The 264,829-nt window shown below is 35.9% G+C and overlaps 1 protein-coding gene and 1 long non-coding RNA gene across 4 annotated transcripts; one reads left to right on the top strand and one right to left on the bottom strand.

Annotated features, from left to right (window-relative positions):
- Positions 1 to 28,581: 28,581 nt before the first annotated feature.
- LOC111767873 (uncharacterized) lies at positions 28,582 to 85,884 on the bottom strand. 2 transcript variants are annotated; one of them, XR_011425158.1, is made up of 4 exons: positions 85,681 to 85,884; positions 58,007 to 58,128; positions 44,613 to 44,733; positions 28,582 to 30,237 (listed from the first exon to the last, which is right to left on the bottom strand). It is a non-coding gene; the product is annotated as an uncharacterized lncRNA (long non-coding RNA). The 2 variants fall into 2 exon arrangements; XR_011425159.1 differs by lacking the exon at positions 85,681 to 85,884 and adding an exon at positions 65,681 to 65,909.
- An 18-nt stretch (positions 85,885 to 85,902) lies between these two features.
- Positions 85,903 to 129,858, top strand: FAM174A (family with sequence similarity 174 member A). Of its 2 annotated transcripts, XM_023617926.2 has the most exons (3): positions 85,903 to 86,601; positions 114,314 to 114,448; positions 129,314 to 129,858. In XM_023617926.2, exons 1-3 carry the CDS (start codon positions 86,162 to 86,164, stop codon positions 129,315 to 129,317), a joined length of 579 nt encoding a protein of 192 aa, XP_023473694.1. In that variant the 5' UTR covers positions 85,903 to 86,161; the 3' UTR covers positions 129,318 to 129,858. The 2 variants fall into 2 exon arrangements, with proteins under 2 accessions (XP_023473694.1, XP_001918351.3); XM_001918316.6 differs by lacking the exon at positions 129,314 to 129,858 and having other exon boundaries at positions 85,957 to 86,601; positions 114,314 to 114,452.
- The last annotated feature ends 134,971 nt before the right edge of the window (positions 129,859 to 264,829 follow it).

Genomic DNA, 264,829 nt, shown 5'->3' with positions numbered 1-264,829 from the left:
CTTCTGCCTCAGCAGGTCCCACTTGTGTAGGTTTCCGACTTGGTCTTCATCCCTCAAGTTACTTTGATTATGATTGCTACTTTTCTTTTGCTTATTCACAATTTGGGATCCCACAGCACTCATACAGGTTGGACTGTCGGGGTCTCTCAAGCAGCGGCAAACCGACAAGTGGAGGGGGCCACATGCTTTTGTTCTAGTTGGTCAGGCGAACTCTTAGCTCTCTGCTGAGACACAGAGGCACCTCTCCCACCTCTCAGGCCTTCCCTTTGCAGTCAGCACACAGGCAGTCACACAGACCACTTCACCCCAGTGTGTCCCCGCTGCAAATCTACTAGGTCTGGAGGGCCAAGTAGGCCTTTCTTACACCCATGTACAGCAGGTTGCATGCAAACATCTGCAGCCCCTTAGGAAGAGCTTCAAACATGCTCATTTCACATCAGCTTTCATCTCTGATGCCAGAGATCAGTTTAACTTTTTCAGTGAAACCTCTTCTCTGGGGCTTTGCCGTATTATACTATTTCATTTCAAGAAGTCTTGTCCCAAGTAACCAATAGTTTCTTCCTCACATAAGGATGATGGATAGATTCTCTTCATAAGTTCAAAATCTAGAAAGGGAGTTTAAAAGTAAATAAATGATTGAATTATAGTGGGAAATGTATAATAGAAACCTGCACAAGAAACAGAGGAGTGAGTAATTCCTTCTGAGGATGGGTCAGAGAAATGTCTCTTCATAAAATGGTCTCTAAACTGGGTTTTGAAGAATAACTAGGATTTTTTAGGAATATGATTAAGTGATATTAATATTAAGTAACAATGACATTAATATTAAATATTATATTTAAGATGATAGGAAACCATCAAACATAGATATCATTTATGTAGCAAATAATATGGCAAATAATATCTATCTCAGTTAAGGTGTATTCTGTTTAATAGTATACTTTAAAAAGTTATTGCATTTCTATTCATTGACTAATATAGCAAATAATTTTACAGTAAGTAACCAGCCACTATAAAGCTGACAATTTATAATTATCTAACTATATGGAAATTTTGTACAGTAGGCAGAAATACTGCAAATTTCCTTCTGCAGATTTCTATATAATCTATAAAATGATAATTATATGAATTATAATAATAAGTGCATCACTAGATATTCTTCCATACTAACACTCTGACTAATAATAAGGATTATGGGTTGTTTCTATTATCTTTAGGCTACTTTGATAGTTCTGTAAATATTTTAATAAATTTCAATTGTTTGGCCTTGAGTAACTACATTAACTGGCAAAATTATTCTTACACTGAACAGATCAATAGATAAATTATAGATTAAATTCACAGAACATATTTAATTGGTAGTTTCTCCTCTTATCATTTGGTGCTTGTTATCTTGTTCATTCTAAAAATGAGAAATTATTCTTGCAAATTACACAGCTGATCCTATTCCCTCTTTGATACAACTGTGGTTCTGAATAAAGAGGAGTAACTATAGTAAATATGAATGGGAAGTGACAATGTGGCATAGGGTGACCTGATTCCGTATATGTTTATAGACCTATAAAGTCTAAGATGTAGTTTCTTGGTTATTTTCATTATCCCAGACTAGACAGAGGAGAAATTATCTTTAGTGTGCTGTTTCAGAGCATGAATCACACTTTACAAGCCATTCTTGTCAGCTTATAATGTAAACTAATCTTCTAATAAGACACTGTGTCCTTCCATATAGTTCAGTGAAGTGCATAGTGGTTTGAGCATTAATAGAAAACGATTATCTTTTCTTGAGGTGACCTTTTAACCCAAACAGCAGTCCAAGTTCATCTGTATATTTTACTGGTACGTCTATTAACATTGTTTTCAAGAAGTAGAGAGAATTACACAAAGCATTATTGAGCCAGATTTCCATTATAAAATAACAACAAACAATCCTCACAGTATAAATAGTCTTTGACTGCCTAGAGAGCGAATGTGAATGATGGGAGGTGAGGTAGCATCTATCTCACCCAGAACACCTGTCTATGCTGTGTAAATACAATAAATAGGACTTTATATTTCTCTTTGTTTTCTATTTTTTAAAGGCAAGCCCTTTGTAGTTCCTTGAAAACAATGACACTACCCCTCAGTGTATTTGACAAGGAAAATAACTTGTACTCATATACTTTAATTTTATCCTCCATGTTTTCATATAATCCAATTTGCTACAGGTCAGAGAGCTTCTCTTGTTTGTGGGAAATGTAGTTTGAGTCAATACACACACACACACACACACACACACATACTTACATGACGTTTGAACTCAGCTAGATATAGTAAGAGGAAATAGGATATCTAAACAGCATTTGGGGAATGTAAAACTTAACCTAAATAACACTAGAATTAAATGTAAATGAGTTTTTTAAAGTGCTTGTTATAGTTTATTCTCTTAAATATTTCAACATATTCTTTAAGATTTTATGTGACCTATTACTTTTATTTAAACCCCATTTTCTTAAATATAGGAACCTGTTCCCAGACCTTTACTGTTTTACTACAAATTCGTAAAGTGCCTAAATGATCTTCAGTGAATTCTTTTGGGCTGTTATGTCACCATATGAATTAGATGACTTCTTGATCTGTTGAAGTCCTGATTTCCACTATCAGGAACACAGAAAGCAGCATGAGGGGAAGAAAAGGAAAATAACATGTTGTTAAATAACTGCATAAAGCATTCATAAAAACAATTTATACTGACATATTGATTGTTTTCAGCTCTTTAACTTTAGAGGGACTTTCCTCCTCTAGGCTTTTATATTTGATTAAAAAGTAGAATTCACATTCTTGCTTATTGACCTCCATCTGCATGTCCCACAGTAATATGGTTGGATTCCTGAATAAAGACCAGAGCTTTGCTGGATGCCTAGTAATGACAAACCTATTTCAACACCATTTAATCGGCAGAGGCTTTAGTTTAGTGCATCTGATTATAAATAAGAAATAATTAGATTATTTCACTTAAATACACAGTTTTTTTCCTTCTAAAAATGCTAATTCTCACATACAGTTGTGAAATAGCTTTGGCTGGTTTAGGTTATTCACTTTGTATACATTTGTTCATTTTAGGCAAGATTGAAGCCCTATTATGGCTGCTCAATGTACCTCCCATGTCATGCTGTAGTTGTTGGAGAAACTCATTCTAAAAGAAAAAAGACTGTCTGCACAATCCATGCCAAAGAAGCTTTGATAATCAGGCCAATCACCTAATTACAAGTTTGTATTTCTATTCCCACTGAGATGTGCCAATTAAAAGGATTCGACTTTAATTCCAAACAACATATTAGTCCTAATTACTTAATGTGTGCACTGCCTGCTTTGAACTGTTTTAACCCTTGGTGTATTTGTGTGTCTGTGTGTGAATGTGTGTGTGTGTGTATACATTTAATCCATGGTCTGTAAAGTATTGTGAATTACAAAGTATATCTATAGCTTCAGCTATAGACCATGGTTTCAAAAATGAAGCTTGTTGTACCTTTTCAAAACAAGCTTGTGCCATTATCCAGGTAACTTGAATTATATAAATAACAACTATGGATCATCAGTCTTGAAGGAACTACTTACATTGGTTGTCTTATTCTCTTGTGTTAAAAAAATGCATAATACTCTGCTTCAGTTCATGACTGACATCATTGCCTGAAGCAAATTAAGTCATCTGAAATACTAACAAGATGATTCATGTACATATTGACTAAATTCAGTTTTCAGTATATTTCAAATTAATTCCATCACTGCAGAAAATATTTGTATGCTTTACTTTCATAGCAAGAACTGATTGTCAAGTCAAATTCTAATGGAGAGCTTAAGAAATATAACTATTATATTTCTAAGGTAGTACTTAAAGAAGAACTCCTAGCTTTTCAATTCTCCATCAAATTCAAGTTTTGGTGACTTTTCCCTTGGGCTTAGCGATCAGATGATGACGATGCTGAAGAAGTGAAAGTAGTCAGTGAAAGCAGAGGTCAAGTTTCAAGCAAAGACATCAATGTCTCTCAGAGACCTAGAGTCAAAGTGTAGAAAGAATTTGACTATGGGGCAGAGAAGAATAAAGCCCCTAATCAAATGAAATAATGGCTTTAAGATGTGTGAGCTGATGAAAATTGTAGGAATCAGAGCTGGTATTCAGAAGCTAGTTTAAAAGAAATAAAAGGAAAAGAAAGAATATCGGCACCACCCCCCCAACTGTAGACTCCAAAAAAGGAATTTTAAAATTGGAGACACTACTCTCAAATGTGCTTACTGTCCAGAGCGTAAGATTTGTTCTTTTAAGACATCTGCTTTCTTATTCTGAACCTTCCCATATTCCACAGTTTATCAGATATAGTTGGGTATCATCTTCTGAAATGTCTGTTTCCAAGTTATAATTTAAAATAGTGTTAAATAACAGGAAAAGGGAAACTAGAAATTGAATACATTTAAACACTGATCATCGAATTAGAACCAGAAAGCATGAATAATACCTTGACAAGAAATACAACACAGGGAACCAGATTCACAAAAGGAAAAGAAGAAAAAATCTGCCTCTTACCACTGCAGATTCTCCCTCTAAACAAGAGATTTCAAAGAAAATTAAGTCCTTCTGTCCTCTATAGAATAGTATAGCCCAGAAAAACAGTAACCCTCTTTATTTCCTGATATAGAAAGCCTCAAGACTAGGTTTGTTACACTTACTTACTTTTGCTTATTATTAAAGATTTACTTTTAGACATCTTAGTACCAGAGCACTATAGATAAAAGACTTGTAGAGGAAGTTCAGAGAAGCATAACAGAAATGATTAAGGGAATATAGGTTTTGACTTATGAAAGAAGATTAAAGAATTGAAGTCTCTATAACTGTGCAAAAGGATGACTAAAAGGTAAGATGATAAAAGCCTACAAATATCTGAAAGGTATAAGAACAGGGAGGACAAAGAATTATCGAGCACTTCACTGAAGAGATTATTAAGGTATGGAATGAGCAAATGGATTGAGTTAAAATGAGAAAATTTGGGCCAAATATCATGAGGAAATAACTCCTCAAATGCTTCCTAGACTCCAGAGAGAATGGGAAGTTTACAACTTAGAAGGTGTTATTCTGCTCAGCTCTTCCCTGCTGTACACAAGCACGCTAATATCAACACATATGCGTGTCAAAAAGAAACACATGAGAGAGGCGTGTTCATAATTGGAATAAGGCAGCCCAGGATTTTTCATTTAATATTTTCATGGTTTTATCTCCAATTTTACAGATGGCTGTATTTACCTCTTACTACATAAGAATTACAATTCTTCGTCTAATAAATTCTGTGTCAGCCTATGATGCAGGATGATGAGTAGTACTAAGAAACACAAAATTTCTGGGCTTAAAGGGAAGGCACATCTATTGCTAAAGAGTCAGCATCCTGAAAAAGACTATCAAGCCTCTGCATAAACCCTTTCCAAATCAGAAATTTTCAAACCCTGAGACTGCCTGTGTTATCTACAGACTTCCCTGTTACACAGGTCCTTCATTTTATGAAGCTCTGTTTCTGCCTCACTCTACTTTGTAATCATAGATCCTAATTCCATTAATTCCACTCTTAAAGTTGCACAAAAATGCATTTAAAGGCAGCTACCATAACATACTCAGACACTCGATAAAACATTCCTATGTCCTTCAATCATTTTTCATATCACATTATTTCAACAGATCCTTCTATTTCATCGTCACCTGAATATGTTCTTCTATTTGTTGAGATTTCTCCTTAAATTTAATATCCAGAGTTAACCAAAATACTGTAAATTTATAAGCAAAAACAAGGATGAACATCACTATCAGTTCATATAAATTATTTCTATTTATGTTACTAGGAGGGTATGGCAACGTAAGACGTAGGCTGTCCTCTTCCGATGAGATAATTAGGATAAATTACAAACGGATGGAACAAAAGTGTAAGATTCTCTTTGACTTTAAATATTGTTGTATGATATGAGGGTTTTGTATTTTGCTACTTTATAAAACCTCTATAAATGATAGAGGATACCCACCTCTCAAACGGCAAAGGAGAAGTTGTAGTAGGAGTTCATCTCTGTTTATTATCCCAGTAAGGTAGGCAACTGGTGAGAGATTTGGGGAAGGCTGAAGAAACTTTTTGTGAGCTAACCAGTTTTTTCTACATCTCCTAAGACAGTAGGCAGGAGGAGCCAGTCTCTACCACTTGTGAATGTACACATGAAAGAGTTTAAAGAAATCGACTGAGCTTAAAGATGATGAAAATTATGAATAATACCTTATTATGTAATTTATCTTGCACTTCAACAACCATGTTGAAAAACTTTAATATTGGTACATATCTCTTAGTGTTCTGCAACCTTTATTTACTGATCTTAATTGAGAACTTAACAAAAAACATGGAAACTCCCTTGATGGTGGACTAATAACTCACTTAAATGCCCTTATTGAAGGAATTAATGGCTGAATAAAATATCTACATGTCTGCATAAATTCTGATTCAATTTTTTTAAATGCAAATAGAGATTCTTATTCTTATTTCTGTTAAATTTTATTTCATCAAATTCAGTTTATTCTTTCTCTCTCTACATCATTTCTTGATTCTGTCTCTAATAGTAACAAAACATTATCATCTTGAGATTTATTCTAACAAAATTTGGTACATGAGTTTTATAAGTCCTCATTCAAATTATTCAGAAAAAAATGAGTAAGAGAGTTATGATTAAGCTTTATACAATTAGAAACTTTCTTTTTTCCAGGTAGAACATCAGTCAAGAAATTCTGAATATTATTACCGTAACTAATTATCATTAATCAGCTACTAATCCACCTGGTTGCCCTAACATCTATCACATATAGGAATTATCTACCTATTGTATAGGATCTCATGAGATAACTTGTGAAATGAATAAAAGAAATAGTCACACAGTTTCATTCATCCATTGGATAATATTTTTGTTTAAATATTAAAATGAGCAACCCTATGTAATAAATCAAAGAGATTTTATAAACATATTTGTTATAAACATAGAGATCCATAGTTTATACAATGTATTTGTATATATATAGGTCTGTATTTATAGTAAACATATACAGATCCATAACCTATAAATAGGTTATATTACCTATATATAGATAGATAGATAGATACCTATATATCTGTATATATATAACCTATAAATAGGTTATATTCTACATATTCACAAAAAGTTACAAACTTATGCTAATATATAAACAGTAAATTTAGAGCTATAAAATATTCAATTTTCTCATGAGAAGATGAAATAAATAATTACTGCTGCATAATACAGATTAAGAGCATAGAGTTCAAGTGAGGTGTTTAGAATCCTTGTTCTCTCTGCCATAATTAGTAGCTTAGGATAAGTCATTGATTATTCGTGGCCTCAGTTTATTCATTGATACAATGAGAAAATTTCATTAGATCATTTCTAAATTATTTTCCTTTCCATATATTCTATGAGATCGAAACTTATTTAAACTACTCAGATGTTGAGTTTCATTCATCTGAAACAGACTGTTTTGAATGAAAAACATTGCTAAGCATCATTGATATTCAATATTTTTAATGTAAATACCGCCATTTTAAAATATGCTATTGTTAGTTCTGCTCAAATGCATTACCATTTCAGAGTCTTGCAGTGTCTTTTTAATTGAATACGGTGAAATTTTAAGTGGCTTAATTTATTATCATTCCTTGAAACTTGACTACTTTATTTTTATATCCACCATGGTTTTCCTTTTTCTCTTCTTTTCTGCAATGGACTCTGAAATACTCAAACTTTAAATCCCTTTGGCTTGAGAAAATGATATTTATCAAGTACTGAATTGTATTATTCCACCAATACTATCTCAATTGCAAAAATGTCACACCATCTTGACTTCCTAAATGAAATGAGATATATTTGCTTTTGCTGAAATCTCTCTTCAAGTAAATAACCTAGAAAAATGCATGAAAATGTGGAATGGTATATGTAACATAATCATGAATTTCCCTCTGTCTAATCAGCTCTATAGACTTTGGAGAAATGCAAACTGACACTGGCTGATCCTTACTCAGCCCCTTGAAGACTCCTTCCTACCACAATGACGTTTTGATGTTATTCATCATTGTGCTTATTTTGTAGGCAGCTTAGTTTCTAAATAACACGACAATGTCCTTTGAAAGACTACAAAGTTTCAAGCTTATTTGCTTGCTTACATTCTCCCTGTTCTTCTCTACCTTAACAACACAAACTTTAAACCATATCCTTAAGCAATACTAAGAAAGTGGACATCTCTGCAGCTGATTGTGACATTCTGAGTTACTATAATCTCCAATCAAAAACTTGTACATTGAATGACATCAGAAAGATGGCAGAATAGAAAGTCTCCCACTGGTATCCTCTCTTAGCAACAATAATTTGAAAGCCACTCATGGACAAAAGTGATTTTGTGGGAGCTTTGAGAGCCAGAAACCCCAGTGGAGACTAAGAATGAGGAGGATTGTTTTGAGAAGGCAGGCCATGCCCAGGTGACAGAACCACCAACCATGGTCCCAGCCACAGGCCCAGAAACAGCCCCATACCCCTGTATACTCAGCTATAGTCCTGTTTAGCCTGAGTCCTGCCACCAGCACCATCTGTCAAGGGATCTACAGGAGTCACACCTGACCATGCCACAGGTAACAGGCTGTAGTGCCACTAGCCTGCATGTCCTTTAACAGCCATGTGTCCTTTTGGCCCCAATCTGGGAAAGACACCAAGTGTCTGGGAAGGGCCCCCAGCTGCTGAGATTTATAATGATCCAGGCCAGCTCAGATCTTACCTTATCTCACTCAAAGAACATCATCTGTTAAAGAAACACAGAGCCCTTCCACATGAGCTACCGTTCCTGGGAATGCTGTCTATACCAGGGACAGCCTCTCTTGGCAAGCATATACCCTTTGTGCCCCTGCCTATATAAGCAAACCCCTCCCCACCTGTGGTTGTGGGTGCACACTTCCATCCAGCCAGCTGCCACTGAACATTCCCTGTAAGTAACTCCCAATAAACCCCTATGTCTCATTTGCAGTCTCCAGGTCTTTTCTTTGGTCTCTCCACAACCTATCCTGCACTGCTTACTCAACTGGGCATGTGGCAGACAAGGGCCTTCCAATCTTGGTCCCAATTGTAGACCCTGAAGTGGCCTGAGGCCTGGCCCCAGCCATTCTTGATCACCAGTCATACCCTCATACTCACCCAGGGACTAGCCAGGAGGCATGCTTATTCATGCCCTAAGGCAGGCTCTCTGACCTCGGTCCTTTCCAAAGCCTATCAGCCATGGGCTGAGAACACTGCTACCCACCCAGGCACCCACCAGGAGACACACCCAGGGGCAGGCCCACCAAGCTCAGTCAAACTATGGAACTTAAAACAGCCCTGTAACCCAGCTCATGGTTGCATCTAGATGGCAGTCCTGCCTCCCCAGGGACCCACTGGGCAACATGCTGATCTGTGTCCCCAGAGGCAGGCCTACCTCAGTTCCAAGAGTGAGTGCTGAAGCAGCCCTGTGACAGTTCTAGCCCTTTTCAGTTATGGTCCAGGGCCAATCTTACCCACCCAAGGACATGCCCTGTTTGGAGCCCTCCCAGAGAACTGTTGGGAGCCACACCCAATCATGCACCTGGTAATGGGCCCATTATTTGCAAACCTCAAAGTGGATACTTGTCTCAGTGTCATCTCTACTGGAAGTCTTGTCCACTCAAGGACCAGGCAGGATCCATACCTGCCCAAGGCCCTGGAAACAGGCCCTCCAAACACAGACTCTACTGTAGACACAGCAGGAGCCATGAGATCTGGTTCAATTAGAGTCCTAGAGATGATTATATCAGCCCGGGGGCCTAACAGAAGATCTTTACCTGCCAAAACCAGTCTGTAATGACTGGAAGAGGTGTTTGCTCCTTCAAATGTAAAGACACCAACACAAGGCTGATTGGGTCACAAAGAATCAGGCAAACGTGATGGTAACAAAGGAAACTAATAAAGCTCCAGTACATGATCTCAGAGAAATGGAGATCTACTAAGTGCCTGACAAAGAATTGAAAATAATCATGTTAAAGAAGTTCAAGGAGATGTAATACAACACAGATACACAAGTAAACAAAATCAGGAAAATGGAATAAGAATATGAGATGTTTAATAAATAGAAACATGAAAAAGAATCAAACAGAATTCACGAGCTGAAGAATAAAATGACAAAACTGAAAAATTCAATAGGGAGCTTCCACAGCACACTCAATCATGCACAAGAAATAATAAGTGAACTCAAAGACAAGCCATTGGAAATTAGTTATTTATAGGAACAAAAACATGAAATAAAATGAAGAAAGAATATTATCAAAAGATACTATCAAAAGGACAAATTTATACACATTATGGGAGTCTAGGAACTAGAATACAGAGAGAGGATAGAAAGAATATATTAAGAAATAATGGCTGAAAACTTCCCAAATCTTGGGAGGGATATGGACATGGAGACACATGAAGTTAAAAGGACCAAAGCAAGAGTAATCCAAAGATAATCTCAAGAAACATTATAATCAAATTGTCAAAAGTCAAAGAAAAAGGGAGAATTTTGAAAGCAGCAAGAGAAAAGAGACTTATCACATGCAATGGAACTACTCCCCATACACCTAGGATTTACCAGCAGATTTCTCAGGAGAAACATTGCAGGACAGAAAGTAGTGAGAAGATATATTCAAAGTGCTCAAAAAGAAAAACCTGCCAACCAAGAATACTATACCTGACAAAGATATCCTTCAGAAATGAAGAAAGATGAAGACTCTCAGACAAACAGAAGCTGAGAAGTTCATCATCACTAGACCTGTCTTACAAGCAATGCCAAAGGAAGTTCTTCAAGTTGAAACAAAAAGGCCGCTAAGTATCAGCATGAAAACATATGAAATTATAAAACCCACATATTAAGGTAAATATATAATCAAATTAAAAAACTCTAGTGCTGTGACGGTGGTACATAAAACATTTTTAACTCTAGAATAAAAGTTAAAAGACAAAATATTAAAAGCAACTATAGCTATACTAATTTGTTAATGGATACAAAATATAAAAAAATATAAAATGTGACATCAAAAAAAAAAAAAACAAGCATGAGGGAGAGAGTAAATATGTAGAAACTTTTTGTTTGTTCATTTGTTTTTTGTAATTGAAGTTAAGTTGTTACCAGCTTAAAATAAACTGTTAGAACTGTAAGATGTTTTATGTAAACCTCATGGTAATCACAAAGAAAGACCTCTAGTAGACAGATGAAAGAGAAAGAGAAAAATCAAAGTATGCCACTACCAAAAAAAATCAACATATCACAAAGAAAGATTACAAAAGAGGAAGAAAGAAACAAAGGAATGACAAAACAGCTAGAAAACAGTTCACAAAATGGCAATAGTAAGTCTTTACCTAGCAATAATTACTTTAAATGTAAATGGATTAAATTCTCCAAAAAAAAGATATAGAGTGCTGTAATGGATAAAACAAACAGGATCTAATAATATGTTACCTACAAGAGACTCACTTTAATTTTAAGAATACACATAGGCTGAAATTGAAGGAATGGTAAATATTTTTTCCTAATTGTAACCAAAATAGAGCAGAGGTGGCAATCCTTATATTAGACAAAATAGACTTTCAGTCAAATGAGTTCCAAGAAACAAAGAAGATCACTATACAATGATAAATGGGTCAATTCATCAATAAGACACCACAATTGTAAATATAAATGCACCCAATATTTGAGCACCTAAATATATAAAGACAACATTAATAGAACTGAAGAGAGAAATAGACAGCAATACAATAATAGAAGAATACTTCAGTACCCCTCTTTCACCATTGTTTAAATCATCCAGACAGAAAATCAGTAAACAACAGACACGAATAACACGATAGAACTAATAGACCTAATAGGCATATGGCACAATCCATCCAACAGCATCAGAATACACATTCTTCTCAAATGGACATGGAACTTTCTCCAGGATAGATCACATACTGGGCCACCAAACAGACCTTAACAAATCTTAAAAGACTGAAATCATATCAAGTATTGTTTCCTTCCACAATAACATGAAACTAGAAGTCAATAACAGGAAGGAAATTGGCAAATTCATATATATGATATATATGTGGAAATTAACATACTCTCAAAAAACCAAAGAAGAAATCAAAAGGGAAATCAAAAAGTATCTTGAGATAAATGAAAATGGAAATAAAACATACCAAAACATGGGATGCAGCAAAAGCAGTTCTAAGAGGGAAGTTTATATCAATAATGACCAACATTAAGAAAATATAAAGGGGCATGGCCAAGTGATTAAGTTTGTGCACTCAACTTCAGTGGCCCAGGGTTTCACCAGTTTGGATCCTGGGTATGGACCTAACACTGCTTATCAGGCCATGCTGAGGCAGCATCCCACATAGCAGAACTAGAAGGACCTACAACTAGAATATACAACTATGTACTGGGGGGAGCTTTGGGGAGAGGAAGAAGAAGAAGAAGAAAACAAAGATTGGCAACAGGTGTTAGCTCAGGGCCAATCTTAAAAAAAGAAAAAAGAAAGACTCAAACAACCTAACATCACACCTCAAGGAAATAGAAAAAAAGAACAAACTCAGCCCAAAAGTAGCATACCAAAAGAAATAATAAAGATTATGGCAAAAATAAATGACTTAGAGATTAGAAAGACAGTAAAAAAGATCAACAAAACGAAGAACTGATTTTTTGAAAAGGTAAATTTTCAAACCTTTCGCTACATTAACTAACAGAAAGAGAGAGGACTCAAATAAATAAAATAGTACTTGAAAGAGGAGACATTATAACTGACACCACAAAAATAGAAAGGATCATAGAGATTTCTATGAACAATTATACACCAACAAATTGAATAACCTTGAAGAAATAGATAAATTCCTGGAAACATACAAACTACTAAGTCGGAATCATGAAGAGAGAGAAAATCTGAGCAGACTAATAAACAAGTAGGAATATTGAAGAAGTAAATGAAAACCTCTAACAAAGAAAAGTCCAGAACTTGCTGGCTTCACAAATGAATTCTCAACAACATTTAAAGCAGAATTAATGCTAATTCTTCCCAAACTCTTCCAAAATATTGAAGATGAGGGAATACTTCTACACCTATTTTATGAGACCAGCATTATCTTGATAACAAAGTAAGTAAAAGACACCACAAGCAAAGAAAATTACAGACCAATATCCTCAAGAAAATACAAGCAAACCAAAGTCAACAGAATATTAAAAGAATCATATACCATGATAAAGTAGGATTCATCCCTTGAATGCAAAGATGGTTCAGCATATGCAAATTAATAAAGGTGATACATCACATTAACAGAATGAAGGATGAAAACCATATGATCATTTCAATGGACACAGAAAAAGCATTTGAAAAAATCTGCATCATTTTGCAACAAATCTCTCAACAAATTAGGTATAGAACAGATGAATGTCAACATAATAAAAGCCATATATGACAAGTCCACAGCTAACATATTCAACGGGGAAAAGCTGAAAGCTTTTCCTCTAAGATCAGGAAAAAAACAAGGGTGCTGTTTCTCATCCCTTCTATACTTTTCAACTACATTTCTATTCTTTTCAAGATAGTATCAGAAGTCCTAGCATGAGCAATTAGGAAAGAAAAATAAATAATTGGCATCCAAAACAGAAAAGAAGTTGTCTGTCTTTGTAGATAACACGATCTTATATAGAGAAAACCCTAAAGACTTCACCAAAAAACTCTTAGGACTAATAAATTCAGTAAAGTTACAGAATATAAAATTAATACACAAAAATCAGTTGCATTTCTATACAGTAACAATGAACTATCCTGAAAATGAAATTAAGAAAACAATCCCATTTATGATAGCATGAAAAAGAATGAAATAGTTAGGAAGAGACTAAACAAAGGAGATAAAAGATCTGCACACTGAAATCTATTAGACATTGATGAAATAAACTGAGGAAAAGATAAATAAAGGCAAAGATATTCCATGTTCATGGATTGGAAAAATTAATATTGTTAAACTTCCCATACTATGCAAAGTGATCTACAGATTCAGTGCAATCTCTATTAAATTTCCAATGACATTTTTCACAGAAATATGAATAATCATAAAATTCACATGAAACCACAAATAGCCAAATAGGCCCTAAAAAGCCACAGCAATCTTAGAAGAAAGAACAGAACTGCAGGAATCACACTTTTTTATTTCAAACTATATTATAAAGCTATAGTAATCAAAATAGTATAGTACTTGAATAAAAACAAATACATAGACCAATGGAAGAATAGAGAGCCCAGAAATAAACCCACACATATAAGGCCAACTCACCTTTGACAAGGGCACCAAGAAAGATAGAGAAACGATAATCCTTTCAATAAATGGTGTTGGCAAACTGGTTAACTACATGTAAAAGGATGAATTTGGACCCTTATCTTACACCATACATAAAAATTAATTTGGAATATATTAGAGACTTAAATGTAAGACTCAAAACCATAAAACTCTGAGAAAAAACATAGGGAAAAATCTCCACCATACTGCTCTTGGAAATGATTTTTGGATGTGACACCAAAAGCACAGGTGACAAAAGTGAAAATTAACAGTGGGACTATATGAAACTAAAAGGCTTCTGTACAGCAAAAGAAATAATCAACAAAGTGAAGAGACAACCTATGAAATGAAAGAAAATATTTGCAAATCATATATCTGATGAGATTAATATGCAAAATATGCAACAAACTCAATAGCAAAAAAACAAATAAACCGATTGAAAATGGGCAAAGGACCTGAACAGCTATTTTTCCATAGAAGACATACAAATGGCCAACAGATACATAAAAGGTGTTCAACATCACTAATAAGCTGGGAAATGCAAATCAAAACCGCAATGAGATATCACCTCACCTCTGTTAGGATAGCTAGTATCAAAAAGATGAGCGATAACAAGTCTTGGTGAGGGTACGGAAAAAGGGAACCTTGTACACTGTGGGAATATAATTTGTTATAGTCACTATGAAAAACAGTATGGAAGTTCTTTAAAAAATTAAAAATAGAACTACCATATGATCAAGCAATTCTACTTCTGGATATATATCCAGAGAAATTAAATCAATATCTCTAAGAGATATCTGTACTCCCATGTTCATTGCAGAATTATTCACAATAGCCAAGACATGGAAACAAAGTGTCTATTGACAGATGAATGAAGAAAATATTATATAGATAATAGATATTATCTAATATAACATGTAATATGTATTATCTATATATCTTTGTATATGATATAATGAAATATTCAGCCATAAATAAGAAGGAAATCCTTCCATTTGGGACAACATGATTAAACGTGGAGTACATAATGCTAGGTAAAATAAGCCAGACACAGAAAGACAGGTATTGTATGATCTCACTTATTTGTAGAATCTAAAAAAGTTCAACTCTTTGAACCATAGGGTAGAATGATGGGTCCGGGTCCTGGTGGGTGGGAGAAATTGGGAAATGCTGGTCAAAGTGTACAAATTCTCTGTATTAAAATGAACTAAGTTTCGGGCATCTAATGTACAGCATGGTGATTATAGTTAATAATACTATATTGTATACTTGAAATTTGCAAAGACAGTATATCTTGTGCTCTCACCACTCACAAAAAATTGTTAACTATGTGAAGTGATGGATGTATTAATTAATTTGATTGCAGGAATCACCTCACAGTGTATATATATATTGTCATCAAGTTGCACACTTTTAAAAGAAAAACACACTGCATAACTTAAGAAAATAAAATAAATAGGTATTAAGAAAAAATAAAAATAGAAACTTGTATGTTGCTCACTTAGTTCTAAGGTTGTCATCACCTGCACTTGTCTCTTATTCTATATTCACTCATGCTTTCTTTCTCCTCAGAGTAACTAGGGAAGACAATAGAAATGTTCTTCTTTTCTTTTAAAACAGATGCACCTTTGTCAAGCTCTGCTTACCCCTGTTACTCTACAGCATTGTAGGACTTGATTCTAAAACTTCCGTTTCAAATAGACATGTTAACTTCAGAGAGGAAGTAAAAAAAAATAGAAAGGAAGAAACCTTAAAAGGAAAATAACTGGAAGGTAATTGTAATCTTAATCCTAATAATGCTGTTGCCTTTCCTTCCACATATTTCTCTTGAAGTTCCATTAGGCTTCTAACTCATTCACATTACCATTGTGGAATTAATTTTAATAGTACAGAATGTTTGAATGTCAAAATCATATCAAAATGATCTTTTACCAGATGATATTCATTTCACACAACATAAAAATGAGCTTAGTGCCCATATTTATAGAAGATAAAAATAAATAAAACATATTAAGAACAGCTTTCTGTTAAAATAATTGTGTACCAGAAAAAAATAAAACTTGTTACTTATCATCAATATATTTTGATAAGCTAAAATGGTCAAATATTCTTTTGTAAAGAACCTCAAAATATGAGCTCGTAGTATTAAAGTTTTCCTTTTCTATGGCCTACAAATAGCAAAAACTGGCTCTTGTTCTTTGTTTCACTGAATTCATCCTTAGATAGTTGAATAAAACACATATCCTTGACAAAACACATGAAGAACTTTACATATATTTAAATTGATTTCAGGTTAAATACATAATTAACTTGGAGAGATTAGCCATTGTAAATTCACAGTACCTTATACAATGAAAAGAAAAGTGATTATTTCCTACTATTTGGGAAGAAATAAAGTTGTAGCCACATATTTCATGTCAGGGCTAAGTGCTGAACACAGTGAGGAAATAATTTTCAAATTGTTTCAATTAAGTCTTCTATTCCCAAAGCTAATTAAATAGGACTTCTGCCTTGATCTCAAGTATAATATATGAAAATATGTTGACAGAATGTGGAAAATGTGTAATGCGAGAAATTTATACATTTCCATTTACTCACAAAACATAAAGCTACTGTTTGGTTTGGTTTGGTTTGGTATGCTTTGTGTAAAAGTTAGCTTTAAACAAAAACAACCAAGGCCAAATTTAAACATTTTTCAATGTGAATGTTAATTGAAGTGGATTTTTGCCTGTCTATTAGTTTTCTATTGCTGTGTAACAAATTTATCAAAAACTTAGTGGTTTTAAACAACATACTTTTATTCTCTCACAGTGTCTTTGTTTAGGCTCCCTGGACTGGATCCCCTGAAGTGTCTCTCACCAGGGTGTATTCAAGATGTCTACCTGGACTCCATTTTCATCTGGAGACTTGAATGTGGATGAATCAGCTTCCAAGCTGTGACTGAAGGACTTGGGTTCTTGCTGGCTGTCAGCTAGAGACCATCCTCAGCTCCTAGATAGAGGTGACCCATAGTCCCCTGCCACATGGCCCTTTTCATGGGCAGTTTACAACATGCCCATTTACTTATTCAAGGCCAGCAGTAGAGCAGGAGCAAGACTGCTTGCAAGACAGTCTTATAAAACGTAATGCAAGCATGGGAATGATATCCTTTTCCCATACTCCATCAGTTAGAAGCAAGTCACAGATATGGGGCTTATACAAGGCATGAATACTAAAAAGCAGGAATCATTAAGGTTCACCTCAGGGCCTGTTTGCGACAGTTAGAAAAGTCATATTTATTTCCAGGTTAAAAACAAGTATATAAATTAGTGATTAGGAAGGAAAAGTTCACAAAATACAAAATGCTAGCTAGAGCATTATAATATAATGATGTATGATATATATAGATAGATATTTATATATCTATCTATATATATGGTTATATGATATAATGCTGTTCTGGCCACATCTTTTCTTTCAAACTATGCCATTGGCTTCAGTGAAATGCCCAATCATAGATCACTGGTTGAAGTGTTAAATGTAGGAGCTGAGTTTAGTCATTTACTCTATTGATTTATAGATAGATAGACCCCCAGCATACACACACACACACACACACACATAGAGACATACCCTCAGAGTATCATATTGTGGTAAATTGGTGCAATAATTGCTTCTAATTTGTTTATGTCTCCATATCTCTCTGTATCCCTACCCACTTGGAAAGTTCCATCCTACACTGACCTTGTATTTGGTCATGTGACTTGCCTTGACCAATGGGATAGTAGCAAATATCTCACAAGCAGACACTTGAATAGTAATTAAGCATTGAGACTTACTTTCTCTCCATTCTTCAAATCTGTCACCATCATGGAAACAAATCTGGACTAGCACACTGGATGATGAGCGATCCATAACCTACTTGCCCCTGTTACCCCAGCCAATAATCAGTCAACACTTAAAAGCAGAGCTGCCCAGCTGACCAGTAGCTGCCTGCAGATGCATGAGTAGACCCAAGTTAAACCATCATGAGAACTTCCCTGCTGAGTCCAACCCAAACTGATGATGCACAGAATTAGGAGCTAAAAAAATGTTTAAATCCACTAGGTTTTGTGATTGTTAGTTAAGCAGCAAAATACAGCCAATAAATACATCTATCAATTATACCCAATAATTGTAGATACACATGTATGTACACACACACAGAAATATGTATAAAATCTCACGTCCATAGACACTTCTTGATATTGATTATGTTTTAGAAGGAGACTACAGTAAGTGGATATCTTCTTATACATATTCCTTATGCTACTAAACTATAATTTGCTTTCTTCCTTTCGTTTAGGAACAAAATGACCCTTAGGACTGTACCCAGCAAAGATCATTACTAGACAATGAAATATTTTGAAATAGTTTTTATAAATTATTCCTCTTTTTCTCACAAAGGAATTACTGTTGCCTGATTGCAGTTAGCAAGTCTGTAATCAAACGAGTTCTAACAAGAATTACATTACTTCAGCCATTTTTAGTAACCAGGACGTTACAGCTGCATTTAGAGTATGTAAGAAAACAGAAATTTAATTAGCTATATTGTGGAAGGGGACACAGATGGAGATATTAAAAAAGATGCATACATCAAAGAAAGAAAAGTTGCTGTGGTTTTGTTTTTATGAGAAAAAGGGCTAAAGTGTCTGTCTACTCTGCCAGAAAGGAATTGCTAGTTTATCCTTTTATATTGATTAACTAAAAGTAAAGATATTTGTGGGCATTTCTGAAGTATGTCCTCAAAATAGTGAGGAGGATTTAGAAAGTTTTGCATATCATAAAAACGTTCTATGCCATTTAACTGACTTTAGGATTTAAATAAATCCATAATGATTAAATTTATTTCCTATTTTATTGTTATTATTTCTAACACATATCACACTATAATCTTAACTGTTTCCCTCTGTCTGCTCATCAATAAAATATCTGGAAGAAAAGTGAAAGATTTAATTAACTAGGTGTTTAAATGGCAAACATATAAATGTAATAACCAGCATGTAAACACTTAAGGGCATTTGTGTCCTAATAATCCTGCCATCATATTTATTTAAGGATCAATAAGGCACTTAAAACATAAAGTGCTTAAAATGTCCCTTACTTTCCAGTAGTCACCAAATCTCAAAGATCCTCTTTCCTAAGTACCCCTTGAATCTATTTTTTCCTCTGCAATTCTCTGCCTCTAGTTTACATCTGGTCCTCCAGTTTTTGCCTGGATTGCTGCATTGACATCTTATTTGTCTTCTTTCCTCCTCTTTTGCTGTTTCCTGGTCTTTGGACATCACAGTCCAGCAATATAAAATCATTAATAGTTAGATGAATACGCTATTTTGTCTCATAACTCTATATGTATTTATGTGCTAAAATATCATTTATTATTATTTACTATATGACTACCTATCCATCTTCAAAAACTTGGCCTACATATTTCCTACGATTATATTAAACGTACCCAATGATTTAAGAAATTCTGTTCTCTTTTTCATTTATATCTTCTCCACATTTTTTTTAAAGGTTAGCCTTGAGCTAACATCTGTTGCCAATCTTCTTTTTTATTTTCTTCTCCCCAAAGTCCCTCAATACATAGTTGTATATTCTAGTTGTAAACCCTTCTAGTTCTGCTACGTGGGATGCCGCCTCAGCATGGCTTGATGAACAGTGCTAGGTCCACACCCAGGATTCAAACTGGCAAAACCCTGGGCCACCAGACTGGAGCGTGTGAACTTAACACTTGGCCACAGGGCCAGCCCCCTCTTCTCCACATTTTTGCATTTGTATCTTATAGAAATTTTTATTGTGATATAGGAGACTACTTTATTGATGATGACAGAAATCTTTCCAAATATCACAGGTAAACCCAAGCCTCAAGAGATTTTAGGAAATGGACAAAAATAAGTTAATGTTTATCTTTTCAATGATCTTAAGTTCACATTTCTTGCATTCTGTCAGTAAAATAAGTTGTTAACAGTCATATATTTCGTATTCCCAACGAACACATGACAGCCACAATTTTTCTCAGCATCTTCTCCATCTTACTTTATGTAGTCTCATTTTTCTTCCTTTCCAACCCTACTTGTTCTAACATATTCTCCTTTAGAAATCTTCTTATTAAAAGCAAAAACAAACTATGCATTTCTCTTTCCATAGCTCTTCTTTGATCACAACCATGAATACTAGACCTCTCTCATTTAACCGAGTGATAGTGTAGCTTTTTACATTTATTAATTCAATAAGTATCTGCAAAGCACCAACAGTGTGTACTGAGATAAGCCCCTCCACTTTTCTGTACTTTAAGAAGTTGCTTTTTAATCTCCTAAGAGAGCAAATACATAAAGGATGGCGTACCTTTTATCACTTTGAGATCTATCCTATACGAGGAGTTTGTTATCAAGGTCAAGGACTCATAAATAAGAATTCTAAATCTCAATAATTTTCCAATTGGTATATAGTTACTTTCTGCTCTACACTCTAATTCATTGCTACCATTTGCAATAGCTCCTATCTTCCTTTCATTGCTGATATCTTCACAACACAAAGGATAAACCAATTGCTTTGGTCATTTGTATTTCTTCTTTTTAAAATAAAATTTGTATTTTGATGCCCAAATAATATGTGGTATAAATACAAAAGGAGCACATAACTATTTTTTAGGATCATGATATGGATGCTCAAGAAATAATAAATAATAGTTCTATTACTATTATATCTTTATCTTAGTTTAACTCCATAGAATAATAAGGAATTATAATTTAATTGCTCTCTTAAATATGACTAACCAATCAGAACTTAAGAGATATAGGTCAACACAGAAGCACAGAATCTTAAAGTTGAAAGAGATCACTAAATCCAAATCTTTCATTTTACAGGTAAGGAAACTTAGGTCTCAAAAGAATAACTGATTTTCCAGTGGCCAAATAGTCCCTGGAGAGCCAGACATTGAGGTCTTCTGACTTCAGATTCACTTTGATATATGACTCCCCTTATTCAAATATATATATTTGCATTTTAATTAATATCATATATATGATATGACATTTCTTTTTTTTATAAACCATTTTTTTTAAGATTTTATTTTATTATTTTTTTTCCTTTTTCTCCCCAAAGTCCCCCGGTACATAGTTGTATATTCTTTGTTGTGGGTCCTTCTAGTGGTGGCATGTGGGACGCTGCCTCAGTGTGGTTTGATGAGCAGTGCCATGTCCACGCCCAGGATTCAAACCAACAAAACTCCACCTGCAGCAGAGTGCGTGAACATAACCACTCAGCCACGGGGCCAGCCCCTGATATGACATTTCTTAGTTACCTTGAATAGTGTTATTCATAGAATTAACTTGCTTCTAATGAATTAAATACTAAAACTCAGCCATGAGTGTTCGAACCTTGGGAGATTCATCTTTGCTTTACACCCGTGAGAGAGATACTTGGATCACTGGGGATATCTCTTTGCTCTACTTTCCGGACCTCAGAAGATCTTTCTCCTCTCCATTGCCCTGTCTCCGCCTTCAGAGAGCTGTTAAATTACATTCGTAAGGTGCACAGTGCTTTAGAGGAATTTTTCTCACCTCGTACTTATTTTACCCACGAGGTTTTAATGATTGATAAAACAATATATTGAATATATGTGTGATCTAGAGTGTAGTCCATGTCATTGATTGGCTAGAACCTCATAAATATTAAGAATGTAAACTATTGATTAAACTGATTAAGCTATTTTGTTATGTCAATGTGAGAAAAGCATCTGAAATCTCCAGCATAGTGGATTATTGTCTAACAAAATTTTCTAAAATGAGAGAAAAATATAGCTCTTGATCTCCAGAAGTAGTTTTCCAATGATGAAATTTTTTTGACTGTATGAATTAAATTAGTGCAAAAATAAACACAGCCCCATTCTCATAGCAGTCAAGAAAATTAGATGTGCCTTAGGAAATCAACAGTATATAATAAACCTCTATTTTCTCTTCAGTTCTTTTTTCTTTTTTTTTGTGGAAGTTAGCTTAAGAGAGAAACTCTAAATGGCTGCATGAAAATTCATGATGTTATTTTAATCTAATTATACTTAGAGGAAGGTAAATATGGCTATAAGACATTTATGAAGATGAGAAAATTAAAAAATATAGAGCCAAGAAACTTTATAAACAAAACCAAGTTTTTATGAGATTAAATACTTTTGTTTTAACTATTTTCACTATCAATGTAAATTTTAAGAAAAATTATTTGCATATATTTTTCAAAAAGTTATTTTATTCTTCATTCTTTGCCATTAATAAATTACAATTTTGAAATATCTAAAGTGTCTTTAAATATCTCAAGTAATATCACAAAACAAATCAGACCTTATTTAATTAATTTTTACATAGTTTATAAGCCATTCCTAGGTAGTTTAAGGAGACCAATAATTGCATATCTCAACTCCATCTAATTTCACTAGTCACTTCTTAATTCCTTTATCCCCTATACTTTCCAGTGAAAGTTCAAAGTAAAAGTGAAAATTTTAAATGTACTATATGTATTATACAAATATCTGTAAATGAGAGAGTGATTTTTGCCATACAAATGGAATTATACATTAAATGTTGTAATAACCACAGGGAGCAAAACCAAAGTTTATGATTGACATATAATAACTTTTCAAACTGACAACATTAAGGGTTTCTGGTGTCATCCCTTTGTGAGCAAATCTCCTTACATTTGAATAATTTAAGTATTTTGATAAGTACTTTTTTCTTTCTTGTTTGATTTGTCATATATGTCAAAAGATGATTGACTATCATGCCAACAATGAATGAATAAAATGCCACACCCAGAAGACTGTGACAGAGCCTTCCACCACATAAATATATTATTTGATGAGTGCAAATGGATGATGTATGTTATTTATTTATTTAGCCTTTTTATTTATATATTTATCTATTCACTCAGTATTCATAGTTTTAGTTTGTGGCTTTCAGAGCCACAGGGATACATTAATTTCGCTTATTATTTAATTTCCAGACTTTATTCTTGTTAATATTAATGTGAATAAACTGACATTATTACTTAGTACTGAAATGGATGGTCTGCCTTAAAAGTTGTTTCAATCCTCTTAAAATATTTTCCAGTAAAATATTTGGGATAATACTTTCAGTAATCTGCTCATAGTTTACATTCAGCTACACATTGTGATAAATAAAGGAAATGAAATCTTGGCAATGAATTCCAAAGAACTTATTGAACTATAAGATAGAAATAGACAAATAAACAACAACAACAACAACAAATATATATGTGTACAAACTTGGGAATTATCTGTCTTAAAATTCTTTTTAATCAAAGAAGGAAATAGAGATCTAGAGAGATGAAATAACTTGGTCAAAATCACCCAGCTTGTAAATTCTTTTCAAATTGTTGCTTTAAATTGATTTTTTTGTCTCCAAATATTGCTTTCCTTCTACTAGAATATTTAGTTGACTCTTAAGCTGAATAATATTGTAATATACCTTTACACGCAAAAGGAGTAAATAATTGTTGATATTTCTACTAATTTCAACTACTCTAGAAAACCTTATAAAACATTGCATTATTCATCAAACTCAAACCATGTAGTTGTGAATATGACACATGCAAATCTGAAAATAGGTGAAATGAACAATAAAAAGAGCCTGTTTTGCCCAGTGTGCCAGTTACGCATTGCTGTGTAAGAAACTACCCCAAGACTCAGTAGCTTAAAACAGCAATGATTTGTAATTTCTCACAAATCTTTGGGTGATTCCTGTGCTGTTTTCACCTGTGTTGCTTCATGCCACTGCATCCAGCTGAGGCATTGGTGGGGTTGGGTTCGGGTGTAACACCTAGAATGTCTTGGCCTCTCTCCAGCTGTCTTTTATCCTCAAGGAGACTAGATCAGGCTACGTTTCGACACGTGATTTCTGCATTATAAGAGAATGCAAGCTCTCTCAACTGGCTCAGAAGTTGCACAGCATCATTTCTGCCACATTCCATTGGTCAAGCAAGACCCAAGGCGAGATTCAGAGGTAGAGGAATAGAATCCACCTCTCAATGGGAAGAGCAGCAATGGCACATTATGCTAGGGCTTTCAAACCTGGCCACAGTTCAATAACCATATGCAATTTACAGCATGCGTTCAAAGGGATTAATAAAACTCTATGTATTTCAAACTGGGTTTTTATGAGATAAATTTTTTAATACATGCTATGCAATTTCCCCTCTCTCTCTCAATTGTGAGATAGATGACTTCAAGACTTAAATTTAGCTCTTTGTATTCTCTTTCCTTTTTTACTTTCTTGAAGCCCCCTTCCATATTTACTTTCCTCAGAAATTTATAATGATAACTTATAAATGCATATAATGTAGGTTAATGTGACTGCATCAAACTCTAAATGTCTAAAATTAGATCTATCTTCACAGAATTCCTAACTCCCTGTCAGTGCCACCTCTTTCTCAGGTTCCCTTTCAATCAATAACTCAGAATAGTGTTTTAAATGTTGTTGGCAAATGAGCACTTTTTTCCAAATGAAACTTTACATAGAATCTCAATAAGTAAAAATATAAACATGGTAATTAGCACAAATTTATTTTTAATATAATATTTATTTATTACCATTTCAATCAATGAGAAAATTGAAAGTGTTTCAATTTGAGGAGTTGAAACTAAGGATTATTAAATTATAGTTGCTATTGTATATTAGCCTAACATCTAATGTCTTTCTGTTTGTTTGTTTTGATTGCATAATATGGGTACAATTCTAATTCAAACAGATAAGTAGCTACAACTGCTGACTTAAAATCTCAAGGTATTTTTTCATTAACCTGAAATAAATGCTTACAAAAAGTATAATAAAAATATGTGGGCTTCAAAGTTGAATCACTATCAATGTTAAAACTGCTAGCACTCCCTACAATGAATCTGAAAGACAAGCAGTACCCCCAAATTATAATAACAGAAAAATATCAATGTGACACTATTTCTATGGCAAGACTTGTATTCATTTATTGTTGATAGTCATTATTCTCTTACATAAATGATCCTAAGCTTTGACTGGAAGTCATTCCACTAATTTGCCTAGATGCAGTAATCATAAGAAATATCTGAGAAAATAGTCCTTTCTTCTCTGTGTTGTGCTCAGAGGGCATCGTATGAGAGATTTCTTTGATTGTGTAGCTCTTTCAGTTTAAATACATGGGCGCACATGGGTCTACATGCACACACAGTAAGAACGCTTTCCTAATGGGCTGCAATAGTAACAGGTTCTTATCTATACAGTACAACATTTTCCAGACTTATCACATATAAAAATTGGATAAATCAAGATATTTCCAAATTCCTACTAAGGTTGGAGCAAATTCAAACCCATCAATCTGGTTTCAAAATCTTTATCAACTGGCTCCTTAATAACTTCTAACCTCATCTTTTATGTTTCAAATACACTCCACTCCTATACAATCTGTCTTATACAACAGACCAATTTCCTCTCTCTCTGCTACTCTGATGTTTCTCCTAGCCAGAATGTTCTCATGGTCCTCTCTCAGCCAAAAGTATATATTTTTATATGTTTGTGTGCATGTGTCATTTGTTTTTATTTACTATGTACTTGATGCATGGTTTGGAAAAGTTGCATCTTATATAGGAGGTTAAATTTTAAAGTCAAAATTTCCCTTTAAAGCTGCTTTTAAAACTTGAACTAATTTTTAATAGCTGTTATAATCTGCTAATTCTGACACCTTTGTCATTTTCATTATTGATTAATATTTCTCCAGGTTGTGGGTCTCATTAACTGTTTTTTTATGTCTATTTTTGACTGTATACTGGACATTATGAATATTACATTATTGATTATTTAGATGTTACCACTTTCCTTAAAGAAGTATTTATTTTATTCCATCTGACAGTTAATTTACATGTATCCTTTACCTTTTTTTTTTTTTTTTGAGGAAGATTAGCCCTGAGCTAACATCTGCCACCAACACTCCCCTTTTGCTGAGGAAGACTGGCCTTGAGCTAACATCCGTGCCCTTCTTCATCTACTTTACATGTGGGATGCCTACCACAGCATAGATTGACACGCGGTGTGTAGCTCCACACCAAGGATCCAAACCAGTGAACCCCGGGCCACAAAAGCTGAATGTGCAAACTTAACGGCTGCACCACCAGGCCAACCCCCATATCCCTTACTTTTCAAAGCCTTTTAAAAAATAAAATCTTTTTTAGTTAGACAGCACCCTTTATTTGAGGGCTAGAATAGTCCACCACTAAAGTGTGGCCTCTTTGCTACCTATCATATTAAATGAAGTCTCCCCACACTGGCTAATTGGAATTAGAACATTTGTTCTGTGTAAGCTGTAGCAGCTGTTCAGCTCTTGGTGCCCTAGTAGTTGTGTGTCTTTATGTAGTCATTCGTTATGTGGCCTCTCAGAGTCAATTTGCACATGTTCAGCTTGGTATTCAGCCGAAGACCCAAGGTGAGTCATACACAGATTTCTGAACCTCCTTCTCTATGTAGATCTATTTTCTCTGGTTCCCTGCTCAGAAAATTCTAGCCACCTCAACAGCCCCAATTCTGATCTTTGTCCCATAGGCTAATTTTCCTGAGGATTCCTTGTAGTAATGTCTCATATTTTCATTGTCCGTCCAATCAATTATCCCCAAAATGCCATTTCCTGTTTCAATTTCAGTGGTCACATAGCCATGAGAATCATGGTTTTGTGCATGAATTTTCACACATAAGTATCAGAGACATAACATTAGATTCTTTATGCCATTAAAATTGCCATCAGAGGAAAAAAACTGGGATAAAATGAGAATTTGAACAGACTAGTATATGAGAAGCTATTGTTAGATCTCTATTTATTTACTTATTTATTTATTTACTTACATAATACCATGTTTCCAAAATAATTTACAATGGTTTATAGGGATCAATAAAGTGCAATGAGATCAATAAATAATAATAGATGAGAGGAAATGAAATAGATTTAAATATAAAAAATGAAATAAAGACTGAAACCAGTATAAAAATTAATACTTCATTAGTATTAGGTATCTACAGAGGTTGGAACATATCAGTAAAGAGCATCAAGCTTTGGAATAAAGAGGCATTCTCTAGTCTCTAGAAATTAAATCTTAACTTTACTTGCCATACCAAGCAGAGTTCTTACAGGTTTATGTGTGATTTTCTCAACTTGGGATAAGAAAAACAAATGTCAGTGATTCATGAACTGAAAGCACTTCAATAAGTACATAAAAGTCGTAACTTTGTACCAGTCAGTAACTGCTGACCACAAAAGCTTTGGGTGTCACTGAACTTTATCTCACTAAGCAAGATAAAATAGTTGAGTCAACAAGAATTATTCCCTGTCTCTATAAAGCAGATGTTATAAGTAAATAACGCAAAAATAAGCCTGACTGCTTCTAAGGTAGCAGTCTTCAGGGAAAAAGGAAAAATATGTAGCAAACTCCTGCATCTGATGACAGAAAAGGAATGATAACACAAGGAAAAGATGAAGCTCTAATAGCAACCTGAGTTTGCTGCAGTAGACACTCTGGATTACTTGATAAAACCCAAAAACTACTTGGATTCTCCCCCTCCAACTACAGCAGAAGACCTAGATATTGTGAATCAGTGGTTAAAGATTTAGGACTATCACATTCATTGCAACAACATCCATCCAAACGGAAGAAGCCTAGATCACAACAATGTCTACCACTGGGAACAAGTACTGGGGATTATTGGGATAGATGGTTGATGAACCCAAATAAATGGCCCTCTTTTTTGATGGGTTTGAGGTCTTCATTCTATCAGCATATGTCAGGATATTAGGGAGATTTGAAATACACTGGTACAGTTCCCTCCTACCCCCTTGTTCCCTAACTCAGTTGTTCTCAAAGTATCGTCTGTGGAACCAAAAACAGCCCATAAGGCCCTTTTAGGGTCAATGAGGTCAAAACTAGTTGATAATAATACTGACATAATTTGTCTTTTTCACTGAGTTGACATGTACATTGATGGTGCAAAAACAATGATGGTAAAACTGCTGTCATCTTAACATGAATTAAGGTGGCAGCACCAAATTATTATATCAGTAATCTAGTAGTCATTGTATTCTTCATTGCCATGCACTCATAATTTTTTAGAAAGGAAAAACATTGTATTTCACATAACAGTGTTGTTGATGAAGCAGTAAAATTTAATTAAACTCGACCTTTCCATACATTCCTCTTTAACAGTCTATGTGACAAAATGGGAGATATAGAGAAACACTTGCTACATTCTGAAATATGATGGCCGTCTCGAGTAAAAGCACATGCACAATTGTTTTAGATGTAGCTAAACTAGCTGCCTTTTTAGCAGAACATTTTACTTGAAAACACAATTGACAGACATACTACAATTATTCAAACAAGTTTTGACAGAAATTTTTTTAAAAATTAATGATGTGAACCTGTCATTTCAAGGAAAACAACTGATAATATTTGTTGCAATGATAAATTTCAAGCTTTCAATGAAAAATTAGAATTTTGGAGAATGTGGGTCTGCTATCATGTACTTGACAGTTTCCCAGTACTTAAATAATATTCTGATGAGGACACCAATGATGTTAACAGATGTGAAAATAAATTTGTCAGCTTTTGGAAGATACACATAACTCTGTTAACCAATATTTTTCCAAATAGGCAATGGATAATGTTACAAAGTTATGCATGGGTAAAGGGTAATTAAGGTGCAAGACACATCAATGTATTTCATATTTGTTGCTATGAAATATTTGTAGCTATGGATCAAGATTCTACATTATAATCAACTTTTAAGTAATCATAAATTGACAAGTTTTGGTGTAGTTCCAAAAAAAATAACCACAATTAACTTAAAGATTATTACAATACTCCTCCCTTTTCTAAGTGCATATCTGTGTAAAACCAAAACTTCTTCCTTATACTTCAAACACAACAGAACAGTTTGAATGCAGAAACCCTTATGAGAAGGTAGACATTAAAGTGATTCAAAAAATATTTAAATAATGACATTTTTCTCATAATTTTTTTATCTGTACAAAAGCCCAATGTTATATAAAATGTTTTTAAATAAAGTGTAGTAAAATTAAAATGAAGTAATCAATAAATCTTTCTCAGTTTAAATTTCTAATACAGTAAATATTGATATAGGCAACTTACATAAAGCTTTTCAGAGTTCTAAATAATTGTTAAGAGTATAAATAGTTCCTGTTTGAGAACAATTGCTCTACTTAAATTTTTACACATTTTGCATTTTACCCTAATGTTCCTGTCATTGACCAATAGTCCCACAATTTCTGTCCTTTTGCTTCAACAGCTCCTCATTCCCAAACCCTCCCAAGCTGGAGTCTCTGACCTATGATATAGACACATACAATAGACCAGCAGGTGCTTGGATCTAGTATAGGCCCCATTAGCAGCAACAAAAGCATTTTTTTTTTTTTAGTTGAGTATCAACTAAGTTCTATTCTAGTTATTTTATCTCTCATTTCATTTAATCTTAACAATTCCTTAAAGTAGATTCTTGAATTACTTAGAATGCTTTTAGTTCCAAATAAACAAAAATTTAATAAGAGCTTGTTTTAGTTGTACAGAGTAGTTATTTTTATTTAACAAAAAATCCAGAGGAATGAGTTCGGGGTTGATTCGGCAGCTTAAAGACGTCATCCAGAACATTCTTACGCTCTTTTGCTCATTCGAGATTCTTTTGCTCTTCCATCCTCAGTATGTTGGTTTCCTTCTTCGGACTTGCCTCTAATGGTCACAATATGTCTGCTGCATCTCCATGCATCACATCCTCATATGACAAGCTGCAAAATGCAAGTAATTAGGAGGGAAAAGGGATTCTCCTCATATGGTACTCTTTCTCACTTAGGAGGCAAATCTTTCACAGAACTACCACCAAGCTGGCTGATTTCTCCTTTTAATCTCTTTTGCCACATTTACCCTATCTCTAAATTAACCAGAGGAAAAGGGAACTGGTCTATCTCAGCCCATGTTGGCAATAGAAACATGTATCATCCTCTGGGGCGGCGCAGATTGCTACTGAACAAATTCCAGATTCTCTTAGCTAGGAAATGGTGAAGTGTTGTTTTATATTTATAAAATATTTATATTCATGTTCTAATAGAAAACATACAGTCTCTGGATCAGAGATCACACCATTATTACACACAGAGCATCTTAGTGCTAGTTCCCCAAACTCCAATATCCACTGGGTAACATAGTGAGAGCCTGATGTTACCCTTTGCCTTCAGTGGGGCTGCACCACAGAGGAAGACCCCTGAATTTACACGATTCAGAAATTTTATAGGGCAGTTGACACATCTGTTCCTCCTTTCCTTGAAGAGAGAGAAAGAGGTGTTCAAGCTGGGATGCAAACAAATCTTTTCCTGGGAAGGAAGAGCAAAGTCTCTAGCCTCCCCAAATTGGAACCAAAACAAGTAGCCCCTGGGGGGATAAGTCTCTAAATATCTTTGAAACAATGCAGTCATGTGTCACTTAACGACAGGGATACATTCTGAGAAATGTGTCATTGGGCAATTTCATCCTTGTGCAAACACAATAGTGTACTTACACAAACCTAGATGGTATAGCCTACTGCACATCTAGGCTATATGGCATAGCCTATTGCTCCTAGGCTACAAACCTGTACAACATGTTACTCTACTGAATACTGTAGGCAATTATAACACAACAGTAAATATTTGTGTATCTAAACATATCTAAACACAGAAAAGGTACACTAAAAATATGGTATAAAAGATAAAAATGGTACACCTGTATAGAGTACTTACCATGTATGGGGCTTGAAGGACTGGAAGTTGCTCTGGGTGAGTCAGTGACTGAGTGGAGAGTGAATGTGAAGGCCTAGGACATTACTATATACTACTGTAAACTTTATAAACATCATACACTTAGGCTACACTAAATTTATTAAAAAGTTTTTTCTTCAATAATAAATTAATCTTGGCTTACTATGACCTTTTTACTTTACAAACTTTTAATTTTCTTAACTTTTTGACTCTTGTAATAACACTTAGCTTAAAACACGAACACATTGTATAGCTATACAAAAATATTTTCTTTCTTTATATTCTTATTCTATAAGGATTTTTAATTTTTTTTTACTAAATTACTAAATTTTTTATTTTACTTTTACTTTTTAAACTTTTGTTAAAAACTGAGACATAAATACACACATTAGCTTAGGCCTACCCAGGGTCAGAATTATCAATATCGTTGTCTTCTACCTCCACATGTTGTCCTACTGGAAAATCATCAAGGACAGTAACACTCATGGAGCTGTCATCTTCTATGATAATAATGCCTTCTTCTGGAATAACTCCAGAAGGACCTGCCTGAGGAGGTGGCACTTTTTTCAGAAATATATCCATGGTGGTTTGCTTGGTTTGTTTCTATTTTTTATAATAGATTTACTTGTAAGCAAATAATGCACCACAAACATCTCTCTTTATTAACGAAAATCTTTTAGTGTTGGGGTCCATGTTTTCAAACTTTTTAAGGAGCTTGTTTAGGTCTGCAAAAGCTTCTCCTTAACCCTTCACTGTAAATTTTCTCAGGGGTCCTTGTTTTTCTTCTCATGCAGTTTCCTTTTCTCTTGCCTATTCTTCAGCTATGTATTCCTGCTCCAGTTCCAACAATACCTCATTAGTCAATTCCTCATGAACTACCTCTAGGAGCTCCTCAACGACATCCTCATTCATACTGAGGTTAAAGTTGTTTGCCATCTCAACCACAGTCTTCTTGATTTTTGCAAATCCTCATCCTTGGCAAATCCTTTGAAGTCACAGATGAATCTTTTGAGTGTCTTCTTTCATATGCCATTCAAACTCTCCTTGGTGACATCACCCCAAGCCCAACCAAGGTTCTTGATGCAGTCTCATAGCTATTGTAATCTTTCCAGAATTACATCAGTGCCTTCCCCTCAGTTGCAGCAATAGCCTAAGCAAAGATCTTCCTTGGGTAATAGGCCTTAAAAGCTACTATAACTCCTTGATCTATTGGTTGTATCAAAGAGGTGGTGTTTGGAGGGAGAAACACTGCTTTTATATTGGGATGAAGATCATCAATAAAAGAAGGATGTCTGGGACCATTATCAACAATAAGCAAAATCTTGAAAGGTATGTACTTTTTTCCATTTTACCAGCATAGCAATTCAGGAGGGCATCTTGGAAGAGGAGGTGGGCCATTCATGACTTCTTGTTTCTGTAGTGCACTGGCAGTGTAGGCTTATTGATATGCTGAAGAGAGTTCTCACTGTGCCAGATCACAAAGGGTTTCAATTTGAAGTCTGCAATATTGCCCCCAAACAAGACTGTTATCTTGTTTTTAAAAGCCTTGAAATCTAGCATTGACTTGGTCTTCTTATGAATGAAAGTCCTTTCAGGGATCTGTTTCCAGAAAAGGATGTTTCATCCATATTGAATATTTGCTCTGGTAAGTAATTTTCCTCCACAGTCAGCTTATCTAGAGTTTCCAAAAATTCTTCAGGTGCCTTCACATCAGCACTTGCAGACTCATCACTCACTTTCACATTATGTAATGAAAAACAATTCTTGAATCATTTAAACCACTCAGAGCTAGCAGTAAATTCAACATCAGTCAGTTCCAACCTTCCCTTTCAACATCACAAATTTTTTGCTTTGATTGTGATCATCATGGTGCTGAAAGCAATACTCTTCTGTGTCTGGTCTTCAATACAAATTATTAGAAATTTCCCTATGTCTGATATAGGCCCTTCTTGAATTTTTGTTAACCTCATTGCCTTCAATGAAGCAGATTCTTTATTAACTTCCATCACTTTGTTCTTGTTTTTCAAGATTGTAGCTATGGTGGATATGGGAGGTGCCTGACCAGCAAGCAATAACCATCACTGATTTTCCACCTACGTAGTCCTTCATCACTTTTAATTTCATTTCTAAGTCAATTACTCAACATGGCCTCTTAATGTCAACAATAGCAATGGATTTTGTATGCTTGGGGGTCACAATGAACAAAAGAACATGAGATTAAATCAAGCACAAGAGAAAATGATACGATCAAGAGACACGGCAAACAGAAGATATATGAGGCTGCTGCCAGTGTAACACAGCACACTGTTTTACAGTAAACTTTTCTTTTTATAAGTAGAAAGGGTACACACTAAAATAATGATAAAAAGTATAGTATAGTATATACAGAGACCAGTAACATAGTAGTTTATTTTCATATCAAGTATTATGTACTGTACATCATTGTATGTGCTATATTTTTATATGACTGGCAGCACAATAGGTTTGTTTACACCAGTATCACCACAAACTCGTGAGTAATGTGTGACGTTCCAAGAGCTATGACGTCACCAGGTGACAGGAATTTTTCAGCTCCATTATAGTCTTATGGGACCACTGTCGTATACGTAGTTCATTGTGGACTGAAACATTGTTATGTGTGCATGACTGTACACCACCCCAAACTTTCAAAGCATGTTTGCTATTAATCATCCTTTAACAAGTTTTCCAGTGAGTTTTGTTTAGAAAGTCTACACCATGCACAAATGTGGGAAGAAAGTATGGAGAACTGCCTTTTAACAACGGCACACCATCATTATCTCTGCTTTACAGACAAGGTGGGTAGAGCTCAGGGATGGCAAGGAACTTACCCAAAGTAAACCCCAGCTCAAATCTAGATGTTTTTGATTCAAAAACCCTTATTTTTTCATGGATGCTATACTACTTTTTGTAACATATGGCAAGGGAGGGGGAAAGGGAAGAGATAAATGGATTCTGGAATCCTAAGTTATAATTCCAAAATATTTTACTATTAAAAATACGGTTCAAGTTATAATTTGACATCTTTAGTTGTGTTTCAGACTCTACTTGGAACCAAATCATGATTTCTAACATTGAATACATGTGAAAATATATTCCTGATAGCAACTAAGCAAACTATAAGTGAACTTTGAAAAACATCTGTTTTAAAGCTGTGAGTGTTTATAGCTGGACACCTTTGTTTCCTTAAGTATGAATTGAGAGAATACTTTTGATTGTGAAGCAAATACCCCATTTATAAGATATAAGTACAAAGGGACTTTTTGTTGAAACAAATTGTCACAACATATAATATAAACACACATACAACATTATTTTTCTACCTTTAAATGTGGCTGCTATTGACCACTTAATACAGCAACTCCTACAGTTATTGGTTGTCATGAAATGAAGGGCTGCAAATAGTTTTGTGTTTTTTTTCCAAAAGAAACCTTAGGCAATTCAAAGTAATAAGATACCAAATAGAATGCCACAAACCAAGGTATTTTTTAATCCTCCATAGCTTCTGGGAGATTTTGTCCTTTGTAATTCAGCCTGTGCTCCACTGACACTGTTTTCATAAGTCAGAGAGAGCTGTTGTTGTTCAACTTAATGTCGAATATTATATGAAAGTATTTCCCCAAGATTATTATGCTGAAGAGTTTATATGTAATAAAAGTTACTTATGTTTTCTTTTAAATTTATGACAGTATAAAATACTAAAATCACACATTTGGAAGAAGGAGAAAGAAAAATGCAAATGAAATACCACAAAATTGTATACAAGTTTGTCACTTGTCTTTAAAAAAATAGCCAGAATGATTGAGACGAGCTTCACGTCCAGTTGGTTAACAGAAATTGTCTTGCTAATTTATATATATATATATTTGGTGGTCTTCTTTTAGAAGATTGTTCTAATTTTAATCCTCACTTTTGGAGATAAATTGTGGCTGCTAATACATGAATCTTTTGATCATTTTAGGAGAAAATCTCCTGTTTATTATTTTTTAATAAAATTTTCCATCCATTGTGCCACATTGGCATGCATAGTGCATTTATTATTACATACAAGCTTATGATATAAACCACAGAGTGCATTTATTCAGACTTACCTGAAAGCTTAGTTTATTTGAAGAATTTTATTGCCAGAAAATATTTGCATAAATGAATCTGGAAATTCTGAGGAATATTGATAATTTTATTTCTGGTTTTATAGGGACTGTTTGCCTCAGTCAGTAAACTAAGTGATTAAGACCTAATCAGTTCACAATATGTACAGTCCCTAACATATTTCAATGGAAATATAGGTTGCAGAATAAAAATTTAAAAGTCTAAAAGCTGTAAGTGTAGGGAAAAAAAGAAAACTTTAAAAAATAAGTAAGAAAACACAAAGAGATAAAAATACAAATGATTAGAATTTTGGAGTAAAATCCTTGGGGCACTTAAGGTGTTGAGCGATTGGAAAACAATTCAAACTGAAGATGAGACAGAGTGTACAGTCATGACTGAAAAGTCTTCCCACATTAGGCTCTCTTTGGAACCATTACTGCTTCTAACACACTAAACACGGGAACACACGATCCTGCTCTGTTGCTTATCTAGTTTGCAAATGCCGGCTGCCTGACACAGACACAAGTTAAAAACATTTGTTTTACCATCATATAACAAAACATTACTGGGTGAAATTTTTTGCTTAATGTTTTCTGCAATCCTGGATTAAATTTTAATATGCCAAAAATAGTTCATAAAAAAAAATATATATACGCTATCTGTTAGACAATTAAATACAAATATCAATCAATTAACCAATTAGATATAAATGTTAAATATATGCAATACTGAAAAAAGAGGTGATTGGGGCTCGCCCAGTAGTGTAGCAGTTAAATTCACATGCCCTGCTTCGGTTGCCAAGGGTGTGCAGGTTTGGATCCCAGGCACAAACCTGTGTATGGCTCATCCAGCCATGCTGTGAGGAAGATTGCCACAGATACTAGCTCAGCAGCAATCTTCCTCAAGCAAACAGAAGAAGATTGGCAATAAATGTTAGTTGAGGGCCAGTCTTCCTCAACAACAACAAAAAAAAGAGGTGACATTTTCAAGAAAAGCTTCTAGCTATTTCCATGATTTTAAGATGCTGTATATTGTAAGATACACCATAAATTTAATAAGAGAGTTTTTAATAAAGTGAAACACGTCAAATACCTAAATTGAAATATTCCTTCTGATTTTAGATGCATTAAGAATAAAAGTGTCTTAGATTCAAGAACTTTTAGAACAAGTAAGGTTGTTAGATTAAGCAAATAAAAATGCAGGATATCTAGGTAAATTTGAATTTCAGATGAATGATGGATAGCTTTTTAGAATAAGTATGTTCCAAATACCATATGGGACATACCTACATTAAAACAAAAATTAACTGTCACTTATCTGAAATTCAGATTTAACTGGGCAATTTGCAGTTTATCTGATACTCTAGAGATAAGACCTTACTTCACCTTCTCCAGCTGCTTTTTAACTGAGAGCTTTCTCCAAATATCAGTTTTGATGATAGCTGGTCTTGCTACATCGTGTGTTTCTATAATGCAAATGACTCTACTTGCTATTAGTATAAAATTAATATTACATGAAATTCATATTGAATGATATATGATTTTTTTCCTAGAGTATTTATATATTGTGGTACCACTAATAACATCTGAAAACAAGATGCAAAATATAGAAACGTTATATTAGTTTTCTATTTCTGCTTAAGAAATTACTATAAACAGTGGTTCACAACAACACAAATTTATTGTCTTACAGGTTTGCAGTAGTAGTTGTTGCTGTTGTCGTCATCTGACACAGATCTTGTATCTCACTGGGCTAAGATCAAGGTGTGTACAGAGCTGCATTCCTTTCTGGAGGCTGTAGAAGGGAATCTGTCTCCTCACCTTTCCCAGCTTCTAGAGTCTGCCCACACTTCTTGCCTTGAGGTCCCCTCACTCCATCTTCAAAGCCAACAATGTTGTATCTCTCTGATCTTTCTTCATCTTCACATCTCCCTCTGACTACAGCCAGGAAAGAGTCCCTGCTTTTATAGATTCATGTCATTAGATTAGGGTCACCCAGATAATCCAGGATGATCTCCCAATTTCAAAGTCTTTACATGTAAGGACTCCCAGTTTGCCATGGACGTTAATATATTTACAAGTTCTGGGGATTAAGACATGGACATCCTTGAGGGCCCATTATTCTGCCTACCACACATGGCTAAATTCCAGCCAGCACTGAGGAACGTTGACCGTGCCACCAAATGTTGTTTGTCTTGGCTTAGTTTGGCCACTTGCTCTGTCTTTTTTACCTACTTCTCCTTGATCTTTGTTATTTCTTCTTGTCTGTGTAACTTCACATCTTTCTTCATACACCTTTCATCAAGCTTCTTACTTTTTTTGTTTTTTAAAATCCTATGTTTATTGCACAATCTATTACTTTGTTAGGAATTTGCCTTTTTTAAATAATCTGTCAGTGTTTAAAATTTGGATGTTTTTGGTTCATGTTAGTGCTCCAGTTACAATGTTGCAAAGAGTTTGATGGGTTTGCCCCAATCCTATCTTTCATATCAGCCTTATTTGCAGCGCACAAATTTGCAGAAGGTAAGGGTTTTCAGGAATGTATATATCACATTATGAAATGCATGTATTTTGTTTCTCTCTTTATTCTTTCCATGAAAGAGAAGTAGAACATCCTTTCTTGGCTTCTTGCATCTCCTTGGAAGGCAATGAATCCTAGATCTACATCTCCATTCTTACTTTTTGCACTAATATCAGTTTGTAGTCTTCAATGATATGCTTAGTGTTTTCACTTTTTTCATTGTCATGACAAGTTACCTGAAAACTGAACTTTTAATTTTCTCCTCTATTGATGAATCAGCTTCCCTTCCATTCACTCTTCTACTTTCCAACACTCAACTCTTACAGTTAATTACTACTTGTGCTAACTGTGCCCATCTAACCTAGATTTAGTCACCAAATACCTTGATATTTCTGCCTTTGAAACTCTTTCATGACAAATTCCAGCCTCTAATGCCATGCTCCCCACAGGTTGGTCCACACATCTCTAATGGTTCACAAAATTATTTCACTTATTAAAGAGATATTTTTAATATATACATTTTTATGGTTACTCTCTTTTATGCTAAGTAATATTGATGTATTTTTTTATGTAGGGGAGGAAAAAGTTTCACTACACTCTCTCAGGGTCCCTGACTGGGTCTGAAAATCAAATTGACAAAGACAGATTAACAGGAGAAAAGCATACAACTTATTTAATATGTTTTATGTGACATGGGAACCTTCATAAGGAAATAAATACCCAAAGAAACAGTTAGACCCAAGTATTTTTATGCTAGGTTTGATGAAGAGTGGGCAGTCATCTAGGAATATGTTAGGTCAGAGGGTAGCAAACTGGGGGAAACTTAGCAAGATCTGTTCATTTAGATTCTTCTTGGCATCCTTTTTTCTGCGGAGATAAGGACGCTCCTTTCTTCTGGGTGTAGGGAGGGCACCTCTCTCATGAGGGTTTTATGGCCTGTTTCAGGGGAGAAGGGCAGGGAAAAGATAGAGAGACTGTCCCTCTCCTACTGTTTTCTCAAACTCCTTCAACTTAAAATATTCAATATGCCAAGGTGCCATATCTTGTGGTAGCATGTCCTGAACCCCACCATTAGTGATATGAAATCAACTTTTGAAATAAAATTGTCAAAGCTTTAAAAGTTACTTAATTTAAAAAACTGTATCAAGTATTATAAGTAGGGGCCCAGCCCCATGGCCAAGTGGTTAAGTTCAAGTATTATAAGTAGTATGCAAATATTGCAAAATTTGTGATGGTTGTATATGACAGAATAAAAGTTAAGAAACTGCTTAACAAATGGGGTTCAGATCCCTTTCCCATTCCTACATTCTATGTTCTATCATGGGCAACATGGAAGCACCAGAGAAACACAGTTAAGATATAATAATAGGAGGCAAAATTTGAATATGAAGAGTAGAAAGATTGCAAATAGCCTTGCAATATGGCAAAAACTCTTAGTCCTTTGCTCTCTCTTTAAATCTTTCATCTGTTTGCCTCTTTTTCAGATTCTTTCTCCTCTTCAGTGACTGATGTGATCACACAGATCTTGGTAATGCCTCTAAACTAGGAGTTGATGTTCCACTTGAAATGCAAAAAGGGTTAGAAAGAATTTGGGGGCAAAGGAGGGAGCAAGAGGGAGCAAGCAGAATCTTAGACGACCTACCGCAATTGGCCATAGGGAAATAGCGCCATTCTTTTTCCCCCTTCTATTCTCTTCTTGTTTCGCTCATAGCCAGAGTGGTAAAACCAAGTATGCTAAGATCCTAAGGTTGCAGGTCTAGCATGTGTTCTAGAGCAGTTTGTTCAGTCCATCTCACTCTTTAGCTTAGATATTAAGCTGAAGAGACAAAAAATTATGTATTTGCAGACCACGTATGTTCTGACTCATTGCACTGCATTTGGAGGTAGGATAGTCATTAGTGGTTAGGAGGCAGGCATCTATACATATTCTATATTCTTTGCAATATAGCAAATATAACAATAGCCCTGATATGTTATGGATTTGGCAATCCTGATCCTATGAACACTCTGATTTCAAGTCAGGAGTCACAATTAACACTATGCACTGCTTTATTTTCACTGTCATGAACGTCATTGAGGTTCAAGTTCTTATTAATTCATTTCTGATTTACTAACAAACCTGAATTACTAGTTTTCTTCTTCTGCAGACAACTACTCTGTACATTTTTAAACCGGATTTCCTGTCATAGATTATCTTTTCCCCATTGCACTTGATTTCATTATACATGCAAATATGGATTCTTCCTTGAAATTTTGACTTCATCACTTAAATCTTCCATAACTCTTTTCTGCCCTTTGATTAAAAAAAAATCATATCTATTTATTAGATTGGTGTCCAAGCAATTCCCCAATCAAGTTTTAGTCTACCTCTCCAACATAATCACCACCACCATCATCATAATCAACTGTGCCAACAGCAATGATTATCGCATGCTTATAATATGCATGGTGCCATGCACAATTGAGAATTACAAAGAAGTATGAAATATCGTTCAAGGCCTATAAGTTTATTTAATCAGGTAGAGATTTCATGTAAAATGATATATAAATTGGAGGATAATATAAAATAAGTACTAAGTGAAGGACACAAATAGCAAATGCTACAAAGGTTTGAAAGAAAGAGATCAATATGGAAGCCTTCACACATCTGGAGGGTTTAATCACTACCCTCTCCAATGAGACAGCCCATTCCTCTGGCCAGGTCAGCCTCCTCACCTTTGTTGAATCGTGAAATGCTCAAACACTTAGTGCTGTGTTCATTCCACTTGGCAAAGCACTCTTAAGCCTCACTATCTTATCAAACTTTAATACTTAATTTCAATTTAACTTGTATTTTCTAACCTATCAGTCAAAACTTAACTAATTCTACACAGTTTTGTTGCACAAAGTATATACTGCCAGTAGGTATAACCGGAAATATTCTTCTGGATTAAGCAGCTTGTCTTTTCATGGTCTTGGTTACGTGAGAGAAAAAATAATATGTGTTTCTTTTTGGTTTATGCATTTTGCACAAAATTAAAATATTTTACTACAGCAACTAAATTAAAACAGTAGCTACTACTGCTAAGTATTTTTAAATAGAATGGGCAATGCATACATATATGTGATATATGTATTATCATATGACATTTCACATATATCAGATTAAATTGCTCTTGATTTTAAATTAGAGAATTTCTGAGAGAAGATTTTAAGACAATTAACTAATAAAGAAATTCTCAATTTTTGAGGAGGTACTCTTTACCTAGATAATTTTAGAAATGATGCTTTATGTAAAACCAGATTTTCACGTTTCTTAGACTGCAGAATACCAAAAAAAAAAAGGAAACTTTCAACTGTGAGAACAAAAGAAATGAAAAATTCAGAGGCTTTTATTTTGCTATTCCTATGTTTTAAAAGCTGTTGTATTTTGGCAGTCTTAAATTCTATATATTACTAAGACAGAAGTTCAAATATTGCCAAGAACGACCTTTAAATTTCAGTTTCTCCTAAAACTAAAGAATATGTTTTAAATCTCCCATTTCTTTTTCCATCAGTCTCAGTTTAAGCATCTAATGGTGCTGTTATGACCACCATCTTCTTAGAATCTGGACTTTTCCCTATACAGAAATAAAATGAGGTTCCCACAAAGCGAAATAGTTGTTCGGTATGCTTGCCAATATTCTCGTGGAAGAAGTAAGTGGAGGGATATCTACGACACTCAAATTTAAATCCAGAAATAAAAAATTCTTGACATTTCATAAAATTGAAAGGGTTGATCATGGTTTCATAAAACTCATTGATTTTATTATAGTATTCTCAGCTTTTCCAAAGTCTTGCTACTAAACTTAACTGTAATGGTTCCTTGTGGACTACTCAGTATAATATCCTGAGTGAAGATACTGTGATTTTAGTGTTTGCATCCTGCTCAAACTTTCTTAAATTTCTACTTTCTTTAACAACACTAGTTTACAAAGTTGCTTTAAGTTAAAACCTTCAAAGCAATCTCATCTATAAATTTTTTCTCTCAAACTGTCTTACAAATCATCTTTACTAAATTATTATATGCAACAGACCTACCTACCTTCATAGATAGAGAAGTGTAACTTATTATGAATATGAATGTTTAGTGATGCCTTGAAAGTGGTACTTCCTTTCCCCCTATTTTGGCTTTCAAATGACTTGGTAGGAATCAGCAAAAGCATAGAAATATTACTGAGTTTCTGCTTGGCGACCTTATAAATGACTCCTATGATAATTTGCTATGCCCTGGGGGCTACTGTTAATGGAGTTGTGATAATGGCAGCCAGGGGAAAATCAGCCTAGCTCTTTAAGGCATGACTAACTTCAACTTACTGGCGTAAGTTTCTATGGCGGTCTCCCCTGAATTAGCATTGTCTTACTCAGAGAACACATATTCAGCATCTCCTACTGTAGGTCAAGTGAGGACTTTTCTCTGGGAAAGAACACATGTAATTTGACTGAGAATATGCTGGGTTGTGTGGAATTGTGTTGGCCACTCTGCCCTACTATCCCCTTCTATGTTCTCCTTTTATCCTAGGAGCTAGAAGACTGGGACCTGCATTTTCAAAAATTCCTGCCAGTATGTCCTAAGTTAGATTCCGCCAATGAGAGGAACTAGTATAATTTTGGAAAGCATAGGAAAAGGAAAAGCAATTATTATTCTTGTGGCTGTGGCTGGCAATTACCGAGGCTTCCACATCAAGATTTTTCCAACAGCTTACTGATGTCTTCCAAAGAATCGCCTGCCTTTGGGCAGTGGGCAGTGAAATCAATGGCAGTCGTTTCCTGTAATCTGAGCATTTCCTGATTTCCTAAATGGTAGAGTGGCCTCCCTAATCTTTTCTTTCCCAGGCCTTCTAATGGTTTTCTAATCCCTCTATTAAGCCATTTGTTCTTTGAAACACCTGGAGTTATTTCTGGTTTCCTAACTCAACCCCAACTGATACAGAGCTTTTGGAAGAAAAGGGATCCAGAATGCATCTCCTTCTTTTTAAAGCTCTTCAGTGGTCCTGACTGAAAAAAGGAACCGAGGACCCCAAATAGGAACTCACCAAGAGGAAAAGGAGAGAACAGGCTGGGTGTGATCAACTCCAGGTTTGCCGTATGGGGAGAATCTATTTGACAATGTATAACTAAGGATGAAATTCCATCTGTCCTAGGCAACCTGGCATAATGACCACCCTTCAGAATTAGTAGCTGGGCATGCAAATGACAACAAAAAGTTGTAACTCTGAAAGCATGTAAGGTATCACCTCTCCTTATGCAGATATTAGGCTCAGCAAAAGCCATTGCAGCATTAAAGACACATGCATTGTATCTCATCTCCATGCCTCACAGAGACAAAGTCATCATCAGCCAAGATGCTCCCAGTCTTACAACAGATTGACAAATAGACCTGCATCTGCAGCCTTTCCTTCTTTTTTAATAGAGGAATTCTGTATGAACCAATTCAAGACCAGCACCTCCTCCTGCTTTCTCAGTGATCTCCATCTTGTAGTTATCCTGTCTCTTCCTCTATCTCCAGCCTCTTTGCCAACAACAATATTAGTAAACATGTAAATGTGCTCCAGGAATGCACAACTACAAAAGGATCCCTTTTAACCAATGTTAACATCCACCTTACCTAGCTTATTGTTGACGAAACTGTTTAAAAAAGATATTTATACTGCCTCTATTTTTTTTTTTTTTAATCCCCAAATACCTATCAACTCATTCCAGTTGAGCTTCTTTAAATTTTCACTATTCTTCAAAAACCTTCTCTGGTTATGGTCATTCATTCATTCATGCACTTTTTTTCATCTTTTCCTTTAACATATTTTTACGTAGCACTATGTTAGGAGCTGGATCTATCTGTTGATCTATCGATTGATCGATTGATCTATAAATAGGTAAAAAGGAAACTGTCCTGCCTTGATTAATGATGCTCATGTTGCAAATACAATTAGTATCTTTTTTCTAATCAATTTATTCTCTGTAAAATAAGAAAAACAGTAATACAAACTTATTGCAACAAGTTAAAAAATATGAGGATAGATATATAAAAGAAAATGTAGGGGCTGGCCCCATGGCCCAGTGGTTAAATTCACCTTCTCCACTTCAGCAGCCTGGGGTTCCCTGGTTCAGATCCTAGGCTCAGACCTAGCACTGCTCATCAAGCCATGCTGTGGCTCTCTCCCAACAATTAGTTGATGTTAACAGTTTAATGTAGATTCTTCCACACATTTGTCTATACTCACATAATTTAGGTTATGATACATGTAATTGCTGATATTCTGTTTTTCACTTACAAAACAACAGTATCAAATGATTCAACCTAATACATATGCACATGTATTAAGATTTTTGTTTATTTTTAAATAGTTTTTGAGTAATGTTCAAATAATATTTTCAAGATATGAATGACTTAATGAATGAATGAGTGATATCTGTGTTCACCTTTATTGGGGAGATATATTAAAAACAAAATCTTCTGCCAACCCAGAAAAACCTCTCCAGAACGTGATAAGCATTATAGGCAATCCACTAAGAGACTGCAGAGGCAGAAAGAAATCTCATCCTTTTATATGGCCAGGCAGATAAAATCCATTCTATATATGTTGTTGAGGTAAACAATAACTATTGTTCAAGAAAGAGGACTTGACAGCATCATTTGTCACACATAGTTCATTCTAAATTCACCTGATAATTGAGATGACCCATTGTGTTAGCTGGATTCACCCATAAGCAAATCAAATTCTTACCTTTATAATGAGGTAGTTTTGCAACATGTCCAAGGTTGGGCTCTTACCTGCCCACAGAAACTGGGAGATGGGGGCACTATCTTCCTTGATGATTACATTTCAAAGAGATGGTTCTCAGATCCTAGAGAAAGATATTCCTGGATTGTAAGACTGACAAGAGGCTTATCTAGCCTTTAAAAAGATTTGCATACATTTCAAAGAGACAGAGAAAGAATTTAAAATTACAAGTTTTCTAAAGTAAATATGTAAGAAAAAGGAGGGTAGGACATCTCCTCCCTTATTTTTCACAGAGAGAATTAAGCCTCTTATTTTAAATTTGTATTTGCCTTACATATTAAATATCAAGAATCAAAACATTTATATAAAATTAAGTATCTTTCTCTTTGTCACAAAATGTTATGTCCTGATATTTGAATTGTTGGACTCATCAAGAGAGTAACTGTATAGAAGGCAGAAAGGAGACTATGGAAAGGTTGGAGAAATATATAAATTTTTAGGATGAGAGGATTAGCCAGGAAAGGAAGTCCCATAATCAGCAGTCTATGAAGATATTTTTAGACAACTGAGAAGGTAAAATTATCTATACACAAGTAAATTTCTTCCAATTTTTATTTTAGGTAGATAAACAATGATCAAACTGAACAAATTCTACACATTATTTTTCTTAATAGTTTAACAGCAAGAGTATGATTGTTGCAGTGAAAAATACATATATTAGATCTTGATGGTAATTAAAATGTTTCTCCTTTCCTATTGTAGAAATTCAATTATACATTGGAAAATTGCAGCTAATAAAACATGAAAGTAGAAATGAAATAAATCACACAGCTACACAGGCAAGGAAATAACACACATTTGTCTCTTTTTTTCTTGTCTGAATAACTATACAATATGTTTTACTTTAGCATTCAGGCTATCATATGTACAGACTCAATTAGTATGCTTATCTCACTAAACTATATTTAATTTTGTATTCCTGATACTTGCATATTTCCTGGCACAATGACGATACCCAATAACTGTTTATTGGATTAGATTTTAGAATGACTTTAGTTTAAAATTATCCAAGGATGAATCTTGTCTATATTTTTTCTCTAGAGGAGCACTACACTCAGACTAAGCCCCCAAAATGGTTACTTTAATTTGCTGAATAGTGTTTTACAGTATTGTCAGTGCAAATAATCTGTAGTCAATCTATAAATAAAAATTCAGGTGCGCTTATTATATGAGCCATTTTTGAGGACTATAATCAGTGAGCAAACTTCCCAAGGAAGGAAGTGTTCTGAAGAAGCAGGGTGTACAGAGTGGTTATACACCATCTTGGAACAAGGAACATACATCACAATTGACAGGAGTATCTCTTTTACTACAGTCATGAGATGCTTTGCTAGCACAGCAGGTCAGTGGTCAGCAGGTCAGTGGTCATGAGATGAGAATAGTGGGTCAGTAACTAATCCTTAGTTTCTGGGAAGGAATGTTTTTCCTTAAAGAAATGTTGATATGGGCGGGGGCAACATCCCCATCTTTAAGGTCATCATTCTTGGCTTTGGGACATTGTAAATGTTTAAAGCAGAGGTACAATGCATGCTCAACAGGTCATGTCAGGTCTTTCTGGAAAAACAAGGTCAGGCAGAGTTAATTTTAAGCCAAATGGCTTCCTCATATACTCCAATATATCTTTTGCTTTTCAATTATTCATCAGTATGAAAAGTAGCATGGAATCTTACTTGTACATCCACTTGTTGTTTATTCATGTTTGATGTCATCTCAATCATAGCTAATGGTTACCATTTATTGAGTGCTCACTACGCAACCTGGTAAACATTTTATGAATGTTACCACTTTTAGTTTCACAACTCTACAAGGTGTGTTTTCTAGTCTTAGCCTTACAATTGGTGAAACTGAGGAGATTTAGAGAAAGTTTAAGTAACTTGACCAGGGTAATACAGCCAGCAAATGGTAGATCTAAGTTTAAACCCATGTCAGTCTGAATACACAGTCCTGCTCCAGGGTCTCTGCTTTTTTAGCCAACGTATAACTCTGTGTCTCTAACCAGGCCACGTGGGCCCAGACTGTATGACAAGTAGTTTACACAGTACCTACCAAATGAAGTGGCAAATTCTGGCTTGTTCAAACCATTGTTAATAGTCAAGATGGCTTAATCCCCAGGGTTAGGAAATGAATCAGGTGTTCCTGGTAATTAACATTCTCAATCAAACAAGTGATAATGCCATGGTTTTGGATGACCACTTCACTTATGACAGACTAAAAGAAATGGCTGTTACAGATGTGACCCATGAGGGAAACTCTGTGAGCAGTTGACATATGGGAAACAGAGTTCAGAACTTGTCGAAAGGCTTTCAGCAGGTATACAAAGAGTTATTTCTCCCAAACAACCATACTGTCTAGTGTCTAGAACTGCACAGCCACATCTTGGAGTAGTGATAATGGAGAGCTATGGAAGGTAGGATATTCAGGGTGGGGAGGTGGCTGGGTGGGATGAGAAGGAGAGAATAGCCTTTGCAGGATTCATATCTTTGCAGATTTTATGATTTAGCTAGGAAGGCCTGGTTCTGTTTACCATATTCAAGCTGCAGAGAAAGGGAAAGCATATCTGCAGATACTATCTCATAGGGATTTAAATAACTCCTCTAATGGTTTATGATATGCTTGCTTTTCTTATTGCCCAAACCTCAAGTTCCACAGGAAATTATTTGAGATACCACTGCACTGTCTTGGCATATCTTTTTTTTATTATTGCTTTTCTCAGTTACTTAAACCTTGTATTGTTATTTAACTATTTATTTGTTCATATCATTTCTTCCTCAACACAAAGGTAAACCTTTTGAGAGCAGGAATGTGTCCTAGAGAGGAGCTATCTTAGTATAGGGAAAAGCACGTGCCATTTGATCTGGCAGGGAATTCAGACCTATTGATTTTCTTTGTTCCAACAAGAGCACATGGGAGACATATGGCTTTGTAGCCAAGAGACTCCTTATTCAAGTATTATTTTCACAGCAAGTGAAAGAAATCCACCTTAGTTCACCTTAATTGAGGAGAATTATTTTGTTTCATGGACGTGAATCACAAGAAAAGCTAGGATGAAATTTGTTGTGCACATTTAGAAGAAGAAATAAATATTATCAAAACTCTTCCTGTGTGACAGCAGAGCTGCAGAAACCTTCAATTTTCACATTTCCAAAACATTGCAACCAGAGGGAAAAGGTTGCCTCTCTCTCATGAATATTTTAGAAATCCCAGGGAAATATTCATAAGCCCAAAAAGGACTGTGAATAAAGAGGCAATCCCCACAGTTCCCTTCAGACCACATGGCTAGAATGTGGTGGGAAGGTGCAGCTCCTCAGAAGAATGGGAAGGCCAATGGGTGAATATTTGTGAGCTGGAAAGCCACTATATTTTATATCTAATGTAGAATGTGATAAAAGGAGAGAAATAGGGTATATCAATCTGTGTTGAATACCTACCATATGTCCTATAAACTTTAAATACATGATAAACTCATCCAAATATCCATAAAGGATAATAAATATGAAGATAAATGAGATGATACTGGGCAGTGAACATCTATTTAAAGATAAAGAAATAATGATATATTTTTAAACTATTAATACTAAGGTTTAACTTCTCTCTTGATTTTAGGATTACTTCTTTGCCCCAAAAAACTAGATAATTTAAAATTTTAGCCTGCAAGAGACCTAGTATTTGCAGAGTACCACATGCAAGCATTTTACATGCACTATATGATTTAACTCTCACAAAAACACCAGAATGTAGGTATTTATATTTGTTAGGATATAGACTAGGCTACTTTAGTAAAGAGACCCAAACATACATTTACTTAAAAAAGAATACAGGTTTATTTCCTTTTTAAGGAACACTTATATATATAGCATGATCCAGAATGAGTTATCCCAAGAGGGCTCTGCCAGACTCAGTATAGAGCTTCCATCTCTGAGTCCAAGATGTTACCATTTCCCAAGTCCAGCTATTGCCATTTCCCAGCCAGTGGAAAAAGGAAAAAAGGAAATGGAGGACAAACTAGGGGTTTTAAGGATATAGTCTAAAAGTTGCATATATCATTTGTGTTCTCCTGTTATCCAGAACTGGGTCAGATGATGATATTTTATAACAAGGCAGGCTAAGAAATGTAGTTTCTAGGTGGGAGTGCAGGACCCCTACTAAAATATGTGTATATGTGGTGAAGTTGGTCGAAGTAGTTCTACTGAGATTTACTGTGAAGTTAAGGTGGTAAAACGCCTCACTTACACAGCCTCCTTCCAAGACCCTGGGTGAGGGAGAGCTAGAAAATTATTCATTTATTTATTTCATATCCTTTTTACTTAACCTTTTCAAAAGATAGATCTGCTCCTGACAAGTAGGGCCTACCTATAAAAGAAATACAGGAAGAATAAATTCTGGAGGAAAATTTACTCTCTCTGCCTCAAAGTAATTTTCCTTATTTTACCAATGAAGCCCAAAAAAGTAAAGTATCTTCCAAAAAGTCACATAGAGTTGAAGGAGAAATGAGAACCTTGGTCTCTACGGCTCAAAGAATTTGACTATTATATTTCTAGTACATCAAGTACTCATATCTTTTAGAATTTTATTTCCTCCCGGCACTATCTCAGGAGAAAAGTTGGACAACATAGAAATTACAAGGTAATTGGTCACATCGCTTTGTCCCTATCTGTTCAGATGATCTCGGGAGACAAAGTGAAAGTGAAAGAGAACACGTGAAGCCCAGCTGCCAAGCTGACATGACAGCCAGTTAGTTGGGGCGATGCCACTCTCAGATCAACCCAAAGGTTAATAACACAGATGCAGTCAAAGATCTGACGGATAGAGGGTGTGAACTCTGTATCAACAACTTACAGCAAATGCCTGAAGGTGGCAGATGAAGAGGGCTGTCATCAATTAAGCATGGCAGCCCATTTTTATAAAATTGTCAGATGGGATTATTAAATTTCACATCTTAGTTTGCTTGGGGAAAAAATCAAATAACACTAAAGGTTGCATTTTAAAAACAACATTTAGTGTAAACTCTTGCTTCTGGCCTCATGTCAAACTGTCAAAGAAGTGCTGTACAATTTGATCCATGTTTTTCATTTTTCCATTTCTGAACCAAGTTATTTCTTCATACTTATTATTAATCTCATGGTTAAAAAAACCCATCTGATTAATAATTTTTATTTTAAGAATTTCATAAACTGGAGCAATATTTACTTATCAAGGAAACACCCTCAAAGTCTGAATACGAGTGCAAGCGGAATATTTACTCAGCATATCAACTTGGAGTGCACATTCCTCAAAGTAAACTACCATAACAGAACATGAGGTGCAGGCTTTGCTTTTTCCAAATTTTCTTGTTTATAGTACACTCAGCAAAACATGCTGCACTAAGTCACAGTGCACTTAAAGCGGTCTGTCTCCAGATACGCTGCTTTTATTTTAAGATTTCATTCAGAGGGCTCCATGTAATTCAAGTTGAATTCACTGTGGATCGGCTTGATTATCTAACATACAGCAAATCTTAAACTTCTTGTATTTGTAAAACCCCTATGAAGGCCAGAATTATTTGGTAGCAAACTGGAAAAATTTAAAAGACCCAACACAACACTTTTTTAAAAGGCAATTATAATTATAATGCAATCACTACTGAAGTATAACAAGTTCTCATGGTATCTAGAAAACCATTCACGGTTATTCCACCATGCATATTTTTACACTTAACCTTGTGATGCTGGCTCAGTAATTGGTTCCTATCTTAATGTGACTGGCCTAATACCTTCTTAAGGAAGTTACTTTTCTTTAGCACTGGATTAATATTATCCTATGCTTTTTACTTTTTATTTGTGGTAAGTTGTGTCCCATACTGTACCATGGTCCACTCAACTTAATGATCTATTTGAGGGACATCACTAAAACAGCTTGTAAACGTGATTGTAACCATATGAAATGTTGCACAATGATCAGCTTGAGGTAGTACACTGAAAAGACTCACAATACACCAGAAAGCTGTGAGAAATTGTTGAGAATCACTATATCATATATTGACACAGATGAAGAAAATGATTATGGAATTCTAGAATTATAAGGCATAGGAGTTATTTAGGCCAACTCTCTAATTAAACAGGCCATGAACCAAAAGCTAGATTTGATAAACATCTTAAAATGAATTGGCAGCTGAACCAAGATTTGGACCTAGTGTTGTGTACACCATAGCCTACTGTGTTGCTTATCATATGGTCCCCAAAATGGCATGGATACAATGATAAGAGCAGTTCTTAAATATACTTATTTGAATCAAGCAAATTAAAGATCAGTATTTTACCCTGAGATTAAAACTTCTCAGCTATCAAGTGATTCTTTATGCCTCCTCTCCCCCAATATATCAGCCTAGATGCAGGATATAATCATGTGGCTGTGGTGCTGAGAAAGTTTGCACTATCTTTTAGGTTCCAAAATGTTCCACCTTGTAACAGGTAAATGTAAATTAATTGGGTGACTGACTGCCTGCCTGATTAACTGACTTACAGACAAACTAGGTGACTGATTGTCTGATAGACTAGGGCTTCCCAAGGCAGGTCAAGTTTATCATTCTCTATAGGCTCCTCAAGTAAAATTCCAATGTCAAACATTATTGGCAAACTTTATATTTAGAGTACCAAGTTACCAAATAGGTTTTAGTGAGACAAATTCTAAACGTAATTGGCATCTCTTTAAATCTTTCTTAATTCCCCCACAATTTTGTTTTAAATTAGTACATTTGTTTTACACAAATATACTAGTCTAAAAAAATTAAATGATATTCAGTATCTAAGAATTAAGTTATGTAGTGAGTAATTCAACGCTGACACCTGATATTACGTGACAGACCTAACAGACATAATATTGTGATACTGTGATACTCACAAAAATAACATAGCATTTATATTTCCAGATCTGGACATAATGTGATGTCTTTCAAAAGGCAACTTTGTAATACAAACTTTAAAATTAATATTATCAACTTTTTCCATCTAAAACTTACCGTAGCAAGTTAATGCACTTGTTCTGGCATCCATGTTTGAGAAAAGCATTTTTTGCAAACTTCACAGGAAAACATTTGGACAAATTCAAAAATCACTGCAGCAATACACATAGATCTCATATTTCTTTGATTTTCCCTTTCTTTTCTAATTTCTACATCTTTTACTTTATGATAAGACACAGCCAAAGAAAAGACAATACATTACTACAAAAGACAACATTGGTTCTTAGGCAAAAAGCATATGGAGAATCATCTCTTTTATGTGACCAAATAATCTCTTTTTTAATGTCCTTATTAATGTGAACCAAATCTAAAAATGTGAACATGTAGCTTTATAGATTGCTTGATTCCAATTTCACCTGCATTAGGTAAACTGTGTCTTATAAATTCCTTTCTTAAGGAGTAATTCTTGTATGTTCATTTCTTTTCCTCAATTTCCCACTAAACCCCCAATTATTTTAGAGTAAACATTACAGTAAGGCATTATGTAAATATGAAAATTTTAATAAAAATGCTTGGTCCTCCATATTATCTTTAGAATTGCAAGATTTATGCACAAGCATGAATGCTAAGACTGAAATGCCTAGGTTTTCTTCTGCTGTTATATGACAGAGTACTTATAGTATCAGATTCTAACTTTACCAAAACTGAACTAAAATGAAAAGCATCATTATAATCAGCCATATGGCTGCTTCATTCTAAACTGGCTATTTTTAAAAAGCCAGCCTCCAACATTCCTCCCTACAGGAAGAATAAAAATAGCATTACTACTGTGCACATCGAAGCTTCATTGCTCAGCCAGTGCACTTAGCTGGCACTAAATTCCTGAATGGCACAGTACTACAACACAGGTCATCTGGATGACTACCAATGGACAGTCTTCATGTGATCAGGGATTAATCTGATAGACATGGCCTTTGTCGAGACAGCTACAAAATACAACACTAATTCTGAAGGAACAGGGATGGAAAGAGTCATCTTTTTCAGGTGACCAATGAATCTTCTTTTAAAGTTACCACTACTGCACACAGATCCTGAAAAAGGTAGGAAAAGATTCCATTTCATTGTATTCAGAATCATCCTCTTGGAAAACCTCTTCTAGTCTAAAAGCACCCTCAGAAAGTGTTCTTTGTCTTGAAGATAACTGTGGTTCAATTCCGGATGATATTTGGTAGCCCTTATTTTTGTCTTTTGGAGAATTTTTTGGTGCTCTGTAGAGAGTGGACATGTATGTGTTTGGGGAGGGTCACAGAAATCTGATAAAATGATATTATTGAAGAACTTGAGGCTAACCATGAACTTGAAGTTTTGTATTCAGCTCTACAACAAAAGGCACCAGCTTCTCCTACCCATAGATTTGGTAGCAGGAAAAGACAGATGTGGGTCTCCATTTTGCCGCATGGATTGCAGTCTCTCCTCATTGGTTTCAATTTTTTTCTGTTCTCAGAGAAACAATTTCTCTGTTTCTATGTATTATATACATCCAGCTTTCTTTCCAGACTGCTGGCTTAGATGACCTTTTGAGACTTGAGGCCTAGCACAAGATGGACAGGCAACAGCTTTGCATAAATTTTTGCTCCAGTTCCCACAATTGTGTGAGGTGAAAGGTCTCTATAATAAATCTTTAATCTATATCACTCATAGTGATTCTACTTCTCAGGCCAAATCCTGATGGATAAAGTAGTAATGGAGAGACATGAAGAAATTAATTAAAGTGATTAATGCCCAAGCACTCTTCAAAGGAAGATAGCTGAAGAACCTAGAAGCATGCCTTTACTTTCTCTGAGTTGATTCCATATCGCTAAATGCATATGTCTATAGTTCTTATTTTATTTTAGACACTTTTTTACACAGTGACACTGAGTTTCTCCAAAAGTGGAAAGAAAATAGCTCCAAGTAGCTACCCCTTCAATATTCACTCTCAAGTCCATTAATCTTCACTCCGAAGTGTCTTAGTTCCACTTTTCCCTGCCTACTTCTGACTACTTGGAAAGTTTGCCCATCAGGCTATGTTAACAGCCCTTAAAAACCTATCATGGGTTTTTCTCTTTGTGTATTAAGAGTAAAGTCTTTATAGTTTAGTGATTCACTGCAAACTCGTGAAGGAAGTGATGCTCACATTATCTTTTCCTTGTCTAAGGCTCAGCCTGGCTCTGATTCTTCTAGCAGAAGCTGAGTAGAGCTATGACCACATCTTCCGGCCTAGCACTAAATCACCCATAATGTGAACAGGAGCAGTGCATATCAGCTCTCTGAGTAGGAGCTACCAGACTGCCACTTCCTTTTATTTCAGCAAACTTGGTTTTTGGCAACCAGCACACTTCATTTTTCTTCCCTGACAGCTGTATCTGAGTCACAGGTCCACCGTGCAGGGCTTTTCTTTCTCCTTAGAGTGTTATCAATTATTCTACAAGTATTTACTGAGTACTTACCATGCACCATGCACCATGCACAGAACTAAGCCTAGGCCTAGGCTGGGATGAGATGTGTGATGAACGAAGCTATCCAGTTTGAGGACATAACATATTCTTGGGCATACAGGCTACACAAAGAGGAGAGTTGTAGTAGCTTCTGTTGAGGTTAGAAAAATATATATAATGGTGCTTTTTAAATTTTACCTAATCTGTCACTGCTAGAGTTTTGTGTAATGTGAATAGAATTCTCATTCTTTTCCCTAGGCTAACCCTCAATGCTTCATTACAGCACAATTAATACTGTCTGGGGAGAAACAGTTTATAGCAGATCTCTAGGGCTTGCTTATTAGACACGCTATGCCCAAGGCTTGGGCTTTTGACTTTCCCACTAAACATACATTCAAATGATTATTCTATAGATGGGATTGTAGACTGGGAGTCCTACTTAGGCTATGAAAAGAAAAATCAATTTTCTTTTTTACCCTTTTTCCATTCTTCGGTACATCCTATCACAATACAATAAGATAGTAGTCAGCAAGCTGTTTGTACCAAACAGCAAGAAAGAAGCAGTATCTATTGTTAACTTTTTACAAATGCAAGTTTAAGACTAAAAGAAATCAAAATAGAGAGTATATAAATGACTGCAATTTTACTAAAAGACAAAGCTTAGTTATACACTCAAACATGTACGCAAAATACACTGGTGTGCACTAAAATACATCCCAAGGCAGAATTTCATAATTGTGTTTATAAGTAGAAGACAAGATAGACACATTCTGAGTAGTATATTCAATTTTGTTAGATTTTCTGAACAAGCAACTGCAAAATAGCACATCTACCAAAAGCAGTGATGCCTAAAACATGTTTTTAAACCTAAGGGGGAGGAAAAATCTTCCCTATTCAGGTTAAAATACTTTGAATTCATTTTTCAATGTTGGCTCCTTTTCTCTTACCACTTTATTAGGGATACATTAGTAGCTTTTAAACTTTGGTAATAAATATTTACAACAAAAACTACAAAAGTATGTTATTAAAGAAACAATTTCTGAAAGCACTTTAAAACTGTGGACCTTGTGAAAAAAATGTATAAAACAAACAAGCAAAAAGCTTTATGGGCTTCCTCGGCCACTATTATTATTTATTTACTCATTTATATTTGTACAGTCAGTACTTTTGGAAATGATTTAGGGCAACTTATAAAAATACATAGTACAACAAAATGGGTATCCAAAAGAAACAAAGAATTTGTAGTAAAGGCCAATGAGGGTAGAAACAATAGATTCAAAAGCTACACAAAATGCATGTCCTGGGGTACAACAGCTAACATGGAGCCTCTAATTTGGCAGTGCACTGTCTATAACAGTAAAGCCAGAGGAAACACAACCAGTTACTCGAGCCATCGCTTCCAATATACAATGATAGGACAGTTTCTCAAAGAAGCACATTTATTGCTCATACAGATACCAAAGATAAATATCTTCATTAATCAAAGTGATATGTTTTGCTTCTGTTATTGTTGTTTTTAACATATACGTGTGTGTGTATGTATATATACATGTTTCAGTTTTGGAGTACTGAAGTCCAGGTACATGGCACACAGCCTTCCGCCCTTATGCATTAATCCAACTATAGATTTGAAAATTTCAGGTGAAATGATTCTTAATCATTTCTTAGTTACAGACCACTTTGAATACGTGACAAAAATAATAGACTGCCCATTAAAATTTATATGCATAAAAGTTATATGTCCTTTTAATGTGCTCTTAGATCTTCCTTTACCCAAGGTAATGTAAGAATCTCTGAGCAAGAAAAATGGACTGCTTAATTTGCAAGAAATCCTTTGTAAATACTACTTATTTCCACAAAGATTTTGAGACACTGAACAGCACTGAGTTTGAGGTAGTTGTCTCTGATGAGCCCCTTGTGCATGTACTCTGTGCTGTTGCTTAAACCAAAACCAGACAGGAGTTAATAGGTTAAGCAGGGAAGAGAAAAATCAGCCCTTTATGAGACATCAAGAATAAAAATGACATACACGAAAAAACCCTAATTTAATAGAAGGTCTTTGTTCCGCTGCACTGAAGTAGGACATAGAAGAATTCCTGAAAGGAGGCCCCAGAATCTCCACATGGCTATTGGGAAATCATACCATCAGCGAATGCATAGATAGTGAAAGCTGTAAACATCTGTATTAAAAATGATGGCAGTAAGAATATTAGTCTAGAAAATACGTGCAGCGCATTTTAGTTGTGGGGAGGGGAAAATCCCTCTCCCCCTGTCCCTCTTGGTTCGTATGACTGCTCAAATAATTAAAATGGTATGACCCTTTAGTTCCTTTACAACCTTATTTCCCTAATACTTTCTGATTAAATTATAATGGTAAAGTGTTTTCTACAATAAGAAAAATCTATTTTTTAAAGAAAGGATATATATTAAATCAACATCTGTATTGGAGGTATACTCTGGACTCCTTGCTTACATGGCAGAATCTGCATTCAAACCTAGTTTGCTAATGTTTCTTCTCTATTACTTTCTTGGGTTAATTGACACTGTAGTCCTTAAATCAACCAATGTTTCCTTTCCTTATCACAGGCAGAATGATGAGAAGGAGACAATACAGGAAGGGGCATGTATATAATAATTTCAAAATTCCAGGCACTGTTTGAAGTACTTTACATATATTTACTCATTTTATCACTCCAATAACCCAGTACTATTATTATCTTCAACTTATACATATAGACTAGTGCAAGAAGCCAGGGTAACTTGGAGAAAGGAGGACAATAAATATGCATAATTGCAGAACATAAACCTTTACAGGTGTTATAAAGATTGTCTGTAACCTTAGTGCCTATCATGTGTCCTAGACACCATGAGCTAAATAAAATCACTAAAATCCTGAAAACCAGAAGAGAATCTTTTTTCTTTTAAATTTCCCAGACGCAAAGGCTCATGGTTTCTAAAAAGGCATGATTCCACTCTATCAGTGACAATCATAAAGTAAAAGAATCTTTGACATGACTCGTCTTAAAAAAATCATTTCAAAAATGAAAAAGTTGTGTCCCAGTGTAGATGGAAACGGCCCATATTAATCATCTTTTACTACATGAAAAATTACTGCAAAATTTGGTTACTTAAGACAAGAAACTTTTATTACATCACACAGTTTCTGAGAGTCAGGAATCTAGAAGTAGCTCAGTCCTTTGTTTTTGGCTCAGGGTGTCTTATGAGGTTGCAGTCAAGCTGTTGGCTGGTCTGCATCTCTATGGCTTGACTGAGGCTAGAAAATCTGTTTCCAAGCTCCTTCACAGGCCTATTAGAGGTTTCCGTTCCTCACCATGTGGGCCTCTCCATAGGGCTTCCCCCAGATGGAGTGATCAGAGAGAGAGAGAGAGAACACAACCAAGTCGGAAGCTATAATCTCTTAACTTAAACTCAGAAGAGATATACCATCCCTTCCGCCATATTTGATTTGTCAAATAGGCCAACCCTAGTACAATTCACAAGGGTGCGGATACCAGGAAGCATTAGGGGACATATTGAAGGCTGGTTACCACAGAGCCCTTGACTTGGAATCCAAATATTTGAATTAATAAAGACATTTGGGTAGTAGGGTGAGATAAAATGCCACTGTTTCCTTACCCTCCCCAAAACCTCCATGATCAGAAATGATGACCCTTGCCCTTCAAGTTTAGAAGTGCTAGATATCCTCCTGATTTTGTCTCATCCTGGAGAGACATAAAGCAATAGTGTATTTGAGCAGTGAAGTGATGTACTGAATGTCCCCGCTAAAATCCTGAATTTCCCTGCTTTAGTGCATTCTCCAGTTAAAGCAATGGATTTCCTAGAAAAGCCTATTGTTAATGAAAAGCTGAGGCAGTTTTCTTAATGGGAGGAGCTTAACAGAGTAGCAGAGCAATTGTACCTACACCTTTGAGGTCCCACATTCTCCATTCTTGTCAAAGTTCCCATTTATCCTGCTGGGATCCATGATATAGTTTAGTCTTCAAGGACTTATGAATTCTTCTTTGATGTTTTCCTGAGAAGTTTTCTACATGATTCAAGACAGAACATTGAATTAAGTTAGCCCCAAGGCCAACCTACATAGCAGACTGAGAATTCACATGCTGTTCTTTATTCAATCTTAATTAGGCTAGTAGAAGTGATGTAGTCTAGAATGCCAATCAGGTGTGTGAGTTACTATTGCATAGAGAGGATTCTGTATAGCGTAGACCTTGCTTTAAGTTTGCCTCTTTAAACATGATTTTTAAAGAAGACACATATTGTTCAATGTATTATTAGATACAATCACTGTATACAGTTTTAGAATAGACTTGCAATTGGAGAATTAAAGCAAGAAAGAAGGTTTTTGCACTAAGCTTTACCACTCACAGTGACTACTTACATGGAACAAATGTAGTTCAAATATCAGCCAGTCTCTTTTTCATTCATTTTAAGAGATAGGCTCTTTTTTTTCCTTATTGATTTTTCTCTGCTCATTACAGATCACTTCACTTCCCTTTGATCTGTTTCTCTCACAGAGTTGGTACTTCTTATAGGTGCTTCACTTATCACTAATGGCAATTGCTGGCTATTGACCAAATATGACATGACTACTGAATTGAAACTTTTTACATCATTATAGCTCAATATTGGTAAATGCAGTTTTATAAATTCTAAATTAGCTCTGCTGATAGCTTTAAGAAATGTAGGAACTAGCAGGGACAAAATCATAATAAAAATGCCCAGTTTAGATCTCTCCTAATACAACACGGTAAAATAATTTTGCTTATCTAGAATTAAGTGAAGGAGAAGATTCCACAAACATCCTTTTGCCTAATAAATATTTATGTTCTTTCACTGGGATTTTTACTCTATTTGGTAACAGAACTACACAAATAAAATTAATCCTATATGGTAACTATTTGGCCATTGAGTAAACAAACCAAAAAAAAACCCCCACTGATTTTATTTATATTTTTTTCTTTCTTAGATGCTGCATTTGACAAGCCCAACTTTCTCAAGGATAGTAATTGCTATTTAGCCCACCTTGTCATTAAGGAGTGCTAGAAAACAGATGATAATTGTGTATTACATCTACTGTTTTCTAACCTCTTTCTACGACCTACAGGAGTTACTGACTTCTCATTTTTTCCCAAAGGTTGCATTTGTAACGTAATAGATTCTGCAGAATATGTGCCTGTAGCAGAAAATGGAAATATATTCCTTTGTGAAATATGCATGTTTTGGAAACACAGATAGTCAGATATAGGATGGATGAGGCATAAGAAATGCCAACAGAGAATAAGTTAAAACAAAATCTGAAAATCGAAGAGTATCCTATGATTTTTGTAATACTTGTGAGGGCCCCAGAAATGATGTATACATCTTATAACAGGACACACCAGTAGGAACTGGAGGAAATACACGATGCAGAGCTGTGTGTTGAGATTTTACTCAAATTTTTATTTGGATACAGAACTTTTTATTTTTCAGCTTGAGCATATAACTGCATGATCATTTATATGAATGAAGTCAGTCAACACCTTCTTTTGACTTCCTTTCCCATTCTCCTCAGTGGTTTTACTGTACTTTCACTACTTTCCTTGAATCCCTAACCTACCTCTTGTCTGATACTCTCACCTTGGTCTTCAAACATGTTCAATCCTTTCCACGCAGAAAACAGAGACAATGATCAATGTATTTCAGCTTCCACGTCTTTCTCCTCTTTGGACACACGCTCTTAAGAATAATCTACACTCATTTGTTTACTCTTATACCTCCCAGTGAGTCTTGAATCCACTGCACTGAATTTTTTTCCCTCAACCACTTCACTGAAACTACCTGAAATTGACCTCTGGACTGTCAAATAGACTTTTAATTTTTCACTTGCCTTGATTTCTTTGTGATATCTGCCTTCCTGGACATTATCTCCTCTTTTAGCTTAATTGACACTACTATTTTGATCTTCCTTTTTATCATTCACTATTATTTATCTGGCTCGTTTAGCATTAGTTTTTCATCTGCTCTCTTGTGACTGATGAAAGACATCTTTGTTCCTGTTATGGTCTTTGTACAGTCCCTTCCATGATATCAACTATAGAAAATTTTTTTTCCAGTATTAAACTTTCTCCAGAGTGCAAGGCTTATTTTTATTCACCTTCCAAACTCTGAACATCTATATACTTCTATAATATAAATCTCAAGAATATTATGTACAAAAATAGTAATAAATAATAACACGATAGAAATATTAATATATTTCACATACATTATCTGTTTCAATTTCCATAATAACCATTTGAGAGGAATTACTCTATGTGTTTTACCATGAAAGAAACTAAGAATCAGAGTGATTAAGTAACGTGCACAATGTCAAAAAACCATTGAGAGCAAGTACAGTGATTTGAATGCAAGTCTATCTGATTGCTAAATTCTACTGCTTCCCAAAACAAATTTTATATACAATAAAATCTGCTTTTCCACCTTGTCTAAAGCTCAGTTAATGACTTCAGCATCCATCAATCATTCATACTTGATATCTAAGAGACAACTCTGACCACCCCATCTCCAATAATACCCACATCCAATTTGCTTACTAGTTTTGATATATGGGTGTTAAAAATGTCTTTAAATAAATTCCTTGCTTCCTTCTTTCCTTCCACTACCCTTGTTCACAGACTCCCAGCTCTCTCTAAATCATCTTCCATTCACTACCTGAGTTATCATTCTTAAGCTTTTTCATATCATTCCCTTGAACAAAATCTTTCAGTTATTCTAACTGCATGCAGAATAAAGTCCATACTCCCAGTCCTCCCATGCACACATCCCTTATCATTTCTAGGTGTATCCCTTGCCCCTCAGTCCCAGCCTTTTGGCTTTAGATTTCTTCCATCATTGTTCGGTGTGTGAACATGCCAGTCACTTTCACATTTTCCCTTATTCTTTTGCTCATGCTCTCCCTTCTGCCCTTATTTTCTTCCCTGACTGGAAATTCAGTTCATTTCTATTCATCACTGATATATTTGGATCCAGATAGGTCAGTTATGTGTCTATTTCCCAAAATAAACTGACAGGTTTTCAGGGCAAGAGTCAGGTATTCATCTTCACAACTCTCCTCTTTTTCCCCTAGAGACCCTTAGTCTAGAACTTCTTGCACATAAAAGCTCAGACTGAAATTGTTCTTTCACAGCTACAGTGGGATAATAAGAGAAAGTTTCAACATTCATATATGAATTTTTGAGATCCTGGGAAAATTAAAAAAGTGAGAATAAGCAAAATAACTAACTTTATCAGAAATTACAAGGTGACAATGACATATGCAAAAATCCCACCATAGTATTATATAGTAACATGTCAGGACACTTACGACATAGAATTGATCTTAAAAAAATTTAGGAGTAGAAAAACAAATTATACACAAAGGATGAGAGAACAGAAAAGCATCACATTTTCCAAAATCTATAGCTATAAATATATTTTCTAAAAATTAAGGACACCACTAGGAAAATGCAAATTTTACACAAAAATATTCAAATCGTGAAAGAGAAAAATAGAATGAATAAAACTCTTATTTTAGCAAAATTTAAAAAGTCAAGAAAAGAACACATAAGAAAACTAGTAAACATGGAATGCAAATTCAACTAGGATAAATAAGACAAATAAAAGATTATTACAATACACGTAAATTAAGGTTAAAAAGCTTTATATGTTTTTAAAGGAAAAAAGGAAAGCAAATCCAGGTATATGTAGCTTATACTAAAAAAAACTAAGAATGGGCAAATAAATAAATATATAGGCAAAAATATAACTGATACAAGCAACCAAAAATATTGTAAGATGGCAAGTTTACATTAGATGACACAGTAATCAAGAAAAAAGTCTTATTTTGCATTAATGAGAGAAATGTTAATCTTTTATAATGGGAAAAATTATAACATTATGAACAGTTATAAACACCTGTTCCTTTAATGTAGCAGCAAAATATATAAAGCAAGAGTATTAGAAAGAAAGATTGTCAGCCTCCCTCCCTCCCCAAAGAATTCACATTAGGAGACAGGAACTTACTTGCCTCCGAATTCAACAGGCTGAGGAGACAAAGAACTGAGGCAAGAGATTTGCACATCACCCTCAGCCTCCCTAGAATCTTATGCCGTACCATGAATATATATTCGTTTTGAAATTACAAATATTATTTATAAAATCAGTTATGTCTTTTGTCACTAAAAAAACTCATTAAAATTTCCAAATAGTAACAATCAAGTCAACATTCCCTAAATTCAATGCAATAAAACATATTTAAAAAATTAATATAAAACAGGAATTAAAAGAAAAATCCTCTAAATATTTTTCCTAAAAAGGAAACCAAATTTTAAAAAATACACTCTGTTTTAAACTAATACTAATGAAAACTTTACAAGGAATACCTATAGGATTCAGACAAAGCTCTATGCACTAAAAAATGTCCCTCTTAATTAGAGAGGGAAGGTATAGAAAATAAATGAATTATGCATTTAACTTAAGAAGGTAGATAAAAAGCAATAAAATATATCAAATGAATTTAGGTGGATGACATTAAACTGGATTTTAAATGTAAAATTTCTTAAATATTAGTGTGTAGTCCCACTTTATTTTCATTTTTGTTGCCTGTCATTTTTTTTTCTCAAGAAGATTAGCCCTAAACTAACATCTGCTGCCAATCCTCTTCTTTTTTGCTGAGGAAGACTGGCCCTGAGCTAACATCCATGCCCATCTTCCTCTAGTTTATATGTGGGATGCCTGCCACATCATTGCTTGACAAGACATGCACATGTAGGTCCACACCCAGGATCCTAAATGGCGAACCTCAGGCCATTGAAGTGGAACTTGTGAACTTAACTGCTGTTCCAGCAGGCCAGTCCCCTTTTGCCTGTCATTTTGATGCCATCTGCATGAAGTCATTACCAAGATGAATGTCATGAAGCTTTCCCCTATGTATTCTTCTAGGAGTTTTACAGTTTCAGGTTTTATGAGTAAGCATTTAATCTATTCTGACCTGATTTTTGTGTATTGTGTAAAACAAGTGTCTGATTTCATCCTTCTACATGTGGATATGCAGTTTTCCCAACACCATTTGTTGAAGAGCCTATCCTTCCCTCCTTGTGTATTTTTGGCACCCTTGTCAAAGATCAAGTGACCATATATGTGTGGATTTATTTCTAGGTTCTCCATTCTGTTCCATTGGTTTATGTTTGTCTTTATGCCAGTACCATACTGTTTTGATTACTGTAGCTTGATAATATGTATATATTTTTTTCCATTTTTCTCCGCAAAGCCCCCCGGTACATAGTTGTATATTCTTCATTGTGGGTCCTTCTAGTTGTGGCATGTGGGACACTGACTCAGCGTGGTTTGATGAGCAGTGCCATGTCTGCGCCCAGGATTCGAACCAACGAAACACTGGGCCGCCTGCAGCAGAACGTGTGAACTTAACCACTCGGCCACGGGGCCAGCCCCGATAATATACTTTTAAATCAGGCAGTATGATGCCTCCAACTTTGTTATTTCTGAGGATCAATTGGGCCTTTTGTGGTCTTTTGTGGTTCCATATGAATTATAGAATTGTTTTCTCTAATTCTGCACAAAATGTCTTTGGGGCTTTGATTACATCAAACAAAAACTTCTGCACAGCAAAGGAAACAATCAACAGAATGAAAAGTTACCTACTGATTGAGAGAAAATATTTCAAATCATGTATCCGATAAGGGGTTAATTTCCTAAATATATAAGAAACTCCTACAACTCAATAACCAAAAACCTAATAACTCAATTAGAAATGGGCTAAAGACTTCAACAGACATTTCTCCCAAGAAGATATACAAATGGCCAACAGGCATACGAAAAAATGCTCATTGTCACTAATCATTGGGGAAATGCAAATCAAAACCACAATGAGAAATCACCTTACACCTGTCAGGACGGCTATTATTAAAAAAAAACAAAGGACAAGTGTTGACGAGGATGTGGATAAACTGGAATCATTGTACACTGTTGACAGAAATGTAAAATGGTGCAGCCACTATGGAAAACAGTAGGTTTCTTAAAAATTTAAAAATAATGGAGGCTGGTCCTGTGGCCGCTGTGGTGGCCCAGGGTTCCGCTGGTTCGGATCCTGGGCGAGGACATGGCAATGCTCATCAGGCCACGTTGAGGCGGTGTCCCACATGCCACAACTAGAAGGACCTGCAACTAAGATATACAACTATGTACCGGGGGAATTTGGGGAGATAAAGCAGAAAAAAAAAAAAAAAGGTTGGCAACAGTTGTTAGCTCAGATGCCAATCTTTAAAAATAAATAAATAAATAAAAAATAATGATCCAGAAACTGCACTTCTGGGTATATGTACAAAAAACTGAAATCAGGATCTCAGCAAGATATTAGCACTCTGTGTTCATTGCAGCACTACTCATAATAGCTAAGATATGAAAACAACCTAAATGTCTGTGGATAAATGAATGGATTAAGAAAATGGGTATATATATATTCAATGGAATACTATTCAGCTTTTAAAAAAAGAAGAAAATTCTTCAATATGTGATGGTGTGGATGAATCTTGCAGACATTATGCTAAGTGAAATAAGCCAGACACAGAAAGATAAAGACTGCATGATTCTACTTATATGAAACATCTAAAATAGTCCAGCGGATGAAATCAAAGACTGAAATGGTGGTTACCAGGAGCTGGGGGGAGTAGGAAACAAAGAGCAATTAATTGATAGGTATAAAGTTTCAGTTAAGTAAGATGAATAAGCTCTAGAGTCTTGCTGTCCAACACGGTACCTAGAGTCAACAATAACGTATTGAACACTTAAAATTTGTTAAGATGATAAATCTTATGTTAAGTATTCTTACCACATTAAAAAAACAGTATGGTTAACAAGACTAAGAACTGGAATTTTGAAATGACCAACAAAATAGACTCCTAGTGAGCCTGATAAGAAAAAAACAGAGAGAAATAAAAAATAAACATTATCAATTATAATAGGAATATAATGACAGAGAAGAATAAGATTAAAAATTGTAAGGGAATAAAATTATATTAAGTTAAATTTAGAAATATTTCTGTAGGAAATATATGGTAACATAAACTACTAGAGCTGATTGAAAAATGTAAGAAACTTAAATAAACCAAATTATATAAAATAAATAGAAAACATAGTCAATGATAAACCTTGCTACTTAGTCCATGTTATTTAAAATATTTAAGAGCATAGATTTAAAAAAAAATGCTTTCCCATTTATTTTAGAAATCTAATTGAACTCTGATGCCTAATGCTGACAAATTTCATAAAAATAGAAAATCATAGACTCGTTTCATTTATAAAGGTGCAGTAAATTTGCATTTTACAAGAGGATTAAGTTCAGAACTCAGTCTCTAAGGTGAAAATCTGTTTAATATTTGAAATTATCCCTGAAAATCCCTTAAAATGCTCGTAACAACATAATATGTTGTTTTGTGTTTATAAACCAGGTCAATACTATATTACTCTGCATGTACGCCAGATTACAACAGATTAAATATTAGCTTTGCATTCTGGGGCCCTGTTGGTTAAAAAATACATACATTGAGAGGCCAGCCCAGTGGCACAGTTGTTAAGTTCACATGTTCCGCTTTGGCAGTCCAGGGTTAGCTGCTTCGGATCCTAGGTGCAGACCTATGCACAGCTTATCAAGCCATGCTGTGGCGCGCATCCCACATATAAAGTAGAGGAAGATGGGCATGGATGTTAGCTCAGGGCATCTTCCTCAGCAAAAAGAGGAGGACTGGTGGCAGATGTTAGCTCAGGGCTAATCTTCCTCAAAAAAAAAAAAAAAGAAAAAAAGAAAAAAAGACATACATTAAACACTAGAATAAAGAGTCATCTTAGAAAAGTCTTGCAGGGGCCGGCCTGGTGGCACAGTGATTAAGTGTGCACGTTCCACTTCGGCGTCCCAGGATTCGCCAGTTCAGATCCTGGGTGCAGACATGGCACTGCTTGGAAAGCCATGTTGTGGTAGGCATCCCACATATAAAGTAGAGGAAGATGGGCACAGATGTTAGCTCACGGCCAGTCTTCCTCAGCAAAAAGAGGAGGATTGGCATCAAAGATTAGCTCAGGGCTAATCTTCCTCAAAAAAAAAAAAAAGTCTCCCACAATGAGAAGCAAACAGGAACTGACTTGATCTGAATACAGAGATTCCTCTCTTCCTACATCATGCTCTTTTCAGAGGATGTATGCATCGAGTAGAATGGCAGAAAGAATTGTCCACACTAGTTAAGAGTAATTTTGCACTTGAAGGAAACTTACTTATCATAATAAAACCATGCCCAGAAAACAAATGCAAACTCTGTGTACTTATAAGTAGAACAGTAGAATGAATACCATTTAAGCAAAAGAAAAAAAAAGAAACAAGGTTGTCCACTAACACCACTAGAATTCCAAGATACTGACATTATATTGGAGGCCATGATTGAAATAATACATCGACTGAAATAAATAAGAACTAAAATTTTTAAAATAAAAGGCCGGGGCTTGCCCAGTGGTGTAGTGGTTGAGTTCACACACCCTGCTTCGGTGGCTTGGGGTTCACAGGTTCAGATCTTGGGTGTGGACCTACACACCACCGTCAAATCATGCTGTGGCAGTGTCCTACATACAAAATAGAGGAAGATTGGCACAAGATGTTAGCTCAGGGCTAATCTTCCTCACCAGAAAAGAAAAACTGAGGCAAGTTTTCATTAGAATGTAATACTTAATTGGAAAAATAAAATTGTACTAAGAAGAAAACACTATTAGTTGTTCTAGGAGAGTTAGGAAAGTGACAGACACTTTATCAATACCGTGAAATTAACAACTGAAATTACTATCTTTTTCATGTATTAAGTCTTTTTGAAAATGATAAAATAATCCAAATTCACAATAGCAAGAATAACTATAAAACACATAGGCATAAACCAAACAAGAAATGCGTAAGGTCTATAAAATAAACTGCAAATCTTTGCTATGGTATATAAAAGTTAAGACAAATAGATGCTACATTTTTAGATGAGAAGATTCCATATCACAAAAACATAAAATGAGTCAACAGTAAATGCCAAGCTCAATCAAATTCTCAAGAGGGTTTTTTTTTGGTGGGGGGAAGAGACAACAAATTTATTCCACAGCTTATCTGGATGAGGAAATGTTCAAGAAGAGCCAGAAAACTTTTGAAAAGGAAGAAAATTAAAATAAAGCTGAAGTATTTTTAAAATGCGGTATTGATGCAATAATTTACAAATAGATCAAAAGAAGCAAGTGAGGAGTCAAGAAAAAGATAGACACACATATGGGAATTGATATACGGAAAAGGGAAAATTTCACTTCAATAGCGAATGAATAATATAGGAATAATTCCAGCCTTATAATGAAAAATAAACCACGAATGATTTAACAATTTAAATTTTTGAGTAAAACACATACTATTAGAAAAGTATTTTTTAATATTCCTTAGATGAGGCAACTTTTCTAACCATAATATGAACAAGATGACATAAAACAGAGGACTGATAGACTTGACAAAATTAAAATTTTAAAGTTTTATATATTACCAGACCTTATAAACAAAATTAAAAGAAGTGATACAAGAAGAAAAACATTTTAAACATAGATAGCATAAAACAGTTAATATCCATGATATGTAAAGAGCCCCTACAAGTCATAGTGAGACAGGCTGTTTTAGAAATTTAGAACCAATTCTCACATGGAGTGCAAAGATGAAAGTACCAGAATGTTTACTGCTGCATTGTTTCTAATGGCAAAATATTAGAAACAACTCAAAGGCTCATCAGTCAGAGCATTTATGTATGTTTCATAGTAAGAGTGTTTCATCGGGTAAGCAATGTGAAAGATCCACTTGCTTCATAGCCTTATCCAAGACTTTATAATCTCTGTCAGTCTTTCCAATTTTAGTCATTTTGGTGGCTGTGTAGGGTTATCTAATTACTGTTTTAACTTACAAATCTTTTAGACTATTGGGTTGTGCATATTTTCATATGCTTACTGGTCATTTTGGATACCATCTTTTGTCAAGAGTCTCTTCAAGTTTTTTGGTCATTTTCCAGTTTGATAGTCTTTTTCTCATAGATTTATAGGAGCTCTCTCTATATATCTGCATATGAGTTCTGTGATGAAAATACGTATTGAAATATTTTCTCTCAGAGTGTAACATGCCTTTTTACTCTCTCCATAGTGTCTTTTCATAACAGAAGGTCTTAGATTTAATGAACACCAACATCAACAGAACATCAATATCAACACCAACATCAACAGAAATGAGTGCATATCCACAGAATGACATGCACAAAAATGGTCATATTAGCTTTATTTGTAATAGTCAAATTTAGAAACCACCCAAATGTCCATCAGCAAGAAAATGGAATGCTGCATCAATGGAAAAGAAATTACAGCTACATGCAACAACACACATCAATCTCACGATCATGGTTAAAACCACATCTGCTGTAACAGCACAGACAGGTGCACACTCAAGGATAGCGATGAGTGGAGTAGAAAGACAAAACAAAATGCATACAATCTGATTCCATTTGTGTGAAATTCAACAACAGGCAAAATTAATCTATGGTGAGAGAAGCCAGAATAGTGTCTACCAGTGGTTTCTTAAGTGGGGGTGACTTTGCCCCCCAGGTACATTTGGCAATGTCTAGAGACATTTTTGGTTGTCACAACATGGGGAGGGGGTGCTACTGCCATCTAGGATTAAAGGGCAGGGATGCTTGCTATTTAGATACTGCCTTTTATTTTTCTCTGCACTACATTGGACAAAGATATAAGCAGCAAGGGTGAATAATCAATTAAATCCATTAATTTCTACCAAGCAAGCATCAAAAATTGGAAATGGAAAAAAGGAAAGAAGGAAGGAATGCAGAACTAAAAAGGCAGAACTAAACTTCTGATTCATAACATTCCAGGAGAATATAGGCGGAGATAGGGAAGGAGAATAGAATGAGGCAAGAGTACTTTTTTTTTAACTTAATATTTCTGCTTTATTCTTCTTTATAATTTCTTGCTCCTCCTTCATGCTACCAATATTCTGTTTTCTGAGGATATTTATTATGCTTATTTTAAAACATCGAACTAACTTCTATATTAATTCTGGTTTGTCTAGGCTGCAGCATGTTATCTTTCTTTTAGAGATTTTTTTTCAGATTTCTTATTTTTTTTTTTTCCTGTAAATTTTGAGGGTTGGAGAAAATTCTAGGGATGCATTGACTTTGACCATTCCAGATGGTTTGAAGGCTGTGGAATGCATAAGGCAGAGGGTACCTGTCATATCTCTGCATTCAAGCATCTTCATTTGCTGCCTCCTCATAAGGTGGCCCTAATATTTAGGAAATGTCTTTATAGCTCTCACAGGGAACATTTCTCTTCCAAGAGCTCACTCCATAAATGCAGTGGTTCCCACATTTGTCTGCATATGAAAATAGCCTGGGATGCTTTACAAAATTTGCCTGTGTCCCACACCCCAGAGAATCTCACTTACTTCATATGAGCTGTTGTCCTGGCACAAGAATTTTTTGAAGTTCTCCAGATGATTCTAATGTGTAGCTAAGATTGAAGCTAGTTTTACAATTGGAAGATTCAATTTATAGAGAACAACTAATCTTATCAATCTGTTTTAATCTGTTCCTAGTAGCAGTACACTACGGTAGTTGTTCTTAAGCTACAGTGTGCTTCTAGATCATGTAACAGGCTTGTAAAATCACAGATTGGGGGGCCCAGCCCAAAGTTTCTGATTCAATAGCTTAGACTGCCACCTGAGAATTTTCACTTCTAACAAGTCCCCTGGTGATGCTGATGCTATGGGCCCCAATCTCTAAGAGAAGGATTGCCCTACAGTTGATATTTACACATATGCCTAATTTATAAAAAGTATGTTAAGATGCTGATAATTGTTTTATCACTTTTTAAACAAAAGTATTTAAGACAGTAAGTACAGCATGAACATTCAGTAAATATAATTTTAATTGAAATGAATTAAAATAGATTTTTTTAAGAAAATAGCTTGGAAATTTGGAGCACTCATTGAACTAAACAGAAAAATACTAGAATGCTGAAAAGCTCACATTGGAAGTTACTGTTCTGATCCGAAAATTTGGAAGTTATAAATAAAATTATTAACCTTTGTAGTGATCTTAAAGTTTTTCTATAAATATTATCTTAATTTTCTTAGTACTTGAAAAATACGAACATGAACACATTACTTCCTAATAAATCCCAATGAAAGATAACTTTAAACATGCTGCAATAATCATAGTAGAGCTTAAGCTACTGTATTTGGATTTCATTGTCTGCATTAAATAAACCATATAAAATAACTGCTTTGGAGAATTGTTTATGAGGATTTCACCTGGAATAACATATACTGAGAGTTTATTAAACCATCTTGGAGATGTAGGATAATCATTTTTTCTCCTATTAGATCATAACTCTAATAACACTAAGCCATAAATTGATATGTAATTGATAAGTTCAGATCATATAATATAGATTTGTGTGATTTACTTTAACACTGCATATTATTTTTCATAGGTAAAAGCTAAAAAAATGCTAATGATAATTAAATATTTTAGGTGTGATTACTCTCCCATCGCCTAACGATTTATTTTTTATGTTTTTTGAAGCTATGTGAGGCAGAAGCTTCAAAGCTACAACCTATAGAACTTCTATTTTCCAAAGAGGAATGCTGCACGTAAGTCATTTTTACACGGAAGCCTAGCTTGTAAGTACATGGCTTTTCGCTGCTGAAAATCCTGTCTTTCATAGGAGGCTGTCCAAAAACGACAATGAAAACTGCTGAGCTCCTGCAACCATTTTATTGAATCTAAACTTAGTGGGCTAGAAACGTGAAATACTTTTATTTTTACCATCCTTTATCAAGTCTCTCTTTCTCCACCCTTCTCCTTAGGGACATCTTTGAGTCCGTAGTAAGACAGAAGCATAGGGCTCTCCAAATCAACCCCAAGGAGTGTCTGGGCTTTTTTCCAAGCTCTCCATAGAATACAGGGTACTTAGGCCTCTTTGTCTACAGTTTTGGTTCCTAGTGACAGATTCCCAGGTACAGGAGAGATCTATTCACTGCCTTGTTACAGCTACACTGGTTTTGGAAAAGCAATCATGCTAACTTCAAAGCACAAAATTCTAATACAATTATTCCTGATTTTTTACTGGAAATCCGTCCTTTAGATTCAATTAAATGAAATATTTTTCTGAAATATAGCTGTTTAAAGTTCAAAGGCAATTGCTCTTAAATATATGAATTGACTTTTTGCACAGTTTAAAATATTATTTAGAAATATATTGGATTGGAGGTGTCATAGAACTATATGATTTGGGTGTTTGAGTTTTTCTCCACTTCCCTTCTCCCCTACAAGGAGTTATCAAGATTCTTTATCCTGAAAAACAAAAAGAAAAAGAAAAAAAGAAAGAAAAAGTTTTATTTATCCTAATTGGATGCTTTTGCCAAATCTATGCTTTCCGTAGAACCATCTCAATGATAGAAATTAAATAGTATATTTGACTTTAAACATCACCTAATAACTTCCAGAAGAAGTGTAGGTGACCTCAGTACATTATGCAGGATACAGATAGCGTATGCTCCTATTTACAAATTTGCAGAGTTAAATTGATAAAAGTTGAACAACAGACATAAATTGACTAAGGACTAATTAGGGAAGATATGCTAGAAGAATGTTTTAAATTGGATTCTAAGGGAAGAAGCCCAGGAAAAAAAAAGTTAAAGATGGTATGCTCTCTTTGGAGAGTAGGGGAAGGGAAGACTACATCAGGACTGACGCAATGCATACTGAGGTGAAAGGAGGATCTAGAAAGAAAACCTCTGATTCTCTCAGACGGAGCATTAACAATTCAACTTCCTAGTGTCCCCTCCCAACTTTCAGCGATGTTACTTCTAAAATTGAATTCATTCTTTACCTAAACATGTAGACAGATGGAGACGGGGGGAATGGGAGTTCTCCAAGTATGACGGACTCGCAGATGCAGTGGGGAAATGGAGGTGGCTTGGGGCTCACTGGTTGTTCCCAAGCTTTTGAGCACCCAAGAAGACTAATGTCCCAAGGTCTGCTCTAGATTTTCTCTCCATGTTAGTATAGAAAAGGATTTTTTAGCTCATCAGAGACTTAGGAAACCTGCACACACAGTGTATAGTTTTTAAATTACTATATCCGCTTGTCCTTTAATAACTCAGTTTTTAAAATGAATATTTAAAATTGAAATCAGTTAATATATTTTTTCACCATTTCCTGTATCCTCTTCTGATGAACAAGTCTCTTTATAGACATTTTTATTTCATCACAGAGTGATCTAAAATCTAACTCTAAAATTCTCTTAATGTATCCACTAAACAAACACCATTGCTTTCAACAAAAAACCACTCTCTAGTGACCTCAGATGAATGTCTGATACCTGCTTTAATTTGAATAGGCCAAGAATCTGCAGTTTGCAGACACTTAAGATCTGTTACTTCAAAATATAAATCTGCAAGATTCTTTTCCAGAATGAGATTAAATTTCCCAGACCAAAATATTCCTCCTCCACTACTACTCTTCAATGATATAGTATTGCTGGGAATGACTTTTCATCACTATGTTATACAAAGATCTTTTAACCCATTCTGCTTTACAAAAAAGAAACTTAGTATTTTTCTCAGATTCAAATATTTTGAAACCCTAACTTAACTTGAAGCTGCAGTTAATCTTATAGGCATCTTGAAAGAATCTCATTTAAACAACTTATTTTTCAATTTAAAACACTTAAAAGCAGAGAAGTTTAGAAACACTAAAATCTCACTCACATAACACTCCCATTTTGGTAGAAGTAGTCTGTGACAGCAATAATTTTGTGTAAAATGAAAAAGAATACTCTGATTTGTCAATACATAATACAGAACTGGTCTACACAATTAGGCATTTTTGTTTTACCTATTTTGGAGAATTGCTCAAGGAGAAATCTATACGAGACATGGAATTCAGATTTAATCAAATAAAATTAAGATCATGTATGCCTGCAGCAACTTATTTTATTATTATTATTTCTATTTTTATTACAGCATTGGTGATGTTCTACCCTTATTATAAATAAGCCCGTTCATTGTTATTATTTACTGTTTTTCTTTACAAAGCCTGGCGGAGAAGTTAGATAACGCCAATTTGAGTCCAATAAAATCCAGCAAAACAGTGGAAATTAGCTAGTGCAGATTACATTATGTGCAATAGTTTAATGTGTTATTTAGTCATATGGATGAAGAGATTAAAAAAATGCATTTTGTTTACTGAAGGGTAATTATTTATTTTAACTCAGTATTTGTAAAATTTTAACCCAATGCTGCACAACAGCATAGCTCCCATCTGTATTCTTACAGCATCTCCTAACTCTTCTCTAGAAATTCATTACAATTTTAATTTTGCTGAATCTATCTTATTATATTAGATCCTTCTTCTGACTGTGAATGTCTAAAAGTTGGGACTACATCTCACTTAAAATATGAATATGTAACACAATAGCTTATCCTCAGAGCTGAAATTGGAATTGTTTTAGAAGGAAGTAAAGGACAGCAAATCAGTGCAAGAAAACAACTAAACGGAAAATATGCTATAAAAGCACAATATCAGAAAACATAATGGTATAAAAGTAACAGGCCTTGGAAAATTCCAGAATTGGAAACTAAAATGCTGTTTGTTGTTAAAAACAACAAAACAAAATGAATAAAAGCAAACAAACCTACACTCCCTATCCACTCCTCATCTTTTTTGCTTCTTTCTATCATGTCACTCATTTTTTTTCAATATTCATATCAGCTTTGGCTACACCCTAGCCCACATGGCAGAAAACTTGGTTGAGTTTTTAATCATTCAATAAACATTCCCAGGCATTTGTCAAATCTTAGTGCCAATTCTAAATTCATTATAATGGATTCTGAATGGCCCACCTTGGGTCAGGTGCGCACCTAGAGTTTGCCAGATGTGGCCGAAAACTGAAGCCAGACTGTTTAATGACCATGGGTGTGTAAGTGGGAAGCAGGTCCCAAAGAGGAGGTACTGAAGATGTCCATGTAGAGCTCACATAGGTTTGCTAAACTGAAAGAATGAATGAGTGAACGAATCACACCAAAGCATAAAATCCATTTAAAAATTCTCATCAATAAAGTTTGATTCATACATTCTTGGAATGGAAAGTATTTTTTCATTGGTGACAAGAAAAATAATAATTAAAAGCAATATCTTGTGAGTCACATCATTCTTGGATACTTGTTATCCTTCCTTTTCCTTCTCCTGTATTTGTCTTGACTTTAGATTAGTCAAGAAGCTTTTAAAGTACAGAACTGGCTTTTCATCTATTCTTCTGTTGTGAGAAAATATGTAGTTTTTACATAACAGGATGTTCAGTGTATGTTTTTAAAACTGCTATTTTTATTAGTATCCTCAGTGATTCATGTTGAACAAAGATGTTTGTTAATGAAACATAGGAACTGTTAAAATACTAAATACTGGAATTCCCATTTTCTACTTCCTTTAACTCTCTTTACCTAATTTAGTCACGTTTTCTCACACAAACTCAATAAGATATATGAAAAATTTAATTAAGTTCTATACACATTCTATAATTTTTCAAAGCCCTTTCTTGAGGTTGCAGTGCACTAGGCCAGGATGCAGGCCAAGCGTAGGTTAAGTGTCTTCAATAGCAAGATAAGTAAAACAAAACCAAGCAGCATGCCAAGAAGTGAGGCAATAAACAGGAGAGAGAGTGCATAAGCAGGAGAGTGAGGCTGGGTAAACATCTGAACTGCGTCATGAGCTTGCGGCTTGTGATTATTTATTTGATGTGCCAAGGTGTGTGGATGCACTACTGGGTCCATTTAGAGTTTTAGGCATAGGCTAATTTCCACCCTGCTTCACCTTTAGGGCCTACCCAGCAAATTTATACACATTCCGGGGCATTCCTGAGGTTACAGATAGAGTGCCATCATAGTTTCATTTTTCTATACCCATTCTAAAAAATCAAAATTAAGAGTTTGCAACAGTGTTCATGGGAGGGAAATACTTCTTTGATGACCTACCCACATTCCCCTTCTTGGTAATTCAGCGCTGACTGCTGGGGGTGATCACGAGCATGGAAGCCTAAATCTTATTAGGATTGCAGGAAAACATTTATATAGCAAATACATTTGATGTTGAAGTTCTAAAGGAAAGTTCTTAATTTTTTAAAAGAGCAAATTTACATATTTACCCTACGATCCTTTTCTTTCCTTGACATCCTCTGTCATCCTTTGAGATGAACGTTATAGATATGCTATATCATTTTCAACTTTAAAAATAGGTGTACTTGATACAAGAAGAATCATTTACTGCTCTAAATTTACCATGCCAAAACTGGTCTTCAAACCACAGTTATAAATTTCTTTATGGCTTAAATGATTTTTAATGGTATCATACTCATAAAATCAAACCTTGTATATATTGAATAGTTGCATTAATTCCATTTAGAATAAGAAAAAACAGCGAACTTTTAAACTTTTTTCTTACTAACAGGAGTTTCAATTTTTAGAAAAATCTAAACCCTTCATGATGTCCGGGAGGAAATACTATTCAATTGTTTGCTGAGGTATAGTACTAGTGACAGATTAGAAAACACTGTGCAGTACAAAAGGGATCAATTTTAAAAATTAGGAGATCTGAGTTTAGTCTTGCCTGTCAGTAGCTTTTTGTCCACTAGAAAAATTATACAATCTCTGTAGACATTCCTTTTCTACAAAATTTAGGTGATTACATTTACTTCTATGGTCCATTACATGTAGTTTTAAGATTCTACAAATATATGAAAATCTATTTTGTGTCAATATTTTTCCTTCAAATAATAGAATTTGATTAACCTGAAGAATTTGCATTATATCTTTCTATCTTTTTTATTCCTCAGAGAGTTATGATACATGAATAAAAGAAACACTATGAAGATCATTCAAAATTAAAAATCTTACTTTCTTATTCATTCTGTAAATTAACCAATATTTATTGAACACCAACCATATGCAAGCACTCCTGTTAAACACCAAGGCAGTTACAAATTCCTGCCCTCAAAGCGCTTACACAGAAGTTTTATACTGCCTACCAATGAGTCCTACAGCTTACAGATACATTTGATTTGGTCTGCAGTGCTGACTTCATGGTGTTTGTTATTTTTATATTTTTATTTATTTTATTTGCTAATTGTAAAGTGATTTTACATAAATATATGCATTTCTGGCTTATTTCAAAAAATCAAATTATGCCTTTTATTTTTGTATGATGAAAACTGATGAAAGTAAGTAACAACTTCTACTTTTAGATAGGATCATCACTCTCTAATTGATTATATATGCATTTACTTACTCCTCCTGGCCTTATTTAATTTCAACCCCTATTCTACAAACATAAAAGTACTTGGGAAGGTATCCCACTGACAGAAACCATACTGAGCTCAGTCTGCCAGAGAGTTTCACGTTAATGCAAAGATAGGCAATATATACACCTAAGAGATGATTTTGACAAGAGATAAGCATCAAGAATAGGATAAAGAGAAAGACATAATACAGTGATAAGCTTGTGAGAATCCAGAATGCAAGACAATTTGATAATTTGGTTTATAAGGAATTTCACATCATGTGGATTAATTTTTGTCTTAGTCTATTTATCTATGTATTGCGCTAAAAGAAAATTTTTTGCAGGAACTTTTGAAATATTAACACTATTGGGGTAAATACAGGCCATTTCCTCATCCTTGAATTCTACCAAAGTGTTTAAATAAATCTTTAGGACAGCTTAAAGAACAGATAGGAAAGAAGGAAGAAGTGTAAAGAAAATAATAATATTTATCTGAGAGAAAGGAGGAGCAGGGAAAGAGAAGGGGGTAGTGTATGGAGCAGGAGAAGGAAAAGAAAAATCATGAGAGAGAGAGAACAAGGACTGCTTTCATGCTCAGCTAGCACTCGGTAGCTATCTGGTTTATTACCTGTTAAAAAAATGCAGGAAAATAAAAGAAAATACTAATTTTAGTTTAGAAGGTGGTACCACTCTAAATGAGTATGTAAATATTAATTATGTTTGGTTGCATCTTTTTGTTTAACTTATGGTTTGGAAATTCCATTTTCTATTAAACAAAAATCAAGAAGTTTGGAAACAACCTAAATGTCTATCAATGAGGAGTTGATTAAAATAAACTAATGTCCTTATTATGGAAAACTTTGTAGTAAGAAAATCAAAGCTGATTTATCTTTCAATTAGTCACAATAGGCATAGTGCCTAAGGCTCACAATACTTTTAGGAACCCATGAAAATGTGCTAATTTTAATTTCTTTTAAATTCAGAAGAAACAAATATAATAATAAAAGATAATAAATCCAGCCTGGAATATATTCATCTTTATACCAACATAGTTATAAAATATAACGTTAATTTTTTTTATTGAGAAATGGGTCAAAGAAGGCAAAAGTGCTGAGGGCCCACAAAAATCATCATTTGGCCCTGAATAAAACAAGATGACAAATCTCATGATGTACTGATATGGAATGATGTCCAAGGTATTTTTTAAAATAACAGCAATCGACAAGCAAAGTACCATTTCATCTGTGTTAAAAAGGAAACGTTTATATAACTTGTAAGTGTATGAATATCTCTGGAAGATGTACAAAAAACTGAACACATTATTAGGCCTTGAGAGAGTAACTGTGTATCTGGTGAATAGGGATGAAAGAGAGTTTTCCAGTAAATATACTGTTGCATATTTTGAATTTTGAACAATATAAATTTAATATCTGTTCAAATAAAAATATTTAAAAAATAAAGTAGGTTTTCATAATATTGAGGCAACTGATCATTAGGAAGCATATCTCTCTCTTGTAGGGCATCAAGTATAGCCTTTCAAATTAAGGATCTATTTTGAAATATAATGATTACTATACAGACATCACATGATCTTTCTGGAATTCAAAATGTTTAAGTATGGTGTTTCCAACAAATTCCAAATTTGGCCTCAGCTCAATTAAATTTAGAATGGCAAGATTTGTCCACAAAGACTTACATATTCAATCGCCTTGGTGAATTTCGTTTTCTTTTCTGAGGTGCCTGTCCTCTTCCTCTGCTTTAAAATACAAATTTCAGTCTTGCCCTGCCTCCCACTAATATCAACCACCAAACCCCACATTGCATTAAAGATGCCCATAGAAATCAGCTGCAGACATATCCATTACAGATTAGAAACCCCATGGCCCTTTGATCCCAATGACTCTTCAGCGCCTCAGTAAACTCCCATTGCCCGATAAGTGCAGTTTTATGCCTACTTGGAAACACTCATGCTAAGGAGGACTGTGCAGTACATATATAGAGCCAGTCATAGCTGCCTTGTCTCACAAAATATTAATCTCTTTCCATTTTCCCTTCAAACCTGATACTGACTTCTCCTCTCAGGTTCACTGCAAATACACTACCCCTCATTTTAAGAACACTAAATTACTGCATAGGATGAAATGTCCATTAATATAATCTTCCTCGATGAGGCCTAACCTTCACCCAAGTGATGATGGCAGTGAGTGGGAGGCAAAGGTGCTATCACTCCACTCCATATCTGGCTCTGCTCTCAAACACCACCCTCCTGTGCTCTTGCTTGTCCTTCGACCATAATCTGGTGTTTACTTCCTACAGTGATTATTCACTGGCTTGGGTACTCAGCTGCAGCCAATGAGAGCCATTTAACATTTAAACTTTCCTTAGCTCTATCCACTTCTGCCTTTCAACCAACTGACAGAATACATTTTTTTTTAAATCTTCAAGATAGAGAGACTTTGTAAGTATAATACCCTAAAATGAGGTCACTGGTACACATACCCTTAAGAAATAATTCACTGGCAAAGATGCAGAAAATATTTAAATGAAATAATACGATAGAAGTATTTTTATTAATAGTGTTCCAGATGAAGGGGAATTGTCCAACATAGTAAAGACATATGACAAATCATTAAAATTCATATTTGCAGAGATTTTAGACAAAGTAAATTTATGATATAAATATAAAAACAATGTAAATTATATATAGTCTATTGTTCTAAATATGTAAGCAAAAGTTATATATGTATATGTATACACACAGGCCCGTATATAGCATTGGAATATTGAGAGGAAATTCTTAGGGTGGTAGAATTATTCCTTCTTTACATTGAAAATTTCCAAACTTTGATAATACCAACATATCACTTTTCTTATTAGGAAAATGCCATTTTCATGATCCACTGTATGAAACACCTGACACGGATATATTTTTATTCGTAGCTATTTATATTATCTTTTCTTAGATATACTTCTTTTATTTTTGACTGGTTGCTGTAAATCTAACAATATTCCTCCTTATTATTATTTTAACAATGTCTATTTAGCATCAATATTGTGCCACTTCAATTTTCACTCCTAATCTGTGAAGCTGCCTACTACCTAAACCCCTTTCACACCTGACATTTCCCACCTCACACTTCACAAATGTAATAGCCTTACAATAGTGGATTCTATTTATAAAACATTCCACTTCTCACTTCACACCTAACATTTCAAACTTCAAATTTCATGTCAGATTTTGCAGTCAGGAAAGAGTATTTCCATTTACTGCATCTCTCTTGTCCTTTACCTTTATGCTCCGTTTCCATATTTTTATTTGTACATGCTTCAAAAACATGGCCTTATATTATTTTTCAAAGCATTACATTCTTTTAAAGAAAATTAGAAGAGAATAAAAAATAGCTTTTTGTATCTACACATTGATTTTCCATTTCTGCTTACTAGTCTTCTTCCTATAAATCACAATTTCCATCGTGTATCATTTCAATTCAGGCTGAAAAATATCCTTTAGTATTTTTTGTAGGGCACTCTGCTTGAAATGAGTTTCCTCAGCTTTCATTTGCCTGAAAATATCTTTATTTTTTCATATTCTTTGGAAGATAATTTTACTGGATATAGAATTCAAGATTATGAGTTAAAAATTTTTTTTTATCACCTTAAAGGTGCTACTGCAATGTTTTCTGATCTCCATCGTTTCTGATGAGCAGTAATGCCTTCATTTGTATTATTGTTCTTCTGTATGTAATGCATCATTTTTCTGTGGCTCCTTTAAAGGTTTTCTACTTTGTTGTTGACTTGTATGAGTTCTCTATATTTTTTGGATATTAATCCATTATCAGATGTATCATTTGCAAATACATTCTCCCAATTGTTAGGTTGTCTTTTCGTTTTGTTGATGGCTTCCTTTGCTGTGCAGCAGCTTTTTAGTTTGATGCAGTCCCATTTGTTTATTTTTTCTCTTGTTTCTCTTGCCTGAGGAAACATAATATTCAAAAAGATACTGCTAAGACCAGTGTCAAAGAGCGTACTCCCTATGTTCTCTTCTAGGAGTTTTATGGTTTCAGGTCTTACATTCAAGTCTTTAATCCATTTTGAGTTAATTTTTGTGTATGGCGTAAGATAACGGCCTACTTTCATTCTTTTGCATGTAGCTGTCCAGTTTTCCCAATACCATTTATTGAAGAGACTCCCCTTTCTCCATGAGACTCTGATACTTGTGACTCTCAGTGTGACTCTGATATGCCTAAGTGCGGTTTTCTTTGTGTTTATCCTGCTTACTGCTCTCTGATCTTCTTAAAACTGCAAATCAAAGTTTTTCAGTTATGATTTTTCAAAAATATTTTATTGCCTCGCTATACTCTGGTTTTTCTTTTGGAGCTCCAATGCATATATTTTAACTATGTAGTATTGTTCTATAAGTTCATGGGGTTCTGTTTACTTTCGCTTAAATCTTTCATGTATTTTCATATACAGTTCTTGAGACTGTATAACTTTTGTTTGTTTCCCAAGCCCCTCTAATTTGGCAAGATTCAATCTCCAAACTCCGTCTCCGCTAAGAATCTTGTTAGGACTTGGTTTTAAGCTTTGTTAAAGTGGATCTAGAGTGGGCCTTTCTCTGGGTGTGGCCTTTATCATAAAGCAGTGATTCAGCTTGATTCATACATTGTTAGGAGGTGTCAAGGAGCTCTATTCAGTATGTCTGGGCGATAATTCTGAAGTTCCCAGCACTGCTTACTGTCTAATATCTCTGTTCTGCTCTCACCTCTGTAGCAGCCAATCTCTCGTAATCATTAAGTGGCCATGACTGTGGTGGCACTGCCCAGGTCTCAGTCAAGGACTTGTGGGGAACTCTCCACAGGAAATTCACAACCTCCACAGACTTCTTCTCACAATTCTCTGCCCCACAGATTCCAACAACTCCAAAAGCCCAGAACTCTGACCTCTGCCTCTTTAGATATGAGAGACTTCCATATTCTGATTGAACTCTAGGGCACTGCACTGCAGCTGGGAAATTTTCCCCTCGTAGAGATCAACATCTGTGGAGCTCACCTTGTTTGTCTCTCAAGAACCATAGCCCACGTGTATGGTCATTTTCTTTTAGATATTTAATCCTAACATTTATTCATGTTCCTTCTTGGTTATGCAGTGCCTACCCCAGCAGCACTGTTCCCTTTTTATTCTTGAACTGTTCCTCTTTAGTTGTCTCTCTGACATTCCAATTCTGTCTTCACATTCTAGCTTTTAGTACATTCTCTTGGCCTCCTGGTTTTGTGATCAGTTCATATTATCTTTTCTGGACTGCTGAACTCTGTTTTCTTTTGGACTTCAGGGTACAGACAGTCCTCTGATGTGGAAGTTTCCTGCCACTTAAAGTATAAGAGATTCTTTCTGTCAGATGTGACTATGAATGACCATTACAATTGAGCCAGCCTCCTAACTTCCCTCATCCTTAATGGAGAAGCAAGGGGATTTTTTTCTTTTCTGAGGAAGATTAGCCCTGAGCTAACATCCGTGCCCATCTTCCTCTACTTTATATTTGGGATGCCCACCACAGCATGGCATGCCACACGGTCCCATGTCTGCACCTGGGATCCGAACTGGCAAACCCCGGGAGGCCAAAGCGGAACGTGTGCACTTAACCGCTGAGCCACTGGGCTGGCCCCAAGCAAGGAGATTTTGACACCAGGGATTACTTACTGAGCCTTGTTCTCTATTAGACTGAACTGAAAATGAAACACTTATCAACATAAACCTTCCTCTTTTCCTTGCTAACATAAATTTAGTTAGAGACTAGAATATGTCCACCTAAATATTAAAATTTCCAGATTTCCAGAAGCTAGAAGTGGCCACGTGACATACTTCTCTCTAATGAGACGCATGACAAAGGCATCGGGTGGGGTTTGCGGGTAACCAATTGCTTTCATTGTTAAAAAAAAAAAAAAGAGACACACACGGCTCTTCACTTCTCATTATGCCTATTCCCCATCCTCCTGCCTCTCACCCACTCTGCCTCAGGAAGTTCTGACCTTAGACTTGAGAAGAACATGACACAGCCAGCCATCTGATCCTAGAAGAATGAGGTGTCTGGAGCAAAACTGAATTAAACCTCTGGACTGGAACCAAGTCTGTACAAGGTCAGCTTAAATCAGTCAATCCCAGTTTGTCCAAAGTGAGAAAGAAATGTTTTTTTTTCTGGGAGAGAGTTGCCCTGAACATCTGTTGCAAATCTTCCTCTCTTTTTTTTCACTCCTCCCCAAAGCCCCAGTTCATGGTTGCATATTCTAGATGTAGGTCTTTCTAGTTCTTCTATGTAAGCTGGCACCACAGCATGGCTACTGACAGACAGGTGGTGTGGTTCAGTACCTGGGAACGGAACCCAGGCCACTGAAGTGGAATGTGCCAAACTTTAACCACCAGGCCATCAGGGCTGGCTCAGTGCTTATTTTTCTGTATGCCACTGAGATCTTTTGGTTACGAAGCATTATTCTAGCAATAGCTGATCGAGATAATAAGCTAGATTCAAATCATGGAAACCTTTAATTAGAAGATAAACCATAGCAGGGAACAGCTCACCTCTGCTGCTAGACTGCCTGGGTTCAAAGTCCAGCTCTATTGCTTTTACTCATGCGGATTTTTGCCAAATTGATTACCCTCAGTGTAATCACGGTGTCTCAGTTTCCTTCATTGTAAAACAGGACTGATAATGGATTGGGTGTTTTTGGTGAGGATTAACAAAGCTAATCATTTAATATTTGATAACATGATATCTGGTACACAATATATGCTTAATTAACATCCAAAATTATTGTCAATACCAGACTGAGAGGTTTAGATTTAACTCAGTAGGTCAGTGGTTTTTTAACAGTATTTTCATGGAAGAATGGTGTTCTGTCAGCTGAGGTGTTCCCTGATAAATTAGAATAATGGTGGTCTTTTCTTAATATGCAGATTAATTTAAGTAAATTGATATAAATTCCTTGTTCTAAGAATTTTTCTCTCCTATATGTTTTCAAATCTCCAGTGCTTGGCAGAACTTGTTTGCAAGCCAACTGAAAACAAGTAAATGAACAAGTAGTATTATTAATTTAAAAAATTCAGAAACATCAATTACACTTAGTTTGACAACTTGTCTTTTAAATCAAGATATGTGCCCCAAATTGTCATTTTGTATTACATGAGCAAAAAACAATATTTTCTCCCAGGAGACTTTCTCCTAGTTCCAGTGATGGAATTGGAAATATTGTTTCATTATGCTTTACAAATAATACGGTATTCTGCAAAGAACACAATAATTTGCAGGTGCTTTGCTTGCTTAAGATCACTGTTGACGAGAACTGAGACTCTCTGGGGAAAAAATCTACTTGTTTGTTGTTCTTTTGCTATTTTAAGAGAGATCTGAGCCTGAAAGTTTACCCTGGCAATAATATATAGAGTTTAATTGAAGGTAGAAAGGGCTTGGAGTCAAGTAGGCTAGTGTATAGCCCAAACAATATAAAAATGATTCCTTCTCAGAAGCAGGGAATGGAAAAAGAGCTGACTTATGAAAAAGATAAGATGTTAGGGAACTAGAGAAGATTTGACAAAATCTGAATACAAGTGGCAAAGAAAAGGAGAGATTCTTAAACTTTAGTGTAAATGAAAATCACACTGAGAGCTTAATAAAAATGCATACATAGTCCATGTCCCCACTCCTAAAAATTCTGGCTGAGAAGTTCTGGAATAGTGACCTAGAACATGCATTTTTAACAAATGCTATCTCTGATTCTGATTCAGGTGACTTGGAGTCACCTTTGGAGAAACATTAGAACATGACATGCTGTAATCATTTGGAACGATTAGTTTGGCTCTGTTATTTCAGGATTATTTAGCACTTTGCATGTCCCAGTTACTGGAAAGGACTGCTGCAGATGAGAAGACAAGGGTAAAGGGTGACTCTAAGATTTTATGCCTGAGAACCTGGGAGAAGAATAATACTATTAATCAAGATGAGGAACACAAAGGTAAAATGAGATACTGTAAAGAAAGTCAGACGATGCACTTTTTGTTTTTGGAACTGTTGACTATCTGTTTTTGAGGGGTGATAGGGAGTAGCATAAAATACCCAGCCTCTTCTACGTATGGCTCTGAGTAAGGTTGTGAATAAGGGAGATAGGAAATCCAAAGAGCCACTTTATTACTGATAAATGCCAGGTTGGAAGCTAAAATTAGGGTGTGTCACCAATGGTCTTCCTCACACTGGAACTCAGCATTAAGATGCCTAGTCCCTGCAATTCTACCAGGCAGGAACGACTGCAATACTCTGTTACCTCCAAGCAGCTAAAGGACCCTATCCTGTCCACTCTACCTGGAGTAGTCCTTTACAAAAGTTTTACTGTAGGTCAAGTACTGTAGACAAGTGCCACTTGTTATTTATAAGACACACTTCAGAATTCAGAATAAGTGCAGTTGTTTATTGTGTCATCTCCATTTGGACCTAAGTACTATCAGAGCAAGGATCTCATCTTATTTGTCTATCAGCCAATACGCATAATTTAGCACAGTGCTAAGCAAGGAGTAGAAACTCTAGACAATTTGTTGAATAATTTTTTAAAAAGAACAAATATTAACTTTGGCTTCTGGTCATGTGTTTTTTCGTTTGCTAGTATCTGCTCAAATCCATGTTATTGGTGTCAAAATTAAACAGGCAAAGAAGACTTTAGTCAAGATTATAGCAATAGAGGAGAGAGGCCAGAACTCAACTCCCCAGAAAGAAACAGAGCTGGAGAGATTTTAAAAGATTTAGGGAGCATCATAAGCCGCCTGTGTTTACTAACTGGGCTTACCCAAAGGAAAAGTGAACTTTTTCTCGTAGCTTCGTGACAGGAGGTAGTTTTCCAACTTGGAACAAGGTGCCTGTCTGTTAGGCTCCTACTCATCCACAGAGACTGAGAGATAGGAACGCTATCTTTTTTATTACATCTCAAAAGGACGACTCCTAGGTCCCTAACAAAGACAGTCCTGGGTTGTAAAACAGGCAAGAGCTTTAAAAGAAGATTTATATCTCAAAAGGGCAGAGAACGAAATTACAATTGCAAGCTTTCTAAAGTAAATGCTCTAAGGAAAGGGAGGTCGGGGATCCAGTGGCAAGAAGAAACCTGTCTAAAAATTTGTACCTGAGCTGAGGGAAGTGTCAAGCCTCTCTTCAGCAATCATTAGCTGTGGTTCTGCAGTTTTCACCAAGGAACTCAAATTATAAGATTCCGGTCTCTCACGGTTCCCTCACGCAAGGAGTTGCTTCACACTTTACAAACTCCTTCGTTTACGTTCTTACTTGTAACCCATCCGCTGAGCAGTCCCCGCTGCTTCCGGCAAGGCGCGTGCGCAGACCGTCGTGCGGGCCTGACGTCACTGAAAGCGCCTGCCTCTACATGTTAGCAACCCAGGGCGTCAGTAGTAGCAGTGGCTGCTGAGATGTACGAACTTCCGGTTCTTCTGGCAGCTGCCGCCGCTGCCGCCTCTGCCACCTGCCACGGCCCAGCCTCAGCCGGGGATTTGGTCACCTCTTCCTCGTTCTCCACTGCGCCCATGATCCCTCCTGCAGCCTGGGCGGCGGGCCCTGCGGCTCCCGCGTGGTGAGAGGGCGGTCTGGGGACAATGGAGGCCCCACGCTGCAGCTGCTGCCCCAGCCGCCTCCTGGCCTCCGCCCTCCTGCTGCTGCTGCTGCTGCCAGGGTTCAGAGGGCCTTTGGCGGTGCTGCTGCAGGCGGCCGAGGCTGCGCCGGACCCCGGGCCTCCGGACCATGGGTCGCGGACCCTGCCGCCTCTGCCGCCCGGCCCCACCGCCGCCCAGTCCCCAGGCCGCGCTCCGGCCGAAGCCGCGGGGCCGCGGGGCGCTGAGAGCAGCAATGGCAGCAGCCCCGGGGCGGGGCTTGCGGCCAGCGACCTAGGAGGGAAGGCGGGGGAAGAAGGCTCAGTGGGTGGCGGTCTCGCTGTGAGCCCCAACCCCAGCGATAAGCCCATGACCCAGCGGGCGCTGACCGTGTTGATGGTGGTGAGCGGCGCGGTGCTGGTGTACTTCGTCGTCAGGACGGTCAGGTGAGGCGAAGCCTCGATCAGCGGCCCCCTGCAGGCCTGAGATGGGCTGCCTGGTGACCTAGGAAGGCAGATTTTTGTGACCCGGCGTTGCCCCCTCCACGCCTCCAGTATCAGAGGTGTCTGCCTGAAAGAGACTGCGCAGATGAGTGTCTTAAAAGTCTGTAGTACATTTGGGAGAGAATTTAAAACAAATATTTTCTCCCTTTCATTGTAAATTGTAAATTAGTAACCCACCTACAGATCTCTTTACCTCGTCTCATAGAGCACACTTTGCCTGAAGAAGCTCTTGTATTCGATCACACTATCTTCTAATACTTCTCTCTTTCTACACTATATATGGTTGTGTGCTTTGTCATTTTGCCTATGAGAATGCAAACTTCTTAAGAACAGGATTCCTATTTAGTAGATTGTAAGTCTTAAAGAGTTCTTTGTACAATACTGCGACTTAGTAGGAAATCCGTTCTTACTTGAATGGAGTAATAGTAGTGCAGAAGAACCTTATTATGGGTATTTTATTTTATAAAATTTAAAAGAAGAAAAGTTTTTTCTTACTAGCAGTTTCTTAATATTGGCTTTTAATCTGCTGCCTAAGTAATTAGATTGTGCCATATGAAGTTTCCTACATTCCACTATTTTTTGACCTGGAAAAGTGACAGTTTTGTATAGTTCAATCTATGACATGGTCCCTATTAATCAGAAATATTTAGCATTCATTTTGCATGACACAAAGTATTTCAGTGCAATGTGGTATCGGTTGCATGATAAGATGGTAAATTGATACCTATGCAGCAAAGGAAAAAAAGTCATAAATATCCAGTTTTAATATTAGAGCAAATTTTTGGTAGCCCAACGAAACTATAAGTGTATCTAACTTTAAATTTGCAAAAATTTGAATTAATAAATGGATAAATTTGTATTTCACACAGAAAAAACCTTTCTAAAATGAATTCATCTGTAAATAATAATTCTAACATTCAAAAGTTTAAATTTACAAAATAGTTTTTTGAGCCTATTCTTGCTACAGAATACTAGATCATGGACTTATTTAAATTTCAGGTTTGGAACAGATGTGATCACTTAAATGACACCTTTCAGTTTACATATAAGGAAACTGATCCAGAAGGGTAAAGTGATTTATCTGATGCCCTATGGGGTCTAATGATAATCTATGATTGTAAAATCCACTGCTTACTTTGAGTTTTTTTCCCATTAACAAGATATCTATGTCCTGACCTATCATCAGCCTTTTGATTAAGTAAACTGGGCATTATGTTCTAAGTACCTATTGTACATAAAAGTAGGCGATTGCCACTTATTTTTCTGCCACCCTTAATGCTTTATCAAGTAGAAAAAGAATTACATAATCCAACTAGTGATATTTGTTATTGTTATCAATAGCCTCCATTTAATACATTCCTTTGTTACTGAAGTAAAATTGTTTTATGATACTAATCATGATATTAAAATATTCCAACCATCTAATAAGATTGATTTAGAATAATCTATAATAAAGCCTCTTTAAGTGAGTTAATTGGGGACCACCTCTGTGAAGAGCTGACATAGAGAGCCAAGACGTCACTATTAGAAGGAGCTAGCCAAGAGAAGAGCTGAGGGAGCACTGTCTAGGTAGTTTCCTCCTCTATAAAATAGAGGATAGATTTTCAGGAAGGCACTGGTTTATTATTTTCCAAACTATTTCCGATTTTTCCCCTCTATTATTTCATATATTTCTTTAAATATGTTTATTTAAACTAAATGTTTCCTTTTAAACAAATCTGTTTATTATTTTCTGAATGGAAAACCAACATCCCTTACTTAAATAGCTGGTTGAAAAAGTACGGTGTAAACCAGTAGTTCTAGACATGTGGTCTAGGGAACCCTGGGGTGGGTGGGAAAGTTCTCTGAGACCTCTTCAGGGGATCTGCAAGATCAAAACTACTTTCAAAATAATATTCTCTTACAAGCTTATTACAAGAAGTTGATTGATATAGTTTCGGATTCTATGTGGCAACTAACCTTTAAGAGACTACCTCTTGTTGAGTTTTGGTGTAGTATCAAAAAGGAATAAACACCAGTATCTGAAAAGGGTATTAAAATGCTCTTCCCTTTTCCAAGTTCATATCTGTGTGAATCTGGATTTTCTTCATATCTTTCAACCAAACAACACAATGCAAATGCCTGAATGCAGAAGCAAATATGAAAATCTGTTTTCTGTTTTCTCTTTCTTCCTATCTTCTATCTAGTTCTATCTGCTTAAGCCAGACATTAAAACGATTTGAAAAAATCTGAATCAATGCCATTTTTTCACCTTTTTTTGTTTTCTTTTTGACAATATATTTTCCCTAAAAAGTTATGTTAACATATAGTAGATTTATTATTATTTTAAATCAAGTGTTAAGTATTTTAAAATTTCCTTAGGTTTAATTCACGTTAAGTATTGATATATAATCCACATAAATATAAGCTTTTTGGGCTCCTGAATAATTTTTAAGAATGTAAAGGAATCCCAAGACCAAAATTTTTGAAAACCACAGGTGTGAACAATATTATTTGAGCTAGAAACTATTGGTTCACAAAAGCTAGCAAATCCAGGCCCACTGTCTGTTAAGGGGGAAGTTAGAAAATGTTTGTGAGCTGTTAGAAACATATTACCACCAAACTGAGACTTCTTGATATAAAGAAAGATTAGGAGAAAATTGAAGCAGAAAATACTTTTCTCACTATATAATTGGTATTTAATGCTGTCTGTGTATTCCTGTAAAGATCCAGAATACCCTGAGTATTATGTTTCTTATACATATTAATTATGGGTCTGATGATAACTTTTTTGGGATGATCCTTCTTCATTTTGCTTCCACCTTATAATCTTATATGTAAATGTTGATTGCCATTGATTTTCTATCTTCATTTCTATGAAGCTTGGAAGGGTATGGTCTTTTTGGTGTGCTTCTCTTGGATGACTCACTAATGTGTTGTGTGTTAGCAGCCAAATTTTGAACTGTGGCTAAGAAAAACTCCACTCTTTAACCAGTATCTAGTACATTCATTCAGTCAAAGTCCTAAATTTAGTTGGCTACCTGATGTCCAAAGCTTGATTGATGCTGACAATGCTGGGCAATGTTCAGAGTTCATGCTTTTTGCTTCCAGATTATGAGATGAAAACGATTAATTTTGGTAAATGCCCATTTTGGTCCCGCACTTCCAAAGTATGTGGGGCAGCATACCAACATTAGTTATTTGTACCAAGGGGGAAGAATGGGTTAAAATCATCATTTTCTTGACTGACATGAGGCAACACTGAGAATATTTTGCCTGTAAAATACTTGAACTCCGTGAACTTCCAAATTGTTTTGTTTTAATATAATTCAGTTATAATGAGTATGAAACTAGAAATATTTCCACTTTGAGCCTGGAAATATTCCAAAAAACAATGAGATTCTCTGTAGAAATTGAAAAATATATACAAGGAACACAGTAGGAACAGCAGACTTCCTAAAAATACATAATATCTGTGAGAAGAGGCTCATTGTCTGCCTTATTCTCTACTGTATCCCTAGTGCTAAACATTATGTACAACATATGGTAGGCACTGAATAAGTAGTTGCCTAATGAATGAGTGTTCCTAGTTAATCCTTTATATTGTAGGTGGCGAAGATTTGGAAATTTAAGGGTAATTGCTACCCACTGATAGAATAAAGAAGTCTGAAGTTTTCAATTAATACTTAGATTTCCTTCCTCTCTGTAGGGCATCCTTCTCACAGGAAAATCTATAAAGCAAGAAAAAAATTACTCTATAAAGTCATTATTATTTTTAGCATATATGTTGATTATGTAAAGGCAATTTCCGGTATAACTTTGTGAATAATGGTTCTTGCCTTAAAAGTGGGGAATTATTTCTTTTTTCATACCATAACATTGATGCTTTTTCATTTTGTGTTCAATATGTTGTGTTAGAAGGAGACCAAGGCTTAGATTCCAACCCTGACACTTTTTTCCTCTGTAATCTTTAGCAAGTCATGTAACCTTTCCAGTTTAAGATCTCTGTAAGCTGAGATAGATAGCTATTTTATATGGTGGACATGGGCATGAAATTTAGTATGCTAGCCCCTATTCAGGTAGTCAGTATTTATTCAGCTGCTCAGAACCTGGGCATTCGGGATCAGTTGTGAAAGATATAGATATTTCTGCCTCCATGGCACTTATAGGCTAGAGGAACAGAGAGACATTAATCAATCAATCACATAGATAATAAAGAATGTACAGAATGCTGTGAAAACAAATTAAAAAGCAGATCCTAGTAATACTTAGTGTATGGTAAATACCTAATATTAATTTAATTTTAATGATTACCACACCTATAAGCTAAAACACAAAATTAGGTTTCTTTAAAAGAAGAAACTTCCCTATGTAACTTAAACATTACTTTTGAGATCTTACCATTATGTTATCTAACATTCATTAATTGCTTGTCAGATACAATGCCCACATACTTTACATGCATTTTCCAATTTAGTTCTTGCAAAAACCTTCAAAGTAGGTAATACCGTTCTTGTACAGGTGAAGAAATTGAGGCTGAGTACGATTAAATAAGTTGTCCAAGGGGATATATATAGGACTTGGCAGAACTGCATTGAAATCCAGCTCTGTCTCAACTTTCTCAACATGCCTAGCCACTATGTTGCTTCCTGTAAGTACTTAAAGTAACCAGTTTAAAGTGATATTGTATTTAAGGATGGCTATGGAGAAAAACCAAATGGATATTGTGTGCACAGTGCCTTTCTGTTTAAAACTTAATGGATTTTGTGAATATTAAATGCCCCAAATTTTACTTTTAAAAAGTGAGTCTACCCTAGCATTTATTGATCATTATGTCTGTGCGAAGCTGAAATAATTTAGTATTCTACTTCATCCCCTACCTCCCTTTTCATCCAAAAATTTTCTTGATTTGCTGGATGTAGTCAGGGAGTGGTGGCATTTTAAAGCAACTTCTGTTAATATGATCATACATATTTCTAACTCAACTCCTCCTAGAGCAAGTCATTATTGCCTTATGATTGTGAGATTGGTAATGATCTTTTTCCCATCTAGTTAACTTAAGAAGAATCTCAGTTAAGAAATTTATTTTCTTTTTCTCCCAGAAGGCATATGGTTTCAGCACTCCTTGTGAAATCATAAGACATCTGTAGAAATCACTCAGTTTAGGCAAAAACAGGGAACACTTTGACTTTGTAACATATATGTGTTTACTCACTCCCATTTATTCAGTAAATACTACTGAGCACCTCCTGTGTGTCCGGGCTTGGCCCTGTGATGAGGATTAGTAGTGCTCAAGTTGGGAAAAGTCCTGCCTGTGTGGAACTTCCAGTCTAGTTGTTGATAGATCCTTGGAAAGTGGAGTTTTCCCAGCAAGTATAAATTGTCCTTGTTTGCCATCATTTATTCAGCTAGGTGGTGTATATTGAATGTTTCATGTAGAGAGACCCGGAGCTTGGGAATGTGTTTAACAAGTACACGTTCTTAAGGAATTGATATTCTTTGCAGAGATGAAAATTACCTTCCCAAAATGTTTAGTCATACTCTTAAAATGATGTAAAATGTTAATTTGGCTTTGTGGTAAATGCCAAAATGTCAAGGTTATCATGTCTTAATGGTATAGCAGTCTGATATGTCCAGGGTCAGTGTGAAATGAAGTTGCTGAGGAAGACTCAGAAAAACTCCTTGAGAACAGAGGCTATTCAGTTACCATTTTTTTAATCCCAGACTAAGCACAGTGTTTACATCCAACATTTAGTGAATGAAGCAGGCTTGGTTAGACTGAAAAAAGAAATGTTCAGGTAAGGAAAATAGTTATTTTATTATTTTCTCAAAAGAAATAACATCCCTTATCTTTCTCCTCCTATATACTACTTTCATGCTTCTTTCTAATATTAAAGGAAGATTAAATTACTGCTTGTATCAATTACTATTTTAGTTAAGTATGTGAAACAACCCTGGCCAAGTTAAAGGGGATTTACTGGAAGAATTTTGAGATCTCAAAAAGTTAAAGAGAAACTGGAGAGTAAGGTGTTGGGAACAGGTAGGAACTAAGGCAGGTAAGGAGACAAACCAAAATGCCAACGAGGTTTCTTTGCAGGAACATTCCATTGTATGATTATGCAGTAGTTTTCAGTCTCTTTGTCCCTCAGGTCAGGAATCAAATTCCAAGGAAGGATAATTAAATTTGGCCCACCTCTTGGCAGGGATGGTGACAATCCTAATTATCATCTCACCAGATTATTTTTGTATGTTGTGGTAGAGATATTACCAATAAAGGAATATAGAGCGCAATAAGGAAAAGGATGCAAGCACCAAAACCACAGATGTTCACCTCCCTGATCCATCTTTGCTCTAGGCTTTGAGGAGGAATATAAATTATTCATATCCACCTTGCTAGACATTTTTTAACCCACCAATTTAAAGTACCAGTGTCTAGGACTGCCTCAAAATGTCGCGGACAATTTGACCAGTAGTCTGTAAGGTCACTAATCACCTCCAAATTACCAAATGTTCTTTATTCTACCAGAACAGTTTTCATTGTGAAAAGTTCTCTGCATTTGTTACTGATCATTTCATTCTTATTTTCCTCTATTGACTTCTGTTCCATTATACTATCCTGATCTCATTTCAGTGTAGCCTGATGGGAAGTCAGGTTCCTTGAGTTCTAATCCCAGCTTTGTACCAAAGTACACTAGCTGTGGGCCTTTAGGTGAGTTACATGGCATTGCTAAAGTTCAGCTCAGGTTTTGTGAAATAGAGAAAATGATAATATTTACCAGAAAGGAATGTTTTGCGGATCTATACAAAGCACAGTTCCTGGCGCATAATAACTTCAATGAATTTTAGTTGTGATAATGATTATTATTTTTCTTCTCTTAATACTCTTTTCTGATCTCTTCCACTGGTCTCTTCCCTTTTCTCCTGTACTATAGACATAATCTAGATTTCTGCGAGTGGTTCTAAAGCTATCTTTTTACTCTGTTCTTCCACATGTGATAATAGGATTTTCTGTATTTAAGCAATATTTATCATGTGTGCAATTCTGGGAGATAAAAGTAATGAGGTTAATTTGTTCGGGGTAGGGTAATGGGGTCAGGCCAATTCTTCCCAACCTTTTTCATGTCATGCCACACTTAGAAATTGATGTCCGTGTGGGGTTAATGCTTGAGACCTTGCCCTGATCTCTGTTCACGTTGGGCCTTCCTAGCTATTCCAAGTGCTGAGGGAATCTTTGTTGCATGTATGACAGTGGTTGTGGAGTGGTTCTAGGATGATGCTGAATGTGGATTATGTAAAGAAGTACCTGGACAAGTTATCATATGAACCAGCTTTAAATCCAGTCAAATCAGTCTGTGATAAATTTTAGTGATTCTTACATCACTCAGACTGCTCTGGGTACTGGGACTTCAAAGATAACTAAAAAGTCATATTTTCCCTCAAGATGCTTAACTTCTAATGAAGGAATGCCATTGCTGTTTGTGGTAATAGATTGAACTTTGAGGAATGTGGTGACAAGAGATCAAGCTAGTCTGAGGAGGATGCTTGGGAATCTCGTTCCCATAGACAAGTCTATTTGGAAAGTCACTTAATATGGCAAAAACTATTACATTTGTATAGAAGACTGAGATCTTTGTCTCTAATTAACGGGAATGATCTAAGAACTTGCCCTATAACTGAATCCACTTTTCATTCGGCCATTTCTCCTTGGTTATTTTTTGGTCTTAATCTTGGCTGTGCAATCAGGGAGAAATATTGGATGAGAGAGAGAAAGAGGAATGTCCATTTAAGAACAGAATATCCAAGTATATTCGAATGTCAGTAGTAGAGAAAGAATCAGTAGAAAAGGAAATACTGAGTTAAAGGAAAGGAAGATCCTTGAGAAGACATGGAGAGAGAGAATCTAAATAAAGTCCCTGTGGTAGGAATAGCATGGACAGGAGAGGAGCGACATCCTCCGCTGAAATGATCCTGTTGCACATCGTTCATTCCCTCCTCTGCTTGTTACAGTCTGGTTTCTACTTCCACCACTCTAAAATTGCCCTTGCAGCGGGTAGTTAATAACCACATCATCTCAATTTTATGAACATTTACCTCTCTTTCTTGTAGCAATCAATACATTATTTCTTACTTTGGCTTCTGACTTTTTCCTTACCTCTTCTGAGTTTCTTCTTACCTCTTTGAGTGTTTTTTCCCCATCTTCTCCACAAGCTGCTGCTGCTGCTTTTTTTTTTTTTTTTTTTTTGGTGGGGAAGATTGGCCCTGAGCTAACATTTATTGCCAATCTTCCTTTCTTTTTTTCCCTCCCCAGAGCCCCATTACATAGCTGTATATGCTAGTCGTAGGTCATTCTAATTCTTCTATGTGGGATGCCACCATAGCATGGCTGGATGAGCCACACCCAGGATCTGAACCCGCAAACCCCAGGCCATTGAAGAGGAGCATGCGAATCCAACCACTCAGCCACTTCGCCAGCCCTCCCATGAACTTCTTTCTCCATGGACTCTTTCTATTTTTAGGATTCTTCTACAACTCTAAATTCCTAGAGAGCAGAGCCTGTATCTTATTCGTCTTTGCCCTAAAGACCCTTCCCAGTTCCTGCAAGACAGAAGGCATTTATTAAATATTTGTGAAAGAAAATGATTTTTACCTCCTAAATTTCTATGTTCTGTGGGCCCTTTCCTTAACTTTTTGCACTTTGACTGTCCATGTTCTCTGAGTGACCCATCCAAAGTTCACTTCTTTAATTACCACCTCTAAGCTATTAATTGCCTTCCGAGTTTCCATCTTATGTAGTCAGCCAACTTCTTACTGGATAGGGTGATTCAAACTCATAAAGTTTAAACTTGAAACCATCATTTTTATCCCCAAACTCCCCTCACATTGTTCTTTAAAGGTAAATGGCATCACCATGTGCACAGTTTCTCAAACTAGAAACCTGAGCCACCTCAGGTCTCTCCCTTTTGCTTACCATCTACATCCCATCACCCATTTGCAATTTCCAAATGTTTTTTATTACATTACCACTTTGTGAGCTCCATTGACATCACATTAGTTTAGGCTTACATCATTTGGCTACTGTGGTCTCATTCTAACTTGTTTCTCTATCCAGGTATGTCGCTCTTTCAATCTACCTTCCACACTGAACAGCTAGTTTCCTTTAGAAATGTAAATCTCGTCATGCTCTATTTGTGCTTATAATCCTTTATGGCTGTACAGTATGGTAGCTACTACCTACATGTGGCTTTTTTAAAATTTAAGTAAGTTTAAATTAAATAAAATTAAAATCTGGTTCGTTAGATGCACTAGCCACATTTCAAGAGCTCGATAATCATGAGTCTGGTAGCTACTGTATTGGACAGTGCAATATAGAGTATTTCCATCATTTCAGAAAGTTTTGTTGGGCTGTGTTATTCTATGGCATCTGATGGGATGAGGTTTATACGCCTTAGCTTAGCATTTAAGGTCTTCCTCAATCTGACTCTCTTTTCTCATTTTCTGTGTATATCTTATGTTTCAGCCTCAAGCATGCCATATTTTTATGGAAGTGCATTTTTCAAGCAGAAGGATTGCATGCATTCTTTCTTTTATCTAACTCCTAGTTGTCTTTGAAGATAAAAATAAAACATCAGCTGTACCAGAAAACCTCTGTGATCACAGACCTCCTCTGAATACCTGTTGTCTTAGTCTGTTTGGGCTGCTATAAGAAAAGTACTGTAGGCTGGATGGTTTATGAACAACAGAAATTTATTTCTCACAGTTCTGGAGGCTGGGAGTCTAAGATCATGGTACTGGCTGATGGCAGATTTGGTGTCTGCTGAGAGCTCACTTTCTGGTTCATGGACAGTGCCTTCTAGGTGTAATGTCACATGGTGGAAGGACAAGGGAGCTTTCTCGAGCCTCTTATAAGGATACTAATCCTACATATGAGAGCTCTGCCTTCTTGACCTACTCACCTCCCAAAGGCCCTACCTCCTAATACCATCACCTTGGGGGTTGGGTTTCAATGTGAATTTTGGAGGGACACAAACATTCAGACCACAGCACTTACGTTATAATATTACTTTCAGTGAACTGTAATAGTTAGTAACCTTGTCTGTCTTCTTTTCTGCACTATTTGTTCCTTAGGGCTTTTGGGAAAATAGTAGATACTCAAATGTTTCCTGCATAAATAACAGAAGGAAAAAGGAAGAATGTATGGAAACTAAAGCAAAGCATGGAAATGAAGATTAGAAATATGAGTTAGCTGTGAGAGAGGTATTAACATTAATTCTGTAATAATCTAATCATTGTAACTCATTTCAAATACTCTCCATACTTAAAGAGTTGTGGAGCTCGTGATCTGTGGCTGTGCAGAAAAGTCAACTGGATTTATTTAAAATGCATAAATTACTTGCATGTATTTACCCAAAATAATATGCAAATTATTCATTAATGTATATCTAAGATAACTGCAATAATCAAGATAAATTGTAATAGAGTGCAACCAGGAGATGCTTTCGCTGGTAATTGAGAGAGGTTGGATTTGGAACAAAAAGGAGAAACTGAGTTGAGATGCATCTGGTTAGTTATTACAGAGTTTTTCTGAAGATAAAATAGTCAACAAATGTGAATTAGGAAGGTTCGGTACTAATAGTCAGATTAGGTATTCCAGTACCTTCCACTAGTTTACCTGGACCAGTTGTTACAGCTGGTGTCTATCTTGATTAGTTAATCTTTATATCTTGCAGTTGTTTAATAGCTAAATATATTGAATATCACCTCTGCTTCTCCTACTTTTCAAAGTTCTTGAGTTCTTTTGCCATGACCTCCATTTCCTGTTTTGGTATTTCTCTTCTATATTACAACATTTGCCTTTAGTTTTATTTTTGGTAAAGACACTGTCAAATCTGTATTTTTAAAATTACTTATACTCTTCTGAAATTTGGGAAATACAGTAAAAAGTTGAAATTGACTTGAAAGATATATTGGTAAGTTGCATTGTTCAGTATAATATAAAACATAGCATGAAAAGTGCTTCAGTCATAAATTGCAAATCTTATAGTAATTAAAAGCTTTTCTTAAGAAGTCATTTAGGTTTTCCTCAGTAACTTTTAAAAGGTATTTATTGCTATTTTGTTTAATACTCTTTTTTTGTATGATAAGAAATAAGCATAGATTTGATGATTCGTAAAACAACATGAAGATATTGAGTCTTATGAGATTTTGATTGGCACATAATGTTATTTTTTCTGTGTAGCCAAACTGTGTTTTCTAAAGTGTGTTAAAGTTTACCGTGGTTTGACTTTAGTTTATATTGTAATTCTGTTTGTTCCCCAGTCTTGTCAATAGTATAACAAAAGATCAAAAAAAGCTTACCTTTCTGTGCTAGCTAATTTACATACATATGTGTACGTGTGTAATATTCTATGCAAGCCCCTACTCCTCCAGTTAATGTGATGGTTTTAGTTTTAACTTTCTTTTATTACTGAAGTCTATAGAACATGAATTCACATTAGGAACATGTTATATTATGAATAATTGTAACCTTATGTTATCATTTATATATTATTTTCCATTTTATTAGGCATATTAGACACACCTTGAATTTATATAGATTTATACAGAGTTTTTATAAAGTTTTTTAATAGATGTTATCTTACTTTATCCTCACCTCTGAGGTAAATAGATGATTTTACAGATTTGAGAACTGATATGAGAGGCAAATTATTTTAATCATGGCAATATAGATTATGCTGAGGTAACCAACAATCTCAATCTCAATGGTTTAAAACAATAAAAATTTATTTCTCGCGAAAATTCAGCTGCAGGCTTGGACTATCCTCCAGGACAGTTGTCCTCCACGTGATAACTCAGCAGTTTGGCTGGCCATAATCTTACGGTTTTGCCATTTCAACATAAGCCCTCCACAGTTGTCAGAGCTTGGTAAGAGAGATTAAAGAAGGCACAGGGGCTTTTAACTGCCTCAGCCTAGAAAGGAGCCTCTGTTAAGTGCTGGGGAGTGTGTGTGTGTGTATGCGTATGTATGTGTTCCCAGATTTGGCGATCACTAGTAATGTGTGCCATATGAAGTGATACACCAAAGGTCAGACAGCTGGAAAGTGTCCAAGCTCCTGCAGAACTCAGAGTTTGAATTCTGCTTTTGGCATTCCTTCTATATCTCTCAGTGAGTTCTTGAAGTGATTGATTATATTTTTACTCTTTCATTGGGATGAATTTGCATTTTACAGAATAGTAGTAAGACAAATTCTTATTGATACTGAAAATAATAAGCACTTAATGTTTTTGCTGTTAGCTTGGTCTGCACTGTTTCCACATGCTTTCTTATATATTACACACATTGTAATGGATGCACATCTATACCCATTGCAAAACTATCCTGGCTCTTGAAAAAGTAATGCTACTATATAAAATTAACAAAATTTATTTACTGTTTAATTGCCTGTTCTTTTTTCTTCTTGCTTTTGACTGGCTTACTTATTCACTATGTATATCTTTTTCTACTTCATAGCTTCTGACGTCTCCTACTTTTTGCTTTCTTGTAATTTAGGTCTGCTGTGCCCCATCATTCCCTTTACCATGCCTTGTAGTACCTTCATGAATCCTTTTCTCTCCATCACCCCTTCAAATTGCCTCATGTTTGCATTTGTATATGTGTGCCTTTGTTTTCTCCAACATAACTTCCTAAAGCAGATATTCTAATTGGTTTATCTTATCATTGTAGTCTAGGCCACATCATAGGCCACAATCCAATCTAGAAGTGACAGCCCTGGCTTAGTGGCAGGGCCCTAATATGTAAACTAGCTAAAAGCAGCACTGCACTGAACTGAAACCTAGGACTCTGAGGAGTCCAGTTTAAAAACAGTCGTGTTCATGAATTTGAGCTGCTGAATCTTGAGGAGAGAAAAAGATGGAAAGGATGTGATGATCTAGATGGAGATGGGACCGCTGAGCTGAGCTGAAAAAATAAGTGTAGACTGAAACTAGGAAAAGTTAGTGGGCTTTTTTTGTGGCACTGATTTTTTTATTGAAAACTACTGAGAAAAAACGTGATTAAAAACTTATTCAGAGTGAAGGGTTGCTAATAGAACCTGCCTGAGAGAGTCTTAAAAAGAAGAGAATCAGAAGGAAATACACATCTGAGTGATGGAAGATTGGCAACCTAAGTCAGAAGCTAAAATGCTAAGTACTCTTATGAATTAGGAGTTTTTACCTGTAAGTAATAGAATATCCAATTAAAAGTGACTTTAACATAAGGACATAGTTTGTTGTTGTTGTTGTTGTTGCTGTTTACTTGTCATGAATATGAGCAGGTTTAGGCTTGGTTCAGCATCTTTGTGAGATTTTCAAGAATTTTGGCTTTTCCATCTTCCATAGGATGGCTGCCTCAGCTTTAAGCATTATGTTCTCACACATTAGTGTCTCAAACGGGAAAGAGAGAAGGGGGCTTGAAAAGAGGCCTTCTCTTCCTTTATTCTTTTGTTAACAGGGAGAAAAATCTTTCCCAGAAACTCCACTACCAGAGGCATCCCCTTCTCTCTCGTTTGCCTGAACTGCTTCATCTGCTCAGCTCTAGACAGTGACTGGCAAAAGGAAAATTATATTTTTGTGAATGGTTTACACCAATTTTTATGATCATTGTGTATCTCTTAGGGTTGGGCCCAGTTGCTCTCTAAACAAAATTGTGTTTCTGTTAAAGCAGAAGAAGAGGGTTTCCTTTTGGGTAAACAAAAAGCAGATTCTGCTACTGTGATCAAAACTAAGAGATGGCCTGACTAGAAGAGCATCAATGTACTTTTCAATGCCCGTAGCTACCAAGTGTTAGTTTCTACCACAAAAGGAGATGAACCAGAAAATACAGTTCACTAAAGCAGTGTGTCCAATCTGGTCTAATGTAAGATCATTGTATTGGGGATCAGAAGACTATTTGGGTAGCTAATTTTATGACCTTGGTTAAAATTACTTTGATTCATTAGGAATACAATATAGCTTAATGTTTAAGAACCCAGGCTTGGGAATCAAATTGCTTGTATTTGAATCCTAGCTCTACCATTTGCTGTCTCAAATTAAATTTTTTCCAAGCTCTGCCTTTCTATGTATAAAATGAGGGTACTTATAGGATTGTTGTGAGGATTATATCAGGTAATGTTTGTAAGCTGCTTCCTGACATATATGTACAGTTGGTAAATATTAACTCTTGTTAGTAATTTTCTCTATCTAGAGTTGCTATTATAATATATTTTGGGGGCTTTACTATCATGTGTTTTCTGTTACCTCTGCCATACCATACTCTGTGTGATATCTGACCTCAGAAACCGTAATCAGCAATAGGGTAGGTCTGACAAGACCATGCTAGAGATGGGCTGGGAGCTGAGGAGATTGTAAGAGAAATCTGTGGGAGGGGTTGGTCATAGAGCCAGTCAGAGGCAAGGTGGGATGAATCTTGGAGGTGCTGGGTTGTAAATAGGACTTTAAAGTTGGTTGAGAACTAAAACCATGCTGAACTCTTAGACGTGGAGGTCAGGAGACTTATTAAAGCCTCACATCTCAAGCTTTAGGGCCTAAAAGAGAACACAAGGAAATCCATGTGAAGACAAAGAGGAGAGATGACAAGGGAGCTATGTGCTTTGCACTTCATATAGGACACTTCATAGCTAAGCTGTAAGACATTTACTTAGGATTTACTTCACCTGTAGCTCTCCACCAAAATACCGTCAAATAGGAGACAAATCCAATTACAAGAACTGATTATGCTGAATTACAGGGGGCTGGGTGAGAAAAGGGGTCTATCAGAGAAAGCAACATTACAATATCCTAAACACAGATGAACATGCATTTGATCTTTTCTTCTTTAACTTTTGTGTGTTAGCAGTGAACATTTTACTGTAGATGAGCAGTGACATGATACCTTCTTGGGGGAATCCTCTGTTTACTGCTGGACTTGATGAAGGTTGTGATAGTGATGGAGCTTGGTAACTGATAGGCTGAAAGAGATGACCCAAGAATAATTTGAAAACAAGCCAAAAGAATTTAAAAGCACAGTAGTCCGAGAACTTCAACATGGGATCAATAGCTCCTGAGAGCACCACTGCTTTACATCAAAGTCAAATAATCATAATGATCCTGAAAGATCAAAAGGTAGAATTAACTCATTTTATCCTGTATGGTAAGGCAGGGATATCTCTAACATTGGATATGGTTCCATTAGAGTGCTAAGAATTTGAAAGAAGAAAAACAGAAAATCAGTTTGGTTTTTGAAAGGATAAACTTCAATTATTTAGAATGTAAATGGAGGATAACTGCATGTTACAATATAGTAAATTTATGTACCCAAAAGATCAAAAGGAAACTCCTCAGCACAGGATGCAAGCCGAGTGTTGGTGGTTCTAATTTGGGTAGCATATGAGAATTACCTAGGCTCTACCTAAATCATCCTAAAAGAGTATCTTAGAGGACTTGAAGTGAGTGCATGTTTAATGTGTTTAATTGTTCTAATATTTTTTTTTGTCCTGAGCCAGAAGGCAATTATCCATATTATGATTTAAAAATTGGCTAGCTCCCCTAGGTTTTGCTGTGGTATGTTTCTGGAGATGGTGTTCTTTCAGGCTTCTCTTATCCCAGAGGTGATGATTCGTATATGAAATTGTAGGCATCTTTGTTATACAGAGGAAATGCAAGATATATTGTGAATCCATACATTTCAGTTAATTTATTTAACAGGTATTAGGCATCTACTTAATGCCAATCTCTATATGCTGTGTTTATAGTGGTGAGCAAGAACAGATCTTTTTCCTGCTCCCATGAAACTAATAGTCTATTAAGAAAGGCAAATAGTTGCACAAATAATTGTGCAAGTACATTGCTGAGAAGTACTTTAAAGGAGGTGTACATGGGTGCTATGGAAGCCAATAATAGCTGTTTGTAGCCTAGCTAGGTAGATTAGGGAAGGCTTTCCTAAGGAAGTGATACTTGAGCTGGAGCTGAAAGATGAATAGGCATTAAGACAGCAATATTGTGGTGGGTGGGGAAGAGTGTGAGGCCAATGACAGAGAAAAGCATGGCCATTATAAGGGAATGGGAGAAGCTTTTGTGTCTGGAGTGCAGAAAGTGACATAGAATGTAGAGTGAAGAGCAAGCTGAGGCTAAAGAGATACATATGCACTATCGTGTGTTGAACTTTGTAGGCCATATTGCAGAATCATTACTTAATGCTGAGCAGTAGGGAACCATTGGAGATTTTAGAGGATGGAGGAGAGGTTAGTGGGTGATCAGAGTAGACAGTGGTAGACAGTTATGAAGCTCTTTTAATAGTCAAGGCAATTGATGATAAGAGTGGTGAGCACTATAAGTGAACTTCAGTGATTCTCAGGAATTACAATCAATAGGACTTTGTGATTGTGGCAGCCATGGAGGTACACTGATCGGACCTCCCTTTAAGAGACCCTGCTGTGGGAAACATAGTTGACTGACAGCGTCCAGCTGCCAAAGCTTTGGATCCATCACAGCATCCGTGCCAGGGCCATGATTCCTATTCCCAGCCAATGACTGAGTCTGACCAAACCTGGCCATCCTTACTGACAGCGATTCCCTCCATTCCAATGGGCAGCTTTTGCTTGAGGACATCTCATTGGCCCAGTCAAACTTTCTCAGAATTGCATTGCATTTTACTGTTCTTCCGGCTCAATCATCCTTCCTTTCCACTCTCTTTCGTAGGGGTCAGACCTGCATCACCCTCTGTAGAATCTCCTCATCTTCACCTGCTCCCTCCTTCTTTAGCCTTCAGAGGTCTTTCCCCTACTACATCTCCTGCACTCTATATTAGTTTGCCAGGGCTGCTATAATAAAGCACCACAAACCGGGTGACTTAAACAACAAAAATTTGTTGCCTTACAGTTTTAGAATCCAGACATTCGAAATCACAGTATTGGTAGCGTTGATTCCTTTTGAAGGCTATGAGAGAATATTCTGGACTAAAGGTTTATGTCCTCCCAAAATTCATATCGGACTGTATTTGAAGATAGGGCCCATGAGAAGATGATAAAGGTTAAATGAGGTCATAAGGGTAGGGTGCTTATCCTGTAGTTCTGGTGCCCTTGTAAAAAAAGGAAGCGACACCAGAGCACTCTTTCCTTGCACGCACAAAGAAAAGGCCATGTGAGTGCACAGTGAAATGGTGGCTGCCTATAAGCCAGGAGAAGAAGGCTCAGAATGAAATCTACCTTGCTGGCCTCCAGAACGGTGATAAATGAATTCCTGATGTTTAAGCCACCAAATCTGCGGTATTTTGTTATGGCAGCCCAAGCAGACTAACATAAGAAAAGTTCTTCCAAGTTTCTCTCCGTGGCTTGTAGATGGCCACCTTCGTCTTCACCTGGTGTTCTCTTTGTAGCCATGTCTGTCTCTAAATACATTTTTTTATAAGAACACCAATCATCCTGGATCAGAGCCCAGTCTCATGACTTCTTTTGAACTTGATTGACTCTGTGAAGACCCTATCTTCAAATAAGGTCACATTCTGAGGAACTAGGGGTTAGGATTTCTACATGTGAATTTGGGGGCAGACACAATTCAACCCATAACCTACTCTTTTTTTTTTTTTTTTTTTTTTATTTTTTATTTATTTATTTATTTATTTATTTTATTAATGTTATGATAGATTACAAGCTTGTGAGATTTCAGTTGTACATTTTTGTTAGTCATGTTGTGGGTACACCACTTCCCCCTTCGTACCCTCCCCCCACCCCCCCTTTTCCCTGGTAACCACCGATCAGATCTCCTTCTCAATATACTAATTTCCACCTATGAGTGGAGTCATATAGAGATCGTCTTTCTCTGACTGACTTATTTCGCTTAACATAATGCCCTCGAGGTCCATCCACGTTGTTGTGAATGGGCCAATTTCGTCTTTTTTTATGGCTGAGTAGTATTCCATTGTGTATATATACCACATCTTCTTTATCCAGTCATCAGTTTCTGGGCATGTAGGCTGTTTCCACGTCTTGGCTATTGTAAATAATGCTGCGATGAACATAGGGGTGCAACGGACTCTTGAGATATCTGTTATCAGGTTCTTAGGATAGATACCCAGTAATGGGATGGCTGGGTCATAGGGTATTTCTATTTTTAACTTTTTGAGAAATCTCCATACTGTTTTCCATAGTGGCTGTACCAGTTTGCATTCCCACCAACAGTGTATGAGGGTTCCTCTTTCTCCACAACCTCTCCAACATTTGTCGTTCTTGGTTTTGGATGTTTTTGCCAATCTAACGGGGGTAAGGTGATATCTTAGTGTAGTTTTGATTTGCATTTCCCTGATGATTAGCGATGATGAACATCTTTTCATGTGTCTATTGGCCATATTCATATCTTCTTTTGAGAAATGTCTGTTCATGTCCTCTGCCCATTTTTTGATCGGGTTGTTTGTTTTTTTGTTATTAAGCAGTGTGAGTTCTTTGTATATTATGGAGATTAACCCTTTGTCGGATAAGTGGCTTGTAAATATTTTTTCCCAATTAGTGAGCTGTTTTTTTGTTTCAATTCTGTTTTCCCTTGCCTTGAAGAAGCTCTTTAGTCTGATGAAGTCCCATTTGTTTATTCGTTCTATTGTTTCCCTCAGCTGAGGAGTTACAGTGTCCGAAAAGATTCTTTTGAAACTGATGTCAAAGAGTGTACTGCCTATATTCTCTTCCAAAAGACTTATTGTCTCAGGCCTAATCTTTAGGTCTTTGATCCATTTTGAGTTTATTTTGGTGTGTGGTGAAAAAGAATGGTCAATTTTCAATCTTTTGCATGTGGCTGTCCAGTTTTCCCAGCACCATTTGTTGAAGAGACTTTCTTTTCTCCATTGTAGGCCCTCTGCTCCTTTGTCGAAGATTAGCTGTCCATAGATGTGTGGTTTTATCTCTGGGCTTTCAATTCTGTTCCATTGATCTGTGCACCTGTTTTTGTACCAGTACCATGCTGTTTTGATCACTGTAGCTTTGTAGTATGTTTTGAAATCGGGGATTGTGATTCCGCCGGCTTTGTTTTTCTTGCTCAGGATTGCTTTAGCAATTCGCGGTCTTTTGTTCCCCCATATGAATTTTAGGATTGTTTGTTCAATTTCTGTGAAGAATGTTCTTGGGATTCTGGTTGGGATAGCATTGAATCTGTATATTGCTTTAGGTAGTATGGACATTTTAACTATGTTTATTCTTCCAATCCATGTACAAGGAATGTTTTTCCATCTCTTTATGTCATCGCCTATTTCTTTCAAGAAAGTCTTGTAGTTTTCATTGTATAGATCCTTCACTTCCTTGGTTAAGTTTATCCCAAGGTATTTTATTCTTTTCGTTGCGATTGTGAATGGGATAGAGTTCTTGAGTTCTTTTTCTGTTAGTTTATTGTTAGTGTATAGAAATGCTACTGATTTATGCACGTTAATTTTATACCCTGCTACTTTGCTGTAGTTGTTGATTATTTCTAATAGTTTTTCTGTGGATTCTTTGGGGTTTTCTATGTATAAGATCATGTCGTCTGCAAACAACGAGAGTTTTACTTCTTCGTTACCTATTTGGATTCCTTTTATTTCTTTTTCCTGCCGAATTGCTCTGGCCAGCACCTCCAGTACTATGTTGAATAGGAGTGGTGAAAGTGGGCACCCTTGTCTTGTTCCTGTCCTCAGAGGGATGGCTTTCAGCTTTTGTCCATTGAGTATGATGTTGGCTGTGGGTCTATCATATATGGCCTTTATTATGTTGAGGTACTTTCCTTCTATACCCATTTTACTGAGGGTTTTTATCATAAATGGGTGTTGGATCTTGTCGAATGCTTTCTCTGCATCTATTGAGATGATCATGTGGTTTTTGTTTTTCATTTTGTTGATGTAGTGTATCACGTTGATTGACTTGCGGATGTTGAACCATCCCTGTGTCCCTGGTATAAATCCCACTTGATCATGGTGTATAATCTTTTTGATGTATTGCTGTAATCGGTTTGCCAAAATTTTGTTGAGGATTTTTGCGTCTATGTTCATCAGTGATATCAGCCTGTAGTTCTCCTTCTTTGTGTTGTCCTTGTCAGGTTTGGGGATCAGAGTGATGTTGGCTTCATAGAATGTGTTAGGGAGTTCTCCATCTTTCTCAATTTTCTGGAACAGTTTGAGGAGAATAGGTATTAAGTCTTCTTTGAATGTTTGGTAGAATTCTCCAGAGAAGCCGTCTGGTCCTGGACTCTTGTTTTTGGGGAGGTTTTTGATTACCGTTTCTATTTCCTTACTTGTGATTGGTCTATTCAGATTCTCCATTTCTTCCTGATTCAGTTTGGGGAGATTGTAGGAGTCTAGGAATTTGTCCATTTCTTCCAGGTTGTTCAATTTGTTGGTATATAGTTTTTCATAGTATTCTCTTATGATCTCTTGTATTTCATTGGTATCTGTTGTGATTTCTCCTCTGTCTTTCCTGATTTTATTAATTTGCGATTTCTCTCTTCTTTTCTTGGTGAGTCTGGCTAGGGGTTTGTCAATTTTGTTAATTCTTTCGAAGAACCAACTCTTTGTTTCGTTGATCCTTTCTATTGTCTTTTTTGTTTCAATATCGTTTATTTCTGCTCTTATTTTTATTATTTCCCTCCTTCTACTGACTCTGGGCTTTGTTTGTTCTTCTTTTTCTAGTTCTGTTAGGTGTCGTTTGAGGTTGCTTACGTGAGCTTTTTCTTGTTTAGTGAGGTGAGCCTGTATTGCGATGAATTTCCCTCTTAGGACTGCTTTTGCTGCATCCCAAATGATTTGGTATGTCGTGTTCTCATTTTCATTTGTCTCCAGATAATATTTGATTTCTTCTTTAATTTCTTCAATGATCCATTGTTTGTTGAGAAGCGTGTTGTTTAGTCTCCACATTTTTGCACCTTTCTCTGCTTTTTTCTTGTAGTTGATTTCTAGTTTAATAGCGTTATGATCAGAAAAGATGCTTGATATTATTTCAACTCTCTTGTATTTATTGATGTTTGCTTTGGTTCCCAAAATATGGTCAATCCTTGAGAATGTTCTATGTGCACTTGAGAAGAATGTGTAACCTGCTGTTTTTGGATGAAGTGTTCTATATATATCTATTAAGTCCATCTGGTCTAATTTTTCATTTAATTCTATTATTTCCTTGTTGATTTTCTGTCTGGATGTTCTGTCCATTGGTGTTAATGGTGTGTTGAGGTCCCCTACTATTATTGTATTGTTGTTGATGTCTTCTTTTAGTTCTATTAAGAGTTGCTTTACAAATTTTGGTGCTCCTGTGTTGGGTGCGTATATATTTATAAGTGTTATGTCTTCTTGGTGGAGAGTCCCTTTTATCATTATATACTGTCCCTCTTTATCTTTCTTTATCTGTTTTGTTTTGAAATCTACCTTGTCTGATATTAGTATAGCGACACCTGCTTTCTTTTGCTCATTATTAGCTTGGAGTATTGTTCTCCATCCCTTCACTCTGAGTCTGTGTTTGTCTTTGGGGCTGAGGTGTGTTTCCTGGAGGCAGCATATTGTTGGATCTTGTTCTTTGATCCATCCTGCCACTCTGTGTCTTTTGATTGGGGAGTTCAATCCATTTACATTTAGAGTGATTATTGAGATATGGGGGCCTACCACTACCATTTTGTGTCTTGTTTTCCGGTTTTCTTCAGTTTCCTTTGTTTCTCGTCCCATGGTTTAATCTGTTCTGATGTAGAGCTGCTACTCTCTGTTGTTGTCCTTCTGCTTATCTCCTCTGCTCTTGGTTTTGTAGCCCCTTTCCTTTTTTGGATTTTTCAGGTATGAGGGTTTTCCTGAGGATTTCCTGAAGAGGAGGTTTTGTGGCAATGAACTCCCTTAATTTTTGTTTATCTGGGAAAGTTTTTATTTCTCCATCGTATTTGAAGGATATTTTCGCTGGGTAGAGAATTCTCGGCTGTAGATTTTTGTCCTTCAGATTTTTGAATATATCATTCCACTCTCTTCTAGCCTGTAAAGTTTCTGCTGAGAAATCTGCTGATAGCCTGATGGGGGTTCCTTTGTAGGTTAGTTTCTTTTGCCTGGCTGTCCTTAATATTTTCTCCTTGTCGTTGACTTTTGCTAGCTTCACTACTATATGCCATGGAGTTGGTCTTCTTGCATTGATAAAGTTTGGAGATCTATTGGCTTCTGTCACCTGAAGATCCATCTCCCTCACCAGATTTGGGAAGTTCTCAGCCATTATTTCTTTGAATAGGTTTTCTGCCCCTTTCTCCTTCTCTTCTCCCTCTGGTATACCTATAATCCTTACGTTGCATCTCCTAATTGTGTCTGATAATTCTCAGAGAGTTTCTTCATTTCTTTTAAGTCTTGCTTCTCTCTCCTCCTCTGCCTGCAACAATTCTATATTGCCATCTTCCAAATTGCTAATTCTTTCCTCCATATTATCGGCCCTACTGTTCAGAGCATCTAGATTTTTCTTAATCTCCTCTATTGTGTTCTTCATTTCCAATATTTCTGTTTGGTTCTTCTTTATTGTATCAAACTCTTTTGTGACATAGCTCCTGAACTCGTTGAGTTGTCGGTCAGAATTCTCTCTTAACTCATTGAGAATCCTAATGATGGCTGTTTTGAAGTCATCATCATTTAGGTTATATATCTCATTTTCTTTGGGATTGTTTTCTGTGTATTTGTTACTTTCTTTCTGTTCTGGAGATTTAATGTATTTTTTCATATTGCTTGATGATGTTGATTTGTGCCTCCACATGGAGATAGAGTTTAGTTGCTCCTTTCACTTGTTTCAGCTGCTGCGGTGGGGGGAGCAGCTGTTTATACTTCACCAACCAGGAACCCTGTCCGTAGTTGCTAACTGGGCCTGGGCCCCTCTTCGTAGCCACAGTGGCCCTTTGGATTCCCTCCTCTGCCGTGGGGGCCGTCACAGGGGGGCTTCAGGCTGCAGGTGCCTACTGTTGTTGCCCACCTAGATGCGCTCTGTCCTTGGGGTCTGCAACGGTGTTATGGGCTTTTCCAGCGGCCAGGGGTGGGATCACTTATATTTGTCGCTCCGTTGCTGTCGGCACCCACCAAATCTCACTTGTCCTCTATGGGTCGCAGGAGAGCTATTGGCATCTTCTACAGTCTGTGGTTAGTACACTTAGCTATGCTGCTTTTGCCCTGGGGTCTTCCAGCCTTGTGGCTGGCGGCTGGGTGCCTTCTACTGGTGCTGTGCAGAGGCTTTCCCTAAGGCTGCTGTGAGCCTGTAGGGTTTCCCCCTAGGCTACTAAGCTGGGTCTCTGGAACTCTCCACCCATAACCTACTCTTATCTCTTATTGGTGTCTGCTTCTTAAAGAACTTGAAATGACAACTGATGGATTGGGTTTTGGGAATGGGGGATGAAGATGAGAGAGATGTCAGATGAAAGAATTTTTACAGTATATACACAATTGGGTTTGATTTCTTGATGAAAATCATAGATAGCTAAAATTGTGGCTCATTAATTTTTATTTGTTTATGTTACAATGGCAAAATAATTAGTTTCAAAATCATTCTTGATCACTAATTCACTTTTTTCCCCAAAATAATCAAGATAAAAAATTCTGTATCAGTAGTTGTACATTTATTTATTAATCTTTACTTTGCTTTATCATAATGTCTAATCATATAGGAGAGTGTATGTCTCTAAAATACACAGTAAATCATATATTCCTCAGTTTAATTTTAAACATGCTATAGAAGAAATTAAGGAATAATATTACTTATATTATTTCACACTTAATACCCTACAGATGTTCAGTTAAAAAAAAAACGAAAAGAATAAAATCAGATGGATACAGCGAGTTACATTGATTGGTTTTCTCCCTTTCATAGAGTAGTAAAATGAAATGCAGTTTTATTCTGTTGTGTTTATTTTATGTGGCATCATACATTTGTGTATAAAATTTTATCAAGCTTACTTTAGTAGTTTAGTTTTATTTTTCAACTGTAGCTTTTACATGTTGCTTAAACAAAAATAATTCTTACCAACCTGAGTATAATGGATGATTGAGGAACCTGCATCTATGTTAGACAGCTGTCTGAATAATAACTTGAATCCCTAGAAGGGATCTGATCAAGATTACTCACCTGTGCAGGCCATGTGATGGTGAGTGTAATTCAATGTAATAAACCATATAGCTGTTTTCTTTTGCCCTCCTAGGCTTCCATACTTCCCTCTCTACATATTTCTAGATAAAGTCCGTATTTTTTTTTTAACTAAGACCCAACAAAATTTGTTTTCAGATTGCATGTGCATTTACTATGTCTAGTAGTAAAGTATGCATATCTATAATTATATGTGTAATTATCAACATACAGACAAGTTTGAATGTCATAGCTTAGTGAAAACATTCATTTGTAGGAAAAGAACCATAACTGTTAAAATCACATGAATTTTAAAGCCTCCTTTACTCTTTTGTTTAAAAATAATGTACACTGCATATTAAAAGATAAAAGTAGCCTTTTTACTTAAAATTTCAGTATATTTTTATGTGTATTATATTTTACACCTAATGTTTGTTAGTATTTTAAGTAGATGGTTCATTGAATTGGCCAAGTAATTTTAAAGCTTTACAAGTGTTTTGGCATTTCCTGAGAAAAATCACTGCATATGAATATGTATATATATATGTTTTATTATATTTGATGTGTTTATGGCCATATAGCCATCATGAACATGTAGCCATCACTGCCTATATATCTTTGGACTTAGGGAAGACATTTTCAAATTTAAATTCACTTTAACAATATACAGTTTTTTATTTGACTTGTTCTTAGATAAACTGGTAACATTTACTAAAATACTAAATTTATTTAAATTAAACTTCATTCGCCCGTTTATTTGGGCCTAACAATGCACTTTCTCTGTATATGAAATAGGTTCTCATTTTTAAAGAGCTTAGACTGATGTTTGAAAGATAGTATTTATATACATGATTAAAGGACAGTATAAGCTAGAATAAGTGAAGTACTCACACCAATACAGTCAAATGTTTACACTATACACAGATAAAGAATATAGCATTATTAGCCAGATTACTTTAGGCACTCATTGAAAGACTGAGAATTCATTCAAAGTATAATGAAGACCTTGGGAGTAGAGAAGAGTGTCAGCTGAGATAAATTCTAAATGTCCTTAAGTTCTTTGATTATATCATTCCCTTTTTAAAGACTTGCCAAGGTATCCTGTGACTGACAATGACCAGGTTATTAACATATTGATTATTTGATGTATAATATATGACCTGGAAGAATCTGGCTTATTTCCAAAAATAATTTCACATAACATTAATTTCTTCTTTGTTGACTGAAAATGCCAGAGTGTTTAGAAAGCCATATGGTCTAGAAAACTGAGCAACAGACTGACAAAAGGGAAGAGGAGAAATTATAACTCTGACTATCCTTAACTTATGCTACCAAGTGGCTTCACTCACTCTTGTGTCACTTTTTAAAATCAAAGGAATCCATGCAAATGTTATTAAATCGTGGGTTCATAAGGACCATAGTGAACTATAACTCCCCTGTACTTTTTCTATTCCTACTTCCAGAATCAGTACCTTTATCATTTCTGTTCTCAGTTTTTCTTTCATAAGTCTAAATCAGAGATTGGCAAACTATGGCCCATAGGCCAAATCCTGTCCACTGACCTGTTCTTTTAAGGCCTATGAGCAAAGAATTTTTTTTTTACATTTTTAACGGATTGTAAAACATCAAAACAACAAAAAAATTAAGATAAATGTGTGACAGAGACCATATGTGGTCTACCGAGCCTAGAATATTTATCTGTTCCTTTTCAGGAAAAGTTTAGACCTCTGGTCTACGTGGGGTGAGTGTGAGTATGTTTGTGTGTGCACACAACATATATATGTATGCATACATATATATATTTGCTAATTTAGCAACCTAAACATACTTAGTTCCTCACTATATAAAAAAGACTAGCTTATATTTCATACTGCCACCAATCTACCTCATTTTTGCTAGTTCTGACATTAGTATTAACTCTTACAGTGGTTATATTTGTAGTTTTAAAAACTGTACTTAAACTTCTGTTTCCTGTTTCAGCACCTTTGGGTGGAAATATAGATAGATCTATAGAGATTAGTGGAAATTATCTTGGCTTTTGTCTTGGCTTAGTAATATTTTCTACATTTTGATCACTGAGAGCTAGTACTTTACACCCAGAAGCTAGCACAATGCTTGATCCTTAGTAAGACTCAAATATTTCTTAAGTGTATGTTATATGTATGTGTGTATCGTATGTATGTGTGTGTAGGACAGTTTGTCCCCCTGGGATCCCCACTGTCGTGTTTGCAGAGGCTCATATTACTCTTTGCAGTTGGTGCTGTAATCATAGTATTTCTTACCACATTGCATGTATTTCTTATCTTATTATGTTAAACAAAGTGAACAGAATTTAATAAACTTATTTGTTATTATTTGCTGAAATATCTCTATTTTGTTTTTAAACTCCTGTAGATACTTATGTAAAATATATTTTCCTGTGTGTAAAGTTGAGGTTGTTGTATTGGAGGTGACTTAGGCATCGATTGCAGGGTCAGATTTGGATAACTGAGCTAGAATATGGTATCACTCAGACCCTCAACAAATATTTAAGGAGCCTCTTAATCAATCGAACACTGCTGCAAAGTAGTAATACAGTGGTGAATGAGACAGGCATGGTCGCAGCCCTCGTGGAACTTAGTAGGAGAAACAGGCAAATAAACACTCAAATAACAGTATACATAAGCAAATAAAAATGCAAATTGAGGTAAACAATTTGAAGGAAAAGAAAAAGTTACTTGAGAGAGAAGCAGAGAGTAGGGTTCTAAATCATGATACCCTTTCATATAGACACAGATAATAATGTATAGCAATCTAAGATATTTTCATTCTTCTAGAGCATTCTTCTCAAACGTAAGCATGCATCAGACTCACAGAGAATGTTTGTTGAAACATGGTTTTCTGAGCTTCAGGTTCAAAGTTTTTTATTCACTAGGTCTGAATGGGCATGAGGATTTACATTTCTAATAAATTCCTCGATGATTATGATTCTTCTGTTTGAAGGAACCACACTTCAAGAACCACTGAATCTGTGATAGTGGTTTTCAGCACGTTAGAATCACTTGTAGAACTTTAACAAAATGTTGATGCTTAGTTCCTATTCCTGGAAATGCTGATTTAATTGTGTGAAGATTTGGCTTGACTGTGGGGCTTTTTAAAATAGCCTAGATGATTCTGATGTGCAGCAAGGATTGTAAGCTACCCAGTCAGAATTTGAGTGCATATATACAGAGTTTCTTAGTGAGGAAGAAAGTACCTAATCATGCACAGTTGTAAGAAGGCATGGAGGAGGTGGGAAAAAGGCTGGAATGGAAAGCTTCAATAAAAATATATACCTGAACTAAGGCCTAAAGGATTATCTGTCAACACCATAAGCTGACAGAGAGAAGAGAGTATGTCAGACAGAAGAAATGGTGATGGCTCACAAGCATGTAGGAGTAGATTTTGTTTCAAAAATAATCTGAGGCGGTAAATCGGTTCCATTTCTGAAATATAACCATTGTGATATTGAGTGCCTCTTATGGCAGAAACAGTGACAACTTATTTTTAATTTACAAATAAATATAAGGATCATCTATACCATATTCAAATAATTTTTTTATTCATTAATATGTTCTATTTAATAGGATGAGAAGAAGAAACCGAAAGACTAGGAGATACGGAGTTTTGGACACTAACATAGAAAACATGGAATTGACACCTTTAGAACAAGATGATGAGGATGATGATAACACATTGTTTGATGCCAATCATCCTCGAAGGTAAGTGTTGAGCAGTTTAATTCCCTAAATCAGGAGGCAAGTCTTTGATAAGTAAATTGAAAAAGTAGAATTTCATTTAACAGTTTTTATCCTAACAGATTTTATTCAGTTCTGTTTAATGAAGTTTTTTTTGCTACCTAACCAACAGCTCACATTCACATTGCTTTGCTAAAATAGACATAAATAATAGAATACCATCCCCAAAAGAACTCTTTGTTGTAGATCTCGTTGCAGAGCTATGTCCTTTTAACTGCTTCCTACTGGTAATGTGTATTAATGGGGTGTGTGTCTGTGTGTGTGTGTGTGTGTGACAAAGAGAAAAATAGTAGTAAACTTGATTTTATTTTTGCATTCTGGAGATATTTTGATTTTAGTCTGGGTTATTCCATTTCTAAACAGTGCTTCCTGGCAAAATTGTGGGACTGATGGTCCATAGCCAAGTAGTATAGCTATAATGTGTACTCTCAGATCTGTTCTCATTGAGTGTTAAAACCTTTCTCACTTTTATAAGTATTACATAAATATTATTTATAATATATTAATATTAAAATATTAATTTAATTACTATTTAATTTAATATTAAATTAATTAATTTAATAGTAAAAATATATAAATAAAATATAATATATAACAAAGTCTCACTTTTTATATAATTATTATTTTCTTTTATTTTCTGAAAAGGCACCTCTTCTATGCATGCACAGAAAAAGGGAAGACAAAAAAGGAAGTTATTAGCTTAGGAAGTCAGGGTTGTTTCCACAGAGGAAGTGATTTTGAACCCCAGTTAATCTATTTCAAGTGTGCTTGACTAAAGACAGAGGTGTTATAGGCAGAAGCAATTACCCAAAGTTTAGTTGTGAAAGATGATAGTTTGTTTAAGGAATGCGAGCAGCAGAAAATGTCTAGAATACAGCCTGTTGTGTGTGCGCATGTATTCATACATACAAGGTTGAGAGGATCAGCTGTGGCAGGACACAGGGATTCACAAGCTTTTTTGAAGGAAATACAGAGTTTTGTAATCTGTTAAGAAGTTTGTTACTACCCTGCTGTTGTTGGAGAACTATTGATGTCGTTTGTCCAGAGCGTATGAAATTAAATAGTCAGATTTGTGTTGTAGAGTCATACCTCTTGTAGTAGTGGGGAAGGTGGCCCAGGAGAGATGAAGAGGGACAGAACTAGGGAAGGTAGGAAGGGCATAAAGGAGGGGACAGTTTCCATAATATCTAATTACCTGTAGCCATCTTTTATCTTATATCCTGCCTCATCACAGACCTTTCTCCAATATGTATCCCTCTGTTATGCCCCATTTTTCATGAATTTTGCATTCCATTAGGGAGCTAGACATTAATCAGGGTTATACAAAGAGAGAAAGAATAAGTATAGGGTGGTGTGAGAACTTATAATGGGGACATAAAACACTTAATGAAAAACTAATGGTCCAGAAAAGCCTCTCAGAAGTGATATGTAAATTGAAACCTGAAAAATGAGTAGAAATTAGCAAAACAAAAGGTGGCTATAGGGGCAGGGGTTGGATAGAGGACAGCAGTCACAAAGTACCAGAAGAAAAGAGAGTATAAAATATTCAAGGAACTAAAAAAGTTAAATAGGTGCTATATTAATATGCATGAGAATAAATGAATGAGTGAATGAATGATTTTTGAGCTTTGACTGCAAAAGTAGGAGTGATGGGTAAGGCAGAACAAAGAATCAGAAAGGAGATCATGATCCATGTTAATGAGTTAGCAATTATTCTACATGTTATGAAAAGTGGCTTGGAAAAATTTAAGATGGAGGAGCCTAATCGAAGTTGTGTTTTGAAGATTACTCTGCATGGATTGGAGAAGAGTAAGATAAGGAGGAAGATGATCAGGAAGAAGACCAGCTAGCTGGTGCAGGTACATGGGGTGGTCTGTACTAGAGTGACAGCAAGGGAAGTAGAGAGGAGTAAATTATTCAAGCGAATTGTGTTTGGAGAGTAAAGGAGGTAGAAATGGTGATAATAATGGAGAAGCAAATTTCAGGGGTAATGATAATTATCAATGATAATTGATAATGAAATCATCTTGAGTTTTTAGTAGTATGACCCCATTTACTTAAAAAAATCTTTAATATAGAAATGTCTAGATAAAGAGAACAGTAAATTGTTTGCTATGCTTACCTATTCATTCATTTATTCATCCGATCAATGAATGATGTAGCACCTGTTTATATAACAACTCTTTAGTGCCACACACTGGTCTCGGTGGTTGGGACACGTTAGAGCAACAAAACAGAAAAGAAAAAAAAAAATCCTGACTTAGTGAAGCTTAGCTTCTAGCGGAGAAAAGGTGAGATTGGGAGGTTGAGAGTTCATTTTCATTTTCACTTTGCCTTCTATATCCTTCTAGGTTGTTTAATTTTTTTTTTTCCATCAAAGAGGATATGTTCATGCATTACTTTAAAACAAACTTTTTTGGAGGGAATAATTTCAAATCTTCAGAGAATTTACAAGAATAAAAATAGTACAAAGAATATCCTATAATTTTTTATCTAGCTTCATCTATTCTTAACGTTTTACTTCATTTGTTCTCCTGTGTGCTCTCTTTGTCTCTCATAATATAGTTATAGAAGACTGCATCTCCTGAATTTTATATTTATCTGATGTTCTGTTGTTTCATTATAATTAGATTCAGGTTGTGCATTCTTAGCTGAAATATACATAGATCATTCTGTCTCCTCACGATATCATATCTGGAGACACACGATGCCCATGATGTTCATCTGTCCTTCATTCGCAGTGGTAATTTGGATGCATCTGTTCAAATTTTGCAATTTCTCCAGTATGTTACTGTTAATTTCCCCCTGGGTTTAGCAGTCATTCATCATGATTCTTTTTTTTTTTTTTTCCTGCTTTATCTCCCCAAATCCCCCCTGGTACATAGTTGTATATCTTAGTTGCAGGTCCTTCTAGTTGTGGCATGGGGGACTCCACCTCAGCGTGGCCTGACTAGCGAGCGGTGCCATGTCCGCACCCAGGATCTGAACCAGCGAAACCCTGGGCCGCCACAGCAGAGCGCACGAACTTAACCACTTGGCCATGGCCAGCCCCTGCTCATGATTCTTTCCTGATCTAATCTTCATTATTATAGTTGTAAAATAATGATTTTCCAACTTCAACATTTCCTCTGTATTTACAAATCAGTATTGACATTGTACTGTAAGCAAGAGCCTTCCCTCATTCGTTCTGAATTTATTTATCTGTTTATTTATTGACACCATGGAATCATGATTTTCGCTTTTGTTCAAAGGTTTATAATTCATTGCTGTACTTGCAAGTGGGAGCCTCTTCAAGCTGGCTTCTGTACCCTTGTGACTTAGTCCCATTTTTTTTAAGCACTTCCTTACATTCTGGCCTAACAAGATATTCCAGGCTCATTTTGTATCTACCCTGCCCCAGCCATGGAATCAGCCATTTATCCAAGGAACCTTGGTTCCTTTGAGTGGGCACTAAGTGAGCTGTTTGCTATTGAGGTGTCCTTGCTTCTTGGGCCTTTCAGCAGACAAGTCTATGATATGTCTGCGCATGTATACACACATACCCATATGTATGCATGTTCACAGATATATGCAGATTTTAGATATTATTACTTCATATCTCCCATTCTGCTGTTCCAGTCTGTCTCCCCTGGTTTCTTTCTTGCCTTCTTCCTTTTCCATAATTGCATTCTCCTTTTTCTGTCATGAGAATGACTCCCAGCAGCATTCTGGCTCTCAGTAACATCAGCACATTTACTCATATGCTCAGTCCTATAATAAAATTAATACAGTTTCAGAATTGCTATGCCTGTAACACTAAAATAAACAAACCTACTAAGGAGAGTTTAGGGTTTGTTTGCAGTTTTCTCCTCACAACCCCATCCTGCCCAAGACTAAGAGTAAATATTCAGATATTGTAGGTGATTTGGCTTAGTTCTTTTTCTCCTCCCCTCTTTAGTGTGGTTATAGTAGTCACTTGAAATATAATTTAAGTCATTTGAGTTTGCTTTCTGTTTTAGATTTCTCCTTCCCTTCTCATTTTTATTGTTTTTTTTTTTTTAATATGAAAGACACTAACATGCTTCCAAAAGTAAAAACCACAAAAGATTTTTTTAAGATATGCACACACATACACTCAGGAAAGTAGCACTTGGGGCCAGCCCCGTCGCTGTGTGGTTAAGTTTGCATGCTCCGCGGTGGCGGCCCAGGGTTCAGATCCTGGGCATGGACATGGCACCGCTCATTAGGCCATGTTGAGGCGGCATCCCACATGCCACAACTAGAAGGACCCGCAACTAAAATATACAACCATGTACTGGGGGGATTTGGGGAAAAAAAGCAGAAAAAAAAAGAAGATTGGCAACAGTTGTTAGCTCAGGTGCCAATCTTTAAAATAAAAAGGAAAAGTAGCACTCTCTCTTTTATCCCTTCCACTCTGTTCTCCCCACCTCACCCCTTGTTAATAATCAGTTTCATTATTTTCTGGTTTATCTTCCCTGTGGTTCTTTTGATAAAATTTGGCAGAAATATGTATTTTTTGTGTTTCTCTTCTTTCTTACACAAGAGGTAAGCATACAGTATATGCTCTTTTATACTTTTTTTGTTGCAGTTAGTAATATCTCCTGTAAGTCATGCTAGATAAGTTCATGGAGATATTTTTCATTTTTTACAGTTGCATAATACTCCATGGTATGTAGATGCCATGGTTTATTCAACTAATTGCCTATGCATTGACATTTAGGTAGTTTTCAATTATTTTGCAATTATAAATTGTACTACAATGAATAACCTCATGTATATGTGTTTTTGTATTGTTGGAGGTGTATTTTCAGAGTAAATTTCTACAAGTGGGATTATGGATCAAAAGCTGTGAAGCCAGTTTTAATCATGAGAATTGGAGATGCCTCTGAGGTATCCCAGTGGACACAGCAAATTAGATGGATTCATTTTTTCATTAGAAGAAATGATAAAATGTCTGTCGTGTGTTCCCAGGCACTCTACTGAGCTCTGGGGATGCAATGGTGAACAAAATTGGACAAAATGCCCAGCCTTGTGTAGTTAACAATTTAGCAGATATTCATAGGCCAGAAATAGAGAACCAACAAGTATTAGCTAGACTTGGGATTCCCCATTATTGTTTTTGACCTTGCCAACATCAGGGTAACACTCTTCTCTAGGCTAGACCTGCTTTTGATAAGGTGGATATTTCAGTACACTAAGAAGCAGGACCAAACAGTTTTTCTATTCTCTTCTTATATTCTTCTTAAAACAAAATTAAACATCATTTAAATAACAGCTACACTGATTCAAGACCTTTGCTGTGATTTTTTTCAAAGTCTGTGCAGATATGGACCCCTTTTTCTGTCTCTCACTTTGGGGAAGGTGGACACATTTCTTTTTTACTAATGGACAGCAGTTTCAAGGAGGTGTGGGTGAGCTGTGTTTATATTCCTCTTACCTTCTGTAGCTTAGAGATTATTTTCTGTGAGGAGATATTCAGTCCAAACTCTCTCACTCCATTTGAAGCTGATTCAATGGGAGGACTCTTTCTGATCTTCTAATGTTGGTGTTAGAGATTAAACATGCATTATGCCATCAATTTATTCAACATTTCAAATTTATCTGTGGAAAAGATGCATATAGATCTTATTGTGAGTCATTTTAATAACAAGTGATAATTATATTTAATGCCATTTGTTTCTCCCAATAAAGGGGAAAAAGTCAATACATATATGGAGAGTATGTTGTAAAGTCTTTTTAGGCCCTGAAAGAGGGCTCTCACCAAGAGCTTCCCAGAACAGCCATATAAATAGTAGAAGAAACCAAGGGAGTTGAGCATAGTGGTAGAGAGAATGTCTTTAGAGAGATAAGTTCAGGGGTCCTGTTATTGAGCCCAGGGGGGAAGCCTGGACTGAGTAGAATAACAACTACAGTAGGAGCGATTGTAATAGTCACTTGTTAGTAAATATCTACTTTCAGTGCAAGATGTACCAGACAATGTGCTAGGCTTCTTACATGTGCTATGAAATCATCAGGACAGTCTGCAAAGTAGTTCCTATGGCTCTTATTTTTTTTTCAAGGAGGTTTTTTTTGCAAAGAAAGATTGGCCCTGAGCTAATATCTGGCGCCAACCTTCCTCTTTTTTTTCCGTCCTCAAAGCCCCAGTACAGGTCGTATATCCTAGTTGTAAGTCCTTCTAGTTCTTCTGTGTGAGCCGCTGCCAGAGCATGGCAACTGACAGACAGGTGGTGTGGTTCCATGACCACCTGGAGGCGAACCCTGGGCTGCCGAAGTGGTGAGACAGAGTGCTGAACTTTAACCACTAGGCCATCAGGGCTGGCTCTTGTTACTCTTATTTTAAACATAGGAAAACTGAGGCTCAGAGACTTTAAGTAATTTAGGCTTCTCTTCCTGCTAGAATCTCATTCCATTTTTTCAAGAATTTGTTTGATTTGTATCTATGAAGAGAATAATTCTATATTCTGTTCATTCTGTCTTCTCTAACCAGAACTTGCTGTTACTCTTTATTTTTCAAATGAGGACCCTAAAAATGAGGAATGTAAATATGATTTGCCTACCTTGCCAACTGCAATGTAGAATCATATTAGTCTACAGTTTAACTGCTGGTAATTCTTGTTGGATCTTCTCTTGCTGATGCTGCTTTCATTGTTTAAATGCTTTCCAAAATTAGTTCCTCTTCATTTTTCAAATTCTGTCCACAAAATAACAGGAAGCAAGCCATTTCCAGAGAGGTAAACGAATTTCCTTGCTTGGAATTTTATCACAAAAACTATCCTTTTGTAGTCAGCTCTTTCTGAGAGGGGTATTTTTATCAAGGCTTTTAATACATCAAAATTTTAATGATTGTTCTTGGTAGTTGGGATTTGGGGTAATTATTTTCACTGTTTCTTTGTATTAGATTGAACCATATGAAACTGCTGATATATGGTTTAATCTTAATTTCCTAAAAGAAATGTATTATTTCATTTAACAGATGTCACAGCCAGGGCCAACTCCAGGCACAGTACATCAGGGCCCTGGCTCCTCTCCTCCGTGATCCCCTTGGTTCTGCCCATCTTCATGTGTTGGCCTCATTTTTAGGCTGATAATAGGATGGTGCCAGCAGTTCCTATAATCACACTCAGAATGGTAACTTTCGACTAGCTCTCTTATGTGTCTTTCTTAGGATTGAGAAAAGTTTCCTTAGAAACTTACAACAAAGTTGTTTTTTGTTTTTGTTTTTATTTTCCATATCATTGGTCATGTAATCATTCCTAAACTAAACCCTGGGAAGAAAAATGGAAGTACCATGATTAGCTCAGATTAAGACCCCATTCGGGGTCGAATGGATATTGAAGAGTTAACCACCATTACCATTATATCTAGTAATTTAAGCGTTGAAGTTAGTACAGTCAAATTGGGAAAATTTGTTGGTATGTGGAAAAAAGTAACTTGAGCAGCATGGATAATATAACTTCACTTATATTTGCTATTGATATCCTAATTTTGTATATTAGAAGGAATTTCTTTTGTTTAATTACTGAAACATTTTGCACAGAGGAATTATAAAAACTGAAAAATGATTATTAATTCTTTAACTATTGTGTAGGATGTTTCAGTCCTTTCAGATAGAAAAACTAATGGGGAATCACAGAGAGCACATACTGACTAAAAATTACCTTCATTTTTCTCAAAGAAAAATATTGGAAACAAATACTCATGACTAGTCTCAAAAATGCAGTTTGAAACAGTGTTTTACAACACAAAACAAATGGGAGCAATATTTTCTTGCTATTCTGTTTGATTTCTACTGAAGAGTAAAATTATTATTATTATTTTATAATAATATACACTAAAGGACATTTTGACAATCTTGGTAGCAGCTTTTAAAAGCTAGTACTTCTGTCACTTCAAGGCTATTCTAGTAATTTTTGCCAAGTATGTAATTTTAAAAAGTGCTAAATTTCCTTTTTAGTTACTTCTGTTCTGCTTCATTAAATTTAATGTCTTGTATGTGTTCATTACATTTGTGCTCAGTGTTACTTGGCTACAAAATATATTCTGGTTATTAACGTCAGCGTATCAGAATCAGAAAGCAGGTTTGATATAAGCGTTTATCTAGAAACCCTCATTAAGAAGACCTTATTCAGTTATCAATTTGAAAATAGTTCTAATTTCTAAAACACTGCTTTCAATGTAGAGCACAATGTATTATCAGAATAAATACTAAGGTTATTCACAGTAAATAGAATATAGGAATGTATCAAAGCACTAATGTTTATTTGGGATAGAAATTGGTATTTTAGGATGTCCAGTGGTGTGTTACTAATAAAATAGTCTGTACTTTATCCACTTAAAGGGAACTATGCTGTCTTTGTCATTACTTAAACAAGTAATAAAAGAGAACCTTCATGTAGGGTTTTTTCTGCATGCTTTACTTTTATGTGGACCTTGACTCAGAAGAAAATTTGCTTTGCTCCATTGAAAAGTAGACATCACAAAAATTATTAGTTAAGAGCATGAATCATTTATATATTATTTTAACAAATGTTATGTAACATTAGATTCTATTTGGTAATGCTATTTTCTCATGTCACTGTGTGGTCTAGAGTTGCCCTGTCTAATTTGATAGCCACTAGCCGTATGTGGCTCTTGAACATTTGAAATGTGACACATGTGACTGAGGAACTGAATTTTTAATTTTATTTAATTTTAACTAAATGAAAGTTTAAATTTCCAAAGGTGGCTAGTGACTACTGTGTTAGACAGCACAGACCTGGACCAAAAGTGTTTGATTGATCTCGTTTAAACTAATTCTATTAAATGAAAACTCCTATAGAACAGTTGCATCACAAATTTCTGTTCATATAGCATTTGATCCATTTAATAAATTGCTTACTGCTTTGATTCAGGATTTATATTTCGCTATGATTGTTTGGATTACAGACTGTCTAAGGTATATAGTGGGATAGATGGACATAGGAGGTGAAGCATAACCACCGATAAGGTCGACTTATGTGAATGGGGTTGAGGAAAATACAGGGACAAGGACATCAAGGTGTTGGACAGGAAAAGTCCTAAACACAATTGTAAGGCATTAACCTTTCTCAGCCCTCTCAGATAATATTCATTCTCTAAAATCCACTGACATATCTTCTTTAAAAGGAACTGGGAGAAAAAAATTTTCAGGAATCTAATATTTGCAAATTTATTTAAATAAAGAGTAACAATATTCTTGACTGTACTAGGACACTTTTTCCTTTCAAACTTGATTTGGATTTGTAGCCATTTTGCTAGTTTAAGATTTTCTGAGTTAGCTTTTAAGTTGTCCTTGCAAATAATGTCTATTTTTTTATTATTGTATAATGTGTAGAGACAGTATTCTTGTGGCTTGAAAAATACTCTGAGGTTTCCATAAAATTTATTGATACTACGCACTTGTTTTATCTCATAGAAAAGCATGATAATTTTTTTATTGTAATAATTATATGTAACGTGAGATATACCCTCTTAAATTTTTAGGTGCACTGTACGGTATTGTTAACCATAGGCACAAAGTTGTACAACAGATCTTGAGAACTTACTCATCTTTCATAGCTGACACCTTATACCCATTGAATAGAAATTCCCCATTTTCCTCTCCCCTCACCCTGGGCAACCACCATTCTACTCTCTGCTTCTGTAAGTTTGACTGTGTTTTACTACAGGTAGTAGAGAACCTAGAATTACAGTGACTGAAAAGTTTTTCTCACATCATAAGAAGTCTGCAGTAGTTGGCTGCTGGTATTGATTCAGTGGTTGTTTGATGACAGGGTCTACATTTATGCACTTTTCTTGAACCTTTCCTCTTGCTTGTCTTATCCTGGTTATATGGCTGCTGTAGTTTCAACCATTACATCTGTATTCCAGGTGACAAGATAGTGGAGGCAAGAACACACCACATCTGTCTCTTTATCAGGAAATCAAAATTTCTCAGATCTGTCTCTTCCTCCCAACAGATTTACCCCCCTTCACTCACACACACAAAAATCAGTATTTGTATTAGCAAACAAAAAGGAGAGAACAAATGTTGAATAGACAACTTATAATATGTCATCTTGACTATTCAAAGTATTTTCTGAAGGTTCAATCTGGCACCTGGCAAGAGAGAAATGTTTGGGTTTGGGCACTCACTGAATGAAGGCTTGAAGTCTGAGGAATTATTGTTTATGAGTAGCAGTTTTGCAGAGAAGTGAGAGGTATCCAGGACAGTAGGATTATAGGGTAAAGCATAGAGCATGCCAAAAGTTTGCTGCTGCTGCTTTGTTTATTTGTTTTTAGGAGTAGGAATCTATTGTCATAACCAGAGTAGTTTTTTTAGTACAGTGGGAATTCTGTAAATGGCAGAACAATAGAGCATTTGACGTCTGATTTAATCATTAGATTGGAATGACTAAGTGCTCATGTATGAGAAGTATTGTGGTAAAATAAATAGCACCAGAATATGATTATATAAACTCAAGTGCTTCTTGAGCTTCTGTCGTTGATAATTGCATAACCTTACTTCACTCCATTGTGTCTTGACTCTTCCTCCATACCAAGTCACCTGACAAATAATGTGGTTCCACTGCATCTCCAAACTTGTTCCCAGCTTTGGGCCTCCATAGGTTGTGTTTTCACCCTGAAGACTTCCATGAAAAGATGTCCTTAATCTTCTCTTGGAAACTGTTTTAACCCCCTATTGAGAAAAAGGACTTCAGAGCATCCAGTAAATAACTGACCGAGATGGTACTAGAATTCAGACTTCCTTTCTTAGGCCAAATTTTTTTGTTCTCTGGATGATTTCCATGCTTTATTTGTAGTTCTGTAATAAGAGAGCAGGGAATTATGTTTTATTTTTCTTCTTTTTTCTTTTTTGTCATCAGCATTCTTCCCAGTATCAAGCAGTTTTCCTGGCAGATAATAAAAACTCAATATATGTTTGGTGATTAATGAATGAATGTCCTTTTTTAAAAAATGTAGTTAGCTGTAAAACTTAGTAGCACAAACAACCCAAAATGTTGCATACCCTATTTTAAATACTTTGGAATCCATCAAGGCATTAAATATTCTGGTTACCAATGTCTGCTTTCATGTGAGACTATACATTTAAAATAGATTTGTCTGTACTGGTTCTATGTGTCATTACCATAGAATGTGGGTGAATGAGGATATAACATTCTTAATAATTTTTAGATCTTAAATTCTAATGGCGAAAACTTGAACTTGTCAGTTTCAGTAGTTATTTCCAATTTAAACATTGTGAATTCAAGATTTAAATGTCATTAAGTAAAGATTCTCCACACTCCTTTCCCACCTCCTTCACTCCAGGTTGGTCGGAGTTCCATAGAGATTTATACCATTATTCATTTAATCTAAGACACTATTAATTTTAAACTGTAGTACTAAGAAAAAAAAACACTGTCAATTTAATTACGAAATAGTGTGATACTTTTACATAAGAGAAGAATCATGTACACCAGCGTCTCAGTACTTTACAGTTTTCATCCCTTCTAAAGAAGAATTTGGCAACTTCTTCTGCCTTCAGATGCATTTCTTGGTGTATAATAGTTTCTCAAAACAGAAATTAGCAAAGTTTCATCTACCTGAGACATCTTCCCATTTTAAAAGACATGGTTGTTTCTTTGCAAAAATATGGAACAAGACCATGTTCCAGTGATAAACATTTGTTCCACTGATACCAAATTATAACCTAGTATACTCTTTCGTCTCTTTCTACATATACAATAACTTTTGCTTCAGTGATGATGCATGATGTTATCTTTTTTGAAGTATTTTAAACATCATGAAACTCATTCTTTTTTTCTTTTTTTTTAATTTTTAAAGATTTTATTTTTCCTTTTTCTCCCCAAAGCCCCCTGGTACATAGTTGTGCATTTTTCGTTTGTGGGTCCTTCTAGTTGTGGCATGTGGGATGCTGCCTCAGCATGGCTTAACAAGCGGTGCCATGTCCGCGCCCAGGATTTGAACCGGCGAAACCTTGGGCTGCCAAAGTGGAGCATGTGAACTTAACCACTCGCCCACGGGGCCGGCCCCTGAAACTCATTCTTTATAATACCAGACATGCATATAATTCAGTTGAAGTGACAACAATACAAATAGCTTTGATCAACTTCATGCACATGTAGACAATGGCAACTACGTAAGAACTACCACTTATCTGACAGCAATTCTAAGATGCCTGCCATCAACTGGAAGATGCATCCCAAGTTCAGAGATGTTAAAATATGAAAAATGGCTGTTTTAGAAACTATAAAATATGGTCCTGTCTATAGGGGTACACTTACAGTCTTGCTTGGGTTTGGGGCTTTAGCCTCTATCTCTCCTACTTCTGCCAAAAGAGCTTCTTAACAGGTCCACACAGATTATACTGTGTACCCTTGGTTCTGTCTCCAAGCTTCTTTGAGTCTGCCAGTCTACCTTCTACAACTTCTATATCACCTCTCCAGGTAGTAGGAATGCTTGATTATTTTCCCCATGCCATGCGTAAGCTCCACATGTTTCAAACTGCTGTGGGATCACTGAGAAACTGAGTTAGGGATAAAAACATAGGAGATTTCACTGAAGAGGTGATACTTGAGTTGTAGTTATTTTAAAAAATATGTAAGATATTCAAATAAGAGCCTTATGAAAGGGGTGAAAGTTGCATTTCAGGCAGAGTTTAAAGCATGAGCCAAGGGATGACCCCGTATGAGAGTGTGTGCATGTTGTGAGCCTCTGTAGAACACAAGATATGTACTAGGGTTGTGATAAATCAGTCAGATTTGGGACAAAACCTAAAAAGATATAGTTTTAAAAAACATATTAAGGATTTAGATTTTATTAGTTGTGAAAATAGTCATAAATCATCAATGACTGTGGAGTGAAGGAGTGATACCATGACATTTATGTTCTAGGAAGATGATTCTAGTGACCTTGTGAAAGGTGAATTACAGTTGGGAAGAAACTAAGGTCATATATTTTGGAGCTGTTTCACTTGTTCAGATGAGAGGTGTCAAAGCAGAAGCAAAAGCTAGTTTAGGAGGGTAAGGAAATAAAAAACTTTGACAAGATAGTAGTGCTCAGCAGAATGCAGGGCATGAGAAGTAGTCAGAGAGGACCTGAGTGCTTCTACTGGAATGATGACTAGGTAGATGACGTTATCATTATTTGAGTTAAAAGCATACAGAGGAAGACCAGGTTTAAGTCTGGAAGATGATGGGTTTGATTCTTGATAGGTTAAAAATATTTCCTATGGGCATAGGAGAAAGAACATCTTCAGTACTGTTTAGTCTGTAGTTTAGTCATGCCAGGGAGAGATTAGGGAGTGGTGCTTCCATGTAGCACATAGTAGATGTTAGGATGACAACATCTGGGTGGAATTCTGAGAAAATCCCAACTCAAGGAATGCAATCCTTTAAGAGAGAAAGTTATACACTCTCGAAAAATACAAATAGATTCAAGAAAATGTTGGACATATGTGGTATAATATATCATAATAGACAACTATGCATATTCACATATGTTTTGAGGTTGATTATGAATCTCAAAATGCATTTCTGAAACTCCATTAAGAGATTCTTCATGTACTAGGTACTTCTTGATCACAAAACATCTTATGGTGCCAGTGCTAAATGTTCCTTAGATTCTCATAAGTGGTCCAAGTTCAAAAAGCTATTTAATGATAGAGTTGGGGTTAGGTACCTGCCGTTTTGTGTTCTTACTCTCCTAAATGAAACTGCAATCTTGATTTCACTGATTGATTTTTTTCATAATCCACAAATTCATTTATTAAAATGATCAAGAGTTTCAAGCATGCAAAGGACGAGGGTTGTGTAAAACGATGACGAAGTATTACATTGTTTTTTAGTAACCTTCAATATCTTTTTTTAAAAGCTTCAGTTTACACTTAAATTAAAACATATTAGAATCTTATTAGCTTATTGTAATCTCATAATCATTTAAAGATCTATTATAGATTGCTTACTAAAGATTTGGATAAAACACTAAGATGTAAGAGAGTATTACTCATTCTCACATATATCTCCAATGAAGTTCTAAATGTTAATGATGATTATAAAGGGAGTTTTAAGTTAATAAAATCGGCACATCTTTGGCTGTTCTTTTAGTTTGACCAAATGCTTTTGGTTGTAATGGCTCTAAGTAGCAGAAGTTTTTGGGAAGCTGTCATTTGGATTGAGTACCAGTAAAGCCTGATGTGTGATGAGAGTTAAGGTCTATAAATATGTTTGTGATGAAAGTGTAACCTCATATTACCATAAACTAGTCAACAAGGTAAGAAAATGGGCAATCTTACCCCATTGTATATGTTATGGAAAACCTTATCTTCTGTATGATACATTTTGTAACTGTATCATAAGTACTAAAAACATTTTTTTGTTTCATGGAGTATACTTCCGGGCCTGCAAATTCAATTAATCCTCATTTCTGAAGGTGTAGAAATATCAGTTAAGAATTGTATTTACAGAAACTATAGAAACAATAACTATATTGTATATTTAAGTCAATTAAAGTCATTTATGAACATTATATGAGGCTATAATTTTAGTGTGACTATGAAATAGACTTTAATTACCCACACTAGTTATATATAAATTCCCTTTTAACAAATTAGAATTATAATTCAAAAGATAGTATCTGATATAATTAATATAAGCAAAGTAATCATGTGTTTTATCAGTGCCATTCATTATAATGCCCTTAGATTAAATACTTTCATTATCTTCCTGCCACTCCAAATCTTTGGGAATATTTTAAAATGTGTTTAAATTTGTTCTGGGTTGAGCATTTATAGTATTTTTTTCCTTGCAGATAAGAATGTGCCTTTTGGTGAGAGGACTTCATCTTTCTACAATGAAGAGAGAATTTCTATGTTTAAGGAATAAGAAGCCACTTTATCAATGGGGGGGGGTATTTAAGTTACATATATTATGACAACCTTTAATTTGTTGTTGAAGTAAATACTGTATCATTTTGTTATGTCTTTGTATGTATAGAAGTGCTCTTAATGGGCTCAGAGTTCTTGGAAGTAAACTATACTATAATAGAAACCTGTTTGAAAGTTACTTTAAAGCAAGATCTTTTCTGATCAGTTTTTGCTTATTGCTTACCATGTTATTGTAAACTGTTTTACCCATTAATCAGTTAATGTTATTTTTGGGGGAATTTTTTGCTGGTTAATTATTTTTTGCTGGAAATGTAAGTCCCAACAACCAACTGGTATGTAAAAATAATTTAAAAATTTCTTTAAAAGGATATGTTTCCCATTTTTGTGGGGAAAAGAAGCCAAATTTACTACTTTGTGTTTAGGTTTTTTAAATATTAATAAATGTCTGAGTTGTGTGCAAAACAATAAATATGATTTACAATTCTTTTAAAGTGTTACAGACAGAATATGTTTACAAAATAAACCCAAAGACTATAGAATTGTATATTAACATGTATTTTATATAATTTCTAGAAAAATCTGTCAAAAAAGGGTTATTGTATTTTAGCAACTTCCTTGCTAAATTGAGATATCTACTTTGATTAGATATTTCAGAAACAGTGAATTTTAAAGCCATTTTATTTATTTACAGTATTGTGAGAGATAGAAATAATGGCAAAATGTACTGGTCATATTATGGTGTAGGAGAGTAAAGAATTAAAGTAAGTGCATAGACTTTGGAGGCAGATAGACCTGGATACAGAGACTAACTTCATTATCTCTGAACAAATTATTTAACCCCATTGAGCTTCAATTTTTCGTGTTCTAAAAGTTAGAGAAGAGCCTATAGGAAAAGCATGGGTCACAAATTCAGTTGCTTACAGGGGCCAGGTAGGTAACTTAAATGTGTGTATGTCAGTCAGGATAGGCTAGGTCATAGAGAAGTAACAGATGGTCCCCAAATCACACTGGGTTACAACAAAGATTTGTTTCTCACTCATGCTGCCCATTTGTTATGGACTGTGATTCTGCTCTTCATTGTCTTTTCTCCAGGGCCAAGGCTGATGGAGAAATCTCTGCTTGGAATATTGCCTTATTAGCTAAATGAAAAGACATGGTGAACTGCATGCTAGTTCATAAGCTCTGCCCTAAAGTGATATATTTCATTTCCATCTACATTTTATTGGCCAAAACAAATCCTAAGGCCACTCCAGAGTTCGACAAGACAAGGATAGGTAATTCTCTAGCAAGGAGGCAAGTTGGAGTATTTGGCCACCCAAAATGCCAACTTAGTTTTACCTATATGCTGACTGGCTTACCACATTGAGTCACGGCCCCCTGATGTCAGTATATTTATGTATATTGTGTAAGCAGGGATTAAGGTGAAAATACATTTCCTCTTCTAAAGGGATTAGCCTCCGTTCAGCTCCCACTGATAGTTACTATGAGGAAATACTTGCCCATTGTTGCTAATTCTTTTAATTTCCAAGAGAAGCCAAGACTCCAGATGTCTTATATAAAGTTTCCTCATTTTAAACTGTTATTAAAGCAGAACACATTTTTGGATTAAATTTAGCCTCATACCTACTATTTTTTAATATTTGAAAATCATATTCTATTGTATCTTAGAAATAGTGATAATTCATTTAATAACTGCTGCTATTTATAAGCTGACTTTTGCATTAAAACTAAATGGAGGTAATAACCAAATCTGCCAGTGAAGAATAATTCTAATTATTAAGATAACGTAAAGTAATAATTTTCATAAATGATGTCCAAGTTGGTTTTAAAGGATATGTTACCAAAATGTTTTAAGTAGTGGCAGAAACTTTATTAGAAATATACAATTTCTCTAGGTGACTACTTTAAAAAGAATATCCTTCAACTGAATATGGAAATTCTGGCATGTTTGTTAAAAATGCTTGTATTTTGGGGCTGGCCCATGGCCGAGTGGTTAAGTTCACGTGCTCCGCTTCAGTGGCTCAGGCTTTCGATGGTTCGAATCCCGGCGTGGACATGGTACCACTCGTCAGGCCATGCTGAGGCGGCGTCCCACATGCCACAACTAGAGGGACTCACAACTAAAATATACAACTACGTACTGGGGGATTTGGGGAGAAAAAGCAGAAAAAAAAATGCTTGTATTTTATTACTTTCATATAATCATTCCTGAATTGTGAATCAAACTGTTATAATCATCATAATAAGCCACACTTTGATTAAAGTGCCAGATAGTACACCAAATTTTAGCTTCATTAGATAATGTAATAAGCATGCTGATGAAATGATTAGACTTTTCACCTACAAAGCTATATGTACATTATAAAATATCTTAGATGTAGTGAAAACACGTTACTATTCTCCTTTCCATTTTGTCCTTCTTTTTGGCTGGTTTAATGGTACGAGCCTCACCTAGGAATTAGAGATCAATGGAGAATTGTGTTTATAGCTCAGGAGGAGAGTAAATGGAGAGAAAAGATAGGTTTGGAGAATTTACACATGTTCTACACTAAACTGGAAGCTTCTGATCAACCACTGTGTGGGGCTAGAAAATCAATGTGCTTCTTTCTGCATAATTTCCCGTTATTATCAGGTCGGTAACCACTACTATGAAAACAAACCCTTGGGCTGGAGACTCAACCTGCACCTTGTCAGATTATAGCTGATTTGGGGTTTAGTTGCCTTACCAAGGATATAATCTATTACCTTTGATCACTTGTCCTCTCTTTTATTTTATTTTTTTTTCTTTTGCTACTTCAGTTTAAATTTTATTCATTTTCACTTGTTCAGTATAGTTTTGCCTAATTTGCTTTTCAAAGTGAAGCAATAAAGGAAAGATAGTATTTTTCTCTCATGTTGGGAGGGAAAAAGACTTTATAAGAAAAATGACTGAAGAAATGAGTGTAGTAAAATAATCCATTCCATAAACATGGGTGATGGGAATATTTGTTTCCCTGCGTACTCTACTGGCTACCTCACCACTTTCAAGGATGGCTTTCATAAACAGCTTTACCTTATAACAATCAAGCAAATTATTCTCAATACAGATGCTATGCTTGATTTACTAAGATGGATGTTTGATATTTCCTTTCATTTCACACTATCACTCCCTGCATCAGAAGTTGAATATTTTAAATCCACAGTCTCCAATATATTTTGCCTACTCATGGCAATAGCACAAAACAAGGCAAGAGGAAAAGGTAGAAGTGAACTCTCCCCCAAGCTTTCATGTCTGTCTGGTTGAGAAACCATCGATGCTGTATATTCTATTAAAAGATCCTAGGGACTGGCCCCCTGGCCTAGTGATTAAGTTTGGCACGCTCAGCTTCCTTGGCCCCGGTTCAGTTCCCTGGCATGGACCTACACTGCTTGTCGGCAGCCATGCTGTGGTGGCAACCCACATACAAAATAGAGGAAGATTGAAACAAATGTTAGCTCAGGGCAAATCTTTCTCAGTGAAACAACAAATCTTATTATAGAGCCATAGTATAGGCTCTGTAGCTAGGTTTCTGGTTCTATTTTTGCATCCGACTCTGAATATATGTGTTTTCGTTTGGATTTCTCTCCATTCTTACAATACAGGTTCTTTCCATACTAGTACCAATGTAGGAGGTCCAGGAAGCCTGCAGATTTACTTGTTTCCAAGGAACAGACATATGACCTTTGATTAGTTGCTCTTGGCTTGTCATATTTAGAGTACATCATGCCCAAGGTAAGATCTAAGGTAAAATCAATAGATGCAATCTTTCAGAAAAGAAACTTTAGATCATTTCTGCTGATAATTCTTTCTTTCTTGGAATATGGCAAGCTGGACTCCAAAAGTAGTCATCCCAATTTTTGGCTTGTCCTTTCTAAAAATTTCAATATTCTGTTTTCAAGATATGGATAAGTAAATTTTATTTCACAATAGTCTATTGTTTTGTTTTGGGTTCTTCCCACTCTCCATGGTAAAATAGACTTTGACAGATAAGGGTAGATTAATCAAGCTTATTTCTTGCACCCACAGGGGTCTGCAACTTATTGCTCCTAAGTTAGTTGCCTAGCAAGATACTTAACATTATTCCTAGAAAAAGCACCTACTCTGGATATCTGCTCACAATTTGAATTACTTTTAACTCCTTTATTGTATAAAATCCAATTATATCTAGGGACCTGAAAGCCAAAACTGTTAGCAGGACCAAAGGGACTCTTCATAGAAGTATCGAAGAGCAAGAAGATTTTTTTTTCTGCAGGAAGTATGATGGTTCCTAGCCTATGGAAATTTTAGAAAAATATACATGTGCTGTACATTCTCACAGTCAAGAATTCACGTTATGTTGGTATAGGGAGTAGCCTAAGCATCTGTACAGTTAGAAAGCACCATGAGTGATTGTTTTGTAACTTCAGATTGAGATCCTCTGCCAGTCTGAAGATTAACCACATCATGAATAAGAGCAGAGCTTCAGAGACTAACAGACATTTTAGGGAATTCTGACTCATTTTTCTCAACTTAGTTATCTTCAGTATTTCTTTTTTCCACGTTCTCCTATTCTCTACATATAACTGATAGTTCAGACTAATTGAACACTAGTGTGCCAAATGCTTTAGATTTGTTAATTCATTCAGTCCTCACACTAACTTTGAGGGTGAGATTATTATCCTTGTTTTGCAGATAAGGGTACTGAGGTTCAGAAACGTTGAAGAATTTGCTCCACGTGGAACAGCTAGAAAGTATAAGCCTGGCCTGTTTAAAATGAGCTCAGGAAATTTATTTTTATAAACGTAAATCTCGTTTTGTTTCCAAAGAAAAGATAAGATTGTTTATAAATGTATGTACAATAAAAAGATAAAATCAATTTGAGGAGTTGAGACAATTGAGGCACAGGGAAACAAAAGGTAGGAAAATAAGGTCATATTGTGGTTTTATTGTCTCACATTCATGCTATGAAATTCCATACACTTGCTATAAATGTGTCATAAATGTCACTCAAGAGAAAGGCAAAGCTATTCAGTTATCGCTAGTACAGAGACCAGAGGGAAAGTTCTTTTTCCCAGGTTCTCAAGGAGTAATATAATGGAGGTCCTCTGGTAAACAGTAGTGAACACTTTCCTCAACATCTTTACAATAAACCCACAAAGTATATTAGGTACATCTTTCTTACAATGTCTTTTAATATAGACTAATAGCATCACACTACAATATAATTCCTGTAAAGTTAATTTCACATGAAAGCAAAATAATCCTGTTTATATGCAACCCTCTACCTAACCAAAGGGTAAATTTTAATGACATCTAAGGCAGCCTTTCCCAAAATCGTCTATAAAACAATCTATAAAAACAATCTCTCTCTCCTTCGATTTTCTGATATCCTCCTTGTTTATTTGTTCATTTGTTTGCTTTTCCTCCTGTCGTTCTTTTTTTGTTTGTAGTTCTACTTTTAACTTTTTCCTAGATCCTTTCCACTTCACACTCTGATCTCTCCCCAGGCAGAACTGCTCATGACTTCTGTTATCAGGTACAGACCGTGTCAAATCAAAAATTGCACCAAGCAAAGTAAAAAGTGCATCCTGGCAAGGAAGACTTTATTCAAGGCTATTACAATAGTGGAGAGAGGCCAAAACTAAATCTAAACTCAACTCCACTGAAACAAAAGAGCAGAAGGATTTTTAAGCTCTGGGGTAAGCTAGTCAAAAAGTACTGGAGGGTGTTAGGAGAAGTCATAGGCCATCTCTGTTTGCTAATTGGCTTTATCCAAAAGAAAAATAAACTTCTCACATATTTATGATAAGAGAGAGCTTTGCAACTTGGCCCCATCGAAGTTAGGCTCCTACTCTCCCACAAAAACTGGGAGATAGGAGTACTATCTTCCTTGATGTTTATTTATGCTTCCAATAGATGGCTCCCAGATCTCTAAGAAAAACATTCCTGGGTTGTAAAACTGTCAAGAGGCTTTTAAAAAGATTTACATCTCAAAGGAGCACAGAGAGAATTTACAATTAGAAGTTTTCTAAAATAAATGCTCAAAAGAAAAAAAAAAGGTAAGTAAAGGATCTTGAATTAGGAAGAAGCCTGTCAGTTTAATCAAGCTGAGGGGGATGCAATGTTAAGGCTGTTTTGGTCAGCAGATTCCTCACAAATGTGTATTTCCTTAAATTTTCTCGGACAGTTAGGACCTATATATTCAAATCCCTATACATACTTCCCACCCCCCCATGGAGGGCCCATAGATCCCTAAAATTAATGACCATCTTCACACAAACTACGCCTTACTCTCTGTTCCCAGTCTCAGTGAAGGGCATCAACAGTCATTCAAGTATGCAAGCCAGAAGCCATGTAATCTTCCTTAGCATCTCCCTCTCCTTCTATACCCAAATCAATACCATGTTCGTATAACATACAATCATAAAGGGTATTTGGCAGTACTCAATTTTTTTCCAAGTTAAAATTATTGGGCATATACTCTATGGGCTAAACCATTAGCATCTCAGTTTGCCATTTTTGTTGTGAAATAAACAGAAATACTCTGAGAAAATCCTTACTCTGTTACTGGCTACTATCTCAGCCAATCCCAAGATTAAATTAGAACCTTCCATCCAGGCACATGTCCTAATTAGGCTATCAGTTTCCATGAGAGAATGCTAACTCTATCTCCGCATCAGCATTTGAGTCTAATCTTTAATTATATGCAATATTTACACTGCTGAATTTTATCAGGTTGATTTATCAAAAGCTTGCTAGCCAGAAGTTTTTATAAAGATTGGTAGTAGAAATCACTGACCACCAATTCCTCTATATTCTGAATTTTATTCTTAGATTAGTTCAGACAGCCAACTCCTATAAAATTTGACTTCATTGTTTTTTATTTTGTCGAATTGCTTGGGACTGTCTAGCATTATGCCTTTGATGAAGAGAGATGTTAAAATATATAGCTGTAAAGGAAAAGATTATATTTCACTTGTTAACAATGTGTAAATTGTACACTACATCACACCATATCTTTTTTTGACTAGAATCTATGAGAAATATTTAAGTCAGTACCAGAAATGTTTGGGTTCCCACTGAGCAGCTAGTTTGATTTTTACTTTATATACTCTGGCAATTTTGTAATTGTATGACTGATTCTCTTTCTTTGCCCACAAAACCCAAAGCGGAACCAGCAGCCGCTGTTTAGCAAAGTACAACACTTGATGTGTTGTACTTGTGTGTGAACACTTGTGTGTTCATCTCATCCCTGGAGTGTCAGTTTGTTTACACGTCTGCATGTGACCACAAACCCAAATAGGAGATTCTTTTTTCTGATACGTTGAAGTCAGGAAGTTTGTGGTTGCTAGTGCTTCTCAAGGGATTTAGGGTCAAGATCTCTAAAAATGTCTTGGTATTTCCTTCATGGCCTCAATATGATTGTTGCAGCTGCAGGCATTATGCCTTTGTTTACAGAAAGAGGAAAGCACCAGAAGAAAAATGGTTGGCCCTGATAACAGGTGTTCCTGCCATTTATTATTTCATATCAAACCTCTGCAAAACTTAGTAGCTTAAAACAATTTATTATCATCACATATGGTTCTGTGTATTGACTGGGCTCAACTGGCCCTTCTTACTTGGAATCTCTCATGGAATTACAGTTGGATTGGGGCTGGGGCTGGAGGCCTCTGAAGGCTTCACTGAGCTGAAAGTCCAAGGTGACTCACTCGTGTGGCTGAGTTAATGCTGGCTGTTGACTAGGAGCTCAGCTGAAATTCCTACATGTGGCATTGGCTTCAGGAAGTCTGAAGTCTAGCTGTGTCACCAGTTCCTTAACTGGCGCTGAGTCCTGCTCCCTGAGGGTGTGTTTCTGTGCCACATGGGTCTGCCCTCTAGGTTTCTCACTCTGCGGTCTAACACTTACCTTCTTTTCATTTAGAACTGGCCTGTGTTGGCTGCTAAGTAGCTTTCTCAGCCTACTTTCTGCCTTTAGAAGCTCTCGGGGTCTCCTTTTTATTTTGGACTGCTTCTATCCCTTTTAGTCCAGTCTTACTGGGGTTCACTTCCTTAGACAAAAGCTGTCCCACAATTTTTTTCCTCTGAGAGGCTCCTGTCTACTTTGGACTGAGAGTCTTAATAGTGTGGTGTCAAATCCTTGAGATCCTTTGGAGCTTTATTTTCTATTTAAGAAAGTCTGTAAGATGCTCCGTGATATTCATAGAAGCCTTTTTGTATGGTTGAGGCCCTGCCATATATGTTTTGAGGTGTTAGTAATGCGTGCTCCAAATGCACCATTGCACTGAACTTTACCCTCCTGTTTCCTGTTATTGGAAATATTCTTGGTTTGAGTTTTGCCCTGAGCCCATTTCTAGTTTTGAGAAACCTTTTGCAGCCTGCAAAAACTGAAGATAATAAACAGTTCTATTTTTGAGCCCCAAAAGTCCTATCTCTTTTCTTTTTCCTCTAAATTCTTCTATAAAACATTGAATATTGTCTTTTTTATCTCATTCTTTCTCCATCTGTATCTGATCCTATGCATCTAACAGAAACCAATTGGCACTTTCAACATTCTGCCTGGATATCTCCTTAGCTTGATATATCAATTTGTTAGGAACATTTTCTATTTTCTACATTACTGTAGCATGTTATCACTAAACTCTTTGCCACTAAAAGATTTCACATGACCTAGTTTCAAAAGTTCCTGAATATCACTTCTGCTATATCCTATCAATCAAATCACTAAGGCCATCCCAGATTCAGGAAAAGAGGAATTAGACTTCACCTCTTGCTATGTGAAGGAACATGCGTGTAAAGAAAGGAATTTATTGTGGCCATCTTTGGAGATTATCTGCCACATCAAGAAAGTAAAATCTCCTGGAAGCCCTTAGCACACTTTAACTTTTCTCATTGGTCAGAATTGTTTCATAGTTTGGTAAGGGAACAGCCCAGAGACTCGGAAATATGAGTCTTTTTCCTGGGTTCATTGCCAACCCACAAAAAATAGGAGTTCCCATAATGAGGAAGAAGAGAATGGGTATTTGGTAGGATACTAACAACATTTGCTATATTCTACACCTTGGCTAGTTAACATTCTTTACATAAGCTTCTTCCAAACAGTGGAATATAATCACCTCTTTTCCATTGAAGACTTCCCACATTCTCTTCCAGTTGCTGCCTCCAACTCAGAGTTCAAGATATATAATCTTGATGATAGGTAATCTCACCAATAGGACGACTTGTGGTTCCTGTTTGGCCATTTATTAACTAAAAGACAAATTATCTGTCCCAAAAACATACACATTATCGAGGAAGACACAGATTAACTGTTATGAAAACTTTCATTTGGGAAAAGAGAAGATTAAGAAAATATAGAGAAGTAACATCCATAGCAATTTTTAAAGCCTGCTGATCAGGAATAGCAAGGACTCCCTAAACTAGTGGCAGAGTAAACTCTGGGTCAGCCAGTTTTTTATTCTCTCACTCGATTTTTCTGTTCCCTGGCTCTGCCCTCTGACATGGGGCACAGATCTGATACTTTAGGCTCTTGTACAGTTTTATTTATTTATTTATTTTGAGGAAGATTAGCCCTGAGCTAACTACTGCCAGTCCTCCTGTTTTTGCTGAGGAAGCCTGGCTCTGAGCTAACATCCATGCCCATCTTCCTCTACTTTATATGTGGGACGCCTACCACAGCATGGCGTGCCAAGCGGTGCCATGTCTGCACCCGGGATCTGAACTGGCAAACCCCGGGCCGCTGAGAAACGGAACGTGCACACTTAACTGATGTGCCACCTGGCTGGCCTTCTTGTACAGTTTTCAAAAACAATTGCCTGTGATCAGTATCCTAAAGGTGTAACTATAGCTAAAGATATTATCTAGCCAAGCTTTTTAACCCTGGATATTCTCTTTATTGACTGACCTTTACATTCTACCCACTCTACCCCCATTAACTTAATGGTCATTGCCTTGGGGTAAATTAAAATAACGTATTTGGGGGAAGGCCAAATCTTTAATCTCGCTTTTGCCTTCATACCGGCTGCATTTGCCTGGCTACCTACCAGTTTTGTCTCTTGCTAAGGTTGCTGTTTTGCTGTCCTTAGAATGCTTCTATTTGAGGTATGAAACATGTTTTTATTTTTTAACCTTCTAAGGCTCCAAACTCAATGATTCTCTGGCAATATAGATGTCAGACCATAGGGAGAGAGTGATTCTCTTACCAAAGCGGCATTTCCACCCATCTGTGCTTCCCTGCTGTCTACATCTCACCTGAGTTCCTCTAGCTCTTGTAAAATTTTCCTAAAGGTGGCAACACTAGCCAACATTCAGATCAGTCCCCATTCTTTTCAACAGTACAACCTTAGTCAGCATATAGTTTGCTTCACAATGTTCATCAGGTGACAATGTGACCAAATATTTCCCATTGTATGTAAAGTATGACCAATTTTCCAGTGTCAAGTATCTAAGACCTGAATTTTCATCTCTCCACTTTCTCCGTTAAGTCAGTTCTACATTTTGGTTCCCGTTACTTATAGCAACCTATTTCTAGTAACGATTACTGAATCAATTGCAGTACTAATGTGCAAGAACAATGCATTTTAAATAATTTAATTAGCAGCAGTTAGTTCCTAAAATCCCCAGAAGGCCCAGAGAAAAAGCTGTTCAAAAGGAAACATTACGGCTGCCACACTTGTCACCAAACACTTATGGCACTAGTAACTGGATAGCAGAAACTGCCACAGCTGCCCCAGAAAAACTACCTCTGTGCTTATAAGTACCAGAGGTCACATTTCCTCGCCCAAAGGCTGACTCATTTTGCTTCATTCTATCACCAAATTACTGCTTGGTATTGAAAAAAAGTTTTTTGCAGTTTTTAGCTTTACAGACACTATTTTACAGACAGACAACCTAAAAAGGATACAAGAAAGGGTGCTGAATAAGCAGATACATAGAATCTGCCACACCTGGTTTTTAACGTATTTTCCTTTCTTGTTGAGAAGTAACATATCATAGTGGCAAATACAACATAGTAGGTTCAGTAGTCAGACTTCAGTGGCATCTGTACTCTACTACCTGTGTGGCCTTGGGTATTGCTAATTTTTATGAACCTCAGTATCCCTATTTTGAAAAACCTGGGATAATAATACCATATCATAAGCTTAGTGTGACGACTATATAGAATAGTGCAGATATTTATTAGCATAGTATCTATATGAAGCCAATTCTTAATAAGTAATAGTTATTGCTATTCCATATTATTTCTACTTTGAAGCCATCTTCTTGGTTTTTTTTTTTTCTCATTTTGAAATTTTTACTGTATTTATTTTGAAAAGGTACTTCAGGGTTTGGAAATTTCTTTTCGGAATGATACATGGCTTAAATAAATATAAATAATTCTGAATGTTAAAATATTGAAAAGCTTGCATGAAAATTTAAGACAAAAATTAGAGAGTATCTCAGGATTTTTCAGGGAGAGCTTTAGGAGCCTCTGTAAAATGTTTATCACCTCCCATTTCTTTTTGGATCATGGATAATGTTGTTGAGTCTCAGTATTTAGTCACTAATTCCATAAAATTGTATTAAGAACCTAGTATGTGCTAGTCACTCTGCCTAAAGGTGAAAATACTGACAAGATCTCCACCTGCACAGAGTTTATATTTCAATAAGGGAGCCAGAAAATAAACCAGTACACAAGCATAGGTATAATGATTACCGATTATGATAAGTACTATGAAAGAAATACCTAGTTGCTATGTTAGAAAAGTATTGGTAGGGGCAGGGTAAGCTACTTAACATGGAATTCAAAAAATGCTTATCAAAGAGGGTACATTTAAACTGAGACATGGAAGAATGAAAAGAGACAGATGTGTGAAAAACCAGTGGGAAAGCATTCCAGGGAATTACAATCTCAAAGTTCCCTAAATGGAAACTAATTTGAACTGTTATAGAAACTGAAAGAACATCAGGGTGCCTGGGGTTTAGTGAGCTGGTGGGAGAGATTAGTGCAAAGTTAGAAAGCCAACATGGACCAGATTATGCAGAGTATAAAGGCCTGGCAAGAAGTTTGAGTTTTATTATAACAGAAATGCAAATGGGAAGCTATGAAAAGATTTAAAGTAGGGAAGTGGTCTAATCTAATTTGTGTTTAAAAAGATCCTTCTGGCTGGGCCTGGGCCTGTGCCTGAGTGGTTAAAGTCCCACTTGCTCTGCTTGGGTGGCCCGGGTTCTCAGGTTCAGATCCTGGGCACAGACCTACTCCACTCACTAGCCATGCTGTGGAGGTGTCCCACACACAAAATAGAGGAAGATTGGCACAGATGTTAGCTCAGGGCTGGTCTTCCAAAAGCAAAAAAAAAAAAACGAGGAGGATTGGCAACAGATCTTAGCTCAGGGAGAATCTTCTCAATAAAAAAAAAATAATAACAATAGTAAAAAGATGCCTCTGGTTGTTGTATAGAGACTAGACAGGAGTGAGTTAAGAGAAATTTGGAGAAACTAGTTAGGAGGCTTTTGAAATAGATAGGTGATATATGGGACTAAGGTGGTGAGAGATGAAATGGATTTAAGTGGATGATACCAGATGCAGTTTAGACACACAACAAATCAACTAGACTTTTGATGGATTGGATGGGGGAGATAAAAGAAAAAGGAGAAGTCAAAATGACTTTCAGTTTTCTTACTTCAGTAATTGGGTCAGTTATAGTATTCTGAGATAGGGAAGATTAACAAAAGATTAGGTTTGAGGTATTTTCTGGGGATGACTCAATAAATCAAGATTTTCATTTTGCTCATGTTCAATTTAAGATTTCAATGAGATGGGCAAGTAAGAACATCAAATAGACAGTTGGGTTTGGGTCAGGAATGCAGAGGTAGTGAGAAAGGCATTTGAGTATTGCCAAAATGCAATAGTCTCTAAATCCATGGCTCTTGAATGGAGATACAAATATTGTGCATTATTAATGTAAAGACAGTACTTATAATGGGATAAATAATGAAATCACCTGGGGAGATGTATAGATTTAGAGAAGTCATAAGATCGGTCTTAAGTGTCTGAGGAAACTCGATGTAGAGTTTATGAAGAATTCTCAATTGTGTGTATTCCAGATTATAGGGAACAAGTGTATGTATGTGTCTGTGTGAGAAATATTTGATTTCGAAAAAAATAGTCATGGTCGTGGATGAGGTCACTGGTCACCTACGGAGAGTATGTAGATTTAGAAGAGTAGAGGGCCCCAGACTGAGCTCTGAGAAACTTCAACTTTTAAAGGTTTAGTGGATAAGGATATGCAAAAGAATTTTATAAAAATAAAAACAAAAAGACTACTACATAAATAGGAGAAAAACCATGAGTAGTGACACTATGGCTGAGAGAGGAAAATGGAAAATGTTTTAGGAAAGATGGAGTGGTCAACTGTATCAGATACTGCTGAAAGTTTTAATAACATGATGTAAAAGTATATATTGAGCTTAGAAACAAAAATTTTTGGTGGCCTTACTAGACTAGTATCAATTAAATGATGGAGACTTAAGCCAGAAAAAGTAAATTTAGGACTGAATTCATGACAAATTATGAGCAATATAGAAAGCATTTAATTTTTTTGTCTGTAAGTACAGGTGAAGAAATGGGACTCAGAGAAGGAAGCGAAGTCCTTTAGAAAGCAAGGGTGATGGGGATCCAGCATTCAAGGGGAGGGCTTGGTATTTCATAGGAGTACAAAGTTTTCGTCAGATGTAACAAGAGAGAAGGAGAAGTTGGATACAGTCACTGATAAGATTGAAAAATTGGTACAGTCATGCACTGCATAATGACATTTTGGACAATGATGGACTGTGTATACGATGGTACCATAAGATTAGTACCATATAGCCTAGGTGTGTAGTACATTATACCATCTAGATTTGTGTAAGTACACGCTATGATGTTCTCAAAACCCTGAAGTAGCCTAATAACGCATCTCTCACAATGTTTCCTTGTCATTAAGTGATACATGAGTGTAAAGAGAAAATGAGATATTTCACATTTTATTTTGATAAGATGATCAGTAAGAATGGAGCTAAGAAAATGAGGAGGAAACCTTAAAAAAAAGGGGGGGGGATGGTATAATATAGCAATTTGAGCCAGTAAAAAAGCAAAATTACTAGGAAGGATAAGGAATTGCTCAGTGTTCAGTAATATATAGGGTCTATTCAATGTTATTGATTATAATTAGAAAGGGAAACTAGGTATGTGATTACTTGCTAGTTTAGTATCTCAGGTTTCTCAGAATACTTTTGGCCACAAGTAAGACAAAATCTCAAATCAACTTAAACAGTAAGGGAGATTTATTTTCTCAAGTTAAAAAAAAAGGCCTAACACTGTATTGTTCACAGTAACCAAAGTTCAGGCAACTTCCTCTGGCTATTCTCAAAGTATTGACCTTTTCTATGACTAGTTTCCCTCAGTTTCAAAATGGCTGCCACAATTTTAGGAGCCATATACAGATATCTAGGTAAAGAAGATGGACCACTGCACCACCGTCTCTTTGTAAGGGTAAAGTAACTGTTTCTGGAAGCCACTTAGAAAACTTTCACTGGCCAAAATTCTGTCATGTTTTCACGTTTAAACCACTCCCCAGCAAGTGGAATGGGGAAACGCGGTTGTCTTAGTCTAATCGGAACCTACATCTGCAACTGAGTCAGCCCTCCCTAAATTAACTGGTCATGAAGATAGTATGGTTACAGGAAAAAAATTATGGACTTCTGTCTGAAAGGGAATGGGGGATGACAGTTGTGTAGGCATTAAGTTATTTGTGTTATAGTTGACTAGAACTAGGTTTAGGTTTTCTCAAGTGAGTGCAAAAGAAAAAGTGGAAGACAAGGCATTGGGAGTATTTGCAAGTGAAGATTGAAATTATTAACAATGAGAGAAATGGAAACATGACAGTCTTGATGGACTGTGATAAAGTGAAGAGATCAATGGGTTGGTGATCTTGAAGAAATCAAAATATTGCAGAAGTGCTAGGAATATTGTTAAAGGTAAGATTTCCAGATGGAAAATGGTTTGGCGTTGTAAGATATTTGAAATTATGATTGTGAGGATGGTAGACTTTCTGGTATTAATTCTGGTTCACCTTTTAATGTTTATCTTATTATGATAGGAAGGGGTTTAAAAAAATGAGTCATAGGGCCCAAGACACTATTTTTTTCTATGTTACAAAAATTGGGCTTAAAGATGTTTCAACAATTAAAGAGTTGAGATCATTACTGAAATGCAGTGCATTGAGATTTTTGAGGTATCTCAGTTAGTAATGGTGGGGAATAAGTAGATATTTCAAGGGAGAATATAAAAATAGAAGGATATAAAGTGTATAATATATAGAATGTATGCAAAATGTTTATCTTTTGCAGACATAAAAAATAGAGTATATGAAGAAATCACCTTGGACTTAATTGACCTATTCTGTAGTTTGTCAATACATTGCCTTTAAAAAATGAATGCCATTATCCAAAATTTTTGGTTAATTAAAGAGAATTAGAAGTAGTGAGGGATAATATTTGATGTGACAGATATCAGGAAGGAACCTTAATAAGTTGTGGTCCTTAGTAGAGATCTAGATTATGTTTTCTGTTCATTTCTTTCTTTTGTATTTGTGTCTTAGAAGCAAGCTTTTGGTCCTTAGCATGCTCTTTTGCAGAGTGCATACCTATGTATATTAGCTGAAGCAACGTGAAAATCTGAAAAGGTGGTTGTTAGAGTCACTCTACATTACAGTTTGTGTCTCACCATTGAAGTTGGCTGGCTAACATGACTTAGGCTTATGTTTCCATGGTTAACAGGCCTCGTTTTATTCAAACACATTTATTGGCAGAGAATGAGAGTTCATAAACATAGCTGCCACATATTTGGAGGCTTGTTTTCCTTTTTGTTGTGCTCTTCATCTAAAAAGCTTAAAGCTGTTATTTCCTTCAAAGCTTAGGGAGAAGTCAGGCTCGATGGGTAGGCCAGCTCTTGTGTGCATGAGTTAAATTCTAAGCCAAGATGCATTAATTATTTATGAACTTGGGTCTTTAAATGCTTCACTTGAAAAAAATATCCATTTATACTCCCACTGTTCTTAGATTTAAAAAGGGAAAGAGTAAGTAAATGGCACAGGAAAAATTAAAGCAAGGATAAATCTTATGAAACCCCCCAATTTTAAAGGATAGTTTCCATATAAAAAGGTTAAATGGAGAACAAAATATTTATATCAAAAGATAGGTTTTTTTTTTTAACTCAAGCTTGTCATTTTTCACATTTATATAATATCTTTTACCACAGTTTATTTTTTGAAATTTCAGTCAATTCTATTCAACTCAATAATGATCACATGTTCAATAGCAATCACTTACTAAATGTAGAGCAATAAGCTGATGTATTGGGAAATAAAAAAAACAGTTATTTGCCCAGCCCTCAAGGAGCTTCTATTACACATAGTGCTTTAAAAGCAATCGAGTCCAGTAATTTTTTCAATTTCATAAGCCCTGTAGCTTTTATTTCAAATATACATTTTTAAGACATAGTTCATAAGAAAAATTTCTATGTTAATTTTTTTCTGAATTTACACACAATCAAAAAGGCATCTTCAAAGATTCAAATTCATTCTTTCTTGATACTTGTCTCCGTTGCTCTCATTTACCTCATTTTTTCCCTTAGAGTTTTGTAAGGAATATATGTTGGCAAATTTCTCTCTCCGGATTCTTTGATCAATTTGCTTCTTCCTTTTTTATTCACTGAATCTTTCATATCACCTTCAACTTAGTACACTTTTCACATTTCATTGATGTTCTGATCTATCAGGTCATTAACGGAACCATGAGGAAGTTAACAAATAATTTGCTGTTTTACTTGAAAGAGCCAAAGTTTTCTGGCCCATGGGGTACAATGCAAGATCCATCTGTTTGTCAAACACATCCCAGTTGAAGCAGCAGGTTCAAGATCCCAGATTTCAGTCCTAGAGTGTTGTAAATAATTGTAGGTATTGCTTTTGTCCCAGAAACAATAAAATGAACATATCACGAGCTAAATGATATCTTCATTAGATGTTTTTAAGTACATTGCCAGTTAACGCCAACTCTATTTTCACTGTGAAAGTCTAATGTTACCTTTAAAAGTTCAACTTTTTATCCTGTCTTCTGAAATTAAAAAATGTTCATCATAAAAATTGGAGAAAATGCAAATTCAGAGCCTACAAATATAAAATAACCTGATATCCTATCACTGTAACATATATAATGTATGCACACACTCAAACATGCAAATGCATAAATATACATGTATGAGCTGTGGTATAAGCAACTAGTTTTAAATTTTTTTGATTAATATACGTTCAGTTTTGGCAATAGTCTTTAATATAATTATTTTTAATGACTGCACATAGTCTATTCTGTAGAATAGCGTAATTTATTTAATCAAACCTTATTGTCAATCATTTATTTCATTTATGATTTTTTATAAAAAATGCTGAAATAAATATCCTTATATATATCTCTGCATGGATCTCACTGTTTAGGGTAAATTATAGAAGTCACGATGTTAGATTAAGTACACAAGGATAACTGCTCTCACTTCTACAAATGCTTAGAAATAGTTTGTGAAACAGTAAAACAATATCATAGTGCTAAAAAATACACAAACAAGAAATATTTTGGAAGTGACAACAGGAAATGAAGCCCTATGGTCCAAGAGATGCTGAGCTCAGGAGCAGTAGTTGAGGCTAGAACCCTTGTATAATAACAGAGACAGCATAACTCATGCTTGGGTCACCAAACCAGGCAAGCTACACAAGTGCAGTCAGTAAAGTTTCACCCACTTGTAGGAGAAACAAACTGCTTGTATGTGGCGGAGGGTGTAAAAAGAGGCAACACAAATGATGTCAGCATGATGGTGGTGTGAGCTCTCCCTGTAAACTCTCCCCTCTAAGATACAACAAAAAGGACATTCATATTCCAACAGAGAGCATCCACACAATGTGAAAGGCATCTGAGAGACCCATGCAGCCATATGTTGGAAGGTGGAGGTGCTGGACCCCCACACACACTGAAGAAGTGGGACAAGGTAAGAGTAAGCTTAACTTCCTTCCCAAAGGGCAATGATCCAGAGACTGCATGCAGCTTCCAAAAGGAAAGAGGGTAGGAGTGGCAGCCCTCCATGGGAACACCACCCATCTCTGAGGTTCCTCACAGCCCAGGGGAAAGCCCCACACAGAGGTTACTAGCTATCACAGGGGTGTCTTCATCAATCTAACACCCCAGAAGAGCAGATAGTGAGGGCAGATCGAGAAGCCCCCCGAGATCATGCAGGAGAAAGAAAGTGCCCCTTCCTGCCACCCAGCACCCCAGTTCAGCACCTGGGAGTTATGCCATGGATCATGGCAGGCTCAGAATATTCAACTCTTGACCCCTACCCAGTGGCAGCAAGTGGAAGCAGCAAATACTACCACAATTCGGAAGCACAAAGCCACGTCATCTAGCAGTATGAAAAAACATATTAAATCTCCATACCAGAAGGAAAATGACAAGCACCCAGAAATCAACCCTGAAAGCACAAAATCTATAATCTAAATGACAGAGAATTCAAAATAGCTATCACAAAAAAACTGAATGAGTTACAAGAAAATGCAGATAGTTCAATGAATTCAGGACCTACTTCACAAAAGAGATTGAAACTATAAAGAAAAACCAATTGGAAATATTGGAGATGAAAAACACAATGGGTGAGATAAAGAAGAATATGGATTCCCTGAATGATAGAGCTGATATTATAGAGGAATGAATCAGCAATATTGAAGACAGAAATATAGAAATGCTTCAAATAGAAGAGGAGAGAGAACTAAGACTAAAAATAAATGAAGAAATTCTCTGAGAAATATCCAACTCAAGTAGGAAATGCAACATAAGGATTATAGGTGTTCCAGAGGAAGCAGAGAAGGAGAATGGAGCACAAAGCTGGTTCAAAGAAGTTATAGCAGAGAAACTCCTAAATCTGGGTAAAGTGATGGAAATGCAAGTGAAAGAGGCAAACAGATCTCCTAACTATATAAATGAAAGAATACCTATGGAAAGGCATACAGTAGTGAAGCTGGCAAAAGTCAATGACAAAGAAAAAATACTAAGAGCAGTAAGGCAGAAGAAAATAATATGCAAAGGAACCCCTATCAGCCCTATCAGGCTTTCAGTGGATTTGTCAGCACAAACGTTAAAGACTAGGAGACAGTTGAATGATATATTCAAATCTTTGAAAGACAATAACTTTCAGCCAAGAATACTCTATCCATGGGACCAGCCTGGTGGCGCAGTGGTTAAGTTCACATGTTCCAGTTTTCGGCAGCCCAGGGTTCACCAGTTCAGATCCTGGGTGTCAACATGGCACTGCTTGGCACACCATACTGTGGTAGGCACCCTACATATAAAGTAGAGGAAGATGGGCACAGATGTTAGCTTGGGGCCAGCCTTCCTCAGCAAAAAGAGGAGGACTGGCAGTAGTTAGCTCAGGGCTAATCTTCCTTAAAAAAAAATTACTCTATCCAGTGAAAATATTCATCAGACATGATGGAGAAATAAAATCTTTTCCAGATAAATGAAAGCTAAGGGAGTTAATTGCCACAAGACCCACCCCCCCCCCCCCGACAAGAAATCCTCAAGAAGGCCTTCATATATGAAAAAAAAGAAAGGGGTTATAAGCCCTGGGTAAGGAGATAAATAGTTAGATAAAACCAGAAAATTGTAGCTATTCATCAGAGTAGGTTAGCAAACAATTCAGTATAACATTAAAGATAAAGGGAAGGAAAACACCAAAAACAAATACAATCTTCTCATTTTAACCACAAACTCACAACACAAGATGGAATAAGATATGACAAAAACAACTTAGGAGGGGAATAAGGCTTAGTCTAAGGAAATAAGAGGTTATCAGAAAATGGACTATGTTATCTATGGGATTTTGCATACAGACCTCATGGTAACAACCAAACAAAGAAGTAGAACAGAGGCAGAAATAATAAATTAGAAGAAAACTAAGAAAACCTGTGTAGAAAACTACCTAACCGAATTGGTATATGGGACAAGAAACAAAAGAAATGCAGGAGAATGGGAAAATGAGCAATAAAATGGCAGCATTAAGCACTCATATATCAATAATCACTCTAAATGTAAATGGGTTGAATTGTTCATTGAAAGGACACAGAGTGGCTGATGGATTAAAAAACAAGACCCAACAATATATGGCGTCCAGTAAACAAATCTCAGCTCCAACAGCAAACACAGGATCAGAGGGAAGGGATCAAAGATGATACTCCAAGCTAATGGCAAACAACACAGGAGCATCAAAGTATATAAATCAATTATTAACAAACCTAAAAGGAGACATTAACAACAACAACAGTAGGGGACCTCAATACTCCACTCACATCAGTGGACAGATCATCCAGACAGAGGTCAACAAGGAAATAGTGGAATCAAATGAAAAACTGGACCAGATAGACTTAATAGATATATACATATATATAGAAAGCTCCATCCAAAAACAGCAGAATGAACATTCTTCTCAAGTGCACATGGAACATTCTCAAGGATAGACTATATGTTGGGAAACAAGGCAAGCCTCAATAAATTTAAGAACATTGAAATAATAACAAGCATCTTTTCTGACCATAATGCTATGAAGCTAGAAATTAAATACAAGAAAAAAGCTGAGAAAGGAGCAAAGATGTAGAGAACAAACAACACGCTACTGAACAACAAATGGATCATCACAGAAATTAAAGGAGAAATCAAAAAATATCTGGAGACAAATGAAAATGAAAACATACTATACCAACTCATATGAGATGCAGCGAAAGCAGTCCTAAGAAGGAAATTCATCACAATACAGGCTCACCTCAACAAACAAGAAAAATCCAAAATAAGCAATCTCAAACTACACTGAATGGAACTAGAAAAAGATGAACAAACAAAGCCCAGAGGCAGCAGAAGGAGGGAGATAATAAAAATCAGAGCAAAAATAAAAGCAACTGAAACAAAAAGACAGCAGAAAGGATCAATGAAATAAAGAGCTGGTTCTTTGAGAAGATAAAAACAATTGACAAACCCTTAGCCAGACTCACTAAGAAACATAGAAAGAAGGCTCAAATAAATAAAATTAGAAATGAAAGAGAAGAAATTACGATGGAAAGCACAGAAGTGCAAAGGATTATAAGAGAATACTGTGAAAAGATTTATGCCAACAAATTATCCATTCTAGACTGGACAATCTAGAAGAAATGGATAAATTCTTAGACTCTTACAACCTCCCAAAGCTGAATCAAGAAGAAATAGATATACTGAATAGACCAATCACAAGAAAAGAGATTAAAACAGTAATCCAAAATCTCCTAAAAAATAAAAGTCCAGGACCAGACAGCTTCCCTGGAGAATTCTACCAAACATTCAAGGAGATTCAATACCTATCCTTCTCAAACTATTCCAGAAAATTAGGGAAGATGGAACACTTCCCAGCATATTCCATGAGGTCAGCATCACTCTGATACTAAAACTCAACAGGTGCAACACAAAAAAGGAAAACTACAGGCCAATATCACTGATGAATATAGAAGCAAAAATCCTCAACAAAATATTGGCAAATTGAATACTTCAATACATCAAAAAGATCATACACCATGATCAACTGGGATTTATTCCAGGGACACAGGGATGGTTCAACATCTGCAAATCAATCAATGTAGTACACTGCATTGCATTAACAAAATGAGGGAAAAAAACCCACATGATCATCTCAATAGATGCAAAGAAAGCATTTATCAAGATCAAGCATCCATTTATGGTGAAAACTCTTAAGAAAATGGAGATAGAATGAAAGTACCTCGACATAATAAAGTCCACATATGACAAACCCACAGTCAACATCATACTCAGTGGGGAAAACCTGAACGACATTCCTCTGAGAACAGGAACAAGACAAGGATTCCCACTCTCACCACTCTTGTTCAACATTGTACTGGAGTTTTTGACCAGTCAATTAGTCAAGAAAAAGAAATAAAAGGAATCAAACTAGGAAATGAAGAAGTGAAACTCTTGCTGTTTGCAGACAACAGGATCTTTTATACAGAATACCCTAAAGAATCCATCAGAAAGCTATTAGAAATAATCAAGAACAATAGCAAAGTTTCAGGGTACAAAATCAACTTACAAAAATGAGTTGCATTTCTATATTCTAATAATGAACTAACAGAAAGAGAACTTAAGAATAGAATCCCATTTACAATCGCAACCAAAATAATAACATATCCAGGAATAAATTTGACCAAGGAGATGAAAGACCTTATAATGAAAGCTATAAGGCATTACTGAAAGAAACCAATGATGACATAAAGAAATGGAAAGATATTCCATGCACATGGATTGGAAGAATAAACACAGTTAAAATGTTCTTACTATCCAAAGCAATCTACAGATTCAATGGAATCCCAATGATGTTCCTCACGGAAATAGAACAAAGAACCCTAAAATTCACATGGGGCAACAAAAGACCTCAAATAGCTAAACCAATCCTGAGAGAAAAGAACGAAGCTGGAGGCAACACAATCCCTGACTTCAAAATGTGCTACAAAGCTATAGTAATCAAAACAGCATGGTACTGTTGCAAAAAGAAGGCACACAGATCAATGGAAGATAATTGAAAGCCTAGAAATAAAACCACATATCTACAGAGAGCTAATCTTTGACAAAGATGCTAAGAACATACAATGGAGAAAAGAAAGTCTCTTCAATATATGGTGTCGGGAAAACTGGACAGCCACATGCAAAAGAATGAAATTAGACTGTTATGTTCTCCATACACAAAAATAAACTCAAAATGGGTCAAAGACTTGAATGTAAGATCTAAAGCCATAAAACTTCTGGAAGAAAATATAGGTAGTACACTCTGACATCAATGTTTAAAGGATATTTTTGAATACTATGTCTTCTCAGACAAGGGAAACAAAAGAAAAAATAAACAAGTGGGAGTTCATCAGACTAAAGAGCTTCTGCAAGGCAAAGGAAACCACGATCAAAACAAAAAGAAAACCTAAAAATTGGGAGAAAATATTTGCAAGTCTTTTATCTGACAAGAGGTTAATCTCCATAATATATAAAGAATTCCCACAACTGAACAACAAAAAAAACAAACAACCCAATCAAAAAATGGGCAGAGGATATCAACAGACATTTCTCCAAAGAAGATACACAGACAGCCAATAGGCACATGAAAAGATGTTCAATATCACTACTCATCAGGGAAATGAAAACGAAAACTAGAAAACTACACTAACATATCAGCTTACACCCATTAAAATGGCTATATCATCAAGACAAAAAATAACAAATTTTGGAGAGGATGTGGAGAAAAGGGAACCCCCATACACTGCTGGTAGGAATGCAAATGGTGCAGTCACTATAGAAAACACTATGGAGACTTCTCAAAAAGCTAAAAATAGAAATACCATATGACCAGATATCCCACTACTGTATATTTATCTAAAGAATTTGAAATCAACAATTCAAAGAGATGTATGCAACCCTATGCTCATTGCAGCATTATTTACAATAGCCAAGATGTGCAAGCAACCCATGTCCCCACTGACTGATGATTGGATAAAGAAGATTGGTATATGTATACAATGGAATACTACCCAGCCATAAAAAAAGACAAAATCGTCCCATTTGCAACAACATGGATGGACCTTAAGAGTATTATATTAAATGAAGTAAGCCAGACAGAATAAGACAAGAACCATATGATTTCACTCATATGTGGAAGATAAACAAACACATGGACAAAGAGAAGAGTTCAGTGGTTACCAGGGGGAAGGGGAGTGGGTGATGGACACAAAGGGTGAACGGGAGCACTTGTATGGTGACAGACAAATATAATGTACAACTGAAATTTCACAGTGTTGTAAACTATTATGACCTCAATAAAAAAAATTTTTTAAAAAGAGGCTGCAGTACAACCTGGATCCTGGTGAAGCCATATGCTGCTTTTAAGACAGGAATACTGTCATCTAGTGTTCTGAACACTTTTGGATGACTTATTTCTGAGCTGTGGATCCCTAGGGCTGGACTCAGATGACCTATAAATATTGCATAGAGAGGGGTGGTCTGGTAGAAAAGAGAAACATTGCAATGCAGGATGAGTTTTCAAGCTAAGATTTGCTGACTTAAAGGACAAGAAGTTTCTTTCTTTCTCACATGACAGTACAGAGTGGGAATTTTAGTTTGGTGCTGGCCTTGACACATACAGTTGTTCAATGGCCTGGACCTGTAGGTGGTTCTTCCATCTGTAGTGGTTGGCTTCAAAATTGCTCTTATCACCATCTTGAAGGCCCCAGGAAGGTGGAGTGAGCATGGGAAAGCATGGATGGGGGTTTACAAGCCACATGTAGAAGTGGAACGTTTTGCTTTTACTCAAAATCTGCTAGGGGAGAACTGGGAGTCTCATACTCAAATGAATTATGGAGTGAAAGCCTGCAGTTATTGATTACAGGCTAATATAAAAATTAACCAATTAAAATACTGGAATTAAAATACAGTAGTTGATATAGTAAATTTTAATAGGAAAGCTCTACAGTAAACTGGGCACATCCAGTCATAATTAGTATACTAAAAAGTAAAATTGAGAAAAATCACTCAGAATTTTGGAACAGAGAGATAGGAGAAAACCCAACAAGTGTGTAATTGAATTTCTAGGGGCAGCACAGGGGATAATTGGGGAGAGATAAAATTCAAAGTTATAGTGACTAAAACTATTGAGAATTGAAGAAAGCTGAGAGTACTAAATTAACAAATAAAGCAAGCAGAATAAAAAACAAAATATAAACTTCACATATTCTAATAAGGCTGCTTAATAAGAAGGCCAAATAGAAAAACTCAAAACTACCAAAGAAAAAAGAATGATTACTAAAAAGAAAAAGAATACTGAATTATAGCAGACTTCATCTGTAATAAAAGATGTCAGAAGAAATAGAATTATATTTTGAATCTGCTATGGGGATATTGTTGTAAACCTTGGATTCTCTATCAGCTAAACTTTTACTCAAAAGTGAAAATAAAATAAATACGTGTATAAGCAATACATAATTAAGAGTTTAATAGCTGTTGGAAGTCTAGGGGGAAACTATTAACAGATACACTTCAACCAGAAATAAAATGAACCCAGAATAAAGGAGTGGAAAGCAAGAAGTAATGGTGAAAAAATTAATTGATGAACCAAGTTATTAAATACAAATAAGTGTATAAGTTTAGAAGGAGAAGAAGATGGAAAAAGGAGGAGTATAGGGATGAGGTGAAATATATTTATATGCTGCCTTCAAACTTTGTAAGAAAACATATAAAGTTAATAAATTTGTTCAATATTTTAGGCTAATCAATGAAGTTAGTATATGTAACTTAATAATGAGTAATGGGGTAAAAGGAAGAACTTAAGAATTCAAAAAATGATAAAAGGAAGGCAGAGCAAAGGCAACATAGTATATATACAAGATTGCAAAGGTACGACCAAATACACAGTGGTATTAATATCATCAATAAAAATAGATGGGATGAACTTACTGTTTGTGAGATACAAAGATTGAAATTACATAACTACCTGCCCATTAAAAGGGGCACACCCATAGTAAAACAAAATAAAGAAGTTGAAAGTAAGAGGATGGTGAAGGATTCACTAGACAAAGACTAACAGAAGAAAAGCAGCATTATATAAAAAATAGAATTTAAGGCAAATTAGTTAAATAGGATGTAAATAAAGGAGATGTAGGGGAGGAAGAATATTTCTCTACCCTCTAAGTTCTTCTGGCTACTCTAGGAATTAAATTCACATAAGATAGAATAACATGAGAAAATCAAACGTTAAATAACATGTATACATGTGAGAAACCCAGGAAAACTGAGTAACTCTCCAAAATGGCCAAAGCCACCATCTTAAATACCATCTTCAGCTAAAGACAAAGGAGGATGTTGGGGGTAGTGGTTTGGGACTTAAAAGGGGAGGAATGCAATTTATACGGAGATGGAAAAGCAAATATTTGTAAATAAATGGTTGCCACTCTATGTAAAGACAATGGGATATAGGGAAAGGCTAGGTTCTTCCCTGTCTACCACACCTAGTTTATTATATTATAGTTATCTGTGGTATTAGTTTCTTCTTGAAATAGGCCTTTTATGTTAAATTCTTTTAGGCAGTTAAGGGGAAGAGCAAAGTTTCTGTCTGAATCTTTTGTTCTTAAAAATAAGCCAAAGAGACACATTCTGGGATGGCAAAATCTAATTCCTCAGAAAAGTTCCTTAATGTTAAAAGGAAGATAATAAGAATCATAACCTTGGATGTATCTAAAGCATACATACAACGTAAAGCCTGAGAGAATTGCAGGAGGAAAAAAATTAACCACCATATTTTCTATATCCATTTCTAAAAATGAAAAGTAAAAAAGTATCAATTTTTTCTTTCTTGGCCAATGTTATAGTAGATTGGTGGTATAAAATACCCTCTAACTTCAAAACAGTAAGATCCTAGGTATGATACACTCTTTGAAGCATTGCTGGTCTCATAGGAGGTAGTAGTGGGCTCCAAGGATAACCCTCCCAAACAGGTGAGCAAACAAAAGACAAGAACTGGGACTGGACATGCAGGCAGCGAGTAGAGGCACAATGGTGAGGCTGGAACTTCTTAGTGAAACTGTTCACCTGAAAATGGTGACAGTACCACCCATGTGGGTGGTGCTTCCCAAGGAATACTATCTTGAGTATATTCCCAGTTTAGGCCCACAGGATTCCCATAGATTAATATAAAGCAATGAGCTCACAATCAAAGATAAAAAAATATGGGAGTTGTCAAGGCAACGTGTATAACAGTCAGCAGAAATAAAGTATCATATTTAGACTACTAAGAGCTGAACAAACAATAGTTTAGGGGACTTAAGAGGCTTTGTATAGAACAGTAAAAAGAGAGAAAAGACAATCATAAAGATGAGCAAGAAATAAATAATTAATATAAATGTGTAGGCAAATTTGAAAGAAAAATGGAACTGATAGAAACGAAAAAATACATTTATCTAGTTCTATTTATCTAGTTTTATTTATCTTGTTCTAAAACTAGAAAATCATCAATATATTAAGCAGCAGGATACAGATAACTAAAACTGGAAGATGTATATGAAGAAATTTCCTGGTTATGAATTACTGGACATTTTTTGAAAGTATAGCTAACTTTTGAAAGTATAGATTTGCTCATGAATTGGAGACAGTTTATAAAAGAAAGAGAGGAGTGAAGAGTAACTCCAAATTGTTTTGCTTTAGCAAATGGAAGGATGGAATTATACTTGACTGAGATAGAGTTGATTTGAATGAGGACTCCTAGCGTCTCATTTCAAGATGTAAGTTTGTTAAGTCTATTAGACGTCATTGTTATCGAGTAGGCAGTCGGGAATATAAGTCTGAAGATCAGAAACAAGTACAGACTGCAGAGACACACCTAGGAGTCATCAGCCTAGATGAACATGATTGCAAAGGACATAAGTGTAGCATAGGTGGAGAAGAGAGATGTTTCAAAGATCAAGTCTAGGAGGACTCCAACACTAAGAGGTGAAGAGAGCAGAGAGAGGAAGAGGGATCTGAAACTTTTGAATAGGATGTGATTATATGGATAGAAACATTTTGTGCTGAGAAGAGTAACCTGCTAGTGAGAAAATCTGAGTTTGAGTTCAGGCTTCATTCTAACAGGGTTGTTGGCCTTAGGCAAGTTACTTAGTCACTCTAAGTAGGCGTGATAAGAAACTCATCACTGGTTCTTCACATGGCTACTCAGGTCCAGCTATAATTTAGGTCCAGTTTAAATGTCACTTCCCTAAAGAGATCTCCCCTGTGCATTTTTATCCATCATTCAGCCCAGTTACTCCCTATTACCATGTCTTGTTTATTTCATTTGCTTAATCCCAGTGTAAAATTACCTGATGTGTTTACTTATATTGTGTGTCTCCTCCCCTCTCAACACCAACACAGCTATGTATACTACTTGTGAGTCTTTTTGCCTCATTCATTACTTTGTCCTCAACTCTTAGCATAGTGCCTGACATGCAGAACAGGATCGATAAATAACCATGAAATAAATGAGTGAATTTCCCAAGAATGAGAAACACTGAACTTAAAACTTGTTTGTATCCTAAAGGACACTTCACTAACTGAGCAAATTAATTTAGCTTCTTAGGAAAAATTAATTATTTACTATGTTGCTTGAAAATGATCCACAATTTTCTGAAAGAAAACAATTTTATATTTTTAGAAGTGCATTTTTTAGTGAATTATTTGTGTATCCTTTATCTTTTCCAGCCACACCAGCTCGTACCCATTAGGTCCAGAGATTTTTAAACATTGGACAAAAAATCTTGCATACCATCTTCACAGGAGAAACAACAGTCCCAGAGAGGTTATTTGAGGAATTCTCCTTCCCACAATACGCAAGCACACGCACATGCACACACACACACACACGCACACACTTCATGCTCTTCCTTTAGCACTCTGAAACACGCCATAGACAAATAGGTTTGGATGATTTTTCTACTCATGAGGTATTTCTATATGCCTTTAGAATTAAAAGTTATTACATGCACCACTATGTCTAAATTCCTAAGAGAAATTCTTTACATTACCCCCACCCCCGTCCCCTTTTGCCATCTATATTCACATTTACCAAGAATTTGCTTTCATTTGGGCATATAACCATAACACAGAATCTCTTTCTGTCATCTGTTATGTTTTTGCTAATCAGTCTCTGTAAATACATAGGAAAGGAACAGCAATAACTTTCAAATAATAGGATTTCATGAAATTACAGATGTGAATATGTATGTACATTATATTTTTATAGGAACTTAGAGAAACAGGAATTTTATCAAGTTACCATAGTCAGAAGACACTAAGTTATAAAAGAAAGAGACAATTCTCACAGGAAATCAGACTTTCTCACGGAGAAAACATGCAGTTTCTTAAAAGATTGTAAATGACCTATTTGCAGCTTCCTAAGAGACCACCCAGTCACGTAAGTTATTTAGAGACCACTGTCTTGACTTTTACAGCTAAATAAACTCTGTGATCACTTGGCGCTCTCTTTCATGTCAGTGCCGTGAATTTATGATCTCTTCATCCCAGAATAAAAGAGCTTTTTAATTTGTGCGTCAGTTTAAGGATCTCTGGTTGTGTCGTTTACCAGAAAGAAACAAATTCAGCAAGTAGGAAGAATCTTTGAGAATTCCCTTCCGGAATCTCCTATCTCCTTTGAACAGATGTATGGTACATTCATTTTATTTGAAATGTACCTCTGGCATGATAAAAATATCAATTTTTTTCTTACTTTTACATTATTGTTTTATTAAAGTGGTTATAATTATTATAAAAGTGACTTATTAAGATATAATTTCATTAAAGAGTTTACAATTTTCATTGTAATTCATACACATTTTTTATGAACCAGTATTTGTACTGGTAGGAAATAGATAAATAACTTTAAAGCTCTCCTATAAGTACACATTAAGCACTGTATAATTTAGGTAGCAAAGTTTATAACCTTTCATTTTTGGCAGAGTGAAATTTATGACAAGCAAGTAAAACCCCTCACATTTATCGGAACTGATTTGTGTATTTTAGAAATCACTTCTTTCCTGAAATCACCACAATGTTTTCACATTTATTCAGCATTTATGTAGTAATATAACTATTTTTGGGATATATTCTGTTACAGAAATGTAAATTTTTCTTATCTTTCTCAAGTGTCACAACAGATTCACGGATTTTTATTTATTCACTATTTTACCTTCAGATGCAGTCACTTGTGATGCTTTAATTGGCCAGTGGGAGCCCTTTCAAGCTGACTTTGTGTCCTTTTGACAAGTTTCCCTATTAGGCTTCCTTGTTGTCTTGCACAACAAAAGTCCCAGGCTTATGTCGTGTTTTCTCTGTTCTAATCCTGGAATGTGTCCAAGAGCCCTAGTTTGTTTTAGCAGGGTGTATGGAAACCAAGATCTGAGTTTCTGGGTTTTAGGGGGTACTCATTTCTACTAAAGTGTCTTGACCGTTCAGTGATTTAAAAGTCATAATATTGACATGTATAACTTAAATTTAACATGGCAGAATTTTTCTTAACTACTTTGATTTTATAATTTTGCCTCTTTTCTCTTACATAAGAAAATCTCAGTCACTAATATCAATAACGCATTTACTTCTTTGCTTTAGCTTGCAATTCAAATACAATCTTTATAAAATTACAATGTTTTTTACTAACAATAAAGCTACTGACAGAAGTACACAATTTCTTTGCAATTCTTTTTCTTTTAAAGAATATTTCACTAATGACGTACTGTATGAGTTGTGCTCAAAAGCACAACTTTGGTTATGGTGCTAATTTGATTGATATACAGTTAAGTTTCACTCCGGTCCTTCCAACTCCACTCTCCCGACTTCCCACATTGTTGTCCCTCCTCCAGGCTCACCTTGCCAATATCTAGCTTGGCTAATCTTGATTATTTGTTTTTTCTCCTCCTGGTATGGCTCTGCTGAGTGTTATTGAGGGAATAATATAACCATTCTTGTTAAGTTCAATATGTATTGATTTTTTCTTTTTTTTACCTGAACTGACCTCTTATTCATGTTGTGTAATTATTTTTATTCATCTGTGGTTGACTTCCTATCATGATTCCTAATATTCCCTCCTAAATTTTCCCCTCTTTATGGCTCTAATGAACTTCTTATGTACACCAGTCACTTTGTTTTGTTTTCTCAAGACCAAGCCAGGGAAGTCCTAGGGAATCATCAGCGTATGCCCTTGTCATGGTCTCAGAGGGTTCTCCTCTGCATGGGATCCAGCCAAAGGGAGGCTGCTATCCTTTAGAAAGGGTGTGGCCACATCTGCATGCTCAGAGGGTTGAATGTAATAGAAGGTTCAAGGTTAGAATCTACCTCCAGATACTTCCTTCTCACTGCATCTGACTAATTCCATGTGAGAGTCCTGCCTTTAGCCTAGGAGACAGGCTGAGGCTGTGGATTAAGCCATCTTTGTAATTCTGTTACTGTAACAATTGGTTTTGGGCTTGATCTTCTGTCCAATCTACCCTCCCAATGCAGATTATCAGAGTCTCTTTACAGGCCTCTTTCAGACTATGGTCTAAATTGACTATTGGCTGGGTTGAGTCGGCTACTTTATTCCTTTGGTAACCATTCAATTTTGTAGTCTTTTAATTTACTATTACCATCGTTTCTCCCAAATACTAGAGATATTGCATAAAACAGCACTTCCCTTTTAACTGTGTCAAATCTAATTCACCACAGTAGTAATGATACTACAGCCTGACAATGGTATTATCACCCAACTTACAATCAGCTATGGGGTTCTTGTTGCCATCTAACTGGTATGTGTCCCAATTTCATCATTCTATCCTGAGGATCTGATTTTTAAGACAATTTCTGGTACCAAGTATCTCAGAATGGGTTTACCCAGAAGCTGATTCTAAGACAAGGACTTGAGTACAATAGATTATTTGGGAAGTTCAGAAACCACTGGTAGGGATTGAGGAAGTGATTCAAAGAAGTTAAACTGCACTTCAAGGTAAGGCTACTTGAGCTTAATCCTACAGGGAAATTGTGGGGGAAAAAACCACACAACATGAGTGGCTCCCTGAACCTTCTACAAATAGAATTATAGCGTCCTCATCAATTTCCCAGTCATACTCAGAAGCAATCTGGATATAAGACAGGACTTCTGTCACAATACTAATTAATATAGTTACATGTTTTTATTAATCATTATCTAAGAAGAGAAGTGGCATCCCACTGTAATTTGTTCACCATATTAGTAAGCACATTTATCAATACATATATATATATATTTTTTTTGAGGAAGATTAGCCCTGAGCTAACATCTGCCACAAATCCTCCTCTTTTTGCTGAGGAAGGCTGGCCCTGAGCTAACACACGTGCTCATCTTCCTCTACTTTATATGTGGGATGCCTGCCACAGCATGGCTTGATGAACAGTGCCATGTCTGCACCCGGGATCTGAACCGGTGAACTCTGGACCACAGAAGTGGAACGTGTGCACTTAACTGCTGTGCCACTGGGCTGGCCCCATCAATAGATATTTTTTAATAGGTAGATAATACAAAACTTCTTACCTTAATATTTTTTATTTGTTTTATGGCAAAGTTCTTCCTCAATTTACTTTCAGAATGTTTTACATAGTGCTGAGAAAGTACTTATAATCAATAATTTTTGCTATATCTGTTACATGACTTTAATTTCACCACTGATTTTCAGTCATTTCCAGATACCTTATGTTTGCATACCCAACATTATGTGGGTTTGCAGTCACTTAATATCTGTGTTAAAAGTCAGAAAATGTATATGTATGTCGGTGTGTGTTCTTTAAAATATAAGGTCACTTACTTCACAATCTATCTTTATTTTAAGTTAATTCCCTCACTATTCATAAAACATGACAGGTCAACGAAATTGGATTATGTGGGATAAAAGGCTCAAAGGATAATATTGAACAGATTTGCAGCAATTTCACCACATTTGGCAGCATGGTTTAATGAAAGAGCTTTTTAAGCCACTCAGATATTGTTTTAAATCCCAGTGACATTACTTAAACTCTGTGCCTTCATTTATTAAGCTGCAAAATTGAAAAGCTTTTGTCTACACTTCTAAGTTGTTGTAAAATGAAATGAGATTATATATACTTTTACATTTAACTAAATCTTTACTTACCTTCACCCCCTTTCAACATGTGCCCTTGAGACTATTCCTCTCCTTTCTTTACTGAGTGAGCAAATTCTGAATGAACGAATGAATGAACCAATGAACAAGGAACTATGAAGCATTTAGCAGGAAAACTCCCAGAGATAATATCAAAAGACTATTTACAGACTTACAGGGCAAAATATTGCAATACATGTGACACTACAAGAATTACTTTCCTTCGTATGCAAAACGCTCATATAAATTGAAAACATATAAATAAACAAACCATTGGGAAAATGAGCAAGGGATGTAAAAGAAAATTCACAGAAGAGAAATGCATATTATCAATAAACATGTGGAAATATATTGAATATCTCTAAAGGGAAACTTCTAATCACTCACCGACTACTATTGATTATCCCTCCTACACATCTTTCAAGTTGGTCCTGTTAGTTCTGCTCTCCCTGCTAACAGTTTCATTCAGTCCACCTTCATCTCTTTCCTTCATCTCCTAATAGTGTTTCTTTTTGTAGTCTTCTGATTTGAAACCTAGGTTATTTTCCTATAAAATATGATCATCTTACCAACCTACTCTAAACTCATTAAGGAATACTTAGTAAACTTACTGTAAAGTTATTTCTCTAGGATTCTTTTTGCCACATACTTCTACCACTACTTCCCATGCTAATTTTGTTGAGTTATTCAAACACACCATGTCATCTCAGGCCCCCAGTGCTTCGCCTGTGCTGTACTCTGCTCCAGGAATATGCTCCCCATCTTTGCCTAGCTAACTCTTGGTTCTTACATCACTTGTTCTGGATATAAATACAGTGACCCCCAAGCTTAGGTTATGTGTTTCCCTTATGTGCTTTCATGTCACCTGTCAAAAAGTCATTCCATGGTAGTTATTTGTCCGATTACTTGTCATTTGCTTCACTAAAGTGTGAATTTTCCAAGAATAGGGACTGTGAAAGCAGTGCCTGAATCATCTTCAGTGTTCCACTCTGTTTGATTTCCAGCATATTGAATGGCATAATACATATTCAATTCTGGGGGCTGGCCCAGTGACATAGTGGTTAAGTTCACATGCTCTGCTTCAGCAGCCCAGGGTTCGTGGGTTTGGAGCCGGGGCACTGACCTACACACTATTCATTAAGCCAGGCTATGGCAGCATCCCACATACAAAATAGAAGAAGACTAGCACAGAAGTTTACTCAATGACAATCTTCCTCAAGAAAAAAGAGAAAGATTGGCAGCAGATGTTAGCTCAGGGCCAATCTTCCTCACCAAAAAGAAAAAAATTCAGTTGTGATTATCAAATGGATAACAAATTAATGAAGGTAATATATAAGATATGTGAAGAGTAATTAAATATAATTTTAACCAATAGATAGAAAACACCTTTTTTAATCCCCAAGGGATATTTACACAAATCAGTTAGATATCATGTCAGAGAGGGAAACTCAATAAATTCCAGTAAGAAAATATTATATGTGCTACATTTCATGACAAAATACTCTAAACTGTGAACCAAAATTACCAGAAATAATCTAACCATCTAAAATTTTTAATTACTATAAAAAATCTCTTTAAAGAGGAAATGACAACTGAAACTATAGATTCTTTGAAAACAAATTAATTTTAAATTTCAAAAATTGTGAGCTGTAGCCAAAGCTGTACTCAAAACAAATTTATAGCCTTTGTTTTTAAGAGGCATAACTCAAAAAAGCATTTGAGGGGCCGGCCCTGTGGCCGAGTGATTAAGTTCGCATACTCCCCTGCAGCGGCCCTGGGTTTTGCTGGTTCGGATCTGGGTGCGGACATGGCACTGCTCGTCAGGCCATGTTGAGGCGATGTCCCACATACCACAACTAGAAGGACCTGCAACTAAGATATACAGCGATGTACCAGGGGGGATTTTGGGAGATAAAGCAGAAAAAAAAAATTGCAACAATTGTTAGCTCAGGTGCCAATCATTAAAAAAAAAAAAAAAAGCATTTGATTCCAAAAGCTTTAAAATGAATCCACAAAAAAAAACCAAGTATAATAAATTTAAAGATGAAGTGAGAACTAGAAAAAATAATAACTAAATGGATTGGAAAAATATTATGATTAATAACTGTACCACATGGCTATCTATAAATAAAATTAGAGAAAATGTTGATAATTTTAGTCTATCAATATAAAATAAATAAATACCTAATATTAAGTATGAAATGGGGAAATATAATCACAGGTAGAGTAGAATTAGATTAGTAGAATGTTGTGTTCAGTTCCATGAATGCTGTGTTCAATTATACATTAATAATTTTGAGAGTTTTGATCAAAATATATTGTTTCCTTGGAAACTTTTTGCTATAAAAACTAATGGAGGTTTTGAAGGGGGGCTGTAAGGGCCAAGATACTGAGAAGAAACTAGAATTAGATAAACACTATTTATGCTGAATCTCTGGTTTTACCTTTCTCTTCTATAGTGAGTACGGCACAGAGAAAAACCAAAATGGTTCTAAATAATCAAATTAGCACAAACCATAGCTTGGAGGATACGCTCAAACTGTCTTGCTCAATATCCAAGTAAACCAATATCTGTAGGTTCGAAAAGGTTTGTTGTACATTGGACAACCTCATATTTTCAATATATGTGGTCTAATAGCTAGAACATTTAAATATATCACCCAACATTGCTAAAAGTAAACAGGAATATACATCCTTTGTCATCAGAAGAGAAAATATTTAAATGATTAGATACTGTGGGGTCTCCGATGAAGTATGTTAATAAATGCAAAGAGATGCTACAAGGCCCGTCTTCCATAAAGACAGATTTATATCAAATTTTCTCTTAATGAGAAAGTTGAGCTAAACAAGTAAATAAAATTTGGAGTGTGGCCACACCGCTAGTTATATGTGTTGTTTTTATGATTATTAAATGTAGAGAGACAACTGTGGTAAGGCGAGGACTCTGGAGAGGTCAAAGCCTGAATGTGTACTCATCTTTTCATGACTGCTTTTTCTCTTCTCTGAGAGACAGAACAGAAATACTTTGCCAAGGTCATTAAATCTCTGATTTAAAAAGGGACTTGATGGGCAGATTTGCCCTTCACTTTTTCAGGGTCCTGAGCAAGAGCCCAAATGGAAGCTCCTGGCCTCCCACCATTCTTTTCCTGCTCCCCAGCTCCAACATTACCCACTTACCTCAATTGGGGTTCTGTAAGTAGGCCCAGGGCTATTCAGGCAGGAAATATCTGATTGAAAAATCTGTTTTGTTGTTGTTTAGAATAATCGTATTAAAATCTGTTCATACTAGCAAGAAAATATTTTGAGAGATTGCTACAAGGTGATCTTCATGGTTTCCACTTTCTGCATGGCCCCAAGGACAGCATGAGTTAAGGGAGAAAACGAAGACATGGGTTAAGGGAGAAAAGTGAGGAGGGCAGGATAGAGAAGTAGGAAAACATGGAGGAGGAGATCAGGCAGAAACTGAGAGATACTTGGAGCCTGACCTTGAATCTGTACAGATTGAAAGGTAACCCAAGAGGAAATTAATGTTCTGCTTAAATCTATGAAATTAATATACATTGGTGATCAACAAATAATAAGATAGTTTGTTAAATAATTAGTTTGGTTTAGGTAATAGACAGCATTTGTATGTGAATATAATGGAAGGGTTGCATATGCAAGAAGGTCAGATACCCAGAGTGATATAAGAAAAAAAATTATAATATATATATGTGTATATATATATATATTTATAACTCCAGTTCCTCTGCTTCAGGCATTCACAATCTGGGACAGTTTCTCTGACACAGATACACAGATAGGCAAGAATAGGGTGAAATAGCAGTATATACTTATGCTTCAAAAATTAATTTAGAAATTGAACCAAAATATAGGTCACAATTATAAATGTGGATCACTAGAGATTTCTGCATACCTCTAAATATCTTTTGTGGAGAACAATTATGACCTTGAAGAAGAAAATAATATGTACGATTTCTTTTCTCAAGCTGGCAAAGCTTACCATCCTCAGAGATTTTTGAGAAATAATTGATATGTATGTGTAGTGCCTACTGGGATGGTTCATCAAAGAAAATGCTTTAAAAAGGTAACTATTTTATTATTTCTTTATAAAACAGGACATCTAGAGTGTTGAAATTCTTTTAATATTCATGAATGTGCTCTGATTATATGAATCGTGTGTGATGATCTACACATATTTGTACACAAACAGATTAAGATTAATATGATTGTGTTGGGGAAATACTATTTCCCTGAGAATAGTCTATTGAGTCCTTAGATAGCAGCCATATATGGTTAGGCAGGTTGTGCACTGTACAAGGATGCCCATCTGAAGGAAGTGAGCGAGGGCTGAAATCTAGCATCTGTGCTGTGGCATGAGCTCAGTTTTCCCAGAGGGAGTATAGTTTAAAAATATTAATCAAGTTTCCTTAAAGGCTGATAGTGGTAATCCTTATGATGATTTTTATTTATTTATTTTTATTTATTCTTTTTGAGGAAAATTAGCCCTGAGCTAACATCTGCTGCCAATCCTCCTCTTTTTGCTGAGGAAAACTGTCCCTGAGCTAACATCCGAGCCCATCTTCCTCTACTTTATATGTGAGATGCCTGCCACAGCATGGCTTGCCAAGCGGTGCCATGTCTGCATCCAGGATCTGAACCAGCAAAACCCAGGCCACTGAAACAGAATGTGCACACTTAAGTGCTGCGCTACCGGGCTGGCCCATGATGATTGATTTTTTTTTTTTAAGGTAGTCATCTGGACTTTTCAAATTAAGGCAAAATCTTTTCCTAGCATAAATCAGAATCAGGAGAATCCTAGATTTATATCCAGATGGATAAAACTTTAAAGCTTTTAAGTGGTTGTTTGCACAGTTCTTTTTTCCAGAATACTAATACTCATAATGAAATATGTTTAATTTTCTGTCTTTATGAAGTGAGAGAAACAGAAAAAAATAGGCAACTCGCTTTAATTTGTTACATGAGAACACTTGATAGCATTTTTGGAGTATTCTAGAATATGAAAGTCTTAATGGGTTGGTCAGCTAATATTTTTCTCACCTATTTTGTTTTTTCAGAAACTTAATGAGAAATAATTGTGTTCAGAGAACAATACCAATGTCATTATAAATATAAGACAACGCAAACGCCTGGTATGCATCAAGCTTGAGAAATTCCTCCAGACTATGGTCATCCTGTACTTGCATATGCAGGACTAATTTTTCAACCTTGCTTATATCTCTTCTTTCAAATAACAGTTCTGAGTCTATTGTGAATCTTATGGCTAAAGTAGCAACTGTCCTGCTTGCTGTACTGATGTGTCACATTTTCCTCCACTTTCCTTTATCTTATTTCCTTTACCATATTCACTCAACTTCTTGGGTCGGGTGAATAACATTTCAAATAATCTCATGCATGAGCACATCTGAGTCTCCTTTTGCCCGTTGTTACTTCCTCCCTGTTCTCAGCTTCTTTCTGCTGCACATAGAAAATCCTTTCTCTTCTCTTCCCCGCCACAGTCATTGCTATGCCCTCAAATTTCTCTCATTAAACAAGCTTTTTCCAACAAACATCCTTGAAATGTCATTTAAAAATCTGTTATTGAGGGGCTGGCTTGGTGGCACAGCGGTTAATTGTGCACGCTCCACTTCGGCGGCCCGGGGTTCATCAGTTCTGATCCCGGGTGCGGACATGGCACCGCTTGGCAAGCCATGCTGTGGTAGGTGTCCCACATATAAAGTAGAGGAAGATGGGCATGGATGTTAGCACAGGGCCAGCCTTCCTTAGCAAAAAGAGGAGGATTGGAAGCAGATATTAGCTCAGGGCTAATCTTCCTCAAAAAAAAAAAAAAAGAGAGAGAAAAGAAAAATCTGTTATTGAGTAGTTTAACTTAATTCCTTATCTTTGAACAGTGTTATTTTCCATAATGAGCTAAGCAGATTGTTATGAATTAGCCTTGTAACTCATAAACATTTTCTATTTTTGCTTAGCATAGCATATGGGTTGGAAACTACATGTAGAGATGTTGGATTCAAAAAGTTTGGGCAAACTCTATAATAAAAAAAATCCTAAATGAAACTCCTGAATATGAAAAGGTATCCTTTACTTTATGTGGAGCAGTAGTGGAAAAAAAATGCTCTGAAACTAAACCCATCAATTACACACATTCTTGTTCCTACTCTATGTATTTGTAATTTAGATGTGAAAAAGCCTAAAATAATAAAGTCCCAAGAGTAGAGATATACTTTAGCAACACAGTCAGATCTCAAATGGGTCAGGACCTCAGGGAGTCTCATTACAGTAAACCTTTGGCATTTTCCTGATTTCACCTCTGCGATGTTTAATTCTTTGTGTATCAACTTTACTGGCCTAGGGGGTACCCAGATTAAACATTGTTTCTAGGTGTGTTTGTGAGAGTGTCTCCAGATGAAATCAGCATATAAATCAGTGGATTTGGTAAAGTAGATTCCCCTCTCCAATGTGGAAGGGCATCATCCAATCCATCCATCAAGGGCCTGAATAGAACAAAAAGGTGGAGGAAGGAGGAATTCAGCCCTTTCGCTTCCTGTCTGCCTGCTTGAGCTGGGACTTCAGTCTTCTGCTCTTGAACTGGGATTTACATCATCAGCTCCCCTGGTTCTCAGGCCTGCAGACTTGATCTGGATTATACTACTGACTTTCCTGTGTTTCCAGATGGCAGATCATGGGAGTTCTCAGCCTCCATAATCATGTGAGCCAATTCCTCATAATCAATATCTCCATAAATATAAATATATCCTATTGGTGCTGTTTCTTTGGAGAACCATGACTAACACAACATCTTAATTCCTTTCTCATTTTGGTCTCCTTTTAAATTAAAGGGGACACCTATTTTCTCTCCCAACTACCTGGCAGGAAAATTGTTGTTATGTTACCCAGTTCCAGCCCACGAGACGATTACTTTTTGAACTTTGAATTTTGAGGGAATGATTCAAAGGAACAAGCAAGTTTCTGATTGCTTTGCAGAGGCTAAGGTGGAGATGAGGGTACCCAGGTTTGGCTGTGGTTACCCGGTGCTGATGGCATCAGTGGCAGCATCCTAGGCAGAGCCTCACTGCGGCAGGATCTGGTTTGTTCTAATCTCTGCTCACTTCTGCCTGAGTTTCTGAGCTTCTCAATATTTTTCTTATGCTTATGAAGCTACCTAAATTCCTTCCAATAAATAAACTTATAAGAAATTCCTTTATTGCTAAAGTTAGTCTTATTTCCATTGTCACAATTAAAACCTTGACTGAACAGACATTTCTCATAACATTCTAAAGTGGACGGACAATGCTGAAGGACTCTATTTTAACGATGGCAACTTAAGTCCCACATTTGTCATTGAAATTTTTGTTCTTATCTCAGAATCTAATAATATCCACCCTGCCATTACAGGGAGAAGAGGTGTAATTGTGTATTTTTGAAATACTATCAGTATCATAGCATCATAATGTAGTTTTGGGAAGACCTTAAAGAAACAGACATTATTGTGTAATATTCAATATTCAAATATTGGCATTTTCTGCTTCAAACAACTTTTCACGAACACTAACTCAGGTTCAGCACTGGGCTTAAAAATGATGCGTCAAGTGTTATAGCTTTTCTAGGAAAGTTGAATCCAGAATAGAGATATATACTATACTACTCATATACAATGTAAAAAGAGTTGTAATTGAGGTATTGTATTGCTATTGTCAAAGGTGCAAAGTTCAGGAATAATGTAAAAGAAAGAACAGAAATGTTTTATTCTGTTCAAATTAGAGGCAGTGAAGGATGCTGACAGAGATACTAATAGCCTTAACACAGAGAGCCTACAGGCAGAAGTGGTAAGATTAAGGAGCAGAAAGAAAAGGATGAAATTTCAAGAGAGTCTGCAACTGTATTTTTATAGCTTCTGTCTGTTATGATAAAACCAGCTTGTTCATCATCTATCAGAAGCTACATAAAGCAGACCCAGATGCCTGCAGTCACTGGATAGGATTGGGTATGCAGGCAGCAGGTATAAAGGAAACAAGCAAAAAGGGGCCACCAGCACCATACTGAATAGTTTCTCAATAGTGTCTCAGCTTTAGCGATCATTTTTCTACTCACCATGAGCGTCATTTCTCTGGTGCTATACTCTTGATTATGTGAGCATTGCTATCAGCTAGCACTCAGAGAAGGAGCCGGGTGTAGCTCAGGGGGGACAGCCAGGCTTCCTGCTTTTCAGGAGAGCTGAACAGAGCCTTTTCTATTTATTTGTTTATTTCCTAGAGACACTGCTGACTACCAAACACTTTTCTGAGATAAAAGTTAAAGCAGAGGGGTGTCAGATCTTGAATCTACAAAAGTGATAGGCAGATTTCTGAAAGCTCTGGTCATGCTTATAATCTCTATTGAGATCTTAGTCACCTCTTCTTTCATGTCCAATAACGTTTGCTTTTTATAATTCCTTCACTTCTCAAAATCCTAGGCAACATGTGTGAAGTTCTTTGAAGCCACAGGAAAGAATATTTACAAAAGTATTCTTGGGTTTTTTTGGTAATGATGTAATGTAATAATTTTTCTTGGGACATCACTAACAGAAACTTCAGTGGACTGTCCTGAAGTTTATCTGGGGTTTTTGAGTTAACCTTCTTTTAGTAGGCAGCAAAAGTCAATGAGTAAGACTATAGAATAAACTCCTAAAGGGCATTGTAAGTGAACTGCTGGAATTTTCTAGGTACAGCTAATTACATAAAGATGATACTAATAAATTTATTAAAAGCCATGATATGATCTTTCATATCATATACATTTATTAAAGTACATAGCTTAAAGATTCCTAGAATGTAATACTTGGTTAACTTGTTAACTATCAGAAGCTACATAAAGCAGAATTATGGCATATGCTCTAAATGAGCAAATTTGTACTTATTTTAAATTAGTATAGATTTCATTTCTTTCTACCAATTTTAGATAATCTCCTGCTAAATGACATAAATTAACGCCATTTCACTGTGACTTTTATATCTATTAATTTTCTTATTTGTTCCTTAAACATTTCCTAGAACATATTCTGACTATTTATGAGCCTCAAATCATGTGATTGCTACTGTTATCACAGTGAAATTAGACTATCTGTGGAGGAAGCAAACAAAATCTTTTTGGTTGCATATGTCAACCAAACTACCAGGGCACGTCGGATTTATTAAATTTTCAGTGAGTGGGGCTGGCCTGGTGGCGCAGCAGTTAAGTGTGCATGTTCTGCTTCGGTGGCCCGGTGTTCGCTGGTTCGGATCCCGGGTGCAGACATGGTACCACTTGGCAAGCCATGCTGTGGTAGGCATCCCACATATAAAGTAGAGGAAGATGGGCACGGATGTTAGCTCAGGGCTAGTCTTCCTCAGCAAAAAGAGGAGGATTGGCAGCAGTTAGCTCAGGGCTAATCTTCCTCAAAAAAAAATTTTCAGTGAGTATTATCAGTTATACTAGATGTGAAGCAGAAAGAACAGCTTGATTTTCAGAGTGCAGCTTGAACTTCAACATTGTCGGAACAGAAAAAAATCTTGTTTTGACTTGTACAGTAAACATGCTTGCTATGTAAGACACAGATGGAAAGAAAATTTAAAAAATAGCAGAATGCCATCTTGAGAAGTCCTTTTTTGACCAAGACCACATGGCAAACCCCTTCAGAGCATAACTGTGAAATTAAAAAGAAAAATCATTGATTCTTGGCAGGAAAGAAAATTAAAATTTAATTACTCTCACATATTTCCTTTCTTTGTGTTGCCAATCATGCTAGTGGACACAGGTTGTAGCTCCAGCCTCCAACTAAATCATGTATAAGCAAATCACTCCAATACTGGGAATACTCGGGATATTTCCTTATTTTCTGCACATCTAAAGCACTTTCATTCATCCCTTAACTTTATTTGTAAAGGCTTGAATTATAAAGATGCCTGTATTAGATTCCTATTTCTGCTGTAACAAATTAACATATATTCAGTAGTATTCATACCACTTATTATCTTACTTATCTTGGAGGTCAGAAGTCCAAAATGGATTTTACAGAGCTAAAATCAAAGTGTTGACAGAGTTTCATTTCTTCTCCAAGCTCTGGAGGAGAATCCGTTTTCCCCCCTTTTCCAGCTTCTAGAGGCTGCCTGCATTCCTTGGCTCCTGACTCCTTTCTCCATCTTCAAAGCCAGCAGTGTAGCATCTTCAAATCTTGTTCTCTGTCTATTTCTGTCTCTCTCTCTCGATGTGTCAATGTTCCTCCTTTAGCTCTTGACTCTTCTGTCTGCTTCTTATAAGGGCCCTTGTGGTTACATTGGGCCTACACAGGTAATCCAGATAATTTCCTCATGTCAAAACTCTTAATCATACCTGCAAAGCCCCTTTTGCCATGTAAGATAGCGTATTCACAAGGTCTGGAGATTAGAATGTGGTCAACTTTTGGGTGTGGAGACATCTTTCTCTCCACCACAGTGTCCTTCTGGTAGGCGCAAGGAATAAATGAAATTTCTTTTAAGGATGACTTGGTGACACAAAGTGAAAGTTAGACCAAACTCTGTCTTTTTTAGAATATATGAACCACCACGTTGGAGGATTTGCTTTCAAAGACATGAGGGCAGAGCGTATATTGAAGTGTGTGTGGCTTGGCTTGCATTTTTATACAATTTACCTAAATTACTGTATTTAATTAATAATTTTATGTCTTGATATCAGATATAAGTACCCACCATAGGCTTCTATCAGCTCTCTAAGTGACCTCTCCTCTTCCAAGTTTTGTCATTCTTCCTTCAGCTTCCAAGAGGCTGCTGTTGCACCTGAGAAAGACTTATGGTTGCCTTAAACAACACATACACCAGCTTATTTATGAAATAAGACAGTCTTATTCATTAGACTCTAGTCCAGAAGATGGGGGTGGGGGTCTTTAGTCCTCTACTCATTTCCCCTTGCTCCTCAATGCACTTGCTCATCAGAATCTTGCTCACTTACCTCTGGTTGCACAGCTGTATTTTGAAAATTAGAGGTTGTCAGAAATCTATACACTATATAATGATTCAATTCATTCTTATACACTATGTATATGTTTAAATTTATTTTCCTAATTAGGCAAATTTTGTATTTCAATATAGAGTTTTACGTATGGTAAAAAAATGAAATAGTTGGGTAACCCATGTTTGTTGATCAAAATATATATTAATAAAGAGACAAGAGAGGCATTACCTGTTTATTTACATTACCTATCCATTACCTGACTCTTTTTGTGTGTGGTAAGAATACTTAACATGAGATCTACCTTCTTAATAAATTGTTATGTGTATATACTTCAGTATTTTTTACCATAAGCACAATGTTGTACAGCAGAGCTCTAGAGATTATTCATCTTGTTTAGATGAAACTTTATACCCTTTGAACAGCAACTCCTTATTTCCTCCTTCCCAGGCCCCTGCTTACCACCATTCTACTCTCTGCCTGTATGTGTTTCATTTTTATATGAATTACAAGATTCAAACAACAAAATATTTTTATAAAGTTGGCATTTTTGATGGTTTTGAAAAATGTGATCTATGTTAATAAATACTTTGAGATGTCTTTAATTGACTAGCCATATTGTACTGATTCAAATGCCATTGCAATACAATCCTCTTAGGTGACACTTAGCTATCATAAAATTTCTATTATAAGATTTACCACCATTGTTATATATTAACATTCAATAACTAAGCCACAAAATATTATCAATGTGCTTATTATATTTTTAATTGAGCATATGGAAAGTGTCAACATATATTCATCTATCTCTCTACCTTCATACTGGGTCTTCTTTTCCTGCTAACTTTTCTGCTGACCATCTCTGATCAACAGAAACCAACTCTACTACAGCAACCTTTTCTGACCCAGAAGCTCTGAAGAAAGCCCTAGAGTTAAAACAAATCCTTTTCCTGCCTTGGGATACTGAACAGTTAAACTGTGCTTTTCTGCAGGCCTGTAGCTTAGGTTCCTGAAGGGCTGTGCCTGCTGCATTTTCAACACAGGCTGTCTTTGAACAGAATTGGCTCTGAAAGCATTAGCACTGATGTTCTAAAACCTCCACCTCCTTTCTGATCACTTGACTGCAGAACAGCTATAAAAAACGGGAAAAGATTAATTAATTAAATATCTTTCTCTTTTAGGAAAGGATCTTCATTCAGGTCTACTATAGTTTTGGGGAAGATCATAGGACAGAATTTCTTTTTTCTTTTTGAGGAAGATTAGCCCTGAGCTAACTACTGCCAATCCTCCTCTTTTTGCTGAGGAAGACTGGCCCTGAGCTAACATCCATGCCCATCTTCCTCTAGTTTATACGTGGGACGCCTACCACAGCATGGCTTGCCAAGTGGTGCCATATCCGCACCCGGGATCCAAACCGGCGAACCCCAGGCCTCCGGAGTGGAACGTGCAAACTTAATTGCTGCACCACCGGGCCAACCCCTAGGGACAGGGTTTCTGAAAATCAGGTTCATCAGAGGTCACTCTGTCAGCCCCAGTGACAAGGCCACTTGTAGAGAGCTCACTTGTGTGGAGGCTGACAGACTCCATCTACCTCTTACCATCAGGAGGTCCATTTTATATTTTAATTTTTAATATTCTGAAATTTTTGGAATAAGTTAACAAAGGGAGACAAGTAGCTTTTTCTCTTGTGTATGCATATTTTAATTTCCAACCTTTGGTTTATCTTTGATTTATCTTTGATTTACCTAATTATCGATAATTGAAAAATTTGTCAATATTTGTTGAATTTTGCAAAACACTTTCCTTGGAAATGGCATAGTGTACCATTAATAATGCACCATTCAGATAGGAATAAATATTCAGCTCATTGTTCCAGATGAGTAATGGGTGGCACAGAGAGGTTAATTGTTTGATTCAAGTCCATGCAGTCAATCTTTATTCAGAAAATAAAGCCGTTATTCCAGTTCCCCAATGTTGAGCCTTCTCTAGTCCCATAATAATTTCTCTTTAAGATTTTAGACGTTTTCCTTTTTTTGAAATTAGCAAATATTATATGTAGCTTTCTAAATAATTTTTGAGTGCCTATTAAATTTTATTCTTTCCTAAGTTTTCATCTGTCTACTTTTTTATGCACTGGAGCATTTTATGTGCTAAGCATAAAAAATATTTTTTAAGAGATTGGATTATAGAGAAAATTGTTCAAAACGTTTATACTCTATCATGGGATTTCAACATTGTGGTCAGAAATTTAATCTGAAAACTCCAAGCTTATAAAAATAAACATACGCAAATAAGTAGATAAGAATAGATTTTTTAAATGTTTCATCCAATTCATAGGAGCTAAGTGAACCACACAGTGTGAAATCAGAAACAAATGAAACTGAGGCGCAAATTCACACATGCCCAAGACAACAAATAGGGTTTTTATTGTTTTTGTTTGTTGTATTTGTTTTTTTGTTTCTAGCTGTCTAGACTATATCTTCAGTGATGGAGGATATGACAAAATAATCCTCAGCATCTCAACAGTCTGGATCTTGAATAAATTAGACATGTGGATACTTAAGAAAATTTCAAATGATGTCCTACTGCCCTGCTTCCCTTTGGCCATTTTCTCTGCGTTTATTGTTTGGCATGTTGAAATCCCTCTTGCCCATTAGAAGTGAAATTTTTGAGGGTAGGAACTATGGCATAATTCATCTTTTCATTTCCACATTCTAGCACGGGGTTTGTCTAAAAATAAATGGTCAGCAAATTGTTGAATGATTAAGTGACTTGGAAAAAAAATCATATGAAGATTTCAACGTTAATAAATCTTTAAGAAAAATTACCGAACTTCAAATAGTTATCTACAAATCTCCATCTACCCTGCCACTCCTGTCCATATCTTAATAGAATGAAAGTTAAAAAGGGAGAGGATATACATTTCGGCTTTGAAGTTAAAGGAATAAAAAATAAGAATATTTTTGTGAAATAGAAGTGATGTTTTGAAATGGAGCTTGAAAGATGAATAGGATTCTGAAAGCAGAGATTGGAATACTTAGATTGAAAGGAAAAACACACGCAAAAATGTAATAGCATAAGATGGAATCTGTGCAGCAATAGCAGTAGATATATTGAATTGGAGCCTCGGGCAGGTGTACGAGGAGACCTGTGCAAATTTAGGCAACAGCCTTAAATGCCCGGCAGATGAGCTTCTCTTAGTTCATTAGAGACAAATCCAGTAAATTTTTAAAGGTCATCTCTTTATGTATACCAGATTCTTTCTATTTGATTGGATTGGATGCTCAGCCTGTATGTAAATATTATTGTGAATACAGGTGATTTTTTTCTTTGTTTACTATTGCCCTTGCAGTACATGACCTTAAGTTTCCAGTCAGGCATACTTTCCTGCCTTTAGAATCTTCTTTTCTTTAAAAAACAATGTTTATGAGTGTATTTTTAAAGAAATCATTATGTGTACTCTCATTGGCCTCTGATTCAACTATTTGCATCCTCTCTCTCCAGGTAAAAGAATATGCCTTTGTTTTACTACCTGACTCCCTGAAAGTCAGAGCTATTTTTAAATTTTAAACCCTCACAATTAATGAAATATAGATAATACCACATTAAATTACTCCCTTCACATGTTGGTGAATTTCACCCTGAAATATTAGTTTCATTTTGATCCGGTTATATACATTTGTGGACTCAGTATATTGAGGTACGGAGTGGTTCAAGAAGTACTATAGACTGTTAGAATGATTTTTGGTATATTATTCTTAATTTTGTAAGCTCAGGAAAGCCAAGATCCAGCCCCTTAGGATTTGGAATAGTCCCTTGGGTCATATTTTAAAGAAATCCTTTTTTTATATCTCTCCTCAAGACCAGTATATGAGGAATAAAACTATTGGGTCAATTCCAAACCACTCTCAAACGGAATTGAACTGAGGTTTATTTCTCACACAAAGATGAGCTAGAATAAGGTCATTCTTGAAACATCAGAGTAGGTACCATTACAGACCAATTTTTAAGAAACACTGAAAAAGAGTTGAAATGAAAGAAATGTAGTTTTCCAGTCTCACGATAATATTCCTCTCATTACTTGCATCTTTGTACCAGAAACTGAAGTTCTTATAGAAGGAATTATATGTAAACAATCTAAGAAAATGCTACAGTAACAGAAAGGCTATTTCAAATTTACCCTCTTGGAGTTCTAAGCATTTCACTTTTTTTTTCCTCCTCTTTCCTGGCCTGGATATTCTCTGCACTTGGCTACTTGATGCTGATCGTCTAGCAAAGTCAGCTGCAGACCCAGACAATGTAAGCCGTTGTCCCCACACTTTGAACATCAGCCCCTTCCCACCTTTGACACTTCAGCTTCCATCTTCCTGGCAGCCGGCATTTAGCAGGCTCGAAAAAGTGACTCTCTCCTCAAGTATGACAGGGAGAAAAGATGTCACTTACACTGAGTGCACTTTGGGTCCTTAAACGAAAGCAAGGAGAATTCAAGTGAGGGCAAATCCTTCTTGCGACTTTGCTGCCAACTTAGATGACTGTTTATCCTTTGTCTTTACAGCTGTTGCTTTTTTTCAAATAAATAGGTTTAGAAAAACAGTGTGAACTAGATCCCGAAGGTTAAAATACTTTTCCTCATTGTATTCTGTTTTCTGTTTCCTTGTATATTAAGTTTAAAACAAATTTACTATGAAATAAAGTGGACCTCTGACAACACCCTGAAGTTTGAATTTTTTATTATTATTATATTTTCTTCTCCATTAGGGCTGGCTCCCGTGTTACTGTGTCTGCAGGAAAGGAGATACTGCTCAAGCAGGCATTGTTATTATTTGGGGTTATAATATATCCCTTTTATGGGTTATTTTGCATTTCTCTCCTGGAGATAATAGCAATATAATTTTGAAATACTCCTTAGTAGAAGCTCCAATTTATTACACATGGTGAAGGGAAGAATTCTGCTTGCACTGGTCACTCTGTTATATTTGTGGTTACATTTACTCAGCAACTTTTTATTGGAAGATTGGCTTAGTTTACTGATATTTTCCCTTAATGATTTAGATGAGAATAATGGTAAACATTAAATATGGAAGGAAAGATGGTTTGAAGTTACACAGAGGAATGTGAAATTTTCTTGCATTTCTATCTGACATTTCCTTACGTGCTACAGCAGAGGAGAAAGTATAACAGACTGAAAAGTACAATAGGTCTAAGAATCAAGAGACGATTTCAACTCCCAGTTTCCTACTACAATGCCAATGAGCAGGGCATTTCACTTCTTCACACTTAAGACGCTTCATCTATAACATAAATGAAGGGCTTGTTTATCTCCAAAGCCTTTCTCAGAAATAAAAAATTTTGCCTAGCAGTGTCAAACATTTAAATTGTGACAGATCCTTGCTCAGGAATATGAATGGATGATTAAAAGGTATGGGTTAAATAACTTGAGCTCTGATTTTCCATATCTCTAAACAACAGAATCCTGTGTGGAAAAATAAATAAGATGAATCTGACATAAATGTATGAATCACAGCTCCTGCCATCAGTACTATTTTTACATGAGATGGTTGAATTGAGTTGCTATCGCACAAAGGAATCAAGTCACCTGTCATATAAAGTTCAGTGGTGAGAGTGCGCTAGGTGAAAATGAAAGGTGTACTTTGGAAAATAAACATTTGAATGACAAACTATCCTCAGGGAGGATGGATGGTTTTACATGTCAACTTGACTGGGCCACGGAATGCTCAAATATTTGGACAGACGTTATTCTCGTCTCCCTGTAAGGGTGTTTTTGGATGAGGTTAACATTTAAATTGGTAGACTGAGTAAAGTAGATTGCCCTCCATAACATGGGTGGGCTACATCCAATCTATTATTTGAACAGAACTAAAAGGTTGACCCTTTCCTGAGTAGAAGAGAATTCTTTCTGCCTGACTGTCTTCAAACTGAGACATCAGCTTTTTCCTGCCTTCAGACTCAAATTGAAACATTGCCTCTTTCAAGATCTTGAGCCTGCTCTTCAGTCTGGAACTATACCTTCGGCTCTCTGCTTCTCAGGCCTCTGGACTCAAGGTTGGAACTACATAATCAGCTCTCCTGAGTCTCGAGCTTGTTGACTCCTCATACAGATACTGGGACTTGACAGTCTCCATAATCACATAATCACGTGAGTCAATTGTTTATAATAAATCTCTTTCTATATATTCTAGTATATTCTATATGTTGGAATATATTATGCATACTATCTGTGTATGTATTTATGTGTGTATTGTATATGTATTTGTGTGTGTGTCTGTATATCTATATCTACATGTATATATAAATATCTCTTATTCTGTTCCCCTGGAAAATCCTGATTAACATAATGGTTGAGGATAATATACATAAATTAAAAAGAAGATAGTCATATGTTTTCAAAACTTCTCTAGGGTTTACATATTGATATTAAGCACAAAAAGAACTGAAAGTTAGTATAATTGACTGTGATTTTCCCTTGATTACTTATGAGAAAATTTTAGGCTTGACTTATTTCTTCACAACCCCTGAAAGAACATCAAGAAAGACAGCAAATTAGTCACTCATCCAGGAAATGTTGAGCCCTTGGGTGGTCACTTTTCAACTTAGTCTTTGGGTTATGGCAAAAGGACAACGCAGATTGACCTCAGCATTACCCCTTATTGTGTGCGTTCAGTCTGGATGGCCAATTTTGGTACAACTGCTCAGCTTATCTTTAGTGTTTAATATGGTTACATGGCCTTATTGGGAAACCCAACTAGACGTGTGAATGAAAGTGAGTCAGTGGATGTGAGTGGGAATATGTTTATCACTTCACTTTTAGAAATCCTGGAAGGTATTCTAAATATATTAACTGCTCTCTGTCTTTTTCGGAAAGATATGAATAAGTCAAGGCAGCAAGATTAAGGGATAAGGAAGGAGTCATAGGGAAAAAAAATACGTTGTAACACCTGCTACAAAAAATTACAGAGGACATTTTCAATTGTCCGATAAGAAGTGACCTTAGAATATTCTCCATTGCTCCTGTGTAAGATGCTGGTAGGGCTCCAAGGAGAAAGGAAATATTTTGCAATATACTGATTCCCTATATTGATAGCACAGTTGTTCTAAAATTACTATCAACGGAATCCCTCAAGTTTCTTTTTCTTCTTCAAGAAGAAAAAGCCATGTTTTCTCACGTTAAGTGGGTGGCTCTAGAGTATAGCCTAATCAGCAAACCAGACCAACCAGGGCTCGTACCTTTCATGTCAAGAGTGAAATGCCTAATATCTTGCTGAAATAACATTGACACAGAACAGTAATAAATAAGCTCCTGGCTTAAAACACACAGTCCAGAAATAATTAGTCTGGAATACTGATATTTTCTAAAGGATCCTGAAGCACTGATGGGTAGAGAGAAGAATCAACCCTTGGAAAATGAAAAATAGACATATATTTATTGTAATTTCAGAACCATTATGCACCCAAGGACTAAAAACAGCTATAGCAGCACCAGCACAAACAGCAGAATGAGAAAGAACAGTGAAATATCATAGGTCCCCAGCACAAATAGTTGTCCCTCTTGTTTGAAGTAGTAACATCTAAGATAGTTGCTGCCATCTGGCACAGAAAGAGTGGTAAAAGAAGTCCCCCAGGGATCCAGATTCAAAAGAGTCAAACTTCTTCTAATTAATACAAACCAATCATCAATCAAGCAATCTTCTCCTCACTAGGGGGATGGTCAATCCAGGCAAGTGGGATGTGATACATCATTCAGGAAAATGTGACCCAAGCTGTCATGACAGCCCTTGGGCAATTGGTACACTTTGGTAACATGCTGTGACATTGTCACCAGGAATTCAGTTAAGTGCAGAAGTATTTCCTGGAAAATGTGGATGCACATAATTAAGTGGAAAGGAGCAAATTCAGCCCAAAAGCAATGCACAAACCTGGAACTAGTGACTATTTAGGTTAAAACATTGGATCCAACGACCAGTGTTAGGTCACATGGTACAGCTCATCAGCTGTGGCAGACCCTGTCACAGGAACGCGCATACTCAGTCAGTAAATCCTAATGCCACCATGACAGGAGCCCCTGAACTCTCTCCGTTTATTACAAGACACCGTATATAGTCCCACTTTGTCATCTGGATTCCTTAGAATCATATTCTTTCCAGTCTGGCTTACTTAAGAAGTTAAAGATTTGCTGAGACTTCTGAGCACAAAAATCAGTGCGAAGATATTCACATGGTTTCAAGGTATCACCACGCAGATCACTTAGCAATCAGAAACAGGCAAACTCGGATAACGCTCAGCCAGATAGCAAAGTGATCCAATTTCACATCGTCTCATAGACGATGACACAAACTGGTAAACTGACTTTATGTTTGCAACAATGTGGTGCAATGGAAAATTCCTATCATCATCTGTGTAGTATTCCTTCTTTTTTTTTTTCCTTTGCTTGAGGAAGATTAGCCCTGAGCTAACATCTGTGCCAGTCTTCCTCTACTTTACATGTGGGTCACCACCAGAGCATGGCTGTGTGTACACAAGTGGTGTAGGTCCACACCCAAGATCAAAACCCATGAACTTGGGCCACCAAAGCGGAACATGCCAAACTTAACCCTATGCAAGAGGGCCACTCTGTCTGTGTAGTATTCTTATCAAAAGCTTTAAAATTTAATTTAAACATAAGAAAACAGACAAATATAGATTGTTAAATATCCTATAATACAATTGTCCTAAACAATCAGACAAATCTAGAATGTGAGATATCATTCAATGGAATCAGCCTAAACTCTTCAAAAATATCAATGTCAAGAAAGAAAATTAAAAAATGGAGAATAAAGAGACATGACAATAGGGTAAAATGCACAACCTTGTTTACCTGAATGGAAGGTCAAAGAAGCTATAAAGATATGTGGGGGATGATTGGATATATTTGACTATGGAAATTAGAAAATATTTTTGAACAATATTAAATTTATGGGCTATGAAACCAGATAATATGAAAAAGTCCTAACTTCAATGCAGTCAGAAGAAAGATCATTACAGGAGTTGGTCACAGACTTCTCTCATGCAGAGACCTCTCTGAGCTGTCTCTGCTGTTATTGGAATAGTTTCTCCTGCCACCAGGTGGGGGACATACCAGGGAGTGGGGGGTTTGGGGCGATGGTGGGTGGAGTTCTCCTTCAAAGAGAGAAGGGTCAGATCCAGGCATTTTGGACCCTGAAGCTTCTACAATTTCGAGAGCTCTCTTTAAGAACAAGAATACAAAATCATGAATACTAAATTAGGTAAAACATTTACTATTTACTTAGAATGAGAAACAAAATTTTAAAATTTATAAATTAAAATAAATGAAATATACCATTGTTTTAAATGAAATTACCTTGAAAGGGATTGTGTATCAAAAATGTGTGGAAGTGTTCTAAGGAATAACACCTGTGAGGGAGGGCAGGCAGCAGGCTTAGTAAGAGAGAGAGAGAGGCTGGTCTGCAGGGCAGCTGGAACAGAGGCCACAGCAGACTCCACCCGAAGCTCTGGAGCTGGAATGGTCCTTTAGCGTTGTTCCCACATCAGGCAAGGGGCAAGGGAGACAGTCCTTTGTACCCTACTAGTGACCTGGTTTTAGAGGTGGGCTACCCCCAGAAGAGAACGTAATCTTGGGTAGGGCAGCTCCCTCAGGCAGGGCAATTCCTGGAAGGTGCTGCAGCTGCGCACCCACAGCAACCACTACTCTCAGCAGCTGGAAAAATGAGGGCTCCTTGAAAAGAGGGATCTGGGGATTGCACCTCCAGATACACTACAGCCCACAACAGCACAAAATGCAGGGAGGAAACCAATATATTTTTAACTAATTGTCTGACTTTTATAATGTGATGTTTTTCTTTATTTTTCTTGCACACTTTTTGATTATCTATTTATCAACAGTCTAGAATATTATTTTCCTTAGAGATAAGAGCAGAATAATTCAGTCTTACCTTTAGAAGGGCTATTCAACATTATAACTTCACTTTAGGTTTTTTTTTTTTTTAATTTGGAAAATTATTTTAAGATTTGGACAAATCTCTATCAAGTTTCTTTCATGTATGGACTATGAACTCTAGAATTTCAGGTATTTCAGTGTGCCTTGGGCAGCGACTGAGATTAAATGCTGTTATAACGATGATGCTCATTCATCAATTACTATTCAAATATTACTTGTAGTGAGGGTTATGAGTTTTGCGTTGGGCCCTGCACCTTCATTTCAGGACGCAATGGAGTCGGCACAGTGGTGGTAGGGATATTATGGAAGCTACTGTGACACTAGGACAAGCAATAACTTGACTGTAAATGGAAATGACTGCAAAGCACAGATATATACATCTTACTAAAGCCAAATGAAATTTATCTGTGACTTAATTGCATCTCCATAATGCCTGCGGCCACTCACAGGCAACCCACACATAGGGGCTGGTGCAAGTGAGGTTCTGAGTCTGAAGCTTCAGTCGCTTCAAGGCAAATCTGCTTCCACCGCAGGGTTCATAACTTTCTGAGGTTTCCATTTCTTCATTATCCCCCTACCCCATGGTGCTAACTGCTGCATTTCAACACAGTCAGCCTACGCAGTGAACACGCTAATAAAGTGCAGCAGCATCTTGGGTTACAAACTCAGCAATACTAAGTGAAATATCAGCATGTAAAGTTTCTCAGGTCAGCTTGACCCTAACTAAAGCAGTGCTCACTTTCAGTCAGCTAATCCCAGCCCTTGGCCATTTGTCCAGCTCCTATAAACCCAAGTTCCTGTCATCTGTCCTTTTCATTTAGGTCACAATTATACCCTCTCCCCACCCCCAGGACTATTGCTGTTTGTTTGGACTCAGTTATTTTCAAAGGAAACACAGCATTCTCTGCCTGTATCCTCTGTTCCTCTGTAAGTTTCTCTGGGTTACACAATGAAATTGTTTTCTCAAAGTCACCTGAACTCTCACTCCATAGCATCTCAGTGCACTTCCAGAATTCTTGGAGCTGGCTGTTGTACCTTTTACGGAACACATTTCCTACTCAGCTCCCTTGAGAGTTATCTGAATGCACAAACAATCTTTCTCTTAGTCAGTTCTAAAAGTACCAAACATTTTTAGAACTCAGATCTCTAATGCCCGTTAAGTATAGCATTAATAAAACCTGTAAGAATCAATCACCAAGACTGCAAGGGAGAATCTAAGAGTTGTTGCAAGCAGAGAAATCTAACTGTGACATACATCCCTTTTAGAATTGTGCTTAAAGTCTGATGGCTTTAAGAAATTTAATAAATTACATCTCTGAAAGTTTTAACAGTAGGGAATAAAAAAATAATTATGCTTTATTCAAGACCCGTCAAATTTGAATTCTGTATCAGACACTCAGTATAATGACACTTTCAGTGGTAATGTTTACCAGGAGGCAGGTGTCAGATGCATTTCTTTTGCTCATCACAATAAGATCTTACATGGCAACGTTTTAACATTTCTTTCCTTTTGAGTCAGTGAATGTGGTTGCCACAAGACTATTAATGGACAGTATTATTAATTGACTCATTCCTCCCTTTGTTTGCATTCTCTTAGGTTACCAATTTCTTGCCCCAGCCCATTTCACAACCTTCTCACATCCCTCAAACGTAAGCATCAGAGAACCAGATATAGGTTGTTTTCAATGAATGGCCTTTAGCTGTGAATTTCTTACTTGCTGTGACATTGTAAAGTCCCATTTTGCCCACCTTTCTTAAGGCTGCATGCATTCACTATAGTTTTCATTTAGCCCGCAGATACAGAAAAGAACTGAAAGAAAAGTATTTTTTAAAATCATTTTATGCTGCTTTAATCAGAGCCATAACTTTATGGATTAATTTAATTTTGATACTGTTACCCTGAGACAGTTTGTGGGAAAGATGAAAATTCAAAAATCAAAAAAATTAAAAATGTTATCTGGTCTTTTTCTTATTTTGAATCCTTCCACCACATGCCAGCGTCATTGAAATGAGAAGTTCCTTCTGCCCCTCGAGTTTAAAAAAACGTTCTCACTTGTATATTTGGAGGGTAGGAGCTGTTGTAGCAAATCGAATACTATATTCACACAATAAAAAAATCAGAGTTGTAGTTGCTGCAATGATAAGCCCTATGTCAAATTGAAAAGTCCTTCAAAAGTCAAATAACTTGACTAAGTTAATAACTTAATAATCAATTAACTATTAATTAAAGTCAATAAGTTGCTGTCTCTTCTATTCTCTCCTCATCTTACTCCAAATTCCTACACGGTGGCAATTACACTGCCAATTAAAATCCTTAGGACAAACCTAAAGAGGAAGTGAAACTGCTGAGTTAGGCTGCGTTCACCTAGAGGGAGGGCAAAGGAGAGAAAGCCGGGAACTGTCAGCTTTCTCCACCCTCCTCAGTGCCTCTCACTGATTAAGATTCCTCAAGGGCAAGAACATTTAATGAATCTCAGTGTTTAATGTCTGTCTATCTCCTTCTCAGAATTCAGTCTGTTAACAGTTTTTCCTTTGTCACTTCGCTTCAGAGATAAATCAAGGAATACTTCCTTTTGAGAGCTTGGCGGTTAGAGAGTCACTTTACGGTGAGGCTCTTGAGTAGGAGATTTTAGTTTCAAGGACAGGAAAAACTGTGTCCCTTTCTTCATCAACATGTTTAATGTTGCGTTTTCCTTGCCACCAGGGTTTACACGGGTTTGGCTAATGGTAAGCTGGTAAATTTGTAATAACTGGGCTTCCCCCAGGAAGATCCCTCTCTTCCTCTCTCCCACAAAAAAGCCCTAATTAGTAGTGTTCACTCATTTCCGTAGCCTAAATACTTCCACCATGGCTGATATAATGTGATGTCACCAAACCCAGAGTAGGAAAGAGGTGGCACAGTCAGCTTTCCTCTGCCAGGATAAGTCACCCCCATCATACCACAGGCTTTGGCCCTTGAGGAGAAAGAGGAATGGAAGCCCCTTTGATCCTTCTACAGCCAGTACCAAAGAATTCTACTCTGCAGTCCTTTGAAGCCATCTGAGTCTCTTATTACAGATGCTATTAGATATTGACATCCATGCAACCCAAAGGAAATACACCTTCTAATAAGTAGTTGAACCATAAGTTTCAGTCGAATCAGGTCATGAAACTTGACTACTTGGTTGTCTTTTTAAATTCTGCTTGTGGTTCTACAGAAAAAATGTACCAGTTATTTGAAAGGGAAGTTCTGTTTGGTATAACCGAGGGAAAGCCCTGCTGCCGTGCAAGAAGATGCATTCTGGAAGAAGAGATTTCTTTTTGTCCTTCCAAGCTTCTTCAGATATTTCACCTTAAAAACCTTAGCTAATTACAGTCATCATGCTTGTAGCTTTATGTCACAGACCTTAGACCTGGAAGAGACCTTAGATGAGGAGGCAATGTTGAATAAAACTTCAGAAACTCCACAATTGTTATAGTTGCACAATTATTTTGTTTTATTCTTGACCATTGTCTTAATATATTGTTTAGCTCAATAACTTTACAGAGATGTTAAACGACTTGCTCCAAATCACACGATTATTATTAAAGGTTAGGGCTAGAACACATAGATCTTTGGACTTCCACCCTAGGTTGCCTGCCCTACTTTTCAGCCCCTTTTTTAAGTAATGACATAAAATTTTAGTGTTCTGTGTATTTGAGTGAGTGCTCTATAAACTAAAGTTCTCTAGTTTACCAAAATTCTCAAGTCACTATTTGATTTTGAGTCTGCTTTTGTGTCACCTCACTATGCCACTGCCTATTTAGAAATTTAACATTACTTAAAGTTTGGCATATAATATTCCTAGATGATTATAAGTCACATCAAGAAAAATGCTAGATGTAACTTGTTTTAATTAAAAAGAAAATTAAAATCATCAGATTTTTTTCTTATTAAAATGAATAGATATTATAGCCATGCATATATGGTCAATTATTTTCTCTTGAGATTTTTAATCTATATTGCTGTCATATTTAGTAATTCCTACTGATTGTTAAGGTGGCTGAAACATATTAGCTATATTGGCTTACTTTAATTTTATAGGTATAATGTCAGCGTTGATGACATTGCATATGGATAATATAATATGAATGGGTGATTACAAACTTTAAAAATTATTCACTCGATAGCTTCTAATGGTGTCTTTAGAGCTATTATAATGAATTTTATCATATCCTTGGCAAATTTAATTTTAGAGTTACTGTTTCACAATTTCTTAGATTATTTTTATGACAGAAAAAAAGTGAAAATTCTGGCAGGTTTCTTTTCATAAAGGAATGTTAAAGTTTTGCAAAATAAAAATTACTAATTAGGTCTTGATATCATAACTGCAATAGTTGATCCCAAAAAATTATATTTAGGTACTTTCTAAGAATCTGTTTCACTTTCTCCTGAAATAGATGTCAGAATTTGCAAGATGCTGAAATCTTTCATGTAATTCATTTTTATGGTATTAAATAATACATTGTTGAGTGATTACGAAGATTTGAGAGTATATTACAGATCCTCTTTCCTCTTCTATTTTCCATTTCTTTTCTTAAATGCTAAGACAGTCTTCCAGAGACATTAATTTTATAATAAGTGCTTCTAAAGCATCTCCCATTCTGAATTGCTACCATCAAAATACAGCTAAAGTGAAGCCTATTTTTGCTTGAGATTTGGCATCATGTTCCTCCTCTTCAGAAAAGTGCTATTTGATATTTAATATTTATGCATAGTAGAGAAGACTTTGAGGGCTGTTAATAACATCACCTTATATTTTGTTGTACATGTACACTTTCCAATGAGTTTCATATCCTGTGTTATATTAAGCCATCAAAGGAGCAATTTAAGGTACATAGAATAAACATTTTTGTGAATATTTTATAAGGACACTGAGCAAGAGAAGTTAAAGCTGAAACATGGAAAACTGCAAGGAATCTAGAAAATATTTAGGTAAAAGGATACCTAAGTTTTAACTAAATGTGTGAGTACATTTTAGAGTATATATGGCATTTAAAACTTTTAAATCACTACTCTACTGATTTTCTTAGATACCATCCCCATTTATAAGACTGATTTTAAATAGCTTTGAGGGAGTTATGCCTGTGAAAATGGTGGAGTAAGGAACTCCTAAAATTGTCTCTTCCCTAACAGTAATGAGGAAACTGGCAAAAATTGTTAGAATCAACATTTTCAGAATTTGGATATTAACTGAAGGCTTATTTTTGGACTCTCTTCTGTTTCCTTGAACTTTCTATCCATTCCTGAGCTAGTAGCCTACCATTTAATTCTTGCAGCTATAGAGTACGTTTTGGTACTTAGCATGGCCAATCTCACCTTATTATTCTTTTCCAAATGTACTTGGATTTTTATTATATTTATATTAGATTACATTCAATTCCTAGATTATTCTGTGGAGAATTCATATCTTTACAATCTTGAGTTTTCCCACTCAGAAATAATATATGACTTTACATTTATTTTCGTCTTCTTTTACCCTTCTGCAATGTTTTATAACATTCTTTGTGTAGGTTTGCATATTTCTTATTAAATTTATTCTTTTATTTTATGTAGTCTTTTATGGAAAAGGAGATTTATTATTTTATTATATTTTAAATTTGTCATTGCTAATATATGGAAAACTCTTATTTATTTACTTTATGGATCTATCATAAGAGATTTTATGTCTTTTTTTCCTTGATTTTCTATTTATGCAAATGTACTGTCTGATGATATTTATTTTGATTTTTTCTCTTCTGATAGCCATACCTCTCATTTCTTTTTCTGTGTTATCATACTAGACAAAATCTCCACATTGATATTTAACAACTGGTGAATAGAGAATTCTTGTTTCATGCATTTGATATTATTTATTCACAGAATGTAAAAGTGGTGTAGCTTTTTGCAAACTAGATAAAATATCTAATGCAGTTCTTTAAATCTGCATCCGTAAGAACAAGGAACACGGTAATAAAGTGACTTGCTTAAATTCACGTAGTTTATCAACAGCTTAACTTCTAATGGAATTCTCTCTTTGACTTGCATTCAAGCTGTTTACTGCTCTAGCCTGCTTTTCTTTAAAGGACCATAGGTGAGTCCACTGAATGGAGTCACACTTTGCTTTGTCAAAATACTGTTATTTAATTTACACTCTGCTCAAGCCTAACAGTGCACATACCAAGTAGCAGAAACATCACTCTCTACCACCAAACTTGGTGCTCCTCAGGGATAGAAAAACTGATGAATAAATCAATAGTAAAACAACACACTCTTCGCTCTGGCCTGCTAGTCATTAAAAATGTTTATTTATTACATATATTAGACTACAGACATAGTCTTTGGTTCACAGATATTCAGATCATGTCAAATTATCAGATCTAGTCTTTTTCTCTAGAAGATTTTCAATTTAAAACTTAAATTTGAATTAACTTGATCCTATTAATGTTGTTTTTCTGGGAGTCTGGGTTGGTCAATGTGACATCACCTTTATCTTCAAGGAAACAGGTGATTTGATTGTAAGAAGTCCTTTATTTTAAGAGATGTCTAATGATTTTTGGAATTCCAAATATTCTGCTTGCACCTGTGTGAATATTTGTCAGAATCAATTATGTAATATGTAATTATGTGGATGTTGACTAATTAATGCAAAACCCAGTGGAACTGCCAGAGAGTTAAACAAATTCTCTAGTGCGTGAGGACAGTAACTCTGATGGGTCAAGTCTCATTAAACTAATGATATCAACCACATGAAGGGTCTTAGGTATATTTGGGTGATATTTCTACATTATAGACCATGATTCAAATACCGTTCCATGTCATCAGAGCCACATTTCATTGTGACAGAGAACATGTGCCCCAAGCTACTCAGCAGTTTCTTTTGGTACAATTATGCATCATATGAGACCCTGCAGTCAAGGTGGCTACATTTTCATTCAATTGGGCATCTTTGTTGAAAGGTTTTATTCTTGTAATCACGACTCACTGGTGTGAACAAAATCTAACAAAGGTAACTGTAGTCTACTTGTTCCCCATATCAGAGACAGTGTGACTATCTATTACGGTAAAGTTCAGAAGCACAAACTAAGGGATTATGTGCATAAATCTTTTCTATTTCTTTTTGGGTGTAACATTTTCTAATCAATTAAGACCTGAAGAATTGTAATACTGTCCCACTAGACTCTGAATCCCATGGGAGTAGAGACATTTTTGTAAGTGTGTTGTTCATCACTCTAGCACCTATAGTCTGTCTGTTAAGGAGTCTGTGCTCATATTACACAACTACCAGAAAAAAGCCAGAGGACAATATTGTGATGAGTGTTAAGCTAGAATAGAGTCCTAAAACCGTGTATTATAAAAACCTCTCCCTTTATATTCCTAATAGAAGTAGTCACAGAAGAAAAGCCAGGCTATCTGGGAATTGTGCACTTCCCCCAAATCTGTATGGAATGCCTGACCTATGTGTAGAATATATTTGATGCACAAGGATTCCTTTTGCCTATGTAGTCCATGTCAGCCTTTGCCACTTATACAAAAACATGTCTTTTTGGCACTTTGCAGGCCCCTTACAAGAGGCTTGGAAACATGAACTCAAAGAAAATTGTCACTAAGACACTCACCTGTACACCTTCTAGAATTCTGAGTTTATGCTTCTCTAAATACTGCATAGAGTTCCATGAGTAAGAGAATCCAAAAGAGGAACCAGATAAGAGTCATCATTGTAGAAGATATTTTTCTCCCCTCGTGTAAGCGTTTAAAAGTCATTTGCTAATCCTCATGAAAGTTTCTACAAGAGCACCATAGTCCATAAATTTTGGCCTGAGTTCTTACCCATCTCAGCACTCGTTGAGTGGATTTTAGAATTAGGGACTGGAGATTGAAAGTAGAATATACTGGCGGCTCAAATGTGGCACTAAAAGTTACCAGTTGCCAAACTTCTAGGAATAAGATAGAGAGGCTGGCTGGTTCAAGGCGGATGGGTTAGTAACAAATTTCTTCTTTTTCAATGCTCAGCTCTTCATGCACTCCTTTCTAGCAACATTCATCCATGAAATTCCCAAGTGCTATTTCCTCTCAAGGAATAGAAAAGGAATACTTCTTTTTCAGTCCCTCCCACTATTCATGTACCTAACCACAAAGACGTTTATGAAGCTTTCTACATATCCTAAACCTGGAAAAACTGTTAAGAATGGAAGCCCGTTATAATACCTAGTGGTAAACATGCCCTTTTATGAAGGTTGTATTTAATTACAAAGTATTATTTGGTACCACTTGATGAGTATTTACTTCCCTTCTCTGTGCCTATATATATTTTTAAATCGTGTTTAAAATTTATATTATGATTATAACAGCCAACTACAACTAGAGTAACTTTTGTTACAATGTTATAAAATTTGATGAAATTTTCCTGCCTATAACAAACACAGTGAATTAGCGTAATGAAATGTACATCTGGATGTTAGGCTCAACGACAAAATACTGATTTCTTAAAAACAGTTTTTGTTTATATTTCATCAATAGACTGAGTAAAATAAGGAGAAAGGGTCATTCCTTTATCCCACAGCCTCAGAATACCACTAGGAGACAGATTTTGGGTTAATTTCTCTCTTAACCACCTCACAGTGGTGCATTTCTTTCTCGTCTCATTTCTGTTCTTCCCAGGCACAGCCACATAGTATTCTGAGCTGTCAGAAGTCTGAAATCATTACTAATTGCTCACCTATTTAATTTTACATATAGGACACTTTCAGGTAAAGAAGGTTAATTTAAGTTTTCAGAATCTAAAGGTAAAGAAGGTTAATTTAAGTTTTCAGAATCTAGGTCTGTTTTTGCTCATCATTTCATCCCTCTTACCAAGTAAAGTGCCAGGCATATTGAGGATCCTCAATTAATATTTGTGAAATGAATAAGGAAATGAATAAAGTTATGTTGAGTAAAGACATTGGAAGAGAATAGAATTTCCTGGGCTTTTTGCTCAAAGTCTGAATAGGCTCTATGAACCAGAGGTTGTTAGTGGTAAAAGCATTGCTGCCAACACTGTGCATATTAGAACTTCTGTCAGCTACCGTAACATTCTCAGCTTTAATGCCAGATAACCTTAATAATTTTCCCTGGGAACACTTCTTTTAGCACCATTGAATTGTTACTATATAAAGTTCAAAGATTGTCATTGATTGGACTAATTATTATATATTAAAAGTGTTAGGTCAGCTAGACCTGTTGAAAGAAGTCCTGCTCCGCCTTTATTCACGCCAGGTTAGTAATCATGGTACATTATTTGATATTAAATGGATTTTTTTTAGGTTCCTCCAAAATTATTACTCACTGAAGACTTATACAGGTACCTATTTAGCACACATCAGATGTCAGAACAATTCTTGGCTGCTGTAAATTTAAACATTATGGAAGGATTTCAAGGGTTTTTATTACAATTGTACCAGTGGCAATAGACATCTCTCAAACTTATTGTTCGTTTTTTCAGTTCAATTCAAGATTTGAAGATAGAAGCAAAAGTATTCCTCAAAATGCTAAATCCAAGAAAGCATGAAAGAGTAATGGTGATTACATGAAATCTTTGGGAAGGTTTATGCCCATCAAGTTAATCTGAATACACACATTTACCTGCCTTTGAGGTGTTTATTTGGATAATGATACAAATAGCTTTCAACCTCTTAAAGGCTTGCTAGTTCCAGCTCTCCGGTTACCTGATGAGCTTGTCAATTTAATCTTAATGTCATTAACTTTGTTTGACAAAATTTACTAGGCTACAGTTTTGGAAGCTAAGAGAGAAGAAATACTCTTCTCACTGTATAGGAAAGTTTATCTCTTTGACTAACCCTGGCACCCCACACAGGTAGATCAGTAGATCTTGGTCTATTTATTATCAATGCAAAGTGAGATATAGGATTATCCTGGTTCAGAAGTTTATGGCAACAGTTTATATAGTAGTCTACTAAAGGCCACCAATGTCTTCTTGTGTGTCATGCATGTATAAGCTTATCTTGAATGAATTCCCTAGCATTGTGCACTGCACAACTTGCACCATCCTACAAATCAGCTATGGGTCTGGTCTACTTTGTCCCTCACCACTTGAAATGCTAGATCCAAGGATATTTGTTTCTTATGAGGATAATAGTCATTTAAAAAGTATGATCCCTTATGCTCTACTTTCACAATCATAGATACAGGAAGAAGGCAAGCTATATGTTTCTGCACTTAGATCTGCTCTCCCCAGTACAAACTCCTGTGCATACCTTTTTAATGCAAGTGAGAAGCATCTCGTTTCCTTTTTCACCTTGCCCTTGGTCTCTTACTTATGGAAACTCGATAAACAAGTTTTTGAGCTTTCAGAAACACCTAGACCAAGACCAACTCTATGATGACATAAGTGCTAATGACAGACAAAAGTTTCTAGGTAATTGATTCACTTATTGCTTATACTTCTTTTATTACTTTGTAAATATCTGTTTCCCCTACAAGATTGAAGCACCATGTGGTTATGAACTGTTTTGTTCATTATATCTCTAAAATCTCCCACAAAGAACTTACTCAAAATGTATTTGTAGAGTGAACTTCTAGAATGAATTCTAAAAATTCTTTTAAGATATGTAAGTATTAATATATAAGTATTAATTTGATATATGTATATTATGATATTAATATATAAGTATTGATTTGATATATTATCTCAATAAAACTAGAAAAATACAATAGAAGGAAAACTATATATATAGATAGATACAGCAAATAAAACAATAATAATACTTTAATAGAATATCTAACAAGTTATTTGTGACATGAATAAAAGCTAAAAAATAGTACTGAAGTTATTCAATTTAAATGGATGAAGAGGAATTCACCTTTATTGTGTACTTTCTTTTTGTGCATATTATCCACTTATTCATGTATCTATCTTAAGGGGTAACTTCCACTGGAGGGTTATTAAAATTCCAGGCTACCATTTTAGATTTGTCTAGTTCTCCTTGTAGTTCTATCATTTTGTGATTCATGTATTTACAGGTTATTTTATTAGTTCTATGATTGTTTAGAATTATTACTATCCTCTTGATGGATGACTCCTTTATCATTATGAAATGACCTTCTTTATTTCTGGAAATATTCTTTGCTCTGAAATCTATTTCTTATGATGTTAACATAGTCATTCTAGCCTTCTTTTTATTTAGTGTTAGCATGTTATATTTTTTCCATCCTTTTCTTTTTAACCTACTTGTACCTTTAGATTTAAAGTGTGTTTCTTGCAGGCAGCATAGAGTTAGCTCTTGCTTTTGTATACAAGCTGACAATCTCTAACATTTAATTGTATTATTTAGGCTATTTACATTTATTGTGATTATTGATAAGAATAGGCTTAAGTCTACCATCTTTCAATTAGTTTTCTTTTGGTTTCATTTTTTCATTGTTCCAGTTTTCTACCTTCATCTGCACTAATTGTTATGGTTCCTTTTTATCATATTTGTTGGCTAATTATTTATTTTTCTTAGCTATTATTTGTTAACTCTTTCTTTAGTGGTTGCTTTAGAGTTTATAGTATACATACTTAACTTGCCACAATTTACCTTCAAGTGATGTTATGCCACTTTAAATATTCTTAAAGAAACTAACAAGAGTATAGCTTCATTTCTCCCCTTCTCACCTTTGTACTTTTTTTGTTCATAATTTTGCATTATGTTATAAATCCTCTAATAGACCATTATTATTATTATTGTTTAAATAGTTATCTCTTAAAGAAATTTAAAAAATAGTAATACAAAATTCTCACATATTTGCACATATAGTTACAATTTCTAGTCCTCTTTATTCCTTATGTAGATCCATGTTTTGATCTGGTATCATTTTCTTTCTGCCTAAGGACGTTCTTTAATTTTTATTATACTGGAAGTCTTTAAAGATGAATTCTTTCTGCTTTTTCATGTCTGGAGAAATCTCTATTTCACTTTTTTTTGAAAAATAATTGTACTGGGTTAATAGGTTTGTGTTTTTTTTCTTTTTTTTTTTTGCGTTTTAATACTTTAAAGATGCTGTTCCACTGTCTTCTCATTTTCATTACTTTTGACAAGAAGTCTGTTAACATTCTTATATTTTTACCTCTCTATGTAACATATCTTTTTTCCTGGGCACTGTAAAGATTTTCTCTTTATCTCTTTCAGCAATTTATTATTTTAGTTTTCTGTTGCTGCTGTAACAAATTCCCACCGACTTAGTGACTAAGAGAACATAATTTTACTATCTTACAGTTTTCTAGGTCGGAAGTGCAGTGCAGATTTCACTGGACTAAATTGAAAAATCAGCAGACAGCATTCCTCTCTAGGGAATTCATTTCATACTCATTCAGGTTATTGGTGTAATTTAGCTGCTTATGGTGTAAACTGAGGTCCCATTTTCTTGGTGGATATAAATTAGTTGTTTCCAGGTTCTAGATGCTGCCACTTTCTTTGAGTTATGACCGTCTTAGTTTTTGTATTCCTGTAGGTATTCAGGAGCTTTGTTCTAGGACATAGTTAAGCAGCTGGAAATAGTTTGGTCTGTTCAGGTCCTGCTTTAAGGTTTGTTAGGTGACACCAGAAAATGGTTATTATAGGTTTTATTATCCAATTATTGAGGCAAAATGCTTCTGGATACTCTACTTAATGCCCTGTGAATTATGTGTGTTTCAATTCTGGATAGTGGGAACAGGCACTTTTCCCAGCTCTGTGAGAGCACCAGATGCTATTACTCCTAATCCTTTTTGTGCATCTTTCCTCAGTCTCACGTAGTTTCCTCATATGTATTTGCTGATAAGTATTCTGCTGACTACTCAAGGACAACCTTCAGAAGATAACTGGAGTTCTCTGTGCATCTTTTTCCCATCCAGTCCCTTGTCCTATGAATTCTAGCCACCTTGATCTCCTCTGACTTTCAGTTCTGCCTCCTCAACTCAAGGAGTCTACTGGGATCCAACTGGATCCCCTTCCTCTGGTCTTGGCCTAGAAACCCTCCAAGCACTAAACTGGGCTAATTTAAGACTCATCTCATTTGTTTCCTCTCTCTGAGGGAGCATTTACTTTCATTGCCTAATATCCAGCATTATTTCATAAGTTTTGTGTAGTTTTTTACTTGTTAAAGACAGAAGAATCAATTTTCAATTACTTCATCTTCGTTAGAGAAGTCATTCCAGAGAATCCATTTAGAACTGCAGAGCCCAATTGAGAAGAACCATCACATCCTTATTTTTTGACTCATCATAATTCACTTTTATTTTTAAAATCTTCATTTTTTATTTAAGCCTGGAGGGCTTTTGCTGTAGAAAGGGAATAAATGTGTGAGAAGAGACAGTTCATAGTTCAATAGCAAAGAAGATAGAAAATCTGAATCTGCCACATTGCTGAGTGATTATATCTATTTTGGACATAGTAATAATAATGGTAATCTGAGATATCAAGAAAAGTTTCAATTATAGTCAATACCCTCTGTTTATAAAATTGTGGATGTGAGACAATATAATCTGTTTCTTGAAGATTTTTAAATCAAAATGGCTACATAAAGGCTTATTTTATTTTACTTTTTATCACGGGAGTGTACACTTCAGTGACCCAAAGGATTTTTCTGTGGACAAACTTATTCTGCTGTAACGTGGTGTGAGCAGACAAAGTCATGCCTGGTCTCTGAGGCAGCAGCAATCTCTCCATTTGTATCTATGAAGCAGAGATCTCCCTCTGGTCTTTCACTAACATGCCCAAGGGGACCTCAGTTTATATTTTATATTGTATATTTTTATATAAAATTTTTATATTTTACTCATCATTTTGGCATCTTATTCTTTAATCAAGGCTGCTGACTGCAGAGACCCAGGTTGTGCTGTGCAATGTGTCCTTTCAGAAAATAAATAAGATAACTTGCCTAAAAGGAATGTCATGCTGTGATCACTCATGCCTCAATCAGCACACACCAGAATCTCCTTTATAGTGCTCAATAATTAGACTGGTTAAATTCCTTTCTCAAGACCGTACATGGATGTAGGGGAATACTATAATTACCTCTCAGATTGTCCAAGAACTCTAATAGTAAAAGGTCACTATGGAAACAATAAGAACAATACTGACACAAACTTAGAGGTACAAACAGCTTAAAGAATCTTATTTTTTTTATTCTAATTTGGCAGTTAAAATTTTTTCAATCGTGTTTTCCAACTTTTTCTATCACTCCGGTTCAGAGTACATTGTGAAGAACAAAAGTTCGTGTGAAGGCTTCTACCAGTCCAATGAAAGATGGGCTTTTGTTCTTCGAGGTTAAGTTGAGATTAAAGTGATTAGTCATCTGAATCTAACTTAAACGATATAAAAAATTGAAATAATAAAGCAGCATTATCCTACCCAGGGGATTCTGCTCTGACTGCAAATGATAAATATCACCTTTTTTTAGATTCATTTTTTAATCTTTATTTTACTGCCATGCAATCACCCAGAAATGAAGGTATGCTAATTTACTTCACTATTAGAGGCATACATGAAATATGCAAAGGTTGTCACTGCCATGTCATTTTCCACCCATTTTCAGTAGCTGAAATAAGTATATCTGCTTCATCACAATTCTTAGACATTATTTAATCTTCCTAAGAATCATCTTATATGGATAAAATATTTTAAGTAATTAGAGTAACTATCACTTAATCCCTGGGAGTCATAGAAAACAACAACAATAACCAACAGTTATCAAAGAACTATTCCCCTTACAGTGGAGGGGAGATGATTAATTAGAAAAGAGAATTAATGAAATCATACAGCTAAGTCCCTGGAGAGAAGGTTTACAGAAGGTGGATTCAATGCTTAAATATATTGGCTTGTGCTGAAGCAATAAGCAAATTAGATACTAAAATAAATAACTGACATCTATGATCAAACAATAGTCTTTTTCTGTGAATCTGCAAAGTACACACCCAGAACTGTTAACTACAACAATGATAGTTGTTTGAATCTGGAATTAAATTATACTAGTTGCTAATATTTCTCATCTCTCAAAAGATTTGTGGCAACACATACCGGGGCCATTTTTCTCTCTTTGAAATTGCCTTTATGCTCAGCCAGAGAATAAATGAGGCTGAAAATTAATTCACATGGCATTTTAACCAATAGTCAGTAATTTCTGTTCTGCAAGCAAGAAGCAGCCCAATGCACTTAGGAACGATTTCCCCAAAAGCCACTCTGTTAGCTGCCACTCTGAAGGGAACCAACAATTCATTTCCTTTTCAAACCTTTCCACCAAATGAAATTTTCATTTTTATTAAAGTGCCAGTATCTAAGCTGTATTTTATTCAATATAGAGGCTACTTGTCCTTCATTTAGGCCAACCGCCATCTGAACTCCTTCCAATATTTGGGGATCTCTCCATTTTAGGAATCTTTAGTTAGCAAAGCTGCTTTCTGTTATTGAAACTGAAAAGGCTAGCCAAATGCTTTCTCGGCCCTCCTGCCCCTGTCAGCCAGGGTAGGAGACTTGTTCCACCAGTCAGGCCTTCCCAGCCCAGAAGTTCAAGGCTTCCAGTGAATTCTCATTTTTGTAGTGACAACAGTTGCCAGATGCAAGAGGATGTCTAGGACAAGCTGCAGGATGTAGTGATTCCCGGGGGGTAATGGTATACTCCTGGGAACGGTACGATTTTTGCTGGTGTTCTTTACTAAACCGTGCCACCCCAAAACTGGGTCTCCAGTTCATGATAGCACTATCTTCCCCAAAGAACCTTATTGTCTCCCACCAGACTGCTCTAGTCAAAAGAACTTGGCCTTTGCAAGCAGATACACTTAGGTTCTGAACTCTTCTTGTCCAGTTGTCTAAGTTATATTACTAAGCTCTCATCAATCTGAGGCCAAGTTTTCTCTTCTTAAAACTTGATTGGTATGCAAATCACATTAGTTAACACATGTAAAACACCTAGCATGTGTCAAGATAACTTATTGAGATATTAATTGCTATTTTGTTTTTATTGCAGTTGAAGAATTAGAATAAATTTCTATTTACATTTTGTGCTCTGGATTTTTCCCCTCTCCATTTCTGTGACATTAGCTAGGTCTGTGATGTCTTATCTCAGAGGAGTACTTTAGGCTAAGAGGTTACCTGAAGATGTTTCCCAGTTGCCTTCAGTTTTTGTAAGGTTGAGTTTGTTAAAAGAGTTATTCTAAAAGAGCCAAGTTAAGCAAGTGAAAACAAGAAAAGAGAAGAAGGCTTCCCAAATAGGAAAAAAAGCCAGACTGAGCTTCCTAGACTGGTGTGAACTCTTACCCACACTCTGGGAAGATGGAATAGCCTCAAGGAGGAGTGCCTGCTTTGCACACCAGGAGAGATGGAAACCCATCACCAGCTATCCACTTCGAAGCAGCAGAGCTACTTGCCTGCGAGGGACTGTAAAACCACATAGGGAACATTTTCTACTTTTTTGTTTTGTTTTGTTGTACAGCTAGACCCCTTACATGGGTGCATGTCCCTAGGAGGGGTAAAGGACGCATCACAGATCCCTGAATGAACTTGAGTTTCCTAGCACCGCAACAGAATGAAGATTCAGTGTTGCCTTCAGGTTACTTTGAAGATAATAATACGTCTTCCTTGCCATTGTGGACTATGATCCTTTTGACCATAGACACACAGCGGTACCTCAGAAAAATGTCAGTTCTATTCCTTTTTGTCTCTTTTTTCCCTCTCTCTGTCTCTTCCAATTATTTTGAAGTACCTACTTTAGGACCCGGCAGACAAAATTTGTACTCAGTAAATATTTGTTCTGTGCCTCCTTAAAGTTGCTAAGTTTTAAACTTTTGACGTCATTTCTTGACCTAACACCTTAGACATGGGTTTGAAAATTTAGTGACTTGAAGTTAAGCACTCAAATATGCCTTATCTAGCAATTTAAAAAAATATTTTCTATTGGTTATTTTGGGGGAAGATAGTGAGCAGTCATGCCCATCACAGGCTCCTCCACTCCTTGTGATTGTTTACTTGGCTCAATTTATCAACTTTTATTGTCTCCTCTAGGCCAAATTTATTTATTCCATCTATCCTCTTTCTTCTGGGCAATTGACAACAGATTATTCTCACTTGATTGAAAGGTTGTGCAGGTGAATACATTTATGGACAAAATAATCCAACAAACATGGGATGGGAATGGGGAGGGAAGAATTATATTTGATTTTGAACATGAACAACAACAAAATATAGACAGAAAGAATAAATTGGAAACAAAGGGTGTATATACAGGAAGAAACAATGAACAAAAACTTACCAAGACTGCACATGTATATGCACTCTGTTAAGACCTAACATGATTAAAAATGTTAGAGATAATATGGTCAATTTTATACATACTAGCTATTATACTATGTATTTTTCATGTATTAGCTCATTTGATTTTTACCCAAGTTTTGAAATCTGTGTTATTTCTATTCCTTTAACAAATGAGGAAACTGGGGTACTGAGAAGTTAAGAGATTTATCCACAGTTACCAGTAATATAGAGCAGTCGAGATTTGAACCCAGCAATTTGACTTGAGATTCCATATATCCACCATACTATATTGATTTCTGTAGATTTTTTTTAAGTATCAACTAGCTAACCTCGAAAAGGAAGTTGGTTTTTACAGTCAATTGGCAGAATTCTGTGAGTGACAGAATAAAAAAGTAATGCAAAGTTCAAAGACAGCTTTTCCTTTGAAAATAGAATTAAATAAATTGGAAGAACTTTGCGATGGTATTGTGAGAAAGAAAGACTGAGATTTATTTAAGGGAGATTTTTGTTATGGAAGCACTTCCAAGTGCTGCTATTGTTGCAGAAGAAGAACTATTTTTATATCTTAGACTTTATCTATAATGCCCAGGTGTTCTTACACTTAGCAAATAGCAATATGAAATTGTCAGCAATGAAGATTCATAGTGAAGTCCCTAGTCATGCCTTGAGACCTGTGCTCATTATAGCTTAGCAGGATATGTATGGCTTTGTTATGAAATTGGATAAAAGAAGGAAGATAGAGCATTTCATGCATGGCAAACGATTGTCCAGTTGTAGATGGCAGACTATATGTCCATATAATCTATGAAACAAAATCGCAATTGCTGTGACATCTGTATTCATAGCTAGGAAACCCATAATAGCAGCATGGAGAGCTCCACAATTAAACATGCAGCAAAACAAAACTGGAGGGAGACGTGTGTAAGCAAATGAGAAGCTAGAAACAATAGCCAGCCCAGTGACTGAAAGGATTTCCACATCAGAGGACACATTTGTATTGTTTCATTCATTTAACCATGGCTCAAGATGTGGCTGACTATTTTGAAATCTGTAAATCAGTTTTCAGAATGGCCTTGAGTGTTTGTGTTGTTTGGTTTTATCGACGCTGGAAAAAACTGAGGAGTAAAAGCACACTCCAAAAGTTTATGGAGATACGTCTAGGTATGAACAAACATCGAATTTTTGAAGGACATTAAAATAAATGGTGGTTTAACTTTGATTTTTAGTGTGTTCCTAATGTTTTCCTTTCAATATATCTTGCTTTTAACAAAATATGGACTTCCTGTACCATAAATATTCATAATTAATTTTAGGGTGCAAATAATTCCCTCAGAGCCCCCATCCGTCTTTTTGTGCCACTAGGCATTTACATTCTCAAGTGAGTTATAGAATTTAGAGGTTGATTTAGAAGTTCACTTAAAAGAAGAGTAGAAAATATCAATTCACTTATAGTTAGTGCTTTTGATCATGATGTTTCTTAGAAAAAGCTGTTGTAAGTAAATCTAAAGATATTCCGATTCCAATATTAAGCCATATTTAAAAGGAAGATAACTGATGACAGGTAATAAGGTATTGGCTTTGGAGTTCTTCAAATCTCAATATTTCCACAGTTTAACTTGTGCGTGCTTGGGCAAACTATATAACATCTCTTAGCCTTAGTTTCCTGTAAAAATTGGGAAATTGTAACTACCTCACAGGAATCTTATGAGAGTTAAATGATATAAGGCACAGCAGAACATCATTTACCTGACTTTATTGTGACAAGCAGTTGACTGATTAATTGCAAATTGGTTAAATCAGCAATGTGTAGTATTCCAAATGCCCTGGAAATAGATCAGCATGATTAACAGGAAATGGAGAGTGATGAGTACTTCTTATATTTATTTCCATGGAGATCACTTAGAGACAAGCCTAACTTAGAGCCTAGAACCTGATTCAATGTAAGTTAGCTTTTCTCTCTTCTTTTTCCTTACTGTTAATGCAATGGAATCATTGAGAATTCCTGAGACTGTTTTGTTGTATTGTTTCAATGGAAATATTTTTATTATTTTTTTCTGATTAAAAAAATATATTTATTATAATAATAATATGTAGCAAATAGAGTATAGCTTAAAAAGAAATAAAACTCTTCTATTTTCATAATATATTCAATAGACATTATGGATCAGTTATCCACATTTGGAAAACAATAGAGTCCTGCTTCATATCCTACAACTCTAGGATATGGAATAATTTATTAGTGAAATTATAAAATTATAAAGGAAATTAAATTTTGAGGAAAGAGAACAATACATTTTATTTCATTAAAATTTAAACTTTTGTCCAATAATAGAAGATGTCATTCCATTGTAAATGAGAAAATGACTTTGGAGAGTGCTGTGGCGATGTCCAGTGAAGCCGAGCATTTGCATCTCCAAGACCCAGCAGTTCCACATCACAACATACACATTGGAAAAATTATTTAACAAGACACACCTTCAAAGATGTGCTGTAAGCAATAGAATACAACACAGCGTGCAACCGTAAAAAATTTAGAAATATCTAAACATTCAACAAACATAATGAATACATTTCATAAAATGGAATATAATACACATCATATATTTAAAAAACTATCTTGTGCTTTATTTCTCTAGATGATTTATAAATATTAATACTTTTAATCCTTATCATAACCCTGTGAAATAAAGACTAATAAATATTTCCATTTTATAGATGAGAAAAATGAGGTACAGTGAGGTTAAGTACCTTATCCAAGGTAACGCACAGTTAATAAGTATCCAAGCTAGAATTCTAATCCAGTTTGGTTCCAGAGTCTTTAATCTTAGCCACTTTGCATTTTTGCTTCTTCAGTGATGATGAATGAACTAGAGTTCCAAGATTAAATTCGATACATCTCAAAAACATAATGTTGAATGGAAAAAGCAAGTTAAAAATGATAAATTTAATATGATACCAAGTATTTTGAATCATTAAAAGCAAGATAAAAACTACCATATGTTGTTAATGAATATACATGTATATAGTAAAAGTATTTAAAATTATTTAAAAAATGAATATAAAAGATAAAAATCAAGTTCAAGATGGGGATTACTCTGGGTAAGAAAAAGAAAGGGAAATGAAATCAAGAAGGATGCTCCAGGGGCTTCAGAAGCAGTGGAATAGTTTAGCTATGTAAAACAAAACAGATCCGAAACCAGCGTGACAAAATATGAATAAGTTGAAGCTGAGTGGTGGGTGCAACGGTGTTTATTGTAGTATTATTTTTTAATTACTTCAAGTATATAGTACTAACATATACGTATATGTTACATATTCCGCTTCCCAGAGAGAACATTAACTTTTTTCTGTGGGTATTCTATTTTTTGTAATAAATGCACACACATGCGCACACTTTCTAGACACACACATACATACTACACATAAACTGATTTGTAACTGACTTTAGAAAATTTAATGATATATTGTATGCTGTATTCCAAAGTCAATAAATACAAGTTTGCAGCATGAGTTTAAGTATTTGCATTGCATTCTATTATACTCCAATCACTTTTTTGATAGCATTATGTTATTTCAAAGCTTTCACTACAGCAGGCAAGCTGCTAGTGCATATACTTTAGTAGTCATCAGAATTCGTTCAAATTTTTTAAATGAAAAAATAGGGCTCACACAAACACTTTGTTATTCAGCATAGAGATAAAACAAATGTTTCGTTTTGCTAACCGTGTTTGCAAAAGGTGAAAGGAGTCGAATAACTCTAAACAAAGCCTTTCCCACTATTATTGTATTATTGGTATTATAGAAATGAGAAATGGCAACGTCTTGTAAGATTGTTTAAAGTTGATATTAGAGCGTTAGTTATGGCCATACACACTTTTCCTCTAGATGTGATTAACTGGCAGATCACAGTTAGGTGTCATACAATTAATGTAAATTTCACTATCAATCATATATACACACACATATATTTGTATACACACACACATTCTATATATATGTAAAACATCTCTAAGGAGCTCAAAGTGCATTTCAGATGTTGGAATTAATTCTCGCAACATAATCCTTTGAGCTGGTACTATGATGATTTTGGTGTTTATTGTCCCTCTCACTAAAATGACAGTACTGGTCAGGTGTACTCTTGGAAATAAAAAGAAAATTTGCTCTTCTCTTTCCCTTCGTCTTCTCTTTTTGGTGAGGAAGATTGGCCCTGAGCTAACATCCATCGCCAATCTCCCTTTTCTTCCTTGAGGGAGATTGTTCCTGAGCTAACACCTGTGCCAATCTTCCTCTATTTTTTTGTATATGGGATGCCATCACAGCATGGCTTGATGAGCGGTGTACAGGTCCATGCCTTGGATCTGAATCTGTGAAGCCTGGGCCGCCAAAGCAGTTAAGCACACACTTAACCACTACCACCAGGCTGGCCCCCCAATTCCCTACTGAAGGAACTCTTGATCTATGTCTTTCTTGAAGAATATGGAATTGGAGAAGATTCCACTAGTGTTTCTTGCTTCTTTTAATGTATAGTTCATCTATAAGCTGCTGTGGACCAACGTGGGCAAACAAACTCCAAATTCATTCCCATTAAAAACTATTGGTCCAGCCACTGAACTAACTTCTCTTGCTTCTTCTTATACTTGACATTCCAGGTCAAAAATTGGCAAAGGAGACTGAGCAATTCAGGATTTTACCCTATTGAGAATATTATCATAATTTATCCAAGTGCCCTTGTATACTGCTTAGAATCTCTGGTCCATATTCTAATGACAGCTCTTGAGGTCTTTACAGAATGAGTTTTCTCTTTACTCCCTGCTACCATTGTCTTTCAAGATTTTGGACCTTGCTGTCATCCATTCTGCCCAGGACCAGGTAAGCAGATCTTTCTGGATAAAAGCTTACCTAGTTCTACTCTCTTTCCAGGAAGGAACTTTTGTAGCTGTTTCCCAATCTACACTTTAAATCTTCCTCTTGACAGCTTTATCTTATTTTCATCCAGTTTTCTGACATTCAGATCCTCCTACCTATTCTCTTATTTTGATATTTCCTTGGGATGACTGGCCTAACTTTTTGTGGTTTTTCACATCTGGACACTCACAAGTAAAACTCAAAACACTAGATCACTCAGCCTCTACTTGTCATGGGAGGAAAAGTGAACAGCCTAAAATTTGTGACTTTGTATCTTTACACCTTTGCTCAAACGGATTCCCCGTTAAGTAAGATTTCTGCCTCTCTTCATGCTAAATTAATCATGATTCACATTCTATTTGAAATGCATTTTCATTTGTGGGGTTTTGAGATCTTTCCTGCTAGAATCAGAAGTGATCATCTCTCCTTAAGAGATTTCATATTTATTGAGCACATATTACATGTCAATTATTTTGTTAGACCCTTTACACATATCTTCTCATTTAACTTTCATTAAAACCCTGAGTTAATGGATTTCAAATCCAATTCCCTATGGCAGGTCTTTTATAATGACCTCTTTACTATCCCAAAATTGAATTCGCAGAAAAAGCAACACGCTTATGCACCTAATTTTAAAAAATTGATATAATTTTATCTTGTTAGAAGATAAATAAAAAAATAAATACAGCTGTGTATATTTTAATATGTAAATGTTTAGTCATGACCACAGTAGCTAGCTTAATGAAGTAGTTAGACTCTTTCATCTATTTATAATTAATAAGTTTTGATTTTAGAGAAATAAGGATCAGGTGCCATTCTATACATGAACTATAGGAAAATCTAAGCCAAGAGACATTGTTAGGTACTAATATAAAAATAAGTGTTGAGATAAATATTTACCAACAAGATATTATTGTATGATAAGAAACAGAAAAATGAGAAATAATGTTAATCGAGTAAAGGATATCAGTAAGACAAATTAAAAAACTGAACCAGAGAAAATGAGAAAGTATGATACAATCTTGCCAAATTTCATTGCACAGTTGTCATTTAATTTGGTATTTTTTGTTTGTTTCATTTTTTTTACTTCATTAGGAAAACAAAAATTTTGACAGACAAACCATAGATTTAACTTATGCACAGCACTGTAAAACAGAATTGTTGAGTATTCACATAACAATTGTCAAGTGTTTCAGACTATTGGACACTTTCAAACAAGATACAAATGTATATGTCTTTATATCTCTATATATCTCTGGACTCTCTCTCTCTCTTTCCCTCTTGTGAGTGCAACAGGCACAAATACAAACTGATGCAAGTGTATGGTTTTGGCATCTCAAATACTGTTTTTTCTCTGGGGTTGTTATTTCTGAAATGATGAACCATTCCTGGTAACTTTCAGGAAGTAAAAGTACAGTCTTTCCTTGACTTGCGTATTAAATAGAAAATTCAGTATAAACTAAATCCCTACAAAAGTACTTACTGTATATAAGTAAACAGAGGTCCGGGCTCATATAACTATAAACAGATTTTTTTTTAAAGATTTTATTTTTCCTTTTTCTCCTGAAAACCCCTCAGAACATAACTGTGTAATTTTAGTTGTGGGTCCTTCCAGCTGTGGCATGTGGGACGCCGCCTCAGAATGGCCGGACGAGCGGTGCCATGTCCGTGCCCAGGATCGGAACCTGCAAAACCCCGGGCTGCTGCAGCGGAGCACGCAAACTTAACCACTCAGCCACGGTGCCGGCCCTCTGTAAACAGATTTTTAAACTACATTTCCAGTGGGATATTCAAAAATCTCTAGAGCTACTTTCTCAGCACTGATAAGTCATTAACATCACTGCCCCTCCTCTCAAATGCTAACAGTGCCTCCAATCACCGAGGCAACCATTGTTAATATTTTCAGTATCCAGGTCTTGTTTACTAACTAGAATATAAATTTAGAGGCATGCTAGTTTGTAATTATCTTTGTATGCCCTAAGAGAATCTGGATGGTATCTTGCATGTAATGGAGATATAAATAATAATTTTCCTATTAATTAATTAAGAATTTAATTAATCTCTTCATTGAATAGCTGGGTACACATCGGAAAAGGGAGTTTAAATATGTCAAACAATGTGCTTGTTACATAACCCTGTTTCATATGTAGGCCCTAGTCCTATCTAGATGTATCAGCCATCGGATCACGTTAACTCTCAGCAGACAGTATAAAATGCGAGACCTCAAAAGATATTTCAAAAAATTATCTTCTCTCTAGAGAATGTGATAAAATGTAATGTGTTCAAGTGCATCTTCTCATTCCCCAGAAAGCAAGAAAACTTCATATCTACCAAGCATCCCAGCCGACTAGGCTCCTTCTTGATCTACTGATGTGTATTTTTCTGTTGCTTGCAAACATTTGATAGCCTTCTTCCTATTTCACACTTGGATTAAAAATCCATGTAAATTAATTATTAGTTGATTGTATATTCTATCATTCAAGGCCATTAATATTAAAGAAGCTCTATACATTTGGTCTTTGTTAGAAATTACTTTAAGAGCTATTTATGCTGGCAGTGGGACAACATATAGGATAGTAGAAATAGAATTAGGAGAGAATTAATTCATGGCTAAGGAATGGAGGCAAGGCCTGCTCTTATTCCTACAGACATATATGAGTGATTTTCAATCCATTAGACGCTGGTGTTGTTCAGACATTGGCAACAACACTGCCACAGATTTTCCCCTGAGCTTCCTGTGGTAACTGTAGCTCAGTTTAGTCTCCAACGTGGGTTGGAAGATGTTAAATAGAATCATGTTTTTCTTTCCAGCATTTGACCAAGTAAGTGTCACTTGACTATGCCTCCTCTCCCCTAAGTACACTAACATTAAGTCACCAATCTATAATTGTGGACATGATGACTAATGTTTTCTTTTTGCTCTTTTTCCCAAATTTAAGTTCCCATCATGGATTCCACAAAGCATATCCTGTCAAGACCAGTGGTTAAGCATTTGTGGTAGTTTTCATTTGAAATGTGCAGAAGATTTATAGGTTTTCATTAATGCTAATGGTTCATCTGAGTGGAAAGTGTGTTCAATCAAGTGCTCCTTTGAATGAGATATCCAGATCACTCAAACACAGCTGTTTTCAAGGCAGAGTAATGCAAAGACTATTTCTGCCAAAGTGCATACATTTTATACAACTTAAGATGGGGCTCTTGAAGTACTGACACATTTTCCAAAAATCAGATATATTATTTATCTTGCTTTTGTGCATGTAGTAATTGGCAGACTAAAAATGGTGGAGAATTATTTAGTTATCTTTCTCCCTTCCGGCTTGGCACTCACTGCAGTAGCAAATGAATGTGATGGTGGGAGTTTATCTGTCATCTTGCAGCAACTGGGGCTCCTTGGCATTAGTTTTCATACATACCTAATTGTTGTTGCTGTTCTGCCTCCAGGGCCAAATAGGATCTCAGATGATCGACTAGAGACAGTATTAGTCCAGTGGAGCACTTTTATAAGAGTAGAATCAGTTCTGTTTGATAGGTTATAAATTCATCCTTATTTCTGGTTGTGATATCAGATACTAATGTTCCTGATGCTAAATGTTAGAAACCATGGTAAAATAAGGAAACCTAGTGCATTTTCAGCTTTCATAAAAAAATCATATGTCTTGTTTGTAGTCAGCATAAAGTGGGACTCTTAAATTTGCAAGTTCAAAAATACGTAAACTGTTTTAAGTGCAGAGGAAGCATACTGGTTTACATAACATAAAACTGCAAAGTAGAATTGACTTTATGTGTGGCTGGATCTAGAGGCTTGAACAATGTTGTCAAGGTAAATTTTCTTAATCTCTGGGCTCTGCCTTGCTTTACCTTAGCTGTATTCTCAAGAAAGCTCCCTTTTAGGTAGAAGTATGGATGTCAGCAGTTTAGGCTTATATCCTCACAGTTCTGAATCCAAAAACAAAACAACAACAGAAAGAAAGGAAGGAAGGAGGGAAGAAAGAGAGGAGTCAATGCAAAGTAATCAATAACCATTCTATACATAAGAGAGATGAGCTTTACTTGAGCCAATCTAAGGATTATAACCATAAAGGAAGAGAGCATTCTGAAGAAATATAGTTTTCAGTACAGTCTTATACCTTTTTAGAACAAAGAACATACATTAGACATACCCAGGATACAGATTCATCAAAGTTTCAAAGAAGTATTCAGTTGCAAATTAGCGGGTCAACATGACCCTGAAGTCTGAAAAAGAGAATATATCTTCAGGAGTACTAATACAGGTGTTACTGATACTCGTGGGTGTAGGTAGGAGGGGAAATATGCATTCTTACCTTAAAAGAGTGCATTCTTTTACTTTGAGATAATGTTTAATGCATTCTTCACCTTAATGGTTAAAGCAGATGTACAATGTATGTTTTGTAGGCCATAAGTCAGGCTTCTTTAGCTGAAGCCAAAACAGTTTTGAACCAGAATAGCTACCCCATATACCTCAATATGTGCAAATCTCTTGTCAAAAGACAGGAAGGGAGGTAGGAAAGAAGGAAGGGAGGAAGGGAAGAAGGGAGGGAGAGAGGAAGGGAGGGAGAGAGGGAGGGAGGGGGAGAGGGAGGGAGGAAGGAAGGGAGGGAGAGAGGGAGGAAGGAAGGGAGGGAGAGAGGGAGGGAGGAAGGAAGGGAGGGAGAGAGGGAGGGAGGAAGGAAGGAGGGAGGGAGGGAGGGAGGAAGGGAGGAAAAGGTTTTTTGCTAATAATCTTAGAAAAGATTCTAATAGTGTGTATTACTGGCTCATATATTCTTCCCTGGACGAATCACTGTGACCAGGGCATGAATTCTCTGATTAGTCAGACATAAATTCCATGTCCACTACTAGATTGAGGATGGAGTTAATACCACCATACTGTTTGGTCTAAGAGTGATATGGATAGTTCTTGAGGAAAATCAAGGTGATTTACTTGCAGAATGATGAATGAATGAATGAATATTGTCACCCTTACCCCCAAGTGCCCACCTTATTAGCAGAACTAAGAGACTTGTAATATAATTAACATATAATCATTATCCATATACTGGTTAGGATTAAACTATAATAATTTTTTAACAGATCGGGTAACCGTTAGGTCTCATCTGAAGATTAAGTCTGGGACCATGGACAGTATGAGGATCCAGAGACGCTTCAGTGAGCCATTTTGTATTCTGAGGAGCTCCAGAAATTCCAAACTCCTCTTATTTTCCAGTTCCATTCAGTGAAACCATGGAACCTGTGGATGGAGCTGAGAAAGTCCCACGTGGGTGTAGACTACTTGATGCACTTATTCTAATTACTGTCCCTTGAGAAGGTCTCTAGGGCCCAGCCGCCAGAGCCATTCCACAGTTTGAGTCTTGGACAAGAATCTTTCTGGCTTTGCCCCAGTGTGGAGGTAGCATAAACCTTGGGATGAGATGCAGTAACTAAAAAGCAAGATACCCAGTGGAAAGGTTAAAAAGAAAATGAAGGTGACTAGGGATAAGATAAGGAATATATTTTTTATATAACTCTCGGTCAGGACTGGTAAATAAAAGAAATAAATTAGTACATAGAGTTTTACAGACAACATTCTTGCAGGAATACCCGACAGTAGGGCATAGTCAACCTATATCATGAACTGAGATATTTTATGGATAAAATTTTCAATGAGGAAAAAATTTGAAGGCTGCGAAATTCACTCGTGACAACTCTAAGACTTTCTGCTGAACGAGCACACAGAGGCAATTGTAGGCTAAGAGATGAGTTCCAAACAGCCAGTCACCCACCAACTATGACTGTTGTAGCAGCTAGGGGCTTGGCAGCTAGACATAGCATGAAGATAGTTTTGGAATTTCTCATGATGTCTGAGAAAGTCAGCCTAAAGAAATACATTAAGAAGCAAAATGGTACACCTGATTTTTTCTACATCAAAAATCTCATACAAATTGAGCAAATGTTGATTCTCATAGAAACGAAAATTTACTCTCTAAGAGGATAGGCAACTAATAAAATTTCCTTGGCAATAATAATTCAGAGATATGAGGGGATATTTTAAATCCAATATTTTGACTCCCACAGCTATTGATCATTTTTCCTGTCATTAAAAAATCATAATTAAAAAAATTTGTAAGTTTTTTGTCTTGTGTAGGGGTTTTATTTTGAACACCATATTGCTTCAGACTAAATATGCTATCTGAGCTCAAGATGGACAGTATTTTCAACTCTGTAGGAAGTCACAGTTGCCAGGGAAAGATTTCAAACTGGCAGGTCAATTAAGAGTACAGAAGCCCTGCTTCCAGGCAAATTTCCATGCTGACTCAGAGCAGCATGTCAATGGCTCTCCTCTGTTGGCAAGGCATGTGACCTTACCAATTTTACATTTTCTTTCAGAAAAAAAGGAGTACTGAAGAATTTACAACTCAGTTTCAGCATACAATTGTGGCTTCATAGATCACAATAATATTAAAATTTAAAAACTGGATTCAATTCTTAAATTCAATAATGATTATTTGTAAGTGTCTTAACACTAAGGTATTTTAGAAATATTTTGTAAGGTAGAAATAGAGTACATGCTTACTCAATAATAAATGGGCGAGCATATTAACAGTCCTGTTTAATGTGGTGGAAATAGTCATTTCAACTTACTTTGAGTTAACCAGGGAGAAAATCAACATATGTTTAAAAAAGAGTCACGTATCCCCAACCTACAGGTGTCTTCAGCCTTGGGCTGTTGCTGTCTAGCTGGTATTAGCAATAGACCAACACATTTTGGAAGGGCTGCATTTTTCTTCTTCAAAATTCTGGTAGGCAATCTAAAAGAATACATTTAAACAGAAAAGATATTATGGTATACCTCATTCTGAGCAATTGCTCCTGGGCATGTCAAGTAAATTTTTAAGGCAAATTTAAATGTAATGGGAGTGCAGATTTTTTTTCAACAAACTCCATAGTGAATTATTTGGTTAAACAAAGAATCCTTTTGTAGGATGTTCTTCAGTTTGCTTCAACCATGTATGTGGAAGAGAAACTCATTAGAAATACCACACGTAAGGGGTAGGTGGTTGTGGAAGAACATATGGAAAGCAACAATAGCAGCAGGGACTTCATAATAAGAAGTGGAGTTGCTCTCATGGAAACTGGGACTGAAAGCCTTCAGGAATGGGGATACTGCACAGGTGGCATCTTTATGAGTGTCTTTATGTCCCTTTCTCCTACGTTGTCTTTCCTCTTGTACTTTCTTATCTCCTCTCATTAACACCAGACTTCCTTGCTTTCTAATCTGGATGAATTCTCTGTCTCAAAGCTTCTCATTACTCATCATTTTGGCTTTCTGTGAGACCTCAGGGATCCAGCCATAGCTCATTCGCATCCTTCTAGTCTCAGCTTCAACAACATCTGTGTATCTCAATAGTCAAGGATAGAGTCTAACTGGCTCGCTTCATCTTTTATAGCCCACAGAATAGCTGCTTTAGGGCAAGAGATCCATTCTAAGACCAATCAACTTCACAAGGCATGTTATATAGTATAAAACAGAATTAATTAAGAGCTATACTTTCAGCATATTCTGAATGTGGCACAATTACCACAAAAGGGAATTCTGTGTGTGGTAGACATTGTGACATTCTGAGGCTTGCCTTCTCTAGTGAAAAGTTTATAATTCTCTCAGATTTATTTGTTTTCACTTTTCATAAAATATGGATTTTTAAGTGTGTGTGTATGTGTGTGTGTGTGTGAGTTGAGCTTGTGGTTGTCTCTGAAGCTTCTACTCCCCTTCACTCATCCTAAGGAAGCTGACCATATGGTTGGAATGGCCTTGACCTTATCCTCACTTCTGGAAGTAGACATTACAAACCACTCAGTCCAATCTCTTGTTAAGAGTAATTGGTAATCTAAGACTAAGGCATTCAGTATTTCAATTTTCTTGGGTGGGGAAATATCCTAATTGAATCAATAAGAATAAAGTCTGAGACTATTGTATGATCTTCAGGAATGGTGAGGGTCTCTCTCCTCCTGCTTGATATGAGTGATGAAGCATGCGGTTTCTGAAGCTTGATCACAGAATAACTATCAGTTACCATGAGGTGAGTCAGTCTTATGATAGCACACATGCCGCCTAAGGCAAAAAGAAAACACTGAGAAGAAACTGCTGTTTTATGACATTGTTGAGCTTCTGAATTAAGCCTCACTTAGAGCATATTTCTTTAAATGTTTCAGTGAGTTAGCTGATATATTTCCTTTATTATTTAACCTAATTTTCACTAAGTGACTGTTTTTCACTGTTATGTTTTTAGTGGAAGATTCTTAAATAAAAGAGTCTAGAGTATTTTTCTTACATTAAATTTTATTGACTAAGAGGGTTAGACTTTTAGTAAATATTAACTCTAATCAAAATAGTGTGTTTAAGGTAGGGAATATCCAGTAAACCACATCTTTTGGAAGAGTAAAGTTTTGTGAGAAGTGACATCAGGAAGGTTGGGAAAACAGCGGGATAAGGTGAGAATAAAGTTAGTTACCATGAGTTCTGGGCAGCCTGGGACAGAGTGTAAGCTCAAGAGGGGAGAGGAAATTTTTTTTTGTCTGTGATAACAGATCCTTTAGTAGCTATTGTACCAAATAAGGGGACTAATTGTGGTTTACATTTTCAGTTATAGTTGTTCCTTTTGAAGCTATTCTGCTTGTTTGCAGCTTAATAATCCATGGACCTGTGGAAGGTTACCAAAGAGCTGGCTTTTTATATCCTCTGAGAGTGGAATGCTCTCTTGCAGAGCTCAAATTCAGCTCCAGCAAGGTAGGGTGGAGGTAGTGGGCGGGAGGTTCCCAGACTTGGTGCTCTTAGCTGGAGCCTGAGTAGAATTATAGACTGCTGTGGACATGGGAGAATGCACTGGACTGGGAGGTGGATGTGAGCCCTGAGCAGACACAGGGAGCATGCTTCAGGGGATGACCAGAGCAGAGACTAAGAAGATGACTCTGTGGGTAGCTCATTCCTCTGGCTGACTGGAGCAATTCCAAGGCAGTGACAGTTTCTGTGCAGGCAAAACTACAGAAGGGAGTGTCATGTAGGAGGAAACTCTTCAACAAGGAACTTTAAGATCAGAAAATACACTGTGGGAGAGAGTAAAGCTTTCAGAGAAACACATATATTAAAGCTAGAGGAAACTTCGAGATCAACATCTCCCAACGTGTGTCTCTTGGAATAGTATTTCTTTGGTATATTAATAGATGTTACATAAAAAGAGAGTTTAAAAGGGATTTCCTGGTTAAATACACTCAGAAAAAATTCTTTTAAAACACTGAAGACATTTCTTTACTGCCAAGATACTCAGGGTCTCATTAATATGCACTGTGAATCGACCGATTTAGAATGCACCCTCTCTATACTTCCCTAGACTTCGTTCCTTTTTTTGCAAAGATTATTTCATGGCTGTAGAGCTCATGGAGCATATTTTAGAAGAAGTTATTTGAGTTTAATCACGGAATGTTGCAGACAAAGAGACTGAAGCCTGGAGAGATAACTTAGCTCAACTGGCTTACACCAAAGTGTGAGTTAGCGGCGCTGTTAAAATTCAGATCTATTCCCCCAAGCTCTACTTTCTCTCTACCCCATGACAGTTTTCCTCTTCCGTAACATCCAATAGGCATTGATTTTCATTTCTTTTAAGAAATATTCTCTCTCATTCACGTTGCCTGGTGAATTTTTAAATGGATCTGTTCATAACTGTTGACTGGGCAGGCATGCTTCAAATATCTTAGAGGTGGGCCCCAGTCAATGGATGCTTGATCCCTCAAAAATGCTGTAGCTCGTTTGTGTCACAGGGACCTCTAAAACAACAGTTATAAATATTTTATAAAAGTGTAAGATCTTCACTAAACAGACTGAATGCCGTATAAATAAGAAATTGTGAAGACATCTATTTTATAGGATTTCTTAGTGAAATGGGAGAACCTGTGTTCATATTATCTCAGCCATTGTTAAGAAGGAAGTGTTAGGACGTGAAAATTGGTTTCTTACATAAGATAGATTCAACTTTTGTATGTTTTCTAAATATAGTCTTGACTATAGAAGAAGACCGTTGAAATTCTACGAGCAGATTGCCTTCTAATGCAGCTTTAAGAAGGAGTAGTATAAAACACTTCATCAATGCTGCACAGCCATCTATCTCCCTGTCTCTGAAACTGTCAGAGTGAGCTCATGGTGTGCTGGAAGATTGGAATCTCAGATTATATCTGGGTAAATATTGCAAAATTTATTTTAAACAGTTTGGTAGGTTTTCATAGTTCAATAAAGTATGAGGCAAAAAAGATAGAATACATGGGACGAGTTATTTAGTCAGTCAACAAGAAAATATGAAAATTTGTCATTTATAGCAGGCATAATTATAAATTGTGATTTTTAAAATCTAGTTAAATGGAAACTGTATAAGGATAATGACAAGCCTGAATTTTAAATAGGAGTATTTCACACAGTCATTTGAATATAAAATGATGATGCCAAACTATATTAAAATCTTGACATGTTACAAAGTATTGAGAAACACATAGAATGAAGTTTAACTGGGTGAACTCTTTTGAATTACACATAAATAGGAAAATCAAGTGACAGGTAAAGATAATGGTTTATTAATTATTAGATCACAATAGACTAGCATCATAAAAGTTGTTTTAGTATAAGTTTGACTAAAACAATGTTATCCTTCTGTGGGGATGATGAAGGCAGTCTCGTGACAGATGACCTTAGTCCCTGGTAAAGACTAGACATGAATGTTCCACATAGTAACCTCAACTCACAAACAAATGTTGTCGTGAACACAATTTGGCCACTAGGACCATGAAAGACTGAACAGAGTTTGAGGAAGAGGGAGTCAGATATAGGCTCACTGAAGTAGAACAAGAAAATTTAATATTTTTCTAGGTCTTAGTCATCAAAAGGAAAGGCTATGAAGAGGTGAGGAGAAATCTGGAAAGCACGTCAGAGACCGTCTTGTTGAGGTGACATAATGTTTAGATCCGAGAAGCTTGGAGAAAGGTAACTGCACAAACTGGGTGGTGGTGCTTTCTCACCATGACCTCTGTGAACTGCAGGAAACTCTCGGGCCTCTCTGACCTGGGGCCTTCAGCCACTCTTTTTACATGGCTTTACTGCCAGCATATAATACTTCAGTCTTCAAGGCTTTTGAAGACATAGCTAAGACAATTTCCAATCAAGACCTATAAAATGATCATTTCTATTTGAACTCAGAAAAGAATTAAGTAAATAGCCATTTTTTTCTTTTCTGTTCTTTTTTTTTTTTTAAGGAAGATTAGCCCTGAGCTAACATCTGCCGCCAGTCCTCCTCTTTTTTTGCTGAGGAAGATTGGCCCTGAGCTAACATCTGTGCCCATCCTCATCTACTTCATATGTGGGATGCCTGCCACAGCATGGCTTGATGAGCAGTGTGTAGGTCTGCACCCAGGATCCAAACCAGTGAACCCTGCGCTGCCAAAGCAGAGCCCATAAACTTAACTGCTATGCCACTGGGCCAGCCGTATAAATAGCCTTTTATTCCTGCAGGAACATGTTCTGTTCTAAATACCTTAATACCTTTGTATTACCACCTAATAGGTGCAAGTACTCCTTAACCCGTTATAAAAACACTTCTGTAGAGAAAGAGAGCTGTATGATGATGGTTCACCTATAAAAATCTCTCATGTTTCACATGCTGCTATCAAAGGCAGATTGACTGTGAAGTTAATGATGTTGAAGTTTCAGATCTCTCACTTGAATGAGTCCCTTCTAAGACCTTGGAAGGAGCCTTTGCAAAGTGTTCCCATGATCGTATGCTTGTGTAATGTGTGTAAAAGCGATATATTTGGTTTCACTTCTCTTGAACAGATCCTCCACAAAACCTAGAACTGTCCCTTAGTGTTTCTCTAATCTGCAAAGAAAACCTGACTTTCTAGATATTAGATGTCTGATCTAATCTTAGCTCCCCAATCATTGCATAATAGACTTTTGTTTTTCAAGTTGCCAAATTGTGGCATCTCAATCCCTTCTCATATAGGCATCTCCTTTTTGAGTAACTTTGTCGCTCTTGTCTCTCTTAAGTAAATGTTTGATTTTCAGTGTTCTGATCCCAACTCCAGCACCTCTCCACTCCAGCATGGAACTCTTTCTCCTCCCCAACATATGTGGGGTAGTATACTTGAACTTGTGGTATGCACACAGTGGTGGGGGGGGGGCGGAAACAATTAAAACTGTGTGCTATCTTTTTGGTCTTTGTTGGCCTCTCCACTTCAATGTTTTAGCTGGTCTAGAGCTAGTGATCATATAAATTGTTTTTTCACCCAATAAGGGCCTGATCGTTCTTCTTTAATTTATTAGCAATAGTGCCGACCTCTGTATGTGTAAACAACATTATCTACACGATCTTTATTTGGAATTTTTAGCCCCAGATTCTGTAGCTTGCCCCTTTGTATGTGATTGCATGGCAGGTCTTGATTCTCAACTCAGTTATCACTTCCTTGTCTCCCACAGGGCACGCAGAAAGATTTAATACATTCACATCACTACACGTAGGAGCAAAGGGAGAGCTGAATATTCTAATCAAGTCTCCTAGTACAACTTCCTGGGCATTGGAACCCTGTAACTGTCACTCTCCATGTTGCCACATGAGAGTAAGGCCAAGCCCTCTTGGCTTTTGACTTTCCTCTCACCATATCTAACACCCCCATTATAGAATTTTGTCGTGGATAGGTGCAGTAGATTGAAAAAATGCCCCAATTCTTTATTCCTCCACATATTCATGTCCTTTGCAATGTAAATGTACAGTTCTGCCCTTCAGGATAAGGAGTCTATTTCTCCACTCTGAGTTTGGGCTGACCCTGTGATTTACTTTGACCAATAGAGTGTGGTGGCAGAAGGGCTGCTATGCAAATTCCCAAGTCTAGGCCTTAAGAGGTGTTTATATTTTAGTTTTATTTATTTGGTCCTCTGCCTTCACCATGAAAGCAAGCCTGAGATAAAGTGCTAAAGGATGAAAAATCATATGGAGCAGAATTGATGGATCCCAGCCAAGATCACTCTATATCAGCAGCCACTGTAAGACCTCTCAGCTAACCGCAGACACATAAGCATAAGCAAGTGAGGTCAGCATAACTTCATACTCAACCTGTAGACTCATACCAAATAATAATTGTTAAGCTACTAAGTTTTGGTATTGTTTGTTATATAACAATAACTAACTGATAGATGGGTCATTCCTTAAGTCGTGAAACTAAAAACTTTTATTTACCATACAGAATGTTCTGAGTTTTCCATACCCATGACTTAATTACAACAGTTGATGTACTGATGCCCAAATTCTGTTTTGTATATGTAGTGTGAAATTTTTAGAATTTGGAAGACTCTTTTACTCTTTTCACAAATTCTTCTTTTCAAGATCATTTTCTCACTAGGATTTCAGACAATAATCTTTGAGAGTAAAGCAGAATAATGATCCCTATGCACTGGTGGCATCTGCCATCTCTTGCAGGGGCTATATGGCATTCACAGATTGTGGGGTGAGCCACAAGGAGATCTGATTTATAACCCATTAAAGGATAACTGATCATCCTTCAATACGACTATTTCTTTTACATATTCATTTCAGGATGGTATTAAAATAGAAACCTGAATAACTTTTCAAGGTAATTTTTATCTCCAAGTATAGCCAATATTGGGTAAAATTCTTGCAAATTTTGACGCAATGGCCATTAATGAAAGTGGTATGTATGAAGCTTTCTACATTTATAGAATGCCATGATCAACATATCTCATTTGGATACTTAAAAAATTTCTATAAGACGAGGCATACGTTATGATTTTTATCTTTTATGAAATGAAATTGAGCCTTGGAAATATTTTTTTAGGTGGAAGACCAGCAGTCCATTTCAGCTTCTCTGGCTTCGAATCCATTATTCTTTATATTATGAGAAAGAATAAAATAGGAGAAACAACATGCACATATCTAGATATAATACAAGGTAAGATGTGCTAAAGTATATGGAAAAGGTAAATATAGTGCGGTAGCAATTTAGAGGAGGGAGAAAGACATTACTTTTGGCTGACAGATCAAAAGTGATATTTGAATTGAGCTTTACAGAAAAGAAGGTTAGCTCAGGAACAATGAAGCAACATCATAGATATCTGTTAATGTAACCTTCTGCACTGACTGAATAATGGATTTTAAAAAATGAGTCTTTCAAATAATGCAGAAAACACAATTATTTAATTTCAATATTAATTTTAAAAACTAATGGTAAACTAAAAATTCAGGGTACCTGAATAATGAGCACTTTTCAAAAATCTATATTTTACTAAATGGTAAAATTTCAAAAGCATTCCAATAAAATCAGAAGTATAACAAGGACGTCTTCCCGGGCCGGGAGTAGAGTAGGGCCAATAAAAACAACGTCAGTATTTGCACAACCCTGTGAGTGAGTGACCACTTAAAATTCACACCCTAGGCTTCACTGTAGATGCTCTAGACAACGGAATTGAAGATATATGATTAATAAGATGACTATAAACAAAGCACATTAATAGAAAAGGAGGAAAAACTGTTTTTGTCTACAAACTATGCAGTGATCATTCCACAAACATCAAACGTATATCAGCCTGGGTTTTGAGAGGCACCATTATGAACCTCAGACTCATTATCTTTCATTTGCAAAGGTGAACATCAATAGATACTTGTGTATTCTTCCAGCAAGGCTTTTATAATTTTCATAGGAGCCTCATAATTTTCATGATCTGAATAACAAAAACAAATCGTATTTCCTGGTCTTAAAACCACCCACTCGTATCAAGATTTTAGCCCTATTGAAAACATCCCTGAGTTTTGGGGGAAGTCTCTGGTTGGGGGTTTATCACATGAATGAGGAAGAGCTTTTTCCATCACCCACATGAGTGCATACCCTTTGCCTCTCCTTACTCTTTTGCTCTGACCCCGTTTAATAAAACTCACTATATATATTCAAGAAGCTGCCTCACCAGTGCCTCAGTTGAGAGTATCCTCTGTGAGGGATCTGCTTTCTGTGCCAAGGGGTCCTATAGTACTCCAAAGTAGTTGTTACCACCGACATTAATTCCTGCTGCTATCAAATAACAGGCACCAGACACCACTACTCTTGTGGTCCCCTTCATTGAGTGAGGTGTCCGTCCTCACACCTGGGCACTGGGTCCTATTGCTGCCTCCACATGTATGTCCTCTCAGTACATCAAAAACGCTATAACTCAGATATAATTTGGAGCAGTCAGCACACTGGAGCTACGTTGGGGAGTATGTTATACTCTTTTCAGTGTGTATGATGTCTTGTATCCTCAATATCTTATTAGTTTTTAGGGAAAATATTTTTCCAGGCTTTATACTTCAGCCCTCCTATTTCAGAGATTCAGTCTTGGCCCCATTACAGATGGATCAGAGCACAGATTTGAGTGGCAGATATCATGCTGTACTTTGAAGTGCCCATTCCCTTCACAGCTCAAGAGAGGCTTTCTCATTGCACAGAATTATGTGTTGTCCCCTTAAGGCAAATTCTTCCCCTGAAGGGTTCTTTGTAACTCATGCAAAAAATACTTCTGGCCTATCCCTGTCAGTCAATGCGCCAGACATGCTCAGTTATGCCGTGGTTAAACATAGCCTAGACTCAGCTGAGAAACTGTATAAATCTGATCTTACAGGAAATCATTTTATCAATTATTCAGCTTGACAATGAAGGCATATAAACAGTTAAAGCAAATAAAATACAGAATAAATTCTCAAACTCTTAAAAATTAAAAAGGTACAAAAGGGTTTTTGGCCTTTCTAGTACTTCAGCTTGTCACCTACCCTCAGGATGCAAATATCTAACAATAAGAAGAAGAATAGGAATAATAGTAATATCCACTAGTTAAAATTCATAAAAAAGAAACAGCAATATCTGGAATATCAAATACTTTGTACCAGGGTACAAGTCTGTCAAGAGCCTGGACTTTGCTAAAGAGACAGGATCAGGAAATTTCCCTAATGACAGTCTTTTAGGAAGAATGCCTTAAGAAGGAAGAGTTCTTATTAAATTTTTCAGTCTAGGTTTCTAAGGTTGAAAGCATGGGCTTTGGAGAAAAACTTGAGTTTGAAGCTTTTTTTATTCTTCTTACTAACTCGGTGATCATAGATAATTACTTACATTCTCTAACTCTCAGTTGAATTTTCTATAAAATGGGAGTTATAACTTCACAGAAGATTTTTATCACGATTTAGTAGGATAATGTCTTCATGTGCTCAGCATAGTCACTAGCATATAGAAAGTACTCAATTAATGGTCACTGTTTTTATTTTAAAAATTTATTCAAATAGTTCTTTCCAGCTTCCTTGGGATTTCCATCGGGTTTTATCCTGTTACCTGTAAAACATGAGATGTATAAATCCTTAAAGACTTAAGCATTACTCATTCTTCTCTTCACTTCTCTGATTTACATAAAATTAAATTTGCTGAAAGTTGTGTGGGCACACCAAAACAGTATGGAATATTTTTAAGTTTTCTTAGAAGAATTCCTTAGATTATAGATTCTTGAATATGCTTTCGTTTGTGCAAAATGAAGAAGACAAAGGTAGCCTTAGATCAATGAGAAGAATGATTGAGAAGACATCAATTGTAAAGGTGTATCACAAAAGTCCTATACTTTACCCTGGATTTTTCAGCTCGGGGTGGAATGGTAGCTCATAGCACTTTCTGAGTCAGCAACGTAGCTAAGGTCATGGGAGTTATAATAAGACAGATAAAAAAAATGAGGTCAATATCAAATTTTTCACTCTGTTAGTGTGCCTGACAATCTTACAAAAAGCAGGTGTCTCTCAAGACAGAATTAACATGCATGGCTGGGGTTGGGAAACCACCAGAGCAGGAAAAACAGCTGAAGTCAACCCCTCTCATCAGCATCCATTCCATGGAAGCACGTTTCTGGAGCTGGATTCCCGGGCTCAGAGAGTGCTCTGGCTGTATTCAAAGTAAAGACTGAGATCGTGCACATCAATTGCACTTAATTAGCTTTTTACATGACTTTCATTTCTGTTAAGTTAGCTAATTAACAACATGCTTCCAAATCAACTCTCTTACTCCTCTCTCTTGAGTTCACAGGCATTTTCGCTCTCAAACTCACTAAAATCAGCTCTGTTAACATCTCTTCTTCTGCAATGATTCAGGCTTGAGGGTAGTTCCCCATTGAGATACAGTAGCTGTACTATTAATTTTGCTCTATACTTTTCTCTCTCCAGGAAACAGGCTATTTAATTCGCGAGATCGCTCTGAGGCAGCGTGTTTATGTTGTTGAGCAGATTTATGTAGTGCCTGTATTGAACAACTGAGTGTGCTGGCTGGAAATTACTATACTTGCCACAGATATAGATTTTAAATAAAATTTTTCCAAAGCCTATTTAAGTAAATGAAAAGAGCCCTCTCCATTACCAAAATGAATGCTATCTCACGTTTCCATAACTTTTTTCTTAAAAAGAGGTGTGGTTATATCTTCGTGACAGATCTTCCATCCTTGAATCTTCCCCCATTCGAGTGCATCAAACACATTTGGTTGATTATGATATTACCGTAAAATGACAGATAGCATTAAACTCCCTAACTCCTTCCAAACAGCCATATTGGGAGACTTCTAAATGACTCCCCGGCCATACCGAAACTTATAAATCATTTGACTCAGCCAAATCAGTCAACTCTTTGTGGAAGGTGGTGATATTTCTCTCTTAGTTAACCAGTAGGTTTGATTTTTAGTTCTACATAAACTAGCATTAACACTTATGTCTCTCGTTTTGAGCACAACTGAGAACTATTTACCTATTTTGAAGAGGAATGGAGAATGTAAACTCCAAAGATCTGGTAATTTGAATTACCACGCTGCATTTGGAAGGGTTTAGTAAAAGCTTGGTATTTTATCACCAAGCAATCGCTTTGCCCTATGGACTATGCAGTTTCAAGTACTAAGCGTTATCCTTGCTGGATAAATGCCAAGCATAGGTCAAGATACGCACCAGTACTGCTAGGATATTAGAACAGGTGCAATGAGATTTGCTATCGTGATTTGCCCAAAACTGTGTATGTTCTATAACTGTACAATTTAAAAAATTCCTTTCCAGGAATTACTTTAGCAGAGGGTTGCAAATAATGACACGTTAAATAATAGTGAGATGCCATTGTTAATAAATCTAAAGATACAGCTCATCAGAAAAAAAAGTCATTTAAAAAAAGAAATTCAGTCATATAAAGTTAACAATAGGAAATTTGTTGATTAGGTGCATATTGATAATTCCATACATAATAACTCATTTAAAATATGCAGATTATGGGGCTTTCTGTGGGTGAAATTTGAGACTCAACATGTGATGCATTAGCTGACCTTAGTGGTGGCAATGATGTATGAGAGGAAAGATGGATATTGAAACAATCTTAGTTCAAGCCTTGATTTATAACCAACAATAGCCTTTGCAGCTTAAAATTTTGTTGGATGCTAGGTCAGAGGATATAACAAAAATTCAATGTGCAAATACACAGAGTTTGCTAGTTTGACATAAATTAAGGTTTTTATTATTTGAGATTCAATGAGCCCATGTCTCTAGCCAGAGAGAAGAAAATTACCTCAAATAGCATTTAATAAAATACACATTCTTTACAAATGTCTTCTATTTTAACAAAGTGGTAATACTGGTAACGAGCAGCTTTATGAAGTAATTCACAGTGGAATCCTGTCTGAATTGTCTGGATAAAGTAGTTTAGCAAAGTGTTAAAAACCACTGATTTTGGAATCTGACAGAGTACAAAATCCCAGTTCTGCCACTTACTAAATATATCATTTTAGGCAGGATACTTAACCTCTAGGAATGTGACGGCTTCATTTGTAAAACAGGGATAATTAGACATATTTTAAGACATTATTAAGGATTAAGTGAAGTAATCATTGCGAAGTGCTTAGCTCAGCTCCAGGAAGAGAGAAAGCGTTCAATAAATAAGCATCATCTCAGATGAATTGTAATCTCATGGAAGGCAGGAGTCACGCCTTAAGTTTCTTCTGTATCTTTCATAGGGTTTATCATACTGTCTACCAAACAGTAGGCCCTTCTCTGCATACTTGAGAATTTTCTTATGTTCTGACAGATTTCTGATGTGCTATTGGGATGTGCTTTTACGTGAACTGTTGACTAAATGTAACTAAACTGAAAATGCAGATTTATGATTTAGAAAATTTGTTCTTTGCCAGTTTTTCTCTTACAGAATTAAACATAAGCTTGGCTTGTAGACAACCCAAGAAGGAGCATTGAGAAGATTTTTCTGTCCTCTCCATTTACGGAAGGCCAACTGCACAAGGGGAAAAATTGAGTTCAGTGTAAGCTACTCAGATGCAATTTTCTTTTCCTGAGGATAATATCTATTTAGAGCTAATGGCTTTTAAGAGCGTAAACTGTTACCCAATTTCCTTCCTCCTTCAGCAGTTTTATAAATCGGCTAGCTGTGGAAAACATTGTTAAGACTTGCTCTCAAATGCTCTTACACCTCCTGTGGCCATTTAATAAAACACATCCTGCCCACAATTGAGAGAGGAACTCTAGAACTTTATTCAGGGCTGAATTCTGAAAGGATTTATGGTTTTATAAGATTCTCATACACAGTATTTATCTCTGTGCTTATGGCAATTTTCACTTTTCTTTAAAGAAGCCAAGTTGTGGAGGCAAGAGGAAGACAATTATTTTACGATGTACATCTCATTGACAAGAAGATATGTATTTGATCCTATTTCTAATTCTAGTGAGCCATGCTCTTTTTACCATGCTTTCTGGAAAGAGAAATACAGAAAAGACTGATGACAGCCAAATCATTGGTGCCTCTTTTTACCCGATGACAAACAAGTGGTAACAATCGCTTATAAAGATGATGTAAAATTCTTCAAGTGACTTAAAAGCCAGTCCTCTGAGTACTTCTTTGTCACTTATGTCTGCATATATTACTGAAACAACAAATTTGTGTGACTAAAGAACGCAGACATGGTATTTTTATAAGACTAATCATTCTACAGATACGACGTTCTGTTAAGACTTTCAGAACTTCTCTGATTATAAAATTACTTCATATTCAGTATAATAACATATGACAAATACAGAAAAGTGTAAAGAGAAATGTAAAATTACTCGTATACCTACTCTCAGAGACAGCCACTATTAGAATTATTACAGTCATTTCCAGTATTGAGTCCGTAAGTGTGAGTGTATAGGTTTATTTTCTCCTCAAAATTATGGCCACACTGTACATACCATTTGGACTTTTTTCTCCAAATAATAATTTTGTACACCTTTTGAATTATTTTTATTTTCACTTAACAAAAATGATTGCGTTCTTAAAATATTACCTAATCTTCCTAACATATTTATAAAAATTACAGAGAATTCCAGCCTCAGGATATGCAGCAAATATTTTAACTCTTTGAACTTTTTTGTGCAATTAGATTATTTTCATTTTTTTTATACTATCATAAACAGCACTGGAGTCATTGTATTTGTATGCAATCTGGATTCATTTCGAATTATTTCATTAGAACAAATTAGTTAAAGTGGAGCCACTAGATAAACAATGAAAAAATTTCAGACATTTGATGTATATTACCTAAGCTACTTCCAGAAAGACATACCAATTTATGCTCCTAAGAGTGTCATATAAAAGAGATATTTCACTCATTTAACTTCATTCTTCCATAGGATATTATAAGGCAAAAATAATATTTCTGGGGCTGGCTCCGTGGCCGAGTGGTTAAGTTGGCGCGTCCCGCGGTAGCGGCCCAAGGTTCGGATCCTGGGCGCCGACATGGCACCGCTCGTCAGGCCACATTGAGGCGTCGTCCCACATCCCACAACTAGAAGGACCTGCAGGTAAGATTTCCAATGTGTACAGGGCGGGGTTGGGGAGATAAAGCAGAAAAAAAAATGTTTCTTTTGTTTTAATTTGCGTGTTTTATAACTTCTGGTGAGGCTAAATATGTCTGCGGTAGTATTGGTCAGCTTGTTCCCTTAATTTTGAAAATATTTCTAATAGAATATGTATCTCCTGTATATCAATGTCTGAGAACTTTTGTATGTAAAAGATAAGGACTTTAGTAACTAAACACAAACACTGTTCTCAGCTTGTTTTATCTGCCTTTTAGAGAATTATTTTCATGCTCTTACTTTTCATATCATTTTATTTAAAAATTATCTTTTCACTGTCATATTTTAAAAGCATATTCTCAATTTTAGTCACATAAATATTCAGTTATTATCTAAGTCCAATTTTGTATAGATTTAACTCAACACAGCATATTAATAATGATTCTTGCTTAGAAGACTATTAGAACTAAGTTTAAATTCTGTCTCTACCATTCTGATTTTGTTATTGAAAATTGGAAATAGCAAGACAATGGGTTTTAGATTTTGCACATCTAATTTTAAATTAAATTATGAATGTAAAGCACTTGTCTTGGGCCTCACACACTTAAGCACTAAATTACTGATGTCGTTTATGATGACAATGACGGTAATTTATATAACTTCTTTAAACTTTTGTGTTCATGTAGAAGGCCTTCAAGTTTTGTGGGTTGTAAATGTACGTGAGTGGGTCAGTATTTTTTTTTTAATATGGAACTGACTTGCATTATATCAATTCTTTATATAAAAAATTACACTATTTCTTTTTGTCCTACCAATGTAAATAAATATATTAAAAATTATTTTTTAAAGTCATCAATATTACATTCCAGAAATAGACTTGGTATGGTTTTTGCATGTTATTATTTAACATATTTTTAGATTAAGTTTGTAGTATCTGCTTTAAGAATTTTAAAATCTATATTTTTGATAGTAACAAGTTTGTATTTGAACCTTTTAAGGGCTTTTCTTGTCGTGTTTTTATATCAGAATTTTATGTAATAAATTGTTTTTTTAAGTTTTATTATATACATTCTATGTAATTATATGTATTTATTACATCTTTATTCTTTTCCAGTTTGTGAAAAACTAATTTCTGCATTCAAATAGATTGTACCATGTAAGACCTCTCCGTTTTTGTTGAAAAAATGATGCCTAGTATCTCAGGGATTCCCATATCAGACTGAATTTCAGAGCTACCCAATAAGCGTTATACTGGTTGAGTACCTGAGAATTTATTTTCCAAATTTTTTGGTTTATTCTTATGTCTAGTAGCTCTGTGGATCTGAACTTTGGAACCATTGAACAGTTTCTCTCAGTGTTTTTTTTTTCACAGTTCTGTGTTTGTGTGTGTGTAATTGGAAATTGTTGCTAGAAAATTCTTGGAATTTCTGATTACTAATGGAATCTCCTTTTTTCATTTTGGCTTTGGGAAGCCCAGAGACAAGTCTAAGACTTAATCATACCGAGCTTCTCTATATACTGCCTATCTGACCTCTTTTTCCCTGATCTTGACCCTCTACTTTCTCTTATATTGATTCTTTCACAGACATAGTATACTACTTAATATTAGCTATTTTTATAATTTATTCTTAAATATAAAAGTACTTAAATACTCATAAGCTCCATGAAGACATATTTTTCTTTTCTGTGTTATTTCCTACCATATCCCCAACACCTTGAACAGAGCAGTGCGTGATGTATACAGTTGTCACTCAGAATATATTTGCTGAATGGATTAATAAAAAATTAACGATTATGAAATGAGATGGGAAGTTAATAAAAATACACAAAGATGCTGTCCTTAAAAATCAATAACAACAGGGGCTGGCCCTGTGGCCGAGTGGTTAAGTTCGCGCACTCTGCTTCAGTGGCCCAGGGTTTTGCTGGTTCGGATCCTGGGCGCAGACATGGCACCACTGATCAAGTCATGCTGAGGCTGTGTCCCACATGCCACAACTAGAAGGATGTACAACTAGAATATACAACTATGTTCTGGGAGGCTTTGGGGAGAATAAGAAGAAGAAAAACAGACTGGCAACAGACGTGTTAGCTAGGGGGCCAATCTTGAAAAAAAATCAGTAACAACAATAACACACATTGCCTTGTCATTGATTACTGTGTGGTTGCCTCCTCGTGTCTCTTTGTTTTCTATTTCTAGAATTCTTGTAATCATGGTCAATTGTGTGAATCTATCTTTTGTCTCTTGGAGCCATCAAGTATGAGGCTATGTGATTCATGATTATTTAAACCAGTTTTAAATTATGTGTTTAAATAGTGTATTGAAATTAATTGTTCATACTCAAATTGCAGTTGCTCTAAGACTAATAATTTCCCTTTAAGCATTATCTTCCTCATTGCCTACTGATATACAAAATAACACAGGCTTATTTTGGCACACAATGAAATGTTTTCATGAATATTTAGGATAAAATATGACTGTAAAGAAGTGTTGACAGTACAATTTATTGTTCTAGCAAGCATACTTCTGAGAGTAAACTGGTGAGCTACGAAAAATTTAAGCCAGGACAACAGGCATAAACTAGGACGACTCAGGGCAAACTAAAATACGAGGTCACCCTAGTTGAAAGTAGGCTGAGGCACTGAGATCTTGCTTTTGGAGAAAAGCTTTTGACTGTGTCCCCAGGTGCCTGGGGTACGAATTAATGCTGCTCTGCATAAGGGGATATTAGTAGACACATCTGTGAACCTCCTGTGAACATGGTGTTTCCAAAAAACAAAATGGAATAGTCTCCTTCTTTTCACCTGATTCACTCATATTTCATTTAAGCTCAACATCTCAACTCAAGTCCTTCCATTATAGGCACTTCTAAGAATTTCACAGCACTTGGAAGTGTTGCAATTTTGTATTTATTAATTATTTAGTTAACCTCTTCTTTTTCAAAATGTATGTGTTTGAAGGCAGACACTATGCTTTTTTGTTAGGTTATCTGCTGATTATTGTGTCCCCTGCACCCACTATAGTCCCTGACACAAATAGGGATTAGAAAAATGATTAACAAATAAGTAAGTGAATGAATGCATCTTTTTTGTTTCACCCCCACTCATTAAACTTTATAACAATTCTTTCAGTATTCTGATGAAAATTAATTTTGAAAATTATAAAAGACTTGGAGAGTCAAGTGGAATTGGGGTTGTTTCCCTTATGCAAACCATTTTTCTATCTGGAAGTTCTAGCTTCTCCAAGAGATTTTTTTTTTTTGAGGAAGATGAGCCCTGAGCTAACATCTGCTGCCAATCCTCCTCCTTTTGCTGAGGAAGCCTAGCCCTGAGCTGACATCCGTGCCCATCTTCCTCTACTTTATATGTGGGATGCCTACCACAGCATGGTGTGCCAAGCGGTGCCATGTCTGCAGTGGGGATCTGAACTGGGGAACCCCAGGCCGCCAAAGCGGAACGTGTGAACTTAACCACTGTGCCACCAGGCAGGCCCCTCTACAAGAGAATTTTTATACTCTTGTTTTCATGACATTATTTCACTCATTGATTTCAGGTAATATATAAGAAAATAGGAACTAATAAAGATGTGATAAGAACAGAAGATTTACAAAATAAAGGTTAATTTTAAAAGATTATTTTTCCATTTTTTGCAAGCTGCCTTTGGCTAATGGTAGCCACTCTGGCAATTTAGAATACCTATAATATGAATATAAATACCTTTTGGCTTTTATTTACCGATTACTGTACTGTTGACAAACAGTTGTAGATGAAGGAAAATAATTTATTGCAAATAATTCAAAAACTATATTTTTTAATGCAGCTATTCATTTTATCTGAGAGAACGATGTTCTACAAAATGTCTAACATTCTAGAGTCAAAATTATGTATCTTAGAAACACTTAAAATAATTCAGGAAATCAAACCAAAAGAAAAAGCCCATTGTTATCTATATGCAAATCACAATTCTTATTTTAAGATTTTGTTTACAAGTACCCAAACCACACAATAGAAATTCAGAAAGAATTACAGTCGGCTCTCAGTATAGGTATCCACGGGTTTCGCATCTGCGTTGGTTGATTGAATCTGCAAATTCCAAACCCGTGGATCCCAGGGGTCCGACTGTATTCATTGTACTAAGCCGTTTTATATGAGGGACTTGAGCATCCACAGGCTACCAAGGGACAACTAAATTCATAATATATTTCTAAATGGTTTATGGTTTGTGTAGAACCAGTAGTTATTTTAGCATGTCATTGCAGTTCAATTTGTTTCAATCAATATTGCCATGCATTGTTCTAGAATGTGGGAGCAAAAATATGAAATTTTAGCTTCCAAGGAGTTAAGAGTCAAGTAGGGGAGGCAAGCATATAGCAAACCTGGTTTATGAGAGAGGCAGCTATCCTGCACCAAGATACTATTATATCTCAAATCTCTGGTTAGTATAATTATCTCTAGAAGGTTCAGGATAAGTTAAGACGTCAAGCAGTTATCAACTATTATTGTGATAGCACAGATCTTAAGCTAGAGAAGAAAGGAAAATATGTATGTGATAAGGAGAACGGAAGGGAAATGGAATGACAAGCGAAAGCATCTTATAAGGAAGACTAATCATTATGTTTTCAGACTGTAATCTCCATGAAGTAAAAGGATTCATTTTTAACCATCGATGAGCCTAAAATGACGTTTTATATGCATTTTGTGAATGTTTTTTACATTAATTAAATTAGTGAATAGAGGTACAAATGTAAATGAACATGATTCCTGGTAGGAGTATGAGGGCACAGAATTCACATGGGGGATGGGAGGGAGGGATGGGGTGCACATGAACTTAATTGCTTGTTTATCCCATGAAAATTTGGGGCAACTGCTGGAAGAGAATTTTCTGTCTCTACATGATTGCTAAGTAACAGAGATTTCTTGCACTTATATTGACTTTAGGGTTATGTTTTGTAGATTTTGTTGGGGATGCTGGAAGCATTATTTTGGTGACAAAAGAGAATTGATTCTCAGGCTTCTCCTCATCTGTGATATCTGGGTACTCATCTTCAGCAACTGAGTCAACAAATGTGGCCACTTTAGGCATCCCTGGCCTCTCATGGAGAGCCAAGTCCTGCACATGGATTGGTGTGCTCCTCATAGGGGTCTACCTCCTGAAGGCCTGGCACTTATAACCACAGCCATTCCCTAAATCTGCTTCTGCTCAGTTTTGTGACTTTGGCTTCTGTTTGCAACCATGAAACTGGTTTCTAAAATGTATGTGTTCCCTTCATCAATTTTCTTGGACAAGGAAGTTGAATTGGGGAGAATCAACCACCATAATTCCTGACATGTTTAAAATGTGCTCTGAAAGAGCCTGCCATTTCTATGGCATTTAAAATGCTCTCCAATCCAACTTTCGTGTTTTCTCTGTCATATTTCCAAAGAAAATGATATAAGTTTGTTAATTGTGAATTTTTTCATTTATTTATAATGAGAAAAATAAATTGTAAATGCCAATTCCTATAGAAATATATTTGTGAAATTCATATATTTGGTTATGATCAACGATTTTCTTATTATTATTTGTATCTATGTAGCCGTGATAAAATAGTATCATAGAGTTGTTACCAAAATTTAAACATATTACTCTTTAAAATGTCAGATTTTCTCACATCCATCAAGTAAAAGTGGTCAGCAACGAGGTCTTTTAACTACGTCAATAATGCACAGACTTGGGTATAAGAAATGAGCAAAGAAAGAATCATCTTCTGCCTAAATTTTGCCTTTTTACTACATTCTGAATCAAATTGAAGAAAGCTTCCAGTGGAGGGCATATCTCTTAAGCTCGAAAATAATTTAGAATCTAGTAACTTTCAGTTTGACACCTCATTGGTTCTAAGACATTTACGGTTAGGGGTCACTGGTTACTTATCTTTTCTCAACTACAGCTTTTTTTTAATCTGCAAAATGAAGGCAGAATAATAGAATAAAGCTAACTTGTTTTAGGGTATTAAACTGAAAATTCTGTTGAAAATGATAACTTTGTAATCATGAGGTGTTATTTGGCAATAGATTTTATACACACACACAACCTTAGTTATCTTTTTTAAAATTTTGTGCAAAATTTCTTCTTCTACAAACAGGTCTCCTAATTTTTACTATAGATATTGGTTTATACCACCTGTGAAAATAGATACTACAGGTCACGCACTAATTCACAAGACTTTATTTTCTTTTAATTTTAACAGAGCAACATCCGGTCTTCTGGCAGGAAATTCAAACCATTTTGTTGGCACCTGCAGGATTATCCCTTGGTGAGCGTGTTAATGCGATGTTTGAGTTTAGTCGCACTCTTAACCACCATTACTCTGTGGCATATATTCTTCTTTCCAGGTACTTTCTATGTTGGCCACACATATTGGATTTTTTAAAATTAGTTTTACTACTGAAGAAAAGAAAAACACTAATGAATCATATTTTATAGCCAGCTAAAGTAAGTTATTTTATTCCAGTTGTATATGCTCTTTTATCTTATCACTGACTTTTCTTCATCTTCTGCAATTTTACACCTCCATTTCTTCTCATAATACTATTTTGCTTTTCCCTATTGGTTATATTTCTTAATATTTCTTTCTACAATATTTATAATTTAACTGTGTAAAGTAATTCCCCATGAAATTTTCAAAAAAAAGTATTAAGGAAAAGTATTAAGCAGAGATAATGTGGGCTTTTATAGAGGATTGTTTTCTGGATTATTTTTGTTCTTATTATCATTATTATTTTGTAATACACAATAATTTTTCCATATCTATTGAGGAAATGAAATTATTTGGCTAACAACAAGGTCTTATGTGAAAGTCCAATAAGTCAGCATGAGGGAAATAAATAAAAACTGGGAAATTCCTAAACCTGAGTTTAGGCCTATTAAGAAAAGGACAAGTAAATAAAATGATGACTTATTAGGGTCTTGTTGTGGGACAAAATTCCTTGTCTGTGTTTGGAGCCTTCTGTCACAACTGTTACTTGTCTTATTCACACTAATTGGACTGGTCAGATATGATTATGAATCATATACACTGGAGCTAAATAGATGGAATAAAATATATAATTACAATAATACTTTAAAACTTATTTAGTAATAAAAATAACAAATTTATTAACTCACAACAACCTGTTAGGAGACAATCGGTTTTTTTTTGTTGTTTTTTTTTTTTGGTGAGGAAAGTTGGCCCTGAGCTAACATCTATTACCAATCTTCCTCTTTTTGCTTGAGGAAGACTGTCGCTGAGGTAACATCTGTGCCAATCTTCCTCTATTTTGTATGTGGGACACTGCCACAGCAGGGCTGATGAGCAGTCTGCAGGTCTGGGCCCAGGATCTGAATCCCGTGACCCAAAGGGCTGCAGAAGCAGAGTGCACGAACTTAACCACTACGTCACCAGGCCGGCCCCAGGAGACAACCTTTTATGTGTCTCTTGTTTTCCTTTGCTTCTTGCAAGCAGAGGTAATAATTGCCTCTTTGTTTTTATCATCTTCTCAAAAATGTTTGTGTAGGGAACAATCTTAGAAAATAGATATCTTATCTCCATCGTGGTAAAGGGCTGGCTTGCTTTTTGTCCCGTACAATGAAGATCACGTCTCCCTCCAGGACAAAGATCAAGTAGGTTTGATTGCAGTAGATTGTACAAAATTTAAGTTTCTTATGCTCGGGGATCTTTAGCTGTAACACAAATTCTTTATGTGTGTCGTATCTACCTGGGCCCCTCTGTGTCACCTAGTGAGACTTTGGTGGAAAGCAGAAATGGCGTGTGCCATGAATAATTAAGTTCTTCGTCTCTGACCCTGGAGCTTCTTCTCTTACACTAGCATCCATAAAACTGTGGCAAGATAATTTGTCAGCTTGCAAGTACATTAAACTTTCAGATCTTTCACAGTTCTTGACATAGCCTTGTAAAGTAGCTTCTAATATTATATACATTTTAAAAATGAGTAAATGAAAGCATTATGAGCTTAAGTAACTTTCCCATCATCATACATATAGCAAAGAGAAGAGCTGAGATTCAGATCCAGACGGTTTGACTCCAGAACCCATGCTTTCAAACATGTAAGTACGCTGCTAGTCACATTTACTTCTGGTTTCCTTAAAGCTACGTGTTTCTAGATGACGTGGCTAAATATTTACTTACCAAATAGTGCTATAAGTATGAGATTAATTTTGACCTGAAACTTCCTCATAGAGAAACCTTAAGGGGTTGGCCCAGTGGCTCAGTGGTTAAGTTCGCATGCTCCCCTTCAGCGGCCTGGGGTTCGCTGGTTTGGGTATCAGGCGCGGACCTAAGCACCGCTCCTTAAGCCATGCTGTGGCAGGTGTCCCACATATAAAGTAGAGGAGGATGGGCACGGATGTTAGCTCAGGGCTAATCTTCCTCAAAGAAAAATAAAGAATACTTAAAATGTTCATCCCACGGAATGACAAAGTGAGATTTTCAATGCTTTCTTAATCTTTTACCAGCTCTACCCTTTAGCCTTCTTCTTGAGCATCTTGCAAGTAACTGACAATATCCACTCTGCCATAATCCAATATCCAATGTTATTAATTTTATGGAGGATTTGATGCCCTCCTAAAAACAATGATGCCTTCTTGTTATTGCTTCTTTTCAAGACCCCTTTATCTGAAACACTTCACTCCATTTCTGAAACTTCTTTCACTGCTGTACCACTTTCTACAGCAGCATTTATTGATTTTGCCTTCCCAGCATTGATTATCCCTTCTTTGAGTAGCTGCTCATTTCCTGACTGTCTGGTCATGTAATTTGGATAAGCCTTACTCCACCCTCCCATTTCCGGATTAGGACTGTCATCTATAACTTTCCGCTGAGATTCCCATGTTGCCTTCCTCATAGAGATTGGCTCAAAAGTAGACATGCGAACCAAGCTTGATCAATCAAAGTTAATGCGCATTACCTTGAGGCTTTTGCATGAATTATTGGTAGAAAAGCCAAACTGTGATTGAGTTTGCTAGATTTTAGAAGTAAGCCTAGGTCTGCCATTGGCTATTTGGGCACTGAGGAAATTTCCTTCCTCAGAATGAAGCCAACACAGATCAAAGCAGGCCAAGATATATGGAGACAAAAAATTTCTGATTTTTTTTGAGCGCTTGGATCCAGCTATGCTATGCTGTAACCTAAAAATACCCCTGGACGTTTTAGTTTTGTCATACGATAATACCCTCTACACACTTTTTCTTTTTTCCTTAATCCACTTTGATTTGGAACATTGCTACTTGCAACAATATTCAAATTTTAGTGCACTTTTAGTTTCCTTATTTCTAAAATTATATATTTTCACTTGACGTCTAATTTCTCTCTCACTCTAGAATGTTATAGTTCTGTGATTTTTTTTTTGACTTTCTAATTTTAAAAATCTCTAAAGATTGTTTCCTCTTGGAACAAGAAAACCAGCAGAAAATTTTATTGTGTTTAACTATTTAATAGTAGGTCACACGAGTTACAATAATACACAATAGTTCATAAATAAATAAAATATGTGAGCATAATTATGCAGGGGAGTGAACTGATGGGAGAATAGTCCCTGACTGAAATATCAATGAGGTAAAATCCAATATTCATTCAGCATTTAACACTTTGCTTTAAATAATGTAGTTCTGATCTTATTGCATAGAAAACAATATAATAGGTGAATTGACTGTATATTCAGTTTTGCATTAACAAACATACTATGCTAACATTTCAATATATTGCTTATAGGCTTGCTTCTCCTACTCAATCCCACATGAAAGACAAAGGTTGCATTGCTTCTCTGCTTATCGATCCTCATATATTATTTTTCTTCTAGTAACCAGAAGTCCTTAGGCAGTTGACATGCTTCTCATTTATCCTGAAAAATAATCTCCCACATTTGGATAGTATAGCATCTTTGGAGTTTCAAAAAGAATGTGTATGTTCCCTCTTTTGACTTATATGACTATTCTGTAAGATAGATGGGAAAGTCACTAAAATCTCCATTTTGCTAAGATAAATGAGTCATGTATTCAAGTAAGGTCTAGAATATAGACCTTTAGTTGTTTAGTCCAGCACACCTCTAACCACAACAGAAATGGAAAAATAGTTTGGAGTTGGTAGATCAAATATAGGTAATATAGAAACCCTCACCTAAACATGAAGTCTAACCCACTCGTATACATCATCATATCTTCAAGGTAGACAGTCTAGGACAGGGTCAGAGCTGCCATATTGTATTACATGACAGGAAATGAAAATGCAGAAGATAAATCATTTACTGAATCTTCAAACATAGTGAGCACATTACAGCATGCCAGCCACTGTTTTGGGCTGAAGTCTCAGTGGGAAACAAGTCTGGCTCTGTTTTTAAAGATAATCTTCTTCTTTTCTATTTCTCTACCTTTATTCTATCAACTGAAAAAGCATCCATTCTGTTATTCAGTTGTTGCTGGTATATGAGCCTAACTCAAACGGACCATATAGGGCCTTGGGTGTGCACATTAATGTGTTCTATAGAAAATAAAAACTATAAAAATAATGTGTAATCTTGTCTGAGTACAAAATCATATCACAAACAAACAAACATACACACAAACACACAAAAAAGCATTTTCAGTTTTGGCATCCACCCAGGTGAATACACGGTTAATATCTCAGATGACAGACATATCTTACCTCAGCTTTTGAAGATTTGAGGCTGCTTTTTGAAGATGGAATAGTCACAACCTTTCTCCTTAATAATTATAATAGGAACAGAGTAAGTATAGCAACATAGTAAACCAAAATGCCAGTTTTCAAATACAAAAAAAGACTTGCTACAACTGTAGGCATTCAACCTTCCAAATGGTGCCAATTATGTTCACCCTCCCTGCTGTGCTCTGAAAAGGAGAGGCACCATGGGGATCAAAATTAAAACACTTAATTACTTTATGTTTTAAATGCAAACTATCTGTGGAAAACAGCAGGCCAATCTTTTTTGCTATCCACTCAACGGAAGTCCCTTTGGTCCCTGGACGACTCCACTAATCATTCGAGTTTAAATACTTTTCAGCTGCCTTGCATTCTCCTGCAAACATCTTTACCCTCTCTTGGAAAGGCCTGCACACTTGGTTACTATTTAACCACTTTTCTATTGAAGTAAATGCCTGAGAATTAAAGCTCCCTAGAGCTGGCTGATGAGCTTTCACATAGAGTTAGTATTGTAACACATCTGGAAATTAAGTGCTAAGGGGAAAGGGAGGCTAGAATAAGTTTCCAAAGGCAGTTCTTGGAATTTGCAAATCGCCCTTGTAGAATGAAGTGTTTTCAGTGAAATCAAATTTATATATAATTAACAACATTAAAATCCTCCTGAAATCTTGATCATCCATCCCAGTGTCATTAGCAGAGAATGCCAAGGTTTAAAACAGACCATGATAACTTTAGAAAAACAAACTGAGAAAAAGCTCCAAATATTTTCATAACTTTTAAATCTGTGTATGTTAATTGCTTCGTATTCTTTTATCTTCTTTTGTTTAAAGTTAGCACACTTTTTGTTTCCTGAGCATTTCAACATTTATTTGATAAGTTCTTTTGTATTCACACCAAAGCTTTGAGTTAGGAAACAGCAATTATCTCAGTTTTGCAAATAAGGAAAATGCACAAAAGTCATCTTAGCCTTTGTCAGTTGAGGTCACACAATTAATTAGTGCAGACATGAAACTAGAACACATTTTTATAGATCCTAGCCTAAGACTTTTCCACTAGAGTGTGTGGCTTCTTGTACATTTATTTATATAGTCATTATAAAAATACATATTAAGTGCAAATATATAAAAGTGACTTCTAGTTGCTGGGCTTGGGAGAAGATTCCTTATGGATGATCTTATAAGAGTCTTATGCAGAAGGAAATTTGTCCTAATTTAAATATATATATATATATGTATAAATTGAGACACATGAACCACTTATCATAATGAACAATCAAACACAGTCTGTAGGTGGGAGAAGTCCAGGTTAGTTGGAAAGGTGAGACAACATGGAATGGTGGGGAAATGTGGGAGACAATGTGCTTCTTCAAAACTCCTGAGCTGACTTTCTTTTCCAAATTGTCTCTGATCACTGTAATTTGTGGTGACAAGGGTCAGCAACAAAGCGTCCAAGATCACAGCACAAAGGTCAGGTGATTCAACTTGCTTTTAAAATCTTAGTGCAGAACTCCGAGATCTTCTAATTAAAGAACCAAGATAGGCATCTACTCGACCTTCACTTTGACGTCTTCAAATTTAAAGCAATTCAACTCTCACTCCCACACTAGGTTAATTTTCACTAGAAGAAATGATTTTGACAGTTTCAGAAAGTCAGGTTAAGCTCATATAAGGAAAAAAGAGTAAAATGTTCTTCTTTTACTGATAGTTGTGTCCTCCGAGATAAGGTTTCCCCAAAACTCTAGGACTTGCTAGGATTTGCCAGAACATAATGCATGATGAAGGGTTTAGAACATCGGCTTGGAGTCCAAGTGTGTGTGCAGCTTCCCCTCCCCAGATTAATTGTCTATATGATCTCGGGAGAAGTACTTAAACATCTCTGAGATGGCCCTTCTTCTGTGAATTGAAATAATACCAGTACTTAAAAATTTAGGGATGTCGTGATTGGTAGTAGATTGAACAGTGGCCCCTCAAAAGATACGTTCTTGTCCTAATTCTTAGAACCTGTGAATGATACTTATTTAGAAAAAGGGTCTTTGTAGATGTAATTAACTTAAGGATCTTGAGATGAGATCACCCTGGATTAGCTGGGTGGGCTTTAAATCTAATGACAAGTGTTCTGGGAAGAGGCACACAGAGGAGAGACACACAGAAAAGGAGCAGACTATGAGAAAATGGAAAGAGAGATTGGAGTGACGTGACCATAAGCCAAGCAACACCTAGAGCCACCATAAGATGAAAAAGGCAAGGAATGGATTCTCCCCCAGAGCCTTTGGAGGGAGCGTGACCCTGGTGACACCTCGATGTTGAACTTCTGGCCTCCAGAACTGTGAGAAAATAAATTTCTATTTTAAGTTAACTAGTGTATGGGAATTTGTTACAGCAGCCCAAGGAAACTAATATAGTATTAAATGAAATAATTACAAAGAATGTGCTTAGCATATGACCTGGAACATAAAACGTTATTAGTAAATAGAAGTTACTATTATCCAAAGCCTGAGGAGTATAGAGCCTAGAACCACTGCCAAAGGATGTGGGTACTTGGAGAAGAGCTTTCCTTTTATTGAGCACTTTCTGTGTGCCAAGTATTCTCCTGGGTGTTACATATGCCTTATATTGTTTCTCCTTCTAGCTATAACAAAATTAAATATTATAATTTCTTTTGATAGACAAGGAAAGTGAAATGATTCACCCAGGGTCTTATATAAAGTGGGAGAATCAAGATTCAAACTCAAGTCTGTCTGTGGGAAAAGTATCTATTGTCTTTTATTCCATGCTGCTTCTGCAAGATACAGTGTGTTGGAGCTGTGAATGGGTTTGGGAAACTAAGCCAAAGCCAGCAGTTCTGTGCAATAGTTTGTCAATCTTAAAGGTCCTGGCATAGAGGAAAAACATAAGAATGAAGCAATGGAATGAATAACGGGAGATGTAGACAAAAATGAGATAGTTAGAGATCAAATGTGAAATTTAGAAACATTTCCTAAACAAATTATAGTCTTGGTAATTGGAGGCAGGAATTTCATGGAGGTAAATTGTATAGGGTGTTAAAATAGTTTTGACATGGTAGCAGGTAGAATTCTAAGATGGCCCTCAAGATTCCTGCCTCCTGCTGATGCACTTATGTAATCCCACCCTGGAGTTTGGGCAGGAACTGGGAATCTGATGGGATGTCACTCCTGTGATTAGGCTGCCTTATTTGGCAAAGGTAAATGGATTTTGCAGATGTAATTAAAGTCTGAAATCAATTGATTTTCAGTTAATCAAAATAAAAATCAACCTTGGTGGGCTTAATTAATCAGATAGCCCTTAAATGAGCAACTGGCCCTTCCTGAGATTAGAAAGAAATTCTTCTGCTTCCCTTGAAGAAGCCAACAGCCATGTTGTGAATGGCCTTTGGAGAAGGCCACAGAGTGTGGGATTTCCTGTAGCTTCCATGAGGCGCAAGTCACCCTGGTCAACAGCCAACTGGAAAACAGGGCCGTCAATCCTGCTATGGAAAGGAGATAAGTTTGCCAACAATCTGAATAAGCTTGGAAATAAATACCTCCCTGATCAAGCTTACGGATACGAAAGCAGCTTGGCCAACACTTTGAATGAGACCCTGAGCAGAGGATTCAGCTAAGCTGTGCCCAGTGGACTCCTGATGCGCAGCAACTGTGAGATAAAGGTGTGCTGTGTTAAGACAGCAAATGTGTGGTAATTTTTATCACAGCGATAGAAAACTAATAAACACCTCTCAAAAATCTCTTTTTGTTTAAATGTACAATTTCTATGAAATAAATCAACCCTGTGTTACAAACTAGTCTAGATCTTGTAGGGTTTACTGATTGTGCTGTACACTTAGGTTTTGCAACTCCCTGTTTTGTTCTCAGAAAATATTCATCCCCAGACTTCATACTCTTGCCATATATCCTCTCACCGACTGAATGACGTCCTTAGCACCTTCAACTTCTAGCCATGAAATCTGGATGCCACCTTTACACACACGTGTACACACACGCACAAACACAAATGTATAGTACACACATGAACACACATATATATCCAAACACACACAGAAAGACATGCTTGAATTCAACACATTACACTACATGTGCACATATACCACACATATATACAAACCTACTGTCATAGGAGCCTAATAACACGTGTTATGCTTTTTTTACTTGCTTGAAAGCCATGTTGGTCTTTATTTTATTCCTGTTTCTCTTTAGCACTTTAAAACACAGTTATGGCCAAATGTAGCCCTGAAGTTGGATAGTAATATGCTTTCTTACATTTTTATCACATCATAAAATAGCATAGTGACAGTACTTTAATGTTCAACTCCTGCATTATTAATAGGAGAGGTTTTGCCTTTCCAGAAGCATCTTGGATTTGTTGTGATCCACAGTCATTATAGCCCAATAAATATGATGTGGGTCAGATTGGAAATGCAAAGAATTTGGTGAACTCTGAATATATTAAGTGCACTTTGAACCATTTACTGCCACAATTGCAATGATGCTATTTCAAAAGAAGCATCTTAGAGCTCGAAAGCAAATCTTTTTAGCACCATAAATGGTTACTCTATCTTGCAGTAAAAATAACTAATTTATTGGGAAAAGTTGTAACTTGTTAATTTCATATTTTAATTTTCCAAGCTCTGGTAGCTGAATACAGAATGATATAGTTTGAGCATAGACTAATGATTAAAAGTTCAGCATGTAAATGTGATACAAATAGTTTATTTATGGCTCAGATATATTCATTTGTCAAGTTTGGATCAAAATCTTTCCCTCTTCTGGATGAAATTAATATTTTGATATATCTTTATATAGTGGGCTTAAGCATTGCTGAATAAAGATGATGAATTAGTTTTGATTTGCAAGGATATTTCAAACAGGTAATTCACAAAGTGATGAAACACAAATATATACGTAAGAATAAAAATAATGCAAATAGACTCATAGTACAAAATATCCCCTAATCAATACATAAAATAATATTTAGAAGTGCTATTAATAAACAAAAACCCAAGTGAGAATAACTGTAAGCTATCAGTCATTTATTATCAAATTAGCAAATATTTTCAAGGATTATAAGTATTGTTATGGAAGTAATGAAATAAGCAACATGCCTAGAAAGTGGGTATTAATATAATTCAAAAACCTGGAAAATATATATTGTTTTGACCCAGTTATTCCAATTTTTCAATTATAATTATAATTTCCAGAAGAAAACGCAGCAAAGTTACAAAATCCTAGAAGCAAAAAAGACGGGGATGTGACAATTCTATAGCCAGTCAATTTAGCAAAAATTAAATCATGATAATCTGTATTTAAATAGGACATTATTCAATACATACTATGTCATTCTTAACAAAGATAATTACAGATCTTACTTGACTTACGATGAGGTTACATCCCAATAAATCCACGTCAAGTTGAAAATATTGTAAGTCAAAAATGCATTTACTACACCTAGTTTAGCCTGGCCTACCTTAAATGTGCTCAGAACACTTACGTTAGCCAAAAGTCAGTGAGGCAAAATCATCTAACACAAAGCCTGTTATATAATAACATGTTGAATATCTCATGTAATTTATTGAATACTGCACTGAAAGTGCAAAACAGAAAGGTGTACAGATGCAGAATAGTTGTAAGTGTATCAGTTGTTTACTCTCATGGTCTTGTGGTTGGCTGGGAGCTGCAGCTGCCTAGCATCTCGAGAGAGTATGTACCGCATATCGCTAGACTGGGAAAAGATCAAAATTCAAAATTTGAAGTATAGTTTCCTCTGAATGCATATCACTTTGCACTATGTTAAAATTGAAAAATTTTAAGTTGAACCATCGTTAAGTTAGGGACTGTCAGTAATGGACAATACATAGGTATGAGTATATTTAAATATAAACACTCATGGTGGCACTTTGTATATTATTTTATGCTCCGTTCAGTTCTAAATTTTCCATTTTTATTAACAATAATCTTTATTCTTTCCAAGTAATATGTGACCACTGTAGAAAACTTTGAAAATATAGCTTTAAAGAGAAAGACTGCAAAAGAAAAAATAAAACTTGCTGTTTAATTTTAAATGACCTTTGCTCTATGAAATTCATAAATACTTTTCTATTGATCTGGGAATATTTCCGTTTAAATTCTAATATTGGCTATGTTATATCAAAAATGACCCCTGCATATTTCTAAATAGTATCCCACAGAGTCTCTTTAAGTAGAAAACATTTTGAAATCTTCCTGCTTCTTGGCCTGCTCAGGTAAGTATTTGATGGAAACGCCTAGCAGTGTCCCCTAATAGAGTTGTGGGTGAGGAGTACTGCCCAGGGAAGAGTTTCTGGACCAAGCTGCTGTTAGGCTGAGACTTAAAGAATCGTTAAACATTAGCCATGTAGTATTTCTACTCTAAAGAATAGAGGCAGTTGTTTATCTAGGCTTCTACCTCACTAGATTGATGGCTTCTCTTTGCATGTCCAGTATCCACCAAAATGCCTGGCATACAGATGGTTTTAATAAACATTTGATGAATGCAGAGGCATATAAATAAATTATAGTATATTGGTAAAATACAATTTGATTCATGCGTTTGTAAATTACACAATTTAAAGCAACAGCATGGATTTCAAGAAATATTAACACATCTCCCATATCTCCACAGTTAATCTTAGATTCTCTGTTTTCTAATTCATTTGTTCTGTTTCTTCTCTTTTTATTCATTTATAGATTTTTCTCCCTATTGGTGGACTCAAATCAGTATACATTTGATTTTAACCTTCTGACAGTGTAATTTATTACAGCTTCAAAACTTATCCCAAACTTAAAGACTTATTTTTAGGTATAATTTTATAAAACAATATGAATTTTTAAATCTTCTGATTTAATATTTGCTATTTACTTTTGCCTGTAGGGAAATTAATGCAATAAAAGTCAGCAAAAAGATATTGGAAAAAGTTTGAATATTAAATAGTACCTTGGGTATTGCTTAAAAAAACCTGCATATTAAGTTCTTCATGCATATGGAATATATACAAATTTATGCTGCTTTCAGTAGAGATCATTTAATTAAAGAACAATGAAAATAATTTAAAAACTAATTCAAAATTTATTCGGTGATGTGAGGATATAACACACACGAAGTCACTAGACTCATAAATTCATAAACAAAGAAAGTAAATTAGAATATAGTAATGCTTGGGGCCGGCCTGCTGGCATAATGGTTAAGTTTGGCATGCTCCACTTCAGTGGCCCAGGGTTCATGGGTTTGGATCCTTGGCGTGGACCTACACCACTCATCCCGAGACATGCTATGGTGGTGACCCACATGAAAAACAGAGGAAGATTGGCACAGGTGTTGGCTCAGGGACACTCTTCCTCAAGCAAAATGAGGAAGATGGGCAACAGATGTTAATTCAGGGCGAATATTCCTCACCAAAAAAAAAGAAAAAAGAAGAAGAAAGAAAACAGCAATGCTAAGTGATATAAAACACCAAGGCAATGGAGTATCTAAAAATGTCATTCAAAGTTGTTGAAATATAGTTAAGAAAATGAACTTTAATATCTCATTAGGAACTGAACCCAACATCTAATAAGTACTTTTATGCTTAGGGTAAATATTGGAAATTTGTTTATGTTAGTTATATTAGGTCTTTAGTGTCTCGTTTTCTTGCTATTGCATATTCTTAATTATCTGAGAAATTAAATGCAGGAAAAGAAACAGTAAACCATGCCAATGGTGGAAAGGGGTAATAATTTAATAAATACTCTTATATATTATTTTTGAAAATCAAATTATTTTTAAGAATGTCAGAGGCAAAAATCTACAGTCTATGTAAAAAATTTTTAAAAAAAGAAATTTAATTTAGCTTGATCCAAAAATCAGAGGTGAAATCTCTTGATTTTTCAAGAGAAATAAATTTATTTTTCAGGAAACCAAATATGTAACAAGCACACATAATATGTGGTATATCATATTTTAGAAAATCAAAATATATCCTAAATTATACTTTTCTTTTAATAAATTGCTTGATCATAGTAGGACTTTTCAAGAAAGGATTTTCTTTGGATATGTGAAATTTACTAGTTCTAATTTTTGTGCTCTTGTAATTTAAATGGGATACTGAACTATAATAGCTCAACTTAGAGAACATGAGTTAATACCTGAGCTAGAAATGGTGTATTAAATACAAGGGAGAAATACTCAAATCGATGTTCCTAATACTCTCATCTCATTTGTATCATTTGATAAAACTCACAGAACATGGTAACCTGAGTGAAAATGCAAAAGGAAAGGAAAGATAGAGGCGTATTACAATTTATATATATAAAAAAAAACAAACAAGCACACGTTTTTAACCTAAAATATGCACAACTTTAAATATCCTTCCAACAGGTGGAAGAGAGTATATAGTATAGAGGAAACAAATCAGAAAAAAGGTAATGAGAATAGGTATTGGAAGGCTGTATTGGAATAATACACCAGATAATTCACTATCAAATATATTTTCAGAGCTTCTCTCTAAACAAGTCAGAAATGGGGTTCTATGCTCTAAGCGCATGGATGTTTCCAATATAGGAATGTGGATTCCTAGCAAGCCATCATTAAAGCCAAGGATCTTCAAGTAATCCCGCGGTGTAGAATCTGGGCCCTGATGGGAGAACAGAAAGACAGGAAGAAAAAAGAGCAGAGATTCTAGTTGATTTGATGCCATGTGGTCCAAAATCCCTAGACCAAGGGAAACAAGGCTTTTGTGGTTTTACTTGGTTGGAGGAGTAGCAAACTAAAGCAATTTTAGCTTTTAATTTTGCTCAGCTATAAAGAGATTACAATGTGTTATTTTGTCAACTTGCTGTTAAAGTGCTGGTGCACCCATTTCATTTAATAATATTAAAAAGCTACTCTCTCTACATGGATCATAAGCTTGAACCTGAAGATTGAAGAAATAATGATAATCAAGCAAAACTTTCTCTTTTTAATTTATATGGAAGTAGAGCATTGGGGTATGAGGTAAGGAAAACAGAAGTATCTATCAAGTTATTTTATTTATTATCTCAAGTTTTTTCTTCCTATTTCTAATACAGAGACACTTTTCTATATCTGAATCTGTGCTATGACTATGTTTGAAGTAAACGTCTGTCTTACTGTCATGAGAAAGGGGATAAAAAAGATTTATTCATGGACTCTTTTTCTTCAAATTCAGATCAGGAGAAAATGAAGGTGATTATTAACATAAAAAGACGGTATAAAGATTCATCAAGTGAATTCACTGAAATATTAGCTTGAACTACCACCATTCAAGCTGGCACAATTATGACCAAACACTGGTTAAAGGTTAAAGATGGAAAAATAGAAAGTGAACTTTCATTTTCTAATCCCTTTTGATAGATTTCTACACAATGAAATATATCCCTAAGGCATGATAGGAAAAGCAACAACTTATTCTTTAGATTTAAAGAGAAGACTTGGTACTTGGAGATTTCAATGGAGCTCCTTTCATAATAATTTAATGCACTTACAACAAATTGAAGTAATTAGATTTTAAGACTTTAATTTGTCAGCCACAGCAATTTATAATTCTTAGTAGCAAGCTTCCAGTCATTGGTATATATCAAAAGTATCCTTTCGGTATCAGGGGAAGGGGCTGATGTTCTTGGTAAGCGTAATTTTGCCATAATGGAGAGATCGAATTGCAAAGATAACCTTGAATTAAAGGTGATTCAGCAAGAGAGTGGAGCTGATGTCACAGTAAAAGAAGGACACAGTATGCAGTTACGCTAGTCATACTTTTGTTAAGTGACTGGTAAGTTTAACAGTTTAGGAAAAGAGAGAATTATCAACTTATTTTGGTCAACCAAATTTGGCCATCTATCCACTACTTCCTCTTGTAGTTGTAGACTTGAGCCAAAGTTGATTAAGCATTTTATCTAATAAATGTAAAATGTTAGGTGTATCTTTGAATACGGCTAATGAACTAACTAGGGTTTAACTTATGAATGTCATTATTTCATTTTCTATTGATCTCAATTCTTCAAGCTCATTCTAATTTTTTATTTAAAAACCTTATAAATTTAATTAGTGACTATGCATTGAGATTTTAGATGATAATGTATACTTTACATTTGATAGCCAATAGAGAATAGAAATTGCCAACCTATTCATGAATTTGGAATATCAATTGGTGATTATGAGGGCATTAAAATCGAGAAGATATTCAATATTGTTACTGTTTATCTATATTAGTTAACTTGTGTAGACATATTTTGTTTGTGGCATAGGTTTATATTAAACTGAGTTCTAAATTCTTCATTTACATAACAATTTATGTCAAATCACTCAAAGATTTTAATGGAGCTGTGCTTTAAAAGAAACAATATCTTGCCGTCTCCAGTTTTTCTCCAGAAATGATGATGCAGTTACTAAATTACAGAGATGGAGCTAAAACATTTAAGCTGGTTAGAGGATGTTAAAATCTACTTCTAAATAATGATTCAGTAATACACGTGGAAATATAAATGCCAGTTTTAGTACTCAAGAAACAACCTAAAATCTTGAAATTATACACTTTAGCTACTTCTCTGTTATCACTGAACTTAAAATTTCATGAGAATTCGAATCTGCTTTTACAGATGTCTTGATTTGACAGCATCGCTAAGAAGCACATCTTATAAGACAAGCTTGAGCTTTACCTTTTTCACTTCCCACATGTTATGGGAAAACATGTTCAAGGATATATTAGGGACTACCTCCTCTGCCTATAGTCCTTGATTCTGTACTCAGTGTGTTGCATGGAGTGCATGATCCTTCCTGTCTTGTAAGTTGCTTTGACCTTTTATAAATGTCTGCCAGAGACAGTTAGTCAGCAAGTGGACTTGACTTTGCAGACCTTCCTGAAGAAAGTTCTCTGTTGGGGGTTCTGTGTTATTCCCTTCCTAAACAAGATAGAGTTTTGACTTATCTTTCTATTCCTTATGGTGCCTAGTGCATAAAAAATCCTTTATAAATATACATGGACTGGAAAGTGACTATTTTTTATTGTCTTATCTCTTGAACCAAATTCCAAATTCTAAGAGACATCACTTGACTAGAATGGGGGCAATTCTTTAGTAACTGTTGGCAATTTTACAGTTATTTTTCTCATTCCTCTGCTTAGATTCAAACATTTCTGTGTAGTTATCTAATCAATTTTAATACAGAGATATTCCCAGATATTCATAGGTGAAATCTAGAGCTCCAAAATCACTCTTTATCAAAATGCACTGATTAGAAGCTCCCCCTTGTCTTTTTTTTACCTCCAGAAGGAGATGCTAATCAACTGGAAGATCAAATAGTGGGGATGTGAATTTTTTTTTAAATAAGGAAAATCTGATAATCATGGAATATTGGATAGTTTATAGTTTAACATTATATTTTAAAATCTGAAAGAAGACAAAACTCAAGTTCTCAAAACTAATACTTAAGACCTAGTGAATATCAAAAGTATAGGAATCAAGAGAGTTATATCTTATGAGAATGTATAGAAATGACCTGGATCACAGTTGAAAATAGCAATAGTTCACATTTATTAATTATTTAACATTTGTTTTACCTGTACAATCTTATTTAATTTTAATAGGAATACTTCAAGGTATGTACCCTCATTGTCCTCATTTTACCCACAGAGAAACAGAGGTTCAGAATGTGAAAGGATTTGCCCAAGATAACTCAGCTGTTAGGTGACAGAGAAGAGGTTGCAGCCCAGGTCACAAAGACTTCTGCCCAACTCAAGAGTCTTGGAGACAGAGGAACCGGCATGGAAATCCAGCTCTCTCCCTTGCTGACTCTTCAATACCCCATTTTAGGGGTGAAGAAATTGAGGAACTTGAAAGGTGAGGCCAGGATTCCCAGAATCCCAGGATTTTTATAACTCCAACCTCTGTGAGTTTTCCACCATAATATAATAATACACAAAAAAAGCACAACTATTTCTATGTTAAAAATATTCAAGAGTAAATAATAATGTTTTAATTTTGGCAATGGAAAGAAAACACATTATGTTTGGAAATTTGAAGGGTATAAATTATCCAATGAAGCTAATGATTTCTATAGATACTTGAAATTTTAAGGGGAATACTGACATATGAGACATCAGTTCAGAACTTAGTAAGAAATACGAAGAGTTACCATATGTTTGTGTACATTCCTCTCCTGGTGGCATTTTGTTGTGTGTGTATCGAAAGACCACACCCAAATGTTTTGATGTAAATCTCCTAAGTAAAAAGGTTCCTAACAGTTGTTTCCTATATTTAAAAAAAAGTCTTGAAGTGAACTAAGTCTTAGTTTAAATCGAAGAAAATTACAGCGTTCAGAAAAATGTCAAAGGGGATAATGATGGTAAAATTTAATAGCAGCTATTTTGTGTGAAACCTAGAGCTCAGACTTCAGCTCCTCCAAATTTTTAGGCCATACTATTTGGAGAAGACCACAAATCTCCCAATACTAAGTGACTGTCCTAGCTTTTCCTTCTTATTTTTTCTTTTTTAACATTTGAGGTAGAATAAGGAGATAATGTTAATGGTGGCTTACACTTGCAGTGTTTCGTTGTTGTTGGTGGTTTTTATTTTATTTTATTTTTTTAGAGCAGTTTAAGGTTCATAGAAAAATTGAGAGGAGGGTATTTTTTCCTGCCCAGTTTTTTGTATTTCTTTTTTTTTAAAGATTTTATTTTTCCTTTTTCTCCCCAAAGCCCCCTGGTACATAATTGTGCATTTTTAGCTGTGGGTCTTTCTAGCTATGGCATGCTGGATGCTGCCTCAGCGTGGCCCGATGAGCGGTGCCATGTCCGCACCCAGGATTGGAACCGGGGAAACCCTGGGCCACTGAAGCAGAGCATCCGAACTTAACCACGTGGCCATGGGGCCAGCCCTAGTTTTTTGTGTTCTTGAAGTAGGGTATGCGACTGTCTCATCTCATTTCGTTCTAAAAGCAATCCTGTGTGGTATGGGTGGTCAAGGCTAATCAATGGAAAACTGTGGTTTGCTTAGATTGTTCCCTGGCTAAATTCACACAGCTCTAGAGTAGGTCCAGTATGTGCTTAATGCAGCGGTGTGTTGGTAAATGTTTAACAACTGGCTCTCAGGTGAAAAAAAAGGCCCTAATTTGTACTTGTTGCTTTCGGTGGTGTAAATACTCCTACTGTAGCTGATTACAACCCACCACAGTGATGTCATTGAACATGGAGCTGGGAGGAGATGCTGTTAATCTGCTCTTTTCAGCCAGGATGAGCTGGCTCCAGTACATTGTAACCCATATGGAGTAACCTAGACTAGGAGTCAGTACCTTTTCCTCTAAAGGGCCAAATAGTAAATATTTTAAGCTCTGCTGACCATTCACTGTCTGTCACAACTACTTAACTCCACCACCGTAGTGCAAAAGAGGTCATGGGCAATGTGTAAATGAATGCATGTGACTGTGAAAGTGTGTTTTTGGATACTGAATTTTGAATTTCATATAATTTTCAAATGTCATAAAATGTTATTCTTTTGATATTCTGCCACTATTTAAAAACATAAAAAGCATGTCTAGCTTGCAAGATATATAAAATATAAAAAGAGGCCATAGTTTGCAGATTCCTTGTCTAGACCTAGAAAACTGGTTAAACTGAAGGAGAATGGCTGAGTGGCGCTCCTAACTAGTCCACGCATATCAGTGTCTAGTCTCCTACGTCATGCCAATCTTCATCAACATTTCTTATGTTGAGACTGTGGCTGTCAGCCTGACGTTTACTGCAAACACCGGTTTTAAACTTTTGAGAACCGTAGGAAATATACTTTAGATCCTAAACATAGAGACATACATGAAACAACTGAAACAAACATTTCACAAATCAGATTTTACCCATACTGTTTGGTAATGTTTTGTTTTCTATTATGTTTTCTATTCTATTCATTTTCCATTCTCTTCCGCTCTATTTTATTCTTAAAAATTGCTCATGGAGACTCATTAGTGGGTCAATAGCTACAATTCGTAAAACCCTAATTTAATTAAAATGATTGACACTGAGTTGCAAATATCCTAAGAACTGGCTTCCCCTCCTCTCTCCCCACACACCCTGGCCTGGGTTATTTGCATTTGTTAAAAGGACTCATTAGCCAAATTAATCCTAAACTGTGGAAAGTGTGAGAGAGGTTTTTCTGAGCAGGGATTTCTGAGACTCTATTCCTACTCAAGGAATTGTGGGATCTGTTCTTTCTCCTGTCAGTGACCTAGAATTCCCTCTCTACAGACAAATCTGCATCCTGTGGACTCATATTATAATGACACTGTTTATTGTCAATACAGCTATGATATGCAAAACACTATCCTGATTTGTAGAGGAATCCAGAACAATATTTCTAATTTGCATATATTTTATATTCATTATTTAGGCTTCTGTGATTTTTTTTTTCTGTTTCTACACTGTTGTCTAATAGAATTACGTACTTAAAGTTATAGATAAGGCAGTGTATGGATTAATCACTCTACCAACATAGTCCTATATATTTTATTTAAAACATACATTTTTATCCTTCTACGTGGATTACAGTGCATGCCCTTAAAACACAACCAAATCAACATAAATCCAGCTTGAAACTATTACATCAGACCATATTTGTACCCAAACGTTCTATGATTCTATCAGATACCCCCCCAACCCCTGTCACCCTTCTAGTCGTTATGTCTATCTTTCCCTAATGGCAGGCATTAGGGAAATGTAACTTCTGATTCAAACTGGGAAATAACTTGAGGAAGCTGTTTCTGGTCTTATGGAAGTTTTAAATCATGTTAGAGAAAATAATTCTGACTTGTAACTAGGAAAGTTGTGTTCAAATCACACCTTAGCATAAGAATTATGTGGCCTTTAGCATATTTATGAAAATGTCTTTGTAGATCCAGTTTCTTCCTCTGTGAAAGCAAGGTACTACTGCTCTGCTTGTCTCACAGGCAGCCATCTGTGAGGCCGTGATTAGCTCAAACATGCCCGTTTCATTGTAAACTTGAAAGCACCTGAAACAGAATAAATCCTCTCTACACGGAGAACTGTTCAGTACTTTTTGTCGCTTCTAATTTTGCTTTGATTGGGAAGCCACGTCTAACTCCCCCCCCCGCCCCAGTTCTGTGATGGTGACAGGCAGCGTGTGCACGTGTCTGAATTCCGAGCGTATCGTTTACTACTTTTGGTGGCTCTAGTGCAGTGATAGCATGGGACTCTGACAGTTGGTGGAGACAGAAATTTCAGCAATAATAATAACTTGAATATATAGGCAAAATTTTTAACATTATCATGAGTTACTGCGAGAAGACACTGAATAAATGCATTAGACACACATCAGCTCTTTTAATTACCATTTTAAAGCTTCGCTGGTTCTTTTATCCTTTATGTTTAATAAGCTATTATAACAGTTTCGTATTATCTTCAAATTAAACTTTTCTTCCATTAAAAAATGAAACCTTTAAAAATGATTGAAATATTTTAGTGCATAGTTGAAAACTGTTTCAAAGTGAAAAAGTCAGAGATAATTCTCCTTTGCTGGTATTTCATTTATGTGTGTTCATACTAAGCGGGAAGAAAGTCCTTAACAAAACCTATATCTTACAAGGCAAAAACTTGAGACCTGACATTTGGGGAGGGAAAAATGAAGTCCTATACCTCCCTAGGAGATCTCAAGAAAGGATATGAGTTAATAAATGCTAAAATGTGTAGTGCTACATGCAATAGTCTATCAGTCTCCAGATCCCCTGAATACAAATATGATTTTATTGTTTGATCTATTATTTTACTTTCTGATACTCAGATGCATAGTGTTGAATTAATTATGCTAACTCAGTTCGTGGCAAGTTATCATCAATGACGCATGCAAAGTGGCTCTCTTGTTTTCCTTGTTTTTGTATTCCTGTACTCCACTTCTACTCCTATTTATCCAATAGTCATTATCCTAATATGTTTAATATGCATTTGGCATGTGTGTGTTTTGGCAAATGTGTATCATTTTGTGTGCATGTATTTTTAATTACTTAAATGGTATTGTGTTATACATGATGATCTCTATCATCTTTCATCACTTTTATCATCAAATACTACGTATTAAGAACTTACATGTTTCTTTGTATACCTCTAATTCATTGCTTCAACACTCAGTATTTCGTGCACAGTATTTCATGGTGTGCATCAACTTCATTTTCTTTTCTACCCTTCTAGTAATGTATTCCCAGGTTGCCTCAAACTCCCTATTGCTATAAATATTGCTGCAATGAACATCATCATCATCTTTGATGAATTCTGTGAGAATTTCTCAGAACTATACCCCAAGGAGTGTAATTCCTGGACCCGACATACATAATTTTACTTTATTAGAAAATGACAGAATCTCTCTAGAATGAGTATTACAATCTACATTCTCAGCAGCAGCAGATGGAAATTCATATAGCTCATATCTATGCCAACACTTTGTATTATGCAGCTTTTTAATCTTTTGGCCATTTATTAGATGTAACATGATATGTTATTACCTTTACATTTGTAATTCTCTGTTTACTAATGAGTGTGAGTGATTCTTTATGCTTCTTAGCTTTTTCGGTTTTCTCTTCTGTGAAATTTTTATTCACTTGGTCAATTTCAATTCCATTGTGAATTTTTCTATTGAGGCTGACTTGTTGATCTTTGGGAATTCTAGCTTTTGTTGCTCTGCCATTTATGGACTTCAAATATCTTTTTTCAATCTATTTTATATGTACTAATTTTGTTCAGAGTCCATTTTGAACAAAAAATCTTTTTTTTTTTTTTGAGGAAGATTAGCCCTGAGGTAACATCTGCTACCAGTCCTCCTCTTTCGCTGAGGAAGACTGGTCCTGAGCTCACATCTGTGCCCATCTTCCTCCACTTCATATGTGGGACACCTACCACAGCATGGCTTGCCAAATGGTACCATGTCTGCACCCGGGATCCAAACCGGCAAACCCAGGGCCACCAAAGTGGAACGTGTGCACTTAACCACTGCACGACTGCGCTGGCCCTGAACAAAAATTCTTAATTTTATGAAATCTAATTAAACGACTTTTTTTCCTATGGTTTGTGCTTTTGAAATTTTAAGAAGTCCTTCGTTATCATGAACATACTTACTAACATTTCCTACCAAATTTTTATAGTGTTACCTTTCACATTTAGTACTTGATTCTTTTGGAATCGTCTTTTTTATATGCTGATAGGCAGTGATTCAATCTTATTTTTCTCCATATAATAAGATAGATTTTCTAACCCTATGTGCTAAACAATTTCTCTCTTATTCATTGGTCTGTGGAGTCCTTTTATTATAAATTAAGGTTCTATATATTCATGTCTCTGTCTCTACCGTCTATTTCTAAATATACCAAACCACATTTATTATATGGCTTTGTAATCTTTCTAATTATCCAATTGGTCAATTTTATAGATATGAAGGGATCATTTGATCCTAGTTCCCATCTAATGCCCAAGTCTCTTACAAAATCCCTGATGGGTCATCCTCAGTCTCTTTCTTTCTTTTTTTTTTTTTTTTTTTTAAAGATTTTTTATTTTTTTCCTTTTTTCTCCCCAAAGCCCCCCGGTACATAGTTGTATATTCTTGGTTGTGGGTCCTTCTAGTTGTGGCACGTGGGACGCCGCCTCAGCGTGGTCTGATGAGCAGTGCCATGTCTGCGCCCAGGATTCGAACCAACGAAACACTGGGCCGCCTGCAGCGGAGCGCGCGAACTTAACCACTCAGCCACGGGGCCAGCCCCTCTTTCTTTTAAAGATTGGCACCTGAGCTAACATTTGTTGCCAATCTCTTTTTTGTTTTTCTCCTTCTTCTTCTCCCCAAAGCCTCTCAGTGCATAGTTGTATATTCTAGTTGCGTGTCCTTCTAGTTGTGCTATGCGGGATGCTCCCTCACCATGGCTTGATGGGCATCGCTAGGTCAATGCCCAGGATCCGAACCGGTGGAATCCTGGGCTTCCAAAGCAAGTGCGCACACTTAACCACTTGGCCACTGGGCCGGCCCCCTCAGCCTGTAGTTAAATAACTCTGTTGATACTTTTCCAGGTAATCTATCCTGTTGTTGATTAGGTGTCTTCACACATGATCTTTACACTTTGAAATGAAATCCTTTCTACCATAACTCCTACCCTTTTGTCATATCTAGTTCCTCTGGAGCAAACCAAGAGATTTACTTGATCTAATACATGACAATTCTTTAGCTCTTATTCTGATCTTCGTAGTCACTTTTGTTTCCTCCAGGTTCAATATCCTCAACCACTTTATCTGTCCTCATGTATCTTGATATTCAGACATGTCTCAATTCTGTCCTCCTTAGTGCACAATCCATTTGATCTCTGATCCTTTTAAAACATTGCATGTGTAACGGGAAAACAATGCAGATGTGGTCTGGTAAACATATAGTATAGAGAAATTATAGTCTCTCTTCATGTGGACACTAAAACTCTGTTGATGGGTGCTCTTTCCATGGCTTCCTTAATGTGACTCTTTAAAATGTAGCACATCTTGAAAAACAAAAAAGTACTCAAGTCTACCATTATCGATACTAGAATGCTTCTTAATCTCTTTAAACAAAGAAAAATAAGGCAGTATTTTCTGGTGCAATTAAATTTGTGATTTTCAAAATCTTCCTTCCTTGAACCAATTCTCAGAGACCTTTGGCTTGATACTTGTCCAGACGTACACCAAGATTGGTCATTTCTATGGTCACACATCGCAAAACTGCCGTTAAGTACAGAACATCTCCTTTTATCATTTCACAGGAGATCTAGTTTCCTTGGACCACTCCAGGTCAAATTGGCCATAATAATGTCCTGACATGTCTCCTTCCTATTTTTAGGCAAGATTTCCTCACATGTCATTCGGCTCTCAGCATGGAAATATCTGGGAAAATATTAGAAGGATGATTTGCTCCCTCCAGGCAAGAAGAGAGACAAACTTAAGAATCAGTGACAAGTTCCATGTGAGGAGAACCCAAAGTGTGACAAATCCTGTCAACCATATGACACTCTGCTGCAGGCCTGTCAGCTCACCTTCAGTGTGCTATTAAAGGATCAGTCGCGTCACATCCTCATGCAAATTCCAGCTGTGTGCCCTGAAATCCAGGAAAAGACCCAGCAACAGTATGGCGTGTGATGTTCGTTGAAGAAGTTCATTGCAATAAATTCTCTTAGAGTTTTTTCTCCATACATTCTTGCTTACACTGCTTGAAAAATAAATACTTTCGCTGCTTTGAGCTTCAACATATTTCCCTAAGCAATTTCTAGCCTATTTTGACAAGCTGTCTTTAGGTTGTGTTTGGACACTCTAAGCAATTGAGCTGAATGCATTTAGAATCAGCTGAGAAATCTGCTGAGCTTTATCTGACTGTATACTAGCACAATTGATCTCATCCTTCAAAATCCAAATCGAAGGTCATTTCCTCGGTGATGCCTTCCTCTCTACTAGAATAAATGCTTTGCATTTTTATGCTCTCTTGAAAGACAGTTCACAACATGATTATATCATTCACTCATTCATTCATTCAGAAAACATTTTGAGTGCCAATTACAAATCAAACTTTGTGTTGGTACTAAGGGTACAGAGTTGAACAAAATTTAACCCTTTGCTTTAAGGAAGCTTGCAACCTGGTTGTGGAGAAAGACATATAAACACATGATCGCAACACAGCGTGATAAGTACAAGGATGAAGGTATGTGCAAGTGATGGAGATTTTACAGGGAAGTGGTCAATAGCTTCAGTAAAATATCCCTTCTGCTTATCCACATAGATTAAAACATATAGTTAAAAAAACTCCCTAAAGTATAGAAAGGAAAAGTAAGAAAAATGCTGGGAGGGACGCTTGTCAAGACTTACGGTTAGGCCCTCTTTCTACCACTCTGTCCCTGTCCCCTCGATCATTGATCCTCAGGAGAACCCTGAGCACAGGGTTCCTGCAAGCTTTCCCATGTGGGCTTTGCTTTCCTGGGCAGCAAGAATTAAACATGCAAACCTTCTTTTTCCTTAATCACATCTCGTCCTTTATTTTTCCCACAGTCTTTGCCTTGTGTCTACAACAGCTAATCCATCTGAGAAACTAATGCTATGATCATGGCTTACTGTATTATCCCACCCACACAACACATCTGGGTTTAAAGTAGGCATCTACCACAATGTACTCAAAATAGCGGCCTCACTATTTTGAGACATCATGGAAATTCAGTGGGAATAATCCAGTGGAACAGGAGGACTTCTTGATGCAAGCGAAATTCTTTTAAAGCTTAGTCTGACCATATTAATTGATTTAAAGCAACTGTAGTGTTCAAGGAAAGAGGAGGGAGAGTTATAGTGGTAAATGTGTCGAATCTGAAAACAGCCAGCTTGGTCCTCTCTACTCCATCTTGAAATCAAATACCCTCTAACATAACCACACATTCTTCTAAGAGTTTGGGCTTTTGCGTTATTAGTTTCCAAAAAAATTACTTTCATACTAACTCTCATATCACTCTAATGACTATTGACCTCAGAAATAATGGCCATATGCCAGATTCTCTGCTAATCATTTCAGTTACCTCATTTACTATTTTGTATTTATAAAACTCCTAGGGTGTGTGCATTCTCCCTGTATTACAGATAAATAAATTGAGGTTCAACGAGGTGATCACATCACAGAAGAAGCAGGTACTTGAAACTAAGTCTAAGTAAGTCTGAAATCTTAGCTCATTTCATTAAATCACCCCACCTCCCTAATACATTTTTATAAAGGTATAGTATAAATTAAAGACATTCTTGACAGTCATGAATCAGACATAGGAAGAGTATAATTTTCATTTTCTTTGGAGGCAGGATTAAGAAAGCCAATAGTTAAGGAAAACTTCAGACTCTTGCCAGTGTTAGTGTCTGGAGAGGAAGCTCTGCTGATGATGAAGGCACTGTGTGTGAAAACGAGTTGTTGCAGCAATCGGAAACCATTGAGATACAGGCTAGAGATGGATCTAGATAGAGGACAGAAGTCCCTGACACTGGGGAAGTGGTTAGGGAGACATAGGTACAGAAATAAGTTGGGATGAGGCAGTTGGTAAAATGCATAACTAAAGCCTCCTTATTTTAACCATCTTAGGAGAGGAGTGTTAGTTTACCCAAGCAGTTTTGCTTTTCAAGCAGTAATGGGTGACCCAGTGAAAGATACTGAATTAAACATACTACAGGGATGGTTTGAGTTAGATCTTCTTCTTCGGGACCAGTATGGTTCTTAGATGGCACACAGAACTCTACCATGGCTTTGGATTGCATTTATGGAAATTTTCTAAATCTCCTAGTGCTGGGACACGGGGAGGGAGGAAGTAGAGACAGGCGCAGAAAGTGGGCAGCAGTGCTATTCGGCTATTCAGGCTGGCACCCAGAGCCTGAAATGGGAAATGTGTGGGCTCTGAACCTATTTTTTCTCTTCCGGATGCTTTCTGACCCTCTACTTCCATATCAGCCCAGTAGGGTTGAACACATGCCCCAAGGAGATCCAGGATTTGTGCGTAAGAGTTCATATTTCTCCTTGACCAGGCTGCTGCCCGGAGAGGAAATCCTGGGAGGCAGATCATTCTCCCTCTCCAGCACAACATTTCTTTTATGGAAGTGCTTGAGATCAGGGCACCAGAATGGTGCTAACACACTAATTTAGCGTGAGTCCCATTCACCTTACACAAAGCATAGAGATACTTCAAATGCACTGATTGAATGAAAATAAATATCTAAAACAAACAGACAAAAACTTAAGGAAAAAACCACCTCTATCATTCATTGTAAATCTTCATCAATAAATTATTATATTTCCACTGGATCTGTTAATTTTGTAATACATTTCAAGGTTAAATTGTTGGTAAATTCCTAGACTCTGCAAAAAATATTCACCTGAGGGAGACTCTGCTGGGCACCGTGATGAAATGCTGGGGCTGTGAGTGCAGCTGCAGAACTCTTAGAAGCTGAAACCTGGGGGCTATTTTTCCGGACCAGCAACTCTCCTTAAATGCATTGTAACTGGGCAGGAGTTACACTTAGTACTACGGTAAGTTAAGCATCTGCTAGGATGTCTCACAGTTTTTTCCCATAAAGAGATGGTTTGTGACACTATGTTTTGAATTGAAATTTGAATTGAAAAAAACACGTTTGATGTTGCCCTGAAATATATTTCAAGGTTACTATGACCACGTGTTTTATGTATTTGTTTCTTTTTATTTTATCTATATCATTTATTACATATGTCCAGAATTTATGCTAACAAGATTTAGAGAGCTTTGATTTTTTTCCTCTGGAAAAAAATAAAAGGCTTGAATAGAAGATTGAAGCAAAAAAAAAGAATCTGTGAAGGCAAGGGTGATGGAGTCAGCTATAAGCAGTATCAGGATGCTCAAAGGTGGTCCATCAAGACTGCCTCTGGCCCAAAGTGATGATGTGCATCTGGGGAACTTTCCATGGGTTCTGTACTTTAATCTTATTCACGTGGCCCTAATACGGAGGCCATAATGTGTCCTATAAGACTAGACAAAGGACCTGGGTTTTTGAAGCATTAATACAGACCCACCCAAATCACAGACTCTTTCAGCCGGAAGAGTATAGAGAACCCATTTCTGCTAAGTAACATTTCAAGAATCAGATGAGGTCGAGTTTCTGCCACATAACCATATAGCCTAAACACGGGTCATGCAAATAAGCTTTGTTCTGGTTCTGGCCACAGTTCACATGGTGAGTGGTTTGAGGGAATTTTGACATAGTTGAAACATCCAGGCATAAGTTATTTTTATTCAGATGTAAGTAGAATCAACCGCTCTAAGAAAAATAGACCTTAGCTGTCAAAAAAATTACAGGCTATAAGTTGCAGAATAATATTAATTCTATGTTGCATTATATGGCTCCCTGAAAATATATTTTAATGCATACCAATATTCGTCTCATAACCGCCTTAGGCATTAGTTTTATTTTCCTGACTCTCATAAGCATTTCAATTTGTAGCAACCAGGTCATAACCAGGTCAGCTGGGTAAAGAAGTCAAACCCATATGAAGTATAAGCGAAGTAGTTGGGGGTGAATGCTTAGTACTCCAAAACATGGATTATTACAGGTTGAATGAGTAAGATGCAGTAAAGAGTTAAACTTATGGGTAATTTAGTTCTGTTGGTACTATATTCTAAGAAATGTTGGAAATAAGGAAAGTTAAAGGCTGAAATATTAATGATATTATACTTTTACATATATTGCCCACTCTTAATTATCTTGACTAAAAAGGTATTTTTTTCTACTACATCAGAAAGTATCATTGTCATCTAGCAACATGATCAAAAATTAATTTTAGAGGCACAACTAAACCAAGCTGTGCTGTAGCTAGAATCGTGGAATGGAAGGAATCGGACACGTATCAGGGAAAAGGGTAAAAGCTCCATAATTTTTCAAGTAAAGCAGTCAGTTCAATTAAATATCACTTAAAGGGCTTTCTTTTGAGACGAGCTTCTTTATCTTTAACCTGACCTTCTCCCTGAGCATTCGTGTTTAAATTGTTTATTGATACCATGTATGATAAAGGTCACAGCTAGTAAATATGCTCTACTTCACATTATACATCATGCAGGTCTAATGTTTCTGACCGAATCCCAAAGGAATGAATGTTAGTCACAGAGCTCAGCATTAGGAAAATAATTGGATTTGTCTGCTATGCAATAGAAAATGATTTGAAGGACAAAGAGGGCTAATAGTTTGAAAGGCCAAGTCAGAAAGAGAGTCGGTTTTGAGAGTGTTTGATTCCCCCCCCGCCCCCCGATTGTGCCATGCATCTACAGAATGTTATGTGAAATACGTGGGCAAAGATCTTAAGTCAAGAAAAGGAGAATCTTCACAGTTTTGTCTCAATTTTATGGATATTTTAGACAAATTCATTTCAACAGAGGAAAGAGAGAAGGGAAGATGGAGTGACTGTCCTTAAATGGACTGAATATGTCATTTCTTCATTTTATTTTGCAAGTAGCATAACTACTTCTGGATCCATGGCCCTGTCAAAAGGATAAAAGAAGGACCAGCCTATCAGTATAAAGTTTAGTTGGGACTGTGTGGCTTCATGGAAAAATAGAGTTAACGGTTGCAAACTTACCAGGTTAAAATCAGAGAACCATTTGATTTTCCAGGATATTACAAACTTGAGTCATTTTTTATCAGCTTCTAAAATGTTTTCAGCATACACTATGCTCCAAGCACAATTCTAAGCATCTTACCAGTGTTCTCTTAATCTGTTCAAAAACCCAAAGAGGGAGGTGAAATAATATCCCTATTTTATGGAGGAGAAGCCTAGGTCCAGAGTCTAAGTAGTTTCCCAAGATCACACAGCTAGTGGCAGGCACAGGATTTGAATTCAGAGCCTCGGGCCAGGTGCCTTCCTCGCTGGGTTTCTGATCCCCATGTCTAGTACTCATCATTTCTCAGTGCTACATCTAGAATGCCTGAGAAACACTTCCATTCTCAAAAGTCCTGTAATTAATATTGCTAGAGCTGGAATCAGTCTTTAGAGGCGTTCATAAATACTTCTAAAGTAAGGAGAGAAGTCTGCTCCTCACTCCTTGTTTTACCAGTGGAGAAACAGGCCTCACTATGTCACAGTAAGGTTAATGACAGAGAAGGAACTAGGACCCAGGACCCAACCCATGTCTTAGGACCCACAGTGGTCCCTACTCTTTATCAACTGATATTTCTTGATGGTTTCCTATTTTCAAGGCAGTGTGCCAATATAATTTGCTTCATCTCATCCATTTCCTCTCAAAACACCATGCATATCTTCAGACAAACTTTACGCACTTTAATGATTTATTGGAAATCTTCTCTTCCTCAAAAAATAGGAGCCAAATTTTTAGCTCTTTCTTTTTCAGAGCAGTCATCAGAGTGGGCACATGGTAAATGTAGGTGGACTGAGTGCAAAGTCTTCGGAAGGAGACATGCAAGGCAGCCTGACACACACATCTTTGCTCTCACCTCGCTCTGAAGAGCTTACAGTAATTGAGCTGAGATTCAGCTTGATCCTCCCTCTTTGAATCCATTTTCTTACCTTCTTCCCACTCCACCCTCATTTTCCCAAAAATGATAAAATGTATCCAGGGTGACTTTTCCATGTTTTAAACATTTCTCAAAATAATCTTAGGAACATAATCATCATAAGACCCCTATTGCCCCAATTTGTTTGTGATTATTGTTATAGTATTATATAGTTTCCCACATCCCCTAATAGAATAGAAACACTCCAGAAAATTGTTTTGATAACATTGCAGCATTTTATAAATATGCTACACAATTGAGGAGCCTAGATAGACTCATAGGTCTTCTTCGACAGTAAAATATCTATTTGCACTATTGACTTTTCCTTGACTTGTTTGTATCTTGAGGAATAATAGCCTGAAGGCTAGGGCTGAAATGCATTCATTTTAGTAACTAAAAAACATAGTGAATGAATTTTGACCTTAAAATATAAAGTAATAACAGCAATGTGAAGAAAGCATGTCCTTATTGTTAGTGGAAAAATTATATTGATGTAAGTATTAAAAGGTAAGATATATTTTTTACTCAAGATTTTCTTTAAACATCAACCTTTTTGAAAACAATCTTAAAGGTGCCCTTTGGAATTTCTTTGTTATTCTCTTTGTTACCTTTACAAGGTTCTTTCAGAAAGTACCAATTTTATTTTAAAGTTTTAATCAATATTTCACAGAGTGAAATCTTTTTCTTTGACACAATGAGTTATCAAAGCATTTTTTCTTCCCGAGGCAGCAGCTTTGAGCTGTGACTGACAATAGATCTTGTGGATACTGTCCGTGTCGAGATTAGATCAGACACCATGGGGATTCGTTTTCATGTTTGTAACTCTTAAATCAGCATAAGCAATACACAAATTCCTCCATTCTAAAGGTGAGTTTTTCCTCAGTGGAATGACTATTGCTGACCATATTTGATTTTCATTATTTCAAAAACAACATACAGCTACACAGCTGGAAATTGTGTCTGGCTGTATACTTATCTGACTATTTCCTTCTCTTTGAAAGTAGTCGTCTCCAAAATCACAGTAAAATTTTCCCCTTAAGATATTGTCGACAGTTTAAATAGCATCACTTTAAATAGCATATGCAATTAAATCTTTCGGGTAAAAAATTAGTCCTCTTTCAACACAAACTCCTCTTATATTCAAAAAAGAAGGAGCAAAGGATGGACTACCAGCTGTTCCTGAATGCGGAAGTGACATCTTGGGGCTAAGTTTAAACCTGAAAATAATTTCTATCAGTCTTTCTCTCTGTCGCTGTCTCTCTCTTTTTCCGTGTATTTTATTAGCTGTTTTCTAGTTGTTTTTGTGCCAATAGAAGGGTTTTCTCCATTAAGACACTGAGCAGGGTTATGGTACACTGGCTGAACGTGGTCTGACATTAGACTTTTAGGGGCTTGAATCCTGTCTCTGCCACTTACTAGCTGTGTGATGTTGGACAAGTCACTTAAGTTCTTTGAATTTCGTATTCCTCACATGTAACAGGGCCTTACTCATTGGCCAGGCAGAAGGATTTCATGATTTAATCCATGTATGCACCTAACCCTGTTCTTGACCCACGATGTGTGTTTATACATATTATCGTCATTGTTATTTATGTGGTAAGTCTGATGTTTACAGAGAGAAAAACATTTGCCTAAAAATGACTCATACTTAATTAAGAAAGGAAGAAGAATTTATTTTCCCCAAATTTCCCCTCATTTTATGTCTTTGAATATTTTACCAGCTTTTTTCCAATGAGATCTAAGAAGTAAAATGATGTCACTTTTCAAGAGTAGAAAGCAAATGGGGTGTAACTAATATGGCCTTCTGGGGGTAACATTTTAAACATGGATTTTCTTAAGCAGTCAATATTCTTTCAATATTAGATAACTTCAGATTTTTTATGATTTCAATGTTCTGTGACCAGCAAATCAGGAGTCTTAAAGAAAAATGCTGAAGCTGGTAGGTTCCAAGAAAAACATGCAGTTGTGCAATGAGGGAAATCTGCTTCTGATCCAGCTTATACAGCTTTAGGCTCTGTTAAGGGAGGTAGTGGCTGTCTCGGTTACTGATGACCATCTGGATGCTTCCTTGCCTTATAAGAATTGGGTAAGTAGAAGATGAAGTCATTTTCTAAAGCTTGGCACATTGCCCTGCACTCTCTCCACTCTGGCCATTCAGACGGTGGGCACATATGACCAAAAAAGGAAGTGTGATGCTGACGTGAAAAATGGGGTTAATGAACCACGAAGATGCATAATACAAACAAAGCCATTTCAGCAAAGTAGAGTTTGCATCTTTTGCTCCATAAACAATGAGCATACACTCCAGAAATTAGCCAGCTTTTAAAACTTTAATTGCTTTGAAATGTTAAGTGGATTGTAGGTATTTACTTCCCTGTTGAAAGCTGAAGGGAAGTTAATCATCAACAGAACTTCTTGGACAGGAAATTTTTCTACATCCAGTAAATTCTCACACATGGAAAATGTTCATATATGATTTTAGTATTTTTAACTAAGGTCTAAATCATTCTTTTATATAATCCTATATTTAAGCCATTCTATGCTGTAATTTTCTGTACAATAATTCAGAAAATATTCAGGGAGCTGGTATCCTAACTACATGAATGACAGAAATATATATATACATATATATATATAATTTTTTTTTTTTTTGAGGAAGATTAGCCCTGGGCTAACATCTGTTGCCAATCCTCCTCTTTTTGTTGAGGAAGACTGGCCCTGAGCTAACATCTGTGTCCATCTTCTTGTACTTTACATGTGGATGCCTGCCACAGCATGGCTTGACAAGCAGTGAGTAGGTCCACACCTGGGATCTCAACTGGTGAACCCCGGGCCATTGAATTGGATCACGTGAACTTAACCACTGCACCACCAGGCTGGCCCTGACAGAAA

Source organism: Equus caballus, chromosome 14, assembly GCF_041296265.1.
Source record: "Equus caballus isolate H_3958 breed thoroughbred chromosome 14, TB-T2T, whole genome shotgun sequence".
Classification (NCBI taxonomy): domain Eukaryota; kingdom Metazoa; phylum Chordata; class Mammalia; order Perissodactyla; family Equidae; genus Equus; species Equus caballus.
This window is presented reverse-complemented; position numbering and strand designations above follow the sequence as displayed.

Coding starts and splice junctions, on each gene's coding strand:
- FAM174A (XM_023617926.2), top strand. CDS start 86,162: ATGGAGGCCCCACGCTGCAGCTGCTGCCCCAGCCGCCTCCTGGCCTCC. Junction 86,602..114,313: donor TTCGTCGTCAGGACGGTCAG/GTGAGGCGAAGC, acceptor TCTATTTAATAG/GATGAGAAGAAGAAACCGAA.